Source organism: Acanthochromis polyacanthus, chromosome 19 (assembly GCF_021347895.1).
Source record: "Acanthochromis polyacanthus isolate Apoly-LR-REF ecotype Palm Island chromosome 19, KAUST_Apoly_ChrSc, whole genome shotgun sequence".
Lineage (NCBI taxonomy): Eukaryota > Metazoa > Chordata > Actinopteri > Pomacentridae > Acanthochromis > Acanthochromis polyacanthus.
This window is the reverse complement of record NC_067131.1, coordinates 18,595,860-18,874,231: the sequence shown is the minus strand read 5'-3', so window position 1 is coordinate 18,874,231 and position 278,372 is coordinate 18,595,860. Positions and strand designations below refer to the sequence as shown.

General features: G+C 39.9%; 13 protein-coding genes, 1 long non-coding RNA gene and 1 other non-coding gene across 24 annotated transcripts; 8 read left to right on the top strand and 7 right to left on the bottom strand.

Moving 5' to 3' along the window:
* Positions 1-14,473: 14,473 nt before the first annotated feature.
* Positions 14,474-28,160, bottom strand: rangap1b (Ran GTPase activating protein 1b). 2 transcript variants are annotated; one of them, XM_051939649.1, is made up of 17 exons: positions 28,080-28,160; positions 27,629-27,745; positions 27,368-27,495; positions 25,424-25,483; positions 25,013-25,192; positions 24,761-24,895; positions 24,277-24,435; positions 24,064-24,177; positions 23,876-23,975; positions 23,568-23,652; positions 23,286-23,463; positions 22,275-22,358; positions 22,006-22,108; positions 21,725-21,813; positions 20,769-20,805; positions 16,034-16,155; positions 14,474-15,678 (listed from the first exon to the last, which is right to left on the bottom strand). In XM_051939649.1, exons 2-17 carry the CDS (start codon positions 27,738-27,740, stop codon positions 15,454-15,456), a joined length of 1,911 nt encoding a protein of 636 aa, XP_051795609.1. In that variant the 5' UTR covers positions 27,741-27,745; positions 28,080-28,160; the 3' UTR covers positions 14,474-15,453. The 2 variants fall into 2 exon arrangements, with proteins under 2 accessions (XP_051795609.1, XP_051795610.1); XM_051939650.1 differs by lacking the exon at positions 20,769-20,805 and having other exon boundaries at positions 15,459-15,678.
* A 1,778-nt stretch (positions 28,161-29,938) lies between these two features.
* On the top strand, positions 29,939-45,609 carry zc3h7bb (zinc finger CCCH-type containing 7Bb). Its single transcript, XM_022219971.2, has 21 exons — positions 29,939-30,192; positions 31,056-31,117; positions 31,244-31,280; positions 31,556-31,753; positions 32,494-32,652; positions 32,881-33,021; positions 33,109-33,151; positions 33,241-33,482; positions 33,604-33,892; positions 35,175-35,233; positions 35,424-35,523; positions 35,804-35,965; positions 36,792-36,997; positions 37,104-37,204; positions 37,394-37,575; positions 38,511-38,590; positions 39,566-39,831; positions 40,108-40,213; positions 43,620-43,728; positions 44,166-44,299; positions 44,645-45,609. Exons 2-21 carry the CDS (start codon positions 31,059-31,061, stop codon positions 44,678-44,680), a joined length of 2,709 nt encoding a protein of 902 aa, XP_022075663.2. The 5' UTR covers positions 29,939-30,192; positions 31,056-31,058; the 3' UTR covers positions 44,681-45,609.
* Positions 45,610-51,484: 5,875 nt separating this feature from the next.
* Positions 51,485-62,706, top strand: tefa (TEF transcription factor, PAR bZIP family member a). Of its 2 annotated transcripts, none has more exons than XM_022219975.2 (5): positions 51,485-51,725; positions 57,172-57,543; positions 58,112-58,329; positions 59,249-59,460; positions 60,129-62,706. In XM_022219975.2, the coding sequence occupies exons 1-5, from the start codon at positions 51,650-51,652 to the stop codon at positions 60,148-60,150; spliced, it is 900 nt and encodes a 299-aa protein (XP_022075667.2). In that variant the 5' UTR covers positions 51,485-51,649; the 3' UTR covers positions 60,151-62,706. The 2 variants fall into 2 exon arrangements, with proteins under 2 accessions (XP_022075667.2, XP_022075666.2); XM_022219974.2 differs by lacking the exon at positions 51,485-51,725 and adding an exon at positions 55,521-55,876.
* Positions 62,707-65,027: 2,321 nt separating this feature from the next.
* Positions 65,028-69,107, bottom strand: phf5a (PHD finger protein 5A). The gene is made up of 4 exons (XM_022219973.2): positions 68,968-69,107; positions 68,642-68,665; positions 65,457-65,623; positions 65,028-65,212 (listed from the first exon to the last, which is right to left on the bottom strand). The coding sequence occupies exons 1-4, from the start codon at positions 69,017-69,019 to the stop codon at positions 65,123-65,125; spliced, it is 333 nt and encodes a 110-aa protein (XP_022075665.1). The 5' UTR covers positions 69,020-69,107; the 3' UTR covers positions 65,028-65,122.
* A 3,129-nt stretch (positions 69,108-72,236) lies between these two features.
* On the top strand, positions 72,237-81,155 carry aco2 (aconitase 2, mitochondrial). The gene is made up of 17 exons (XM_022219968.2): positions 72,237-72,362; positions 74,475-74,617; positions 74,945-75,203; positions 75,295-75,387; positions 75,476-75,634; positions 75,762-75,912; positions 76,013-76,117; positions 76,469-76,560; positions 77,062-77,167; positions 77,323-77,480; positions 77,586-77,659; positions 77,754-77,865; positions 77,958-78,236; positions 78,319-78,510; positions 78,733-78,865; positions 79,125-79,246; positions 79,342-81,155. The coding sequence occupies exons 1-17, from the start codon at positions 72,327-72,329 to the stop codon at positions 79,474-79,476; spliced, it is 2,349 nt and encodes a 782-aa protein (XP_022075660.1). The 5' UTR covers positions 72,237-72,326; the 3' UTR covers positions 79,477-81,155.
* A 6,516-nt stretch (positions 81,156-87,671) lies between these two features.
* csdc2a (cold shock domain containing C2, RNA binding a) lies at positions 87,672-103,128 on the top strand. Its single transcript, XM_022219972.2, has 4 exons — positions 87,672-87,852; positions 94,000-94,353; positions 94,478-94,600; positions 98,100-103,128. The coding sequence occupies exons 2-4, from the start codon at positions 94,166-94,168 to the stop codon at positions 98,260-98,262; spliced, it is 474 nt and encodes a 157-aa protein (XP_022075664.1). The 5' UTR covers positions 87,672-87,852; positions 94,000-94,165; the 3' UTR covers positions 98,263-103,128.
* Positions 103,129-120,376: 17,248 nt separating this feature from the next.
* On the top strand, positions 120,377-144,390 carry gucy2cb (guanylate cyclase 2Cb). Its single transcript, XM_051939989.1, has 27 exons — positions 120,377-120,755; positions 122,158-122,338; positions 122,757-122,824; positions 122,952-123,167; positions 123,492-123,613; positions 124,183-124,285; positions 127,106-127,220; positions 127,593-127,734; positions 129,464-129,546; positions 130,443-130,551; positions 132,579-132,660; positions 134,398-134,500; positions 134,687-134,746; positions 134,847-134,918; positions 135,041-135,145; positions 135,270-135,356; positions 136,386-136,518; positions 136,610-136,747; positions 136,893-136,969; positions 137,055-137,146; positions 137,241-137,399; positions 139,356-139,548; positions 140,470-140,644; positions 140,811-140,909; positions 141,123-141,217; positions 141,372-141,448; positions 143,941-144,390. The coding sequence occupies exons 1-27, from the start codon at positions 120,556-120,558 to the stop codon at positions 144,152-144,154; spliced, it is 3,300 nt and encodes a 1,099-aa protein (XP_051795949.1). The 5' UTR covers positions 120,377-120,555; the 3' UTR covers positions 144,155-144,390.
* Positions 144,391-149,466: 5,076 nt separating this feature from the next.
* Positions 149,467-176,591, bottom strand: kctd17 (potassium channel tetramerization domain containing 17). 5 transcript variants are annotated; one of them, XM_051939425.1, is made up of 7 exons: positions 176,139-176,591; positions 164,179-164,287; positions 163,073-163,164; positions 159,700-159,846; positions 158,219-158,344; positions 157,597-157,726; positions 149,467-154,044 (listed from the first exon to the last, which is right to left on the bottom strand). In XM_051939425.1, exons 1-6 carry the CDS (start codon positions 176,487-176,489, stop codon positions 157,637-157,639), a joined length of 915 nt encoding a protein of 304 aa, XP_051795385.1. In that variant the 5' UTR covers positions 176,490-176,591; the 3' UTR covers positions 149,467-154,044; positions 157,597-157,636. The 5 variants fall into 5 exon arrangements, with proteins under 5 accessions (XP_051795385.1, XP_051795386.1, XP_022070189.1 ...); XM_051939426.1 differs by having other exon boundaries at positions 159,700-159,843; XM_022214497.2 differs by having other exon boundaries at positions 159,748-159,843.
* A 725-nt stretch (positions 176,592-177,316) lies between these two features.
* Positions 177,317-194,157, bottom strand: plbd1b (phospholipase B domain containing 1b). The gene is made up of 11 exons (XM_022214508.2): positions 193,792-194,157; positions 192,682-192,904; positions 190,800-190,883; positions 188,464-188,605; positions 188,220-188,366; positions 187,591-187,735; positions 184,122-184,322; positions 180,826-180,966; positions 180,546-180,731; positions 180,282-180,388; positions 177,317-178,264 (listed from the first exon to the last, which is right to left on the bottom strand). Exons 1-11 carry the CDS (start codon positions 193,895-193,897, stop codon positions 178,088-178,090), a joined length of 1,659 nt encoding a protein of 552 aa, XP_022070200.1. The 5' UTR covers positions 193,898-194,157; the 3' UTR covers positions 177,317-178,087.
* Positions 194,113-194,185, bottom strand: trnar-ccu (transfer RNA arginine (anticodon CCU)). Its single transcript has one exon. It is a non-coding gene; the product is annotated as a tRNA-Arg (tRNA).
* Positions 194,186-194,607: 422 nt separating this feature from the next.
* cby1 (chibby homolog 1 (Drosophila)) lies at positions 194,608-197,708 on the top strand. Of its 2 annotated transcripts, none has more exons than XM_022214503.2 (5): positions 194,608-194,700; positions 194,935-195,033; positions 196,077-196,182; positions 196,308-196,420; positions 196,880-197,708. In XM_022214503.2, exons 1-5 carry the CDS (start codon positions 194,695-194,697, stop codon positions 196,958-196,960), a joined length of 405 nt encoding a protein of 134 aa, XP_022070195.1. In that variant the 5' UTR covers positions 194,608-194,694; the 3' UTR covers positions 196,961-197,708. The 2 variants fall into 2 exon arrangements, with proteins under 2 accessions (XP_022070195.1, XP_022070198.1); XM_022214506.2 differs by having other exon boundaries at positions 194,617-194,784.
* Positions 197,709-198,083: 375 nt separating this feature from the next.
* On the top strand, positions 198,084-202,469 carry pdap1a (pdgfa associated protein 1a). Of its 2 annotated transcripts, XR_007938074.1 has the most exons (7): positions 198,084-198,266; positions 199,083-199,165; positions 199,251-199,325; positions 199,702-199,826; positions 199,963-200,114; positions 201,018-201,093; positions 201,193-202,469. XR_007938074.1 is itself a non-coding variant. In XM_022214501.2 (6 exons), exons 1-6 carry the CDS (start codon positions 198,254-198,256, stop codon positions 201,225-201,227), a joined length of 483 nt encoding a protein of 160 aa, XP_022070193.1. In that variant the 5' UTR covers positions 198,085-198,253; the 3' UTR covers positions 201,228-202,469. The 2 variants fall into 2 exon arrangements, 1 of the variants encoding a protein (XP_022070193.1); XM_022214501.2 differs by lacking the exon at positions 201,018-201,093 and having other exon boundaries at positions 198,085-198,266.
* A 3,463-nt stretch (positions 202,470-205,932) lies between these two features.
* sh3bp1 (SH3-domain binding protein 1) lies at positions 205,933-224,270 on the top strand. The gene is made up of 18 exons (XM_022214507.2): positions 205,933-206,543; positions 210,913-210,955; positions 211,296-211,400; positions 211,483-211,559; positions 212,015-212,126; positions 213,034-213,110; positions 213,273-213,360; positions 213,452-213,520; positions 213,648-213,738; positions 213,831-213,967; positions 216,352-216,463; positions 216,812-216,893; positions 216,972-217,052; positions 218,694-218,807; positions 218,931-219,028; positions 219,896-220,067; positions 220,638-220,996; positions 223,746-224,270. Exons 1-18 carry the CDS (start codon positions 206,494-206,496, stop codon positions 224,030-224,032), a joined length of 2,154 nt encoding a protein of 717 aa, XP_022070199.1. The 5' UTR covers positions 205,933-206,493; the 3' UTR covers positions 224,033-224,270.
* Positions 224,271-227,463: 3,193 nt separating this feature from the next.
* LOC127531175 (uncharacterized) lies at positions 227,464-231,295 on the bottom strand. The gene is made up of 2 exons (XR_007938160.1): positions 230,656-231,295; positions 227,464-228,571 (listed from the first exon to the last, which is right to left on the bottom strand). It is a non-coding gene; the product is annotated as an uncharacterized LOC127531175 (long non-coding RNA).
* Positions 231,296-236,626: 5,331 nt separating this feature from the next.
* cdc42ep1a (CDC42 effector protein (Rho GTPase binding) 1a) lies at positions 236,627-253,616 on the bottom strand. Of its 2 annotated transcripts, XM_022214509.2 has the most exons (4): positions 253,468-253,616; positions 245,683-245,794; positions 241,680-242,655; positions 236,627-238,289 (listed from the first exon to the last, which is right to left on the bottom strand). In XM_022214509.2, the coding sequence occupies exons 3-4, from the start codon at positions 242,149-242,151 to the stop codon at positions 237,589-237,591; spliced, it is 1,173 nt and encodes a 390-aa protein (XP_022070201.1). In that variant the 5' UTR covers positions 242,152-242,655; positions 245,683-245,794; positions 253,468-253,616; the 3' UTR covers positions 236,627-237,588. The 2 variants fall into 2 exon arrangements, with proteins under 2 accessions (XP_022070201.1, XP_022070202.1); XM_022214510.2 differs by lacking the exon at positions 245,683-245,794 and having other exon boundaries at positions 253,468-253,606.
* Between the last annotated feature and the right edge of the window lie 24,756 nt (positions 253,617-278,372).

Sequence of the window (278,372 nt, the reverse complement as noted above, 5' to 3'; positions counted from 1 at the left end):
CAAAGGTTGTTGTTGAGCTGGGGAAAAAGAAAAGAAAAGAATTTAATGTTAAAATAATACCCACAATGTTGAAAATTCTGGATTAAACATCCACATGAGTTCACGAAAGCCCACATACATCGTTGACAAACTCCCTGCCCTGACCTGACAAGATTCTTTGTGGACATCCATGTCTGTAGACTAATGAACAAATATGGATGCCAACTTCTTGTGCGGTTTTAGTTTTTAATGGGAAGGCTTCCACCCATTTTGAAAAGTAATCGGTGGCTGTGAGGATGTACAGAAAACCATTGCTGGTTTCTGTAAAAGGTCCCGTGAGGTCAATCCCAACCAGCTCCCAAACATAAGACACCTATTAAAAAGAAATTAAAGAGGTTCCTTAATTGGCTCAACATTTATGAAATTCAATGTGCTCTTGAAGCAAAGCAGAAAATATTCACAATAGTATTAAAATTATAAAAAATAATGTATGACAGAGGAGTCCAGGGGAAGTTTCAAAAACAGAGTCTTGAGTCTTATTGTATTCTTCTCTACACTTACTCATTTGCAAATTACTAAAAATGGTCTTACAACTGAAGTTTGATGATTAGGTGTCAGTACAGGCCTACATGTTTACCTTTATGCACTGTAGTGGCTCTGAGGCTGCCAAAGGTTTGCCAACCCGCTGGCCCTTGTCACATTCCAGAACCTAAAAAAAAGAAAATTAAGACAAAAAAAAAATAGAGAATACAACCAGAGAAAAAACCTTATAAAGACCTTAAAAAAAAAAAAAAAAACATACCCAGTTCTCAATGTCTGTACTCATGCCTTTCCAATAATACCTCGAGGAAATGGCGTTCCTCGTTTTCATGACGCCAGAGTTTCCACCCATTGGAGTGTAATGAAACTCATTGAAAAGTTTCCTGGCATCCTCCTTTTTTTTTTTTTTTTTTTTTTTTAATTGCCCTTCGCCCTCCAGCAAAGGGACCTATCTGGGGCCTATCTCAGCTGACTGGGGAAGTCAGGGCAACACATTCACACCTATTTAGAGTGATCAATTAACCTCAGCATAGTTTTGGACTGTGGGAGGAAGCCGGAGTACCCGGAGAAAACCCACGCATGCACAGGGAGAACATGCGGAATCCATGCAGAAAGATCCCAGGCCCAAGCTGGGATTTGAACCGGGGATTTTCTTGCTGCAAGGCGAAAGTGCTAACCACTACCCTACTGTGCAGCCAGAGAAGAAAGTTAGCATCCGGTAAATATTAGTTTTAAAGTGAATTAGCGATGCTAACCGAGCTACCTGCTCAGTCGTAGCTTGATTAAAGCTAACATAGCATTAAGCTAACAATGTTTGCATTGTGTTTCATGTAAACAGCTGAAGTGTGTTGTGTTACTGTAATGTGGTGCATTTAGGTAATAAAACTGTTTATGGAGACGCTGGCTCACATTAACCCTTTCATGCATAGAGGTCACAATAGTGTGCAGCTATTCAAAAGCTGTTGTCTTGTATATGCATGAGTTTTGATGGCATAGTTGGACATCAGGCACTACAGTGGATCCTTTTACATCATTTCATGCACTGCCAGTGATTGGCTAGCCATTGCAAATTAATTTAAAAAAAAAAGAGTCAAACCAAGATGGCCGGCCGGCAGCCAGAAACACCAAGTTGCTCTTTTTTTTGTTGAAACTTTCTATGAAAAGAAGAGACCTTTGTAGGAAAAAAAAATATGGTGACATCAAGTAAGGAGTCACGCAAGTGCAAAATTTTCCAAGTATTGATTTTATATTGGAAGGAAATTATGAATAATCACATGTCCACTACAGTGTAAATCATGCATCACAAGCTATATTTCAACTACAATTCACAGGCCGCATTTAGGCTATTACTGCTACTGTTTTTGAAAATACAGTGGGTACGGTAAGTATTCAGACCCCTGACGGTGAACGTTGGTGGACAGCCATTTTGAGGTCTCTCCAGAGATGCTCAATTGGGTTTAGGTCACGGCTCTGGCTGGGCCAGTCAAGAACGGTCACAGGGTTGTTCTGAAGCCACTCCTTTGTTATTTTAGCTGTGTTCTTAGGGTCATTGGCCTGTTGAAAGGTGAACCTTGGGCCCAGTCTGAGGTCCTGAGCACTCTGGAAGAGGTTTTCCTCCAGGATATCTCTGTACTTGGCCGCATTCATCCTTCCTTCAGTTGCAACCAGTCGTCCTGTCCCTGCAGCTGAAAAACACCCCCACAACATGATGCTCCCACCACCATGTTCCACTGTAGGGATTGTATTGGGCAGGTGATGAGCAGTGCCTGGTTTTCTCCACACATACCGCTTAGAATTAACACCAAAAAGTTCAATCTTGGTCTCATCAGACCAGAGAATCTTATTTCTCATAGTCTGGGAGTCCTTCGTGTGTTTATTGGCAAACTCTGTGCAGGCTTTCATGTGTCTTGCACTGAGGAGAGGCTTCCGTCGGGCCACTCTGCCATAAAGCCCCGACTGGTGGAGGGCTGCAGTGATAGTTGACTTTGTGGAACTTTCTCCTATCTCCCGACTGCATCTCTGGAGCTCAGCCACAGTGATCTTTGGGTTCTTCTTTACCTCTCTCACCAAGGCTCTTCTCCCACCATTGCTCAGTTTGGCTGGACGGCCAGGTCTAGGAAGAGTTGTGGTCGTCCCAAACTTCTTCCATTTGAGGATTGTGGAGGCCACTGTGCTCTTAGGAACCTTGAGTGCTGCAGAAATTCTTTTGTAACCTTGGCCAGATCTGTGCCTTGCCACAATTCTGTCTCTGAGCTCCTTGGGCAGTTCCTTCGACCTCATGATTCTCATTTGCTCTGACATGCACTGTGAGCTGTAAGGCCTTATATAGACAGGTGTGCTCCTTTCCTAATCAAGTCCAATCAGTTTAATTAAACACAGCTGGACTCCAATAAAGAAGCAGAACCATCTCGAGGAGGATCAGAAGAAACGGACAGCATGTGAGTTAAATATGAATGTAGCTGCAAAGGGTCTGAATACTTATGACCATGTGATATTTTAGTTTTCCTTTTTTAATAAATTTGCAAAACTTTCTACATTTCTGTTTTTTTTTCTGTCAAGATGGGGTGCTGAGTGTACATTAATGAGAAATAAAATGAACTTTTTAGATTTTGGCAAATGGCTGCAATGACACAGAGAGTGAAAAATTTCAAGGGGTCTGAATACTTACTGTACCCACAGTATGTCATCTGAAGGAACCTATTTTAGCTGTAAATTAGCTTTTTAATGCTTTTAGACTGTAATTTCAATTTTTATATGAATTTATATTTTGTAGAGCTCAGGAGCAGGGCATAAAAGACAGGCCAACAGGATAGTAGAGGAATTACTACAGTCAAGTGAGAAGAATGATGCTAGTAGAAGTGAGGAGGAATGGCTACCAGAAAGGGAAGGATTAGTAAACAGTAGTAGTAGTGACAGTGGAGCTGAGGACAATGAGTCCAGAAAGGATGCTGAGGGAGAAGAGGCTGACGATGCATCACCAGATACTATGCCAAAATATTATTATTAGTGTCATGCTATGCTCCGTTCTCAGACAGATCCAATGTTTTGTCAGTGATGTGCATACTCTTTCTGCTATGACCTGACTAGTAAAACAGATTTTAGTTTGATTTTGATGTGCTGGCAAAGTTTAGAATAGTTTCCTTGCAGTAAAGCTAGCCATAAAAGCATTCAGTGTAAGTTAGTGCTGGGGCAGTACATCCTGATATGGCTGACAGTCAGTGCATAATGAGCGAGAAACATGGGAATCTATACAGGTGTACATGGTGTTTTGATTATTTATGCATAAATTGTATCATTTTATTGTTCACATCACATTTCACAGTTCAATACACTGTATATCTTTTTATCCATTTGTTTGCTAAATCCATATTTTTAGAACAAAATGCATGGTGTCCACCTGCGTGGACATGTAAATATATTTTATAAAAATGGGTTGAAAAAACAAAGTTCAGACCTTGTTTTTCATGCCTAAAGATGAATAAAAATAATTAGTAAAAAAAATCCTGACTGAAGTTATCATAATTCATGCATGAAAGGGTTAATGTAAGGTTTAGAAAGCCTAAATGGGATTAAAACAGCAAGGTTAAGGCTCTGTGCTGTCAGTAGTCCTGAATATCTGCTGAGTCCCTGAAGTTAAACTGGAGAAAACAGTAAATCTACTCTCTAGTCGTTAGCGTTGTTTAATGACTGATTCACATGTTGCAGTATGTATTCCTGCAGTGTAGATTGGCAAAATAAACTCCCAGAATATGACCAAAGTAACGATGAACACTAGAGTTATTACATTTAAATTGCAGAAAAGATAAGCTGGATAATAAAATCCTCTCCTCTAAAGCTAAAGTGACTGCAGGCCTTTATATGTTTCAGTGCTTGGAAAATAAATATGACAGAGGAAATCTCTCCAGGGATACTTGAAAAGGAACCTCTGCTGTTGATGTTGATGCTGTGACGTCTGTCTTCATCTCAAGTGTCTCATGTTCACTGTGAGGATCTTCTGAGTGAAGCCAACAGAAGGAAAACCTCATCTGGTTCAGGAGACTGAATGGACGACGTCCTCAGTGAACCACTTCCTGTTTAGCTTTCACTTACAGAAGGACAGACCAACTGTTTCAGCAGTTTATTATTCTCTGTTCAGCAGACAGGTGCTCTGCTTTGGAGTGTGATGATGTCGCTGGTGATGTGGAGAGTGAATTTTCTGTTTCACCCACAGCGTGCTTTAGGGCACCCGGGTCACACTTCATGTTTGAAATACTGACCGACAGCTCAGATTTAACTGTCTGTAGTTCCATTTTGATGGTTGTTAAATTTTCACTCAAAGCCGCCAGGAGCTGGGTCTTTAAAATAACCGCCGTCTCGTTACAGAGTGAAAGTAACAGTTCCTCCTTAAGGTCAGAGATTGCAGCATCTGAGGGCCTCTTAAAAAGAAGACGTAGTTGATGAAGGCGTTCTGGAACAGGACCAGAAAGACCACGACCAAGCAGCCTGGAGATCTTAGGCAGCGTCTTCCTCAGGTGTGTGTCAGCGGTGTTCACGGTCAGGTCTGTGGTAATCCTGTCAAAAAACAAAACAGAAAAAAATGTAGATTATAAATTAACATGTAACCAAAGCACTGTGTATATAACGCTATAGTATAGGATGTAGTTCAGAAAATGTCAAAGTATAGTATACTTTTCAAGAATAACATAGTATGGCCTGTAGTTCATAGTATAGCATGTCAACAAAAAAAACCCATAGATTATTATGTGTTTTATTTTTTTTTAATTTTATATCCCTTATTAATCCCACGAGGGGAAATTCTGATTTTTCGCATATCAGAGCGTAGGGTCAGCCGCGGTACAGCGTCCCTGGAGCAGGAAGGGTTAAGGGCCCGTCACATTCACCCATTCACACACACATTCACACACTGATGGCGGGAGCTGCCATGCAAGGCGCTAACCACGACCCATCAGGAGCAATTAGGTGTTAGGTAGTGGTGTAGTCTACATGATACGCAGGTATACGCCTTATACTCACTAGAAAAGGTCCCGAATTTTCATATAACCACTTAAAAGTGTGCAAACATATGTATCAGTATGTTTTTTTTGACATAACGTTTGCTTTCCCGTTCAGAAATTCGTCTTCTCTGTGTCAGGAAGCGGTGACATTGTATGGGACGTCGGAAGGTGTCTGACTGAGAACAGGGCTCACTAAAAGGTGGACCGCGGTCCGGATTCGGACCCAGACGCCGTCTATACGGGTGTAAATTTGACAGATTGCTTCTATTTTACCGGTGCAGCTTTCTAGTGTTTATCATTGGTCTATCAGCTCAGAAACGCACAGACCAATTATGTACGAGTTCAGGCATCCCAAGTGATGCTACTCAGCCAATGACATCACTACATTGCATCACAGCTCTGCCTTCAAAAACCAGTTGAGAGGTGAGGGACAGAGAGGACTGTAGTGATGGAAGTTCGGCTCTTTTCAGAGAGCTTTTGGCACAGCTTCCAAAGAAAAGCCGGTTCTTTTGGCTCCCAAACGACTCCTAATTTATTATTGTTTGTAGCCTCATATTTTAGCCTAACCTGGCAAATATGAATCATTTGTGTTTTGACAAACTCTTTCTCATTCAGTATTTTTAAGAGAAGCCTTATAATTGACTCATTTTGTGCATTTGTTTTGTTACAAAAACAGGCATTCTTACTTTTGTGTAATATTTCAATAAAACTTTTTTGCACAAAAATAATTGAACAAAACTCTGCACATGATGAAGAGGAAACATCAGCTCTATGTGATGGCAGGAGGAGGAGCTGCTGACGCTATAATGTCTAAGTATCTAATTGGTAGTTTGAAATAAAGGAGCTGCTGTGTGTGTGTGTGTGTGTGTGTGTGTGTGTGTGTGTGTGTGTGTGTGTGTGTGTGTGTGTGTGTGTGTGTGTGTGTGTGTGTGTGTGTGTGTGTGTGTGTGTACTTGTTTCTGCTATACCGGTGGGGACTTTGACCTGACTATTTGCTATAAAGGTGGGGACTTGTCTTACGGTGGGGACCTAAAATGAGGTCCCCACGGGTGGCAACACCGTTTTCTTGGCCATATTGTTGTTAATAAAAAATGTAAAAGTACAGAAACGTTTGTTTAGGGTTAGGCATTGATTTGGTGATGGTTAAGGTTAGGGTTAGGGTAAGGGTTAGGAGTTAGATATGAATGGGAGTCAATGGTAAGTCCCCACCGGTATAGAAAAACAAACGTGTGTGTGTGTGTGTGTGTGTGTGTGTGTGTGTGTGTGTGTGTGTGTGTGTGTGTGTGTGTGTGTGTGTGTGTGTGTGTGTGTGTGTGTGTGTGTGTGTGTGTGTACGCACACATATGAGAACCTGACCTGGCTTTGGTTTATGAGGCCAGAGTATACCCACTAGAAAAAAACTAGACTACACCACTGGTGTTAGGTGTCTTGCTCAGGGACACCTCGACATGAGCATGACGGGCCGGGGATTGAACCGCAACCCTCCGGTTGCAAGACAGCCACTCTACCCACTGAGCCATGCCGCCCGAAAAAGCACAAAGTGATAGGATGTTCCCTAAAATTGTCATGTATGATATGTGGTTCAAAAAATGGAATAGTGCAGTATGTTGTCAAAATAGTATGTTATTCAAGAAAACAGAGTATAATATGTGGTCTAAAAAATACCATAGAATAATAGTTCATTGCACAAGTAAAAATCTCGTAATTTTTAAAACTATTCAAATTCTTATATGTTGCTCCTCCCTGTCCCAAAGCACAGGCTGTCAGTCCAGTAACCCTGCAGCAGTCCCAGTGTCTGATTAGGGGAGACCCACATCACTCCGCGGCCAGACGATAGATGAATCGCACATGCGTAAAGTCACTACAGATCCCATCCAGACTTACGGAGCAGGATATAAATGAAAATATTTTCTTCACTGTCATACTAAAATAAACCACAGCATTTAGCCTCTATACTGATATGACTTTAGAACCACGCATAATCCAACATGAGAATGAAACAGAATCAGCCAAGATTAGCAGACATGCCCAAAAGGTGTTTGATGCAGTCAGAGGTAAAAGTAAGGGAGGATTTGTGAAGAACTTAAAGTTTCTAATGGTCATGATGAAAAATAAAAAAGAACAACAAAAAACATGTCACGAATCTTGTAACAAAAGAAAAGAAAGAAAAGAAAAGAAGACGCTTTTGTCATGTTCAGCATTTTGACAGCAAAACATTGTTAATGACAAATAATTTGAGGACTAATGGGGAGATGAGTCACTAATAAAGTGAACTAAATAAGTCACAGGATATTATACAGTGGCGGGTGACTAACTACCCCAAATCTGCATTTAAGGGTGAACTCAGGTATGTTGTTTTTTGAACTTGTTTTCTTTCAATGTCTATCCTATACTGCACTGAGGTCCAGGAGGAAGGACATTTTGTTTTACACTTTGCTCACAGACATGTGTTTGACAAAAAATAAAACTGAACATGCACATCATCTGTTGTGGACTGTGTACTGCTTTGACTGTAATTATTCTGTAGATATTGTAAAACTACAGATGTACAGAGAAACATAATTCTTCACACTATAAGGTGCTGAATTCACTTGTTTGAACTGCATGTTTTTTTTTTCAAACAATGCAACGGAACACATGAGGTGGCAGCATAAAAAAACATCTCCAATGCATCAGGGATCATTCCACCATCAGCACTCAAAGACTGAAGGAGCAACATTTAATTTCACTTGACAGCACAACTTTGACGGTTCACTTTCAAATAGCACAGAAGCAAACGGAGAACTTCGACCAACATGGCATCAGGTAAGACCAACTCAACACAGACAAAGTCAGTGTATCTGCTCTGTCAGCAAAATGTATAAAACTGAAAATCTAACTGTTAAACTGTTCCTTAAATGTAACACTGGACAGATCAGCTCTGTGTCACGTTCTGTCCAGGCTTTGAGAACAGTAAAAGATCTTTTTTTTTTAGAAAATCCTGCTATAAACCTTATCAGTGTTCGCTACTTGAGGCCAGTGTTGATTTTCACACTTATTTGATCAGAGATATCTTTTTAATTTCTGCTGTTTTACTAAACACATGGACAGGAGCTGTGATCGTCCTCAGAAAAGGCATCGACTTTATTGTCCACGCTGAGCAAGAGGTAGGTCTTTGGTCTCCTTTTCATCATATTTCCCTGCTCAGGTTTTTGACTGCTCCATCACAATATGTCATCATAACTCTTCTAAAATAGTTGTCATGTATGTTTTGGTCCTTCAGACATTCGAAGAAAACACAGCAGCAAAAAACATGAGAGCAGAGAAACGTAACAGCGTGACGGAGCTGTCCAGCTCTCTGGAAGACCTGGCCAATGTAAGTATTTCCTGCTGTGTTGTTTGAGGATGAAGTGAATCAGTAGCAGGTATTAGTCACTGAGAGGTGAGAGCTGATCACTTGGTCTTACTCTGTTTCCAAATCCAGATGTATCCAAAAGGAGGCAGTGTTGAAAGGGAGGTCAGAGTGGCCATTGAGAATCTTTTTAAAAAGATGCTGCGTCCTGATGGGGATCCCAAACTATCCCCTTGTGAAGCTGTGCAGCAGCCACTCACCACCATGAGCCCCCTGACCAAGCTCTCTCACAGCAGAGTAAACTAGTAAGTGACTGATGTTCGCACTCGTACAGAACAAATGATAAACTGATGTCTTTAATAGCTGACTGACTGGTTCATGTATTTGTTTTTCACCCTTCATCCAGCCTGGCCCCCTCCCAGTCTAACAGGGGTCTGTGTCCAGTGGAGGAGCCTGACTGGGAACTAGACTTTGGGTTTTATAACACCACTACAGCTACCAGGTAATCTGATCAGTTGGTCATAGCAGTCAAACTATCTGACTACGGTGAAGATTTTTCTACAGAGGAGTCTGACAGAGCAGTCGTCCTAGTAGTCAAGCCATTTGACTTCTATGAAGACTGTTCCTTAGACGAGTCTGACAGAATTTCCTGGGGCTCATAGACCTCTGTCTCTTTGATGTCCATTTTCAGGTCCAGGGAGGAAGACTCAGTATCCAGGACTTCTGACAGACAAGATCTCTGTTCCAGTCATTATGATACATCTGTTTGGTCTTCTGATGGAGAAGATCCGTGTTCCAATGACAGAGATTCAGTTTCCCACTATTTTGATCGACTAGATCATAGTTCCAGTGAGCTGCCCAGCTCTCTGGAAGACCTGGCCAATGTAAGTATTTTCTGCTGTGTTGTTTGAGGATGAAGTGAATCAGTAGCAGGTATTAGTCACTGAGAGGTGAGAGCTGATCACTTGGTCTTACTCTGTTTCCAAATCCAGATGTATCCAAAAGGAGGCGGTGTTGAAAGGGCCTCTGTCTCTTTGATGTCCATTTTCAACTCCAGCCATGAAAACTCAGCTGTTTTTGAAGGGGATCTGAGTTTGATTGATGAAGATGTAGTTTTCTGGCCTTCTGATGGAGATAGAGACATCAACTCCTCAGTTGGTGCTTCCTCTGGTCGTCCTGAAAAACTACTGAAGAGAATCCAAAGTTTCTTCAGCAGAATGAAGAAGACTCTTTGCTGCTGCTGGCATCTCTCTATTGAGGACTAATTTAAGTTAACTAATGTAACTTGTATTTTGTTACATTAGTTAAATTACTTTTACTTTATGGTTTTACATTATTTTGTTGCTATGTTACTTTGTTTTACTTGTTTCATTAGTTCTACTTTGTATTAGTCGTTTTGTTTGTTTTACTTTATGGTTTTACTTCATTTTGTTGTCGCATTACTTTGTTAGTTTTACTTTATGTTGTTACATTTTTGTTATTTTACTTATGTTAGCTTTGTTTTGTTATTTTAGCTGTGCCATTTGTTTTGTTTTGTTATTTTGTTACATTTGTTTTGTTGTTTTACTTAAGCTAGTTTTGTTTTGTTATTTTGTTGTTTCATTTGTTTTGTTACTTTATTGTTTCATTTGTTTTGTTTTTTGTTACATTTGTTTTTCTGCATTCTTATACTTGCATTGATTTTAACGCTGACTGAAAGCTTTGCTGCTGGTTGAACCTCTTCAATAAAAACTGGCAGACAGCTCAAATAGCTGGTGGAGGTCTGGATAATATTGTGGCAAACAATATGAACAGATTCAGAAATAAAATGACAATGAATGAAAGTAACCAATTGATGTTAAACTTTATAACTGAACTTTGTGCATAGATGGTTTTGAAAAAAACAGTTTCAGTTTAACGGGACAACAATGTCCACTTTCATGTTATTAAGTTTTAAATGCGATTTAAAATGAGTTCAGATGAACACATTTGAACATGAGGTGATGATGAAGGTTCTCGTGGCTGTGGTCAGATTTGATTCTCTTTTCCAGTAACAAAACATCTGCAGTTGTCTGATGCCTTTTTCATCCTTAATTGGGTTGTGCAGTGTAATTAGGACTACCGTTTGCTTCATATCACTGCCACTAGTTTTGGAATAAAATGTCTAACAATTACATGTGTAATGTATGGGTGTCCACATTCCTTTTTTTCTGTAAAACCCATTTTGTATGTAGCTCTAAATCAGTGAGGAAGATAAATACCACACACCACAGTTTTTGTTAAAGATAACCACTTTTATACAACTTTTATTTAATCAGTCTAAAGACGAGACTTTTTTTGCAAACAAAGCTCCATGTTTAGTGCATGTGGTGACTACAAAGAAAGTTCTACTTGCTAGAGGACCATTGGGTACAGTCAAAGATTCTAAAAAAATATAGTCAACAGACTTTGAGTTCGGAATATTGTGAATTAATGGGATAACGAAACTTATTGAAAAAAAGATGACTGATTTGTTGATTTGCTGTGGCAGGAGTTACTCAGTTCACCTTGAACTTTAGTTTGACATCATTGCTCTACTTGCCTCTGCTTTGCAGACATCTAAAATATGAAGAAACCACTTCTTACATTGGTGCATACTTTGTACAGACAACTGATGCCATAGTTCTTGCTGTGCTGCAATGCATATACTCATGGGGCAATTCATGAACATCTTATTATACTGTATGAAATTCAAATCATCTCCAAGACCTTTAAAATACGGTCTTGGAGAACAAGTAAAGTAATGCTGGTCAAAAACATATTTTGGGTGTTTTATACTCACTTTTTGGTCTCTTCCACAACGTTATTCCTCTCTCCTACAATGTTGATTACAATTACATGCAAACTGGGAAATATGCAAATTAGGAGATGACATCATTTAGCGACTTCTAGCGACTTTTAGGACAGCCAATAACGACTTTCTTTACTGAGGAGTTGGCAACAATGGCATGCGGCTAAAACAAACAGCTATGGAGGAAGTTCCTTCTCATTTCTACTCTGAAGCTCACCTTCTCCTGCTCAAACTGCTGACAAACGTTTCTGCTGCTCTAAAGTCTGGTCTCCAGAACTTCCTAAAAACTCTTAAAGTCTCTTCTGCTGCAGGTTGTTTTGTAGAACTGTTCCAGAAAACCCCACTAAACCACATGGAGGGGCCTCAAGATAGTCGTCCAAATGAAACCTTACAAAAACCAAACTAGCACAACCCAAATGCTAAAGTCTCCTGCAGTCTACCAGAGAATCAGGACAGGAACTCTTACCTTCTGGACAACCAATGTTGGTTCACAAACAAGAATACAGAATGTGTCTGACCAAAAACCTCTAAAGACTCACTACAGCCAAGATAAAGACACAACTCAGCTGCACCAAATCCACTAATCACTGCACACATTAGCACCATGTGCTAACTGTGGCTAAAGAACCACATATATCAAGACAATTATCCAGTACAAAGCCCTAAAACTCACCAAGAAACACATTAAAGACAATTTTACTGCTGGAAGCCAATGCCTAAAAAACAAACTAAAGCAACAGAGCCAAACCTGGTTTAGTGGTGAAGAGAAGCAGAGGAAATGTTTGACTGTAGCCAAATAAGGCAGGAAGACACTGAGCTGCCACCTGGACAGCCAATAGGAACACAGCTTACTGGAAGTCCAGAGGGCTGGCTTAGTGAAGTAAATTTAGTTTAAAGTTGAAGCAGAAAGTTAACAGAGAAAGTTGAAAACCACCTTCTGATACCTGAAGTCTCTTCACACATAGAATGTCTGAACATGCCAAACTGGTTTCATAGTAGAACTTTCACTGTAAAAACATCCTAGTATGGTGTGTTGCTGAAAAAACATTACGACCCGGCTGTCTAGGGTCGCCTAGGAGCAACACAAAAACAGGACAAACGCTGGTTTCCAGGGGGTTAGGTGGCTATTTATTTGAAAGAGTAAGTTTACAATAACACAACATGTGAGCAGAAAAATCACAAAGTCTGTCTTTAGTTCAGCTGAAAATATTAGTTTTTGTCTTTTTTATTGACCAAACTTTTCAGGAAGTAGATGAAGAATAATTAAAGCTCTCATGTAAAAGTCCAACTTATTTTGGATCCTTGTGGAGAGTTTAGTCTTCATGCTTCATAGCAACATTTAATAAACCTAAAGCTTTCCTGTTGGCTCATTGGTGGAGTTTGTTCCTGAGCATCTGAACCTTAAATCCAGCGAGAGGACCATCTTCAGTCAAGGCCAGTCAGAGAACTTAAAAACCTTCCGTCGGCTGGACCAGATGTTGCATCAGCTCCCTCTGAACATCTGGATGACAGGAGAAAAGACAGAAATCAAACACAGATCACAGAAATATAATTTATTCACTTTCATCATTTTATAAAAGTAGCATGAACTTTATTAAAACTGGACAGCATCAGTAATGAAAGTAAATGTTTTTATCTCATCATATTCCCTTTCAGTTGTGGGCTTTGTGTATTAGTATCTTTTTATGATAAAAAATAAAATGGGTCACTACTATCATTTGGGCATAGAAAGTATTGGAACTAATTCTTGCTTGTTCACTCTGTTCCAACAGCTCACCTGTTCCTTCCATACTGACAGCAGTTATCCCTCATCACTACTGGCTCTGCCTCTGATACTAAATCACATTTTTAAAATGGTCAAAATTCTCAGCACAAATCTCCACTTTTTACAAAGCTGTCAGATCAGTTTCATTAATGTAGTGCTGAATCATCTCGCATCTCAGGGCACTTCTCATATAGAGCAGGTCTACACCAGACTCTTCATTATATTCATTCTAATAATATTCACTCAATGAGCAATCCTACCTCCCATTCTGAACTTGTGGCTCTTGGCTGCTGCTTGGTGCTGGATCTTTCTTCTGACTGAGGGGCTACAGGACAAAGTTTCCCAGTTATGTGGTGGCATCATACTATTATTTAAATTATATAAGGTTATGTTTTACGCCACGACACACATTTAATTGATCTGATAACTTGAACGGTGGTTTGCAAAGTTCAACAAAGTCCATATCCGTTTCCTCGGCCTCATTTGTCATTTCAAACCGCAAGCTGAAAGTTTCCTATTTCTGCACATTCGGCTGCGTCTGTTTCCAGAGCTTTCCTGTTTTTGATTCTTGCCTTCTCCGCACCACCCTTGCTATTCGTGTTTTCCATCTTTCAAACACCTCTGAATGTGTGCACCATAGACTGTATATAAAGAAATATATACAGTCTATGGTGTGCTCGGACACGTTACGTCATGGTGCGTCTGCAAACCCCCCCCCCCCCCCCAAAAAAAAAAACAGCTGCCAGTGGAGGCGGCCCAGGAACAGCGGTAGCAGCATAATGATCAACCCAGAGCCATGCCTGAACACCGGCCCTCGCGGCCCAAACATCAGACTGGCCCACCGGGAATTGTTCCAGTCCTCCTGATTAGCCACCCCAGCCCTGAAGTCAAGTATTTACCACATTTATCATCCTCACCTGTTTTCTTCACCAAACTGTAGAATCAGGAATGAAGGAAAATTAGGTAAACTCTAGACCTGGACAGGTTTATTCAGTCTCCTTTAGAGACTAAATGATGAGCTGATGCATTTATTACTTAACACACAGACCAAGTCAGACTTGTTAGAGGAGTTATATTTTTTAAAAACAATTCAACAACATATCAGGCAAACCAATATCCTCCTAACTGAATAAATGCAGATGATTTAAATGCCAGTAAAATATGTTCCTTTCCAATTTCCTTTAAATGCTCCATCACATCACAAAGAGCTATATGAGGTAATACACATTAAGTACATTTGTGCAACACAAAGTCATATAAGAGCACATTTTCAAGTAGAAACATCAGATAAAAGTGATTGCCGTCTCCTGATCTCTGAAGTTCTACAGATGGGTTCATTTCAGGCTGATTTAAACACACGCTGTGTTTCAGGTTCATGGGTGAGGATGTGTGGTGCTTCTATCGTTGCTGACAGTGCTGTGAATTGACTGGAGCTTTACAAGCAGCAGTGGGGCCATTATAACTGATGAAAGATTGTCCCAAATAAGCAATGTCAAAAAATAATAAAGTCACCTCTGTGCTTTTGACCAAGTTATTTTCATCTATAGATTGTATTTATTTTGGAATTACCATTTCAGTACTCCTTAATTAAGCTTTCACAGCAACAGAAAGAGTAACAAAAATGCATGTCTAAAACCACAGCTAATCTGTCATTGTGTGCTTATTAAGACAATATCTGCCACACTTTGCTTGTTTTTATTTTACCATTTTCAAATTTATCAAGACCTGGGCATAATCTGTATAAACAGATTTACTATTTCCTCACTGTTTACCAGTGAATTTTGAAGATAAGCCTATCAAAGAAACAGATGTGTTTCAAAAGGTGCCAGATGGACAGTGCCTAAACATTAGCTTCACTTCGGATTACAGTCAGTTTATTTTTGTTTTTTCTTACACATTATACCCACGACTAGATGATGTGCAGTTCTATATTTTTATTTTTTGTATCTATTTTCTATAAAAATATAAGTCACAAGCAAAAGTAGAAAAATAATTAAGACATTCTGGACAGTCTTGCCTTCATAAACTATACAAATCAGGAGAGGACAGCAGTGGTTGTACTTGTCCTTTGTTCAAGTGTAAAGCATCCCTGTTGGTTCTGATGATGAAAAAACATGAATGTCAGTACAGTGTGTGTCTGTGTCCCTTTGTTGGTACTGGCACTGGCTGGTTGGATCAGTGTTAGTTGTGGCACTTCTTCTCCAGAGCAGAGCTCAGTCGCTCTCTGGCACTGCTGCATGACTTCAGAGCTTCGCTGTTCCTGCAGAAACACAGAGAGTAAGACTTTAAGTACAGGTCATATTTATGCAACATGTTCAACAGCACTACTCTGCTTTATTTGATCTTTACATTTACTCTCCCTAAACATAGCAGGTCAAATTTTCATTCAATATAAAGTCCAAAGATAGACACATTTCCTTCCAGAGTTTAGATGAAAACTAGAATTTAAAAAAACTGTCTTATCAGTTAATATTTAAGTCCAGGTAGATGTCTGCACCCGATGAAGTAATATACAACCTAAAAATATATATCTTACAGCCACAGCCATTGGTTTGAGCAGAGGCATAAAGAGTTCATCTCAGTCAGAGACTTGTGTAGATAAAAGATTGTCCTACTTGGACAGGAAGATGTGAAGCAGTGAGGCGTGATGCTGAGGGAAGTATTCCTGCTGGACGGCATGTTCCAAACATAACAGCTGACCTGGGACCAGCAAAACTTTTTTCATTTTCCCCTCTCCCTGAAAAACAGAACAGAAAAATTTTAAAATAAATAAAATTATAGCGATAATTAATATTGAGTTACAGCAGAGCAAACAGTGATACAAACAAAAATTAAAGCTGCAAGCAGCGTTGGACGGATCCTCGCATCCTTGCTGGTCGGCGAATTCACACATGTCCACCAGGTGGCGTTGCGACTGAGAGTGTATTTTGGCCTATGGATGTCATCAGGACTGGAGTCTGATCACACATGTAAAATTTCAGGGAGATTGGAGCATGTAGAGGCTAGTTATAGAGCATTTCCTGTCCAACCACCAGGTGGCGCTGCGACTGAGAGTGTATATTGGACCACGGTTGTGGTCAAGATTGGACTCTGATCACACGTGAAGTTTCAGGCAGATCGGAGCATGTACAGGCTATTTATAGAGCATTTGTTTCTATCCACCAGGTGGCGCTATGAATATCTGCATGTGAATGTCGTCAGGGGTGGACTCTGATCATACATGCAAAGTTTCAGGCAGACTGGACCATGTTCAGGGCAGTAACAGCATTTGCTGTTTCATGGCGAATTGTCAAATTCCTGGGGTCACCATTTCCACACCCTCAGACTTTTGAGGAGCATTTTGATAACTTTTGATCATCCATGCCTGCTGTACATCCTGGCCAAATTTCAACTCTCTCGGAGTTACCCTGTTTGAGTTTATAGCTTTTGAAAATGTCGAAAAATGACCCAAAATCTAAAATCTAATTCAAAATGGCCGACTTCCTGTTGGATTTTGGTCATGAGTGTCAATCACATTTTTGTGCCTCTTGAGTTCCATATGTGTGTCAAATTTCATAACTGTAGGTGACACGTACTGATTGTAATAAATGTTTAAACTTTTCCAGGTGGCGCTATGGAACCATTTTGACACACACGTGCAATTCATCTAAAATACGAAATTCTTGAGGAGTCCAGATATGTGTGGTGATTCTGGCCAGCATTTGAGCATTTCTAACCTGTCAAAAAGTACTTTGTCACGGCAACAGCACTTTATGAATGTCAAAATCTTCACATTGCTGCGCTGACAAGGTGGGAATATTGAGCCTTCTGATTTTCAGAATAATATGACAAAGTTTTGCTCAATGGCATGTGCAAATGTAATGACAAATGCTTCCTATTGCCAACAGGTGGCGCTATGAGTATTTCTAAATTCATGAGTGTGGATGTGCTCAGACCCCAACTGGTGTCCATCATATGAAGTTTGGTCCAGATTGGACCATTTGCAGCTGAGATAGAAATAATTCCATTTTCATGGCGAAACATCAAAACTCGCCGCGCCGCCACAGACACGCCCTTTGATGACGAGTCACCGTTTCCCTGGGAATCATCATCAACGTGTTTGGGGTTATGTCACCACATTTGAAGTGATGAATATGATCAATCTGCTAAGAATAGTACATCAAAGTGTAAAAAATGTCTACTTCATGACACCACAAGGTGACGTTATGACTGTGAACGTATAGAACCATGTGGATGTCGTGAGGGTGGGATTGTGATCATACATGCAAAGTTTCAGGCAGATTGAAGCATGTTTGGTAGTGTTAGACACCACTTTCTGTTTGGCGGTGAAGGATCAAAAATTTTGAAAGCTGCTGTGACCACATTTTCAGACTTATATGGAGCATTTTGACAACTTTTCATCAGAAAGGTGTGTTGCATATACTGGCCAAATTTGAGGTCTCTCGGACTTACCCCTGATGAGTTATTAATCTCAAAAAATTTACAGCAAATTCAAGATGGCCGACTTCCTGTTGGGTTACAGTAGGGCCATGATTGACTTTTTGCGTTTCCTGATGTGCTGCATATACCCATCAAATATTGTAGATGTAGATGAAACATCCTGCCACTTGACCGAATGACCAAATTTTCAATTTTGCAGGTGGTGCTATGGAGCCATTTCGGCACACACATGCGCAACTCCCATAAAATATCAAATTTTTCGCCAGTCCTGATGTGCATGCCAAGTTTCACGCGTTTTGGGGTATGATAAGGCCACCAAAAGTGCATTTCAAAATCTCAAAACGTTTATTTTGTCTTCTTGTTAGTACACTAGTTTTGAGTTCTTTTGCTAAGACAAATAAAGATTGGATAGATGTTGATTACCTTACTTGACGGTTTCGGCGAGCACTCTCGCCTTCCTCAGAAGCATCTGAACAAAAGAACTCAAAACTAGTGCATTTCAAAATGTCGTAAAAGAATAATAATAAATAAACCCTAGGGTTCCAATAGGGTCCTCTGGCACCGTCGGTGCCTTGGGATCGTCGGTCCTCGGCACCATCGGTGCTCAGACCCTAATAATTTACAAAGGTGAGCATTCATATCACAGAAAAAGCCAAAAATGCGAACCTGATCGTGCTCGATGAAAAGTCAGTGAATCACAAAAGTTGGTACGATTCATTCTCTGAACATTGCGAAAGTCTTTAAAGGCAACCAGTCCAGCAGTTGTGGAGTTATTTTAGTCTCAATCACACACCGACAAAAACACGCCACCACCAAGACCATGCACACACATGATATTTATATTCACAGTTAGATGTAGAAAAGAGTTGACAATAGCTGTAAACAGCAGTTTAATGAGAGCTGCATAAGAAAAAATTTTAAAAATCTGAAAAAAATGTGTTAAATGAAAGAAATCTTGTACACTTCGTTAAGTGTGGAGATGCTGAATGAATGTGTTTTGATCAGTGTATATCATCTGTAAACTTACTGAGAATACAGTTTTTATCATTATATAATGGTATTTCTAAATTTTTCAGTGTGGATGTCCTCAAACTGGGCCTGGTGTCCAGCACATGAAGTTTGGGGGAGATAGGATCAGGATTTGATGAGATATAAACGTTTCAGTAGTCATGACAAGACATCAAAATTCACCGCACCGCCACAGACACCTTTTGATGACACTTCACCATTTTCACTGTGAATCATCATCATCAACGTCTTTAGGTTTATGTCAGCTCATTTGAAGTGAAACTGAGCAACAGGCTACGAATGGTACATCAAAGTGTAAAAAAATTGACATTTTTTGTTGCCAGCAGGTGGCGCTATGATTGTTAATGTATTTCATCATATGGATGTGATCAGGGCAGGACTCTGATCATACATGTAAAGTTTCAGGCAGATTGGAGCATGGTCAGGGCATTTACACAGCACCTGATGTTTCATGGCGAAGGATCAAAATTCCAGAGGCCGCCACGGACGCACCCTTTGACTTTTGTAGAAGATTTTGAAAACTTTTGCTCATTAAGGCCTGCTGTATGTACTGGTCGAATTTGAGGTGATTTGGAGTTTCCCCCTAGGAGGAGTTCACTCTAGGGAAAAAAAAAAAAAACAGTTCAAAATCTGGCATTCAACGCAAAGCAGCTCACTTCCTGTTGGGTTTAGAAAATTGCCACTACTGGCTTTTTTGTTCAGCCTGATGTGCTGCATGCGTGTACCAAGTTTGGTAGCTGTAGGTGAAACATGCTGCCTGTGGGAATGTGTAGAGGGTGCTATAGAGCCATTTTGCCACACACCTCTACAGTTCCTATAAAATATCAAATTTTTTGCCAATTCTGATGTGTGTGCAAATTTTCATGCATTTTCATGTATGTTTAGGCCCTCAAAAATGCAGTCGTTCTGGGAGAAAAAAACACTCTGAACACTACAATAGGGTCTTCGCACCATCTGGTGCTCAGACCGTAAAAAACATTAAAATTTAGTCTCCTTCATGAAAAACACAAATGAACAAGCCAGCTGTTGTTTTTTTCCACTTCGTATCCATTTGAGATAAAAATGAAGCGATAAAATAATTAGTAATACTTCAGGCTTAGCAGCAGAGAAGCTTGTACAAAAAAGATTTTCCACAACTGGTGAAAATTTGAGAAACAGTAGTGTTTAGGAGGCTCACAGCAACTTCAAATAAATTAATTTCAAGAATTATAAAAATAGTAATAATAAAAAAGTAGAATTAACAGAAAACTTTTTGTGGAAACCTGTGAAAGGACAGTATGATACAAATAGACATCACATTCATCAGCTACAACTAAAACAAAACCTTTGAACAGCCATAAAGCTGGCTTCATAAAGCTGCTGAAGTGCAAGCTTTATTATTCAGACAGACACTGCATGACTTTTAAAAGCTGGAACAGAATGGAAGTGTTTCCTGTTCTCTCTCAGGAGGCATCATAGATGGACTGTAAAATTATTTAGCTCTAGTGAGAATGACATCTGAACAGCTTCAAGAAAAGATTTACAGGACACCAAGTTCCAAGTCTTGTTTAACTCCTGTTTGCTCACATGCCGCTTGTGAAAGGTTTTATGGGATGTTCTTTTTTCTTCTATGCAGCAAGCAAGAACGAACACTGGAAACACAATGGAGAGACTAACTGGGCAGATTATTATTGTAAGACGTACTTTTTTTTTTTTTTAGGTAGTGTCTACAGATACGAACCCGTACCCGTAGCCTGTGGCCTACGGGTACGGCACTTTCCATTTGCCAGACAGATACGGACCCGTACGCGAGTCAAGAAGCTGCTAACCACTGCAAACTGTTGAAAGGTAAGCAAAGGTTAAGGTTAGGGTTAGTGTTAGGGTCAGGTTTAGGGTCCGTACCTGTAGTACCGATGCTACGGGTCCGTATCTCCAGCGTCTACCGGGAGATACAGAGATACAGAGCAAAAGTAAGGGGTAAATGAATGAATGAGTCTAAGTCTCTATAATTGGGGAGAGTTGCTGTGAGCTCTAAATTCATCTTGGAGAGAGCACAACACTGTTCTGACACACTGACAAACAAGAACAACTCAGAGAGCACAAAATTCCGCCAAGGCTGCTTGGTTGTTATATCATTTCAGACGGATAAGTCCCAATAAGTCTGCAGTGGTGGATTTGTAGCAGGATCGCAATCATGTGCAGCTGATGTAGCATTCACTTGTTGTCATAGTTCCATGATGCCATGCCGCTATCTTGCAATGAAACAGAAATCTTTAACTAATCCATGGATCCAGACTACAAGTCACATCACTGTCAAAATCTGATCCGTTGGTTCTTGTGTCATTTCTGACCTTCCCAAAAAATTTCATCCAAATCTGTTTGTCCGTTTCTGAGTAATGTACCACACAGATAGAGTAACAGACAGACAAACATATGTCAAACGTCACAGAACTCCGCCACGCTCCTTGGCAGAGTAACAAGGTGACTGACAGCTGGGTTCTCTGACACCAGGTTGTCCTGAACTAGTTCTGTCCCCCAAGCCTCGATAAAATGCATTATTTTTTTCTAAACATGGGGTTCCCCAAACATATCGCTATTTGCTTTCTAATCACGTCCCTTTAATCAGGAATGTTTTTGGTGCATCAGATTTAAAGTTGTGACAGACAGACAAAGCCCTGACTATTTCAACTGTTTTGTAATCTAAAAATACTAGCTGAAGTAAGTATGTGTAAAAAATTTAGATGATTTGTGTGTTTTTTTTGTCTTAGACAATGAATCAATCATCATCAAAATTGGTGAAGTTGATGTTTTGGTTCTGTGTCAGATTCTGGCTCTGGGGAAATGTCGCTGTTCTGTACCTTGAGAAGTCCCATCATGACCAGCAGTGTGGAGAGGAAACAGTAGGATTGGAAGGTAGAACCAGAGAGCAGCTTCTTCAGAACTGCATCTGTGGGTTACAGTAACACAGGGTATTGAAACAAGTCAACAGACTGAACTCTCACACAATCACACCACTCTATAGAAACTTCAGGAGGAGACATTTGGAGAGGGTCCATAGTTGCTCTTAAAATGTGCATTGTGTTATCAGAGATGCTGCATTACACTGTTAAATGACCATAAAAAATTAAATTATATTTACCGATAGTTTCTAGAACAGCCGCCTTTGTTTCTAGATCCTCATTGTACAAGGAGCTTATTTTCAAAAGGACATCAGCAGTCTTCTGTGGCTCAGACGCATCAAACTGATGAGACAAGAGAAGAGGTCAGCAACATGTTAAAACTCTTTTTTGCATATAGTAATATATCCAAATACAAACCAGATAAAAAAACAGTAGCATCAAATTGTTGCTTTCTGTTAGTACTCATCAGCCACATGCAGGGGAAACTTTATTTGTGTAAACTTGTCACCTGTTCATGAATGCTTGTCCTCATATCTCCCAGCTGAAGGAGCTTTTCTGCAGAGGGACAGTTAAGGAAGGACAAGACTTCTGCCTGAGGATGGAAATAAAAACACAATCACAACAAATGAGAAATAATGTTTTTCTGGTTCATGTAAAATAACCGAGTTGGCTTTTGGGTGTAGGGTTGTAGTCTCCAGATCAGCTGATCATGAGGTGGTTGATGTGCTGTCAATTTCTCACTGACTGGACAATCACCACTGCTATATTCATGAAAAATTACATCAACAGCCTGACAGGACGAACACATTTTCAGCAACTTTGAACTTGGCTGACCTAATGGAGATGGCCAGGTTTATTTCTTCATTTACGTTGACTAGACATTTTCTCCAATTTGACTCCAAATCAGCTGAGATCCTGTTCAAGAAGTCATCTGTATGGCTGCATTTTTTTCATCAAAAAGTCAAGTGCTAACTATGGAAGCAGAAATTCATGTGCCACAGTTAAACAACAAACATGGCAGATAACCTATAAACGACTGGCTAACTTGTCTGTGTTATATTTCTGAACAGTTCTTGTGCTGGGATCACCAGATAATACAGTTCTAGTTTCAGATATGATATGAAGATGGCAGGTACACAGCAGGTACTCTAATTCTTCAGGATTAAATAACCAGTATCAAATGATTTAATATGCTGCTAATAATCGTTTTCAGGGTTCACTAAGAATTAATTTCAGCTAATAAGGCTTGCAGGTAGATTGTACTTAGGTACTGTGTCCAATTTAGTTAATCTAGAGATAACGTGCAGATTGCAGAGTAGGTATGATTTCAGTGGACCAAGGTTTTCTCTGATTGCCTACAACCATAGCTGAATGCATACTGAGTCACTTATTGCTGAAAATCAAGCCTTGGCTGGCAGTCAGTGCTACGTTTGTTATTTTGACAAAACACAGGCCAACCTGGACATCACACAAGGCACAGAAATAACTAATTCCATGAATTTTGTGTCTGTTTTCTTACTGGGCTCTGAGATTTCGCAGGACTGTCTTCTTTTCTTGATATTCCATTTTCCTTCACAATTTCACCGTACTCCTCAATCTCCTCATTCAAATCATCAACAGCATCATCATCATCATTGTTGTTTTCATCCTCATCTTCCTCATCTTCGTCCTCGTCATCTGGTTCTCCCTCATCATCACTGTAGTCAAGTTAAACAGACAAAATTAGAGATCTGCTATTTGAATGTTTATGCAGTTTAACAACAGATTCTGTGGATAACCTAATATCACGCACACATCTTACCTGAGTGATGTCAGCATGTCTCCTTTGTCCATGTTCTCCATAGCTTCTCTCAAAGCTTCACAGCCCTCCTCTCCCAGACAATTACCTGTTTGAGCCACATACAGGACTAATTCAAACCTTTGTCCAAAACGTTATTATTTAACAGAACTTGGGCTAATTCTAATTGAGCTCTTACAACATATTCAGCACCTTTCCAGGAACATTTAGTTTGTTTGGAAGCAAATACACATAATGTGGCAGAATTTTTAGGACCCTGCTACTTCTGTCTACATGGATAGTGGGACCAGTGCCCCAGTCAGTGTACGTACCGTTCAGATCCACTTTCTCCATGTGAGGTTTGTCCATGACAGCCTGAGCCACCACCAGAGCTGCTACCTCAGTGATCTCACCAAATGACAGATTGAGCTCCTGTAGACAGGACACATAAGAGAGCACTGTAACATCAGCTGTTGATGGAGCAGACAGAGGAACATAAACACTTGGACTTGGGTGGCACCTTGAGGATAGGTAGTCCTTCTCTCAGAACTGCAGAAAGGGCAATGGCTCCCTCAGAGCGGACCAGACAGTCACCAAAGTTGATCACCTGGACGTTCCTGAGGTGCCTTAAAGCCTGCATGGCCAACAGGAGGGGAAAAATTATGATATAAACAAACTAAACTCACTGGATCCTCTCTGCTAAAAGGATATTCCTAAAATGAACAGGCTTCACCTGAGCCATGGCCAGTGTTCCCTTCTTGGTGAAGGTGTTGTCATTGAAGTTGAGGACTCGAAGCTCTGGGTTTTGTCGCATGGCTGAAGCCAACGCCATCACACCTGCGTGGTTTATTCCATTCTGAGGCATGTGAACCTCCTCTAGGCTGCCCATCAACTGATTTGGAGAGAAGTTTAAGGTTACACAAGGCTGCATCTTCAAATGTTGTGTCTTGTTTGACACTCCTAAACTTACACAAAAATTGAATTTAAAGCACGACAAAACAGAGAAACTGCAACTATTTAAGAGCAAAGTACACAAACAATATTTCCTGAATAAGATATCAGTCCCATAACCATCTTAAATTAACTCGACCCCAGAGATTTTGCAGGTGAAAGTTCAATCAGACTGAACTTTGCCACAGGTGAGGCTGGAAGCTCTATTCAACCTGACCGTACTGAGACCAAGGAAAGTCAGTCCATTTAGTATGAGTAATTTCTACCTGAAAAGCCTTCGCCAGTGCACTAGCTCCCTCGTTTTCCAGGCGGTTCCTCCCTGCGATGAACACTCTCAGTTTAAATGGAGCTCCGAGGGCTGATGATTGTCTGTGGCGCTCCATCAGAGCTTCAGCCAGGATCTACGATAACCATACATGTACCATCACTGCTTACACTACAATGCAAAAACATTCCAAACCCGTTTTATTCTTGGCTTCTTTGGCTGACTGAAGGGCCATCGCTGTTTGTAAGCTGACCTTTCCTCCGCCGATCCCCATGCCGCAATTGTTGAGCCGTAGCTCCCTCAAGGTGTGGCAGGAAGGGCTCTTCAGCAGCTGCTCAATCCCCTTGACACCATCTGGCCCAAAAGCATTATCACTCAGGTCCAGCTCTGTCAGTCTGGCTCCAGCACTCATCAAAGCACCGCCCAAGGACCTCTGACGAAAGAAAAGAAAGAATGTGTGAAGTAAGAATATAAATGCATATAGGAAGACATCAAAAAACTAAAATTTCATGAAATGTAAGTATGTTCAATTAGTATATTAAAACACACCATCACAAAACAAATTCTTAAAACACAGTGAACTTCTTCAACTAAAATATATCTAGCAGTGGGGAGAGACTCTTCCTTTAACTGGGACCAGTAAACTAGTGGCTGCAATTCTCACCAGGGCTGTTGGGATTTCAGAGCGCAGCCTGCCGGTGAACATGTCACTCCAGTAGCATCTCTGAAAGACACAAGGAGGTGTTAATAGAATGAAAACATTGTGACACTGAAGCCTATTTCAGGCATGCGCTTCTCTGTTTTAAAGTTACGACAGCTGAAAATGTCAACTTTATGTATCAGTGAGTTCCCTTGTACCTTTTTGGAAAAGTTACAACAGCAGTTTTGTCAGATATAGTAAAAATACCTGTTTCACTTTTAAACTTTTTACCAGTCTGACTCACACACTGTTGAATCTACAGGTCAGATAACAGACTTAGTGACAGTGAATGTAATCTGGTTATTGTAAAATGTTAATTGATGCTTACGTTTAGTTTGTTGCTTTCAGCTCTTTGTAAGAGTCTTTCTTCTAAGTTTCTGAAATACCTGTCGCATCAGATAGCAACACGATCCATGATTGCCCCCCCAACAGGAGAGTGCACACTGACTTGATTATTTATACAAAATTGCAAATTATCCTCAACATGGAGACAGAATAAAGCAGGATCTATGGCAAGATGTGCTGTGAACTTTTTGAGATGAGCTGAACCAATGGAACAAATTACCCACGGAGCTTTTGAAATGTACACATTTCAGTGAGTTTTCACACTTGCTGAAGCGATGGTTGCTCTTGGGTCAATCTGTACCCATTAATGATGATTTTGAAAGTGCTCTGGTGGTCGTATCTTTTGTAGAGACTATCGGACTTTAATATTATGATTTCTTTGTGTTTAATGTTGGGAAATGTTTATTTTTTGTGTTTTTTTATTTTTTTAATTCTTATTTTATCCCAACACATCCTTTGCCTGCTCTGGGACTACAGGTGGAAATTAGCATCCGTGCTATAACCTGGCATAATGCATCTGTCACTTCAGGGTTAATGTTTATTTGTGCAATGTCCCATGGATCAAATAAATAAAGAAAAGAAAGAAAGAAAAGAAAGAAGCTGTCACACACAGTCACAGTTCAAAGCTAAAGTTAATATTTTCTTACACAGCAGATTTAAATTTACTGCTTTATTTGTCATCACATTATTATATATATATCTTGGTGCCTCTAGCCTCTCATGAATGACAATATCACGTGCATACCGCAACTCTCTCTGTCACTAGGTGGGTTTGTCTGCATTAAGCCATAATGCAAATAAATGCAAAAGTGCCTAAGTGATAGCATGCCGTCACTTTAACCGATCAATAAAGCAGTAATAGTACATATTCCATGCCTGAAAGGATTAGAGGGAGTGGTGCGGCTTATTTACTGTTAAGATTAAACAGTATATGAGAGTATAGACCAGGGGGTGTCAAGATCCATTCCTGGAGGGCCACTATCCTGCATGTTTAGATGTTTCCCTCTTCCAACACAGCTGATTCAAATGATCAGGCTCGTTATCAGGCTTCTGCTGAGCATGATGATAAGCTGATCATTTGAATCAGGTGTGTTGGAAGAGGGAAGCATCTAAAACATGCAGGATAGTGGCCCTCCAGGAACTGAGTTTGACACCCCTGGTATAGACACTTTAAGTCTGACATACAACCACAACACTTTGCGAGCTAACCATCAAAATACAGTACAGAGAGTTGCATTGCTCAAATTGGTAGTGCTATTACCACTACATTATGGAGCTTAACATTTATTAATCTGTTTTTTCTTCTTCAGAACTCATATTGATGTATTTGACATCTAGATTAGATGAGAAAGGAGTCTCAACAATCATGTGAAAATACATTAAGGATAACATTTAATGTTACTTGAATCAAAACATTACAATATTCAAGTAGTTATACTCCCAAGAGTATAACTACTGACAAAACCTGTCCAGGTTTTATGCTAGTGTGCAGATTAAAACCAAAACATGTTGTGCAACTCATTGTTGCTTTACTATGAATGGAAACAATGAACTGAGGATTACCTGGAGCAGGTCTTTGTTCTCCAGAGCTTTAGCAATGGCTTGGGCTGCTTCCACTCCCATAGTGTTTCCTTCAAGACGCAGAGCTCTCAGACCCTGGTATTGCTCGATCTCCCGGACCACATCCTCCACTGAAAGCACACAGAACAGGTTGTAAAGTCTCAGGAAAAATCAGGGGCTGGTCCTCTGGTGTCAACAGCACACAGATAGGGTAAATAAGAGGAGAACATAAATTTTATTCCTCTTTGCTGCCTAGTATCTGACCAGATTCTGCGTTGTCAAGCTTCAGTCCCAGGCCTTTGTAGCTCAACTCCCCATCCCCGACATGGGTCTTTGAGAGAGCATCAGCCAGCTGAGCGATGTCATCTGAGGCCATGTTGACTATTAGGAAACAACCAGATGTCAGACAACAGACAGAGACACGACTTTACAGTAATTTAATCAGCATTTAAATAATAGTAACCGAAACAACAAATAAAGTTCAGTGACAGCTGAAATTTCCTAACAGCAGATGAGAACTAGCAACAATTGTGTTAGCTATGTAGCTTCACCGGTGCTAACTGGCAGTAGTGCGCAACGTTAGAATAGTTGACATTACTAAATAAAAACGACTGTTGGTTCGAGTTTTTGAGGTGAATTCTTGTGTCTCTTGGTCTTTTGAAGAGTCGTACAGCTTTATTAGAGGACAGACAACTGTTAATAGCGGTGAACTTACCACAAAGAGCACTTTACAGGAAGATTCGAGCGAACACACGCCGCTTCTTCCGCACCGCGCGCCGGTTGCTAAATCATGTGACGTCATACGTTTTCTTTTTCGTTGAGTCGTTCACGTCTATCTACCGGTGTGTTACCGCCGCCTGCTGTCACCATGTTACCCGGTTTGAGGTAATAAACCCTGATTTGTTTGAATTAGAGTGATTATATACAGACTGGAAAATCTGGACTTAGCAGCCAGAGACCTGTGAAACTTTGATTTTATTTATGAAAATACAAATAAGTAAAATTTCAGAGTTTTTTTCATCGATGTTTGTTTGTACAAGACCATATTAGACTAGATCTAGTTATAAACCCACCATATATCATATATAGACCGGTCAAATGTGGACTCGGTTGTCCCAGAAAGACTAAGACTCTGACACATAGTTTCTGATTTGCAAAAACTTTATTGCAAATCAGAAACAGGTTAAATCTGGGATAGTGTTCCACAGGAGGTAAAGAGTCTTTAAATCACAGGTATTTGGGAGAAAATGTTTAAAAAGGGAGAGATATTTCACAGTTTTTTTCCACATTTGGACCATTTTAGACAAGGTTAAGGTCTAGAACCATTATATAGACTGGTCAGATCTGCCCACAGTGTCAAAATGAGCATCACTGCTGGTCCTTCAATTCTTCAGGAATCGAACTTTTCAAAACGACCATAACATAATACAACACTACCACTCTCTAACTTTCAAAGTGCAGTTCTGCTCACTATATGTGTCTTACAATTATGTGTACACTTATCCATCATCTCATATACACTACTATTGAAAGGTTTGGGGTAACCCAAACAATTTCATGTTTTCCATGAAAACTCAAACTTTTATTCATGTGCCAACATAATTGCTCAAGACTTTTCTAATCATCAATTAGCCTTTCAACACCTTTAGCTAACACAATGTAGCATGAGTGATGGTTGCTGGAAAATGGGCCTCTGTACCTCTATGTCGATATTCTATTAAGAATTTCCAACTAGAATAGTCATTTACCACATTAACAATGTCTAGACTGGATTTATGTGTCATTTAATGCTATCTTCACTGAAACAAAACGATTTTCTTTCAATTATAAGGACCCCAAACTTTTAAATGGTGGCGTATGCACATACAAAAGGCATACTGTCTATAGAGTCTATATTATTTCAATTTAGCATTGTTGTATTTTTTCCCCTTGGTCCTTAATATGCTTCATTTTTTAGATGCGATAATGTAAGAGATTCCTCAGTGAGGGATCAGTAAAGCTGGTCTTTGCCTTTATCCGACAGAGGATAAAAAGTGTTTAAAACACAGTTTCTGATTTGTAAAATCTTTATTCTATTTGTGAAAATGGAAGATCATACTGTAATTGTTTGAGATCTGGGCTGGTCTAATGTGGTCTACTTTCAAAAAAGCAGGTGAATCTCACTTTCTCATTATCACAAACATAATAATGGCTACATAAAGTTGGCACTCGGTTTCAGACAGAATCACCAATTTACCTACAATTTCTAACAAGGTTTTACATGTTTTAAGTATGGACAAAAAGGCACTGTAAGTTATCCTCGACTTCCTCGTGGCTTAATCTTGGCAAATTTTAATTGATGCACATTCTCAAGTGAAACACAGAAATCCACCATTATTCAATACATCAAAAACGGAATAGATCATAAGTCACTGTAATGGAATGATAAGTGTGCTGCAGTTAGTTTTCAGTCTTCACATAATTCTCACTAAAGTAACAGGTGTTTTGGAGATCACAGCCAAAGCTGTTAGGGGGAGACCGCATAACCAAACAGTGCTACAGTTTGTGCTGCCCTCTTGTGCCCATACTTGTCCTGGAAACTTGTTGCAATATTGCATTAGCCATAACAGCTAGCAGGTAGCAACGTTAGCCAGTCAGTAGTATCAGCAGCAGTCGTAGCAGTAGCAGAGAAACTCGTGTTCCGTCCACTCACCAATGACAGGGACACTAAACTCACAAATATGCGCCTGGACACTGACTGATATTTGGCTGGCTGCATCTTCCTACCGCTACCAACAACGCTCTGTGGAGCTCGCTCTGATCTGAAAAGCCCAGCAACTTAACTCTCGGTGAGTTGCCGTGCTAAGTCAGTGTTCGGCTATTAGCTTGGTCTCCACTAGTACATTATGTCAGCTAACTTCCCTGGTAGCTAGTAAAATCCTGGTTACTTATGCACTATGGTCATACATGTCAGCTCGACTGGCTACATGAGCCCATGCAATGCGAGAGGCATCGAAGAGAATTAAAATATTTTTTAAAAGCGAACCCTGCTTTCCTTTTCTTGAGTAAAGCTAACAGTGGTTAGCATTTAGCTCGAATTAGCACGTAGCATTGGCACGCTAATCCTAACTACCGGTTAAACTCCAGCAGCTGTCCCTACATTACGACATTAGCATCTCACCTGATGGAAGATGTCTATATTAAATGCATTTTTCTTGGTAGACTTTACAGCATGAGTTGACAATATGTACGCGTGGTTATTACACGCTAACGTTAGCTAACATTACCTAACATAGTTTTGGCTGTGGTTTAAATTTGTATGAGATACTCAGACGCCCCTTTTGCAAGCATTTCCCTAATTTGTGAGTCAAATAACGTTATTTCTCGGCGTGCAGTGTGACCCTCCGTTTAGCCTAAAATGTTAACGTTGTTAACACCAATTAGTCACCAGCCTCAGCATTCCTTTCCCCCGCTATTTGTTTACGCAAGACCGATGATTGCAGAGCTTGTTTTATTACAGGCCTTGGTTTGTCTCAGACCTGAGTAGTTAGCACCGTTTGCAAATGAGTTAATAATTGCAAAATCCAAGCTTATCCGCCAGCATTCTCATGCTAATTGTGGATATTTGACCGTAGCAGTCAAAGCTGTTAATGCTTTTGTGCAAGAAGCAGAGTTTTAAGCTGCTGTATGTCAATATTGTCTTCATCCTCAGGCTATGGATCCTGACCGACAGAAACGAAGGGAGGAGATTCAGAAGGCAATGAGCTTTATCCAGTAAGAGCACTAATGTTATCGACGTTTAATGCATCCTTTACAACTGCCAAACGAGATAAAATCTAAAATGCTCACTACTTGTGTGAGGAGGAAGAAGCAGACATCCTTTTTATTTTCTGTCCACAGGTCATCACTGCCTTTCCCAGAGCCAGAGAGTTATGAGGTTTGCATTGAATCTTTTTATCCATTTTTTCACTTCTTTTTTTATTAATAACCATGTGCTCCTATTTACATGACCCTACTCACATTTTGTTTTGTTATTAGCTGAATGGCGATGTACATGAGGAGCTTCATGTTCATTAGATCTTCTCTTTGATCTTTTTCTTGCTGGGTATTCTTTTTATATTGGTTTTCTTTGTGTCCTAACAAGTTTGCCATCCTTATGCAATAGTTTACTTTTTTTTTTTTAAACCTACTTTGTTTACACATTCCTTTCAGGCATTTCTGACACAGTTGGTGTGTAACTTGCTGGACGAGGGTAATTCTTGTTTTCGAGATGAAGACTGGCGTCAAGCAGCCCAGCAGTATGGAGAGGGGATCAGCGTTGCTCGATACGCCCAGGCAGAGGCACTCGTCATTCCCCATGAGCTGCTCGAGAGCCTCTACGTAAACAGGGCTGCTGCCTACTACCAGACGGTGAGGGAAGGGGGAAGAGTGGATGTGTTAACTACAGATGTGTACTGTTGCAAATGGAAAAAACTACACAATAATAATAATTATTTTAAAAAAATAGAAAATGGGAAATTGACTTGTGTGGGAGGACGATTTAAACAACGGAACAAAAAAAGTTCTTGGACTGTAGGACATGAAAATTAAAGAAAGGATGGATTGATTTTACCTCTTCATCCCGTTTTCTTCATTACAGTTCTTCAGTACAGTACAATATGTTTAAGTAGCTAGATAAAAAATTGTAGAGTTGTTGATGAGAATTGTAGACTTTGATGGTGTTAGAATGTTGATTTCAGACAGCATGTGTACTCGCGAAGTTGAAATATTTTGTGTCCTTGACATACGATTTGTGGGTAATCTGCTGTTTAATGTTGCAGTTTGTCATTGGCATTCATGCAATACTCTATCTGCCTAGTAAGGTTTCTATGTCTCTCTTCTTTAAACAACTCAGCTTTCACAAGTATTTGAGTTTTACTATATTTACAGTTGAACCAGCCAAGGTGCACGCTCAGTAGCCCTAATTTCTGTTCCATAATAGTGATGTTTTTATGATAAAGTTATCTTTTTCAGAGGTTTGATTGAACTCTTATGATACTTAATTATTTCTGTATTTCTTTATTCCATGTGAACTGACATTTAAATTTCAATGCCTTTTTTTCTCTTAGTGAAGTACTTACTTAAATACTTCTGTGTTTTTTCTATTCCAGAGGGACTATGACCGCGGTGTTCAGGACTGTGACAGTGCACTGTGCGTATCAGAAGGCAGTCGCAGGGCTCTGTTCCGAAAAGCACTCTGTTTGAGGGAGCTGGGACGCCTCAGAGAAGCTTACGAATGTGGAACCAAGTGTCTCCTCACAGCACCACACGTATGTTGTTAACAACTGAGGCAGATTATTTTTGACATCATTTTGAAGATGTAGTTGAAAATGAGTGGATGTGATAAGCATCTAAGATGATGCAGAAATCTCTGAAGACGATCAAATATTTAAGTGTTCTTACTTATGATGATTTTGTGGACTAAACTTAGTTTCTCATTATCATTCACATGAAAATGAATGAAAGTTGTGCTCTCGTTTTTCTGATTTATCTTCCAGGACAGACAGGTGAGTGACCTTGCCCAGGATCTAGCCAACAAACTGGGCCTGAAGGGTCGGAAAGCCTATGTCAGCCCGCAAACTGAGTCCTCAGCCACAGAAGGGGAGAGTCATGGGGAGACCTCCCCACCCACTGGAGAGGTAGATGCTGCTGTCATGTAATAGAGCTTGCAATGTAATTTAGTGGCTGACTTAGAGGTTAATGATTTCTGCTTTTCTTTTCTTTAGATGTCGGCCAATGGGCTGGAATCTCTGGGAGACATTGGACCAGGTATGGCAACCAGCAAACCTTGCACATGTCTGCTTCTACTGAGATTTCTATTTGTTTCCCGCAATTATCTCCCTATTACTCCCTCTTAGCTGACCTCTCCAGCGCACAGTGCATCCCTGCTCCTTTGGCCACACCCATCCCAGTAAGCGATGACCCGGCAACCACTGTGGTAACCTCGTGCACTGACTTGTCGGAGAGCCCCAGCAGCCAGGTCCTGCCTCCCATGCCGTACTCTGTCCCAGTGTCCGAGCACATGGATGAATGCAGCAGCAGTGTCATTAAAGACGAGCTGGACAGCCTGTTGGAATGCATCCCCAAAAAAGTCAGTGAGGTGGGTGAAGAGCACAGAAAATCAACCAGTGTCACCACCTCACTGAGTGTCGAATATTTTTTTATGTGTTTTTATTTCATCAACAAAGCCTGGTCTAATAAAATTCTCTCTCCTCCACCAGAATCCAGTTCAGGGTGCTATCCCTACCAACCTTCCCAACACAGCAGTTGGTCTCCGGCCTCCTTACTCACCTAGCCTTCCAGCCCCATCACCCCAGCTTCCCCAAGCCTTCTTCAGCTCCTCCATCAGTGAAATGCCCTCTCTGGAGCCTTACTCACCGCTGCGGGATCAGAGCTCCACCCAGGCGCAGGACGCACTGGGAGGCTTCTCCACAGGGGCCACAGATGGAGAAGGGAAGGCAGGAGTCGCCGCAGGCGGGCTTGACTCATTGTCTGAGTACACTCTCCCTGGTGAGCAGAGCCTGAAAGTTTTTATCTTCACGTGTTTTAAAATCTTTTATTGTGTTGCTAAATTGTCTTTATTTACCTTGCCTGGCACTAGAAATCTTGCAACATCTTGTTAGGATATTGTACCAAGCATACTGGTGCAGTGTTTCGTCTACATTCATTTAAGAGTGGCGGGCCATTCCTAAATCCTAGCCGCTGCTCCTTCATATTTTTATTTTAAACTGTCGCAAATACACGTCTGCCGCATGTCTCCACCTTCACAGCAGAGTCCTGCACTGGATCGGGTACTTGCGAGTACTGAGGTAAACTACAGATAACTATCAACATACAGCTAGAGTAGTTAATCTTGATCATGATTTTTTCTTCCCACATTTAAATAGACACTTTCGACTATATTATTCACCTTTTAAAATCAACAACTCAACTCCTCCTCCTCAGAGATTTCTGCATCATCTTATATATTTATCATATCCACTAATTCTGAGCTATATCTTGAAAATGATGCTTATCATGTCAAGTGCTTCTAAACTAAGACCCAGTCACCGGGGAGCGATTCCGATGTTTTGACTTTGCTTTTGGGAGCCGTCATGCCGCCGCACAGTTGGTGAAAAACTTTCCTAGAAGTTGCTGCTATCAATCTATTCAAGTCAGATATCCATAACGGTGCGTCACCATCTCACACCAACTAAAAGTGAAAAAAGTTGCCTTGTGGATTTAATTTTGGGTACTTTATACAATGTCATGTATATTTAGCTTCTGGAAGATTTACAGTATGAATAAGTAATATTCTCATTATTTGTACATGAGTAGGAATGTAACAGAAGTGGAAGTGAAAGCTGTACTCTATTTAAAAGTGTAATAAAAACACATTGTTCCTACAAATGAATGCTCATCCCAAAAACTTGTGATCTCACTATTTATCAATGTAGCTGAGATAATTTTGACTGTAATTATGCAGCCCTACCTTTAACTGTATGTCACACTATGACTCGTCATTCATTTAGTCAGAGATTGTCGTAGTAATTGAAGTGTTTTGATGAACATGTCTCCCATGTTCTGAAGCCTATATGCAATGTTATGATAAGTATAATACAAAGATCATTATCCTTAGTTGCCACTTTAAGTAATTTTTACCCAGTACAATGTGTTAGCTTGTTTAGCTGCCAGAGCACAGTTCTAGGGGAGTTTTCTTTAACCTGAGATGTGCGTCAGCAGCAGACAGTGTGAGTCAGCAACATTACAATATGGTGTCTGACATCAGTGTCCTTGTGTCTGTGGTCTTCAGGGGGACGAGTGTGTCACAGCTTCATCCCTGGAATGCGCAACCACAGTGCTGCACATGCAGTGAGTAACACACACACTCTAAGAGTATTACAATAGTGACTTTCTTTGACTCATCTGTTGCAGGAAAAACTGTTTTGTGATTATACTGTTATCAGTTTGGTTAAAATAATTTAGAACAATTGGTAACTGTGCAGCTAAGTAGCCTTTATTTCTGTTTCTAAATTGCCTCCCCTATTCTCTTCTTCCTCAGAATGGCCCAGCAGGAACCAACCTCTCTCTGTTCTCCAGGAATCCTCTGGCAGCCACACATGAGTTTCGGCAGGCCTGTCATGCCTGTTACAGCCGAATAGGTAGGATAAAGTAACATATGAACCACTCTGTCTTCACTAACCCTTGACAAGCTACTGTTTGTCCAATTTTTTGTAAATATTTAAGGTGGGATGCTGACTCCCTCAGCTTATCGACTCTGTGTGTCATATGTAAAATATCCATATGTCAAGTTTGCATTTGTCAATCTCAGTTGCAGACATGTAGGAAGTGCAACATTTTTGACAGATGTAATCTTACAAAAGTAATAAAAATTGCAGTTGTTGTTCTCTTAAACTTTCCATCTTCGTGTCCTGCTCACAGGTCCGCGAGTGATGGACTACAAGTATCAGCCAGAGGCAGCACACCGCTGCAAGAGAGATGTACTGCTGTGTCGTCTCAAAAACACAGATGACCCTACCTGGAAAAGGATCCGGCCCAGACCTGCACGGAACAACTTCTTGGGGGCGTTTGTTCTTTGTAAAGGTGTGATTACATTTTAATGTATGTTTTAAGTGGAAATTTCGAGTTTGGAAATTTTAACTGCCAGATGCTGGAGCAGTCTGGCCAATATTCAGGGTTCTCGCCAGCGCATTTCATCGTAACCGTTATGCTGTCCTAACGGCCCGTTACACAGTCTAATGGCACGTTACGCTGTCAGTTTAAAAGATTACGCTGTGATTAGGGCCGCTATGCTGTTATTTTGACAGATCAGGGTTCTCGCCAGCGCATTTCAAAGATTACGCTGTTGTTATCAGAGTGTGTGGCTCCGTCATGAGAAAGGGAGAGAGAGCAGCGTGCGTGTGTGTGAGAGAGGGAGATGTCCAAGCGACCCTGAATGCAGCGCAAGCGAGAGAGAATGCAGTCGGTTCGGTAGAGGAGGTGAGAAGGTGTGTAGTTGCTGGGTTGGCGGTACTATGCGGTTTAACCACTATTGATAGACAATAAAGGCTGCGGTTTTCTTCGATACGGCTGGGGTCCTGTGTCTTTGCCTCTACGGCTGCTGATGAAGTGAAGGGGGTTAACCCCGGGCTTCCTGACCATGGTCAGGGGCCGAACAGGAAGGGTTAACACTGTGATTAGGGCCGCTACACTGTTATTTTGACAGATAACACCATGTGCGTTTGTTTTTATCGACTGGGTGCCTGTCCAGGTTAATTTATGTCTCCCCACCTCAGCCGTACTTTCCTGTCGTTGATTGACCCGTTCCCGTCTATTGCGCGTGCGGAACGTTACGCTGAAAAATAATCCTGGTGAGAACCCTGAATATTGTGCTTAAATTTTGTGAACATTCTTTTTCTGGATCCCACAGAGGTGCAGGAACGTCAGGAGTGCCAGTATGGGGAGAACTGTACATTTGCATACTGCCAGGAGGAGATTGATGTGTGGACACAGGAGAGGAAGGGAGCGCTGAGCCGAGAGCTGCTGTTTGATCCGCTGGGCAGCACCGAACGACGGGCGCTCAGCGTCACCAGACTACTGCAGCTCCACATGGGCATGTTCATGTTCCTCTGTGAGGTGAGACCACAGTCTGACACACTTTCATCTGTCTTGTTCTCTGCTTGTTAGGCCTTCACTTTTGGAAACAGGAACCAGACCTTGACTTGTCTTCCTTTTTCTATAGGAATGTTTTGACAGTAAGCCTCGCATCATCAGCAAACGCAGCAAAGAAAACTTAGCAGTCTGCTCAAACCTCACAGCTCGACACCCATTCGACGATAACAAGTGAGTGTAGTGGAAGTTCTGTGCTTTTTTTTTTTTTTTATTACATTTTTAATATTGTGATAGCCATGTGAGAAATGGACAAAATAAAATTTCATTTTGACAATGGGCTGTAAAAGCCCATGTTACTGCTCCTGTACAGAAATGAGAAAAGTGTATTATTGCACGTTTCACCCTAACTTTTACCTGCAGGTGCCTGGTGCACGTGGTGAGGTCAGCCAACGTGCGCTACAGTAAGGTCCGACCGCTGCACCCCCTCTGCCAGTTTGATGTTTGCCGCCATGAGGTTCGCTACGGCTGCCAGCGAGAGGATAGCTGCTCCTTTGCTCACTCTGTCATTGAGCTCAAATGCTGGGTTCTTCAGCAGGACACTGGTGGGTAGAGCACAAATGCCAGCATATTTCTAAGTAACTACGTACATTTACTCAAGTACTGTACTTAAGTGCAATTTGAAATTGCTTGTACTGTGCTTAAATATCTCCATATTATGTTACTTTTTATTTATACTCAACTACATCTTAGAGGGAAATATTGTGCTTTATACTCTGCTATAGTTATTTGATAACTTTAGTAACTAATTACCTTGCAGATTTTGAACAACAAATAAATAAATTATGAATGTAATATCAGAGATTAGGATAAAAACTTTATTGATTCCCACTGAGAAATTCACAACACATAAACTGTATGAATATGCAAAATGACCTTTACCAGATTCAGCATTAAAGTGATGAACACATTAATGCATCAGTGATTATAATACAATAATATAGATCCTTCTGAAATATACCAGTGTACAGAAATAACTAAACATCTGGTACTTTGCGGTATACTTTTTAGATCGTACTTTTACTTATTTTAATTTCATGACTTTTATTTGTACTTCATTGCTACATCGTGGTATTGACACTTTTACTTAGGTGCAAGATCTGAGTACTTCTAACACCTCTGCTTTTCAGTTTAGCAAAAACATTTTACTGTTTCTGGTTTTACAGTTAAAGAATGTAAAGGAATCAGTATGCTTCAGTCGCCTTTTGGACTCTTGAAGTATTATTACATTCGTCAGCATGGATTAAAAACATTTAGCTCTTATCTGTAATGGAACAGAACACACTAAACAGTGTTGCTCTATATGATTAAGAATAGGTGTTGCATAATGTATGCTGTACTTATCTATGGAAGAGGTACTGCTGTAAACATGATAGAAAGTCCCCACCAACTGCCAGCTATTAACCCAGTGTCAAGAAGATGGTGTAATGGTAACCATCTAAAAGGTTTGTCACTGAGTTGTGTCTGATATTTCCCTCAGGTATCACCCATGAAGAAATGGTGCAGGAGTCCAAGAGACACTGGCAAAGGCTGGAGCAGAATGCACAGAAGCAGCAGAAGGTGAGGCCAGAGAGGGTGCAGAGACAGTTGCTTATCTTTATCTATTATCTTTGGCCTGCTATCAAAGAGCCTCCCCCGTAAAGCAAAATGAACAAAGAGGTTCATGCTATTCGTTCAAAATCCTGCCCCACCAGACCACTAAGACTTACCAGGGCAGTCACAAAGATTTGATCTCCCACCTCCAAACATAGCATAGTGTTTGATAAAATGTATGTAAAAGCCATTGAGGATTAAACTTAAGACTTGTAGGTATTTGTTGTATGCTAAGCTAGCTGTCCAGCTTTGTGTTCTCTGTATAATTCACTATTGATTGGATTTTTAGAGGAATTGTAGATTTGGAGCATACTATGACTTGTTTAAATGTATGAGTAATTTCTGTGTTGCTTTAGTTTGAGATCACAAATCTAGTTTTCCATTGTTTTCTTTTTCATTCATTCAATTCAATTCAGAATAAAAGCTGGATCTAGTACAGAAAGCCACATTTGTTTTTTAGATCCAGCATTTCCTTTTTTGTTGCCATTCTAAGCTGCAGTATACTGGCCTTCATCTATACTATTATCACTGTCATGTTTCTTTCTTTTTCCCATTCATGCCATGTGTTTCTATCCATCTTCATCAAAAATGTTGTAATTTGTTAAAAATACTCAACGTTTTAGGTGTAAATGTGTTTTTATAGCATCCTGGCAAAAAAGATTAGTGTTTATTCGTCCCATAGTGGGGAAATTTACAGTGTTACAGCAGCAAACGTCATTGTTGAGGGGAACAAAGCAAAAATATATCTAAGTACTGTTGATATCTTGCAGATTCCTCCATCAGTAGAAATACTGATATTGCACAGATTCTTGTATATGCCAAAGAAGTTGATATTGTGCAGAGTTTTTACAAAATGTCCATGTGAAGAATAGTGTATTAATTTAGTCCCCGGCTTTAGTGTCATTTTAATCATTACATTTCTTGCTTCTCTGTCTCTTTCAGCCTGTCCATTTATCCCATCCAAACAGCAGCGTGTCTGTCGGAGGGCTAGGGGGAATGGGGGGAGGTGGAGTTGGTGGAGACGGCATGGGTGGGGGTGGTGTGAGTCCAGTGGGAGGGGTTGGGGTGGGAGGGTTAGGAGCTGGGGCGGGTAGGGGGCGGCCCCTGAACCTGAAAATGAAGTTTGTGTGTGGTCAGTGCTGGAGAGAAGGTCAGGTCAACGAGCCTGATAAAAACCTCAAGTACTGCACAGCGAAGGCGCGGCACAGGTGAGGCCCGGCTGACACAAACACACACTCAATACAGCCTGTGTTTTGTCATGAGTCAAGTGATGTGACTTTACACATCCTATCTTAAATACTCACCGCTCACACTGACTGTGAGTCACGTTTTTGAGCACAGTCTTGTGTTGTCATATACTTTTATTGGTGGTGTGTGTGTTCAAAACTGTGGGCCAATTGTGACTTCTGTCTGTTGTTGGTGTTAGGCTGTGGTTTGATGCTTTTGTTTAATTTAATTCAACTCAATTTTGCTCTGAGCTTTAGCTGGACAAAGGAACGCCGGGTCTTGCTGGTGAAATCATTTGAAAAGAAGAAGTGGGTTGTTGTTCGGCCTCTTCCTTTCTCTCGCACCTATCCACAGCAATATGACGTGAGTTCCTCCATGTTTATTACTCTGTCTCTCTTTAAGCCTAAAATATACAACATCACAACACCATATCAAAGAAAAGGGAAAAAAATAAGTTTTTCAGAGCACCAAGTGTTTTGTAAGCCATGTCATTGTTCTTTAGGTCTTGGTAGAGCAATATAATCCTACAACAGAAGCAGATTAAAACACTAAAGCCTTATAGACTGTTAATTTGAATCATGTTTGACTTTACTTGATACCATGACTGTTTAACATTGCCAGGTTAGCAGCTGAAGAATACGTCTAAGCAACACATTCATTTAACAGAGTATACAGTTGTAATTACAGTCTGATCTACTTGTGTCCTCATAATTTGGTAGTGATATTGATAAGCCTGTTGAAATGTAAATGTTTACACAGCCTTCAACCAATTTTCCCCTACTGCTTTGGCTGCTGCAGCTAGATTTTTAATTTGTATTATGTGTTAAAAATCTTACTTTTTCACTAATATAGTTTGTGCTTGATGCCAGTATACACACGTGGACAAAATTGTTGGTACCCCTCAGTTAAAGAAGGAAAAACCCACAATTCTCACTGAAATCACTTGAAACTCACAAAAGTAACAATAAATAAAAATTTATTGAAAATTAAATAATCAAAATCAGCCATCACTTTTGAATTGTTGATTAACATAATTATTTAAAAAAACAAACTAATGAAATAGGGCTGGACAAAAATGATGGTACCCATAACTTAATATTTTGTTGCACAACCTTTTGAGGCAATCACTGCAATTAAACGATTTCTGTATTTGTCAATGAGCGTTCTGCAGCTGTCAACAGGTATTTTGGCCCACTCCTCATGAGCAAACAGCTCCAGTTGTCTCAGGTTTGATGGGTGTCTTCTCCAAATGGCATGTTTCAGCTCCTTCCACATATGTTCAATGGGATTCAGATCTGGGCTCATAGAAGGCCACTTTAGAATAGTCCAACGCTTTTCTCTCAGCCATTCTTGGGTGTTTTTGGCTGTGTGTTTTGGATCGTTGTCCTGTTGGAAGACCCATGACCTGCGACTGAGACCAAGCTTTCTGACACTAGGCAGCACATTTCTCTCCAGAATGCCTTGATAGTCTTCAGATTTCATCGTACCTTGCACACTTTCAAGACACCCTGTGCCAGATGCAGCAAAGCAGCCCCAAAACATTACTGAGCCTCCTCCATGTTTCACCGTAGGGACAGTGTTCTTTTCTTCGTATGCTTGGTTTTTGAGTCTATGAACATAGAGTTGATGTGCCTTACCAAAAAGCTCCAGTTTGGTCTCATCTGTCCAAAGGACATTCTCCCAGAAGCTTTGTGGCTTGTCAACATGCATTTTTGCAAATTCCAGTCTGGCTTTTTTATGAGTTTTTTTCAGCAGTGGTGTCCTCCTTGGTTGTCTCCCATGAAGTCCACTTTGGCTCAAACAACGACGAATGGTGCGATCTGACACTGATGTACCTTGGCCTTGGAGTTCACCTTTAATTTCTTTGGAGGTTGCTCTGGGCTCTTTGGATACAATTCGAGCGATCCGTCTCTTCAATTTGTCATCAATTTTCCTCTTGCGGCCACGTCCAGGGAGGTTGGCTACTGTCCCGTGGGTCTTGAACTTCTGAATAATATGAGCCACTGTTGTCACAGGAACTTCAAGCTGTTTAGAGATGGTCTTATAGCCTTTACCTTTAAGATGTTTGTCTATAATTTTTTTTCGGATGTCCTGGGACAATTCTCTCCTTCGCTTTCTGTTGTCCATGTTCAGTGTGGTACACACCTTTTCACCAAACAGCAGGGTGACTACTTGTCTCCCTTTAAATAGGCAGACTGACTGATTATGAGTTTGGAAACACCTGTGATGTCAATTAAATGACACACCTGAGTTAATCATGTCACTCTGGTCAAATAGTTTTCAATCTTTTATAGAGGTACCATCATTTTTGTCCAGGCCTGTTTCATTAGTTTGTTTTTTTAAATAATTATGTTAATCAACAATTCAAAAGTAATGGCTGTTTTTGATTATTTAATTTTCAATAAATTTTTATTTATTGTTACTTTTGTGAGTTTCAAGTGATTTCAGTGAGAATTGTGGGTTTTTCCTTCTTTAACTGAGGGGTACCAACAATTTTGTCCACGTGTGTAGTTGTCCATCTTTGCAATTGGTCATCTGGTGCTAACTCTGCCTCTATCATGTGAACGTGCTCATATCAAGGTTCAGAAACCCTGATTAACTCACCATGTTTACAACCAGCTTCCTATGACCCCTTCACCTGACTGCAGGGGTGAGGTTTAGTTTAGCCAGATAACGAGAAGATACCCTGAGTATGTTGAAGTTGATTCATTCTGGTTTGTGCAGTTACGAAATATCTTTTTTGTAATTCAAATCTTTATTTAACACATGTAGTAACAGCTCAGAGTGGTACATCATACAAAAATACAGAAAAGGAAAGAAAAACAAGGAGGGCCTCCGACATAGGGATACATTTTCTAAAGTTCAGGTAGATCCTGTCAAAAGGAATTTAACAGCAGGGAGGCAACAAAGCAGGTTAGGAAATATCTTCAGCTGTGCACCACACAATCCCGTCATCCCATTGACGCTGTCATCGTATATCATTACTAAACAGACATATTCCCTGGTGAGGATGAACTCTGGAGGTTGGCTCGAGTGAAAAATCTAATTTGTAGTGAGTGTGCAAGAGTAGAAGCTAATATCTGATCATTATTCAAACATTTTAAGTTTTTTTTTTTCCTGTGAATGTGTTGCAACATGCTTTGAATGGTGCTTAAGGCAGAACTGGATGCATGTCATATGGCAGTGTTTTCAGTTTCCTCTGTTTCTGCCCCTCCACCTCGCTCACATGCTTGTACAGCTGACTGCTTTGGCCCTAGGGGACAGGTGGGGCTGCAAGGCAGCTCCTAATTGTTGGAGTTTCACATTCTATTGCTTTTTCACATTAATTTGGAGGTGTTCTAAACAACTAGCGGTTGTAAAAGTAGTTCTTCAACATAGTGTGGTGTATAATTAACTTGATTGTCTCTCTGCTCGACCACAAACCCAACCGGTTGAGGAAGATTGCTGCCCTCCTTCAGTCTGGTTTTGCAGAGGTTTCATCCTGTTGAAAGGGATTTTTTCTCCCCATGGTCACAATCACTGTTCAGAGAGGATCGCTCTATATTTAATACTTTAAGGTCTTGAGCTTACAGTCTTAAGGCCAGTGAAGTGCTCTGAGATGAGTTGTGTGTTGAAAATAAATTGAGCTTACACAACTGCAATTAACATGTTAGATTTTAAAAATAAAAATGTGCGTACTGGCTAGTTTTTACAGAGGTCCAAAAGAAAAAAACATCAAAAGAATCAGCTTCACTCTGCGACTCTTTACTTTTCCCTCTGTCTCACCCAGATGTGTGTGCATGTGATGAAGCAGAAGAAGTGCCACTATATTGGGAACTGCTCCTTCGCGCACAGTCTTGAGGAGAGGGATGTCTGGACATACATGAAGAACAACAGCTGTAAGCTCCTGGTTTGATCTAGGGCCACATGAGATCAGAGCATTTAGAGCTCTGAAGTATACAAGCCTATTATTATTTCATACAACTAGATTCCAATTGAATCATTACATTACTGTTCAGATTAGAGGAACATATTTGAGTTTGTCATATCTAATACCCATTGTAAGTAAATTCATTTGCAGGACTGTTAGGCAGTTTTACCATCTTTACCTTTAGGCACTATTTAAATGTGTGAAGGGTGTATTAATTTTTTCATATGATTTTATGTCAGTTTCAAAAAAGGAGGACATTTGTGAAGATGTGCTATGTGTAGTCACGATAAAGGACTATAATTCCAGTAATTTCACTCAACTTAAACTGATCGTCATTTTACATAACTGTCTCTGATGTTAATGAGGTTGTCGTCCCTTCTTCTTTCTTACCTCACTCGTCCTCAGTGAGAGACATGCAACAGATGTACGAATTGTGGCTGCAGCTCACCAATCAGAGTAGACGCACAGATAACTCCGCTGTGACCCCTCCCCCAGAGGACAAGCAGGTCACCATAACAGCAGATTACACAGAAGGCATGGTGAGTAGTAAATAACACAAACATCAGAGGTCAGACCCCTCTGTCAGTGGCCTGAATGTCAACATCTTCCATCAGTTTTTCTTTACTTGTACCTCAAGTAAAAACGGATGAGTTATATATGATTTTTCCAATAAAATAAATCAACTTATGGCAACTCAGGTAACTGTTTGACTGGGTGATAGCTTATCAGAAAAAGAAAAAAGTTTGCTCACCACACCTTTCATATAAAAGGTTTGGAGACCTTTGCACTTTAGTGTATAGTAACTGACTGCATCTCTGTTTATTGAGGTTGACATGATTAATGGTTATGTGAGAGATGAACTGTTTTAATATGTATCATTTCAGGGAGGCCGGCGAATGTCAGATGGAGATGACCTCTAAATGTTGCTGTGTTGACTAGAGGCTGCTGATCGCCACTGAGCTGCAGACAGAGAGCTAGGCCTGCCACACCAGCTACAACCGAATAGTCTGTCGTCTTGCCAGTCTGACCTCCTCTAGGATCTGTGAGAAAGCAAATGGACACAAAAAATGGTTGACCCCACCTTCATATATGTATACACACAGACTTACACACAACACACAAATCACAGGCACGATTTAACACAAAAATAAAGCTTTGTGAGTAAAATACAGGACTTCGGCTTTAGCATTTTGTTTAATACCATGCTGCAGTTACATAAGGCACTCTTAGGCTCCCCTTCAGCAGATTGTACCACAGAATTTCCATAGACAATTAATTCTGCTCTTACTAAAATAATCTACTGGTGCACCCCAGTGTTATGACTGAGCATCTGTGTCCACCAGGTACCTATTTTCTTTTTCTTCTCAAAAATCCTAGCACTGAAACAGTACTTGGATGGGCGCGCTGGTCGCAGCTCTTACATTTTGCTTGTTCAAACCCAACTAAAGCTCAGCACTCTTACAATAAAGTTGGAATTTCAACTTTAGAGTGTGAAAAAGGCAAAGTTATCAGTGCTAATTATTGTTGTGAAGCCTGAAGCATTGGAAAAACAGCTTCTTGGTGGACACACCTTGCTGAGCTCTGTAACGACCAAATCCTATTCTCTTTCCATCATGGGAATTCTGTAAGAGGGTCAGAGCAACTTTATGGAGATGGATTTAGAGCATTTTTTTTTTCAAGGGGAGCTAAACTTCCCTGTTATATTGTCTGCCATATTGGTAGAACACTATGAATGTAACGCCTGCATGGGCCTTTAAAATGAGGAATTTGGTAGAAATTAAAACATTGCTGTGGTGGAATATGTGTGAGTAGACTTACATGCTCAACAAATTTGTGTAATATGACAGTACCCCCCCCCGCCTTCCCCAGACAGAAAAGAGGCCCCTTGCTTAACCGGTTATGTAATCACACCAGCCGTCCCTGTATAGGACGAGCACAGACATGCACACACTCACACATTTATCTTAAAATTGCTGCCAGAGGTGAATCAACACATCAGTGCAAAAGTTAGGCTTTAGCTACCTGTGGCTAAATTCAACATGGCTATTGGATCAGAGCAATCAAGGCGATGCTCCCCATAAAATACATTAAACCTTGTTGGTGTCTAGCTGTTGGTGTTGGAGGACTGCAGCACACTTACAGAGTCCTGGCAAGCGCTGCTCTCAGCAATAGATCAGATCCAATTTCAGATCCCCATATAAAACCAAACTAATGACCTCACTTGGACTGAAGCATAGTGAAATGACTGACGGTGCAGAATACTTATGTTGTTATGGAAAAAAGTTAGGAGATTAGTAGTAATTTAAAACAAAAAGATGTCAAGATGAACAATAATTTAAACACAGGAAAATTGTTAGAAAATGTTTAACAGAAAAATTGATTAAAAAAATGATTAAGAATATATTTTTCTCGTTGATGGTGGGAATATTTAAGGTAATTTGAATGTAAGGGCAAGTTTCCACTTCTTCAGTTGAACTGGGGTCATTATTTCAGTGAAAGCCTTTCGTGTTCCCACAGCCTTGAGATGGAAACGTGTTCCATGCAGCCAGATGTTTTGCTCCTGATAGCTAACAGTAGCCCCAAAGAAAACTCTTCTCTTTATGGGAAACCTGCTAGCTTGATTCGCACCACACATTGTGCCTATAAACAACACATCAACATCTGACAGAAACACACATGCAAAAACACACACACGCGGACACATACATACAGGCAGGATATCTGTTGCCATCTTATTCTAGCCTTTAACGTGGACAGAGACATGATGAAAGTATGTCTATATTCAGATACATACATATTATACATATTTACAAATAATGGTATACTACTAATAATAATTGATAACTTAGCGGTTAAGCTTAATAAATATATAACCTGAAAACCTGTATTGATTACATAGAAGAACTTCTTGTTATTGAGGTATTGCTATATGACATGTATCGCTGAACTAGATGACTAGTGAATTTTTTTTTTTTAAAGATTCTTTTTATTTTGAACATTTTCCTTCTGTGTGGGTTGTTCCAGACAGGGTTGTTTGAGGGGATTTCAGCAGATGTTGTTAGAAGTTTCAGGCTGGATGTGTAGATATGAGATTAAATCTTTACACTAAGAGCAGAAGGTTAGAAACCATGTAAGTCACCCAACTTAAGTTTTTGATTTCTTCCTTCACAACAGCAGCAGTCAAATCAAAAGTACAGAATGTGGAAACTTTCCTGTTCTGCAGTGTGTTTGTGAAAATTCAGAGAAGCTGCACTTTATATTTGAGGTAATTGACTGACTCACTGCATAAAAATCAGCTCTACACAACACTGATGTTACACTCAACCAGTACTGGAAAGCATCATGATCATTAAGAGCAAAATGTTACAAAGACCAGAACGGCAAACAACAGGAAAATCTGCATGTCTTTTGTAATGTTCCATTTTGTCTGCAGTCCCTTCATTTCAGTCAGTGGACAAGTAGAAAAAAAAGGAGCAATGGTTGTTATACCAAAGGCTGAACTGTCTTAAAGGAGAACTTCAATTTTTTTCAACCTGAGGTCTGTTTTCATATGTCATTTCATACATGTGAGTGATGGAGAAATGAATTTTCGACATAGCTCCAGTATTTAGCCAGGCAGGCAGCTTAGCAGCTCAGCGAGCAGCTCAGCTAGCGAAAAGTATGGGGCAACTTGCCCCGCCGCGTCAAAGTCCGCCCTAATGTGCTTTTTTTCCCCACACTGACAGGCTCGGATAGTCTCAACGAGTGTCCCACAACATACTAGAGATGAGAAGTGAACGAAAACCTCCACATTACCTGGCGATCGCTCTTTGTTGTGGTCTGTATCCAAATCTCAGGACGCTAGAAAGCAAATCTCGTTCCGAAATCACGTGAGAGCTCGCGAAATCGTGCGAGAGCTCGCGCCTTTTGGCGCGATTTCGGAACGAGATTTGCTTTCTAGCATCCTGAGATTTGGATACAGACCACAACAAAGAGCGATCGCCAGGTAATGTGGAGGTTTTCGTTCACTTCTCATCTCTAGTATGTTGTGGGACACTCGTTGAGACTATCCGAGCCGGTCAGTGTGGGGGGAAAAAAGCACGTTAGGGCGGACTTTGACGCGGCGGGGCAAGTTGCCCCATACTTTCGCTAGCTGAGCTGCTAGCTGAGCTGCTAAGCTGCCTGCCTGGCTAAATACTTGAGCTATGTCGAAAATTCATTTCTCCATCACTCACATGTATGAAATGACATATGAAAACAGACCTCAGGTTGAAAAAAAACCAAAGTTCCCCTTTAATTATCCAGCCTTTGAAAAACTGAATGAATGCAGATCACAGGTCAGTTTTGCTGGTCAATTGGAAGTTTGAACATTACTGGTAACCAGCCCTCATCTGGAACAGCCCAGGTATTAGCTTCTTTGAGGGATCGTATTACTACTACTCCTAGTATTATGATGAATATGATGACTATAATGATTGCTATCTATTGACTATTTCTATTTCTCTTCTATATGCTATTGATATATGTATGTTAATTGCAATGTATAACTCTCTCTTTATATATGTATCCATGTATGAATATAATAATTAACAGTAAATATGCGTCTGTGTATGCCTCAGTGCACAGCTCTGTCTGGGAGGCAGTGAGCAGAAAACATTCAGCTTCTGATTGCTACTGTAAAGTCCTTGAGTTTTTAAGTCCTGCAGATTGTTGTATTATGGGCTGCTGTAGGATGTCAGTAGTACAAGACTGTTAAATATTAATGTTGTCTGAGCTGTTTGTAGGCCAAAGGTGAAAAAAAAAGATAGAAGATGATTGAAGTATATATACTGTAAACCAGTTCCTTTGCAATGTCTTTGTTTGATCTTGCCGTCAGAGCTCGCTGCTCACTGCCTGTGCTGTGTGTTTTTATTTGAATTGATTCACCAGGCAAGGACAGATCTGGAAACAAAAGCATACATAGAGGCCTATATACTCCCGTATAGCGCCTTATTCAATATACTACACCTATAAGATGATACATACCCCTATTGTATAATCCTGCTTACTATATACAGTATATGATACCTGATACCTATTATAATACTTAGACACCCTTATAAGGTATTTTAGATAGGAGATGATGGGCTGTATTTTTTTCTGTGGCTAGAAAAGTATGCTGTGGTCAGAAATGTGTTTTCATCTTGTTTTTCAAGGAGTTAATATTTGGAAAAGTTAGAAGAGCAACACCTGCTCAAATGCTCTGTCATTCAGTTGTTGTCAGTTGAGGATATTTACAAGCAGCTGACATGGGAAATTAATATAGACCGAAAACTGGTGGAAAGGAACTGTGGCTGGTACAGATTCAAAAGTGGGAATTTTATTTTTAAATTTCATGTAGCCACATAAAAAAAGTGATCAAAGCTGGGCATTTTTTAATGCATTCATCAGTGTGACAAGTGGACAAAAAAAAAGTTTTGCAATTGAATACCTGTTGTAAATTTTTAAAGCAGAAACAACTAAGAGCATTTGAGGTGAGGCTCCTCTTCCAGTGTTGGTGAAAGGCCAGAATTAATGATGTAACTGACGCACACAGAAAAAAAACCTGAATGCCTGCGCTGCATGTTGGCTGTGTTGTTGAAGGCAGACGGATCATGACACAAACTTACTGGGGAGGCATTTGGTTGACATAGGTCCTCAGATTTGCTGTCTGAATAAACAGGAAGTAATAACATATTGTGTACTTTCACACTGAATAGTGGAGGAATACCATTTGACCTGAAGTTTGTTTGGCAGACAATTTGAATCTGGTGCCATTCAGATTTTCATGCTGATAAGTATAATCATGCAGAAGAGATGTGGCATTACATTGTTTACGTCCTGTATCCTGATCAGTGCTGTCCACCAGTCTGACCTAGCTGTACTGTTTTGTGGGCATAATTCAGCTAAGAAGACGAGTTGATTTCACTTCAGAGGTAGTGAAGTAGTCCAGTTTACATTAAGCTTTGAAAAGTGGTTATTTGATGCTAAATACTTTGAACTTTCCTGTGTTCTAAGCTTGACAGACCTAACTATTGAACAAGAAGCCTCTAATGAGCAGGCTCTCTTGTTGCCATCCTTGTACACTAATTATATGTACAAACCTTTTAGTTTTTTATACCAATTCAGAAATTTAATGTCTTTACGTATTTTTTTTCCACGCTAGACGTCAGATCTCAGTTATAGATAAATCATTTGGAGCGAAATGCAGTAATTTGTGCTAATTAATTCTTTAATGTGTTCATGAAGCTCCTGAAAAACATTTTCTGTTTGGGCATGAGGTTAATGTTACTTGATTTAAAAAAATATTTTCTGTGGCTTTTGGTTTGTGAATGGGTTTTGTTTAGTGAATTTGCAGGATTCTCTACAGTGAAATGGTTTTTGCTCCACAAATATTCATGTGACACACCAGCCCCTGCTCTTTGTCTTTCCCCTCCAGTTTGTGTCATTTGATTCGCAGCAGCAAGACACACCTACACAGCCACAAAAGGCCGTAATGAATCCGTTTTCAATAAGTTAAAAAATGTATGGGTTATTTCACTTGTTTTCAACAACTTAAAATGAAGAAACCAGGGTTGTAAGAAGTGGAAAAAACAAGGCCTCTTTTTGTACTGTATTTTTACATTTTGTTGTTTCATGTTTTGTTTTTTCCTCTTGACTTTGTTTTCTCTTTTCTCCTCCCTGGTTGGAAGTTCATGATCACACACGTGGACCAAATCTCTTGAAAGCATTTAATAAACTGTTTTAGGAAACAAAATAATACAGTTTTCTTTCTCCATTTATTAAAGCACACATTTATCACTGCAGCCAAACGCTCCTGACTGTTAAGACATTCACAATCGTGGTTACTCAAAACTGAACAACTGAACTTGACAGAGACTAGATTTTTTTACAGAGTGGTCTGCCTGTCACTTTCAGTCAGGTTTATGAGCTTCTTCACGTGTCAACAATAATCTTACAAAACAATCTTGCACGTGTGGATATACTGTGTGACCTGTCAAAGAGCTTCAGTCAGGGGCCAGAGGTTCTGGGGCCAGAGGGCATTTGTACCTTTTATACAATAGATCCTGCTGTCAAGAGAGACTGAATAAACTTTCATCATTAAAAAATAATTAGTATAATACTCGCACGTGTGTGTTAATTGCAAGACCCTCGAGCTGGTCACGATTTTATAGCATTATTAGTTTCACTGTCCTGTTGTAACCAGTCATGTATGCAATGACAACACGTGTGTTCACTGTATACACGTGCCTTAAATAGCCTATACCTAAAATATACATTTGTCACGGGTCACTTGTTGATATTTCAGGACATTACTACTCCAGCTGGGAAATAAAATTAGCTTAAATTTAGCATCTGGTAGAGTGTTTATTAGCTTTCCCCTCACTACACCTCTTGTAGTGCTACTTAATAAATATGTTTGTAATTAAGATGCTTTGAAACTCACCAAGTGGTCGTTGCAGTTGGTTTAGTCAAGACATAGTTAGCTGTATCGTAGCTAATTCTATTTTATGTGTTTTGTATGTAACAGCCCACTACTTTTAGGGTTTATGCATTTTATCTTAGGTAACTCTGGCACGGCTCGTCATTGGCTGCCAGCGCCGTGACGAACACAAGCGCGGACCAATCGACGATAGTTCCGTCCGTTGCCTGGTCTAAGCACTCTTTTGATTGGCTGCAGGGAGCCAAGGGAGGCGGGCTGCATTGAATAACTTGTTGTCTAGAGTTCATAGTAACTCTTCTCTGAACAGTTGATGGCAGCTGTGAGGAGTACCGCCAGCCCTCCAGGACGTTTTGGGGTCTTCTCCGTTCTTTTCTAAAGTTACTTTTTGTGAGCTACACACTAGCTCTCAAACATTTATTGGCTGAACTGCATTTAATAGAAAAAAAACATGACTACAGAAATTCCGGAGATTTTCAAGGCTCTCCTTGAGCATCCATTTACCCTCCCAAACTTTGACGAGAATGGTAAGTGACGGCAGAACCTGGTTTAAATTTAGATTTAAGTTACATCCTGCAAATTAGGAGTTCGATTTTTTTTTTGCAAATAATGTTTCTGAAGTAGAATAAACCGCTTTCAACGAGCTCTGACGTTTTGCAAATAACTGCGTGTGTGTTGTGTAATCTGTGTCAGCTGAGCTGCACTGGAATTAGTCCTGGCTGCAGGCTTTGGTTACAATCTACAGGTTGGCAGGATTCAGCAGATATAGTTTAAATAAGAACTAGAGCCTCTAAAAGAGTCTATAGCACATATAACGTAGTGACAGGGCCTTTAGGTACAGTGTGTTCACTATTTCGTTCAACATAAAAGTGTTTAGTCGTCAGCTTTTCATCTAACCTATATTGATTTGATGATCATCATAGTATAGCCTGATGATAATGCTGACATTCTTTGTCTTAACTAACACAATTCCTGACTTCTTTTAAATACAAGCAGATAACTAATTCATCACTTTGCTTCTTGAGTTAACACTTAGTTATGTGCAATAAATCCTTATCTCTGTGCCATACGCTATTTATTGCCTCTGTGGAGTTACTCTATTGATTACACTGTATTTTCTTAGAAAATTTACATTTTATGTTTATGCTTATAGTGTTTCTACACTTGCTTATATTTTTCAAACATATTTTTCTACTTATGTGTATCAATAGATTTTGCAATTTTCATATTCCTAAGACTTTAAATGGGAGCAACTAACATAAGTAAGATCCCCTCTGGATCAATACAGTGTTTCTGATTCTGATTCTGTCTTTGGCTCGTGAATAACTTATATAAAATAAAAGCTACAGGAGTCAGACTCACCATTGTCACCATGATATGCCCAGGCTGGAAGAGAAGTCAGTTTATTGAATAAACCTGTGCACATTCTGTGAGGTTTGTCAGCACGGCTCCAGATGGATGTGCTCTGTCAAACCAACATCTGCCCCCAGAAAGTAATTTCTGTTCAGTTTTGCCACAAGGGCAACAAATGACTGTGCCCTAGAATGCTTTCGTCAGATAAGTGGGATCAGCATGACTTAGAAGAACATTATGGTCACATTATTGTCAGTCTGTTTGATGCTTTAATACTGAGTGGGTGCAGTGCCGTCTTATAAGTCTGTGTGCATCTGTGTTTGTCACCTGCTTTTGTGTGTCAGAGTGGAGTGGGGTGTGTGTGTGTTCAATAATGAAATCACTAGATTACTCTGCTTCATTTCTCATTGAATCTGGAGTGTGTTCCATTAAATCAGACTGCAGTCATGTAACATCATTATATTAAGAGGAGTGACGCTGCTGACTGACCCATTTAGCAGGATTTCTTAGTAACCTCTTAATCTGTCCTGTTTTACAACGAAAGCTGCAAAAGATACTCACAAAACCGATATGTGACACTTTCAAATGACAGTTTTCTCAATTTCACCCTAGTAATACTCCCCTCATTGTTTTCTTCTTGCCAGTATTTAACAGATTTCACAAGTAATTATGTAACAGCAATAAGGCATATTGTACACTAGGAGCAGCAATGTTGTGGATGGTATGGATATATAGCACAGAATATTTTTTTTATTTTATTTTTTTGGCCTTTTCTAGGCTTTATTGTATAGGGGAAATAGAGATTGACAGGAAATGGGGAGAAGAGTTGGGGGAAGACATGCAGCAAAGGGCTACAGGTGGGAGTTGAACCCGGGCCGCTGCGTCGGAGACCAGCCCCTATACATGGTTCGCCTGCTTAAACCATTGAGCTATACAAGCGCCCGCACAGAGTATTTTTGATGGTCTCACAAGCATGCAGTTAAATTTAATTATTGGTAAACTGCTCCTTTTTTTGGCTTATCCAATTATACCGTCAATTGGCTTTGATCATCGGTTGCAAGGCCTGTCGGTAAGTCCAGATGCAGTGAGTGGACTGACTGTGAACAGCGAGCATGTGTAGCACCACACATACACACACAACATGTGACAGGAAGAAGCACATCTTATAATGATCTTGGTTTGTATGTGTTGCTCCTAGACCCTCCTACATGCATTTGCAATTAATTATCTTTGTTGGCTTCAAAGTCAAGGCTTCTATGTTTTCGAGTTGTGTTGTTAACACAATAGTAGTATGTGGGGAAAAGCAACCAACATTTTGCATTGTGAATGTCACGTTGCTTTTTCTGTCACGTGGATGTGTTTATGTAAAATTAGCATGCCTGCCGAAACATACATCATGAAGGTCAAATTGAAGTGGTTGTCTCTGAGCCTTATTCACCTATTTTACAGTGTCTGCAGACGTGCAATACAGTCTAGCCTTTGTGACGCAGAGCACAGAGTGTTATTGATCACACAGAGATGTGCACCGGACATATGGAATCTCACAAACATTGTCGTGAGAATGGAAATTAAGGAAAACATGGAAAGGCTTTGAAAACTTTGAGTTTTAGATTATAATTGCAGTTTATCATTCTAGTTATTAATAACAATTAATGAGTAAGTTGGATTTTTTTTTTTTGGAGGTGAAAGATTTTACATGAGCTAGTATGATCACATGGAAGACAGAAGATGATTTCAGTGTTTACCAAGCAACCTTCACCGATCACATGTGCACTTGCTGTTGAAGCTGACCTTGAAGGCTGCATTTCTTCTCGTAATGTTGTTTCGAAAACAGATTCTCTGTGGCACATGTGAGCAATATGGGAAGAAAACACCCCCCCCCCCACAGCCGCCATGAATTCCTGCATGGCCTCCAGACTGCAGACATGGCTGCCTTTGGCAATTTATCGTGTCGGTGTTGCTGTAGGAACACACTGACTGTAAGCCATGTTAGTATGAAGGTTGCTCACACTGGAGGAAGCGCTGATGTATATGATGAATATGTCATGCTCATCTAAAAATAGAATGTGAGTGATAGTTCATTGTAAATGTAATATGGATCTTCTGGGGAGGATTCAGCATCCAAGGAATTCATTTTTGGAGGAGGGTTTAGGCAGAACTGGCCATTCCTATTTAACTGCTACATAATAACACAACAAGCAGCTCATTAATGCCTGAGGATGATGTGCCAGTGTCTTGCTGTCATGGTAACCCTGGACTGCCTGGGGACTTGCAGATCTTTGTCCTTGGGATGTCTGCTCCAGAAATGACTGTAACTCAAACCTTAAGGTGCTACTTCTGTTTGACCAATTACACTTTGGCTCTGCAGCGCCGCCCTTGCTGCAGATGCCTGTATGTGGATGACAGTCCAGCGCAGCTTCAGTGGGCGGAAACTGTATATGTAAGCTGCAGCTGCACATGGTTTTGCACGTGAAGTGTTGCAGCCGCATGAACACACATCGAACATATGTGCTGCAGGTACTTTTTGTTCTGTTTTCGTCGGAAGTTGAAGGTTTAAATGAAGCTGACAGTTTTGTTTAAGATTTAATTCTGAAGATGATGTGAAAGACAAATTAACTGAGATGTTAAGTGAATCCACACTAATCATATCTTGGTAAAAAATTGCACTAAGACCTGCCAATCGGTGTTTGTATGTTCATGTAATATGAAAATAATTTAAAATAAAATGAAATTGTTAATTTAAGGCATTGTACGTCGCTGATTGTAGGTCACAGCAGTATTAGTTCATTGCTTTGACTCGTGGCACGTTTCTTTTTAATGTATTCATTGGAACATATATAATTCGGTCAACCAATGACAGTTTAGCTACTGGCGATAGTCCCCGCCCCTGTCCGTGTCTTATTAATATTCATGAGCTGAGGTCCAGCTGGCCAATCAGCACCAGGCAGGGCGGACATGTTTGAGCGGGAGGTGCGGTTTGTTCTCGACACCAAAACGTTCCGACTGACGGAAAAAACGGGGAAGTGGGTCGACGAGACGAGTAGTTTCGGATGCTCTGACGGCAAAAGTGAACACTTAGTGCTTTATTTGTGAATTTACAAATAGTCCGTGACAGCGGTGAGCCTCGCTGGAGAGCTAACAGGACGACCGCCGAGTTTTCTTCTTTTGTAGTTACTGCCCGGTGACAACAACAAGAGGTGAAAAATGTCGGGAGAGCCTATTCTCATCACGGTGGAAACGGCCTCCGGGGCTCCCAGCTCGTTCCCGGTGGTTTTAAAGAAAATAATGGAAATGCCTCCGCCGAATATACTGGACGGTGACGACGGTAAGAGCAGAAGCCTAACTGAGAGGAAGCAGCGAGAGGTGTTGGTTAAAAACGAGTGTAGCCGATGGAAAAAAAATAGGCGAAAGTAGGTTTAATGACATCTATACAGCGGTCGGGGCGGTTCCAGTAGATGCTGACTGTGATAGTATATCTGCAGGGACACTCACTTGTACAGGCTGCACGTTACTGGTGGTAGCTGTGTGTTGGACACGATGTACACCGGCCTCCCATCTCTTTAGTTTGTCACCAAAAACTCTCCATCCTGACTTTCCCAGACTGTTCCTGATGCTTCTGCTGCTGAATGCAGTTTTTCTGTCCAAAAAGATCCTTTTCCGCAATTGCACTGAGCTCATATTTGCATTTTAGTAACTTTATATGTGTATGTGACGAAAAGTGCATACGATCAGCTGTAAACGTTGCTAAATATCATTAACTAGCTTGTTTTCTTTTTTAATGCTACACGTTTTCAGGAGAGATGCAACTATTAATCGATTAGCTGTCAACTAGTAAATTAATCACCAGTTATTTTGATGATCAGCTCATCAGTCTGAATAATTAGTTATGGGAAAAAGTCAAAATTCTGTATTTTTTCTGATGTCTTTACTGATTTATGATAGCAAACTGTATATTTTTGGATTGTGGCCAAAACAAGACATTTTGAGGATGGCGTTTTTGGCTTTGGGTAACACTGATCCACATTTTGCACTATTTTCTGATATTTTATTGACCAAACGACTAGTTATATTAGTCAAGAAAGTACATTAATCAACAATGAAAACAATCATATGCTGTGCTGTCCAGTAAATATTTCAGTGTAGCCATGAGTTGACTCAAAGGCATCCCAAATCATGTGCATTGTGTTATTATTGTCATAATTATTGTGGTAGCAGTTTAAATTGCTTATATGTTATAGTCAGTTTTATGAGGACTTGGTTAAGTGTTTAGGAGTCCAATTAAAGTTTTCCACATTTGCAAAAAGCATCCAAAACGATTTACAAGCACTAAAGAATGTGACGCTCATATAAAGACGGACTCGTAAACCTCTCCAAATTACAGCCTTGCAAAGTTGAGGTGTTTTGTTGCACATTACTGTGACGTGAGGGACATTTCTGGTCGGTCTCTTTGCAACGAAGAAACAAACACCTCCTCCTTCTCAGAAAAGGTTAAACTGTCTGTTGTTAATTCCATAAACTCTTGACAGACAAATGCCTTCTGCTCACATGTCACAGCGACGACATGTACCCACATTTGAAAAAAATCTATTTTTATCTGTTTGCATGTCTTTACTGTTTCAGACACCGACAAGGAGAAGCTGTGTCTGGGAGATAATGTCGACCTTGGGGGAGGAGGCAGTGATATGGGTCCTTCGGCCGCCCTGACCCCTGCTATCTGGGAGAAAACCATCCCCTATGATGGCGAGACCTTTCACCTGGAGTACATGGACCTGGAGGAGTTCCTCATGGAGAACGGCATCCCCACCTCTCCTGATGATGACGCCGTGAAGACAGGGAAATCAAAGGTTACTCCCTCCACGGAGACAAAGGTTACCAAGGCAGCGAGTGTATCTCCGGTGGCCCTGCTGCCTATACAGGAGTTGGACAAATGTGAGGAGGAGGTGTTGATCATCACCAAAAGTGACTGTGATATCACCTGTGATGTTACTGCAGGTGAGAAGAGGTGGAAGGGGGTAGAGTTATAGTCATTACAGTTTAGTGCATCATACAAACTTACATTAAGAAACTAACAGAAGATTTAGATGTGCTGATGTTAATGCAGGGAAAAATCCTCTTGCTTATATCTTTAGTTTTGACTAGTTTTATCTCGGGGAAGCTTAGTCATGCAAATCAGGTCAAAGATTAAAATTTCTAAGGGCAGTTTCTATATTACAGTTAATTAAAGGTATTTAATAAAGGTCTCAGATAGATGTCAGGCAGACATGATGTGCTTTGAAGCTGATGTCACAGGTGGTATTGGAGGAAGGGAAATAGGAACATCTGCATTGTGTCGATATGATTAATATTATCATCAGCCTGTACAAGAAGGTCAGAGCACCTAACCACGCCCTTTACACAGTGGAATTTAAAGTAATGCTACAACCGGCCATGGTGTTGGTCACCTGCATCACTTCTTTATTAACCAGTTATATGGAAAGTAGCTGATTTTTGCCAGAGTGATGATGGTTTCATCTCCAGCTATCTAAAAATTAATTTTCCTTTTCCTAATCTCTCTGCTCAGAGGTGACCACCGAGGACAGAGTGACTCCAGAGCCCATCAGCCCCGACGAAATCGAGGTTGAGATCAACTACGAGCCCGATCCTACAGACCTGGTCCTGTCAAGTGTACCAGGAGGTGAACTGTTTGACCCACGCAAGCACAAGTTCAGCGAGGAGGAGCTCAAGCCGCAGCCGATGATTAAAAAGGCCAAGAAGGTGTTTGTGCCTGAAGAACAGAAGGTATGCTGGAATGAGGAACACCACAACACTTCCTGTCAGTCCAGCAGTAGGCTCCATTGTGTTTGTATGTCTTATAGGTAACCAGTAAAACACAAAAGCAAGTGTTAATTCAGCATTTAGGTTTGTACACTCTAATTTTACAAGATTTTCTGTTTTACATATATTATTAAAGTGAGTTGACTACCTTAACATGAGACCAACATGCATCAGCACCTGAATCCATTAGTTCTTCAAACAAACTGCTTTATGTGATCAGATGTAGTATTGATGAAAAACGGAAAAATTTAGAGTAATTTAAAGGGTCTTATCTGGCAATATTTTGACGTATTTTCAGTTTATTTCAGGTGTAATTTATTACTCATTCGTGTTACTTTTTGTTTGGGGATTAAGTAATGGGCTCATACACCAAAACTTACAACAGTTTACCATCTGCAGCATGTTGAAAACAGTCATGGAAATTTAATGTCTTAAAGTCATGCTTCCTTAAAGAAATGGACAACAGCAGCTTTATTGCTTTATTGCCTTGTAATTTCATCAGCCAATTTTCCAGCACAGCAGTGCTACCAGGGCAGCAGACACGAGCATTTGAATGTCTGACTTGCAGAGTTCAAATTGAGGCCATTTGAGTTCTGGCAACTCAGAGTGACTCAGCAGTGTGATCAGCTTAATCAAACTGATGTTTTCCTTCCTTCGGAGCCCACCAGAGGATACTCGTATTGTTTACATGCAAAAAGGAACTTGGCAGTCAGCCACATTATAAATTTAGTCGAAGTCAGAATTGGGCTAACGTGCATGGATAGAATATAGTGAGCTCATAAACTGGGTTGCCGTAGTAACTGAGCTAAGGAAACATGGTAGGGTCTGTTGGTGCGTTTCTGTGACTGAGTCCAATCTGCTTCTTTCTTGACTTTTTCTCCAGGACGACAAATACTGGCAAAGGAGGAAGAAGAACAACATGGCTGCCAAACGCTCACGAGACGCCCGCAGGTTAAAGGAGAACCAGATCACCGTCCGAGCAGCTTTCCTCGAGCGTGAGAACGAGGCGTTGCGGTCAGAGGTCGCCGAGCTTCGGAAGGAGTGCGGCCGCTTCAAGAACGTTGTGGGGCGCTATGAAGCCAAATTCGGAGCACTGTAAGGGAGCAGAAAAAAACCCCCAATTACATAGAAGTGTAAATGGACATCCACATAGCAGACAATACATTATCCGTTATTTGTCAAGTCAGACCTTATTAAGGCCTCATTGTCAGCTGTGTTGACCGACACCACAACTACTGTACTGCTGAGAGGCGCTACCTAAGAGGAGGTGGGAGGGTTTATAACCTTATACGACTGATACAGTGTGTGATCGGATGTGGGGGGAGACGCTGGCTTTGGTGAACACATATTTCTCTAAGGAATGACAAAATAATGACTGGCTTCCCAACTTCCTTAGAATAGTGTGTATAGAGTTACAGTTACATAATCAAGTCTCTGAATTAACAAGTCTCATGTAGTGGATAAAATGTGGATTGACTGCGTGTTTGGCGCCATGCCTGCTGCTTCTGTATGAAAGCGGTATAAAGAGGGAGGCAGGTAGAAATGAAAGGACATTATAACCTGTAGAATATGGACCGTATATATACGACTGGTCTTTATGTTGAATATTCTACTTTACAAAAAGAGAACTTCTTGGTTAATTTCACCAAACCGGCCTTCAGAGTTGTTGCTTTAGCTGAAATCTTGTAAATAATGCTTGTTTTATCACTGGCCTCCCCCCTCCGCTTCCTCTGTCATTCATCCTTCTTCTCTTCTCTTTCAAGTGCGGTGCCAGATGACCTATAGACGGCAATTGATTTATTCATTTATTTTATCCAATGAATAAATAAATCAAACTATTATGGTTGGTACATGGGAGCGCTAGAATCGATCAGATGACGAAGAGGAAGAAGAGGCAAGGAGCATGTGTGAGGGCAGGACTGACGCTGCCATGGAGATGTGATAGCATGTTAAGATATCAATATCTGGCTTTTCTTTTTTCTTTTAAAAAAAAAAAGAAATGTATTTACCATCTGTGTGAATGAGAGGAGTGTGAGAGAATATGCAAGTGCTTCTTCAGTGCACTTCGTTTATGACGTGCATTTTTTATCATATTTTGTACGGCTGCGGCCGAATGAGATCATTTGTGATGTTTATTTGGGAGAAACTGTGGGTTCTATTTTAGATTTTTAAATAAAGTAGTCAATATTTAGTTAGCAAGATGCAATAGTTTAGACGAGTCGTTATTACGGTTTGCAGGTATCTTCCAGTTTTCAGATATAAGTGACTTCTGAAAATGTATTTTTCAAATATATATTATTTAGTGGCAGATTTCTGTTCAGAGCTGGGCTTTTCGTTGCCCACAAAAACTTATGACTGTGACATTTCCAATAATTTAAAGCAAGACACTACAGGTGAATAGAGTAACAAAGTAACATCCCCAGTAGTTTCTGCTTTTCTGAAATGTTTTGTTGAAGTATAGAAATGAGGTAATATCTCATTAAATAGGCACTAATTTGCTTTTGAGGCCAAAGTTATTGTTTCATCTTGTTAATATATCAAAGATATTTACTTGGGGGATTTTGAATATTTCCTTTTTAAAAAAAAATAAAAATCAGAAAATGCTGTCAACGGTCAGGAAAAATCTGTCTTCAACAAAAATGGTCTTTAAATCAGGCTGAGATTGATATATCAACAAATCCCCTCTATAAAAGCATAAATGGAAATACAAGCTGAAAAGTTGTAATTGCTACTGAAGTTGAAATGTCCAATCATTGGAAAAAGTAGGCTTGTAAAATTGACTCTGCATACAGGTGAAAATTTAAATGAACAAATATCAGGCTCCCCAGTTGATTACTTTCGTAACGAAAACAATTTTTGTCTTGCAAATTAAGTGTTCAGTTGAAGTATGCAAATGCAAAATCTAATTTCCATAAACGTCCAACAGACAAAGACACTTAAATGTGTATTTTGGACATTTTCTTTGCACTAGTCTCACAGAAGACATATTATGGAAGCATAATATCCCAAATTGTCCAAACAATTACTCTTGCGTGAGTTTTTGCCTGTAGTGTCTCGCCTTTAACTTCTTCAGGGGATTACAGTGACGTGGCAAAAAAAAAAAAAAAAGTAGCCATGTTCGCTTCTCTTCATGTACAAGCATTCATTACCAGTGGTGCAGAGCTGCGTGTAAACGCTCTGCCTGTCTGAATGTGCGTCTTTCTGTCGCTCTTGTGCCGTGTTTGTCAGCAAGTTGGACGCCTGCTTTGCTCTCTGCAGCGTCGACTCGTTCATTTATGTCAGTAGCGCTTCTGAAGTGTCTTGTGTAGATTCTACTGATGCATGTGTTGTAAATAACTCTAGGCTAAGATTATACTATGTTGTCATTTTTCTCTCTTTTTTTAAGTAAATAATTTTAAAATGTATTCAGTATCATAGCAGATAAATATCCAGACACGGATCTTGTTAAGTTTTTCGTTACTCTTCATTTACTTGGGGGAAATAATCAAGCAATGCAACTGTAAATTCCCTAAATGCTGAGTTTGTCATCTCTGTGAGGAGCTTACACGCCATCGTCTTTGTGTTTGTCTGTCACATTTGTTGATTTTGTCTTTGAGAAATAAGCTGACAATTTCTGTTGCAAACCGTCAATTATTAGAAACCCGGAAGTCTCAATAATACAGTCCGTATTGAGGCGTATCTTTCATAGATCAGTAACCTTTAAATCTTAAAGTGTCTTCTACGCCTAAAGCCATTGAAAGCAGGGTGCAGTCTGCCAGTGTACAGGCATTTATCCTATAACGATACATCCAGAAATTACAGTTGTGGTCCCACTGTCCAGTTTTGACAGAAAGGGAATGCTGTTTTTCTTTTACTGCTGTGCTTCCAACCATAGATATGTTAACTTTTTATCTAAATGTAATATTGTGAAAGGAATTCCATGTGTGCAGATCGTTGCACAAGGAGGAAAAACAAAGAGCACGGTGATGTGAAGTAAAACTACGAGTCAGGATTTTATAGAGCTATTTCAGGCCTCTAAGTCCATGAATAATTTCACTTTAGGCCTCAATAATTTTCATCAGGTTATCCATAGTAAAGTGTCTTGAAGCGTCATTTTTGAATTCCATTTTTTGGAATAATTCTGATGAGCTTTTACTATTTTTTAATCCTTTCTGTCATAACAAAGGCTGCATCTGCCTTCTCTCTGAAACAGGTCAATTTGGTACCTTCTGAGGGGTTGTTTTTATTCTTCCTGGTTACGTCTTTGTATTTCTTTGTAAAGAAACATGTTGGCATTTTGATTGTGGCTGTCTTTTGTGTCTTGTATATAGAGTCTGTATAATTAAAGCCTTGCTGACACAAGTCTAGAAGTGTTTGAAGTTGTTTTTTTCTGAATAAGAGGCTTGTTTAGTCTCACATCCAACATTAAGGTCAGTGTGAGATGGGGGAATAAAAACACTACCAGTCAAAACTTTGGACACACCTTCTCATTTAATGTTTTTTCATTATTTTTGTGACTATTACACTGCCTTCTCACTGAAGGCATCAAAACTATGAATGAAAACACATATGGAATTATGTAGTAAACAAAAAGTTAGATTACTGCTTTGCACACTCTTTGCATTTTCTCCATGAGGTAGTCCCGAGATGGTTTTCCAACAGTCTTGAAGGAGTTCCTACAGATGCTGAGCACTTGTTGGCCCTTTTGCCTTCAATCTGTGGTCCATCTTATCCCAGACCATCTGGATTGGGTTTAGGTCATGTGACATAGCACTCCATCACTGTCCTTCTTGGTCAGATAGCCCTTACACAGCCTGGAGGTGTGTTTGGGGTCATTGTCCTGTTGAAAAATAAATGATGGTCCAACTAAACACAAACCAGATGGGATGACATGTCGCTGCAGGATGCTGTGGTTTCCATGCTGGTTCAGTGTGCCTTCAATTTTGAATAAATCCCCAACAGTGTCACCAGCAAAGCACCTCCACACATCACACCTCCTCCTCCATGCTTCATTGTTTGAACCATGCATGTAGAGACCATCTGTTCATCTTTTCTGTGTTGCACAAAGACATGGTGGATGGAATCAAAGATCTCAAATTTGGACTCATCAGACCAAAGCACAGATTTCTCCTGGTCTAATGTCCATTCTTTGTGTTTCTTGGCCCAAACAAATCTTTTCTGCTTGTTGCTTTTCCTTAGCAGTGGTTTCTTAGCAGCTATTTGACCATAAAGGCCTGATTGGCTTAGTCTCCTCTGAACACTTGATGTAGAGATGTGTCTGCTACTAGAACTCTGTGTGGCATTTATCTTCTTATCCTCAGCAGCAGAGGTGACTCTTGGCTTTCTTTTCCTGAGACGGTCCTCATGTGAGCCAGTTTTGTTGTAGCACTTGATGGTTTTTGTGACTGCACATGGGGATACATTCAAAGTTTTTGTAATCTACCTGACTGACTGACCTTCAGTTCTTAAACTAATGATATGTTTCTCTTTACTTAGCTGACTGGTTCTTGGTATAATATGGATTCTATCAGTTGTCAAATAGGGCTTTCAGCTGTGTATCAACCTGACTTCTGCACAAACACAACTGATGATCCTGACTCATTAAGAAGGCAAGACATTCCTCAAATGAACGTTGACAAGGCACACCTGTGAAGTGAAAACCATTTCAAGTGACTACCTCATGAAGCTCATGGAGAGAACGCCAGGAGTGTGAAAAGCAGTAATCAAAGCATAGGGTGTCTATTTTGAAGAATCTAAGATAAAAAAACAAGTTTTGACTTATATCACAATTGTTTAGTTAAATCCATGCAGTGATTTTCTTTTTAGACAGGCAATGTATGTAATATACAATTCATACGGTAGCAGTATTCAGGTATTAACATTATACTCTGTTTTCTGATGTGGTATAAGCTGAATAGAGGTGAGTTTTAAGATTAAAGATGCTGCCCACACGCATTCCTTTATGTAATTTGACACTTAGATGCCTCAACATTATGTCTACCTGCAGTGTTTACTTTGGTTCTTCCTGGTATGAACTGTAATCCACAAAATGTGATGCTATTCAGAATGTGAGGTCAGTGTTAGTTAGTTTCAGCTCATATTCAAGGCCAGTGTGAGCAAAGGGTGTGGTACAAGTGCACAACAGTGTACGGTGAAGGTGAAGGGTACTAACAGGAGGAAGCGGGATCGGCCGACAGTGACACAGCTCATTATGTTAAACTGGCATTAAGCCATCAGGATACACACTGACTGAGATCTAACCTTTAAAATACCGTAAGCAAAGATAAAGTCAGCGTTCAGTGCACAAATGCTTCTCCTTTGTTATAATGGAAAACCCATTATGTTAAATGGACACTGTTCTTCCTAGTACTCAGCCAAAATTAAACATGAATTTTCATGACAACTGGCATCTGCTGATTAAGATCATGTAAGTTATCTAAGCTCACAATGTCTATCATTTGGTCACTTAGTAAATTGCTGCTTCCTGAAAGAAAAGAACTTTGAAACCCCAGGATTCTTGTTTTAATCTAAATTATAACACATAAAGAAATGTTAGTTGTGACTCTTATGTAGCATATCTGTGTCAAGTTCAGTGACCTTTTAATATTAATATGAAGCTCTGAGTATTTCGAAGTCTCTAACAGTTTACAATTCGAAGCAACACACAGAAATAACAACAGAAATATAAAAGCGAGCTTTATTGACAAGTCAAAAAATGTTTCTTGGAAGTTTTTAAGAAAATCTGGAAAACTAAGACAAAGACCGGCCCGTCGTGTCTTCACCTCTTCTTGAAGCCATACTTCTTCCTTTCATAAAACAGATCTGTTTTGGAGCTGCCCAAGTTTACAATCTTAGGACACCCATCTCGCTGTGGAGAGAACAAAAAGAGAAAAACTGTTTAGAAAACTTTTTCATCTCAAAAGGAGCTACACAGCTGGGTTCATTTTAAAATCTAAGTACTGTTTATTTTTTTTGAAGGCTTTGCTAGATCATAGTAATTATTGCAAGTGAAAAATCTCACAAATACAGCCCAGTTAAATCCGTTAACAGCCTCTTTTCATTTTAGTTGCTTTAGTTCTGAGGGGCAAAGTAAAAAGGGGGAGGACACTCACATCTTTCTCCTGGATGGTGCACTCTTTACAGTAGTAGGCGTCAGACACACCAGGTCCTCCACAGATGACACAGCGTCCCTGATAAGATCCGTAGTTACACTCATCACAAATACGGACCAGCGTACACGGCCTCACATAGGAATCACAGATGACACACTTTCCATCACCTGAGAGGAACAGGGAGAGAACACGAGATAAAGGACTGAGAATAAAATAAACTAAATACGATGAAAAATGTGGATAAAGAAACAAAAACAAAACAGACTTTTGACTTCTTATTGACTAAACAGGAAATAGTAGCGTACAGGTTTATTAATTATGAAATGTTTCTGTTTGGTGTAAAAACAACACAACCTTCTTTATATCACTGAAAAACAACAGAAACAAAACATGACGAGCAATGAGAGAGTGCAGTACTCTGTCAAGGCTGCTCAGTCGTATCATTTCCAACGGCTGAAATATTGATAAAATTAGAATGTGGCCACAAACAAGCTGACCTTGTGCTGAACACAGGCATGTGTTATACATGTGTACATTATGTAAGGATACCAAATCACGTGACCTAAATATGTAGTGGGCGGTGGGAATTGATGGGACTCAGAAACACCCCCCACAATTTAATGAGTTGTTCCTTGTATGATTGCCGACAGATAAGTCCTGATAAGTTGATTTGTAGTAGAATCACAATCATGTGATCGTCAGCAGGCAGATGATGCAGTTTTCACTTGTCGTAGTTACAGTGACACTGTCACTATCTCACAGTGATACAGAAATCTTTAACAAACCAATGGATCTAGACTAAAAGCCACATCACTGCTAAAATCTAATCATTTGGTCCTTGTGTCATTTCTGACCTTCCCTGAAAATTTCATCCAAATCCGTTAGACCGTTTTGAGTGATGTTGCTAACAAACAGACGGACAAACGTACAACGATCGCCACGTAACTCCGCCATTCCTTGGCGGAGTATTGAATATTCAAACAATGTCTAACTGTCTGAGGTCCTCCAACTTCCAGTATTTTGACAAGTGGGGAACTAAATATCTTTGACAGCAACTTAAAATGTTTTAAGACTAATTTTTCTCTAGACAATAATGTCACATTTTGAGAAAACATCTTGTTTAGTAATGTATTAAAGCAGTTTAGCCACAAACATTTCTGCCAATGAAAAAAAAATCTATTTTTTTTTTAAATGTCTGTTTAAAGCTGCTGTCCGGAGTTTGAATAGCAGCGTCTCCCAAAACACTGGTGGTCCCACCCTCCCTCCCTCTGATTTCGCCCCTTTATTTGTGCACGCGCGCAGTACATGAGAGGAGTGCCCGGAGTGCTGCAGCATCTTGCCTGTTTTGCTGTTTTCCCCTCTTCTGCATTTAGTACATTTAGTAAATAATAAAAGAATTACGTTAGAATGCTGTATTGAGTCTAACTTGTCCTAATACCAAAATAACATGAATCTGCTAGGATGAACTAGTAAAGTTTCAATATGTGATTACACTCGTGTATCCCTCTCGATGACGTTGTTTATCAAACTTAGTGCATTTACGCGTGTATATGTGTTAGATTGTTTATTTATTTCTATCTAGAGTTCAGAATTGCATGACTCCTCTGACGAAGAGTATGTCCCAGACGCCCCAACATCTTCCTCCAGAGGAAGGGGATCTAAACGAAGCCGTCAGGCGGGCTATGGAGGCCGTGGTCGGGGAGCGAGGCGAGCACCCCGACCACAGCATCTAAACGAAGCCCGCAGGCGGGCTATGGAGGCCGTGGTCGGGGAACGACGCGAGCACCCCGAGCCAAAAAACGTCCTGCAGTCTCTTGGCCTGACAAGCCGTGGGATTGGTAACTTTTCTGGAAGTTGCTGATCCCTGATGCTCTCTCCTCCACAAGCAAAACAAATGTGCGCGCGGTTGCGTAGTGCGTAGCTCGCCCACCTCTGCATGGGCTTGCTTGCTGTGCGCGTAACCGTTGATTGACAGCATGACAAAGCTGAAGCTCGAACTTGATTGGTCGGCAGCAACCGGCGCTTTTTGGAATAACATGGGGGTCTATGAGAGGAAGGCGGAGCTCAGGAATAAATTTTCATATCGCGTTATACTAACTTTATATTATAGTATCGAACTAGACTAACACATTTAAGCTTTGTTAAAAAATGATACATAAATTGAAAACAAACGGAAACTCCGGACAGCAGCTTTAAGGCTGAACAACTATTCAAAATATTTTAGAAATCACAATAAGCCCAAGCATAATTTTTAAATCATATTCTTTAAATGGAGCAAGCTTGTTAGGTATGTGCTGAAGCAAACATCTTCTAATCATTGTTGTATTTTCTTTCAGTAGAAAAGAAATGCAAAAATTGTCATTCCCACTAAAATTGTGGCTCCTGTTCCAGCATCTGTCAAAATAGTCACAATATCAATATTATTCGATGTATATCATCCATTCGTATTTGATTAATAATTTAGTCCTTAAAATAGGAAGCATGAAGACAAGGAGTCCTGCTTTTCTTCCAGTAGCAACTTAAAAATGTAAATGTGCTTATCTTTAAACCTCAGCTAAGAACCCATGTATTCACTTTGACTTTTATGTACTGTTTCACAACTTTAATATTTATATTTATCTAACATGCTATGTTTTGTCAGTCACTTTATTGTAAGGCACTGTGAATTAAACTGTAATTTATTGATAAGGGTGTTTATGCGCTACAATAACAGCTATTCATTAAGTATTGTGATAACACAGAAATGCCTAGGGCTAGAAATCGTACTCTCCTGAGGTAAAGCAGCATGTTTGTTTGGTTAGACTGTAGCAAAAATCTCATTATGAGATTTGATTGTTTCATTGATTGATGTGAAGCTGTGAGATCCTAAAGCACTTAGTGTTTCTAATGGATATAGCTGTAGAAGTTCAACAACAATGTGAAAGACTGTAGTAGATAACAGAATATCCGTGTGACTGCAATATGTAATTAGGAATAGTATAATATATATATATGAAAATATGATTTTTAGCCATTAACCATGACTGGGTTATGGAGGTGGTGTAAAAACAGAAAATAGTTCATTAAACTTGTGTAGAACTGCTGCTGATACAGATGACAAGAAAAAAACATGACGATAAACTTTAAAATTATTTTTCAAACACTACGTTTGTCATATTTATAAACCATAGATGGAAAACACTCACATTTCTCGCAGAGCCTCCCGATAGCTGCAGGATGAAAACAAAGCAGAGTCAGTGTTTCGCTAATTCACGTTACTTCGATATTTTAGTCTGAATAGCCCCCTATGTACTACTGTTTACAGCATCCATCAAAAAACACGCTTAGGCAATGTTATGTGTAACAGGAAGCACAGACTTGTAGCTATTCCGAGGCTAAACACACTTTCAATGAAGTCCATGCTGGAGCGGTTAGCATAGCAGCTAATATTAGCCAAACCACAATAGAGACATTTAGCTGCTGCAGAAAACACAGTGGAGCTTCTTGAAAGGAGGAAAATGTTCAAACATACCGACACCGGCTTGTTTTCGGCAGAAAATAAGGTCTGGGTGATGTTTGGCCATGGTCCGTTAACGTAAGGAGAGCGCTGCTGGGTCGGTTCAACTTTAGCCTTTGACCCCAGAAACCTGCAGGAGGAGCCGCTGCAGCGCCACCCAGAGGCCGGAGGAGGAACTGACACGAATGTTCGTTTTGTTCACATCTCTCTTTGCTTTTGCAAGGCAGCAGCTATTCCTCCTAGGGTTTTCAAAATTTCATTAGTGACAACACATGAATGCCGTAAGGGCACACAACCAGTACAAATCATGACTACAGAATGCACAAACAATATATACCAAATGCATACAAAAATACTCACTGGTCAATATAGAATTGACATTCTTTTGAAGTCCAGGGGTTTCATTTTGCATACATTTTTATTAAAAGTAAAAAAAAAAAAACCCGAATGTTTTTTACATTCACTATGATTATTTCCTTACAAATTCCATAATTATTTATTATGGAAATAGTCACTTATTAATAAAAAAAGAAACTAAACTAAATAACTGTCCAAATTTAAAAACAAACAATTAGCTAAACATTAATAAAATTAGATTATTCAAAAATTGTTTTGGTTGAATTCTTTTTATTAAATCGAGATAATCATGAGAGATATTTTATTTTTTTTGGAAATATATCAAATTTAATATGGAAAAAAGTAATTGTATCTGTGTCCGAGAAATCACTTTCAACTAAGTTACCCATGACAAAAACACCTCTCAAGGAAGTGTGTTGATTTAAGATCACATGACCTGCACCAGAAGATGTCATTTCCTCCTGAAGAAAAGACTGGCAAGACTTCAAGGCTTTCTGAGTTATTTAATATAAAGTGATGTGTCAGTCAAATGTGGATTTATGGCATGTCAACTGGTTTACTACAATATCTTTACAAATAACTTTCGATTTCAATTTTACTCAGTTGTATATATAATATTTAGAAGAATCCTTCTATAAAAATGCCATGTGGTGTTTGGTTATAGGTGGACATGTTGATTTTAAGTCTGAAAACAGCAAAAATGTCAACTATGATACCTGTCAGCTATGTTACAAAAAGTCCCGCAATTATATATTGACCCACATACACAACGCATACGGCATGCAGGTACACAACTCATATTGAACCAAAGAAGCACACAACACACAGTACTCTCACAATGAATCATCACAACAATAGATTTTATTCTACTACAAAGATGCCATGACCCAACAATAATAATGATAATAGAAACAATAGAAACTAACTATGATTTCAGTCTCCTGAACAATTGCAGATATACATTATCATCTGAATATGTCTTGCTCTTTGAATATTTCAGGCATTTGAATTTGTGATTATTTTGATTCTTGCATTTATGAGATAGATAGATAGATAGATAGATAGATAGATAGATAGATAGATAGATAGATAGATAGATAGATAGATAGATAGATAGATAGATAGATAGATAGATAGATAAGGTGCTAGAAAAAAAGATGACAGTGCTGATACAATAAATAGAATATTAAAGGGTAAAATACAGCATAAAAATAAAAATACTGAGCACACAGAAGGGTTGATTGGGTCTTGGTGAACCTAGGATTATTGCACAGTTGATAAGTATAACTAGGAGAATGTCCTAACAGTATTCAATGCAGAGGAATTCCACCTGTGACTGCTAAATGATACATGTGATGGAATTCTTGCCAACCTGTTCAGGTCTGTGAGAATCGTATGTCATGAAAAAACACTCTTACTGCTGCTCTCACACATTCGCACCACCTGCAGCTGTGTTAAGAGGCTGTGTGGTTTTCAATAAGGCTGTTTTTGGCTACTGGCTAAGAATAACAAAAAACTTGTGCCCTTGACTGTATAAAACCTTTTGTATCATTTTCTTTTCCAATATTTCAAAAAGAACAAAACATACATAATACTACCACTGGAATGACTACTAATACTTGTATCTCAATTTAAAGTACTGAAAAGCAAAAAACGATTTTGACATCACCCATGCCATTTTGAGTAAGAATATCTCAGTAACTACAAATATAACCCTGCTGCTTTTTTGTACAGTGATAGACGACAGATAGAACTGTCTTGTAGAAAAATTTGGGGTCTCTGGTACCTGTCCCACATTGAGATTTTTGCCCCCCAAAATAGCCAATTTAAAATCTCGTCCAACTTTGGGAGCTCATATTTTCCAAACTGAGGTACCTAGAAAGATCCAGTTTGCTAGGTTATCACACAAGTTTGTGTAGAATGGAACCCAGGGGTGTTAGAACACTTCTGTGCAGTATTTCTAGTACTTTTAAGGTCCCAAACTCCACTCGTGAGTAGGTGTCTCTTAATTTTTAGCATTTTTAGCAAGCCCCCATGGCCTGCAGAGTGTAGGGAAACACCTGAGGATGTTTGTGGGGCACTAGCTACATGCAGAGGCCTTGTTTACCAACTCACAGCTCTCTGGTATGTCTAGAGGCTGAGAAATAACCACTTAAAGATGCAAAAAAACGCTGGCGAGGCTTTTTATAGCCCAAATTCTGAAAATTTCAGACCCCCACAACTCAGAAACTATTTGAGCTACAGACCTACAATTTTGCATAGAAAGTACTTTTGTGACTATCTAATGGCATGCAAATTTAGGACTAATTTGAAAATGGAGCAGCAACCACCATCTGGTGAAACCACACGGAATGACCCCAGTGTAATATTTAAACTAAATTTGTAGAACTGTCTCTGCAAACAAATTAATTGTAATTTGTAAAAATAACAATATTTGATGTAGACATTATGCACATTTAGCTTTTTTGTTTTTTTTAATTCTGTGATTTTATCAGATATTGTTTGTAGTATAACAAAACAGGGAAATGTGTAAAATAAAAGTTGTATCAAAGATTACTCTGTCTAATACACAATTTTCTTTTAAATAGCACAAAATATGTGTAAACAAATAATATTTTCTGCTAAAAATAATTTTACAGTTGAACACTGCAAAACAATAAATTGCAATGTATAAACACATTTTCATGTGTACATTATTCAAATCATTATTTTTTTTACGGTTGACATGGAAATTGATATTTTTTGTGATGTTATTGGTTGTTTTCTGTTTTTAGCTAAACAGGAAACACATAATCGACAACTATAAAATGAAAGTAAATGGTTAGACTTAGAAAGTGTCTTTAGTTATACGTACAGTGTGGGAAACTGGTCAGAAGTGGACTCGGACTGAGTCAGCGGCAGCTCCAGCAGGCGGCAGTAACAGGAAGCAGGTCTGCGGCTGAAAACCAACGAAGAAGAAAAAGGCTTACAATTGCGTGACGTCACCGACGACCCTCACATCTTTGTCAGTGAACAAAATGGCAACCTACTGTCTGACTGTCGCCCGGCTTCAGGTAAGACACCAAATTCACTCGTTTTTACCGTGTTTGTGACCCAGAGACGAATGTCACCTGCTACCTCAGATTACAGAGCTGTGATACAACCGAGTTCTGACCCAGTTGGAGAACTTGGAACGGTTCCAGAGGATAAATGAGCCGACTAACTGTCACCGGCTAGCTGCTCAGGTCATCGTGTCCGGGCTGCTCTGAACGCATCCAGTGGGCGACTACTGATTTTACACTGGTTCAGTAAATCACAGCTGATGTTTGCGTTTGCAAGGATTTTACATCCATATTCACAGATTTTAAATGACCACGGTTAGGGCGGTTGTAACGGTGGGGTTTGGTGTATTTGAGCAAGGTTAACCACAAGGTTAGAGCCCCTAGCAGGCACACAGGCGCCAGTATATCACACAGAGAGCGATACATTTTAAAAACATATTCAACATTACAGTAACAAATCTCTGTCCGTGATTTTTGTTTTAATTGATCCAGAAAAACGGATTCATTCTGTCTATTTTAAACTTGGGATGTGTGTCATAAGTCCAGTAACAGCTGGGTGCTGTTCTAATACCAGGTGTGAAAGCTCCCAATATGTGACCAAAGTGAACTGTGATGGACCTCTGATTGTAAGGACACTCACTGTCTACTTCTGGCTGGGTGATATAGATAAAGAAGACTGTAAAACCATAGCATCCCCCTTGAATGTGGATATAAAACAATATATTGTATGGAAAGTCTCATGTTGACCAGTTCATGACCTTGGATTGGCATGGATTAGGTGTTTGAGAAACTCTGTACTAGTATTTTAGTCATAAATCACTGCATCACAACTCAAGAAGAAAACCATGCTATTTTTGCCAGTAGAAATGAACAGGCAAGCTTTAATATGATGCCTTCATTCAGTATGTGATTGATATCTAAACCTGTAATTGAATTTTAATGTATTAACTCATGACTTGCTCCTTAATTAACTGACACCAGCTCTCTGCTACTAACTTAACAGCAAAAGTTGAAGTGTTGTATGTTCAGCTGCTGACCGTCAGATCTTACCCTGAATGACAGCTAATCTTTAGCACATGTCTTCAACTGCTTGACAGTTTGTTATTGAATCGACTTTTCCCTGCTTAGACAAACCCCCAAAAGAGGTTTTAGCCTGCATTAAAGGCAAATCCCCAGCTCCACTCTTCTAGTAACTCCCTTTGAACCAGTTTTGTTGAATAGAATTGCATTAACTTTAATATAAAAGACATTTTGTGAAGGAAATTTATAGATTTCTGTCAAATACGGTAACACAGACTCATTGCTTTTTTTCTCTAAATGGACCCATCTTAGTGTGATGCAGTCACTCCCTAATCTGAGCTACGAAAAACCCTGTTTGAGTGTCTTCTTGGATTTTTTTTATTTACAGAATCTGTCGAACTCCTAGCTTTGCAATCGTGTGCATGGAATATATTCAAACAGAGCTGCTGCTGTAGAAACCTGATCTTCTCCTGGCAGCTAGTTAGCAGCTTCACTAAAGTGAGTTTATAGTTTAAATGCCCTGCTCAAGTGCACATGATCACCAGCTGATTCCAGGAAAGTGATTAGACAGTCTTCTGGACACAAAGTTTCCAGCCCTCTTGTTCATTCACCTGCTATGACCTCCACACACTATAAGTATGGCCACACACACCCCGTGTCATATGTAAATCATTAAATATAGCTTCTCTGACAGGTACGGTTATTTACAAATTGACAAGAAAGACTTGAGAGAGTGTTACGGGCGACTGAGGCCAGTGTTCCCATGGCTTCAGATTGTGTTTGTGGTTGATGTGGGGTTGTTGCATCGTGTTCACTGGGGAAGCACTGACATCTGACACTTGAGAGCAGACTGCAAAACAGCGATGCAGTCACAGGCCCGCCTCCTATCATGCCAGTTTTGTTTTCATTTTCAAATATTTATACTACACACAATATTTACACAATATTTAAAAAGTCCTTTCAACACTGCTCCTTCCAGACACAGAATTGATAGAAACTTTCCAAATGTTTAGTTGAGGAATAGTCTTTGATACGCTGCCTAAATCTGTTCTCTACTCTGTAATTATGCTCATACTTGTGTGTTTGTGATGTTACTGTTTTCAGCTGGCACTGGGCCATGGTGCACGGCGCCTGCATGTGTCAGCAGCTTACAGAGCCAAGGCCAATGTGGCTATGAGCCGCTTTGAGCCCAGTTCCTTCATCAACTACGAGAAGCTCCAGTCCAACGTTGACATTGTGAGAAAAAGGTCAGCCTGCTTCTACGCTATATTTGCTCTGGCTCACAACCCAATTTCCTCCAACACTCTCTTATCTGTATGAATGTTTGGTCTGTCCTGTAGTGTTTGTTTGCCCTTTGGCACAGTTGTGCATCACAGCCTTGACCAAGTCTTATCAATCTGTCTGACCCACAGTGCACAATCTACTCTTTGCTTTCTTTTTTTTCCATTGTTCAGCTACTTTTTAATTATTTGTTTTTATTACTGTACTTATTTTCATATCCTCTACTTCCTCATCTGAAACCTCTTTGACTGCATCCTACTTTAATAAAATGTAATTCCACGTTTTCTCTGCAGACTTAACCGGCCTCTAACCCTGTCAGAGAAGATCGTGTACGGCCATCTCGATGACCCCCACAACCAGGATATTGATCGCGGTCGCACCTACCTCCGGCTGCGTCCCGACCGTGTGGCCATGCAGGACGCTACTGCCCAGATGGCAATGCTCCAGTTCATCAGCAGCGGCCTGCCGAGGGTGGCTGTGCCCTCCACCATCCACTGTGATCACTTGATTGAGGCCCAGATTGGAGGGGTGAAGGATCTGGCCAGAGCAAAGGTTTGGAGGATTTATCTTTTTTTCTATGTTATTGTTATGAAATATGATGGGTAACACTTTAGACTGAGCTGTGGTTATTGCTCCCTTGTAGGAAGTCAATCAAGAGGTCTACAACTTCCTGTCCAGTGCTGGGGCCAAATATGGAGTTGGCTTCTGGAAACCTGGGTCTGGAATCATCCACCAGGTATTAAAGTTTGAATCAGATTTTAGCTTGAATGTGAGCTAAAAGTGCTATAATTATGCTAACAGTATGATTTTTCTGACTTAAATAGATCATCCTAGAGAACTACGCCTACCCAGGAGTGATGCTTATTGGCACAGATTCCCACACACCAAATGGTGGTGGACTTGGTTCCATCTGCATTGGAGTTGGAGGAGCTGATGCTGTAGATGTCATGGCAGGAATCCCCTGGGAACTCAAGTGTCCTAAGGTTAGCAGATTACAGCATTTATCACCCATTTTCCTGCTGTCTTTCTTTATTTAATCTATTCCTCACTTCAGAGTTACTTTACTTTGCATCTCTGCACTTCTAATATAATAAATTCTCTTCCTCTTAGGTGATTGGTGTGAAGCTGACAGGCACACTCTCAGGCTGGACCTCTCCTAAAGATGTCATCTTGAAGGTGGCTGGCATCCTCACAGTAAAGGGAGGCACTGGAGCCATCGTGGAGTATCACGGACCAGGAGTCGACTCCATTTCCTGCACTGGTCAGTAATAAGTCTTACATAATCAGGCACTTTAAAGACGGTAAAAATGTGAATGAAAACCAACAATCTGCCTCACTATTGTGCGTTTTTATGTATGCAGGAATGGCCACCATTTGCAACATGGGAGCCGAGATTGGAGCCACAACCTCTGTGTTCCCTTACAACCACCGCATGAGGACCTACCTGGAGAAGACTGGACGTGGACGTGAGTTTAGTGCTCATAACTGATGTGCCAGTGCACAATATTAAATCACAATCACATTGCTGAAGACTAGCTCATAAAATTGTATCTTGATATTGTTGCACTAAGCTTGAATGTGGCCCAGTACCACTGTTTATAGATGATAAATAATTACACACATAAAAAAGGGGATTACAGTCAATTTGAAGTCTGAAATAAAGAAAGAATTGAGAAAATTTAAGCTTATATAATCTCCTAAAATCATCTGTGTGGAAGCAAATTATTTGTTTTCATTTTCCCGGAAGACTTTAATGTTGTAATTGTAAGTTTTGATGCGTCTCAACACTGCTTCCACCTACTTATGTTTCATCTCAGAGATTGCTGCTCTGGCTGATGAATACTCAGACTTGCTGGTACCTGATGAAGGCTGCGAGTATGACCAGCTCATCGAACTCAATCTGGATGAGGTATGCCTTGTTTTGAAAATGGCCTGAGGTCAGTTATGTATGAGGTTTTCCCCAGAGAAAATGTGAATTTTTCACAGTGAATTCAGAATTTGATATGTATTGAATATAGTTTTTTGTTAGTCATTCAAAATGAGTGTGCCATCAAATGTATAAATTTCATTTACTCTGATATCAAGGATACACCTGGACATTCTGACAGCTTATGTAGGTTGTTGCACTGTGGTCTTGGTAAAAAAATGAAAAAGTACAACGATAACTCCTTGATGGTTACCAGTACTGCAAGACCACGATATCTCAGAGTCCTGGTTGATTTTTTTTTTTTTGATACACCTCATGATAGTTAATACTCTGCTGCAATTGCACATGATGGTAGTATTTCACTGCAAAATGTGTAAAAAAAATTGTTTTTAAAAAGTGAGACTTGTAATTCAATTTATGTGAGACTTAATTTTTTTATATATATAATTTTTTAATTCACCCATGTGCTGGTTCTTTCTTTAGCTGAAGCCCCACATTAATGGACCGTTCACCCCTGACTTGGCTCATCCGGTGTCCAATGTTGGCGCTGTGGCTGAACAGAACGGTTGGCCACTGGAGGTCAAAGTTGGTAAGAACTGAGGAGAGCTGGATGAACTGTATGTCTCCACTCAAACTCCTCCTGTTTATGAAGATCAATTACAGAGTTCAGATGGCAATTACAGGACTTCTTTTTTGAGTCTAAAGCTGCTATTAAAATTCTCTATGGTTCTTTTTTCCTTTCAGGTCTGATCGGCAGCTGCACCAACTCCAGCTACGAGGACATGGGCCGTGCTGCTTCTGTTGCCAAGCAGGCTTTGGACAAAGGCCTGAAGTGCAAAGCTCAGTTCACAGTCACCCCCGGCTCAGAGCAGATTCGTGCCACTATCGAAAGAGACGGATATGTGAGTGCTGGCAGATTCAGAGGAACGACGTGAACCTCCCTGGTTGTAATGATTTGGCTCCAGATGGAGTAATGGAAGCCTAAATATGTGTCTGTTGTCTTGTAGTCAAAGATCCTTGGAGATGTTGGAGGTGTTGTCCTGGCTAACGCATGCGGACCCTGCATTGGACAGTGGGACAGGTAGCTCTGCTAAGTGTTTGTGCCAAGACTTTCAGTGAGAACAGCTCAAATTGGCTTCGGTCTTTTAATACATTTTGTGTGTATTTGAACTCAGGCGTGACGTGAAAAAGGGAGAGAAGAACACCATCGTAACTTCCTTCAACAGAAACTTCACTGCCAGAAATGACGCCAACCCTGCTACACATGCCTTCGTTACCTCACCAGAGGTAAACTCACACCTATCCAACCACAACAACACCTCTAAAGACACACAACCTGACACTTTAGAGCTAAATGCCTCCATTCTCTTCTTCCTCAGATTGTCACTGCCCTCGCCATCGCTGGCACCTTAAATTTCAACCCAGAGACAGATTTTCTTACAGCCCCCAATGGTGAGAAGTTTAAGCTGGACCCGCCCAACGGAGATGAGCTGCCTGCCAAAGACTTTGACCCAGGCCAGGACACCTACCAGCACCCACCTGCTGACGGCAGCGGCATGAAGGTGGACGTCAGCCCTCAGAGCAACCGTCTACAGCTGCTGGAGCCCTTTGACAAATGGGGTGGAAAGGATCTGGAGAACTTGCGGGTCCTCATCAAGGTCTGCTCACTGAAGTAAAACTTGAGTCTGTTTTTACCACTGAGAAGAGAACTGGTTCATTATCCTCCTTCTGTCGCTGTAGGTGAAGGGAAAATGCACCACTGACCACATCAGCGCTGCAGGACCTTGGCTGAAGTTCCGTGGCCACCTGGATAACATCTCCAACAACATGCTGATCGGTGCAGTCAACAGCGAGAACGACGCCGTCAACAAGATCAAGAACCACCTGACAGGAGAGTACGGAGGAGTCCCTGATGTGGCCCGTCACTACAAGGTGAGGATCACAGAGCAGAAACATTCAGGTGCTGGATCATCAGCGCCAAAGCTGCTATTCTTTAATAGCACAACACTCGTTTACAGCTGGTTGTAGTTTAATTCATGGTCTTGATTTTGTTGTAATCTTGCTTGAGTCCCAGGAACTGAGCCATGTGCCACTGAAACTTTGGATAAATGAGCACAGTCTCTCACTGTGCGTTGTATGTCCCATTGCATTTAGGCCAACAGTGTTTCATGGGTCGTGGTTGGAGATGACAACTACGGTGAGGGTTCCAGCAGAGAGCATGCAGCGCTGGAGCCCAGACATCTGGGAGGCAGAGCTATAATTGTGAAGAGCTTCGCCAGAATCCACGGTACAACATGAATACTACATAAGATTGGAAAAATTCATATATATGAAAAGTCTCAAAGCCCCGTTTACATTGAGTGTCCACTGACTTATTATAACCCATCATTTTAGGAGGTTTTTCCTGAATTAATATTTTTATTTATGAGCTCCACCAAACAAAACAAGCATTCCATCATTGTTTTTTACTTGCATATATCAGTGTTGGAAGTCTTAGACCAGTTTTTCTGTCCCAGTTAACAAGTATGTCTCCCTCATGTCTATAGAAACCAACCTGAAGAAGCAGGGTCTGCTGCCGCTGACCTTCAGCAACCCATCAGACTACGAGAAGATCCGCCCGGATGACAAGATCTCCATCAGAGGACTAGAAACCTTCACTCCAGGAAAAGTAAGTACAGCTGGAAAAAATAACCTGCTTACAGTTAAATGTTAATGTACAGCATCTGTACTCAGGATTTTTTCTCTTCTTCTCATCCTTTTCAGCCTCTGAGTGCAGTTGTAAAGCACAGCGATGGCAGCGAGGAGACCCTGGAACTCAACCACAGCTTCAATGAGACACAGATCGAATGGTTCAAGGCGGGTTCTGCCCTCAACAGGATGAAAGAGCTGCAGCATTGAGGATGAAGAGAGAAAATATGGAGGAGGATTTCCAGTGGGAGGATTGTAGGGAAGAAGGAGGCTGAACATTGTTAACGATTGTTTCATCATCTGCATTAGCTTACAGTTCTGACTGAAGTAATGTTACTGTAGAGCAAAGTAGAGTTACTTGTAAGTGTTATGATAATGTCGATGATGGAACAATAGCTGATCTGCGGTCAGATATTTGTTCATTCGTCAGTGCATAGCGTTTCTTGAAGTTTATGTCAGCTGCTATGTTTCAGTTGATAACCGGTTACAGATTCTGTTGTAAAAACAAACATACACTTTAACACACAGAGCTTTGACCTGAGCGGTGGTACGCTGCCAGCTGATGTGCTTCCTGTGTTTTTGCAGCTGTTCAAACAGGCCTGGAGGTCGTTTGACGCTGCAGCTTGTTACTTTGGGATTGTTTTGACCACTGCATGGCAATAATGAGCTTTACTCAGTCACTATCATTCAGCTTGCCTCTGTGTTATTTCAAACGCACCCTAAACAAATGGTTGTAGGTAAATGCTGCCATTTGTTGCGTCTCTGGGTCCATTTAGTCTGTTTTGTGACGTTGCAAGGATCAAATGGATCCGAAAAAATACTCATAGGTACAGATTTATTCACTTGCATATTGAAGGTGAGCTTGTCTGTCCCCGGTGGCTACGAGGAAGCACTGTTCAAGGCATCGCAGCTTAATGGTCAAGACAAAGCAACAACAATCTGACATCTGTTTTCTATTGGTTGTTAAAAGATGTTCTTAGAAGCTAAATTCAGTTAACTTGTAGGATGAATTTAGCATCACAGATTACTGTGTATCTAAGAGTGTGAGACCATTAGAGGGTATTTCTCTATTGATGTCCTATATAGCAGTATATTTGATTCCTTACTGCACACATCCTCAGTGTTACACATGGTTGTAGACATTTCCTGCCATACAAAGGGAAAAAATATGCTTTAATACTCTGTAAAATTACTTTAACTCACCCTCTTCTTCCCCCCTATCACTCCCCACACCTCTCACCTGCTCTCCTGATCAATCCAAACATCTGAACATGGTCAAGCACATCCTACGTCTTCTTGACACTTATTTATTTTCATTTTTTTTCCTGCAAAATCCAGATCTTGCATGCGTTTCCATAAATATAAGGCTTTTTGTCTTCATGGACAGGGTAAACTTGGACTTCTGTCCTCTTCCATCCTGTATTTTCAGTGCCCTTTTTTGTAGGGTTTCGTGCCACATTTTGTGTTATTTTTACCCCAACAACAATAAAACCGTTGTGGGGGGAAAAGAGAGAGTAGCAGCAGGTTTTATAACAGAGGAGAGAAATTGCTGTTATTCAGTACTGAGGCTTTTCATAAGAAACCTAAAATTACTGAGTCAACTGGATTTGGGCCTCTGTCAATATAATTAACTGAAGTTCGCTCCACAGTCTAAGTGAGCGGAGTCACTGTCAGATCAGAAACAGCTCTTCGCTTCCTGCTTCCTGCAAACTTAATGCACCAATCAGATGAAGGCTTAAACCACCCCCTTCTTCTAAACCACTGTATGTAAAGTGTCTGGTTTCATGTGCATTTAAGTGTTTGTGTTTTTTTTCTCCAGATTATCTTTTCTGTATTACAGAAATACCAATGGGTTGTAAAAATAAAAAATCACAGATCTCATTTATCTACATTGGCTCCAGTGGTATGACTCAAAATCTGAGTGACTGATATTTGCAGACATGTACATTGTTAGAATGAACCATTACTACTCCGCTAATGAACAGGGTGGAGTTGTGTGACAATCGGCGTTAGTTTGTCTGTCTGTTTGCAACATTACTCAGGAACAGACAAACGGATTTGGATGAAATTTTGAGGGAAGGTCAGAAATGACACAAGGACCAACTGATTAGATTTTGGCAGTGATGTTGCTTATAGTCTGCATCTGCAGATTTGTTAAAGGTTTCTGTATCATTGTGAGATAGCAGCACGGTGTCACCGTAACTATGACAAGTGAACACGGCATCAGCTGTCTGCTGGCGATCACCTGATTCCAATCCTACTATAAATCCACTTATCGGGACTTATCTGTTGGAAATGATGCAAGGAATCATTGATTAAATTGTGGAGGTGTTTCTGAGTCCCATCAGTTCCTGCTGTTCGCTACATATTTAGGTCCCACAATTCAGTATCTGTACACATGCATAACACATGCCTGTGCTCAGCGCAAGGTCATTTTGTTTGTGGATACATCTATATTAAATGGCCACATTCTATGTTTACGTGATTTCTGATCATCAAATGCTGCATTTCTAACATACCGTATAGGGGAATGGACACCCTTATGGGAGTATTGCGCTCTTCGCTCTCTTTTCTTGTTTCTTCTTGTTTTTATTAAAACTGAACATATGTACCTAAAGTACTGCAGCTCTGTATAATATAGGATTTGTTGGAGTATCCTTGTGTGAATTGGTCAGTCAGTTTGTTTCACATTTACAGAGCTGAGGCTTATTAAAAAAAAATACTGGATTTTTTTTTCAGTGCACACATCAAGGACTTTTACTGGACTCTGACAAGATATTCACTGAATTTGACAAAACATGTTTTGGATTAGAGTCACATGCTTCCACCTTGAAGCAGGATTACTGCAAGACTATCGAGTGTTTTTCATCCTTGTAAATGCAAAACATCGAGTCCTCGAATCGTATTTTTGAACGACAGGTTCTTGACAGCTCAGATGTATCTGCAAAATGGAGTTAACACATCAGGAAAATAACAGGAAATATCAGGTCTGCATTGCCTGCACAGAGGAGAAAATTTGCATCTGAAATATTTAGATTTCTGATAAGAAAATGAGTCAGAACATATTTTAATTGTTTTTAAAGTACACTTCAAAGTGGGTCAAGGGTCAGATGTTGATTTGTTTTGAATTACAGTCAGGCATTATATTAATATGTACACAGAGCTTATCAGCCAGATGCACTGTACAGGGTGTCCCTAAAGTCTGGACACATAGGAAATCTCATTAACTATAACTTCTTGCTTCCACAGATTAAATATGGTTATTATAGTTAATATATATTTGATTAATTATCAAATATATATTGAAATCAATATATATTGAATAAAGTGTTGTTAGAAAAATTCATTTCTTGAAAATATATGTTTTTGCCTATGTGTCCACACTTTAGGGACACTCTGTATGTGTGAAAATGCTGTAAATATATTCGCTAATACTGCTCTTTACTGAAAACTGGGTTGCAAACAAGGATTAGCTGAGGAGAGGTTAGATATTCTAGATGGAAAACCAGTGTGAAGGGCACTTAAAGTGCACATTTCAACATATGTCTGACCTGTTGTTGGTTAATCTGCAACAAAGTGGCCATGTGAGAAAGTCATCTCCTCTTATTCTGTTTATGCAGTAAAAAAAAAAAAAAAAAAAGTCTGATGCTCTTTCACACAGTAGAAGTTGTGAAATGTTGCATAAACAAGAAGAAGTAAAAGGCTTGGAAATGCTTCACAGGGACAACAAATGGACAATGAAGAACTGCAGCATGTTGCACAACGACAGCTTTAGGAGTATATGATAGTAATTATATACCACAGAAGATAAATAGCCAGGCCAATTAAAGGAAAAACCACCATGAAGTGTATTAGGACAGTGATGGGCACTAAATCACTGAATCAGCTTCAATGCTGGTTTGCATTGATTCTACAAGTGACTGGAATTCTGCTGGAGGAATGAGCATTATTCCTCCAAAAGATACTCCCTCATTTGGTGTTTTAATGATGCCGGTGGAGAGCACTGTCTAACATGTGGTTCAAAATCTCTCATACGTGTTTAACTGGGATGTGTCGAAAGCGGATTCTTTTGTTACTGCTATGAGGAAAAAACAGATGCAAGGAAGACTCAGAGTCAAAATATTCAGTTAAGAATATTTAGTAAAAAATGCAAAGGATGAACAGAATGCATGCATGCAGATTCTAACTTGCTCAGATGCTGACAGCAGAAAATTGCTAAAGCTAGACAATGGTTTTCTGCATGCAGCTGTGATCACAAGAAAGAATGAATCTCTAAGCTAATACATGAGTTTTTAAACTAAGAATTTGCAGTCTTCTGATTGGCCCCCCCGCCGAGACAGCCTCTCCGGATGTCTTGGGTCTTGTCCAATCACCGCCGTCTTCCCCCTGCAAAAGGTGTCTCTGAATGTGTGTGTATGTGGCCGCTCCCTGTGACCTTTACACAGATTTTTAAGAGCTCAGTTCTGCTGAGATCTGCAGATTTCTGTTCCATTTGGTGTTGAATTAAACAATTTACTGATTCAGTTTTATTCAACTTAACTTTAAACAACAATTTGATAATTTAATCACACCTTCATTAGCTTACAGTTAAATGTTAATGTACAGCATCTGTACTCAGGATTTTTTCTCTTCTTCTCATCCTTTTCAGCCAGGATTTGAATGATCCCATTCCCTTTATTGATTTACTTTAATCTTATTTAATTAATACCAGATTCCTATGTTCTTTCACATTTTATTGTTAATTTAATACATTGCTAATTTAGATTCTTCTATAGTATTTTCTCACTAAGCTAAATATATTAATCCTAATTCTCAACATTGTTTTATGGTTCAATACTTTAACTTTTATTCTTGTTTAAGCATTGTAGTGGGGGGCCAGTTGCCCCACTACTTAAGATCTATGTGTAACCTGATCACTCTATGCATTAACACTTGTAATTTAATTCTAAGTTCTAGGTCTCAAAATATCTAAGTCTCACCATTTAAACATCAGAGAATCCAGGAGCCAAATCTGCAGATGCCAAGATGTAAAGTGTTTATTCGATACAGCACAGACACAAACAAACACTTGAGAAAGGTCCCGGGAGCCCTCTGACCCCACTGTCTGACAACTGAACCCCTTAAACCCTCCGAGCAGAGGTCAGTTCACGCCCTTAACCCATCTCTCTTTTTGCCACTGCCAGCTGCCAGTATTGCACAATTAAGGAAAGAGGCGATGTTTAAGCGAATCTTTACTCCCTAATAATTTTAATTGGAAACTCGTGGGTGGCCGGCACTTCTCCCCGTGGGAGACAGCCTCCCCCAAGTTTTCTCACACGAACACCTGCACCCTTATCTCCAAACAATACTTTTGTTGATACTGGCAGTTATCCCAGAGGAAACAAACCACAGGCTATCTGTAAGCCATTTCAGTCAGAGGGCAAAAAGGCCTGCTGTCAGATACACACACAGACACAGATTTATTACAGCAGTGGATTAATTTTTCCACAACAGCATCTAGCTGCTGTTTGAACTTTTCACCCTTTCTCTGCCTTTCTGTGCGTATGTGACAACCTGCACATCCAGAACTAGAATTCAAACATGCACCCATAAGCACTTTAATACATTTGAGTATAATACAAGTTGCAAGCACATTAATATATGATTAACACATAATATGATCAAACGAAGGCTAATAATGATTATCAGTAATAGTAAAAGAGTAATGAAATGATGATTGCAAGTAATGAATAAAAGTAATAACATGATTACTAAGCAAAAGTAATTAAAATGATGATTATAAGTAAAAGTAAAAATGATGATCATAAGTAATAAGTAAAAAGTAATTAAAATGATGATTATAATTGATAAGCAAAGAGTAATTAAAATGATTATAAGTAATATGCAAAAGCAATAAAAACATGATAGTTTAATACACATGCAAAAATGAATATTCCCCACAGATGATATCTGGTGACTGTGAAGGATATAACATATGATTCATATAGTTTTCATTAAACTATTCAGTGGGCCTTCGTGTCCTATGGATGGAAGCATCGTCATCCTGAAAGAGACCACCCCATCAGGATAGAAATGTTTCATTGTAGGATAAAGCTGGTCACTCAGGACATGGTATTACTTTGACAGAGCACCAGATCCATTCACTGTAAGGGTCGAAGGTTCTGGTTTTTCCTTTAATTTATCACCTGCCTGTACAAAACAATATATTTGACAACCAATACAAATAAGTGTGTTGTATAAAAATACCCCAAAATGTTCAGTCACATACTGCAGCTTCTTTGTCAAACTCTAACTGAAGGATCGAAGCTGTCAAATTACTTGTGTAAACTGAACTTGGAGCTGCGATTGACTTCCAGATTAGTGTCTCTTCTGTCATTGATTGAACCTCTAAAAACTCTCCTCTGTGTATCAGTTACATATTTAGATTTTTTAAATAAAAACAATAATCCCTTTCTGACCTAAGATGACTTAGATACAACTCTACAACTGTTTCCTCCTTTAGAATGTACAGAGCTGTCAAATTCCCCCTAACTCTCCATCCACTCCTCTTTCTAACCATCAATTAGCCTTTCAACACTGTTAGCTAACACGATGTAGCATTAGAACACAGGAGTGATGGTTGCTGGAAATGTTCCTCTGTACTCCTATGTAGATATTTCATTAAAAATCAGCTGTTTCCAGTTAGAATAGTCATTTACCACATTAACAATGTCTAGACTGGATTTCTGATTCATTTAATGTTATCTTCACTAAAAGAAATGTTTTTTTTTTCCAAAATAAGGACAATTCAAAAAAAAAGTTGCATACTTTAATATTTCATTGGACCACCTTTAGCTATGAGAATGACACACATTCACCATGGCATTGTTTTGATAAGCTTTTGCAATGTCACAGCAGTTATTTCTGTCCAGAATTGGATTAATTTTCTACCAATATCTTATATTGATGACAGGAGAGGAGAGCCGGACCACTGTGCAAAGTCTTGTCCACAACATCCCAAAGATTCTCATTGGAGCTGAAGTCTGGACTCTGTGGAGGACAATCCATGTGTGAAATGATGTCTCATGCTCACTGAGCCACTCATTCTCAATGTGAGCCCCATGAATCCTGACATCATCATCTTGGAAGATGATGGGAAGAAAAACTCCACTGATGGAAAGACCTGGTCATTCAGTATATTCAGGTAGTCAGCTGACCTCATTCTTTGGGAACATAAAGTTGCTGAACCTGACCAACCCCAGATCATAACCCTAACCCCCACAGGCTTGTAGGCACTAGATATGATGAGTGCATCCCTTCCTCTCTTCTTACCCCTGATGCGCCCATCATTTTAGAACAGCGTAAATCTGGACTCATCAGACCACATGACCTTCTTCCATTGCTCCAGAGTCCAATCTTAATGCTCTATCGCAAACTGAAGCCTTTTCTGATAAGCCTCACTGATCAGTGGTTTTCTCAGAGCTACACAGCTGTTTAGTCCCAATCATTTGAGTTTCCTTTGCATTGTGCGTGTGGAAATGCTCTTACTTTCGCTATTAAACATAGCCGTGAGTTCTACTGTTGACTACCTACAATCATCTAAGAGTTTGTTCCTTGAAGATGATAGTTCACCACTATCTTTCAGGTTTTAATGGTCCATTCGACGGTTCTTAACCTGATTTTAGTAGTTTCAGAAATCTTTGTTGCTTTGCTTGATGCAGGCCAATAATTTGACCCTTTTGAAACAGATCAATATCATTTCCATGACCACAGGATATGTCTTCCAACATGGTTGTTCAAGAAATGAGAATCTACTCACTGCATCAGCTGAAACTTATTTGTAATTATCCAATGGAAGGCTCTTACCTATCTGCTAAATTAAGTCCAGGTGGCAATTTTATTTTGGACAAGCAGGCAGGGACACTTCCTGTTTATATATGTACAATTTTACTAACACTCACTCCATACAAGATACAGCCAGAACTCTGCAGGGTGTCTTTTTTTTCTATAAAGATGCTGTTTTTCAGGCTACATGATGTCATGAGGGACGTCCCAGAAGGAGGAGGTCCGCTGAAACTGAATGAGACTTCAGTGGGAAGTGGCCAAAAAAACTGTCAAACAGCCAACTCTGTTTCAGTCTTAAACTGTGTGAGGAGCCGTTAAAAGAGAAAATGTCATGAATATAAGCACATTAGTGTGTTCATGTTAAAGGACCCTCAGCAGACACAGTTGTTTGTTAAATAGAAAAATAAACATCCTGAATCTGTGGTGGAAGAAGCTGAATAAACAGATCTTCCATCTAATCGAAGCTTCCCTCACTGATAAAGCATTAAGAAAGTGTTTCCCTCCCTGTAGAGAACAAAGCGCTGACTGTGGCCCGGTGAAGCCCGCTGTTGTCTCCCTGCTCTTCCTCCTCCTCCCCCTCCTCATCCCCGCTGCCTGCTTTTCATTCGCTGCCTTCTCATCCCGCCTGTGTGCGCCGCATCCATACCAAGATCCGTTCACTTATTCACCACATGTCCCCGCAGCTTCCACCCCATTTAATTACATAATTGCCTCCAATCACCTCCTATCGTCCTGACTGACAGCTGATCGCCGCTTTTCACGGTAAGTGATCGATCGGTTTTGTGGGTGATTTGCAGCCTTCGGGTTTTACGCATCCTTACGCAGCCTTTTTATTCTCTCCTCTGAGCCTGGCTGGACAGCGGCGGCTCATGGCAGCATGTTGTGGCAGATTGTTTTTTTGTTTTTTTTTAATTCCTCTGTGGTGGTGTTTTTTTTAATTGAGAGCTCAGATTGATCAGGATATATCTCATGTTTTTATGGCGAGATTTCACAGTTTTGTCCATCCTTCCAGTCTGAGCTGCCACTGTGTGAGAATGTTCTGGAAACAAGCCGCCTGAAGGGATGTGATTTTTAATTATTTAGGCTCCCAGCTTCACATTTAAGCAAATTACAGCACAAAAGAGGCTGTTAGTGTGCGTGAAAGGATGATTTAAAGTTTAAAGCTGCGTGTGTGTGCGCAGAGGAGTTGACGTGTCCTCCATGCTGATGCGCAGACGACCACAGTGCCCCGCTTTCACACCGAGCTGCTTTTGGCCTTTTGTCTGTCTTTTCCAAAAGCTCCTCCGGCTCCCCTTCCTTCCTCCAGCCCTTCCAGACACCCTCCTGATTAAATGTTCCTACAAGTCCTCTGACAGCAGCCCTGCTCACTCACTGAAGAGGCCATTTGCAGGCCTAATATGAGGAGGTGATGAAAGAGCAGCTCAGCCCAGTCAAGTTTGCTGAATTATTTAAAAGCTGCATGGCTTGTCATCCATCAGTCATGCAATCAGCCTCGTCCTCAGAGCCACCAAGATGACAGATGTGTGTGTTCATCATCACTGCACTTCCAGCATGATACCTAGAGGATAAAAAGCCTCACTAGTCAGCCATTTTTTGCAGCATTTTTCCCATTAATGAGCTTATGAAGTGGAGAGATTAAAGCCACTAAAGTGGTGGAGCTGGAGACTTCTGAACCCAAATGTGTTTGTTCTTCCTAAATCTGTCCAGTACACGCTGCCCTTCTCCAATCCTCTTTCTGAAATGTGTTTCATAGAAACAAATATGCTTTCCAAGTAATAATATTAGAGCCTTTAGGCCTTTTTAAGAAGACATTACTTCATGAGCAAATATATTCCATTTCCTTGTGCATTTTAAATGGGTTGATCTGTTTTCTTCAGGGCTAATATAAATTATTACTAAATCAAGGCAGTTAATAACCAATATTTGCAGGAAAAATGAAAATCTTCGTGTCAAAGTTTAGAATAATACGAATTCCAGCACAAAACTTCATTCACCTGCCTTTGTTGATAAATCTTTTTCATAAATTTGATTAAATAGGAACTTTTCAACATTTGTTTTTAAGCCTTAAACCAGGATTCTTTCTAACAGAAGCAGCATACATCTCCTCTGGTTTCAAAAATAACTGTAATTGTTTAGTGGTCTGTGAAAAATTAACCTACTTCTCTCTTATTTTGTTATGTCAGACAACTTTTTCATAACAAGTTTATGGTCTCAATCATTCATTTTAAGTTTCCGTCAATACAGCATGATGTTGATTTTGTAACTCTTAGGCGCATTTAGAGGAAAATATACGATAAAGCAGTGTTTTTCAGGACCTTGTGATTGACAATTCGCTACTGTATCAGTGATCCATCACTTGCTCATTATATTAATTTTCAAAATATGGTCCAGCCTCAGCTTTGAGGCATCAGAACAGTGGTCCACATATGGTGACGGCATGGTGGCTGCATGTGTCTTTTATATACAGTCTGCAGTTAAAACCCAAAACTAAATGATAAATTAAGTATAAGTAAAAAGGAAAAGATGTTCATCAACTTTATGGGTTGCTGGTCTCATGTGAAGGGTGTTTACAATAATTTTCCTTTTCTGCACTAGTAAAGCTAGGTTGTTGAATATGCACATAAACATGACATGTTGTAGCATTAGCATGTTAGCTCTGTCATCGCTGGTGTTAGTGATTAGCTCAATGCACTGCTGTACCTGGTGTAGTGTAGCAGAGCTGCTAGCATAGCTGCATAACTCTAGACACCATGATGCCAAAGAAACATGTGTTAGTGTTGGTATTAAATCTCAGCAAAGCATAATTTTGATAACTGTGTTCTGCCTTATAAGTGTAATCAATTCATTTCGGCTATACTTATCAGGAATAATTTTCTTTTCTTTTACTCATTACCAAAGAGGCTTTTTACACATTTTAAATTAGTTGAAATGGACTACTACTTTTGTTTTATTTTTCATTAATATATTTCTGTTTGCAGATGTTCACGCTGCATATTTTAAATAAAATGGGATTTTTTTTTAGGGGAAATGCAGAGCCATATTGATAACTTATTTAAATGCAGCAGCAGAGATAATCACATGATTGAGACTAAAACTAAAATTATTTTATAGATCTTTGATGCAAAACATCTCACAATGGCCTCTTAGAGTAAATTCCTGTAGCTTACATATATCTCTATTGTTTACATCCCAGTCCAGATGTGTTGTTAACCTCTGGCTCAGGATCCTATGGTCCATTTCAAAGATAGCCTCCATCCCAGCACACGTCCCTATATATAGCCTGGCAGTGAGAGGATCAGAGTGTGATATTGGATGGAGCCGGTGGGATTCACTCTGACACACTCTCATCATCGACATCATCCTCAGTCTTTGTCAAACGTTCATCCCGCAACTGCAGGAGGCACCTGCTAATGAGCCCAGCAACACATCCACCCACATCTGTGTTAGAATAAATCAGGCTTCAGTGGAGGTGTTTAACCTCTGTAGAACAATGCCCTGTACCCCTTTATGTTTGTGGAGTGTCACAATGATGAGCCTAGCTAATGATACACACATCACAGCTCCCAGTTATGAGATGATAATTGGGTTTGTGTCGCGGCATGGTGACCGTGCTCAGAAATGATGATATGAAACGGTTCAGAGAGCAGCTTGTTGTTTGAATACGGAGCAATCTGGTAATGGATGTCAGTCTCATGGAAGCGGAGGTTTAATATAATAACGTGTGATGAGCTGAGCCGAGGCCCTCCGGCAGAGGATTGTTATTTACATCAGACTGAGACCTTTTCAAATCCAGAGAGATCGCAGTCTGGCAGTCAGAAATCTAATTTCTTTGTTATTTTCATTTTCTCACAGCAGCTTCCAGCTGTTGCAGACCGAGCTGTTTGATATCTGCTCTAAAACACTTTAATACTGTAAAAAAAAAAAAAAAAACACCAAAAAGTCACCTGTTGGACATTTTCAGAGCCACAGTTTTGTTGATATTTTTCTTAAAGGACTAATGTGATAGCATTCACCAAACGGTGGAGCCGGGTTAAAAAAAATCAACAGTAAATGTCAGAAAGCTGTGGTGGCCCTCAGAATTGAAAAAAGACCTTTGTACTAACATTTAGCAGCAATACAACGAGGCACAACAAACTGTTTATACCCAGAGAAGACACATTTTAATTCTGTGTTCATTATTTCAGTAAAATATGAACAAAACACATAAACAGTATATTGTTAGAACAAGATGTTTTTAATCACATGAACAGTTTGTATGTTGTAATGACATGAATATACTGTGTGAACTCACATGACAAACATTTTGTCATTATAGTAAACTTTCCACATCATCACGTTTTCTTTGTCTTTTTCTGCTATGGCTACAACTTGCAGCCATAGTTCATAGTTCTTCCTGATTTATGACTCTGAACTGATTATTAATTAGAAGGGAACTCATGCTGCTTTAGCTGTGTATATGTTAAGATAAGTCCATAAACCTTCTATTGGTTTCATTATTTTGAGAGTTTTCCAAGCTCTAAAAGAGCATCTTTTTAGTATTTCTTTTCAAAATCACAGAGTCAGTCTGCTTTATTGCTCTGCAGTATGAGGCATGCATTCAGCACACTTAAAATACAGGAAACACGAAGACAACACAAAACAGAAATACGCAGCAACACATTCTGTTCAAAGGATAGAAAATCAAAGCGTTCTGTAAGTTCCAACCTTTTCCTCCTGGAGTTTAGATGGCAGAGAGAATAAAGTAGCTTGTGGAAGTCTGAGGAGACACCAGATGGCAGAAACTAAAACTGGGAACAATCAGGCAGGTGGATTCTGTTTTCTTATATAACTGCCTGTTGTAAAGATGCTGCAGTGTTTCCTGTGCTGTTCCACTTATTTTGCTGCAGACATTAACCACCTTATTGAGTACATGTTTGTGTTTGACCTTGAGATGCTGATACCAGTATATAAAAGAGAGAACGAGCACAGATTGACAACATATTGTCATCAGGTTTCTGTCAACCTGAAAGTTAGAGAGTTTTCTGAGACTACAGAGATGTTGCTGATTTTCTTTGAAAACCTGTTTTTTAATGAACAGTGACAATAAATGTGCTAGTTTTGGAGAAGCGTTGATGTCTAACTTTATGGGCAGCCTAAAACCTCATCTTGATCATCCATCCATCCATTAAAGGGTTAGGGTTCAGTGGCAGCTCATGCTGGAGTCTATCCCAGCTGACGTAGGGTGAAGGCAGGGGACACCCTGGACAGATCACCAGTCCATCACAGGGCTTCATATACAGACAAACAATCACACTCACATTCACACCTATGGATAATATAGAATCACCAGTTAACCTTAGCATGTTTTTGGACTGTGGAAGAAGCCGGAGTGGCTGGAGAAAACCCACACATGCACAGGAAGAACATGCAAACTCCATGCAAAAATCCTGGATGCAAACCAGGGATCTTCTAGCTGCAAGGCAAAAATGCTAACCACCAAGCTACCCTAGCTCTCTCAGTGAGCTGGACCAAAAAAAAAAAAAAAAGCAAAGATGACTTGAAATGTCATGGCTTTGTCATAGAAAATCCCCACAGCTACACCATTAGTCAGCATAATCGTCAAATTTTCCACTTCAGAATGATACATGAACATATGATGAGTCATTCAGTATCATCACAAAAAACAATTAAATCTAAGTTTAAGTTAATATTACTAAAACTTTGCTGTAATATTTATAGTATGGTAAGATTGTGTTTCAGAACATTTTTGTGGGCTTTCCTTCTTATTATTTACAATACCACTGTAAGTTCACCTAACAAATAGGGTTTTAACCTCAGTATTTAGTATGTTAGGTTAATTCATAATGGCAATCTTATTTTTCTACTGCAAAGCACTTTGACTCAACAACCGTTGTTTTAAATGTGCCATATAAATAACCTTTTACTTGACATAAAATTGTGATATCTCATCTAAATCACTTCATTATACACATCTCATCCAAAAATGTAACAACAAATTCCTATTTGCATCGGCTCTATGAAGCATTAAGGAATTCCTCTCCTCAGCCCACTGGAGAAGCCATGACTGACACACCTGTAACCGTGAGTCACATGACAAAGTTTTGGGATGAACTGCAGGCAGTGTTGGCACAGAGCAGAGAGGAAACAACAGGAGAGACTATGATTGGAATAACAACTGCAGCATGGCTCTCGAATGGTATTCAGAGGAGCTCGTCTGAGCACGTTGTTGGAAGATACATTCTGCATGGTGAAATATCTTCCTAGAGTTGATATATGGAGTTGTGTATTAGTGTATTTGTAGAGGTTGCAAAAATGTAAATAGGATGAGTCTAGCATATATAGAACATGTGGAGCCCCCTTTTGTTCAGATATTGGTAAGACCTGTTGCCACTTGGAAAAACAGTTTTTTATGCTTTTTATGATTTGTGGCATCAATTATGCTGCACGAAAATTATCTTAGAGTTTACTTTGCTTCTAGTCACGGTTGTGTTGTTTCCATAGAGGTGTAGGACTTTATGTTGCAGTAAAAAGTTACCCGACAATGAGTGAAAAATGTGACGAGAGTAAAAAACAGAGAAACTGCTTGGAGTTGAGAGAGGCAGGTTTGGAAACAGTGCAAAATAGAACTATACTGTAGGTACCAGTTAATCTGTTACATCTACAACTACACCAATAACACAGCTTCCAAAATGACTGACTTTTTTGTTGTTGTTTTTTATCTTTTATTACTACCTTTTATCCGGTAGAAACACTTGTCTAGGTGTTGTTATTTGAAAATTGATGTGACTTCCCACTGAAATGAAGTTAACAGCACTTCAGCACAACATTTGAAGGTTGTGAGTTCTTTTGTGTTTCTGATATTTAACAAAGTCTCTCCTTCTCTCTCTGCTATCGCCCCCTTCACTGCAGTTCTCACTGCTGCTGCTCCACCATCTCAGCACCTCCTCACCAACACTCGTGCCATGCAGGAGGTGTAGCCCTCCTTCTTTTTATTTCTGCACCGTTGGAGGAAACCCAGACGAGAAAAAAAAAAGGAAACAAAAAAAAAAGAAATCTCCACCAGTAACAAGTCAAGATGTCAGACCCCGACCCCTCCTCGCCGGCAGATCCCCCGCTGCCTCTCGCCTCCCCACGCACCCCCCTGCAGCTCTCCTTCCCCTTCCTGAGGGAGGGCAGCCGGGTCTGGGAGAGGGAGAGGAAGCCGCCACAGCCGGGAGAGCTGCCCAGCCCACTGCCTACCAAACGCACCCGCACATACTCAGCGTGAGTCCAAGCTGTCCTTTTAACGACTAATTATACAAAAATAATTTGTCTAAGTTATTGTGGTAATGATTTATGATGCGCCGTCCTCTTCTCTCTCTGTTTCTGTCCATCTCTTTCTCTGCAGGACAGTGCGAGCCAAATCAGGTCCAGTATTTAAAGGGGTGTGTAAAAACTTCTCCAGGTCTCAGGGTCATGGATTCATACGTCCTTCTCGTGGAGGAGAGGACATCTTCGTCCACATCTCCGAGTGAGTCAACAAGCTGATAAAGTTGATCCGTCTAGTTTACAGACCTGATATCAAATGGTTTTGTGAAAGGTAGAATATAGTTTGGATGATGGAGAATGCAAGAATTGAGTTTTAAATGCATTCAGCAATGAGTTGAACAATCACAGATCAGTAATGACCAAGTTCAAACAAGCTCCAGGCAGCAAAAAGTGTGACCCGGTTTCTTTACTTTGAGTCTGTTTAATTTATGTCACATTTAAAACAAAGCACCCAACATTTCATTTGTTTCAACTGTGGCAGAAACAAGTGGCAAAGGAGATATTAATGATGAATTTTAGCTATTTATTCTTTTATACTTCTGTTTTTATTAAAAAATCCATGTCCAAAATTATTCACACTACTGAAAAATGGCTGCAAATTTTTAGGAAATGCAGCGTCTACATCATTTCTAATACAAGATAAATTTAGAACATCTGAGGCACCAGTTCTCTTGTCAGTTAATCATCAATTGCAAGTCACGGCTCAAACTGAAAGGCTCAGTGAGCAGCTATTAGTGTCCATCAGTGAGCTGCACATTGTGGCTGCTCGCAAGACGGGGAAAGGCTATGAAGTCATGTCCAAGTGTTTTAAAGTGCCAGTGGTCATAAAGCATCTTCAAAAGTACAAGGAGTTCCATACTGGGAAAAATCCCAAAAGGCGTGGTAGGAAGACAAAAGTGAGCCCTGCAGAGGCAAGAACTGGAGAGGTCAAGAAGAATCCAAAGATCAGCATTAAAAGCATCCTGATGGATCTTAGTGCCTCTTGTACCAACATCTCAATCAGCCCCTAAACAAGGCTGAACTCACAAAGGCTCAGCTGGACAAAGAAAGAAGCTTTTGGCCATCAGGTCTGTGTTCAGATGGGATGGAAAATTGAGCTATGTGGACACGAGGATGAGGTCTTTGTTTGGTGATAGAAAAGAGAACAGCAATCCTCACTCAAACATGGTGATAAAAATGTAGTAGTACTTTTTTTCAATGCCCTTTATTATTTTCAGCATTTATACAGAGAAAAGCCTTTGTTATATATTACATTTTCTTTTTGTTCTTTAGCAAACACAACCCACACCTCCCACACACAAAACCAACTTCTCTCTCTTAGCCTGTCTTTCATTGTAGGATAATATGATGATAGTAAATCCTTTGTTGGCACCATACAGAGTAAAAATGCAAAATAACATCAAAGAAAGCATTGATAAATAAATTCATTTACAGAAATTAAAAATTCTAATCATAAAGAAGTTTAACAATAGTCAAATATTATAAACAAGAAAAGCACTCAGAGTGCAGTACTATTCTCAGTCATTGTATCATTTCCAACGGATAAAATATTGAATAAAAAATAACCTTACCCTGAGCACAGGCGTGTGTTATGCACGTGTACGTTATGTACAGACACCAAATCGCATGACCTAAATATGTAGCGGGTGGCAGGAATTGATGGTACTCAGAAACACTCATACAATTTAATCAATTGTTCCTTGTATAATTTCTGATGGGTAAGTCCCGATAAGTCTGCAGCGGTGGATTTGTAGTCGGATCGCAATCATGTGATCATCAGCAGGCAGCTGATGTAGAGTTCACATGTTGTCATAGTTACAGTGACGCTGTGACGCTATCTCACAATGAAACAGAAATCTTTAACAAACCTGGGGATCCAGACTATAAGTCGCATCACTGTATAAATCTAATCAGTTGGTCCTTGTGTCATTTCTGACCTTCCCTGAAAATTTCCTCCAAATCCGTTAGTCCATTTTTGAGTAATGTTGCAAATAGACGGACAAAGTAGACAGACAAACGTATGCCGATCGTCACATAACTGTGCCACGTTCCTTGGCGGAGTAATAAAAACTGTGCCTTCAACCTTGCTCTAGTGTTTAGCATCACTTTGGGCTCTGAGTGTCATTTTTTGGGTGTTCCTCTTTTTGAAGCTCTTTTGTGTCCTTACTCCTTATGAAATCATCAAATGGTTTCCAAATATCCATGAAGACTTCCAATGTGTCTTTTAAAATAATTATTATTCTCTCCATTGACTTATATTGTCCCATATTCTTTGTCCAAGCACTAATTGTAGGTGCTGAAATTTTCTTCCAGTTAAAATGACTTTCCATGCAATCCTGAGAAATCAGTAAATTTATATTGTTTGGATCTCAGATTGTAATCTGGCGGATGTACAGTACTGCTGAAAAGTTTGGAGTCACCCAGGCAATTTCATGTTTTCCATGAAAACTTGTACTTTTATTCATAATTTTTTTCTAATCATCAATTAGCCTTTCAACACCATTAGCTATCACAATGTAGCATTAGAACACAGGAGTGATGGTTGCTGGAAATGTTCCTCTGTACCCCTATGCAGATATTCCATTAAAAATAAGCCGTTTCCAGCTAGAACAATCATTTATCACATTAACAATGTCTAGACTGGATTTCTGATTAATTTAATGTTATCTTCATTGGGCAAAAATGCTTTTCTCTCAAAAATAAGGACATTTCTAAGTGGTGTCAAACTTTTGAACGGTAATATAAATGTAGCAGTATCATAGTTTGGAGTGTTTTTCAGTCGATGTGTCAGACAACCTTGTCAAACTGAACAGCATCTTGAGAAAAGAGGCATAAAGATTCTGGAGGGAAACAGTTTGACAGACAGTCTGCAGAAGAATATGCAGCATCGGACCTCCCAACAAGACAATGATCTGAAACATAAGAAATAGTTCACAGAAAACAACCTAAACATGTTGGAACAGCCCAGCCAGAGATCTGAATCTTAAAACATCTGTGGAGGAACTGATGGTCAGAAGCCCTTCAATATGAAAGACCTGGAGATCATCACAAAGAGGAGTGGAACTAAATCCCAGTAGAGACATGCAGAAAGATTGTTAGTGATTATAAGGAATAAAGACTTTTAGACCATTAATCACTGTATAAAAACTGTACAAATCATGTTGAGCATGGCACTTTTAGTTAAAAATATGAGCAAAAAAAACTTGAAATAGTTTAAATTTAGCACAGTAGATCTAATAAACACAATTTCTTACCATCTTTTGTCACTTGTTTATATCATTCAAGAAACTTATTAGATAAAAACAATTCTAAAAATCAAAATTCAGCAAGGACATGAATAACTGTGGGATTAATGGTGATTCAGACAAGACAGCTAATGAGACATATGGATATTTTAGCATTTATTTAGGGACTTTATAATTCTAATTAGTTGTGGAGTAACAGGTAATTGTTGGTAGGTTGTATTGAAATGGAGATCAGTGGAAAAATGACCTACATGATCTTAATTTCTTACTCTACCTAATTAAATTCTTACATTTAATTGTCATTAACGTGCATTATTACAGCAGCATCATGTCTGATGTCTAAATAAGTTCACATGCCTGAAAAGTTTCTCATTTGAGTTTCAATAGACTCATGCTGCAGTTGACAGATAACATCAAAGCTTGATAAACGGTTTTGACCTTTCTGTTTCCCGACAGCATCGAGGGGGAGTATGTGCCTATGGAGGGGGACGAGGTCACGTACAAGGTTTGCCCCATCCCCCCAAAGAACCAGAAGATCCAAGCTGTCGAGGTGGTGATCACCCACCTGAATCCAGGCACGAAGCACGAGACCTGGTCGGGTCAGATCATCAGCTCCTAGAGCAGCAGAAGGCAAAGAGGGGTTCGGATTTCATTTTAGGTTTTGTTTTCGTCGCGTTAAGGAAAGGGACCAGGTCTGGGGCAGAGGGATCAGAACTTGGCGAGTCTTACTTGGTTTGGTTTTGGATGGTGAACACTTAAGTATAAAGGTTAGGGTCAGAAATTAAGCTTTGAATGTATATTTTTGAATGTTTTCCTTTGAAGGTCATGGGTTTATCATTTGGGTTTGAATGTTTTGGTTGAGGGGTTCAAAGTTGGGTTTAGAAAGTTGGGGTTCAGGGTTCGGCGCTAGCATTTTGACCTGGGGAGTATATTTAAGTTGGGGACTCAGTGGTTGGTAGAGAAGTGATGTCTTGGATGAGTTGGGATGTATTAGAGGCCAAAATGCATTTTGAGCAAACCTGAAACGATTTAGCCAGGTTGGCAAACTGCAAGAGAGTTTAATATGAAGGGACCAGCTCAGTGGAGGTCTGTCTTTTACACCCACTTTTATTTTTCCATTGCAGTCTCAGCTGATATGTAGTTATGGGCCATCGCTGCCAAACATCATTGAACAAATCCATTTGAAACATACATTTTAGTCATACTGTGTGTGTGTTTACAACAACAGATGGAGCAGAACGAGGATCCAAAGGGGGGAAAGCACTTTTCTAACAGCCGTCTTTGCTGTTTACAGTAGGTTTGGCTTAACGTCAGAAGAACAGCTTGTCACATCTGCCTTCATAAATTCAAAGCATAGGTTGTTTGACATGCCACTAAGATCTACCAAAAAAGCAAACACACTTTCAAGTCGCTCTTAATGCGTTTTGGCCTTGAGAGCTGTGAGAAGCTCCACTTATTAGGAATTATTTTCCTTCTTAATATCGTAGCACTACAGTATTTTGTCTACTTGGCAAGTGTAGAAATCCAGTATTGTTGTAGCCAGCTCCTATGACGGTCTTCAGTTTTGGTGGTAGAAGGATGTTGTGTGGCCTGCCGCTGGAAAACCAGGCCAGAGGGTTTGGGGTTTGGGGAGGAAACCAGAGAGGAGAAGAGGGTCAGGGAAGAGGATGGAGTGATAATCTGTAGAGGTAGTTGAGCACTGATGCAGCTAGATTTGAGATGTTATAAAGCAAGTGAAAGGAAGAAGAACAAGATTGAAGTCAGCAGTTCTCAAACTGTCGGTCATCTGGAGAAGTTAGTGACATTTGACATTTAGGGAAATACGTTAATTTGACTTTATGCCGAGAAACGACTAATACCACTGATGTCTGTGTAGAAAATATAAAAATATGGCCTGCAGCTACTTAGCTTAGCATAAAGACTGGAACCAAAAGAAAAGCCTGGCTTTTTTTGTCCATACAACAAACAGCACTGTCTTTAGGCTAGACTAAGCTAACTAGCTGCTAGCTGTAGCATTATTCCACCTGAAATTATCAAATTTCTGCTTGGTCATTTCAGGTTTGCTGGAAATTTTTATAGCATGAAATATAGCTATTTGAAATGGTATCTGTGAAATTTTATCTCGATGTATCAAATCCTTTCCGAGATAAAATCTTTCTATAGAACTCTCCGTCAACTCACTTTCAGCAGGTTTTTCGCACATTAAAATTTGAATAGTTTGAACAATGACATCTCAAGAACTATTAAAGATAAAAGTCTGACATTTTCACAGTTATTTGTCATCATTGATTTGAAATCTGAAATACTGTATTGACAAATAGAAAAAATAGACTATTATTATGAGTGAATTGTCACAAACGTTTTAATATTAAATACATGTTCAGGCTGCAGACAAATTGGTGGATGGCCTCATATAAGTTCAGCAGAATTTTGGAGTTTTAAAATGATTCTCTAAGAATATTTAAGAATATTTTTTCTCTTAGGGCCATATTTTTCATTTTAAAACCGCATTATTTCAAACCCAATCACTTCAGCGTGTGAAAAAACATGCTGAAAGTTGGACAACTTACAGTTTAAAAAAAACAAAAAAATCCTCTCAGAAAGCACTTGATGTATCAATCTAACATTTCACAGATAACAATTTAAATATCTGTAGTTTATGATAAAAACGTTTCTAGCAGATCATAGGTGGTCAAGCAGAATGCTCCTGATAATTTGAGTGAATGACCCTGTGGCTTGCTGTGTCCCTACTGAGATGCTTAATTTTTTTTTTACACAAGTCAAATACATCCGTCCATATGGATGCAACTGCCGGAGTCGGATCCAAAACTCAGAACTTTGTTACAACTCGATGTCTGACATCAACTTTAAGTGGAAATACTTTAAGAGAAAACTGACATGTTTTCTTGTTTCCATATATTTGTCAGTTTGAAACAAACTTTTGAAAATTGCAAACAAATATTTACAAAAAGAAAATGTGCATTGGGCTTGTTTCCATCACCTACTTTGGAAAGAATCAACTCTGGTGTGTAGTGATGTCAGAAGGTGGCAGTAAAGACCGAGTTATTACAACTGGAATAAACACAGTAGAAGAAGATGGAATCAAAACCAGTTGCTTGCAAACTGTGAAAAAAAAAATCTTGAAAAAGAAACAAATAAAACCAGTCACTTCCTGTAAGAAAAAAAATAGAAATCTCTTCAGGAATTGTTTTTAGTTGGGTAAGTTGTAATGGTTCTTTCATATCAGCTGCTGTTGGTTATATTTTATGCTGTCTGGACACGAAGACAATGACAGCCGCAAAAACAGCCGATTGTGAGTTAAATGTTTGCTTCAACACAACTTATCCAATAAAGGTGTTTAAATAATGTGATTATTTCAGTAACAAAGTGCATTATCTCCTTTTTGAAATAATCAAATAATAACTCATGCAATCCTAATTTTAATTTTTTTTTTTTTTGCAAAAGTGAACAAGTTTTTTTTTTTTTTCAATCTTTGTTGTTTCCATCAACCCTGTCTAATGCAACACTTTAAAATGAGCCTGAAAATACCTTCTTGAAACTGCTAATGAAGACAGAAATGTGTGTTTCGTTAATGTAATTATAGGTGCATTTTGAAGTGTCACATTAGAAAAGGTTGATGGAAACAACAAAGTTCGCAAAAAACTTTCTCAGATTTGCAAAATAAAATCAAATTCTCCTTGTTTGAGGTGTTTTTTTTTTTTTTTTACTATTTCAGTAAAGAGATAATGCACTTTGTTATTGAAAGAATCACATTATTTAAACACCTATTGAATAAGTTTTGTTGAAGCAAACATTTAACTCACAATCAGCTGTTTTTGTTTTCTGTCATTGTCTTCGTGTCCAGACAGCATAAAATATAATCAACAGCAGTTGACGTGAAAGAGCCATTACAACTTACCCAACTAAAAACAATTCCTGAAATTTTCTCAGTTTTTTCTTAAAGATTGTGACCAATTTTGTTTGTTTCTTTTTAAACTGTTTTTCTTCTTCTTCTTCTTCTTTTTTTTTTTTTACAGTGTGCAGAGAACTGGTTTTGATTCCATCTTCTTCTACTGTGTTTATTCCAGTCATAATAACTCGGTCTTTACTGCCACCTTCTGACATCACTACACACCAGAGTTGATTCTTTCCAAAGCAGGTGATGGAAACAAGCCTAATGCACATTTTCTTTTTGTAAACATTTGCTTGTAATATTTCAAAAGTTTGTTTCAAACTGACAATTATATGGAAACAAGAAAACATGACAGTTTTCTTTTAAACTATTTTCACTTAAAGTTGATGTCAGACATCGAGTTATAACGAAGTTCTGAGTTTTGGATCCGACTCCGGCAGTTGCATCCATATGAATGTACTTGACTTGTGTAAAAATAAAAAAGTGAAATAACTCAGTAGAAATATGTACAATTTATACCCATCAGCATTTTTGTTTTACACTTATATAACATAACCATTTCCAGGGAAATAGGACAGAGATTGAAAGTAAAATCTTGTTTAACTCCAGGATTAAAGCATACATCAATGAAAGCTATTTTTTTCTTTTCGTTTAACTCGGTATTCAAGCAAATAAGCATATTTCCTAAAATTTAGAAATATTTCTTGTCATCATTTCAAAGATAAAAGTTCCATTTACAATTTTTCTTTCATTTCTCTGCGATAAATGACTCCCTCTTGTGAAATAAAGCGTTTGCACTTTGTTTTCTTTTTCTATCAATCAAATAAAACAAGCTGAAAAAGAAAAACCAGAATGAAGAGGATGAACTGCGGATTTTTAATTGGAAGGTTTATAAAGTTTCAGATGTCACGGCTAAAGACTGTGAAAAATTAAAAAAAAAAAACTGAGCAGCAAAAGCTTCCAGATGTAAGTTTAAAAAAAACCAACTATTTATTTATTGACTTATTTATTTTTCTTTGTAACTACAAGAACATCAGGTGTTTGCTAATTAAAAGCTGCATTTCTAAGTATTTGTGCAAGCCTGTGTGAAACACTGCACACCTCACTCTAATGATACTACCCTGTTACAATCCCTTTGCTGCTGTCACATCGCCATCGACAGGCAAAAAAATTAACTTTTCCCAACACAAGTTTCTAATTTCTACATGATTATAGTCTAATTTTTAATACCTGTGATGTTCAAACTAACAAGCAGTTTTGTTGTTTTGGAAATCGGCATGTTCTGTGCTGTTTGTCGTAACATTTCTGTAGAACGTGTTACTTCTGTTCGGTCATGCAGTAACAGCTGGAGCCTTCAGAGAGGCGTCGTCAGGTCTCCTATGCATCTTTGATTTCTTAACATCATAGTAGCACTGCAGCTGTTTGGTTTCTTTACTATGAGAGGAACAAGTCGGATTGTGTTTGAGCACTTTTCATTTTTTACATTTTATTTTATTCCTTTGTCAAATCACTGTGACACTTGTCTTTTGTCGTTGAGAAAAAGTTTGAATAAAACTTACTACTGTATTCACAGACCAGTGTGGAAGTCTGTTTGTGTGACAGAGAGCAAAGATGTCTGTTTTCACATTGGAATTTCTCTCTGCTCCTTGCTGGTGTTGGAACAAAGTGGAATAACTGGGGCAGTTATTTTGAGAGGCCTTTTAACTTTGAAAAACTTTTTACATTGAGTTCTGCCTCAGTTTCTCACACATCTTTATGCAATTTTGGGAAACATTATAGTTTTATGTCCACATTCTGTCTATTAAGAGGGCATTCCTGCACAAAAAAGCTTTGGGGATACATGGCTGTTTTTGGTGGGTTTAACACAGATTGATTAATGAAGACAGCCGTGAGTAAAACTACCACATGACACACAAATGTACAAAAACATTTGAAACAAGAAAAACACTCAGAGAGTGCAGTACTCCACCAAGGCTGCTCAGTCACTCCATGATTTCCGCCTGATAAATCCTGATGAGTCTGCAGCGGTCTGTTTGTAGTAGGATCACAATCATGTAATCAGAAATCTTTAACAAATCTGTGGATTCAAACTATAAGCCGCGTCACTGCCAAAATCTAATCACTTGGCTATTATGTCATTTCTGACCTTCCCTGAAAATTTCATCCAAATCTGTTTGTCCATTTTTGAGTAATGTTGTGCATAGACCGACAGACAAACGTACACCGATCATCACATAATTACACTGTTACCTCACTGACAAGAAACAAAGGTCACTGTTGGCAAAGTTGCCAAAGAGAGTCGATTGTATTTATACTCGAACAAAGGCAGTAGTGGAAAACATATTCAAAATAACTAAATAAAAGTAGCATCTGCACCATGTGAAAATACTCTACCACAAGTGGAAATGTTTCAGTGAAAATGTTATTGCAGTAAAAAAAAAATTGAAATATAAGGAGCAAAGTTTTAAAATCACAAGTACTTCTGATGCTGAAAAACAGCCTGTGAGAGTCTCAATAGAAGAATTTTGTTGTATTTAACTGCACTGGAGATAAATTTAACTAGTTTGCTTCGTACTGGGAGGTTTAATGCAACATATGTAAAGATCTCCATTCAAATGTAAGGGAGTAAACATACATACCTGACTGATTTAAATATTAAGGTTAAGACCCTAAAAAAAATATTTATATAAATTTACCTCATTGATTTAAATATTAAGGTTCAGATCCTACAATATTATATATAATAAAAATGTGGCTGATGAATTTAAATGTCAGTGTTAACACTCTGCAATATGATATTTTATGACTATACCTGATTAATTCTAATACCTGAGTTAAGAACCAACAATGTTATTGTTATTTTTTAATATTAATTTACCAGACTAATCCAAATGTTAGGATCAAGACTTGACAGTATCATATATTATCAACCTCCATCAACTGAATGGATAATGTGAAAGTGTTATATTTATTTCTCGCAAAAAAATGTCATCAAAATGTTTTTTTCTGTCCAAACTATCTTAAAATAATGCATTTTCCACGGAAAATAAAAGGAATAGCGGCCATGTTTTCATTTTGAGAAGCTTGCAGCAAGCAGTCACGTGACCCTTTGTCAGACCCATAGAAAAGAATTGGGGGAAAAAAACGTGAGCATCTCACAATTTTCAGGGCCAAATTGTGAGATTGTAACGTTTTGCATTGTGGACCAACGTGACTATGACACAATTTGATGTGAGACTGGGTTGAACAAATAAGCTGTTCTTCAGTACAGTAAAAACAAACTGAGTCAGTGGAGGAGCCGGTGACCCTACATGCCAAATATGATCTGTGAAGGTTGTAGAGATGTCACATGCTTTTTTGAAGTTGAAAAAAAAAAGTGCTGCAGTTGACATAAAAACCCAGTTAAGGTGGAAAGTGATCCAGAGGCCATAAAGGGCAGCTCAGGAAGAAGACACCGTCACGATAAAGTCAACAGCTGCCCTGCTTTACTTGGTGGCATTTTTGACAGAGGATATGTGATGAAGATGTGTTGGGGAAGGGGCTGTTCATGGTCACGCTGGTCATGTTCCAACATCTTAATGTATGTTGGCATGCATGAAGAATAAAATCATAAAAGTCGGACCTTGAAGGTCCATTCCGGGGACATGTTGTGTTATTCATTTTTTGAAGAGAGGCACAACAAAATGAAATTCCTGTAGATATTCAACTGTTTTCTCTTGAGTAAAGTTCACCATAGAATGTAGAAACAGAACATATTTTGGCATGAGTGCTGAACAAGACGTATACTTTCACCAGATTTTAGATAGTTACATGACATACACCTTTAAATAGTCATTAAGAAATGCGCAAAAACTGAGAAAAATCACACAGGTCCATAGTTTGCTGAGATCTTTTGCTGGTAGTACAGTAGCCCCTCGATTTACGACATCCTTGACCTACACATCACCATCTCCCATAAATTTATGAAGAAAGCCTTGCTCCATCATTCCAACGTATGGCGTTTGTGACAAATTTTGTGCGGATACTAGTTGGCGAGTGGAACGGACGAAGATGTCTTCACGCGGCGCTATACGAGAAAGACGGCTTTGTTTACATTCGCCAGTTGTATGCCACATTGGGTTGTGCTATATTTGCCTTTCTCTTTTTTAAATTTATACTGTACAGTGTTTTAATGTCTAGATTATGATTTGATGATGTGTTAGCGTAGCTGAGTGACATAGGTACTTATGTACGTATGCGAGTACCGACTTACAGTGAAAATTGCGTTGCGCTGTAGGAGTGGAATTCTGACATAAATCAAGACCCCCCCTGTAGTTTTGCCTTTTCCCTACTTGCTTCCTGAAGCAGAAGAAGCCAGGAATAACTATGAAACCAAAAGGGAACACCACAGATGAATAAAGAAGTCGTCGTCTCAACCAACAGCTGACAAGAGTCCATTTAGATTCTCACCATCCCAGGCCTGTCCAACTCTGCAACAGCAACCCTCCTATCAAAACACCTTAAATACTCTGATTTCTGTTTCCTGCATGTGCATATGGGTTTCTGTTATTAACACAAAGACATTATTACCATGGTTATAATCACATCATTGCTAATCCACCAACAAACGGCCAGCAGACAGACTGTTTACAGCTGAGTGAGAGTGGATCTGACGCTGCAGAGCAAACCAGAAGGTTCATTAGTGTTACTCGAACACAGAGGCTTCGTAATCAGATTCTCAACTTTACTGAATTCACAGACGAGTCTTATAACCAGAGCCTTATATCCATCCCACACACTGCTGGAAACCTGCAGAGCTCTGTGCAACCTTTAGCTCACACTACACAGGGGTGTAATGGCACATTAAAGGAAAGCACAGCATCTCGCTGATACAGTCACATGGTTATGCAAGGTGTCATCAAACGGTAATGCTGACTGGAAACTTTCTCTCAATGGAAGTTCTCAATTAGTCATTTCTTTTATGTCCCAAAGTGGCAGCAAATAATGAACTTCAAAATTCACTGTGGCAATGTTGCGTTGTAGTTTATCAGGGCTGTCAATGCAGAGATTATCTGTCTCACTGAAGGTATGATGGGTCTCTTGATGCATATTACGCTGTGATGTAGTGCGTCTACGAGGCTACGCAATTTCATACGCTTGGATTCAGACAGACTGACACCAAAATATTAATCTTGTCTGCAGAGCTGCGGACTTGATTACTTAGGTTTGGACTTTGTGTCAGACTTAAGTTCCAAAAATCCTGGGTCCAGACTCGACCTCGACTCCTGTCAAGCTGGAGATGCATTCAGTATGGATGAGATTTGGCTCAAAGTCAGAGAAACATCCAAGTTTGCCAATTTGGTTTAAACATTCAAGCCGCAGAGCGTTAATATTGAATTATTAGTGACAAGCTTTGGAAAGACCTAAAGATCAACTCGCAGGTTGAATTTTTCACTCCATTTCTTCTTAATATATCTAGGAAATGATTGTTAGAAAAGTTAATGCGATGGTTTTATGTGTTTTATGAGACATAACGGCAGAAATTCAGATGAGAAAAGTAGATATTTTGAGCAGTTCTCTTAAAAGCATCACATGAGTGAGTCCTTTCCAGGAGGTGGTTGTGAATCTGAGCAGCTGTGATTTGAATTTTGATCTTTTTTTTTTGGTAAAAATTGTGTCTTTTTTCTGGATGTACAAACTCCAATCCACATATTTCTGACTGCAACTGTCAGGCCCGGGGGTGTTTTGTTGAAGTGAAGAGAATGGATTTCACTGCTGTATCTCACTCACTTTAAACAAGATTATTATGTTGTCTGAGATGTAACAAAGTTCCTAACAGGATGTCTACTTCTGTGTGAGACGGATCTCCGGTTAAACTCCACACATTAGCAGCAGCTCCTTGTTTTGGTGCGACAGATCAGAGATTCAGCTCGATGAAAACACAGTCTTCTTTTATGTTTGCAAAGTTCTAAATGATTCATTCTTACCTTTCTTTCTCTTAAAAAATGGCAATGGTTGGTTTTATGTTAGACGATGCAACAGACCAGCTGATAGTCACACATCAGTTTCTGTATCAATACTTCTTGTGCAGAACAGGTAGAACAAAATGCAAACTAAAAGGTATTTCTTTGTGCTTTTGTTCTCTAGTGAACAACAGCTAATTATGTCCTCAGTAGCTAGAGTTTCTCTCAGGAGATATTTCCTTCGGAGGGAACCCTGCTGTGTGATAAATGGAGCATAGACCTGCAGAGTCACACCTTCATGTCAGACTTACTAATATCATGTCTGCAACACTCCAGCAGGGATTTCATGATGGTTCCACTTCACAGTCTATCAGGCAGAAGAGAAAAACAGCTCGAGTGGATGTGACTCTGATTCACCTGGCTCATGGCGTACAAGTCGGTTTGGATTTTAGCCCTGACATGTGAGCTACAATTCCTGGATGAATTACAAAAAGGAACATATTTTTCAAAGGGAATATATGTTAAGGCCTGGTTAATTTATTCATTCAGCCTGTAGTCTTGCTTTGTACACTTGTAATTTGCGCTCCTATTGTGGGCTTGTTGTCTAAAAGGTCACTGGATTATAAGTTACACTGCTGGTTTCTCAAGTATCCGGGAAAACTAAGGTCAAATGCAGAGTAGTAACACAATCACCCATCAGTTATCCTCCACTAGTGTATAGTGTAAAGGCTGGTCAATAGAGGGCGCTAGGGCGCCGCCCCCTCTGTCTCACATCATGTAGAGTCACAGCCCTTCCTTTAATAAAACGTTTTTAAAATAACATTTACATGTATATCATATGTTTTTAACGAGCAAAATGGATAATAGAGCCTGTAGAGAGTTACTAAAATGTATAATTTGTAATAAAAAGTCAGATTAGAAACGTCATGTCCGGCCAGGGAGCACTCATCTTTCCCCTTTGACTCTCGTTATAACTTTGACATGCGCAGTTCGTTCCTCTTCAATACAAGAGATAGGAGACCTCAGGGCGCAGGATGACAGCGCCCTGCTGAGCGATCAGAGCGATCAGAGGGAGACCATAGACATATATACGTAGACGCCTCATTGACTGCGGCTGCCCACTCGAGCGATGTGCCTGCAGCGCCGCCATCTTGGACCGGGGCCAGCCGAGGCAGCGGTGCATAGAAATCTATGGAGGAGAGAGGTACTGCTGAATCTAAAAGTGGAATTATTCGCCGAATTTTGGACCGATTGCCAAACTGTTTGATTTTTAGAAACGTCACACATGTAGCTACTATACAAGGTGCTCGGATATTTTTTTTACAATGCAGGTTTTGCCATACTGCTATTATTACTACTGTTAATAATAATTATTATTATTATTACTACTCTTAATATTATATCAATTATTACTATTATTACTGCTATTATTACTATTATTTTTATCATTATTTTATCATTATTATTACTGTTATTATTACTATCATTATTACTATTATTATTGTTATCATGTGTATAAATCACGTTCTTTGGGAAAGCTTAAACGTGAGAAAAGTAGCTAGAGATAAAGAATTGTCTACAACAAAAATAGTTCCATCATAAATCAGGGCTATTAGATCAATCAGATGCTGTATTCTAACCCACCAATTACTGCAGTAAGTTGCTAGGAACGCTAGATTCATAACATCGAATTTTAAACAAAAAAATGTCTCAGATTAGTTATTTCACCGGTAAGCAGCTGTGTAATACACAGGATGATGCAGAGAGCTGGTTAGATCATGGGTAGAACCCAGACACGGAGCTGAGGGGTTCTATCCGTCTTCTCGGCATTTATTTCACTCTAGCTATGACAACCTGCTAACAATATATTATTCCTTACATACATCTTACATGTGAAAAGTAATTCCACGAGCTCTTGTCTCCTTACAGCGCTCATTAGAGCATCCATAGGCTGAACAGAAGTCCGGCATCTAAGTGTTGAGTGGCAAAACCAGCATTGTAAAAAAATATCCGAGCACCTTGTATAGTAGCTACACGTGTGACGTTTCTAAAAATCAAACAGTTTGGCAATCGGTTTAAAATTCGGCGAATAATTCCACTTTTAGATTCAGCAGTACCTCTCTCCTCCATAGACTTCTATGCACCGCTGCCTCGGCTGGCCCCGGTCCAAGATGGCGGCGCTGTAAGCACGTCTCTCGACAGCCTATGATGCGTCTACCTATATATGTCTATGAGGGAGACAGCCTGTCTCCCTCTGATCGTTTTACACACCACCGTCCATGGGGTGGCAGCAGAGAGCGAGCAGAGAACACAGATGTAGAGGTGCTGGCTTTAATCTGTAAAATGTGAGGATTTACTTTTTTAATCAAGTAAATAGAAATGTTAGTTGACACAAGTGGCACGTTAGACTGAAAGCCTTTTGATTTTCATATGTTCTGAAAACTGAGGAATTACTGTTTTTCTTTATTTTCATTGTAAATATTTAATGTTAGTTGACAGAAGCACTTTGGGCTCAAAGCCTAAGATAAGATAAGGGACAAGGTACGTTTTATCCGTTTGATTCCCGGCTATAAAAGACACAAGCAGAAACAAAAAACAAGCCGTTTTTTCGTTTTTTCATTTTGAGCAAAAAACAAAAAAAAACAGGAAACGGTTCGTTTTTTCGTTTTTCGTTTTGAACAAAAAAAACAAAAAAAGAGGAAACGGTTGGTTTTTTCGTTTTTTCGTTTTCACCCCCAAAATGAAAATACGACTCAATATTCCGTTTCATTGGTAGGCGGGGCTTCGGAGCCTGCCAGTGCACAATAAAGCTCCTGCCCATCACAATAAAGCTCCTGCGCTGGCAGGCATAGACAGACTGACTTTCATTGTATTGCCTGCCCCCACTGCACTTCCCCTAACTCTAAATCAAAGCAAGTCGTGTACACAGTAATGACAATCATAACCAGTGGTGTAGTCTAGTTTTTTCTACTGGGTATACTCCAACCTCATAAACCAAAGCCAGGTCAGGTTCTCATATATGTGCGCGTGCACTCACACGTCCACGCGTACACACGCACACACACACACACACACACACACACAGCAGCAGCTCCTTTATTTCAAACTACCAATTAGATACTTATAGACATTATAGCGTCAGCAGCTCCTCCTCGTGCCATCAGGTAGACCTGATGTTTCCTCTCCATCAGGTAGAGCTGATGTTTCCTCTCCATCAGGTAGAGCTGATGTTTCCTCTTCATCAGGTAGACCTGATGTTTCCTCTTCATCAGGTAGAGCTGATGTTTCCTCTTCATCAGGCTCCCTTTCCTAAACTTTAACCTTATCTCCAGCTGTAGTGTTCCCTAAAGCGGCAGTATTCACAGGACAAGCAACAGGCTTATTAAAACACTGAAATAGTTTCATTTAGCTTTGCTTTCTTTTTCTTATTTTTTCTCCACTGACTGATGTTGGGTCATTAGAAGTTCTAGACTCATGTCCCTCTTCTTCTAAGCCAGGGGTATTCAGCTAAAATTCAGAGAGGTCCAGTCAGCAAAGGTCCAGAACATCATAATGTCTAACTTGAGTTACTGTGATATATGCTGATGTAACCTGGTAGTTTTATTAGAGTCTGCCTGTTATCAAAAACTGACCGTCAAATAAATTCAGTACGGTTCAAAAACATTTAGACATTTATTAATAAATAACTTATATGTAACTGTATATCTTAAAATAAAGTGCAGAACTTAAAAAAGCATGACTGAACAACCTGAATCAACTTCTATACATCTTTAACAATAATTAAATCTCATAAATGTAAACATGTGAACACTTTTACATTTTTTTCTGTCTCATATCACTCCCCTAATATCTCTGCAGCTTAATGGGAGAGCTGAGCTGCTGCTTGTTTGAGTCGTTCTCAAAACATATTTTGATTATGTTCATAGTTGAGAAAGCTGCCTTACAGCTGTTTGCTGAGCCAAACATGGTCAGCATGTGACCACAGTCTGTCCTCTAGAGATGTATAAGGCACAAAAGATACGGTCCGAATTTCCATATAACCACTTAAAAATGCGCAAACACATGTATTAGTATGTTTTTTTGACATAACGTTCACTTTTCTCTGTGTCAGGAAGCGGTGAAGCTGTATGGGACGGGGGAAGGTGTCTGGCTGAGAACAGGGCTCACTAAAGGCCGACCGCGGTCCGGATCCGGACCCAGACGCCGTCTATACGGGTGTAAATTTGACAGGTCGCTTCTATTTTACCGGTGCAGCTTTCCAGTGTTTATCATTGGTCCATCAGCTCAGAAACACACAGACCAATTATGTACGAGTTCAGGCATCCGACGTGACGCTACTCAGCCAATGACGTCGCTGAATCGCATCGCAGCTCTGCCTTCAAAAAGCAGCTGAGAGATGAGGGACAGAGAGGACAGTAGTGATGGAAGTTCGGCTCTTTTCAGAGAGCTTTTGGCACTGCTTCCAAAGAAAAGCCGGTTCTTTCGGCTCCCAAACGGCTCCTAATTTATTATTCTTTGTAGTCTCATGTTTTTGCCTAACCTGGCAAATATGAATCATTTGTGTTTTGACAAACTCTTTTTCATTCAGTGTTTTTATGAGAAGCCTTATAATTGACTCATTTTGTACATTTGCTCTGTTACAAAAACAGGTATTCTTGCTTTTGTTTATTATTTCAACCAAACTTTTTTTGCACAAAAAAATAAATGAACAAAACTCTGCACATGAACCCACAGAACCAGAACAGAAACAGAACCAGACTCAGTATTCAAACAGTATAAATGTCCTCAGAGCAGGCTGACATTTAAAAAAAATCAGATGGCTGAGCTTGGATGGGCTGATACATTTCTTCTTTCAGTGAATATCTGCCGTGTTTTTGAGAAGATTCTCTCAGATGGAAGAAGTTGTCTCTCCTCCATCACCTTCACCAGGTGGGGCAGACTGAGGCCTTGTCCTGCTCCAGCTCAGTGGGTCATCTGCTGGTTGGATGAGGGCTTCCTCTAGATATGATCCTCCATTACCACATCAGCTGTAGGATTTCTCCTTGCAGCATCTCCTGTAGCTCTTCCATCAAAGAGCCTCCACACAGCAGAAGTTTGAGGTTCCTCCTCCACTTGGTCCTCTAATGGTGGAGGTGTCAGGCTGCTGCTCTTATTCTCTGAAGTGTCTCATCAACAGCTCTGTTGTCACTGAAGGCAAGCTTCTTTAATCTAGGATCCAGTGACATGTATTGTGCTGGGACAGTGTTAAACTCCATACTCCATTAAATACGTTGGGAATACGGCTCTTCAGATTCACTACAAAGCATCGGCTCTGAGAGTCGTATCTTTTGTGCCTTATACATCTCTAGAGGACAGACTGTGGTCACATGCTGACCATGTTTGGCTCAGCAAACAGCTGTAAGGCAGCTTTCTCAACTATGAACATAATCAAATATGTTTTGAGAACGGCTCAAACAAGCAGCAGCTCAGCTCTCCCATTAAGCTGCAGAGATATTAGGGGAGTGATATGAGACAGAAAAAAATGTAAAAGTGTTCACATGTTTACATTTATGAGATTTAATTATTGTTAAAGATGTATAGAAGTTGATTCAGGTTGTTCAGTCATGCTTTTTTAAGTTCTGCACTTTATTCTAAGATATACAGTTACATATAAGTTATTTATTAATAAATGTCTAAATGTTTTTGAACCGTACTGAATTTATTTGACGGTCAGTTTTTGATAACAGGCAGACTCTAATAAAACTACCAGGTTACATCAGCATATATCACAGTAACTCAAGTTAGACATTATGATGTTCTGGACCTTTGCTGACTGGACCTCTCTGAATTTTAGCTGAATACCCCTGGCTTAGAAGAAGAGGGACATGAGTCTAGAACTTCTAATGACCCAACATCAGTCAGTGGAGAAAAAATAATAAAAAGAAAGCAAAGCTAAATGAAACTGTTTCAGTGTTTTAATAAGCCTGTTGCTTGTCCTGTGAATACTGCCACTTTAGAGAACACTACAGCTGGAGCTAAGGTTAACGTTTAGGAAAGGGAGCCTGATGAAGAGGAAACATCAGCTCTACCTGATGAAGAGGAAACATCAGGTCTACCTGATGGAGAGGAAACATCAGGTCTACCTGATGGAGAGGAAACATCAGCTCTACCTGATGGAGAGGAAACATCAGCTCTACCTGATGGAGAGGAAACATCAGCTCTACCTGATGAAGAGGAAACATCAGCTCTACCTGATGGCAGGAGGAGGAGCTGCTGACGCTATAATGTCTATAAGTATCTAATTGGTAGTTTGAAATAAAGGAGCTGCTGCTGCTGCCTGTGTGTGTGTGTGTGTGTGTGTGTGTGTGTGTGTGTGTGCGTGTGCGTGCGTGTGTGTGCACGCGCACATATATGAGAACCTGACCTGGCTTTGGTTTATGAGGTTGGAGTATACCCACTAGAATAAACTAGACTACACCACTGGTTATGACTGTCATTACTGTGTACACGACTTGCTTTGATTTAGAGTTAGGGGAAGTGCAGTGGGGGCAGGCAATACGATGAAAGTCAGTCTGTCTATGCCTGCCAGCGCAGGAGCTTTATTGTGATGGGCAGGAGCTTTATTGTGCACCGGTGGGCTCTGAAACCCCGCCCACCAATGAAACGAAATATGGAGTCATATTTTCATTTTGGGGGTGAAAACGAAAAAACGAAAAAACGAACCGTTTCCTGCTTTTTTTGGTTTTTGTTCAAAACGAAAAAACGAACCGTTTCCTGTTTTTTTTGTTTTTGCTCAAAACGAATAAACGAAAAAACGGCTTGATTTTTTGTTTCTGCTTGTGTCTTTTATAGCCAGGAATCAAACGGATAAAACGTACCTTGTCCGTCCTAATATGACTTTCATTTGAGTATATTTATTATGATTGTTAGTATAACTACATATAATGCTGCACATACGTGGCATTTATTTTATTGTATGTTACACCAGACGTTGCAAGGCAGCACATTTGCATTTGTAGATTAGCCTGAGAAATAAACTAAATTTATTAGAGATTCCCTTATTACAGTCCTCCATACCTAAACCATATCTTTTTTCTTTTGCAGATGTACTGTCCATTCTGTGGATCTGTGCTTGGAGCTTCTGATGCCTTTTGCTGTGCATGTGGCAAAAACATAACTTTTTAAAAGCATGTCAAAGTGGAGACACCTGCTACTGATGCACAAGTTGATGTTGCACAACCCAGCACCAGTGCAGGTAAACGGATTCAGGATTTTGTAACACAAAATGATTATAAGTGGGCTTGAAATGTTCGGATCATGCTTTTGTATACAAAATCACTTCTAAATATCACTAAGTTATACCTTTACACTTTTTGAAGGTAGTCACCTTTAACAACTAACATTTCAAAAACAACAAAACATACATAATACTACCATTGGAATGACTGCTAATACTATCCCAATTTAAAAGTACTGAAAAGCAAAAAACGATTTTGACATTACCCATGCCATTTTGAGTAAGAATATCTCAGTAACTACAAATATAACCCTGCTGCTTTTTTGTACAGTGATAGACGACAGATGGAACTGTCTTGCAGAAAAATTTGGGGTCTCTGGTACCTGTCCCACATTGAGATTTTTGCCCCCCAAAATAGCCAATTTAAAATCTCGTCCAACTTTGGGAGCTCATATTTTCCAAACTGAGGTACCTAGAAAGCTCCAGTTTGGTAAGTTATCACACATGTTTGTGTAGAATGGAACCCAGGGGTGTTAGAACACTTCTGTGCAGTATTTCTAGTACTTTTAAGGTCCCAAACTCCACTCGTGAGTAGGTGTCTCTTGATTTTTTTTTAGCATTTTTAGCAAGCCCCCACGGCCTGCAGAGTGTAGGGAAACACCTGGGGATGTTTGTGGGGCACTAGCTACATGCAGAGGCCTTGTTTACCAACTCACAGCTCTCTGGTATGTCTAGAGGCTGAGAAATAACCACTTAAAGATGCAAAAAATGCTGGCGAGGCTTTTTATAGCCCAAATTCTGAAAATTTCAGACCCCCACAACTCAGAAACTATTTGAGCTACAGGCCTACAATTTTGCATAGAAAGTATTTTTGTGACTATCTAATGGCATGCAAATTTAGGACTAATTTGAAAATGGTGCGGCAACCACCATCTGGTGAAACCACACGGAATGACCCTGACAATATTCAACATGTTACTGAATATCAATGCTCCTGTCACCTATTTTATTCAGTAATGACATGCAAGACCACAATGTCCATCCATCCATTCTCTATACACCGCTTTATCCTCAGGTCGCCAGTCTGTCACAGGGCTACATATACAGACAGACAATCACACTCACATTCACACCTACGGGCAATTTAGAGTAACCAATTAACCTCAGCATATTTTTGGACTGTGGGAGGAAGCCGGAGTGCCAGGAGAAAACCCACGCATGCACAGGGAGAACATGCAAACTCCATGCAGAAAGATCCCAGGCCCAGGCTGGGATTTGAACTGGGGATCTTCTTGCTGCAAGGCGAAAGTGCTAACCACTACAGCACTGTGCAGCCCAGACCACAATGTGTTCATTCATTTTGAAGGTTCTGTTAAGACAATAACTGTGACCACTAGATGTCAGCAATATGTTGCGTTCCAACTAATACACACTAAGATCAGACAGAAGCAGCATTGTAGGGCATAAAGAGATGTAAACTGTCCATGTAATGCTCAAAGTCTTGTTTGCTGAGACGTAAATATTCTTGGTTGACTCACATTGTGTGAGTTAAAACTTTTTTTTTTTTTTCACATTTTATCATTCAAACATTGTGGGATAAAAAAAATGCAGCTAAATGTATAAATGCAAATTGAAATGTCTAATTTTATGCACAGTTTGTTCAAGTTCACAGACAGAAAAATGCTGAAAACAGTGAACACACTGATTGAATTTTGAAAATAATTTTTAACATTTGAAAACAAATACACTGTGAGAAAGATCAGGACTGTACCTGAAGGTGAAAATGTCAATAAAGCAGACAGTGATTTTAAAAAAAATGAAGAAAGCAAACACAAAGATTAGTCAAATGAGATAGAAAAGTGGACTTTGGTCAGATTCATACATCTTGTGTTTGTTGAGTTTTGAGCTGTGGCACTTTATATCTACCCATACCTGTTAAACTTGAAAACTGCAGCCACGTGTCCTACAGTAGTCAAGGTTTGAAAGTGTTTTACTTTGAATTAAACACAGCAGCATGTGATTTCTGTGATTAACATCCACCAACAGTAACACAGTCATCACAGGAAGCAGCTACTGTTGGGACTGTTGTCTTCACAAGTTTCTCTCCCTGCAGCCTGCTGGTTTCCACTTGCCATCTGTGACTCAACCAAAATAAATCAGTGAAAATGTCCTCAAAAATAATTTAAAAAAACTCACGAAATTAGAGAAAACAAGATTGCTTTATGGGCAGCACAGTGGCTTGGTGGTTAGCACTTTTGCCCTGCAGCTAGAAGATTGGTTTGCACCCTGGCCTTCCCTGGATCTTTCTACATAGAGTTTGCATGTTCTCCCTGTGCATGCGTGGGTTTTCTCCGGGTTCTCCAGCTTCCTCCCACAATCCAAAAACATGCTGAGGTTAATTGGTTACTCTAAATTGTCCGTAGGTGTGATTGTGAGTATGATTATTTGTCTGTATTTGCCACCCTGTGATAGACTGGCGACCTGGCCAGGGTGTCCACTGCCTTCACCCTAAGTCAGCTGGGATAGACTCCAGCACCACTGTGACCCTAATGAGGATTAAGCGGTCTATAGATAATGGATGGATAGATGGAAGATTGGTTCACACGTTTCCACATGATGGAGGCATCTCTTGGTCAATTATTAACATGCACTGCGAACACAAGAACAGCACCACTGGATAAAGACTAAATGTACATTAACTAAGAGTTGTATTTTTATGTCCTTTGTCATGCACATGCAGGTTCAACACACAGACACACACAAGGCTGTCTTTGTGTGATCATTTGGGAGTATAATGTATTCTCTTATCCCTTACTCTAACTAGGTAAACCTAATTCTACACCTCCAAATGTCTTCCACCACTTGGTTTTAAGAGGAGTCTTGAGCGGTCACATTGAAACAAAAGTGTAAACTACCACCAAGACACATTATGATCTAATCACTTGCAGAGGGAGTCTGGGTTGCGTTGCGACTGAAGTGATAAACTGAGGCTTAAAATGCAGTTCCTCAAATGGCCACTTGAATCTCTCTCCAAAAGTGAGTCAATCCTCATAGACTACCATGTTATAGCAAACAATTCTACAACAGAAATAAACATGTTTACAGCCTGGTTCAAAAACGCTATTTTGATCTCTATAGGTAGCTCACCTGTTCAAGTCAACGCACAAGTTAAAATTTTATTATGCTCTAAAGTTATGCAGGCTGTTGATGTAACAGTAAAAATGTCCTTTAGTATTGACACAGATGTAAAAGGTGATGTGTCTCAGCTGTTTACCTGTGTTTGGACACTAAAATGCATTTTGAAACCGGACAATGACACACACACAAAATCACACTCATATGTTTTATTGTCCAGGTTGGTTCCCTCGATGCCACAGTGAATGATGAATTACACGTGTGCCGTGGACAGGAAGTGTGGGTGTGTGTTTGTGTGCAGGCCTCTAAACATGAGAGTTAACTGAGTTTCGTAGGGATTGTACTAATTGAGTGAAGGCACTCTCAGTTGGTCATAATTGCTTCATTCAGTCCTCCCTAGTGATTGTATCTTGCAGAGTGTTGAGGCAGCACAAAAACGCTCGTGGACTGAATCACGGAAGTGTGTGTGGCGTCACAGCACTTTGTCTGTGTGGAGTTTTATGACCCGACCAACCTTTGTTCTCTTTTTTCTTCCTTCTTGTCTTTGCTCCCAGGGTGTCATTCAGAAATTTATAAGCCTTGTTTCCCTTTTACTGTCTGCCTCTATCTCTGACGTCCACTACAAGGTACAGATGAGTCAAATACTCTGTGTCGATGTAGGTCGGCCAGTTACCTAGATTGCGTGCATTCAGCACCATAGGCAACAAATACCAGTAATAAGACAATACATTAATAAAACCACTGACTGGCCTTTAGGAAATCAGAACATCATTGTAGTTTAATTAGAGCATAGACATTTACATCAATTGCAAACTTAGGTACTCTGGCGAAGGCATAAGAATGTGCTCTGACTGCTGTCATAACAAAGCGGACACTTATTAGACATGGCAGCTTGCAGCAAAAATAATGTTGAGACTATATCACTATATTCTTTTCAACACCACCAAACTTCATTGACAAAAGCAACTACAGTATATGCCTCAAAAAACACAGAATCTGCTGGTCAGGGGTTTTCTAACATATTAAATGTTAAAACTCTAGAGTCACGATATAACACAAACAAACTATCCAACTGAGAACACCAACTCTCTACTTATGCGAGCTAAAAATACAGTTTTTCGCAAAGGAGTCTGGCATATAACTAGAGTAATACAACAATATCAATAGCTTCAGTTCTCTGTCAGAAACGGCTAGTCTTTGTGCTGTATTTGAAATGATTCACTGCTATTATACAGTGTACCACATTTGCTATCTGAAATACAAAATTTTACTAACAACCACACAAGATGCATAAATGGCCCATGCAAGACTCAATAGGCATTAAAAATATGTCAGCAATGTTGATGAAATCTGCAGTCGCCATGACAAACTGAGGTCAGTACAGAAAAACCGCAGCTGCCATTACAAAAACTACAAGCACAACAGTTACAGGTCATATTTGGTTATAACTCTCGAAATTCTCTCAAGTCCCCAACGCTCCCCTCTAAAGTCACTTTTCAATTTCTACGGCATCAAATCCTCCCCTGTCCTTCTGTGTAGGGATTATGAGGAATGATGTTCATTAAAAGCCTTAACAAAATAAATATTGAAAAAACTATTTTGAATAAGGGGCTGCACAGTGGATTGGTGGTTAGCACTTTTGCCTTGCAGCAAGAAGATCCCCAGTTCAAATCCCGGCCTGGGCCTGGGATCTTTCTACATGGAGTTTGCATGTTCTCCCTGTGCATGCGTGGGTTTTCTCCGGCTTCCTCCCACAGTCTAAAAACATGCTGAGGTTAATTGGTTACTCTAAATTGTGAATGTGAGTGTGATTGTTTGTCTGTATATGTAGCCCTGTGACAGACTGGCGACCTGTCCAGGATGTCCCCTGCCTTCGCCCGAGTCAGCTGGGATAGACTCCAGCACCCCCGCGACCCTAATGAGGATAAAGCGGTGTTTAGAGAATGGATGGATATTTTGAATAAAAAACAAGGACTTGATACAATACAGTTTTGAGAAACATTCTGTTCCAAACACGCTGTTGTACTTGTAGCTGCTACAAATGTGTTTTGTCTGTTTTCTTTGTTACAAAACCAAACCTGGAAGTGGCAGATTCACACTATGATGGAGCTGCATTGTGTCACTGAAAGGTGTATCTGTCACTATCAGTTATTTTTATCATGTTAGAGGAGAGCTTATTTTAGCCCTAAATCACAATCAGATATCTTTTTTTAAACTATGGGCTGTATATAATCCTAATTGCCAGAACTCACCTTTAAAATGACATGCTTTTGTCTAATTTTGTTCAACTGAACTCAAAAACCAGCCAAAATCTGTTTGTCTGTTTCCAGCCCGTAAAGCAGACCTCAACATAACACTGAGAAAGTTATATGGCCTGCCTCTGTGTCATTACAGGTTGTATATTAACATGTTGATATGGAAAGGACAGGTGAGCAGCCGCTTGGAGGAAGAGACGGAGTGTGAATCTAAGGAGCAAACAGCTAAGAGGACAAAACTTTGGTTCTGGATATTGTTCTTGTAAATTTTAGTAAGGCTTCAGTGGATCAGGTAACATTTCATTTCTGCCGATCTAAAGGACATTTTTAGTGTTTGGTGACGAAGACACACAAGAGGATCAAGTGGGGAAACAAAGCACTGAAACCCTTCACCGTATCATGGACTCTCTTTAACAGCTCAGAAATATACATCCTGCCTTCAGAGCTGAGAATGGGTGGCTGGTGGTTGTGTTTGTGCACGCTGGCAATTCTTGCAGCTCCGTGTAAAGCCACCGGAAATTGCCTGGATAGGACCTCAATTAGTGTGATCCTGCTGGAGGATGGAAAGTCTCCCTGGAGCCTGAAGTATGTGAAAGGAGAAATACTGAAGGCCATAGCAACAGAGAAAACCATAAATAATGCAGAGGGTGAGTAAATAAAGGAAACAAAAGCAGCTGCATGAGTAATTAGCCCTTTAGTGTAGTAGCATTATATTTATGTGTATATTACTACATAAATGTATGTACAGGTTTTGGAATCTGAGTACATTTATAATTGCATGTTTTCATGTATAGTGCTTTGCATAGTGCTATGAATCTGCTGAAATGGCCGAACACTTGTCCTAAAATGTTTGTCATAACTCAGTTTTCCCAACATGTAACCCTTTTTTTCCCCAAAGGTAATATTGTTTAATCTGTTTCTAAAAATAATCCAGGATTTGTTTTTTGTAATTACTGCCAAAGTGCAATACATTAGGCAACCAAGTAAATCAGTGACTGATAACAGTTAAGGTATTATGCAGTCAGTGTAATAAATAATTAATATGGGTCATTATACAGTAAACCAAAGGGAAGCAATCTGTGTTGCTTTCTTAACGTTTTCTGCTCGACCTTTGATTTACATGATAACAACCAAATTTATCATCAGTGTTGACTCACTTAGACATGAATGGATTAACCTGCTATGCACCCTGTGGGAAACATTTATTCAGGTGCTCCTATTGCTGGTAAAATTTTGATTAAACACAATTTTATTCATGTGTCCAGTGACTAATTCGGCTCTGCAGCTAATCAGGTTCGGTATTACTAGCAGTGAAATTAGCCTAGCACCTGTTTATTTTGGTTTCTACTCCAGTTGTGTTCTATATGCAGTTTCCTGTGACAACAATTGTAAATTTATTATAGTGGCAAACAACAGAACAATGACAAAAGCTCTTTTTCACCACAGAAGTTTGATGTCTTATAGCAAGTAAAGCACAAGTGAGGCAATTATGTTTTCAGAGTTTATCAGTTCCATTTAAGACCCCTTCCTAAGATAATCTTTTACCGAGTTAACGGGTCCATATGGTGTTTTCTAAGTACGTCATGAGCAAAATAAGCAGCAGTCAACGTATCTGAAGATATCCGCCTTAAAACTGCAGCGTCTCAAAAACACTGATTCACCTTGCAATGCAAAGACGAGTTTTTACAGGGTTTAATTTAAAACTTAAAGTGTCCCAGAAAGCCATGACAGTGAGTAAAATTACCCAAAACAAGGATTCTTCAACTGATTTACCTAAATGGAAGGCAGTCATTTTTTATGTCATACATTACACATGTGCTTTTCCTGCTAATCCAAAACAAAATATCAGATGTTTCATCAGCTGTAGCTGGCTAGTTAATATGTTAGGTTCTTTTTAATCTTACAAGCTGGAGTGTAATCTGCCCTGAATCCACCACGGATACCGACACTTTGATAAAGGAGCACTCAGGACTAGCTTTCCTGCACAAAAGCACCATGCAGTGTATCCATCCTTCACTCTTTCAAACATTCAAACTCTTTAATGCTTTAACAGAAAGCCCACAAAGTACAAAAAGCTAATACTTGGTTTTGTCTTTCTTTCCACACAAAACCCCAACAAAGATGCGAACTTTAATCTCACGGCCAACTTTGGCGGATTCAACGCATCTTTGTACAAAGGTGGAGGCTGCTTCAGCACTCTGTGTGGGGGTGTGGAGGAGCTGAAAAAGTTCCAAGTAAGTAGCAACCGTTGAATATCTGCCATAGATGCATGATCTGCTTTTTACCAACAGGTACACGGACTATTCCCTGCAATAGCTGGAATGTAGCTTTAGGACAAAAGTCTTTATCCGCCAGGGACACATTCACATCAGGGATTGTCCCTAATTGACTTCGAGCAGATTTGCTTATTGCTCGCCTTACTTCCGATAAAATACTGTATTTGCAATAGTATTCAGCTTCACATTCAACCGTATCCTGAGGTCTGTCCATTGGGAGCAGGCTTTGTCATGTGAGCCACCAACCCTGTCATTAAGGGACAACAGACTCTACCAACTGAGCTGTAGCTGTTCCTGAATGCATCATCTTTTAACCTCAGCTACAAGGCATTTGAGATTCAGATAAAAACTGAGGCTCGGCTGTTTTCTTTTGTAGGAGAAAGATGAGTTGGGATGTGCTATTCTTGGGCCCACCTGCGCCTATGCTACTTTCAGCATAGTTGAGTAAGTGCATGTCCATATTTGAGCAGATAAATATGAAAAACTCAGTTTACACATACAAACAGGATCTGACCTTAATCCCTTCAATGTAGATGAAATTGTCTGTCCCTCTAATGGTCTTTCCTGGCAGTGCTGAAAAAGGCATGAAGCTCAGAACACCCATCCTGTCAGCTGGCAGCTTTTCTCACTCCTGTGACGACAAACCCAACTTACATCGCCTCCTGCCACCGGCACGGAAGATCTCATGGTTTTTAATCAACTTTTTTAAATACCAACATACAATTAAATCTAAGTGGAAGGAAGTCTACATTTACAAAACGCAGAATCCTGCGGAGGACTGCTTTTGGTGAGTCACTCAAGAGGTGTCTTCAATGAGAAACTCACTCATTGAAAAAATGTAAAATGATTTTATTACACAGTCAGGTAGTTCTTCTCCCAGTCCACAACATGTGAAAAGGTAATGTTTGATATTCAAAGGTTATCCAAACTATGAAAACTAAAGATTAGTTGACTTTAGGTGGAAAAACTATGGAACTTATCCGAGTTCCTCATGTAAAAATGAACAGTAGAGGGACTTTGATTGTGTAATAAGTGCTGTGTGGCCCGCAGATGCTCGTAAACAGGTAAACAGTAATGTGAGTGTCTGAGTAAATATGTTATTCCTCCACAGGTATGCAGAGGCACAGACTACAGGCCTAAGCCAGATTACCGAAACTATTCAGAGGACAGTGCTGCGCAATGCTCAAGATCTATACAACGTACTGAAAGAACCAGCAAAGAGAAAAAGCAATTGTAAGTTGCACTACAACTTGCAGAGGCTCTCTGTTTACAAGGCAGGACTGAAATGTTCAGATCTGCAGTGATAACACACATTATACCATAAACTTAGGAGCTGTTCAATTAAAAGTCAAACTCGGGATCTTTACATGAGATGCCTTTGAACTTTCTGGTGGATATTTTTGTCCAAAGTTCACGACATGATGGACAAAACACAGCAGTGCTGTCAACATGTGGATTTACAAAAGTGTATACTGTAAATCCAGAGGTTGGAAAAAAAAAAAAAAAAAAAAAAAAAAAACACCATTTTTAACCTTCAAAGTATCTTAAACTGACGAATTATGTCCCAGCTACCACTGGCAAGCTTCATGCCTTGTTTTCCATGTTGATGCAGCCATAAAACAGGACATTTTGGCTTTGGTATTAACTTTTCAAGGTTGAAAAGCACATTAAAATGTAAACTAGAGCTTTAGGCTGAATAGGCTGCATCTATAGGCTATAGGCCATCCTCCAAGGCCACCAAGGCTAAAAATGTCTCCACTGTTGGACGGATGTACCGTGACATGCATCCTCTCTGTTTGCAGTGTTCTTCTTGTGTGGATCACCAAAGGACTTAGTGGAGTTGAAAAACATCTCTGCAGAAGCAGACAGCAGTGATTTTCTCTTCATCCTCGTTGATCTTTTCAAGTCAGTGCTGCATATAAATTTATTCTCTTTTCCTATTCCAATTTCCAGTTCATATCTTGTTGTCTTTCACCTTGTTTTTTTCTACTTGCTGAACAAAAATGTCATGTGGTTGCAAAGACCATGTATAATCACGGCAGTCTTGAGTTTTCAGTGACTCCTATAACTCAGAATTTTCTATGATGGCAAAACAGATACACTTATTGCTACAAACACCACACTGGAACATCTGAATAATTACATTTTGACTTGAACAAGTCTGGAAAGTCATTTGGAGCTATTTAAAAGATGCTTCAAATCCCAAAATTATCTGTGCTAACAACTATCTGGAATTATAAAGTTCATGGTACAGTTGTTTCACTGCCAGGAGGAAGATCAAAAACTATCACCTGCTGCTGAGAGACAGTTGGCCAGGATGGTCAACAGTCAACCAAGAATCACCAAAAAGCAAGTCTGTAATGAATTAGAAGCTGCTGGAACACAATTGTCGGTGTCACAGTCAAATGTGTTTTATATCATCATTGACTGAGACACTGGCATGCAAGAAGGAAGCCTTTTCTCAAGGAAAATCACTTTAAAGCTTGACTGAAGTTGGCTGTTGATCACACAGACAAAGAAAAAACCTTTTGGTGATAAGTTCTGTGGTCAGATAAAACAAAAATTTAGCAATTTGACCAAAATGATCAGAATTAGTCACAAAACTGGCATGTAAACCCAAGCAGCAGGCAAATGCAGGAAGGTAAGATTATTAAGGATTTAATAGGGAAACAAAACAAATTCTTAAATAAGGAAGCAGGTGGGAAACAGCAGAGAAATTTAACTAAACTAAACTGACTAAACTAAACAGAAAGCGGACCTGAAGGCTGAGGTTAAATACAACATGAAACTAGGTTAAATCAAAAGGGGAAGGAGGCTTACTGAGTCCAGTCCAGTGTCTAGCGGCGAGACAGAGTCTGGGGAGTGATGTGCAGAAATGAAGAGCAGAGTGAAGCGGCTGGCAGGACGCGAGTGTAGCAGGGAGGGTGAGTCAATGAACTGGCAATCAGCTGTGAGTGGAGCCGGGCTTTATCTGACGCTGATCAGTCATTTGCGCCAGCTGTGTAGAGACGCACAGCTGCTCGCCATTTGGCAGATGAGTCGGCTCTGAGGACTGGCACAGGAGGACTGTGACAGAAATATGTTTGGAGGAGAGAAGGTGACACTTTTAACCCCAAGAACACCAAATCTACCATTAAGCATGCTGGTGGTAGTATTATGCTCTGGGACTGTTTTTCATGCTAGTGGGACTGATAGACTAGAATAACGAAGAAGGTGGATTACCTCCACATTCTTTAGGAAAACCTAAAATCATCAGGTTGCATCTTGGATGATGTAGGGTGTTCCAACAAGACAATGACCCAAAACACACTTTTTCTTCTGGATGGTTCCCAAAAGTGCCTACCCAGATAGCAAACTATGGGTGAATCAATGTTGAATCTATGTTGAGACCTAACGTAGAAATTATACAGAAAGTGCAAGGTTGATAAAATGTTGAGCCAACGTTTGCTTACATCGATTACATGTTTGCAAACATAGATTCAACATTAATTAAACATTGACCTGTCAAACATTTTAATTAAACCAAAATACAACGTAGATTCAATGGCATCTTTTAAACACAAACTTCAGTGTTGATAAAATGTTGTTGAATAAACGTTGATCCAACCATCAGTCTTCAACCGTAACCAAAATTCAACCTTCTTAACCCTAATTCAACATTGATTTAACACAGGGATGTGATTTTTCCGCGAATTCGCGGAATTCCGCTTTTTTTCAGGGATGGGAAGTTACCGCGGATCTGTGGATTTCCGCCGAATTCATTTGTTTGAATGCCGATTTCACAAGTTTGAACACTTTATTGTCGCTGATACTCCCGCGCGATGGTAACGACGTTAGTGATAGCTTGTTAACAACGATTGTAAACGGCCCAGAGATTGGAAGTCGCTGCGCCGCCGCCGCCGCCGCACCCAGAGGAATCCAGAAACTCAAGGCTGCCATGACATACATGGTCTTTAGAGTGTATGTAAACTTGTATTCACAGCTGTATGTTGGTATTCATTGTACTGTGCAGTAATTTAGGTTCAAAAGTGTTTGTGGTCCCAAGTCATTCTTTTTGTATAGTTTACAACAGTGATTCCTCAAAAAAAGCTCATCTCATTTGGTGGAGGTGTGACTTTTCTGTTTGTCAGGAAAGGTAATTAAAAAGATTCCGAAGCAGCTCAAGTGACTTGATAAAATAAAAATAAAAAAAATGTTGTACATCACTACAGGCTGTGGCTATGGGAATTTTTAGAAAGCAAAAAAATAAGTCCCTGATTACATACACAGCTGTAGACATCACGGACACATAACTATTATTGTTTTCCTTCTTCCCTGGTTCCCTTTGTGGACTCCATTCAATCCAAGTGCATTAGGCTGAAACTACACAGTTAGCATATGCACAGTGCTGACAAACATGCACACTGTTATTTTGGTCGGCAAATGGCACTTAGAACAAATGCTGGCTACAAGGACAGACTGTCAGAAGTGAGTTTCCATTAACCACATCTTCATAATTCACCGCAAAAGAGTTGTACTTAAAGTAATCGACTGCCTGATTTTTGAGGTGCTTTGATTTGTTCATGAGGTAGGTTCTACATTCTCCAGAAATCCCGTGCAATGTCCTACTGTGCTCACTATTTTTACCTGCTGTATAGATGGCTGTAACACTAAAGGTTTTTAATGAGACATGATGTATTCCTGTGCTAGATGTCCTTTAATTACTCCTCTGCTTCCTCTGACAAGTGATGTATACTACACCAACTCATCATCAATACCAGAAATGAAGAACGTGTTGGTGCTGACTATGCCCGATGAGAGACATTACACCATCAACACAAACCTTCAGGACAACAACACGGTGAGGACTACCAAAATCACTTAACACTGTTCCTTTGCAGAACTATTTCATGGCTAAATACACTGATTTCTTAGTCTCACAGTGTTGAACTGTTGAGATTTGCTGTTTGTATCTTTATTTTATGAACAGGCTTGTCTTGTTAAAGTGACATTTTAATATTTCCTAGTCATACAGATAGTTTTGGTCCCATTTGCCCACTTTTGAAGTAACTGTAAGATTTGAAAATAACATAAATCCTACAGAAACATCTCTGTCCTGCATTAGAGATCTTGTTACGCTGAATAATCCACAGAACATTGTGGGAACAGTTCTAACAGGGATATGCTGAGAAAATAGTTCCAATTCTCTGCCTCTCTCTCTCTCTCTCTGCAGATGAATGACTACATGGCAGCCTACCATGATGCAGTGCTGCTCATAGGCCAAGTGATCAGAGAAATCAGAGACCAAAATCTGTCACAGATTGCACAGATGGACTATCTGAATTCAAACTACTTCAGAAACATCCGCTTTAATGGTAAGAGTAAAGGGACAATATGTGGAAAGGAATGTGAAATGAGTCTTGACCTCCAGTGTTTGTACTTTTCAATGTGATTGAGCAAGTGTTACACATCACATTTAACACAATGAGTCTCCAAAAATACTGGAATCAGCTCATGAAATGCTCACAAGGTCCAAATCCTTTCCCAAAATACTGAGACTCTGGATTCAGTGGCTCTGAAAGCAGCACTGAGAGATGAAGTCATTCACTCTGAGGTCAAACAGATGGAGGCTGTCAACTTCTATCACTTCTTTGTGTTTTTCGGTGACATGATGAACAGATTAGGTGTTATAGCCTGCAGGCTGCAGCAGTTTGTGTGTAACTGGGAGTGTGAGATTGAGATAAACACTCAAAGAGACGCAGCTTATTATGTCGCCAAGGAACGCGGCGGAGTTGTGTGATGATCAGCGTTGGTTTGTCTGTTTGTCTGTCTGTACGCAACATTACTCGAAAACTTACCAATGGATTTGGATCAAAATTTCAAGGAAGGTCAGAAACGACAGAAGGACCAACTGATTAGATTTTGACAGTTATGCAGCTTATAGTCTGGATCCACGGATTTGTTAAAGATTTCTGTATCATCGCGAGATAGTGGCACAGCATCACTGTAACTATGACAAGTGAAGGCTACATCAGCTGCCGGCTGACGATCTCATGACTGTGATCCTCCTACAAATCCACCACTGCAGACTTATCAGGACTTATCTATCGGAAATGATACAAGGAACAACTGATTAAATTGTGAAGGTGTTTCCAAGTCCAATCAATTCCCGCTGCCCACTACGTATTTAGGTCATGTTATTTGGTATCGTACACATGCATCACCTGTGCTCAGCACAAAGTCATTTTGTTTGTAGATATATCTATATTAAAAGGACATATTCTATAGTGCCATGATTTCTGATCATCAATAACTAATAAATTAATGCTGCATTTCTAAAAAAAAAAAAAAAAAAAGAAAAAAGGCTACATTTCTGACAATGCCATATGGGGGAATGAGCAGTACAGCGCTCTTTCTGAGCACTTTTCTTGTTCATTAAAGGATTTGAAGCACTATGAGTTGGAAAACCGTAATTTTTCATTTAAGCCCAGTAATAACATTACTGGGCTTAACCTCTTCCAGTTGGGACACTATGGGAATGGTTTCACCCTGATACCTGCTCAATGATTGTCCTAATATTGGCTATAAATGAATGACTGGTACCCCAGTCAACATTTTTAAAGCTCCTATTGGTGCCGATCATAGGGAAAAATCAGCTTCTCAGGTTGAAAAATCAAGGTTTTATGGTTGTCGGAATGTTGGAGGAGATCGAAAGATTTACGCTTTTTGAACAGATTTTCAGCATCATATAACTAGTTTGTCCTATTTTAGCAAAGAAAGGTTGAACCACTGAAGACCATATGTAAACATCAGTGAGCCTGCAAAACTTCAGGACTCTAGCTACATTATTTCTTCATTTATGGAACAACACTGAGCCAAAGATTGGCACGAAGAGAACGAAAAACTGGACATGATCCCACCTTTTTAACTCAAAATCTAATGATACCTCTGACCACAGATTTCACATATGACCAACTCTAATATCCACCACTTTTAAAAAATCTGTCAAATTGAAGACAGTCAGTCGTGGGGTGTTTGGTGAATTGAGCTGGAATGACTCTGCTTTAAGTTTGTGTCTGAAACCGCTTCTATGATTCTATTCAGGAAGTGCCGGGACTTATAAGCTGGACAAGAACGGAGACAGAGACGTGGTTCTATCCATCATTTACACCACCACTGACCTGAAGGTACCTCACGCTCTTCTTTCTACACTGTAAAAAAAAATAAAAAATTCATTTAAAATTGGAATCTGTAATTTTTCCTTTCTGTATTGCAGATTTTAAAATATGTGAAAATATTAATTACAAAAACCTATTGAATTTACATATCTAATTTTAAATGCTATTAAAAACTTCGATCTGTAAATAGCCACAAAATGTAAATCATCACATATCAAATAATTTTTTTTACATTAAAATGCTGTTAATGTGCAGTACATTTGTAATATACATGTGTAATTTGTCAACTTTTTATTTAAAAAGGAACACTTAAATTCAAGTGTAAAACTGTAAATATATTTCTGAAATAAGACACAATTTGACAATTAACAGAAAAAGAAACATTGATGCTGGCATTTTACAGAGATTTATTTGTTAAATTAGGGTTATTGTGTATAATTACAAAATCTTTCACTACTAAAAGGTAATATGAATGTGTTTTAATCAGTGTAGGATAATTATAAGCATCTGTAAATTGCCAAAATGTATTTTGTCTATACATTTACTGTCTTTACACATGTAAGGCTTAAATAAACATTAAAAAGTTTTTTTTTTTAAAAAACATGATCTCATGTAAAATTTAGGCTAGTTAATGTATTTAATTCTGAAAAATTATTCTGTCTCTATGAGATGGCTGTTTTTCTTTTTTCTGTTTTTTTTCCCTATTTTTTTTTATTTTTACATATAGCAGTGGGTATGAAGAGAAACACAGGTCACTCTTATTATTATTATTATTATTATTATTATTATTATTATTATTGTATCTGCATATATGTCACAGAAAGAGGTCTGAAAGTAAAACCACTTCAGTATTTAATCATATGGTTTTGTTTTTAAAGCTGAAATGTGTTCTGTGTCGTCCTCAGTACAGGATCTTATTCAAATTTAACACAGAGAAAAATGAAACGATAGTCGAGGACTGGAATCCGTCGTTCATCTGGGGGAAAAGGCTTCCTGAGTCCAGTCCAGACAGTGGTAACAACACACACACACTGACTGTGTCACAAGTTGTAATCATTAACAACCTTACTGTACACACATAGAAGACAAACACATTAATTACTACCAATTAGAGGAGCTATCAGGCGGCAACAGCTTGCTCTGAGATCAAACTCTAGATTGAGATGAATGTTTTTACTGTCCTGACGGTTAAGTGTCCCAGTTAGAGGGATGTTTGTGTTTCAAGGCCTAAATACTGTTAAGGAGGCTAATATATTCCACGGTTCAGGTGAAGTTCATTTGAGGCTTTACCAGTCTAAAAATGACAACAAATACATAAATATTGCAACTTTTAACTCAGACTGCTGGATATATTACATTCAGATAAATACATGGATGCACAGAGTGAGGACTGTGGATTTTGACACTGAGGTGCAGTGAAAAGTGATGTTTTAAAGCTAAAGTATGGGAGTTCACACTGTTCAGATTAAGCACCAGGTGAATGTTTTTGTGTTTTTTGGCAAACCAGAGTTTAAATCTGGTTTTCTCTGATAACATTCACCCAGTAGCAGTGGAAAAACCTTGGAGGTTTCCACGAAGTTTTGATGCTGTAGATGAAAAAAGAAAGTTGGTGATCAGAGGAGGGATTACAATGTAAGAAAACAAGTGATGGACAGTGAGGCGTACGCCATAATCAAATTAAATCACGACCTCCTGATGTTTTTTTTTTTTTTTTTACTTCCTTGTAAATGTTTTTTTTCCCTTCCCTCTGCTGGCAAGTGGTTGCTCAAAGCGACTCCTAAAGAAACTTTGTTGGGTTTCTCTGTATAAATTTTAGAAGATGTCCACCTTGCTATGTGATATGCCTTGAGATAATACATTCTGTGAATTGGATTAAATTAATAACAATAATAATAACACATTTAATTTGTAGTGCACTTTTCGTTTCACGCTGCATTAAAGATAAAGTTAAACTGAACTCAAAAGTTTTAGGCTGAGGCTTTCATAGTTTGGATAAAAAGTTACAGCAAATAAAGCTTATTTTAGTGTTCTCATGAGAACCTTATTATTGGAAGACATGCCTAAAAAACAGAGATTCTTTGCTTTAAAGGGGATCTTCGTTTTTTTTCAACCTGAGGTCTGTTTTCATATGTCATTTCATACATGTGAGTGATGGAGAAATGAATTTTCGACATAGCTCCAGTATTTAGCCAGGCAGGCAGCTTAGAAGCTCAGCTAGCAGCTCAGCTAGCGAAAAGTATGGGGCAACTTGCCCCCCCCCCCCATCAAAGTCCGCCCTAACGTGCTTTTTTCCCACACTGACCGGCTCGGATAGTCTCAACAAGTGTCTCACAACGTACTAGAGATGAGAAGTGAACGAAAACCTCCACATTACTTGGCAATCGCTATTTGTTGTGGTCTGTATCCAAATCTCAGGACGCTAGAAATCAAATCTCGTTCCGAAATCGCGCGATAGATAACGCGATTTCGCGACATATCGGAATGAGATTTGCTTTCGAGCTTTCTCGCACCTTTAAAGTTCCCCTTTAAAGGTGCTTTGTGGATTTTTCTTCTATACAATATGAAAAAATATCACAAAGGGGCAAAGTTGAGGTGAAGGTAAAGGAGCTGTGGGAGTAAACAGCACTGACCTGAGCATTGATATTATTACTGAAGAGTAACACTTACAACGTCTGAGCTGCACATGAACGAACCTGCTGATGCCAAACGGATAATCCAGTGTGACTTCACTCATCCTCCTGAATGCATGCTGTCAACTTTCACCAACTTTCACTGAGACTTTCATACGTTTTATACACAGTGGCTTTAATGCTGAGTAAATAAACCTCAAAAAACACCTTGGTTTCCTTTCTGCAAGTGACCACACTGCCTTATTAGTGGAACATACAGTATATAAATATATGAGTTACCTGGCAGCTCAGTCTGAGTTTTTCTGTAGTCCTGGTATTATAAATGTACATTGATGTGGATGAGTCAGCGTCTGCCCAATACATCAACTCTGAACTGAAGCTGTGCTCTTCTTTTTGTCTCCTCCACTGCAGGTCAAGACGTTTATGACATCATTGTCAGTGTGTTGGGCGTCACAGTGGTTGTAGTGGCCATCGTTGCACTCATTTTCTACAGGTACGCCGCAGTGTGTATTGAGTGAATATGAACTGAGATTAGCAGGATGATCTTCAATTCTACAATTCTGCAATTTCATTTAGCAGACGCTTTTGTCCAAAGCGACGTACAACACAAGCAAGAATTCAGACATAAGGAAAAACCTTTAGTAAGTGCAAAAGTGCTTCAAGTGTGATTGGTCAAAGGTTCAAGGCTAAACAGTGAATGGACCCAGAGATTTGCTATCTGACAAGGATTTCAGTGGCTGTTTATGGTTATGTTTGTCTACTGTCTAGTTTCACAATATCAATGCTTGGACCAGGGGAGAGTCACGTTATTTCGAAATGTAATTAATGACTAAATACAAATTATATGGCAGTTTTTGCAGTTAGAAATGTGACCCACTGAATTCTACAAAAACAATGGAAATCAATCTGAATACATTTTAATTACTTTTAAATCAAATGCAGAAAATGTTGGCAACTCAATATAACATACATTACCATTCAGTGGTTTGGGGTCACTTAGAAATGCCCTTATTTTTGAAAGAAAAGCAGTTTTTCCGATGAAGATAACACTAAATTAATCAGAATTACTAGACATTGTTAATGTGGTAAATGACTATTCTAGTTGGAAATGGTTGATTTTTAATGGAATATCTACATAGGGGTACAGAGGAACATTTCCAGCAACCATCACGCCTGTGTTCTAATGCTACATTGTGTTAGCTAATGGTGTTGAAAGGCTCATTGATGATCAAAAAACCCTTGTACAATTATGTTAGCACTAGCCTAGCCGCGCTAGACAACCCACGGCAACGAATTTAATTCTCTGCCAGGGTGGGTCTAGTTACCCTCCATAAGGCTCGAGGCTGGATTCTCCTAAAACTGGCCGGACCAATCACCATGAAGTGTAGAGTCAGAAGGCGGGCGTAACGAAGTGACGACAGAGGCGTGACGATTCTGACAGAAACAACCGGCACACAATAAACAGTTATCTTTCGACTCGGCTTTGGCCACAGCCCTTAAAGATTTGAAGCTAAAATTCAACTTGAAAGATAAACAAAGGACGGCACTTAAGTGTTTCATTGAGAAGAAAGACGTATTTGGACTTATGCCGACGGGATATGGCAAATCCTTAATATACCAGTTGGCTCCGCGGCTCCGCTGGTTGGGAAGCTAATGGGACTTAGCCAGAATCCGCCGGTGCTCTAGGAACTACGTCAGCCTATTCGTTGCGTTGATTGGTTGTATACCTACCCAATTGCTGCAGAGGGATTTGAAAGACAACCTTTTAGCCCGCCTCCCTCCCTGTCGAGCCTAGACCCTTGTGCCGTCAGAAACATGGGTATAGCATGGCTAGGCTATGTTACCACATGAATAAATGCAAATTTTCCTGGAAAATATGAAATTGCCTGGTTTGCCCCAAACTTTTGAATGGTAGTGTATAAAATGAAATATATATAAATACTTTTAGGTTACAGAACAATAGAATGAAATATTCTATAAGAAAGAAGAAAAATATTATATAAAAAAATGTAGATCAAATCCGGTGTGTGAGGCATGAGTATTAGAATCACACAAATAATTAAACCGGTTTTCTTTACACATAACATCATGACATTTGGTGAGAGATGTCTTTGTCCTGATTTTAGAGTCAGCTGAAGTTTTGGTGTGAAATCAAATCTATGTCTTAGATAGCAGTTTCCTTCCACTTGTGTATTTTTAATGTCCTGGCGGTATTTTGTTCCCCATGCAGACAGAACAGGAGAGATCGGCGGCTCAGGAAGGGCTGGTCCCACATTAACCCTGAGCTCATCACGCTGCTGCAGAACAACACACTCAACGTCATCAATCTTAAAGTAAATGAGACGTGAACCTCTCAGTCAGCCTCGTTCAAACCCCCAGATTGTGTGGGGTTTTTTTTTTTAAACAAAGTGCTTAATTTAGTAAAACTGAATCTGATCTTATTCTCTAGTAATGCTCGAGTTATTCTTGAATACAGAACATGAAAAGCACTGTTAATGACCTTAATCTGCCCCTTTCAGATTGAAAATGAGAGGAAAAACAAGAATTACAAGATCCGCCGTGCATTCTACGATAAGAAGGTAGCTGGACACAACAGCCTGCTGCAGTTTCCAAATCTATCAACATACTTCTGAAACAAGTTGATGTAATTGTTTTTTGGTGCTGCTTCAACATTTTCAGATTGTAATTCTGAAGGAGTTGAAGAACTCAGATGGGGACTTCGATGAAGACCAGAGGATTGAACTCAATGCGGTAAGATGCACAAATTGTTTGTTTTTCATTGATTGGATGTCTTGACAGATTTTTACTGCCAAAAATCTTGGTTAATATTTTCCAAGCTAATCAATGTGTGTCTTTGTGCCTTTTCTCTGCAGCTACTGCACATCGACTATTACAACCTCACAAAGTTTTATGGCACAGTGAAGTTTGATCAGGGTGTGTTCGGAGTGTTTGAGTATGGAGAGCGTGGGTCGCTCAGGGTACGTGCAGAATGCCACTACAGTAGCACAAAACAAGCAGCATAACATCAAATGTGATAGCAGAAAAGCACTAAAAGAACAACATAGCAGAACGCATGCAGATAAACCATCTGTCCTTTCCCAGTATGTGCTGAATGACAAGGTTTCATACCCAGACGAGGCCTTCATGGACTGGGAGTTCAAGATCTCTGTCATGTACGACATCGCCAAGGTGAGACAGAAACTCTCGATTCTGCTGATAAACAGCACAATTATGTGCGTTACAAATGTTACATTGGATGTGGGGCATCATAAAGAGCATTACGGCATCACGTGTGTAGGCTGAAACATAACTCAGTGTCCTGGAGGTGAATAACAGTCACATGTGTCATTCAAAAAGCAGCAAGACTCAACAATAGCAACCAGTAACACGGAAAATACCATCATCTGCGTATTTTCTGTGTTAAAAACTTGACTCATATAACTTTACTTGACACTATCAGTTGTTTCCTGATGTTAGTTGATATACATATATATCTATTAAAATAATGAGAAAGGAAATTTCAAAAATGGAGAAAACAGCACAATAACTTACTTAACCTAATAAACACACTGTTATAGTATTTATAGTAGGTTATAGTATAGAAGACACTAGCTGAAGTGAATATGATAGTCACAAATAAAATTCATGAAATTTTCTACACTTACTGTATTAAAATAATTTGTATAATGACGAAAGCAAATCTTTGGAAAACAAACGCACATGTTTGAGAGAAGATTCATGTTCAACAGAGGTTTTAGTTAATTTCCATATTTCGATATTGGTAAATCTGTATGCATGATTGTGGGTTTTATAATACTAATGTTAAAGAAGAAAAGAAAAAAAATGGGTTTACATGTAAACATAATGAACTTTCTGAGATTGTAAGAAATCATGAAACTGTTGCAATAAAAGTATGAAAAAGGAGAGGCACATGAAATAGTAGCTTTTAAACTGTATGTAACACATACAGTCACATTGGTGAGAAGAAATTCTTTAATGTGACTGATAATTTCTCACTAAATCATGAGCTAGATTAATAGTCAACAGGAGATTAAAATACACCAGCAAAAGATGAGTTAAACGATGCAGAGGTTAGAAATAATAATTGTGATTGCAGTTCCCACTTACTGCCAGTAGAAGTCAGTAAACATCACACAAGACTCACTGTCCCTTTGGTTGACTGGAAATCTGTCTTGCTCTCTGAATTCCTCTCTGCAGGGCATGTCCTACCTGCATGCCAACGCCATCCAGGTGCACGGTCGCCTCAAGTCCACCAACTGTGTGGTGGACAATCGCATGGTGGTGAAGATCACAGACTTCGGCTGCAACGCGTACCTCAGCCCCGGCCAAGGTGGAGCTACATGATGTCCAACATCCTGGTGCTCTGGTTAATTTCTTCACCTACTTACATTAACATTCTTCCTCACTTGTCTCCATCTCAGACTTATGGACAGCTCCAGAGCATCTGAGGAAAGAGGGCATCTCTCATAAAGGAGACGTATACAGCTTCGCCATCATCTCACAGGAGATTGTTCTCAGAAAGTGCACCTTCTTCACCGAGTCCTGCTCCGACCGATCAGGTGTCCAACACTCAAATACAATCATGTGTAAAAATCTAGATCAGAGGCCTCTGATATGTGTGTGCATGAGATCCTGTTTGATCCACAGCGAGACACTCAGCGATCCTGTAACTTTGAATAAAGAAATGTTTGTGTTTCCTGACAGAAAAGCTGTCCAGGGTCATCACATCATACCTCAGACCTGATCTTAACTTTGATACGACTTCAGAGAAGGAATCAGAGGTTTGTATCATTTATGTGATCTCACGTTGTGTGCATGTTTTTTTGTCTGATAAATCTTTAAGGTTTTATGCCCTCTGTCCTGTAGGTGTACATGTTGATAAAAAACTGTTGGGATGAGGACCCAGAAAAACGACCTGACTTTAAGAAGGTAGAAAACTGCCTGGGGAAAATCATCAGGTAACCAAACTCTCTCAATGTTCTGGATTACACAATTGTAGTTGGTTCTAGTGAAAGTAAGTCTATTATTTTCAAATTTTCCTTCTCCCTGTAGTAAAATCCACAACCAGGACAATGAGAGCTACATGGACAACATGATCCGACGGCTGCAGATGTACTCCAGAAACCTGGAGCATCTGGTGGAGGAGAGAACAGCGCTGTACAAAGCTGAGAGGGATCGAGCCGACCGCCTCAACTTTATGCTGCTCCCTGGGTCTGATAATAATAATAATAATAATAATAATAATAATAATAATAACTGGACGAGCCCTCAGTAGATGGCAGAACCATGCCCATGCATGATACTCTGTATCAATTTTGATCATCCTACGTATATCCCTTCCTATACAAATGATGCAATATGCAAGAAATGTGCTAAGTGACCCCTGTGACCTTGACCTTGATCTGCTGACCTCTAACTCCACAACTGAGCAGACTGATCTTCAGTGCCAAGTTTGATTATCCTGACTTCAGCACTTGCAGAGATATCTGAACAGACATACCCACACACACACACACACACACACACACACACACACACACACACACACACACACACACACACACACACACACACACACACACACACACACACTTACCCAGCCAGCCAGATACCGAAGCGAATGCAGTAACCCCGCTGACGTACATGTCAGGCGTGGTTAATAATAACAATAATACATTTTATTTGTAAACACCTTTGCTGACACCCAAGGTCACTTTACAGGAAAAACAAATCACACCTAGAAGAGCATATTTAGACACTGATGACAGCCACTAAGTCATACATGTATCCCACATAGAGGATTGTTTTTGGTTCTGAATACAGCTGAAAACATGATGTTAGTACAGTGTCTCCTTACTGCTAGTAAACTGCTTTAGCTAACTAACTTCTGAAGTTCAGCTACATCCTCTGAGGAAAGATTAGATTGCCTAAGATATTAAAGAAAAGAGAATTTATGCTCCGGTATCAAGTCACAATATATTGGCCTCAAAAATAGTTAGCAAGCAAGTCAAGAAGAAAGCGGAACAGTGAAAACTAAGCTGTTTAGAGGTGGATACATTGTTGGAATAGTATAAAAAGTAATGGATATCTGAAAGAAAGAGTTATATGGCTGAAGTAGTTAAATAGTGGAAATACTTAAAGAGATGCCACAACTAAAAGTTTGAAATAGGCAAAACTAGTTGTTCCATGAATTACACTTAAATTGTTGAAATAGTTAAATATTTAAAAAAGTGAAAGGGTTCAAATTGTTAGCTAAAACTGGTCTATAAAGGAATTAAATAGTTAAATGTTTGAAAAGGCTAAAAGGTTGAAATCGTTAGCTTAAAGTAACGTTGGAACAGTTCAAAGAGTAGAATAGTTAGCCTAAAGGAGTGGATAAATGGATGAAATAGGTAAAAAGTAATAGATGAATGGATGAAATATTTTAAAGTTTGAAACAGGTAAATGGTTGATGTAGTTAAGACTTGAGATTGTTGACTTGTTAAGAGATAAATGGTTGAAACAGTTCCATGTATAAATTAGTTAGCCTATTGTAGTGGATAAAGGGTTCCCACCGGTAGCTTAAAGTAATGGACAAATGGATAGAAAAATTAGCTTACATCTGATAAAGGGGTTGACATTGTTAGGTTATGAATAGCTAATAATAAATAGCTGATGGTGCCAACAGTAATGGATAAATAGTGTAAGAATTAGCTTCAAGTATAAGTTGTTAAAATATCTAAAGTAGTGGATAAATAGACAAAATTATTAGCTTAACGTAGAAAAAGGTTGAAATAATTAGCTTAAAGTAATGTATGAAGGGCTGAAATAGCTTAAAGTAGCAGCTAAATGGATGAAATGGCTGTAATAGTTATTAAGGGATATTCAGAACTGCTCACAGTAATAGACAAATGGTTTTAAACTTAGCTTCAAACAAATGTTATGGTTGAAACAGCAAATAGTAGAGTATAAACTGTACTATTTTCACTTCTGTCACTGTTTATTAAATAATCTGAAGTTAAAATTAATTCTGTATATTGAAGTATAATGGGTTCATATCCTGATTTCATCTGGCAAGGCTATTACAGTTTATCTGAGTACAAACTTTGGGGGTCACTGATTAAGCTGATATATAACTGGACAAAAGTTCAGTGGATCATGTGGTGTCTTCTGTCTCTCCATTTGAAGCCCGGTGGTGAAAAGTCTGAAGGAGACCGGTGTGGTGGAGCCAGAGTTGTATGATGAAGTGACCATATATTTCAGCGACATAGTCGGCTTCACCACTCTGTGCCACTACAGCACCCCGATGGAGGTGGTGGACATGCTCAATGACATCTACAAGGGCTTCGACAGCATCGTCGACAACCACGATGTCTACAAGGTACTGACAGAAGACTTTCCATAGATAGATGAACAGATTGTTGAGAGGCAGCACAAGAAACACAAATTAAAGCTGCAAGCAGCATTGCATCTTTGCTAGTCAATGAATCCAAGCATGTCCACCAGGTGGCGCTGTGACTGAGAGTGTATTTTGGCCTATGTATCTAGTGAAGGCTGGACTCTGATCACACATATAAAGTTTCAGGCAAGATTGGAGGATGTACAGGCTAGTTAGACAGCACTTCCTGTCCATCCACCAGGTGGTGCTATCACTGTGACTGTATATTGGCCAATGGATGTGATGAGAGCCCAACTCTGTTCAGACATGTAAAGTTTGAGGCAGATTGGAGCGTGTACAGGCCGGTTACACAGTATTTCCTGCTTTCCACACTCTCACACTTTTGCGAAGCATTTTGATAACCTTTGATCACCCATGCCTGATGTACATCCTGGATAAAATTTCAGCTCTCTCGGGATTACCGTGTTTGAGTTCATAGCTTTTGAAAATGTGCAAAAATTGGTCTGAAATATGACACATAATTCAAAATGGTCAACTTCCTGCTGTGTTTTGAGCATGGTTGTAAAAGACTTTTTTGTGCGTCTTGTCGTGTTACATGTGTACTAAATTTCATAGCTTCAGATGATACGTACTAGCTGCAGCAAATGTTTGAATTTTTTCAGGTGACGCTAATGAGCCATTTTGGCACACACCTATGCAAATTCCCCTAAAATATCAAATTTTCATTGGTCCTGATGTGTCTGCAGAGTTTCACACGTTTTGGAGTATTTTTAGGCTGCCAAATTTGAGTTTCAAAAAATGGGAAAAGAATCTCGGAATTAAAATACACCCATGAGTTTCAATAGGGTCTTCGCACCATTTGGTGCTCGGACCCTAGTAATTATATCTTTCTTCTGTTCTCAGGTGGAGACCATAGGTGATGCCTACATGGTTGCCTCCGGCCTGCCCAGAAGAAATGGGAACAGACATGCGGTGGACATCTGCCGCATGGCGCTGAACATCCTGGCCTTCATGGGCACCTTCCAGCTCCGACACCTGCCTGGTATCCCTGTGTGGATACGTATCGGCGTCCACTCAGGTAGACCAGATATTCGTCCTTCTCTGTTTATAGGCCTCAATTCAGCAAAATGAGTATCAGTTCCCTCATCCTTTGCTCGGCTGATTCATCTCACTTTCACCTGTTTTCTTTTCTAAACAGCTGTAATCTGTGGTGTGAACCTGGATGTGTGTGTGTTTGTGTCCAGGTCCCTGTGCAGCAGGTGTTGTTGGGATAAAGATGCCCAGATATTGTTTATTTGGAGACACGGTCAACACAGCGTCTCGTGTGGAGTCTACAGGACACCGTGAGCTCCAAAAAAACACACACAAAGAGACATTTAACAAGAAAACTCGTTTAAACTGATCTTGCCTGTAGCCACCTCCTCCATCCTCGTTATTTTATATTTTCATCCTACAACATAATGCTCAAGTGCAATTACAGAAGCTACCAGTCAGTCTGATTCAATAAAATGACCACAGCCATGCTTCACTGTTTTTTTAAAAAATATATCCTCCAGCCCTGCGGATCCACGTCAGTCAGCCGACTATAAATATCCTGCAGAGGACAGACTGCAAGTTTGAGCATGAGGTCAGAGGAGAAACATATCTGAAGGTAAAAATGAGTCTCTTTGTTAAATTTAGCAAACATGTCAGTCACATGAAGAGTTTTGAAATGAGGTCAAAAAGTCTGACAACAGTGAGGTCATCTCCAGGCTTCACTGACACACAGAGGCAGATAAATCTGAGTCTTTTTGTGTTTTTTCCAGGGTAAAGGCACTGAGACGACCTACTGGCTGACAGGTGAAACTGGTGAAGACTACAACCTCCCGACTCCACCCACAACGTGAGCAAACAATCCAAATCCAGAAATGACTTCTCTTGTCTGTCTTTACATTTATTTATGATATAAATGTATTCATGTAGCTTGCAGAAGTGTTTTTTTAGATTAATGATAACATGTCACAATACAATGGTATTGACTATAACTATGATAATTTTAAAATTTGAATACTGACAACATGTCAGTAATACATAAAAACATAAATAATGTTGCTGCGATGCCGACATAGAAACAACACATAGTAGTTATAATTACACACTCCCATATTTTAACGCAAAAAAGACAAAATGCACAAAGTTAAAGATGACGTTGACTGATCGCATTATTATCGACATAATATTGTGAATTGTGAATTCTTTGGCCACTTTAACTATGGTGTGAAAAATCTGACATCATGATTTAATGATTTAACGTGGTGCTACTATGAGCAATTTTTATTTATCTGGGATATGTAATGTAGGTATGCCAAGATGACCATTTCCAAAAGTACAGTCACTAAATTATGGATTCATACTCCCAGTATTTTGCTCATCTTTCTTGTGTAGGTGTCGCCTGATTACCAGCCTGGCCAAATATCAGATCAGACTCAGCATTTTTAAGATTGCAAATTTGATTTTCAAAATACTGATTCCTGATAAAATGCATCAGTTTTAAAATTAGCTTCTTTAGCTCTGATGAAGTGTCCTCTTTGTTCTCTTGCAATGTTCTGCCCACAGCATTATCTGACATGTGAGTAACAATCAGTCAACGCTAAAGGCTAAATGTTGAAAATTCTTTTTTATTAAAATATAGGTAAAGAGCAGCATTTCAACAGTTTTGTGTCAGAGTTTGTGTTATTCAAGATTTTCAACTTTGATGCATGTGTTTGTCAGTTCCAAATGTCAGTTATCGAATCTCTTTAATACTTCATTATCTGTGGTACATCAGTCTATTCCAAATCTAATGTATCGATAAAGGGTGTTTCAGGAATACTTTGACTTTTTGAAAACTCATTTTTTTGCTGGAGAGTGGCATGAGAAGGTTAATAAATATGAAGCTACAGCCAGCAGCAGGTTAACTTAGCATGAAGATGGAAAACAGTGACCTGAGCAGGGACGTTTAAAGGTGCTGTGGATCTGACCTGAACAAAAGGGCAGGAATTAGACTGAAGTAGCCTATAGCTATTTTTGTTCAGAAAAACGTGTATTACAATAAAGCACAATTACAAAATGTCAAGTCAGATTTCATAATCACGCTTTCTAGCCTGGACTGGACAGTGGAGTAGTGGTTAACACTTTTTCCTAGCAGCAAGAAGATCCCTGGTTCATGTCCCGGCCTGGGCCTGGGATCTTTCTGCATGGAGTTTGCATGTTGTCCCTGTGAATGCATGGGTTTTCTTCGGGCACTCCGGCTTCCTCCCACAGTCCAAAAATATGCTGAGGTTAATTGATAACTCTAAATTGCCCGTAGGTGTGAATGTAAGTGTGATTGTTTGTCTGTATATGAAGCCCTGAGATGATACATGAGACACCTACTAAGACTCTGTGGAAAGGTCCAGTGAGTGAGGACGTCCTCTGGGTTATCAAGTGGGCGCCCTCCTTCTTTGGTGTTTCCTGGATAGGGCCATTACACCTCCAGAGGGTTCAACAGTGAATCCCTGTGTCTCAGGTTCACTCTCTAGATGCCATCTACTCATCTGAAGGCCGAGATGGAGTCCTTTCTTATCATCAACAGCTGCTGACTTCCCTTTTTAGCAGCTGTGAAGAGGTCCTTGATCACCTGCCAGTGGGTGGGCCTTGCTTCGTACTCCCGTCTCCTGGAGAAGCCTGAATGTTGAGGTGGCTACGAAGCCTCTGCATCCTACTTAGACTGGTCAGACCTTCACCTTCCAGCCTTGCTGTTTTGCATCAGCGGCAAGCTCTGTATACCTCAGCTTGTTGCGCTCGTTGGCCTCCTCTTCTGAGCTCTCCCAGGGCACTGTGAGCTACACAATGTACATGTGTCTAAGTGAAGCTGACCATAGCGCCAGGTCTGGTCGCAGGTTGGTGGATGTGATCTCAGGTGGGAAGCAGAGTTTTTGGTCCAAGTCTACCAGCATCTTCCAGTCGAGACAGGCTCGATCCTCACCCTCCTGGACAAATATGGTTTCTTGCTAGGGGGATGACATGGGTGGAAGGGCGTTGACACTCAGCCACCGCGTTTCCAGCACTAATACCAGATGCTTTAGCACCTGGTTGTGCTGCCAGGTGTAACGGCTTTGGGCGAGGCTGATCTTGCAGCCCACTAAGATGTCTTATGTACATAACACTATGTACAGATAGAATTCAGATCATTGAAAGAAATATTCATTTTTAGTTAGCTTTTCGTGCACTTCCACCTTAAAAAAATCTGCTTCTGAGAACACTGGCCGACTTCATATTAAATTAACTGTGCAAGAAATGCTTAGTTTATATTTCTACCATCAGGCTTCACCTGTTGATCTTCTGAATCTTTTGTTCTGACTCCTTCTTCCTCAGAGAGAACTTCCAGCGGCTGCAGCAGGACCTCGCTCACATGATCCTGGATTGTCTGGAGCGCCGCTCTCGAGGATCTGTGCGGAGGAGAAAGCTGCTCTCGAGTCAGAGCACTGAGGACGACAAGGACCGGGAATCAGAGGCGGAATCTGAGAGCAGCCAGCTGGAGTATCTGCACATGGCCACGGTGGAAAACACACTCAGTACCTTCCTGTAGGACAATCTGTTGTTGCACTGTGCAATAAGAGCAGGAAATCAAGCAGCAGGTGGAGGTACAGCAAAGACAAGGGATGGACAATGTGTTTTTAAAAAGTTCTTAAAGACCTCAAATCTTCATGTACAAAATAATTGTTGGGTTTAAGAGAAGGTATGTTTGTCATTATCTGCTCTCATTGTTGGTTTGTGGTGCATAACATGGATCTGGTTTTATTTTAGGATACATTTCTGATATGCAGTGGGCAATTAAAAAAGTAGAAATGGCAAATACTCTTTGCTTTTTGTGTTCCTTATGACAATGACATTAATTTTCATTTACGCAGCACTTTTCAAATTCCATATTACAAGATTCTAAACAGCGGCAACAGACAGTCATCAAATCATCACATTTTGATGATTGAAAATCAACACAGTAAAGAAAAATGGGACTGAAAAGACTCTGTTTGCTATAGTTTTCAGTTGGGGCTCGTGTAAAAGGACAAAAGAGCTCTGCCTGAGGCCTGTACCAGCATGTGCAGGACTAAGGAGTCAGAGACGGAGAGGCCATTACGGGATCTAAAAGTAATTACTGAACCCCTGGTTCAAAAGCAAGCAGCGAGCAGAGATGTGAAGATAGCAGGCAGCCGAGCAGAGACACCACCTGTTTGTGTTTGAATCGATAGATTGCTTCCTTCTGAGGTTAAACTGAGACCATGAGGATCACCAATGTCTCAGACTTCATTTAAATAATGTTTTTGCATGCACTACCATTCAAAAGTTTGAGGTCACTTAGGAATGTCCTTATATTTGAAAGAAAAGCAGTATTTTTCTATGAAGATAACATTAATCAGAAATACAGTCTAGACAATGTTAATGTGGTAAATCAAATGACTATTCTAGCTGGAAACGGCTGATTTTTAATGGAATATCTCCATAGGAGTACAGTGGAACATTTCCAGCAACCATCACTCCTGTGTTCTAATGCTACATTGTGTTGGCTAATGCTGTTGAAAGGCTAATTGATGAGTAGAAAACCCTTTTGCAATTGTGTTAGCACATGAATAAAAGTGTGAGTTCTTATGGAAAACATGAAATTGTTTTGGTCGATCACAAACTTTTGAACAGTAATGTATAAAACACATTAATACTCAATTTAATACACTGGTAGCTTGTTCTGGCTAATGCTAGCTTTTTCAATAATGTTTCTATGCAAGGTAGATAGCTAGCTGACTCTAGGACTTTTGGATTACATAACTTCAGTTTGCAATGTGTCAGCATTGGCAGCTCTTTTGCAAATGTTAAATACAGACAAGTGACAAATGTTCGTGCATATAGGGACCACTTCTGCAACATGACAGTAGACCAGTGGTCAGTTGAACAAACTATAACATTTTTATTAATTTTACTTTAAAATTATTTACTTTCAAATTAACTGAGTGACAGCCAAGAGATGTTACTGAACATTTATGAAATAAACTAACAAAAAAATTCAAACTGGTTTGTTTTTGGCCACTCATCCTCCTATTACAGGCCTCATTTGCCCTGCAGGCCAGAGGTTGAGCATCACCTATATAGACCTTCTTCCTCTATGTACATTCGCTTAATGATTGTTAAGTTTAGAATGTATAGTATTTACTTCTTAGTTGAAAACTGCTACATTTATGTACAGAGCTCATTTTCACATTAGTTTCACAAAGGGAATGGTGCATCTTTGTGAAGCCGAAGGACAATAACATTAAATAAATAACACGTAATATAAACAGAAACAGGCCTGGGGTGGCTAATCGGGAGGACCGGGACAATTCCCGGTGGGCCAGTCTGATGTTTGTTCTTTTTTTTAATAATTATTAGGTCCTTGCCTTATACAAAACGAGCCATGACAACTGTGTGTATCCAAGCTCCCTCTGCTGGTCAAGGAGATTCCCTAGTTCATCCCTTCCTTACACTGAACGAGCCATAACAGCTGTGTGTGTCATAACTCCCTCTGTAGGTCAGGGAGATGCCAATAACAATACCTTCCTTGTGCAGAACGAGCCTTAACAGCTTTGTGTCACTGCTCCCTCTGTTCATCAGGGATTTCTCATTGTAATTTTCTTGGGTTTGCGTGTTATTTTATTTTTATTTTTATTTTGATAACTCCAGCACATCAGTTAGGAGCCCCTGAATCGCAGCCCGCCACAGAATTGTAGCACGGCCCACTGACCACCACCGCCCCGACAGTAGGAGTCAGCCAGGGCAGACATACCACCGACCACTGGCATTTTCATAATTTCCATCATTTTCCGACTTATCTACAGTATGGATATTCATATAACACAATGATAATTGCCTATGACACAACTCTTAACAATGATATGATAATGGTATAATGTTCACTATACAGAGACCATACTAAATTAAAATAAAAATACTCCATCCAATGTTAGCAATGGACTGAGTTAATAAGTATCATCATTTACCATCTATGTAATATTATTACTATTACCATTATGAATATGTTTAATACCATATAACCCACAATTATTTATTCCCAACAATACTCAATAGATATATAGATATATACAATCACATACTTATTGTTATTCATAATGATATTCCTGGTAATATATATGTAGTCAAGAAAAGAAAAATATATAATAATAATAATAATAATAATAATAATAATAATATTCTCAATATGTTATTATAAAGGTTTATGTATTTCTTTATACCTACTTACTCTTAATAGCATTTGAATACTTCAGTCACCAATATCATCATTTATTTTCCTCTTTTATATACTGTGTCCATAACATCAGTTTGTACCGTGATTTGAACTTATGGATTGTCTTGCATTGCCTTAGTTCATTATCCAAATTGTTCCATAGTTTGACCCCACACACAGAAACACACCAGCTTCTCCTGGTGGTTTTCACCGCAGGAAGTTTAAATTTACTATATCCCCTTAATGTATACCTGGAGTTCCTCAAAATAAATGATCGTTGTATGTTCCGTGGAAGATTGAATTTACTGGCATTAAAACATAAGAGAGCCGTTTTGAGCCTAACCAAGTCCATTAATTTTAAAATTTTACATTGCAAAAACAGTCTGTTTGTATGCTCAAAATAAGCTTTTATCAACTTTTATCAACCTCCATCCAGATGTTCAACTTGATATCTTTGAGATTTTTAGCACCACAAACCTTTAGTATCATATTTTATTATCATTTATTCGGACTTTAATGGAATCCACCAGCAGATTTAGTTTTTGTTGAGAAACTTTTCTTGTCATCGTGGGACTGCAGAATTTAAAACTGTTCCTTCTATTTGACCTCATGTTTATTAGTTTAGTGGAAAAAGTCATTTTAGTTGTCAACTAGTCTCTAATAAACCTAGTAAAATTTTAAATTTCTTACTTTGTCATATTTTAAATGACAAAAAAATATAAAAATAAAGCATCTTTAGACAATTTGACCTGTAATTGGCGTTATAGAAAAAAAAATTGAATTTAAATTGTATGTATCCTGTAATGTTGGAGGAATTCAGCCGTATATGTTGGAAAACACATTTTCTTTGTCCATTAATCTGTTGATTGTTTTCTCCAGTAATTCATTTCTTGTTTTTGTTTATAAAATGTCAAACCCAAATATATTCAGTTTACTGTCATTAAAACCAAAAAGATTTACATTCATGATGCAGGAATCAGGCAGTTTTTCACTTTTTATCTTAGTTTAGTCAGAAAGATAGTTGATAATGTGTGAATTGTTGCAGCTTGTGAGCCGTAAAAGATTTTAATCTTTGGGGCCAAGTGCCAAAAAACATTTAGGAACCAACATCAACAAAACATTCAGGAAAGATTTGAACATCATTAAAGGGGAACTTCGGTTTTTTTCTACCTGGGGTCTGTTTTCATATGTCATTTCATACATGTGAGTGATGGAGAAATGAATTTTCGACATAGCTCCAGTATTTAGCCAGGCAGGCAGCTTCGCAGCTCAGCTAGCGAAAAGTATGGGGCAACTTGCCCCCCACGTCAAAGTCCGCCCTAACGAGCTTTTTTTCCCCACACTGACCGGCTCGGATAGTCTCAATGAGTGTCCCACAACATACTAGAGATGAGAAGTGAACGAAAACCTCCACATTACTTGGCGATCGCTATTTGTTGAGGTCTGTATCCAAATCTCGGGACGCTAGAAGGCAAAACTCGTTCCGAAATCGCGCAATAGCTCGCGTGTTTTGCTTTTGCTCTGTTATTAACCACGCCCGATGGGTACGTCGGTGGGGTTATTGTATTCGGTGCGGTATCTGGCTGGGTAAGTATGTATGTATGTATGTGGCTATGTCCAGTCCGATATCTCTGCAACCGCTGAAGTCAGGATAATCAAACTTGGCACTGAAGATCAGTCTAAGGTCCCCTGCTCAGTTGTGGAGTTACAGGTCAGCAGATCAAGTAGGGAGGGAGATACGTACGATGATCAAAATTGATACATATTGCATCAGTTGTATAGGGAGGACAGGGTTTTCGCCAGCAGAGGGCGTGTTTCTGCCCTCTACTGAGGGCTCATCTAGTTAACTCTAAGTTTAGGGTATGCTCAAACTAAAGAGGACAGTTCAGATAAGACTTGAGAATGAGCTTATTTTGAACAAAAATCTCAGGCTTTCTGAGTTTCAGCACCTCTAGCAAGATTTTAACAACAAGCAACTCCAGAGATCCAGAAGTTGCAAAGAGTTAGCTTCAGCTGAGCCAAAGAACATGTGGGACGCTAACCTAGCAAACATTTCAGACTTTTCTCTGTGAATTCTGAGAAATAATTTCCTATTTAATGACAGAGCTACACATCTGAACTCAGTCTCATCAAAACAGACTCTAATTCAGTGTCAACATCCATATTAAAGTGCAGTTACCCAAAATGTTTGTTGCATGAGCTCCAACAAAACCTGTCCAGTTAGAAGGCCACTTTGACAAACAGGAAGTGGAAGATTCCAAGCAGATTTATAGAAGGGCGAACCGGACTGTACTAAGTGTGGTTGAGTATGGAGGAATGTTTTGTAGGTTTTAAAGGCTTATAGTGATTATTAATGAGACATTTGGAGCAGATATTCATTTGCAGTGAATGAAAGTGTTTAAAATCTTTCAGTATTGCAGATGCAGTATTTTTAGCCAAATCACATCTCAAGATGATTTTTGTTTTTGGCTCTAAATGACCCTCATGTGAACCAGCAGAGGTTAAATATAGCAGGTCCAGGGAGGAAAGTGCTGCACTTTCTTTGTTATTACAGCCAGCACTAAATACCAGCGTACACTGAAATGTGGGGTCATCGTGCTCTGGTCAAAAACACAACATGTGAAAAGCTCTTAAAACAAAGGACAAAGTTTTATTTTTGTTGACATTCATTTACAGTAAATAAAAAAGAATTGACACCCTGTCACTTTGTTGAAGATGTTGTATGTTGCTCAGGTCCTGATGAAATACACACAGCGTTTGTTGAAGCCTGTACAGGTTCATCTGAGGCGTTACAATTCAATGTGTCATGTTGTTTTGTTGTGTGTTTACACACAGAGTACACTGAGGCTCCATGAACAGCAGATGAGAGAAACTCCAGCATCAGAGAGAAATATTTCCTTTCCATATTTGTCTGACAGATGTTGTTTTTTTTTGCACAGAATAATGAGAGAGCACTGCTATGTAGACTTTTACACATCAAATACTAAGTGAAAACTCTCTATCGTACAGCAGAAACCATTCAACAAGTAGTGTACAAATTTTAAAAATAAGTGTGGATCCAGCAAACCAAATAACTTGGACATGCAAATGGAGGTTTACATATTTCAGAGGAAAACTGTAAACTGCATTCTCAGGGCAACGCATCCTTAACAGCATTTACAGTTTGGGAACGATGACTAAAAAGGAGAAAAATTGGTAAAGCTGGTGTTTATAGTTATATACACTGTTCAAAATTTCAGGCTAGTCAAACATAAAAGCTAGTGTTCAAGTAGAAAAAAGCAAAATCCGCCCTCCCCAACTAAAAAAGACAAAAAAAACCCCCCAACAAATTCTTACAGCACAACAGGCATAAACAGAGAATAAATTAGACAACAGAACTTACAAAAAATGCTTTAAAAATGTGTTCAGTTTTATACAAAACAGCTTAAATCTTCCACAAACAGGAAACAGCTTCACCTTCTACATGCGAGCTGCTCGTTGTGTACATTTACTCTCTTTATATCTACTCAAACACCCTCTCAGAGCAAATGCACCGGAAGAAACTCTCGATTGTAAACTATCCATTCTTTGACTAAAATACTAAAACATCTGTTTTAAAAATGCATGTAATAACAACACCTATGATCATTTTTTTGACACGTCGGTCTTTTTGACGTGTCAGTTTTGCTGCTTGAACTCAAGGCACTGAATGATCCGAGTTAGAAGAGCCACGAAAAAAGGAACAAAACAGTAAATGCGTCTCTTTCAGTCTTTCTGCTAACATCACTGTTCTGATTATCATATGCATGTTGAGTAACTCTAGTTTAACTGCTCTAATATTTACCATTAATCCTGCTAATACTGATGTTTCTATTTAACGCTATGACTGGACAGGACACTATACTAGACACACACATACACACAATATTGTATTTCTAGTCTTTTTTCTGATTTAAATATCAAAAGGTAAAAAAAGTCGCCAACCATGATCGTAATAGTCGATTGTCTGAAATTATTCATTTGTATGAAACGGCCCGAGTGTACCTGTGTTTCCTCACTGGTGAGTCAGGAGCTAAACAGCAGGAGGTCAGACAGAAGCTGCTGACAGTCGCCTCAGAGGAAGAAATAATCTCTCAGGGTTGTGTTAACCTCAGCGGGCAGAGTCAAACAACCGTAGTTTTTAGGCTTAGAGCAGGTTAGCTTCAAACACAAATAATTTCAAAAGACCAAAACCAGCAATGAGTGTTTCCTACCAAATGTTGATCACTCTGCAGCTGGAACAGACTCCAATGACTGCACTATTTACTCACTATTCACTCTGCTGCTGTCACCTTTTATCCCTCCAAGAAAGGACTCCAAACAGAGCTAAAGACAAAACCTATTTCCATGTTAGTGTCTATTCTATAAAGTATTTTCTGTTTCTGATAAGCTACAACATGATAGGCAATTATGGAATGTTCCCCTCTTAAAGCTTATGTACATATTGCACTACCAGATGATAAAAAACACCATTATTTTTAACTAATGTATTTCTCCAGCATTCAACAAATACACCTCCAGAGTTATACCACAAACTTAAATGCTCTGTCAAAACCTTGTGAAACACGTATTTGCTGAATGACATCTAGAAATGAAGTCTTTTATGAACAAATGTCATTTAATGTGGCACATGCTATTGCAGGGATTCAAAATTTGATCTGTGGTGCAATTCTTATGCGTTACCAACAGAGGTTGTTAAAAGTCATGTGTTCTCCAGCTCAGTGCCTCTTAAATTGTTTCAGTCACACACCTGCACTGCGGCAATTCTGTCCACTGAGTTTATAGTGGGAGCTGTGCTGTATTTTAACAAAAACAGAGATAGAGGACACTGTGGAAAAACGTTGCTACTAAACACAAATACTCTCGACTCTCCTGCTTTCTCCTTGTGATCTCCCTTCCTCCTCCTTCCCCCCTCCTCGGTGACTCCTTTTTAAGCCTTTCCTGTTTTACACAAACGTCTCTCTGTCAGCTGAGGCCAAAGCAGGCTCTGGATCTCAGCCATGGAGAGAGACTGAGGCGACATTGCTGCTGCTGCTGAGTGAGCACCGGCACAAGGTGATGCAGATGAGTATCAGCGAACAGCAGGGTTTCAGTGAGGGAGGAAATGTGGAGCACTGTGCGTCTTTGTCATGGTGGTTTATGTGCTGCCTGCTCCAGTGAAAATGACATCTTAATACAATGGAATCAAAATCACTGGGAACAAGAAGTAATTAAACCCCAAAGCCAGTACACTGAGGTCAAGACACACAACGGAACTCAGAACTGAAACTGTCAAGCCGTCTCTAAATAAGCCTGGACTTAGTTCCAGTCTTCACTCAAACCATCACTGACCCTCGTTCACACTGACAGCAACACATATTTGAATGATTTGCTGTAAACAGCTGGTGGTTGTTTTCAAGAGCAAACTTCCGTAGCAAGTGCAAAATAACGGACTAAACAGCAGGTGTTCGGTTTGGGGAACAGTTTCATCCATCACCAGGATGACAGAAGCTAATTGATTAATGCCACATTAGGAAATGTAATGACCCAAATGCTGCACAACGCAGATGCAACACGATCCTTCCACACCATCTGTCAGATCACAGAGACACAGCGACGGCTCCTCACTGGGTAACCAACACAAGGTCAGGTCGCTTTTGGCAGATTGTAATGTTTTCTGCCATGTTATGTTTCAGCACCTTGGTTCAGTCAGCTTCAATATAGATCTTTGGTCATGATGTACTAAGCTCCACTACCAACCTTGGCAAATATAACGTTTGCACACACCAACACATGACTATTCCTACTAAAACACTGCATGCACAGATATCAGGCAGGTGAGTATTCTGAATTTGTCATTATTTCTAAGCACATTTTCCATCTCTCAACCAAATAAATTTGACTGATTGCTGGATTTTATCCTTTTCAGGTGATATGTGTTGAGGTTGTGGCCATATTAAAGTGTGCATAATTATTAGGCAGCTTCATTAACTTGGGTAAAATGGACTCAAAAATCCTTTAACTTACACACAAAAAAAGTGAAATCCCTTTTCTGACTGATACAAAACTCTTCAAACAGCTGAACTACTGAGGCGTGACCACCGATCAGTGAAACATTTTGTTGTGAAAAGTTGTAAAGAATGCATGGAGACTTGAGAAATATAAAAACCACCTGGTGGCCTTTATTCTCCAGTGCCTGGGCTGAGCTAATGAAGATTGGAACATGACTCCAATGAACAGGACTCACAAGCTGAGGAGACATGATTCCAAGAAAAACCTGACACATCTGACATTTCAAAGGATTTACGGGCAGGTGTAATGAGTGACGGATCAGATAGATGACCTGTGGCGGCATCACTAATGGCAACGCTCAACTCAGGCATCTGTAAGGTGGAGGAGGGCTACTGGAGAGTTGAAGATGGACTGAAAATCCACTCCCATACCCGTTTTTAGTTTCTAGTAGTGATTTGGGAAGAGGTCCCAGTTCATTATTCAGGTAATGCCTGAATAATGAACTGGGACCAGGCGGCCACTTCTCAAGCATGAAATTACAGTGAATGAAGACATTTGGCCCGTGTGAAGAGAGGCTGTGGTTGCTGCTTCAGTAAAAGTTGATAGAGAACACATGAAGAAACTGACAGATTTCATGGATTAAATTCTCATGGAAGCTATTGGGGGAAAAAAAGGCTGTTTTGGTCATTCAGTATTATTTAATCTTCATTTGTGTTCCATATGTGTTCCAGTTACTCTAAGAATTTAGAACAACTAAGTGAGTGGGGGAAAAGTGTGTTTAAAATTTTTCTGTCTAATAATTGTACACACTGTATTATACTGCATAGCCCCCTGAGAAAGGCAAAGTTCACTTGTCTTCTGTTAAATGTGCCAAGTTTCAGGTTCACATTGACTCAAAACATTCAACAGTAAAATGAACCCAGAAAAATACAGTCTTCCTAATAGCTGTGCAAGCAGTGTAATGTTAGTTTCACTGACACATATTTTTGATGCCATTGCTGCGACTGACTGATATTTAGGTGTTTTTGGTCGTTTGGTGATGCAAACTGGCATTTCGTCAATGATGTGGTTGCAATGCTACAAATTCTGATGGCGGCTCATTGACGCGACGTACAGATACACCATGTCCAGAATGTCGCAAGCCTAGAAAAAATAAATTCTTGTCATCTCTACATCCGGGACCCATGGAGCTGGAAAAGCTGAAAAATGAAAGAGAAAGACACATTATGGTTTGCAGCTCTATTGCACGATAACCTACAATCATTTGAGATGACCTAAGCTATGGTTTGGCTGTGGTGATAGTAATGATGATGAACATGTTGAGAGAATGACAGTAAATGGGTCAACTGACATGCATAACGACTGGGAACACCGACAAGACATGCACAGTCATCTTGACCACTTATCATATGACTTTGTAAGCGTCTGCACCTCTTGACGTTTACTCATTTTTTTGATATTTAAATGCTCGTTATGTGGTGCTTAATACTGTGTGTGATTATACATCGACACTGTACACAGACTGGGAAGGACATCTAACACTGCTGCTGCACTGAAAGGTCAGGGATATTCCATGTCACGGCATCAGTAATGAGAGCCCACAGAGATGTAACGCTCAATCAATACCTGTAGGGTGTGTCAGGTCACTGTTGGACCACACTGAGCATATGCACAGCTGGTCCAGATCATTAGAACAAGCAGCACAGCAACGTGACTCTTTCAGATGATGGCAAATTAGCAAAATCTATTGCACACGTCAAAAGTTTGATTGACAGAGAATGAATTTTCAGCAGTGAGATGAAGCTTTTATTCTGATTGTATTTAACCACAGGACATTTCGGATCCAGTCTACTTCCAGTCAAAAAGTAGGCTATATCACAGTAGCTACTTGTAACAGATGCTGGCCTTTTGTCTGTGATGCCTGCTGGGGGAAAAATGCTGGTGGATGTTTGAGGTCATAGATCATTAATAGACAACATCACGACCAAAGATTTGTAAATTTTCAGTTTTCTCTGCAGTAAAAGCCATCTGTAGGGCAGATGGCAACAATCCAAATCATATTACGGTTTTCATTTTATATGCTCTATATTCAAAGGTTATTGTAGTTGGGCCACAAAAGTCAAATAAAGAGAAAAACATCTTAAACATCATGTAGCAACCTGTCTTATTGGTGCTATTTATAATAAATATGTATTCTGTTCCCTGAGAATTTCTTTTTTAAGTTTGCTTTTATTACAGCCTAATTTCAGTACTTTTAAAACCTGTGATCAATTTTCCCATATTTCTGCATGTAAAGACAGAAGTCTTTAGAAGGCAAACGGTATTCAGTAACCACAAAACCTCTGCAATGTAATCCAACAGTGCATCTGTAAATACTGCCAGCTTATTAGGCGATTATTATTGCTGTTATCCTGCCGTGCTTTTGTGTGTACCAATAATGAGCATAACCTCCACATTGTCTGCAGCAGCCATCTGCACTGGAACAGCATTTCACTTTAGGAAAAAGCACAATGGTGTTGGATTTCTTCTCCTGTTTGTGTACCAGCAATCACTGGAGTCAAAATGGTCACTGCATGATAGTCTCTAGAAGGTAGACAGACAGTGTTTTCATCCTTTTGTAGCACAGAAAGCCACAGCTTCAGTGTATCTGTTTTTTTTAATCTTTTAAAGAACAGTAAGCTACAGTTTCATTACATTGCTCATAATGTAATGAAACTGTAACTTACTGCTGATGTGTGTAACTTTTACCTGAAGAACGTACTTTGACACAAGTTTGACTGAGTGAGGCTATTTTTGTATACGCTGGCACAACAAAATCTAAAACAACAATCAGATATAATGAAAGTTACAACAATTGGTATCCAATTTCTTTGATAATCACACTCGTCTTCTTAAGGTTCTGTGTGCGTTCACATAAACACGTCTTGTGACTCTTCTTGTGTACAAATTGCACTGATTGTGTATCACCTTTTTCAGTCAGAAAGAACAGGCTGTTGTCTTGAAGAGCTATGAAGAATATAAAATTGTTTTACGGTACAAAGTGCAAGAGAGGAATTCTGGTGGAAAACTATTGATTTTATTAATGGTGTAATATTTAGTTTAACACTCAGTGACTCTCAATGCAGCAGCTTGTGTCTAATGTGACAGCTGCACATTAAAGCTGGTAAACATTAAATATCATACCTAAAAAGTGCATTTCGGTCTGACATGGTCACAGAATGAAGGATGCATGGATGCATAGAAATTACATAGTTTTTGGCAAAGTCAGAGTAAAATTTAAGTCACTGATCTAATATTGTCTGTAGTAAACACCAACAGACCATTACCAGCATCATTTACTTGGCAGCAAATCAGGACTAAACATAAAAACGTATTTCTGTGTTTTCGGTATCCCTTAAAGAATGCATGTAGGCTCCCATAGAAACGAGACTCATACAGTTTGCCTGCTGCAGCTGCATGGCTTTGCTCAGTGGGATTACTGATGCACAGCTTAACAGGTTTGCAGATAGAATGTATCCCTGCAGCTGAGAATCTGTATCGCTTGAAGAGAATCGTCAGGAAATTTACTAGAAAAACTAAGACATTTCTTACAGCCAATTGAAATCCACAGCTCTAAATGTAACCTGGTCCAGAGCAGCTGTGTTATCATGCTGATCCAGCAGGTTAAAAGAGAGCCACCTTCCTGACACTGACAACTCAACCTACCTCATTAACTCATTAATCTTGTGTCATAGTACATCCTCCTGGATTCACTCATGTTTATACTATTGTCTTCCTGCAACAGCTCACCTCCTGCAAGATTTCAGTTACATGTTAAACACACATCTGTCTTTGTAGGAATCTGAACAATATTGTTGTCGCACACTTACAATAACAATCGGAGTCTGTCAGTGGCAAAAACAAGTACATTTAGAGTGACACAGACAAATGCCCGATTGCATTGCAGACGTTTTGCTGAAGGAGTGTAATGCTGTGGTAAACATGCTTGTCCCTATTAATGACATATACTCAAAATAAGGGAGAATATGACCCAGGTTTAAAAATATTAGAATTATCCATTAATTGAATCTAAAAAATCTAATCAACATAGCAAGCTGAAGCTTCCTTTTACGCAGGCACGTTTACACTCGTGTTTTGTCATTATAATTCATTTAACATTTCCCATGAGTCTCTGAGCCACATGTTTACCCTCTATGGTCTCTCCAATTGTGAATGACTAAAAATAGCACTCAGCAACTTTGTAGGACGTATCTTGTTTCTTACGCTGAAAAATATATCTTTTTATTTACTTGTATGTTTCAGTGATTGAGCCATAGTTTATATATATATATATATATATATATATATATATATATATATATATATATATATATATATATGCCCAGATTGGACAAACTTAAACACAAAGCTTCATCTGAACTGCTAAATATGTCACTGTAATGTCTTAGCATTTTCACTGCTGTTTGCATTTGTCCTATTTTTAATACACACTCATTTCTATTAGCACTGGGCTCACAGAAACAGACAGACAGCTTGGAGTTCACATTCGATGCCGTGCCATGAAACACTCTGTTTTTCTGTAGACATCACACACACACACACACACACACACACACACACACACACACACACACACACACACACACACACACACACACACACACACACACACACACACACACACACACACACACACACACTAAATATCTACTTGATCTACCAACTAGCACATCTTTTGCACAGTTCCTCACCCATTCCAGCCTCTCTTTGGAACAAAGAAACATGAATCCCTCATTCTCTAAGCCACTCATTTGGTGTGGTATCTCTCCCTCCCTCCTCCTCCTCATCCTTCGCTGCTTCCTCCTCTTGCATCTCTGCCGGCTTCATTCAGCATGAAGGAAGGAGGGGAAAACACAAAAGAAAAGAAAAAAACAAGACAGAAAACAACAAAAATGAACACGCTGATGAGTGTCAGTGAGTGGACAGTGAGAGGCTGAGAGGTAAATACAGAGACAGATATATATCAATATATCCAAGTGAGAGACAAAGAAAACAAAGTGATACAGACAAGAGGATGATCGATAATCGCAGGAGAGAGAGGCAGAGGCGTGTGAATGATGGAGTGAATGTATTTGTGAATGACATTTCGAGGCGAGTGACATTTGGAGCTTTCAGTGGAGAGCACAGGATCAAAGCACACTCGCATCCACTTCAATGAGAGGAGACACCTCTCTGCTCTTCTACACATACCACAACAAAACAGAAACACACACATACGAAACAAGGAAAGAGCTGCGTACGAATGCACATCTTAGCAGAATGATCCTATTGTGAGTCTTTGAACATGTATTTGTGAAGATGATCGATATGCACCTTTGTCTTGTGGCTCTGTTCTGTACCGAGCCCAGATCCGGGCGTGTGAAGCTCCTTAGATACGACGCAGAGAAATTCAGCCTGGTCCTCTGTTCCATAGCTGTACGATGAGCCGATGTTCACCATCTAGAAAAAGAGCGAGACACAGATCCAGAAAGATATGCAGAGGGAGAGAGGGACAGAGACAAAGAGACAGTGAGTGTCAGGAAGCAGAAAAAACAGGAAGTAGCTGAAAGAGCTGAAATCTCATACTGAAGCAAGGAAAGATTTTTGTGCTCATGCATGGTTGGGGTTGGGGTGGGGTGCAAAGAGCGGACAGCTTTCTATTATGCACGCAGTAGTGGACTCAACAAAAAGCCTTGCTTATTTGTGGGGACAGCAAAGCAACTGCAGGTCAGCTTGTGTTGGACAATGTGCGCAAATTGTAGCTGTGCAGCATGCAATTGAGTTAGGTGCCAAAGCAGAGTCGGGGGAGGGAGGGAAGGTCAGAATGTGATTTTAAGGCTACAGTATGGATGTGCTGACCAATTTAACTCCATTATGCTCTTAGTCTGAAGGTCATTAAATAAATTACAGACTCAAATCAGCAGCTCTGGCCTTCTTCTTGAAAGATAATGTTAGCACTGAAAGACTGACATCACAATGACGCAGAAGATCAATACAATCAATATATTAATATGTCTTTCCTGCCTACGCAGTTAGTGGGTCAGTTCTTCCTAACAGACTGTCAATACTGTGACAGGAAATACTGGACTCCAATTATGAAACTTTGGCCATTTGCCAAAGTTTGGGACTTAAAATGTCTAGTCTAACAGCTGTTCTTATTAATCTGCAATGTTAAAAAGCAGTAGGAAAAAAATGTTTTGGTGATTTCTCAGAGGCTTTGATTATGTCCTCAATTTACTTGTTTGTTCACAAAATCGTAAAATGTTCTATTTGTCAGCTATGGCAAAGAAAGCTGGAAGCAGAGATGGCATTTTTATTTTGTTGCTGCCTGCTTTCTGCATCCAACAACAAAAACTGACTAATCACATTGTGAACACATGATATGTGTCATTAAATCTTTCTAAATCCTTTCATTTGCAGTGGATTTAATAAACATTTAGTGGATTCTTAAAATTCTTTGAAAGGTTGTTAAATACAGTTTGAAAAGGATTGTGTGATTATCTCTGGCCAAACCCACAATCGATCCTACCACTGCGTTTGTCTTTTGTACTGCACCATATCAGGGAATGGATTCTCTGGCCAGCAGAGGTATATCCTGTTTAGGTATTCATCAATATAACCTTTAAGATTACACTGACTGCAATTATAATAGATTGAAGTGCTACTTAATGTCAATAAATCAAGACTATGGATACAATCAGTTTTTTGATGTAAGGGTAATTCTGGGAGTGCACATAGCAGGGCTCAGGTCGGGGCCAAGGGGTCAGACCAAGGATCAGGATTAAAGGGTCAGCAGCAGCGTGAGTCCAACCCACAGTCCAGAGCAGTCCGGTGCGGGGCTTTCTGCAGGCGCGCACGCTGACCTGCTCAAACTTCCAGCCGTCCGACATCGTGGAGACCATCTGGGTGAGCTCCTCCTCCTGACACTGCAGCACCCGGTAAACGTGCTTCGGGGGAACCTGCTGGGGAAAGACAGATGAAGATGTTGAGGGCACAGGAAGTGGATGAAAAGGAAGGTGTAATCCTTGTCAGAGACATAGAAAACAGTTTGTAGTAGCAATTAAAACTTTAACATGACTGATGCTGCCAGACTGAAATTAATAGAACTGTATGCAAGCCAGAAAAAACAGTGTTTCTTCTATATAACTGCAGCTGTTGATATTGTTTAACAGGAGTAGAGGAGAATACATGTTCTGTCTTGCACTATTTTGCACTAAAACACTTCAAATTGTGATAAGTTCTCACTCTTGTAAGTAAAGCATAAACAGGAACGTTTGTGCTTGCCTGATAATATCAGGACAACAATTATAACAAGCATCAGTTGCATGTTAAAGGGGAACTTCGTTTTTTCCAACCTGGGGTCTGTTTCCATATGTCATTTCATACATGTGAGTGATGGAGAAATGAATTTTCGACATAGCTCCAGTATTTAGCCAGGCAGGCAGCTTACCAGCTCAGCTAGCAGCTCAGCTAGCGAAAAGTATGGGGCAACTTGCCCCCCCGCGTCAAAGTCCGCCCTAACGTGCTTTTTTCCCCACACTGACCGGCTCGGATAGTCTCAACAAGTGTCCCACAACATACTAGAGATGAGAAGTGAACGAAAACCTCCACATTACCTGGCGATCGCTCTTTGTATCCAAATCTCAGGACGCTAGAAAGCAAATCTCGTTCCGAAATCTAATCTGCTAAGCTGCCTGCTTGGCTAAATACTGGAGCTATGTCGAAAATTCATTTCTCCATCACTCACATGTATGAAATGACATGAAAACAGACCCCAGGTAGAAAAAAAACTGAAGTTCCCCTTTAACAATGAAGCTCACAGTGCTGATCAGTTTCAAGATTATCATTTGCTGAAGGTAAAGAGTCCTGTAACTTGACTAGATTATCACACAGTAGCCTAAATTTACAACAGGGACAATCATTTCACAGAAATATGTAAGGGAACACAAATCTGTGAATTGGGAGAAAATGAGACACAGGTGAAGTAAAAATAAGAATTGTTTGAGGTGAACACACCCCTCTTTTGTAGATGCAGTAAAACCTTCACAACAACTGGTAATTTGTTGACACCAACGACAGACCAAAATCGAAAATCAAACTAAAATATCTGCATTTGCTAAATGCACCCCAGCTGAATCTGCAACATACTCATTACCTCAGCACAGTCAACCTCTGGGAAACCAATGTCGTTGACAATAAACTGAACCAAAAGTGTAAATGACTGACTAAGGAGACAAAAGAAAATGGCACAAACACTCAGTTATAACATGAACTACACAACCAACTACAAGAAAAAAAATGAATATGTTGAAGTCATTACCTCCGCCAGGAGGTTATGTAATCACCGGAGTTTGTTTGTCTGTGTGTGTGTCTGTTTGTCTGTTAGCAGCATAACTCAAAAAGTCATGGACGGATTTTCACCAGATTTTTACAGGATGGCGGCCATCTCTCAATTGTCCTTCGACCTTCAAAAAAATCCTGGATCCAGATGTTGATCCGGATCACCTCCAAAATCTAATTGATTGTTACTTTTGCTCTTCCGGACATCCTGTAAAAATTTGGTGAAAATCCATCCATGACTTTTTTTAGTTATGCTGCTAACAGACAAACAGACACACACACAGACAAACAAACAGATGGCCTGGCGGAGGTATGCGCTCTCCGAGTGCTTTTCTAGTTCTATATGAAATCATCTTAGGAGAGTAAAATCCCTAAAACTTCATTCCAAACACTGTATGACCACATCCCATCTGTTCAGTGAACAATTAGAAAGCCGAGGTGGTGGACTGCAGCTAAAGAAAAAAGAAATAAAATGGTCACGGGCTGGCAAAAAAACCTGCACTTCTATTTTCATATTTTTGCAGCATATTTAACCTCAGGCAAACACTCGCTGTCAGTCCAGTAAAGTACAGTAGAACACAGGGACAGTGGGTGTATGATAGAGAGGGCAGAGCGATTACATAAGAGTAAGTGCAACCATCCTGAGAAAAGAAAAGACTGGAGTTAGAGGCCTGATCCTCCAGCAGTGATTTCTTTAGAGAAGTACAGAGACAGCTGAGGTTATTAACAAAGAGAAAATTATTAAAAGCCATCCTAGTACACAATAATGGTGCATGTGCATATCTGTACAGTACGTTTTGGGTCCAGATTAGGGATATGCGCGACTAGTCGTTTAATCGTTTAACCGCCTACTCATTTATTAAACGTTTAGTATTTTACTAGTGGGTTAAACGCTGCATTAAGCATCATGCACCTTGTTCTTCGCGCCTCTGCCTCGGCTTCTTTGTAAACAGGCTGAGCAGCCAGGGAGAGAATTGCTCCTCCTCTCCTCCCCTCCCACGCACACATAGCAGGGGGCAGGGCCACACAGTTTGGGGAAGAAAGAAAATACTGCCAAACCGTGCTGATTTTCTTACGACGCTCCCACGTAAGAAAATCAGCACGGTTTGGCAGTATTTTGACGCAGCAGATGACAACAAGGTCGCCAGTCGGCTGTGTAAGCAGAAACCAGTGTTGCCAACTTAGTGACCTTCTCGCTAAATCTAGCGTCTTTCCAAAGCGTCCTAGCGACTTTTTTTTGTCAAAAGCGACTAGCCACAAATCTAGCGACTTTTTCTGCCGTTTTGGAGCCTGACAGGAAAACTCCGATCATTCTGCAGTTACTGTCCTCAACAAGCAGCAGGTGCTGCTGTGAGCTTCTCCCCCTCCCAGAGCACAGGCTGTCAGTCCAGTAACCCCGCAGCAGTCCCAGTGTCTGATTAGAGGAGACGCACATCACTCCGCGGCCAGACGGCCGATGAATCGCGCATGCGCAAAGTCACTACAGATCCAATCCAGACTTATGGAGCAGAATATAAAAGAAAATGTTTCTTCACTGTCATTATGTGGCTTTATAGACTAGTCGACTCGTCGCAAATAAAATTTGAGACTAGTTGGTGGGAAAATTAGTCGAAATTCCCATCCCTAGTCCAGACAGTATTACCATACATAGCACAGTACACGTTAGCACAGCTAGATGCAACACAGTATGGTCTTAGAATATTTCTATGATTGCTATGCTGTAAATCTTAAAATTTTCAGACACAATATGTGGTAGTCTGTTCACAAATGAAGTGCAGTGACTGAGGAGATCCATGTTTGGCTGTTGCAGCCCTTATCACAAAGCACTTTGAAAGGTTGTGTGCATACCTGCGTAGCTTTGGAGTCCCTCTCTACAATCCTCTCCTTAATAAGTTTGATCAGTGGGGTGATGTTGTAAAACTCAGCCTCCTCCAGGACACCTAGGAACAAAACACAACTTAGCTGCAGTGTGACACTTCAGTGCAGCGGTTGTAAACCTGTGGTTGTGAACACACTGTACCCTTCATGCCCGATTAACTCAAGTGCCCCTTCATCACAGTACAAAACAAGTTCATATTAATTGGATAGTATTTACACATTAGTCATATGATATCATGACATAGAAGTGAATATACAGAAATGGTAGATATTTTTTTTCACCTTTTCAACTGTGCTTCCTCTGGTGTTTCAACCACCTGCCTAGTGCTATAGGCTGTTTTACCTGTTTAAACATTACTGCTATTTATGTTCATTCTTTATCTCTTAGCTACTTATTTTATTAGCCATTGCTTTTACATAACTACTTTTTAGCTGTTTAGCCTATTTTTCAGGCAGTCTTAGTTCCTACTTGTGGTGTTATACAGCAGCAAACTCAACATGTGGACTAGGGCGATTTGAGGAAAATATCTAGTTGAAATTTTTCTGACAGATATTGCTGTGATGATACCATATTGGAAAGTCCTGCTTCAGATAAGTATTTACACTGTGGAACAAACGCAAAACATTCGGTGGAACATTGGCACATGAAATATCGATAAAAGCGTGACTGTCACACAAGGAGGACAGCCTCAGTTTGTTAATACAATTGACATGGCAGTTTAAAGCCTCGGCTAGACACTTTGCCAAACTCTATCTTAAATAGAAGCCTTTGCAATTTGGCAAATGAATGGTTCTAAATAGAACCTTTGATTAGAAATCAATTAATTGTTTAGTCCTAAATTGGACATGTATTTTTTGTCAAATAGAAATAAATATTTTAACACAATTATTTTACAAGTCCACAAACTGACAGGTGACTTGGAAGGAAACTGTTGTTGTTCCAACATTTACAAGATCTTCATATACAGTATATACTATATACTGTGAATTCACATCTCTGATGTATTTAACAGGCCACATGGACATCAAGCTCATGCACCCAGAACCCATTAGACTGACGTCAAACTATATAAGACCTTCTTCAGCGAGCTCCTTGTTGTAGACCAGTTTGCCGTGCCGTAAGTAGTTAAGGATGGGGCCGAAGTAGGTGGGGTCTCTGTCGATCACATAGGCTCCGGTTTCATCCTGTTAGAGAGGAGGAATCAGAGACAGAAAGAACAATGTCCATTATACCATCATCAACTGCATGTATTTCATTAACACATTTTCTTGTGTTTTAAACAGGAACCACGGAGAGTTTCTTTTTTTATTAACCTGAAGAACAATTTCAATCCACTGAAAACAGTGTATACTGTATCATGCAGCTCAGGACAACTTTTTAAGGTTTTCTTCCATGTGTGCTGTGTGTTTTTGTTTTGAAATATTCGTGCAAAACGATAACATCTAACAGTAGAATTTCATCAACATCGATTATAAAAAGTTCTGCGCTCTTTTTTTAAACTCCTTTTCCAAGCTCTCTGTACCAGAAGTCTTTTGCAGTGGGATGAACAGGACGCTGGTTACTGGCACTCAGAGCAGATGACGGCGACTTCTGTGCTTACACGTGTGTCGACAGCCTGCTTGTCTCTCACCTCCAGGCTACTTCTGACAAGGATGCCTGGATATTATGTCATGATTACTGCCCCTCCAACATATACACACACCTCCCCTTGCCCTTCCTTGTGATAGCTGCTTGAAGCATAGTTGCCCTTTTCGAGCTGAATTCACAAAAGATCTGCATCTGGAGAAATTCATACAAATAAATAAAGGTCTTTTAGGAGACTAAAGCAGAGGGATATAGAGGACTAACTGTTGGAAACTGCATGAAAGAAGAAGTGAAAGAACATCACTGGCATCGGCCGGTGATGTGTCCTTAACAAATGTGGGTTACTTTAGCACAGACAGAAGCAGAGAGAGCAAGCAGAAAGACTGACGCTGAAGTGTGTTATACTGTAGAGGCGAACGAAACAGGCAAATCTACATTCACAATTTTGACTTTGAATATCAACTCTGATCAACAGGGTAGTCAATTTCAAGATTGATAATGTTTAAAAAGAACAGGAATAGTAGAAAATTCCTAAAATAACATCATTACTGGGTGATGACGTTCTCACACTTCAAACTAATGTCTCCAGTTTGCACACTGGGGACACCAGAGTGTGTCCTTGCACAGTTTTAATATTATATCCGAATTTGGCTGTTGGCATGTACAGTACTATTTTGGGCCTCCATATATGTATCGGACAAGACAGATAAAACAGAGTCAAGGGGCTGGAAGATGATGTTCAGCTTGATAAAGGGAACCCGCTCTATTCATGTGACTAACTCTTTTAGCTGCTTACTGAAGCAGCAGGATACAACCTTGGCCTCGAGCAGCATCTTGCACAGATGGATGTTAGCCCTTTCATTAGCACGTCCTGCACATGCACAATACAGCTCACATGTAACTGTAACTTTTATGAAATTCCTTTATTACCTCACCTCAAAGACAGAACACACACAAAAGCACTCCTACATCAGTAAAAGGTCAATACTGCCAATGTGTTTGCCGTTGCTGGTCCAGTTAGGTGCATGTGATAAAAGATCTGCATCTCCCACACAGTTCTATATTGATGTAAACCTGGACACAGTAAAGCTGGAAACTATATCCATAATATAATCAATAATATCCATCATTGTATTTCAAACCATCATGTATTATGAAATCTGTGGAACAAAAAATGTCTAACTGTCCAAATGTTTACATGTTGACTCTACTTGTTGTGCATCTCCTTTGGATTTAATGTTGCTTTCACATATTTAAGGCGCTTACCTCGACTTTGAGGTTGTTGTTTGCAAATCCCTGTTTGTTAAAGAAAAACTGCAATTTTGTCAACTCCTACATGTGATTTGAGTGTTCCAAGTTTAATACATAGCTATGTACCTGGGCAATACGCAGTTGAGCTGGTTTATAGTCAGTTTACAGCTCAGTTTGTCTGTAGCTTCTTCTCTGAGGATTGACCTGCTGAAATGGCTTCTTTTATCCACTGCCCAGGATAATTTGTTTGCAAGGAGAAGTCTGGAAGAAGGGCCACTTCTGTTTTGAATGGTTGTAAAATCAGGCAGTGAAGTCTGGGTCAGTATTGGGATTGTCTCTCTATTTCTTGTCTTCACTGGTGACAGGCTCTGTGCTGTTACTGGGGTATTGAAGAGGTCCTCCCTATAAAGATTTCCAACCTTAGTCTTTCCTTCCATTTTATGGAGATGAAGGCAGTGACACAAGCTCTTGTTGAGCTTTAGGTAAAGTATTAACTAACGGATTGTATCTAGAGAGGCTGTACCACAGTGCTTAAGTGGAAATATGTAGAGAACAGAATGATGTAAACTGTAAAAGAATACAATATCCATAACCGTTTCTCAACCATGTCACACTACAAGGATACCACGAACTCTGAAATGTATTTTTTCCTGTACTGAGACCAGATGTTTTCTGTTATTAAAATGAAACCTGCCGAAGGTTTAAAGGTCGTCAGGCATGGCACATTCACTGAAGAGGCTGTCTTATGCGACTAGGACTAAAATGGATGTAGTATTGATGTGCTTCATGTCTACTTTGCTAAATTTAGAGTTGCAGTTGAGCATTTTTAGAACAGGTTAAACAGCATGTTTATAACTGTTAAATTATTGTTATAAGACAGTTGTTTATTGATCATTTCGATCTGATATTGTATTTCAAAATTTCTTATCCATAGAGCTCAAGGTTCATTTTTTCAGCCTTACAGTTGTGGCGCTGCAATTCACTGAATTCAATGATGTTTTTCCAGGTGGAAATTTCTAAAAACAGACAAGAGTGTGACAGGTTTATAAAACAAAGCCACACCTATCTATAAAAGGCAGTACAGTTTAACATGGAACTTGTGCTGCAGCTTGTAATGCCAGCACACAATTTGTACATTACTCAAGTCTACCATGGTGCTACTTAATTTAGAAAAACACAAGTCTGACAGAACTAGTAGCTAGGAACTTATAAGGAACACTTAGAAACTTAGAAAATGTATTTTGCTGCTTTATTCCATCTTGCAGGTGCTGACTGATTCTAATATTCAACTGCTTCAATCCACAATACAGATTCTCCATTCAAGTACAGCATCAACATCTACATCTAAAATGCGTTATTAACCTAACCACTTCAGTGGGACAGACGGTGGCAACAGAAGCAATTCCAAAAAAAAAAAATCATTTTCAGGAGAAGAGAAATGTTTCGCAAGCAGCAAAAACAGATTTTTGAATGACAGATGGTCTCCCATCTTCCCAATTTTCATGGGGAAAATTACTCTGTCCCTGACACTCACCTCTTCAAATCCAGCAAATCTTCTGCTGAGCTATTTCCAATTTCAGACACGAAATTAATATACTGAACAAGGATGGCTACAAACATAGATGAATTCTGACCGCACAACGGTCTGTAGGATGACGATGCAGCATAGTAAGGGATGGATTAGAGGAGAAAAAGACAAACAGGAAACGCAAACGGCAGACAGGGCGAGACGAGGAGATCATCGGAGGGCAAAATATGAAAATGTCAGGAGAAATTGTGTGGCAAAAAAATGAATAAAATCACATATAAAGGGTAGACAGACTTGCAAATACCAAATATGCACAAAGAAACAGACGGATACTGTCAAGAGATGGAAGATGAAGACACATGGGGCTTTCATATTTGTGTGTTTGACTAAGAGACACAAAGAGAGGATAGACGCAGGACTGAGGGATGTGATACGAACACCAACAGGCAGAGAGTGTATAAACCCAGCGTGTGTGTCTGTACTGAAAAATCACTGTGATTAGAGCGTGAAAGGACTGCGACTGCAGTACAGAGCGTAGAAGGCGGCACATGCGCGCACACACCGTCCTAAATGAGTGGAGCTGCAGTGGAGGACAGACCGACGCCTCATCAACGTGACTTGACTTGACAGTGTGGGCATGACAACACGAGGAGAAAAGCTTTCTCAATGTATCATAGTCTGACTTTCTCTCTCTCACAAACACAATTCGCAGTCATTCATTTGGATAAACCCATTTGCAGCTCAAGCACAATGAATGTTTTTTAAATATGATAGATCAACAATTATGCATCTGTGAACTTGTTTTAGTCATCCTCCTCTCTTGCTCTTGTATTTTCTGTACTACAGATTGCACAATAAACCGAAACACTAATATCTGATATGCTACAAAAGCTCCAAAGTACAAAGGCATTTGGGAATGTTACTGATACATAAGTTACCGATGCAAATTTCATAGCAGGATGTAAATATTCTACATCTACCTGTGTCAACAGTTTACCACCATGATGCTCGTACAAAGTGAAATATCAAACACCAGTAAGACTACAACATTCATCACAAAGGAGCCAGGAAAGATGTTCCCACTTGAGGGCATTTCAGAGCTTTAGAGGTATTTGGCCATTTTTTTGGATTCAGTTTGTAGTTGCAGTGTGCAGACAAGATAATATTTTCAAATGTTGAGAGGGTAGGGATACTAGCTGGTGACTTGGTGGCTTACAGAGCATTTGTTCAGGGAAATCAGCTCCACAACATTTCCCTGTAGAGGTGAATGCATCCCATGGGCTATCACCAAAGGCCAAACAAAAGCCCTGTCACGTCTCAAAATATGCACACACACCTGCCTGCCTGCCTACACTCTGCTTTGCTAGAGCATGTGCCAACAATGGGGCTGACTGATCCTGAAATGTGCAAAATGCAAAACATTTATTACTCAGATTTCAGAGGAACCAGTGCAGATGTTCCACTTTTCTGGTTGATTCAACATGACACCTGCCAGTCAGTCTCAATCAATCAACACTCAGTCAGTCTAAGCTTGTCTTATGGTACATGTCCACAGGATTCATCGTTTTCGTGCCTTCCATACATTGTCTATTTGAGCAGCCATGCACCGCTGTCTGGGAATAGCAGTTTGCGTTTTGAGAGACAGGTCGTCACGTTTGCTGCCTCTGTTTTGCATAAAGTTGAGGTCTATGCCAAATTAAGCAAATCAGGGCACTGACTTGCTGCCCCGCTAGACTCTTTTAGACTAACCGTTCTCAAATGAAGACAGATTTGGCAACTGCATTTTTCCTTTGTCCTATCAGATGTCTTCAGAAACACATTTTGGTAAACTGTTTTCATAATGTACAAAGAAAGTTTTAAAATGAGATTCTATATATCGGTCTGGTTTGAAAACCAGGAGAAAACAGCCCACCACTGAACATGTTCATTCATTAAGGTGCAGCCAGTGTTTGGGCGGTTGTTGAAGGATGTAGCAACCTTGGAAAAATGGGTGCATGCTGGTATTTTATTCATTTTGTCAAGGATTTAGACAAATGTTTAATAAGTCTGAAGCATCTGCAAGTTTTTCAAAGGTGGGAAGTTGCAGCCCATTACTGGCTTTCTATACTACACACACTGTGTAGCACTGTCAGTTCTTGATGGTAAAAATGTCAACACGCATTGTCCTCAAAACTGAGGTTATTAACATATAAATCAAAAATGCTATAATGTAGATGCAGATTCTTTGGAGTCCCATCGTTACTTCAATTTCACAATGCACATTGGAGTAAATGCAGTTTAGCTATTACATATGTACACGTTGTGACTTATACTACATATTGCTCAGTGAAAATGTGACTTAACACATTCATATTTAGCCTGTGCATGTAATTCTGATCTTAATGGGGGCAGGAGCTGTGAGAAAACTCTACAGGAGTGTGATTTCTAATTAGGGGTCTGCCTAATTTATCATTCGTGGGATCACAGATGGTCTGGCTGAACCGATGACTTCTCAGTGCTGGTGACATTTTTTGATGTAGGAGGCATCAAAGCAGCGCCACACTGATGAAAACATTCAAAACTGTGTGCTTCCATTCTTCCACTCTCTGTGAACCAGACAGCTTTGTGTGTTCAAAAGACTACTTCTGGAGACCTAATTACAGATTTTTTTTCTTGCAAACTTTTTCAGAACAGAATCCATATCTTTGTGAGAATATAGTGGATTTTTCTTATTAGTTCCAATTAAGAGTATGCCCTTCTGTACTGATTTAATTATGCAAGTAATTTTGAGTAAAGCAATTTAGGAAATAATTAAGGAATGCAGTGATAAAACTTCCATCCTGGATCAAGCTAAACACCAAACAAGCCCTTACCCAAATTCACATGTTTTAGTGCTGATGGTAACAAAGCGACAAGTTCACACAACTCTAAAATATCATAAAATCCTTGGCTCTAGCATTTTTTCAAGATTATGGGTCCCTGGCAACACTTCATATTCAACATCTCACAGCACAAATAAGGTGATAACGCGAGTCCAGGCATGTGGTGGAATCCATGCTGGCACTGTAAGATGGGACGAGTCCTAAAGAGATTTGTAAAAAAAACCAAGAACAAATCTAAACGAAATAAAGTTTGTACATCCAACTTGAATCACATCATCAGGTCATTAAAAACACACCTGCACAACCCTCATGCTATTTAATATGAATCATTACACATCAGTTGCAGTACAAATATGTGGTTAAAGGCAGAAATCTGCTGTCCTGTTGCATCTCTTTGGCTAACACTATCCAGGCATCAAAAACTGAATCTGTACCTACACTTTGTAATTGGCTTCCAATGACATGAGGTCAGTTTGGGTTATATTAGCAGAAGACAGGATTTGGGTTTGGTTCGGTGAGGGGGCAGGGCAGCCGAGGTGCCAGTAATCTCATTAAAACAGTCACACACAGACTGTCTGTGTCTAGGTAGGGGTTTAAAAACAGCCAAGAACCCCTGAGGAGAGACACGCTACCACCAGCGAATTAAAGGGGGACTCCAGCACAGATAAAATCAGCTTCTCTCCTGAGTGGAAGAAAAAAAACACACAGATTGAACTGCAGTGAACTGTGTGAATCAGCTGCAGAATGTTATGTGTACTAAACAACCCGTGCAGAGGCTTCACCCTGGTGTCTGTTGGTTATGCCGACACAATGAGCCCCTTCAAAGACACTTCAATGTGCACTTCATACAAAGGTTGAAGGATTTGGGGAAAATATTTAATAGTAATTTTGTTGACAGACATTGCGATTTGATTCGCAATGAAATGTTTTAAAGTCGCGTCTCAGTCCAACATTCACTGTGTAATAGATTTTAGACATGTGATGGAGTGAAACAGAAAGCATGACTGTCACAAACGGACAAGAGGACAGCATGAATATGTAAAATCACTGACACCAACAGTTTAAACCCTGGGTTAGATGCAGTGTGTAAAATATCCTAAATTGCATCCTTTGTGATTTATTGATTGCACTGTTTCAAACTGTCGACCTGTCCAGGGTGTCCCCTGCCTTCGCCCGAGTCAGCTGGGATAGACTCCAGCACCCCCCGCGACCCTAGTGAGGATGAAGCGGTGTATAGAGAATGGATGGACGGATGGATGTTTCAAATTGTGGGTTTTTTGTTATACTTTAGGGACAGGATTCCCCGGCGTCATCAACTGATTGCTTCGCTAACTGCACTAGGAAATATGGACGTTGTCAATAAAAGGGTTCCCTCAGGAGAATGTTCAGCAGAGGTGGTAAGCCATGCAGATCCTGACACATCTGGTCTCATGATCCATTTAGTTTTAATGACAGCCGTCGCAAAAGTTACAATAGTTCTTTTAGAAAAGAGTTGATTTCATCCGATATGATCTTAGTGAAGTTTACTTTTAATCCAGGTTAAATGTCCCATCACTGAAGAAAACTGTGTGTAGCTATTATCTGCAGAAGTGTCATGTTTGCAGTCAGCTGACGGTATAATATGGACCAATTTAGCAAGCAGTGTGTATTTGTTGGCCTCTAATATAAACCTTCATGTATTAACACAAGTTGGACAAGATGAAAGGATTAAACTCTACTTGCTGTTAAATATTTCTTTCAAGAAGACAATCGAAGTTGCACGTGTGTTGACTTTTTAGAAAATTTGTAAAAGAAGCCAGCCATGCGCTCAATCTGTTGTATCTTTCATGCTCGTGTGCACCCACAGCTGTTATGATCAGGTGTATTACTGATTAAAAGAAACAATTCATCACGAGGTTTCAGAGAGTAAAAAGATTTTGTAATTTCTACTGCACTTATTCTTGTGACTTACAACAGGAATAGCTAGCAGCATGCTGATTATCTAACCAAAGTGTGTTTTTTGAGGGGGGGGGTTGTTACTGGAGTTCAGTCTTTAATCTTCGAGGGACCAGTTTAATTCTTTCCCCGGTTTAACACTCAGAAATTTGTTCTTTTACCGGTGGCATGGGAGCATTAACAACTTACATAATGACACAAGTACACACAGGCACACATTACACAGGAACAATAGCAGCTACAACAACAGATGATACGAAGATCAATTGCCAAAGCCCTTATAATAAACCTGAAACATGTCTCTCTCTGGTAGGTCTATCTATAGTGCACCATGTTTTGCTGCATAAACACTAAATACTGACTCAGACAGCTACGCGACCACCTTGCTCATAAGTCACAACTCACAGAGGATTCAGAGCCTCGCCTACAGCTCAGTTCCTGTTTTTAAGATGACAGCAGTGTAATGGAGCCAGAAAAACAAAACTGCTAAGGTAGAAATGAAATATATATGTGTGCTTGTATGAGGCAGAGAGAGACTGGGCGTGTGGCTGTGTGTCTTCAGGCAGTGCAGAGGGAGCTCCTGTTAGGTCGCGGCTGAAGGTCACACGGGAATATTCTTTCCACAGTGCCTAGCGGCGCAGCAGGGGAACAGTCATCAGTGCTGCACAGCAAAAATCTCTTAACTCCAATTCCAATTTTGGTGGCTGCCCCTGGGTTCCTAAGTTCAGCTGAGGCCGAAACACTTCTGCAAACCAGGAGCAAGACACCCTGAGTGAAATCCGCTGCTACATAACATCTAAAGTGGAGGTGGGAATCACAAAGTATGATATGACTTCATACCATCACAATATGCTGCCCATGAAATCGATGGAGTCACATAGGATAGGAATTTACCATTATTGGACCAAATATTCAGCATTTTCCCAATTGTTTGTGCTTGTTCCCGATAAAATAAATTAAATTAAAACTTGTAGTTACCAATCCGTGGTGCTGAGCAATATCCTTCCCACTGTAAAATCTGATTGGCTACATATCACCATTAACAGCCAATGAACGCAGAAGAATAAATGTTGAAACTAGAAAAGCACTCGGAGAGCGCAGACCTCCGCCAGGCCATCTCTCAATTGTACAGATGACCAATCATCATCGGAGTTTGTTTGTCTGTCTGTTTGTCTGTTAACAGCATAACTCAAAAAGTCATGAATGGATTTTCACCAAATTTTTACAGAATGTCCGGAAGAGCAAAAGTAACAATCGATAAGATTTTGGAGGTGATCCGGATCACCGTCTGGATCCGGCCATCTCTCAATTGTACAGAGTCCTTCAAAAAAATCCTGGATCCAGACGGTGATCCGGATCACCTCCAAAATCTAATCGATTGTTACTTTTGCTGAGACAAACAGAGAGACAAACAAACTCCGATGATTACATGACCTCCGCTGCCGGAGGCAAAGATACCTAAAAATGTAAAAAAAACAAACAAACAATACAACAAAAAACTGCAACTCGATACAATGCATCTGCAACAGATCACAATATCTATGTAACTGAAAAAGAAACAAAAGCAGGAATTATGCATCTATTGTGTAGGTTTTATCAGTACTGTTCAATTTCAATAATGCATCAATTTAATTAATTAGCTCTGTGATGTGCTTTCCTTTGCTGTTTGTCGTTTCCCCACAAGTTTCCTCTTCTACAATGCAGGTTAATTAGCTTCCATTCACCTTGATCTTATTTGTTTCATAAGCACCACCATAAGCACACATGAAGCAGTGACTCCACAAAGTCAAAGTGGTCATGGGAATCTATTTAGTGCCTGTATGTTTTAATAAAAATATTGATATTTGTCGCCAGTGTATCGATAATGTATCACAAGAGTAAGTGATATGGTATATTGCTGTATCAATAATTTGTTTCATCTAAAATGTAAAACACATGGTGATGAAGCTAAACACAAAGCTGATGAAGGTTTGGGTGTATAACATTGTAAGAATTTGCTGGAGCAGTGCAGCTCTGACAGCATTCGTTTGTTTTTATATGATATGTGACAAACTATTGTAAATTGTTTGGCATTTTTTTACTAGACAAGACAAAACCAAAGACACTGCCGTTTGACGATTTTATCCACAAATAAACCAGTAAATGATTTTCAAACAACTTCACTAGGGCTGTAAGTAAAGGTAAGTAATCTTTGGTATAATTCATGAATAACTGTTCAGTCCACAAAATGTCAGCAAATAGTAAAACCTAAACTTCTCAGGATCTCAGCGTTAATGTAACACTGTAAAATGTCTTGTTTTGTTAAAGAAGCGGTAAAAAAAAAACCCAAATATATTCCATTTACTGTCAAGGACGAATAAGAAAACCAGTTAATACTGACACAGGAACTTTCTCTCAACTGAATAACTGAATAATGGTTTCAGGAGTGGATTTAAATAGCAAATTAATGAATAATTCTACCATGTCCCGCTGGAATATGTGTTAAGACGTTCACCGTGTAACACTGCCATCACGGGTTTGTGATCGGTCAGGGGCCTTTATTAAATGTCAGCCCCCACCTTATTTCCTGTCGGCTCTCTGCTGTGCTACCAACCAAAGGGATACTGTATGATGGCCAAATCAATATAGCTACTGTAGTATAATATTGCATACATGTGACATTTTATCAATATTATGCCTCCCGATGCCTTATTTTCCTTACAGTTAAAACAGCTGACATTCTGGAGGGATTTTGGCCAGATAAAAACAAAATGTCAACTTGCAGTCAGGCTGTGAGAAAGACCGAAACCCTTTTCTCTCTGTCACACACGTGCATATCAAAGCCCGCAGCATAATAGAAATCTGCATCATTTATGAGTCTTTCCAGCCCTTACAGTGTGTTCAGTCTACATGTGACTGGGAGACGCATAATACATCTCTCTCTCTCTCCCCATACGATGCCAGCTGTACAGCTACTGACTGTGTGGCTCCCTGCAGAAGAGGAGGCACGTGTTCATCCATCTGACCCAAGCTACATTCACACCACAAAATGATGCAAAGACACACACACACACACAGAAGAAAAGCAGAGTGAGACAGCTTCATACTGCACATTTACCAGCCGGTCATTGGACAACTGCATGGAGCTGCAGGCGTGCATTTCCAGGGAAGAACAGAACTGGATTAATAGGTTTTAGAGAAAATTAGTAGTTCGTTGAAGGCATCTGTGATAAGAGATAAAAACATCACAGTGCACAGCTTAGAAATTGCAGTTTTACCTTTCAGTATCTGCTGGATACACGGGACCAATCCTTTATCACCAAAAATGGGCTTTACATTATGCCGAGACATATTTTAACCAATCTCAGGATTAAGAATATAAACCTTTCATACCAAAGGAGTGCCTGTTTGAGAAAATGAGACCATATATACCACAAATGCATATCAAGACAAACTTTAACCGCCTGTCAGGTAATAACAGTGTTATCAAGGGGTGAATAACACACACATATTTTTGGTTATCAACATGAACTCACTATAAAGAGCAACTATGAGTCACTGGAGGAATGTTGTAAAATAGTATTTTCCAGGTTTGCCCCTTATTTAAACCATAGACTGTATACTTCACTATACAGTCTATGGTTTAAACTAAGAGAGAGTCAGACTTTCACAGGCTAGTACCAGAAATATTAAATGTTAGCTAACTGAGACATAAACTAGCTAACACATATGATAACAAAAGTTTAAATGGCTTCATGACTTTAAACACACGGTGGAGTCGGAGGTCACTGTTAGCTTATTAGGCTACTCGGCACCAGACAGCCGCTGAAACTAAGTTCCACACCGCCTGCTGTGAGGCACCGTTCACCGGGGTTAAAGTGTCCTGACCGGACTTACCGTGTCTGAGTGCAGGTCCTGCTGCTGGCACAGCCGATACAGGAACGAAGTTTGCTCCTTGAGGAGGGTCTGCCGCGTCGTGAGGAACACCGTGCCGCCAACGTTCAGCCGGACCCACTTCCCGTTGTTCCCGCCGTTGGGGTTGATGACCGAGCCGTTACCGATGCTCTGCGACGCCGTGCCGCCGGATTCGGTCGTGGTGGCCGTGGCGGAGGTCGCGCTGTCTCCCGCCTCGCTGTCTTTGTTGTTATTGTTGTTGTTGTTATTGTTGTTGCTGTTGTGACAACCGGGGTGCGTCGCAAACGAAGCGACGTCCGCTGTTTCTCGCTGGTCGTCCGCGGTCGTTGCCATTTGGAAAAAGCCGCTGGACACGAAGAAAAGCCGAGCGAGGACGACCGTCCCTAACTGCTGCCTCCGCTGCTTCTGTCCGGTACTGACCGAGCAGACTCCGCCCCCTGCCCGACCAGTCAAGTGAAGTTACCGGAAGTTAGTTATAGTAGATCCGGAAAGTAATTAAAAGCCGTCAAATTGGTCAATTGGTCTTAAATCTGGTTCTAAAATTTAGAGTTTTATGAAGGACCAGCTTAACCGTCTAGTGGAACTCAGATAATTTTTAAAAATCTTTTTGCCTTTTATTTCTATTGTCATTCTCATCCAAGTTTCTTACTTGAACGTCTGCATATGAGGTCTCCTTACCTTTGTGTATGCCTGCTTAAAATGAAGGCTGAAGGTATCACGAGTTGTCTTGTGGGCCCTCATATTCTGTGGAGTGTGTACAGTTACTTTATTATACTATGTAAGCAAAAGATACATTGAAATAAAAATAAAAAAATAAAACTTGAAGTTAACCTTAAATAGTGTAGCACAGCAACTTGTAGGTCCCATGTGACAAAAATATTTTTATTGTGTTTTCATATCTTAAAAATGTTGAGAAGTACAGTATAATCTGAAAGAATATGAAGATGCTTAGTGCTACCACCCCCTCTTTCAGCTTGTTAGTGCCCCAACATTACAATCCAAAAAGAATTTTATAAAATGTTGTGTTCCAACTGAGGAATCATAATCTTTTAACTAAAAAAAAATTACAACAGAATTGCCATACAAAAAAAATATTGTGCAAGAACTGTTAAATCTTGGAGTTGAATTTGTGTATATATTTAATCCATGGAGCTGAAACGTGAATTTGAATGTTTTATTTTGAAAGGAACTGTTGCTCCCTTTCCGGATTGCGCTATATTCTTCTTGTGCAAAAAAAGCCAAGGAACTCTATGTTGTAGTAATTGAGGGACTATTCTCAGAGCTTAACAAGACAAAATGTACCTGAATGTTTAAATATGAAAACTTTATTGTTATCATTTAAGCAAAGTTAGCCAGGTAATTTAGCTCCAAACTACATAAACCTGAGTAAAGCCTGCATAGAACTGAATAACAATAACACCTTTAAAGTCGTGAATAAATACAAAAATGAGCAGCATTTCCCTGGTGGCTAAAATCCAAACCTTTGGAGAACCTTTTACATATCGGAAACAAGTCATAATGCTGCCACTCCTCTATGAATACTGAGAAATAAGAACAACTCTTGTTCCATAATGAGCATCCCACTGAGTCAAATGACTGGTGTTCAGCACAAACAAGCAAATTGATTCCAAAATGCTTTTAAGAATGATATACTAATCAATTAGTAAATAGTTTAATGGAAAACAATCAACTTGGTTTCCTTCTACCTCAGAGCAGTTTGCACCAATCAGCTATGAAATCAACAACAATAATAATACCAACTGTAGACATGTGTATCATATATGTATTGCCAATATTTTACACAGTGTTCAGAGATAGCATTTGCACCAATATGATGTTCAGTGTTATGACAGCATGTTTTAGGATTCCTGATTTGAACAGACAACAGGACAGTTCCCCCTGGATGGACACCACCCTCCGTCTCTGTGCTCTCAGGGCTGATGCAGTGTGGGCCTCATGGTGATGAAGGGAAAGCTGTAGGTGTGTGGGAGACCCTGATGAGTCGTGAGGTTGAAGGATTGCCATGAGAACGGACGCAGGCCCCCCTGTGTCGTGGGACCATTTATGGCCTCAGCGACCAGCTGGAGAGCCATCTGGTAGTCCGTCACCTGCACCATGAAGCACAGATGAGGAGGGATGGAGAGATGGAGAGTCATTTAGAACAGCTCAAATAAAAAACCTGACATTGTCATTTCGCGTATGAAGGGCTCAAACTGTGGCAGTTTCAAGGCAATCTTAAATCAAATAGTTTCAATTTTCTTCCTTTTTTCCCTTCAGGCTGGAAAAAATCTGTAAAGAAAGCACTCGTCTTACATCCTAAAAACTAACTGTTGATGGAGGCTGAAAACTCTTGAATTTCAGGGTTTCCCGACTTTTCCTTAAAGGCCACTGGGTTAAACTTTTCCAATCAGTGTGTAAAATATCTTGGCATTCACTAAATGTCCCAGTGGATGAATCCTAAAGACTCTTACTGATCACTTGACTTTTACTTCAGCACCACCGTGAAGGTGACATTTGTGGTTTATAGTATAATGTCAGGAAATATGCTGCACACATTCACGGCCCCTTCAGGAGGAATTGTGATTAGCTTTAGCTGTTCATTTAGCATCAACATCAGGGAGAAATTTATATGTGTACGATACTTTAGTTCTTACTAAATGCTTGCTAAACTCATGACATTTTTATAGCCGTAGCTATGTTGTGGTTATACATAATTGACAATGTTACACATTAAACCTAGAAAATTAACACTGTAAACACTATACCTGCTTAACACTGTTTTGTTCGCATTGCCGTTTAAGCAGCGATAGAATAAGTCTTTATGTGCTTTACTGAAGTAAAAGTATCAAAACTATTCCGCGACAAGCAAGGGTCCTATATTAAAAATTTTACTTAAGTAAAAATACAAAAGTATTAGCAATGAAATATACCTAACGTGTGAAAAGTAAAAGCACTTATAATGCAGAATGGTCCATTAAGAAACATATATTTTACAAAATTGGATTATAATTATAGATTCCTTAAATGCAGACATAACTTTGTTTTTCAGCTGGAGATAACTTTAATGACTTTATATACTGCTGGGAAGCTTGATCTATAATGAGCCATCATCATTTATTGGTTTTTTCATGTATATTTGATATTCAGAACCTAGTCCTGCAAACTCACCAGTATCTAAAGGCTAAAAATGAATATAATGGAGTACAAAGTAAAACATTTGCCTCCAAAATATAGTGGAGCAGAAGTGTACAGTAGCATAACAGGAAAATATTTAATAAGGTACAAGTTCATGAAAATGTTCTTAACACATGACTATTGCATGCAGGCATACTAGCATACTGATATTAGCATTTAGTTCTACTGTTTCTAAACTCAGGCTCTCAGAGCAGCTAGCATTGCTGTAGGCTCTTAATCTTGTTAAACAATGAATATATACACTGATCAGCTGCAACATTAAAACCATAGCTAATACTGCATAGACCCCCCCACACCTCAGGAGGTGACCTGTGGTGTCTGGAGATTGGCAACAGATCCTTTGGGTCTTGTGGGTTTTGGGTGGGACATCTATGGGTTTGACTTGGCCAAAGCATCCCACTGATGCTTAATTAAACCTAGGTCTGGAGAGTTTGGAGGTAAGTTCAACACTTTTGGCTCCAGCAGGACCCAATGTGCTGCAGTCAGGGAGCGTCATTGTCATTAGAGGTGTGCTTGGTCTGCAACAGTGTTTACATGAGCGTTATGTGTCAAAGTAGCCACCGCATGAATGTCAGGACCCAGAATTTTCCAGCAGAATACAGTGTTATTCACTTAATCTGTCAGTGGTTTTAATGATGTGGCTGACTGGGTGTAATTCATATATGTAATTAAATGATGAAATGACTAAAGTGGTAACAAAACAAGCTATGAAAATTAATTATCAATGCAGGTTTAACTGCATTTTAGAAACTTGAGAACATAAAAGACTTGTATGAAAGTGGTGACTCATTAGCCAAAAGTGTAGCTTTCCACAGCATTAAAAAAAACACATTAAAAACAAACAATATTTTGTGAAAGCAGTGCTCTGTATCCTTCCACTGTAATACAGCACATGTCTTGGGGTTGATTCTGTCCCTGATGTCTTCTGACCTTAGTATCATAACAGCCTCCTGGCCGTGGTCTCCTTGGTCTCAGGTCGTTACGGCAACAGATGGTCTTACATGGATGGCCCTTGGAGTATGGATCTCTTTTGTAGTCTGAAACAAAACCAGAGTGACTTTTAGTCCAGCTGCTTACAGTCTGAACATATTAAAATTCTCCTCATTTATTTGTGTTTCTGTCACATCTCTGAAGTACTTGAAGTTAAGGAGAGGATATAAAAAAAGTATTGTTAAAAAGTATCGTTCCACCTACTGTTGTATCTCATTAGGAGTTTGAGGGAGCTGAGGTCGGACACCTTGGCCTGGTCCCTGCGGAGGATTTTAGCTCGAGGACAGAGATCGTAGGAAAAGTCTTCTCCGTATCTCTTCCACATCACACTGTACCCACTCAGGTTGTAGATGTCAACATGAAATGGGATGTTGTATGACGGCCAGTAACCTGGAAAATGCAACACATTGAAGATGGAGGCCATCCAGGCACTTCAACATCCACTCTGGACCAAACTGAAAAACTGTGGAAGGTGGTGTCTTACCTCTGCGTAAAGCCTGAGTCTGATCAGAGTGGATCACTTTTCCTGGGATCTGCTCGACAACAGTCAGAGCTCCATTCTTGATGCTGTGACGCAGAGAAATCCTGCTCAGGTCCACCACCATGTACTGGCTGTTATATGTACCTGAAGCACAGAATGTAGATGAGCTCTGCTTCCACTTGGACAGATGTTTGAGGTGCAGAAACCCTTACAGTGAGCAATCTGCTGTCTTCATTATCATTACTGAGCTACAGTACCTTTGCATTTTACATTTGCAAGCAAGAATTACTATCAAAACTCACCATACTGGAACATTAACCAATATTTAGACCGAGCAAGTTACAGAGAAGGAGATGTGTTGTTAAAAAACAAATCGAGAAAATACAATTATGCAATATATAATCATGGAAATCAATCAAGCTACTCACAATAAGGCTTCTATGTTGGCAATGTCAGTTGGCCGATCCACCACTTTGGCCCAGACTGAAATATCTCAACTACTACAGGATGGATGGTCATGATTATTTTGTACAGACATGTAGAGGATGAAGCCTGGCGATTATTCTTCTAGTGATTCCACTGGCAGATCAGAGTTGCTACACTGATCAGCCACTACACTCAAACTACCTGCCTAATATTATGTAGGTCCCCTTTGTTCTGTTAAAACTGCTCTGACCTGATCTGAACTCCACAGACATCTGAAGGAATACTGTGGTACCAGGCACCAAAACATGAACGGAAGATACTTTATATCCTGGAACTTGTAACACGGAGACTTGTTTTTCTAGCACATAACACAGATGTGCGACTAGATCAAAATCTGATTAATTTGGATACCATGCTAACACCTAGAATTTACCTTCATGCTGCGAAAAGCATCCTTGAACATGTTTCTAGTCTTGTAGGGATTAATATCCTGCTGAAAAAGGGAACTACTTAAGCCATGAAGAGGTGTATTTAGTCAAAGAAACATCTGATATAAAATCCAAGGTTTACAGGCAGACGATTGTCCAGACTTCACACTGCTCCACTGGATTTTCATTTTCCCATAGTGCACTCTGCTATCATCTCTCCCCCGGGTAAATAACACACATTCACCTAGCAGTCCACATGATTTAAAATAAAAACATGATGCACCAGACCAGGCCACCTTGGTCTAGTTCTGATGTGCAGGTGCATTTTATCAGTATTTTTGGTGGTGGACAGGAGTCAGCATAGATATTGGGCTTGGTCTGTGGGTATGCAGACCCTAATGTGGCAAGTTACCATGCATCTAGAAGCTTTGGACGCTCATGACCCCATCACTGGTTTATCAGTTGTTCCACTTTGAACCACTCTTGGTTGGTACTAACAAGCGTATACCTAGAACACCCCACAAAGCCTGTTGTGGAAATCCTCTGACCCAATCGTTTAGTCACTTTGCACTTGTAAAAGTTACTCAGATTGTTATGCTGTCTAGTTTTCCTTCTCCAAATTTCAATTTTAACAAGTCACTGCTCACTTACTAACTAATTTGTCCCACCTCTTTACATGTACCACTGCAAGGACATAATCACTGTAATTCACTTCACCTGTCACTGGTGTTTTACTTCTTTAGATACATGGTTCCTACAGAATGTTCTTCTAAGTATGTCTTAACAAATATTGGATGGACTGCCCTGAAGTTTAGAAATCTGATTCGGATATCACTGACCCCCTCCTCAGGATGAACTGTAATAACATGATAATCCCTCAACTTGGCATCCAGCTCCATCATCATAAACACAAAATAGAACATATGTGGTTTGGGGGCACCCCAGTAGCTCACCTGGCCTCATGTACCAAGGCTAAATCCTGACCTCAGCAGCCTGAGCTCAGTTCCAGCCCAGGCCTCTTGCTGCCATATCATCTCTCCTCCCCCCTTCCTGTTTATCTTCAACTATCTCTACAATAAAGGCAGAAAAAGCCCCAAAATAATCTCATAAAAACAGACATATTCCATTGATACAGCAGATTTGTTTCTTCTAAAAGACCAACAGTAAGAATCACAGCCTCAGTCGAACTCTTGTTGCTTCTGCTCATGACTGGCACAGGGAAGATAACATGCACAGTCTTGTATGGCCCCGAGGGGTTTGAATCTCGTGGAAGAAACACAGTGAACTTCTGGCTCACGACTTACTTACTTGCACAGACTAAAAGAATCTAACCTAACCCTTCCTAAATGAAAGGAAAACACAAGCAAGGGTAAAGGCTCCTGTGTTGACTGCCTACAGGCCTCCTAAACATTTTGGCAGAACGGTGAGTATGACAGGCGAGTCTGCTGAGCGATGAGAGGACTGTCAGTCTCAGGAACACCCTGTTCCTCTCCTCTGCCCTCCCATAGCAACGTGACGTGAAAGATCAAAGCAGCTTCCCAATTAACACACACAAGAGTTGTGTAATGAGACGGAGGATCTGTCTGAGAGTCTGCAAAATCTCTATGGAAATTTGTCTTGGTTCACTTTAATAAGCTTGCTCTGTAATAAATGTAAAAAAAATATTCACTGTATGTTTTCCATAAAATATACAGTTTTACACTAAAAACAGCTAAAAACTAGAAAGGCACTCGGAGAGCGCATACCTCCGCCATGCCGTTTGTCTGTCTGTGTGTGTGTGTGTCTGTTTGTCTGTTAACAGCATAACTCAAAAAGTCATACACAGATTTTCACCAAATTTTTTACAGGATGTCCGGAAGAGCACAAGTAAGAATCGATTAGATTTTGGAGGTGATCCGAATCACCGTCTGGATCCAGGAATTTTTTGAAGGTCTCTGTCCAATTGAGAGATGGCCGCCAGGCATTTTACCGACACTTCTACTTACATATACTTATATTTTCAGTTTTTTTTTAAATTTTGCATTTTTATAGTTTTTCAACATAGCATTTTTGTATTTTCAGCATGTTTTCCCATGCCCATATAGTTTTTCTTTCAGATAACAGTAAATATCTGTACAAATAAAAATCATTTTTGATCATTTAAAAACAGTAAAAAAATTCAAAAGTCTATTTTTTATGGTCAAAAGTTGTAAACATGCAAATTACCATTAATAAAAATATACATATTTGATGTGGACATTATTTACAGCTTTTCTCTGTGTTTTTTAAGACATTTTTAAGACATTTGTCTGTGATTTTACTGGTTACTATCTGTATGTACATATCTACCTTAATATTTTTCTTTTTAAAATAACTTAAAAGGGCTGTAAAAATATGCATAAAACCCATACTTTTGTACTTTTTAAAGTGCTTCCTTTTAACCACTTGTTTTAACTGTGACCTCACCTGAGTTGTATTTGGTAAAAACTTGTGCCCACTCCTCTCCACTGTGAGCCAGACTGTTGGCCAGACGGACTCTCTGCCAGGCCAACAGGCTGTGAGGGCTGAGCTGAGAGAACAGAGACGAGTTGAAGACACCGATGGAGGTCTGAGTCATCAACAGGCCACTCCCAAGCAGGTAGAAGTCGTCCAGAGACATCAGGAAGCCTGGAGGAGGAGGTGAGGGTCATAGAGAGGTCAGGGGTAAAAGGCCATCAGGGGTGGACAAATACTGAAGAGTAAACATTTAAAGATGGTGGGAGAAGTAAACAGGGCTGTGATGAGATCATATCTTCACCTCCCACCCTGAGCTCACATAAGTAACATAACAAGTGTCAGTGGTATTCAGGCCCGGACTGGCAATCGGGAGAGGCGGGACTTTTCCCGGTGGCCTGCCTCCTTATTGGCCTGCCTGGACAGGCCAATGAAAAAAAGTTGATGGGCTTTTTGGCAGACAGGCCAGAGACAGCAGCGCTAGAAGCCTTACAGAGTACACGCCCACCCTCCTGTCACTCACGCAAAGCACGTGCTCTGAGCTCTAAATCAGAAGGATAGGGATTGGTCAAAGTGACATTTTTTTTAGAAGAAACGTGCCATGATTGGTTAGTTGCTTTATGGCCCGCCCCTTCATAGCGACAACGGGGAAGCATGCACTGCAGAGCGGTGATATGAGAGTGAGGCCAGAGAGTGGAAGGAGCGGAGATTATGGAGCACTTTTACTTCAAGTAAGTTTACAAACGGTCGGTTCTTCTCACAAATGCATCAGCAGACTTCAAAGGCCAAAATATAATAAAAAAAATGTCTGGCCCAAATAAGCTCCACAGGTGTCAGGTGGGTTGCAGGAAGCCTGAAAACATTTGAGACCCCCTCTTCAGGTAGGATAGGCAGTTGACTTACAATTTTCAGTTATAAAATGAACATTGGCGTTTGCATATACTATTAGCTATGACCAGTTGACATCTAAATGATTTGCTGACAAAATAATATATATTTTTTTAATTCCACATGTTATATAAATAATAGGAAAAGGAAAACATTGGAAAAATTGGTGAGGGTAGTGAAGAGATTACAGAAGAGAAAAGTACTGGACTGTATGGAGCTGTTGTTATGGTTGTGTTTAATAGACTTACTGTCTGTTTAGTAGTGTTGTAATTGCTATAACATAACTGTAAAAGGCATATTTTTGGAAGGAAAAAAAACAAAATTTTGGTGCATTATCCCACGTGACACAACCCTTGCGGTGGCGGAAGTGGCCTGACTGATTGGAAATCTCCCGGCCTGAATTTCTTTCCCAGTCCGGCCCTGATGGTATTAGTTACTAGTTATTTTGCATATCTAGATTAACCCTGTAAACCTCACTGTCACAAAAATACATCAGCTTTATGTTTTTAATTAATAATTTATATTTTATATATAAATAAATATATATTATTTTTAAAATTTTATTTGATATTTGGGTTTCACAGATTTCATGTATATAGAATTTTTTAAATCATTAAATATGCATAATTTTTGCTAGTTTTTTTCTATATTTGGGTTTTACAGGGTTAATAATACAAATTAATCAAATCAACAGAAAATGTGAAGTAATATTATAGATAAAGATGAAACTTAATTGATCCACAGTGAAGAAATTTACAAACTACTCCACAGCATTTCCTATCTATCTATCTATCTATCTATCTATCTATCTATCTATCTATCTATCTATCTATCTATCTAAAATCATCACGAATGCATACATGTCATGTGCTTTTATTTCAGTCAAAAGAAAAAAGAAAAAAAAGAATGTGGCACTTTACTTGTGACAGAGTATTTCTACACTGTGGTACTAGTATATTTCCACTTAGGTACGAGATCGAAGTACTTCTTCAACCTCTGATAGTGATGAACTCACAGAGAGTTACGAGAAGCTTTTAAGCATGTTTCAGCTCATTGTTTCTGGTTTTCTGGTCAGCAGTTTACAGTGCAGGTTCTTGGTCATCAGTTTTAATGGTGTTGGTCTCAGCTGCAGCTTCAGGCTGTTTTCAGAATAAAAGCTCTAAAGATGCAGTGAACATTATCTGGGCCAAAGAGCCAGGCGGAGTTAGTGACTAGCAGGTGAACAAGGTTCACCATTCAGTTCATACAGGACCAGAAACGGCATGCCCTTCAGGGTTTGGTGGTGAAGAAGAGCCAGTATTGGACTTAAATTCTCACACAAACAAGTTTGCAATGTCAAGTTAATAATATATGGAAGTATGTTAGTGTTCGTTATTTAACAATTCATTCTGCACTTCTCTCGTATCTGCTCTGTGTAAACACTGCCTGCAGTTCAATCAAAAAATTCACTCAGTCAAAATTCACTTTTCGGGTGGGCTTTAGTGGTCCGCTAATGGCTTCCTGGCTGCACTGAGAAATGGCGATTTTTTTTGTATTTTACAGAATCTAGAGTCTGCAAACATTTTATTTTGAGGAAATTTTTAATTAGACATTTTGATGAAATATCACAATTTCAAGCTTTGATTTTGGTTACGTTTTCAGATGGAATGACATGTCACAGATGAGTAATTTTAGGACCAATAAAAAATATTAAGTCCTATTATAATGTCTGTTGTTACAGTTTCTGGCTTCGATAAATTGAGTAATGTCGCAGATTTTTTAAAAGGATAACATGTCTTTTAAACTTGCCAGTGTGCTTTGGGGTTCAGAGGGTTAATATTGTTGCTACAAGTACTGCTGCTTCTAATATTACTTTTGCTGGTGCTGCTGGGAAAAACACAGGTAAAAAGAACATTTTCACTGCCACAACTTCTTCTACACAAAGTATTAGTTCATAACTGCATTGTGCTTGCGATCGTCAGAGAGAAAGCAGCTGGGCTGCAGAAGCTTCACATCAGCTCCACTGGCACCAGTGTTTTTCACCTCTTCATTTTAATACAGTGAAGTGGTATCTTTGGCCTGCTGGCCTCTAAAAATAGTACCTTAAAACCATTTGTGTTCTGATAGCAATGGAGCCTGTAAGAGGATTTTTACGGCCCGGACCACTTGACAAATCTTTAGTCACAAAATTACTCAGCCTCCTGACTTGGCAGTGAGAGAATGCATTTCATCACAGCTATGTTTGGGTGAACACACTGTGGGTTCAGTGGTTTCTTAATATGGACTAAGCTGTGTGCTTAGTAGAAGAATTACGTTGAGGGGAGAATGTTCATTAAGGATTTGGGTTAAGTCCTGGATGTCAGTGTTTATGTTTTCCCTGATGAAAATGTGGATTAAGGACAAGCAGCTCACCTCAGCTCGGGGATTTTACAAGAAAGCTGCACGGTGGGTTGACAAACTCTGGACTTCGAGCTGCAAATCTCGCTTCTGCCGACTTTAATTTGCCTGCGTGTCTTTAAAGAGAAAGCTTACCTACAGTTGTGTGCAGAAAGTGATATATTGTGATTGTGTGTACCAGGATAGCTGCTGAACGACATCGTTCCAGTGGCAGAGTGTGTGTCGGACACCCTGAAGTCCCAGTGTTTGTAGATACGCATGGTGGCTGCATAAGTATACCAGCTGGAGTGGCCCAGCAGCAGGTTCTCAAAGCCTGGCAGCACCTTGGACACAGAGGAGGGAAAAAATATGTTTTAATGAGAGACATTTGTCGGTTTTCTCTAATACCGGTAGTAATGAAATTCTCTCACTGGTCATGGAATCTATGCAGCTAAAAAGGAAAAGAATCACCCTTGAATTTTGGCAAAAATTGTAAAAGAAGATGAAAAAACTGAGTTTAATAGTGCACGTCTTCTGATTGCACCACATCACTCAGTGTCCTCACCTCTATTTGCACTTTGTCTTTGTTCCCTGAATGGGCGTAGGTGGAAGAGGAAATATCCCTCCTCGCACTGGCCTTTTACACTCATTGACTCATTTAGAAGAAACACACACACACACACACACACACACAGACACACCCACACGCACACACACACACACACATAAACGCACACACTCAGAGGCCAACGATAAAAGCAATTAGGCCTGGTGTTGAGGTTTCCCAAGTGCTTCCTCACAGCTTCAGCCAAATGAGCTTGGTCTAACCTTTATGAGAGCAGTGCAGTGGCCCATTCCTGGCATTCTGAAGGCCCCGGCCCCTGCAGAGGAGTTGGAGCGAGGTGTCAGAGCTGGGACCAGGTCCAGGAGGTCACCGACACCATTGAAGAGCTGGATGGCGAACGCTGACAGAGGCTGGGGCAGGAAGGAACGAGCAAGTGGAAGAGATAAATAAAACGATACTGAGACAACTCTCTTACCAACACAAACACACACTCAAACAGACACACACCTCTCTGTGTTTGTTTTTGGCCCACTGTGCAGCTCCGGCATGGAGTCCATCCAGCTGGGCCAGGATCAATCCCAGATGTTTCCACAAGGGGTCGTTGTTTCTCCTCAGCTTGACCTGCTCTCTGGCCCACTGGTCCTGTTTGCTGTGAATCATCCACAGAGCAAAGATACACTTTGGACATTTTTGTGAAGCTAAGTAATAATAATAATAATAATAATTTTTTTGTATAGCACTTTTCTGAAGAACATTCACAAAATCCTTTGACAGGCAGAAAATAATGGGAAAAGAGAAATATAAGAGAACTTTACAGAGAGGGGAGTCTATAAAAGTGAAATTTAAGAAGTGATTTAAAAGAATCTACTGATTTGGTAAGCCTTCTCTCCTCAGGCAGGTCGCTCCAAAGCTGAGGTGCCGTGATGGTGAAGGCCCAGTCACACTTGGAGTTAAGCCTCGACTTTGGAACGACTAAGAGGGACCCACACAAGGACTAAGGCTGTGCAAGGGGATGTACGGGGTTAGCATGTCTAAAATATAGTCAGGGACAAGGCCCTGGCAAGCTTTAAAAGTAATCACTAAAATCTTAAAATTACTTCTAAAATGGACAGGAAGCTAGTGGAGGGAAGCTAAAACAAGGGAGGTTATTCGCTTCTGTAATGTGGTCCCTGAGTTTACTGTGCATCTAAATGTGTATCTACAACAATCACAGGATGAACACGAAAAGCACTCAGAGACCGCAGTACTCCACCAAGGCTGCTCAGTCATTGTATGACTACCGACAGTTGAAATCTTTAAAAAATTTGTGGTCTACAGTGGTGGATTTGTATAGGATCGCTATCATCTGATTGCAAGCAGGCAGCAGATGTAGTGTTCACTTGTAGTCATAGTTGCAATGATGCTGTGTCGCTATCTCACAATGATACAGAAATGTTTAATGTGTTTAATCTGTAAATCCAGACTATAAGCTTCATCACTGTCAAAATCTAATCACTTGGTCCTTGTGTCATTTCTGACCTTCCCTGTAAATTTCATCCAAAACCATTGATCCTTTTTTTGACTAATGTTGCTAACAGACAGATAGACAGACAGACAGACAGACAGACAGACAGACAGACAGACAGACAGACCAATGCCGATCCTCACATAACTCCGCATTCCTTGACAGAGTAATAAATCATCATCATCTACACTTTTAGTATGGACTTTTGTGTGAAAACTTTGAAACAACATTGGTGACTCTGATAATAGTTTTTAGCATGTTTTAAAGCATTTAAAAATATCTTCATGAAAGGTAACAAGCTGCCGAAAAAGCTAACCTGGCAATAGCCAGATTAATAATTGTGTAGAACTTGATAGTACTTCACAATATCAATCTGGGACCGCTCCATGTAAATCCGTTCGGAGGAAAGAGGCACGGATTGGACAATGCAACAGTATGTCCCGCCTCTGACAGGTTTGTTTTTAGCCAATCGCGGGATCTTCACAACGAGTGGAGCCAATTGGTAGATTAAACTCTTACCAAAACCCGTAGGTAAAAAAGCACAAGCATCTTTACCATCCAGAAATGCGCAAAGCGCCTCTCGTTGTTCTTACTTCAAAGAAGCAATAGGAGATTCAGCTAAAACTGACTTAATAGCAGCATCTACACGATCGTTGTCCTCCGTTGCCGTGTTTGTTTTGATCTACTGGTGCTTGGTGTCGTCTTCACACCCGGATATCCCGCCCCACACACGAATACTGCTGCGTGATTGGCCCGTGCCAACTTGGTGCTGTACGAACAGTGAATGCGGGAGCGGAGCAAGATGGTTTCTTGAGAGATTTGTGAACTCACAAATATCGCGAGAAATCTACTTGCTGGCAAGGTTACGAAAAAGCATCTTTACCATACAATGGAAGAAGAATAGAAGAAAAAGAAAATTGCTCATAAGGCAATTTAAAAAAAAAGATTATTTAAAGAGAGCAGCAACAAATCATAAAAGGAAACACAACATACCAAGCATGCAAGACATTTCTACATTCCAAGTTTTGGCAGGGTTAAATGCTGTTATAGTTTTTTTTTTAATAAAACATTTTTTTCAGTCTGTTATTCTAAACTTTTATTGTCCTAAAACTTCTGTCCGAAGGGACCAGTTCAAACAGAGTGTGTCCAGGAGGGGATGGCTCACAAAAATGAAATTCTTTCCATCATAGCAAGTTCGACAGATTTGTTCTGTGCAGCTGAGGAGATAAACTGCTGATATATTGAGAGAAAAGCCAGTATGAGACCAATTTCTCTCAATATTCATGACATTCATCTTATCTTTAGCCATGAATGTGCTTTTATATAATTATAACTGTACCTCAGAAAGCTTTTCAAGGGATTCAGAACCTTCTCGTCCTTTATCAGCTGAGGGTACATGTTGGAGTAATGGCTGAACATCTGTCTGCAGAGGATTAAATAAAGAACAGGAGGATTAAACCACTTCATTTCCTTTCCCCCATGTAAATATAGCACACGTGTTCCAGTTACAGTTAGTGATATCAGAAATCCAATTTCAATATAATCCTATTCCTTAATCCAACTCTGTGATATAAACTAATTTTCAGAAAATATATCTTAGTTTTAAATACAAAATAAAAATTGGAAAAAGAACAGCAAGTGAAGCACTCATCTGTAAATAAATGAATAAAGCTAACATTTCTTTGCATTTATAGTGCCTATAATAAGTACTTTACCCTTATTTTAAAAAAGACGACTTCATATCAAAGTGAAAACAGATCTCTTAAAAGTAACGCCAATTAATTCAAAAATGCAAACTGTAAAATACCTGATTGCATAAGAATTCATCTCCTTCAAGTCAGTATTTATTAGATGCACCTTTAGCCGCAATTACAGCTTTAAGCCTGTGTAGATACTGTAGGTCTCTATCAGCTTTGCACATCTGGACACTGGAGTTCTACCCCATTGTACTTGGCTCTGTTCTACTTAAATGTTCCTCTAACATGCAACAGTGTGGCAGGGAGCCATAACAATTCAGCCATCATTCCTTTTTAAAAAAAAATGTATTGTGGCATGTCAAAATGTTATCTGGAACATGATACTAATACTCCATTTGATGCACCTCGGACGTCAAACTTCTGGATTTATCCTTTTCAACCTTTTGATACACAAAAAAGATACTTCTTGGTTTTCTTTGTTACTTTTCTGCGATCAATTAAAAACCCTTGTTAACAGACATATGGTTCACTTAATTAAAGAAACAAAAGAGCAAAAAAAGTACAAAGGGTATGTTGCTGAATATTTCATACACTAATGAACTCATTAAAAGAGGACAAACTGTACTTATGTAGTATTTACAGTATAGGCTGCTATTCTGGTGAATGATTTTTAAAACAAGGTTAAGGAATTTAACCAAGCAGGAAATCCAACCTGGCATTTACTTGGATTTTTCAGAGTCAGTCTAGAAATTTCAAGTTCCCAGTTGGCAGTGAACGCAGCATCTTACAGAGGCATCACATTGTTTCTCACAACAGCTGTGAGATGTTATCAGCATTCCTTTGAGATTCTGATCCATGCTGACATGATTTCATCCCATCATTTCTACAGAATTGTCAGCTGCATATTCACGCTGCCAGTCTCCATCTCAACCACGTCATAGAGATGTTCAGTCAGATTGAGATCTGATAACTGGGGAGGCCATTGAAGTCCACCATTAGGCTCATGAAATCACTTTGTAATGACAATCTGACAAGCAGCCATGCTAGGACTGGATTTCATCAGCATTAATATTAAATCCCGCTGTGGCATTCAAACCACTATTGGTTGGTTTTAGGGGCCAAAATGTGCCAAGAAATCGCTACATCACCAACAGCAGTGGTGGCACAAGACAGGTTGCTTTGATTGATTCGACCGATTGACGCCAAATTCTGGCTCGACCATCTGTGTGCTTCAGCAGAAACCAAGGCTAAGTTATGTTTTCCAGTCCTCAGCTGTCCAATTTTGGTTCTCATGTTTAAAATGGAAATGAACTGAAGATCCCGATCTAAGTCTGCAGCTATACAATTGACAGATTAGATATTTGCATGAATACATATGTGTGCATGTCTTCCTCAAGTGGTTGATAGGTATTTTGTTTTGTCTTACGATCTACGCAAAACGATGAATATAACAACTAACTAACTCTTTCAGCTCAAAGACTTCAGTGTTATTTGCGATTACACTACAGGACCTGAGCCGCTCACCCAGCAGTGAGGAAACCCTCCAGATAACCAGCCAGGAAGAAGGTGGTCTCATCTTCCTGTTCTATTGCACCATAACCTGCACTGATCTCCAGGATCCCCCATCCAGAGAGGAGCAAAGAGTCATTGAAGTAACCGTAGGCTCCCCCCTCGGTCTCCATCACACCCTCCTTCAGGATCACACTTTTCTGGGCAGCATCCCAGTGCACGGTGGCCTCTTGGAGCTCTACCATTGAAGGAGGATGGACAGGGTAAGGGGGTTGAGGTTAGATAACACTGATTATGTAAGACAATGTCATGACGCCAATAGAATTAATTGATGGAAAATGTAGCATTTGTAAAAAAAAAAAAATGTATGTGTTGCTCAATTGGTTGCTATCAAATTAACTTTAATATTTAAAGATAAGCCCAGGGGTTTAGATTGAATATATATAATATATTTATATTGAAGTAAAATCTACTGTTTAAAAACAAATCTGGTTTGTTTGATAGGCAAAGCTGCACATATAAAAAGCATATGCATATTAACTGACATAAAGCAACACAGAGCTGTTTAAAAACAGATAATTGCTTTACTATATAAAATATTGATGTTGTGTTTCAAGGTAAATATTTCAATCAAGATGTGCCATTATTAAAAAAAAGAAAAACTAAAAAAATTATGAAAATATTAAAATCCGAATGTGCTTTAGTGCTGAATAGGTTTTCACATATGAGGAACATGACTTTTTGATGTTTATTAAACACTAAAGTAGATAAAGAAAATTTCCAAAAGGCATTATTTTTGCAAGTCAAATAAAAAGCAAGTATAGTCAATCAAAAATATCTAAAGTAATAAACTAATAAAACTACGTATTTCATTTTTCTATTTTGTTGGGTGTAAAATACAACAAAATTGACAAATTATAAAGAAAAACATAGAGATCTCTTTAAAATCGAACAAAATAGAGCAAGAAAAAAATGCATTATATAAAACTTAACACACATATAGGAGAAATCATATCCTTTACCTGCCAAAAAATGTTATCATACAATGTTAAGGGATTTTTTTTTTCTTTTTCAGCAGGTTCAGTTGTGCTGGATGGATCCAGACCCCAAAGTAACATTACTCACGGTGAGTTTGCATCTTCACACTCGTTCTCCTCAACACATCCATGGATTGCATCGATACAGCCAAGGTGCTCAGCAGTACGCACAGGTTGACGCTTTGTTTCTCCATGTCAGCTGGTGAAGTCCTGTGACTGTCTGCCTTTCATCTGTTTCAGTTAATAAATGTTCTCTTTGTAGTTACTTGCATTAAAGGCAACGGCTACGTTGTGCGCTGTACCAGAACGATCATTCGTTTCAATTCTTTAGCTTCTTTTAAGATTCTTCGAAGACTTAATTCATCGCCAGGATACACGCGCTAACCAGCTTTGCAACGGAAAAAGCAACCACCCCAGATGGGACTCGAACCCACAATCCCTGGCTTAGGAGGCCAGTGCCTTATCCATTAGGCCACTGGGGCTGCCTGTCAAATGGGCGGAGTCACTCTTTTTTATATCAGTTTTGCCAGAAAGCTTTGCATTTTGCATTACAAATTCAGTTAAGTCGGTTTTAATAGCACAATTTCGCAAGTATTTCTCACTAATATGTAATAGTAATAAACACTGTTCCGTGTTCCATTAACTGTACTGCAATGCTTGGAGAAATCACCATGGTAATGCGGTTGCTTTTCGTGGACGGTTCGATCATCATTTTAAAACAGGGGTATTTATGTAGCCCAAATGTGAGAGAAAGTGTTAAAAGTGCAAACAGTGTCTCAAATAGAGAATTGAAGCTCTGGTTTGATTTTTACATGTATTTTAATTGTTCATATTAGATTTTTTTGTTAGCGAGTTTGTAGATAATTCATGTAACATGACACAGATGTGTCCATTTTGGACGAATGGAACTTGCACGCATGCGCAGTAGCAAGCATGTTTGGAAAGAAAAGAAGCTCGACCACCACCATAGGAGCTTAAATAAATAGACTGTATGGAGGTAAATATGTAGCCTTGTATTTTCAGTGAGACAACAACGACTAACCTATCTGGGAAGCACTCGACAGTTTCAATTAAATGTCAGGTAATTCACATAGCAAGCGAGTGGTAGCCACTTAAGATTAGCTCGGTGATGTACCGTTAGCAACAGTAAACACAGACTGTAGCTGCCTGACTGATAGCCAGCATCGTTTTAAAAATGCTAATGACCATTCGTGTGTTATTTCTAATTCAGGACCTTAAGAAATCACTGAAAATGCCACTCTTTGGAAACACATTCAGTCCGAAGAAGACGCCTCCTCGCAAATCTGCATCTCTGTCCAGCCTTCACACGGTGAGTTAAGAATCTCACTTGTATTTGTATCATCTTATAGGAATTGCATTATTAGAAACACTGTTAAATAAATTTAGCAGTAGACTGTTTCCTCTTATGAATAATAATAAAAAAAAACTTTCAAAAACACAGGCCTCAAAGTAGAAATGAGACTATTGGAAAAAGATACAGAAAGATCAGTGACCAACCAAAAACTAGTGCTATCACAGTTGCAGCAGTATTTAGGAGGTCAAGGCAAGTGTTTCAGACTTTGCACCAGGATTATTAGGGGAAATGTGGATTTTGTATGAAAGCACAGACACCTGTGATGGACATTGCATTACATTAACCGCTATGGATAGTGTTAAAACACCTTGCTTTATCTGTGACACAAAACTGCAAGACTAAACTTTGCTAAAGAACACAGAATATAGCCTGATTAATGTTGGCAGGATAATATTTTGTCAGATGAGACCCATATAAATTTGGCATTTGTCCAGCATGTTTGGTTTAAACCTGGCCAGGACTACCACAGTGAATGCTTAGTCCTGACAGTGAAGCACAAAGTTAGGAGCGTGATGAGATGTCGGGGAGATGACATTTATAGATGGCACCATTCATGCGTGAGGATATAACAAAATACTGGCTGAGAAGATGATTCTCAGTTTGCAGAACCTAAGAACCTAGACAGAAGCTTGGACTTTCAAGATTTTTTAATGAAGAAAAAAATGCACTGCACCTCTATTGCAACGAGCAGCTCAAGGATATAATCTCTGAAGAACACAAAATATAAAAGGGGTTTTGACTTTTCTTGCGTTGAGTTCCTACTTAGGGTCTATATTGTTGATGAAGTATATCTAAAGTGTATTTTTTATATTTAAGTGATATTACACAGGAGTGTACTCACTTATTTTCTGTACTGTACTTACAGGATAAACAAATTAGTTTTACAACATGTTTTGGGATATATTAAATTGTGCAGAGGTCACAGAATAACATCCTGTGGGCTATTATTCATCCAGTGCACAATCAGACTGTTCTATTTAACTTCTATTCTTTTATAGCTGGATCGTTCAACAAGAGAAATAGAGCTGGGTCTTGAGTATGGGCCTCCTATGATGAACATTGGAGGTCAGAGTTGGAAATTTGAAGATGGACAATGGATAACAGGTAATGACTTTAATATTCCTAAATGCAACGTATGCAGTTGTGTCTGTTGTCATAGCCGCAGGATTGTCATTTGGTCCAGATTGGCCTGCACAGTACTTTTTTTTTCTTGTTTTTTTTTTTATCAGAATCTGGTGGAAATGCGTCTGGTAGGGAGGTGCAGCGGCTCAAGAAAAGAAATGTCCAGTTGGAGGAGGAGAATAACCTCTTAAAACTGAAGATTGAAGTTCTCCTTGACATGGTGAGACCTGAGCAGCTGTCATTGTATCTTTACATTCCAGTAATCTACCTATTATCTAGAACTGCTTTATCCTGTGGAGGGTTGTATAGGGGCTGGAGCCTACCCCAACTTACATAGAAAAAAAAAGGCAGTTTACACCTTGGGCAGGTCACCTGTCCATTACAGGGCCAACACAAAGACACGGACAACCAAGCACACTCAATTTGAGATGCTGAAGCAGGAAAACAACCCTCTCAAACTACTGCAGTTATCTTGAAGAAACCTGTGCTTGTTATGTGTTAGAGGGCCAATAGTTACTATTGTTCTCAGGCTGTATAACTGTGCTTGCAGCAGGTTTAGACCAGGTCTCTGCTTAGCTTCGTTACGAAATGTTGGTTACAGTATCATAATTATGTTGGTTATGTAATTTGGTTAGTCACCAAAGCAGTTAAATAACAATATTTCTTCTCTTCCTTCAAGTTGACTGAGACCACAGTAGAATACCATCTGATGGAGAAAGAAGTGGAAGATATAAAGACTCAACATCGAAGGAAAAAGTGACAGGCTATTCTGATCCCTACATCCAAATAAATGTTCATAAAATGGAATGAACTGATCTTACGTTTACAGATCATGTGAACTTTGTTGATGTAAAAAAAAAGAGGTTACAGGATGAAATAGTGAGCTCATACTTTTTCTCACAATGAGGACTTCTTGTGTTGGACATTTTAGCTAATCAGATTTAGTGACTTCCTATATTTATTCTTTCCTGCATTTGTTCATGATTTCACCATAAATCTGAGTCAGCTGTGAAGATCTTTGTTGAATTCACAGCCAGTTTTCTACTCTTTGTACATATGTTTGACATGTACCAGCTGGCATTCTCCTTTGTAAACTTTCATATTGTATTCTTTTTGTAGATTAAAAGTAAATTTAATTGCAACGAAACAGTTGTTTTTCTTATTTTAACATTTATTTTTTTGAAAATTACCGGAATCGCCCTTTGGATCAATACTTTCTTTCATTGTAACAAATGAAGAATGACAAAGAAACTGCTGACAGGAAAAGAGAAAGGCTTTGTTCACTATTTTCCTCCAGCTTGACACAATTGAGGCAGATGTGTTATATAGTCTATACGACTACATCATGATCATATAATGTCAGTGTGGGGGAAAAACCATACCATGGGAAATAAATGTGTTTTTCTCTCCTTCTGGATCACTATTGTGAATCAGAAATAGTAGCTTTACCAGTATTGTGATGCACTGCTTTTATAGTTATTCCTCAGTAAAATTCAGTTTGAAATTTCCCTTGTAAAGTTGTTGTTTTTTATTGTCTTATTATTAAATTTTTAGAAAATTATTTTAACCACCTATTGAATTAATACTATTTTTTAAATTATTACACATTACAAATGGACACAAAAGGGCAGAATAAGGCTGTGTTCACTGTTCGGACTTATATTTAGAGTATGAGTAGTAATGCTGCTTGTTTTACATATACACGGATTATTTTCCCATTGGACATGGGTACATATTATAATCTGTATTAGGAAATGAACCTACGTTCCTGTTAATGGAAATCTGGCCTTTTATGAATTAGTTTCAGTTTCTGTCTCTCATTGGTGGATTCACATGTCACTCAAATGCGCAGTGCAGTGATTGGGTTAACGCTCCTAAATGCGCATGCGCACCTTGCGGCAAGTGAATGCAGGCGTTTGTTGAGCAGCGGGAGAGACGAAGTAGTTTCTAGCCTTTTCTTCTAGCACTTTAAATCTCCGGCTTTACCCGTGAGCTGTCATATTATTCAGCGACATTGTAGTGGACTCTGTCTGAATAAACCTCACTTTTAATAATGCCGCGTGGTGGTAAGTGTTATAAGTAAAATTAACGTCACATATCAGTTTTTTTTTACCGAGCTAGTTCTAGCTAGCGAGTTGTTAGCTTAGTTAGCTTGAATTCCCGTTGAGCTCTCACATGATTAGCTGTTAGCATGCTAAGTGGTTAGCAGAGTGTCATTATGCGGGTATCTGCGGTTCAGGAAATACACTACAGATGTACTAATGGTCATTTATTAATTTCTTCACACGAAACAGCTACCAGCCAGGTGGTACTTTCAGTGTATGAAACTGAATTATCACAATCATTGGTTATTTTTCTTCCGCCGCTAAAGCCATGTGCACAGGAGACCGCGCCGGCTCCCTTTAATGTATTTCTTATCACTTTAATGAACTCCTGATAGAAGGAGGTTGTTGGTACCAACAGATACCTTCATATAATGGTTGTTAAAGTTTCCAGCTGCTGAGTTTGGGGTTGTTTTTGCTTATGACACTGACTGGCCGTGACATTTGCCGGTGTAGGGAGCTGGCCCTTTATAAACGTCAGTGTGACACACACTCTGCCCTGTTCATACCGCAGACTGACATCTTTAGTCCCGTACGTCTAATGTGAGAAACCATTAGTGTCTAGTCCAGTCTTGTCAGTTTCAGAATAAAGCTCTATCCAGGCCATGTTTACTTAAGCTCTGCTGTATTAAGTCATTTGACAGGGAATACTTGTTGTCTCTTCTGTGCGACCTCTGCCTGTAATTTCAACTTTGCAGCTTGCTTGTAAAGAGGAAAAAAACTTACCAAACGGCTCAATGCAGTTTATTTGCCACTGACAATTTTGAAATTGCCTTGCAGGGAAAAAGGGCCACAAGGGCCGAAGTAAGCAGTTCAGCAACCCTGAGGAGATTGATCGACAGATGAAAGCCCAGAAAGAGCTGGTGAGAGAGGGACAACTGTGGCCAAAAAAATGTGGTTGACTTCAAATAAAATGTAGTAATCAAATTGTTTTGTATTTTTTAACAGGAGGAAAATCCTGGTGCAGAGAAAGAAAGCTCTGCGGAGTCAGATGAGGACAGCAGCAGTGAGGAGGAGTCTGACGTGAGTGAGGTCACCTAGGTGTATAGTACAGAAAAGCTGTTTGATAAATCATCATTTGGAGCAAATTAGTTCTGTATGAAAACAAAAGTGAGGAAGAACAGAGTTTCAGTATTTCTTATTATTGTAGCTTCTATTGAATTGTTACTTCTCTTTGTATACGCTAAATAGGGATTCTCTGAATGTCCCCACTTTTCTAAGATTGATTGTTAAAAGCATTGTTCATTGTAGCAGTAATAAATATAGTGGTATTGACATTCAGTCAGTTGTCAAATGACATGGTGACATACAGCAATGGCAGCTGTTTTAGTTATGATAGTGTTTTGTGCAAGTCCTTTGCTGAGAAGTTGTCTTTATAGAAGTGTTTTTCTGTGATTAGTCCAGGAAGAGGAGTGGAGTGGAGGGGCTCATACAAATTGAGAATCCCAACCGTGTGTCTCAGAAGAGCAAGAAGGTAACGGAATTAGACGTCAGTGCTCCCAGAGAGCTGTCTCGCAGAGAGAGGTGAGTGTCATGCAGGAGAGGGATGTTTGTATTTGTCTTTTTTTGTTTGTTTGGATTCTAAAACTATATTTTGTCTCAGTCTTTGGTTTATTATGTTTTTTCCTGTGGGGACTAAGATTCACTTTATCTCTGTCAGAGAGGAAATAGAGAAGCAGAAATCAAAGGAACGCTACATGAAGCTTCACCTTGAGGGTAAAACTGAACAGGCCAGGGCTGACCTGGCCAGACTGGCCATCATCAAGAAACAGAGGGAGGAAGCTGCTAAGAAGAGAGATGAACTCAGGAAAGGTAAGAACACACAACAGGGAACCTTGTGTATAAGTGCAGTTTTTACGCATTTTGTTGTCAATTAGAATTTTAATATTTGTAGTAGATAAAAACACACGAGGACACAACAGCAGATGTCATTTCTGGTTTCATCTGATTGTTTCAACGTAGTTCTTGACAAGTAATGTACTATACCATAGTGGCACTTTGGGTCACCAGTTAGTGGAGCTCAAACAGAAAAAAATACTAAACAACATAATTTTGTTTAGTCTAAGGGTTTGATGGTTAAGATTTGTTTGTATATGGGCTGACAAGTGAGGCTGGAAAGTGCATGTTTTAATTACGCTGAACCCCAATTAGCTTCTAGATGTTTCTGGCTTTTTGTCACATTTTCTCACTCTGAGCTCATTTTTCACTGCAAAATGAAGTTCTGAACTTCTGTCTAAAAGGCACGACTATAGCTAGAAGCAGAGAGTGGTCAAAAATGTCTTTTGTGTAATTTAACAGTTAGAATGCCATTAATCTTAAAAAAAGAAGAAAAATCTAAGTTGAATAACTTTTCTGATTTACTTTTGTGCAAACTGAAAACCTTGAATTAAAGTATACAGCATTTTTCCAAGTATCCACAGATGTTATCAATACTGGGGAAAATGGTGACTTGTCATAGTATAGATGTTTCACTGAGTACAGCCTGGAGTTAATCACAGTTCAGCTGAAAAGCCCCTGAATTTTACTCAAGTGGCTTTGGGTTGCAGCTTAGTCACTGATGACTTAGCATTTCTGCAGTGGAGTACATCATTTTTTATTAGCTGAAGAATCTGGCTAAAATAAATGGTTTAGTTTTGGCGTATTTTTAAATATGTGGAAGAATATGAAGTTGAAAATGATTAAATATCATGACATTGGTTTATTTTTGGGGTTCAGTAGGTTAAGAGAAGAAGTGAAGAACAAGAGAGTCAGGATTTGCCTTGTTGGCATCATTCATTCGCTGCTCTGCTTGGTAATGTCTAATGGTGTTTGGTGGAATTTTATGGATGTTTTAACCATTTTGAAACTCAAAGCTTTACACTTTCCTCTTTCATTTCATTTTTTTAATCAGAAAAAGAAGCTGAAGAAGCCAAAGCAAAGCGCTAGATGTCCAGCTCAAAGCTTCCACATGCACTTCAGTCTTAGAGGGATGGAGGGAGAAGGAGATCTGGAGGAGAACGGGGAGGGGACCAACACGAATGGTGTCTGATCAGGACTGCTCCTGAACTCCTGTCCCTCATTTCAAATCAGGGGGTGTGGATCTTCCACAACAGTGTGGTGAGGACAGAGAAAACAGGTGGAGCAAAGCAAGGTGAAGAGGAATGCAACATTTGGGATGCCTCAGGTCTTCTTTAAAATTCCTTGAAGGTTCAAGAGGAGACAACCACAGGTTTTCCAAGTGCTTCACAGCCTCTTTATTTTTCCCCACCAACCAGGGTTTTAATTCTAAAGCTGCTGAAATTATTTCCATTCCTTCTGATTTATACATTTTTACAAACCTTATACAAGTTTTACTGGACAGATATTACATTGAGCATGCATGATTTGTTTGGTGCTTTTTACCCCTATTTGTTTTGTAAGAAGTCAAAGAACATTATTCAACTGATATATAGAAAGTATTCACTATTTTCCTCTGTATTTAAGTTCATCATGCTGCACCACAGCTATCAAATTCACTGACAGTTGGGTGAATATGTTGTATACGATCTTTCCCCTTCCTCCCCCCCACAATCTGAGCAAAACCAGTTGTCAGTTCAAAGGTGTTTCCAGATGTTTTCTGTAATCTTTTGCTTGCATTCTAAGGTTGTTTAACATCAGTGCTGGAAAGCGCAGTCTCAAACCGCCTCACTAACTGTTCTTGTGCCCTGTTTCCGATGAGATCTTCTGTAGGTGTCTGGGAGAGATTGTGTCTTCTGTTGCCTTTTTTTTTAAAGTTTGCACAAGACCAACTCACTGTCTTTCTCCTGTGATTATAGTGCTACAATCAACCTACACAGGGTTGGTTTATTAGGTACACGTACAATCCACCACTATGCATCAGCAACACTAACAACACTCTCTAAATTACCAGACAGCAACTCTTTGCTCACAGTGTGAACAAAAACTAAATATCAATTCGACCAAGAGAGGACTCACATTGGTAATGTTAAGACTTCACAGTGGTACAGAATAAACTATTAACTCAGTATGCGGAGGATTTGGGATGGCCTTGACCAGGAAAACAATATTCCCTATAAAATGGAAGCAGTTCACTCAACAAGCTGTTGGATCCACAAAGTATAAGCAATGTAGTTAAATTTTCCATCTTGTATTTGAAGAAATTTTTAAAAATAAAATCATCAATAAATATATGGTTGTTTGGTGTTTGAAATGTAAATGTTTGCCTCAGTTACTCACCTATGGCAGCTGGGATTTGTAGTTTTGATTCTGTTGAGCATCTTTCATCAGTAAGTTGTTCAGTCAGATACTTTGCAGCATGTAGTTTGAAATTTAGTAAAGACTTCCGTCTTCATTTATGTAGATACAGAAATTGTACCCTACTTTTAATAATGTGCATTTTGCCATTTCCACCACTAGACTGCAGCATCTGTCAGGCACCAGAGTTACTACAACCTCCACCTGCAACTACAGACCCTTTCCAAAAAAATTAGAATGTCATGGAAAAATTTATTTCCATAATTCCATTCAGAAAGTTAAACTTTAATATTTTACAGATTCAGGACACACAATTTAATGATTTCAAGTACTTATTTATTTTTACATAATTTGGGCTTCCAGTTCATAAAACCCACAAAAACAGGAATTCAAAAAATTAGAATACTGTGAAGAAATCACAATTTTCTTCTCAGGTTTGCAGAAAAAAAAAAAATTAGGATCGCATCAAATCAATCAAAATATGGTACTTTCAAAGCGATGTCAATCTTCAATACTTGATTCGGAATCCATCCATCCTCTATGCACAGCTTTATCCACACTAGGGTCGCAGGGGGTGTTAGAGCCTATCTCAGCTGACTCGGGCAAAGGCAGGGGACACCCTGGACAGGTCGCCAGTCTGTCTCAGGGCTTCATATACAGACACACAATCACACTCACACCTACGGGCAATTTAGAGTAACCAATTAACCTCAGCATATTTTTGGACTGTTGGAGGAAGCCAGAGAACCCACACATGCACAGGGAGAACGTGCAAACTCCATGCAGAAAGATCCCAGGCCCACCCTGGGATTTGAACCAGGGATCTTCTTGCTACAAGGCAAAAGTCCTAACCACTACTCCACTGTGCAGCCCTGGTTGGGAATCCCTTTGCCTTAATCACTGCCTCGATGCACCATGGCAGTCAGCCTGAGGCATTGCCTGGGAGTTATGGAAGCCCAGATTTCCTTGATGCTTGCTGTCAGCTCTTTGTTTTTGGGTCTGGTGTCCCTCATTTTCCTCTTGTGATACCCTATAGATTCTCAGTGGGCTTTAGGTCTGGCGAGTTGGCTGGCCAGTCAAGCACTTCAAACCAGGTTTTGGTGTTTCTGGTGGTATGGGCAGGGGCCAGGTCCTGCTAGAAGATGAAATCTACATCTCCATACAGATCCTCAACAGAAGGAATCATGAAGTCCTCTAAAACATTCTGGTGGACTGTTGCGGTGACCTTGGATTTAAAGCAGAGTTTACCAACACCTGCACTGGACTTTGCACCCCAAATCATGACTGACTGGATATTTCACACTTGACCTCAAGCAGCTTGGGTTCTGTTCCTCACCTGTCTTCCTCCAAACCCTTGGAACTTGATTCCCAAATGAAAGGCACACTTTACTTTCATCGGAAAAGAGGACCTTGGACCACTGGCCAAGAGTCCAGTCCTTCTTCTCCTTGGTCAAGCTGAGATGTTTCCTACGTTGGCTCAGGCTCAGAAGTGGCTTGACCTGAGGAACCCAACAGTCGTAGCCCATCTCCTGGATATGTCTGAATGTGGTGGTTTTTGAAGCTTTGACTCCCGCCTCATTCCACTCTTTCTGGATCTCTGCCAGATTCTTGAATGTTCTCTGTTTGATAATCCGCTGAAGCCCACGGTTGTCTCTTTTGCTGGTGCATCTTCTCCTGCCACATTTTGTCCTTCCACTAGACTTTCCATTGATATTCTTGGACACAGCACTCTGAACAGCCAGCCTCCTTAGCTATGAACTTTTGTGGCTTACCATCCTATGGAGGGTATCAATGACGGTCTTCTGGCCAGTTGTCAAGTCTGCAGTCTTCCCCATATTGAACCAAACTGAAGCAATTTGATGACATCTGGGGAAACCTGTGCAGGTGCTCTGAGTTAGTAGATGATGAGTGTGTGACAGTCAGTTTAAAACATTCATGCCCTACAAAATTTGGGCTGATTTCTTCTAGGGCTGGACCCGAATATCCGAATATTCGTTTGCTACGGCACTATCCGGATATTAATTTTGGTATCCAAATATGGTATTCTGCATTCCTTGGTTGTAACCAGTGGTTATTTTTTGAGTTACTGTTGCCTTTCTATCATCTCCCACCAGCCTGCCCATTCTCCTGTGATCTCTCACATAAACAAGGCATTTTTGTCCACACAGCTGCCGCTCACTGGATATTTTCTCTTTTTCAGACCATTCTCTGAAAGTCCCAGTAGATCAGCAGTTTCTGAAATACTCAGACCAGCCTGTCTGGCACCAACAACCATACCACGTTCAAAGTCACTTAAATCCCATTTTCTCCCCATTCTGATGCTCAGTTTGAACTTCAACAAGATGTCTTGACCACGTCTACATGCCTAAATGCATTGAGTTGTGGCCATGTGATTGGCTGATTAGCGATTTGTATTAACAGGCAATCGAACAGGTGTACCTAATAAAGTTGCCGGTGAGTTTACATCACTATACCACCTGCCTAGGGTGGTGGTAGAAACCAAAACAAGAGTTAAAAATACATAGCCGACAAGAGATAAAGCTAATGTTGATCAAATTCTTCTGGATGTGTGAATATATTAACCATTTAAGTGAAAGTAGCAAGCAAAATAAGGTAGTATGTCGATGTTGTAGTTACAGCTAGCAGCAAGAGTTGAAAAATCTGTGACTGCTTGTTAAAGGCAAAAAACAAAACAAACTGAATCACACTTAATATTGTTAAACCTAATGGAAAAGCAGGCAAATGATGTGACACAGGAATAGAGGAAAGTAGCCACATTGAAAAGAGAATATTTTTTAAAGAACAAAAAGTAAAACATAAAAGCTTATCTCTGTGTATCAAAGTTACATATTTATATTTTTTTCCCTTAAAATAATCCATTCATGCCTTAAAATGGCTCAGATGTAACTCCACACCGTGGCTGACTCTAGAATGAGTAGATCTATGCAGTACCTGCCTCTCTACCACCTCTCTGCTTCCTGCTACAGCTTGAGCGCACCAGCTCACCTGCAGCTCTGCTCAAACACTGTAAAGCTTCACAGTGGCAGGTTGGTATATTGGAGTAATTCAGCCATACATGTTTAAACCGAAAACTGATGATGAAGAATAATGACACAGAAAGCTCCCCACTGCAAGTTGATAGTTTGGTTTGTTATATGTGGAAATGTTCAGCTATGACACTGGCTGCTTATTTTCCTCATTATTTGTCTTCTAGTATACAGAAAACACCACGTCGACATGTTAAAAAAAGCACATTTTTTGACTTTAGTGGGTCTTCAGACTGACAGGAAAGCATGTCACAAACAGCAGCATGGATAGTTTCCTCTTTTGGCCATTTCACATCCTTGTATCTGTTAAGCACACACTGTTAGCATTTACAGAAGTGCATAAGAACCACAGTCAAATAGGGGAATATTGTTTAAAGGTGTAGGGTTAGTGCAGTGTAAGTACAAGCAACCCTGCTACACAATACTAAACAAATTATGTTTAAGTTTTCTGACAAATCAATTGGCAAAGTTCTGCCCACTCGTATAAAGGAAAACAGAAGTCAAGTGTTCTGCCATTAATCCACCTATATAATTCCCTTCTTTCTTTTCTGTGAATAGATCTATCAGTGTCGCCTAACTGTCAAATCATAGTGTGACAGACAAACCTGAAAAAATCTCTCTTCCCTCTCACAGCTGTCATTTCATCTGTGTAACTTCCTCATTCGCTGCCTTGTGTTAGATGTGACTGAAGAGCACGCTCCTGAAACAAGAACGAAAACCGACGACCAAACCACGCACACATAGACGCACAAAAACAGCAGCCACAGATACAGAGCGACTGGTCAACACCTTCTCCTCCCGATGAAGCAGCTTTAGCCTGTGTGGACAGCTTTGTTGGTGAAGGTTACCTCTTGGGGCGGCTGAACAGGACTGAGGTCAGGTAGAGAAGCTGGTTGGACTCCACTGCCAGCATGCTCCGACAGTCTTTGAGCATCCTGAAGCAGCTCAGCTCCACATCGAAGTAAGCCTCTCCTTTGATTTTTGTAGAATATGTTGCATTTGAACTGTTTTATACATTCAGTCAAGTCTTGTGTGAGCCCAGGGGTGTTTTTTTTTTTTTGATGGAAGACATGTTTCGTGACTTACACATATCAGGTAAAGCAATCACAATTATCAGTAACCACAGTGGTGACCATAGTTACATGCTGGCTGCTAAAAACTTTGTTGGTTTGATCTGTGCAGAAGTTTGCAGAGGACGATGTTATCTACTTTTTGATATCACTGTGTAACAAACTGCATTTGTGACTATACTTGTGCAACATTTGCTTTCATCATTACCTCTTTTCCTATAATATATACAGTCACGTTGATGCTGTGAATCTATGTCACAAAGTTTAACTTGGTTGACCTTAAAGCTTTTTTACTACTTTCCTTAAATCCAGCAGCTTTTATAGACTCTCTCAGAGTCTTTGAGACTTCCTGTGCCTTGTTGCACTGCCTAGGTTTTCATTTCAGTGTGTGACATTCTGCTTTAAGGAAATGTTGAATTTTTCTTTGTATTAGATGTTCTCGTTTTCACTGTTGCCATGTTTAGAAGTGTGTAAGGCTGCTACGATACCGTGGATGGTTCCTCTTGAATGTAACACATGCTGTTTGGTTTCTGAGGGAAACCTCAGGCTCTTGTAAGTGGGAAAGTCAGTGCACTTCAGCACATCTAAAGGGATAATATGGTTCCAGGATATCTGTTGGCAACACACGCTGTGATACCAGGGAGCGCCTTGTGGTGTTGTGCCATCTCTTGGTTGCAACAAAGTTTTGAAACTGTCAAAAATGTTGCATTTTTAAATATATTCCCTGATGAAAAACCTGAAATAGCAGAAAAATTGCAGGCTCAACCTGTAATTTAGGAGTAGGTGTCGCTTTGTGTTCAGTAATCATGTGCCAAACATAACTATACAAATGAGTGGGTGACCAAATCATACACCGTTGGAACATTGTTTGGTTTTCTTGGTGCAAACCTGCATGCTAAAGGAGTGCGGTTTCAGGCCAAGCTGTTGCTACCTCTGACGCATTCTCATTTAATAATAAACCTACGTAGCATGCATCTGCAGCACAGCAGCGTGGGCTCCAACTACCACAGGATCCTTTCACCCAGTTCATATTTTGTGCTGAAGCTGTAACCTTTGCAGGGACAAGTGCATGCACACGATACACTGATCTAGACAAACACACTTCCATATGCACACTTTTGCTGCTCTGTTGGAGTTTCACTGTGCTTTTAATCAAATGTTTGTTCTGCCAGAGACAAAAGAGGAACTGGCTTGTGGTTTAAACATGTTGGATATTTCTCCTCTTTGTGTTTTGAAACGTCACCAGAGCAATTTTTTTTAAAAAAAGAAAAAAAAACTACACCTTGGAGGTGCTGAAGCTTATCTGACCCCTTTGTGAACTGGGTTGGGTTTCCTTTCGGTGCACATCACCTTGAAGATGTTGTCAAAGCCGCTGAGAAGTTTTCGTCACCTCTCTGTTGATCTGCTTCACTCCTGTTTGAATGGCTCAGTGTCACAGTAGAGATGGAGGAGGGCGTTGGTGTTTCGGTCCTCCCCTCCTGGTGCTGAACTAAACCACAGTCATTACACTCAGGTTTAGGTTGTTGGTCTGTGTTGCTTATTAGTGAGGCTGAAAAATGTCTTTTACCTTTATCACTCCTACACGCAGACACATCGAAAGTTCTTGAGCAGATTAAGTTTCCTGTCTTGACATTGTAGTGGTTAACCTCAGTTTATTTGATTATTAATTGCCCTTAAAGGTGATTTTTAAAAACCAATACAGGACATCAGCACAAAGCTTTTAACTTAGTTCTGTAAAATCTTAATCTCAAATTGCTGCACCTGCACGAGGATGCTGCACAGTAGTTTCAACTTCTTGTTTTATTAGGAATATGAAACCATTTGGACTTGATGTGAATCGTGTGAAATCTGGTTTTCTTTTAAAGTAACCTGTGCAGCAGTGACTTTGCCATGTGCCATAGTGACATATTGTGAGAACTACGGGATGGATTATCAGAAAAATTTGTAATCCTCTGAGGGAGAATCTTTCATACTAGTGATCCCTTCAGTGTTCTTCTAGCACTACTAACAATCCTATGAGCTGCAGCCTTACTTTGAGTTATGGCAAATAAGCAAATGTTTGCATGCTAACATGCTGTTATAAGATGGTCAACATGACAAAGATTATGTCTGCTCAGCACTACTATTTACCAAGTGGCAAGTTAATTGTTAGACAGCCAGACCTATCTCCACAGCACTGTGTCAACACTATACAGGGACACATAGGCAAACATACATATTTTTAAGGAATGAAATTTTTAAACATTTTATTCAATATGTGTTTTTTATACATAGAATTTAATATATACTTGACAATTAATTGAATATATATTAAATTTAATAGCTATATTTAATCTGTGGAGGTAATACATATATATATATATATATATATATATATATATATACACATAATCAATCCCAAAATTATTCAGGAAATTTTGTCTTAAAGTTACTTTTATTCAAGTTTTCTTTGATTGGAAATGACACGTGTTTCCCAAAAGATAATAAGATGATGTACAAGAGGCATCATTGTGGAAAAATATATTTCTCATCTTTTATTTACATTTTAAAGTAACTTTAGGTTAAAATTTGCTAGGTTCTGAGGCAGGTCCTCAAGCTCTCCAGACTGAGCACAGAGGATGCGGGAAACCGCATCTAATGGAAAAAGAAAACAAACGCCATGCAACGTCACACCCATGGTTCAGTGGCACAGTGACGTAAAATGGATAGTGAGTGAGTGTGAGTGTGATGAAAAATTTTGGGCTTGATTGGGGCGCCTCAGTGTTTCTTTACCTATAATCACCCTGGGTGGTGCTAAGCCTGGAATACAGCAACCGTGTCCTTGCAAAATATAGTGGAAACTTGATAAAATCACCAGAGAAATGAGATCTGTTATTAAATGTTAATTTACAGAAGCAACAGAGCAGGCCTGCCTTATTGTACAGTCCGCATCCTCTGCAAAAGTGTTAATATTTAGTGCGTAAGTTTCGGTTTTGTTGTTTGCCATTGTGACGGGGATTTTTAAAACACAGACAGTGGAGAGCAAGGGGAATATCATGTGAAATGTGGCCTTGTACATTGAGTGAGTCAGTGACACCTGTGTGTGGATGTTCTCATGAACCTCAACACTTTTGCCCCACATACAAAAAAAGCTGTCTTTGTAAACAAAATATGATCACTGTTGTGTTCTTTTCAAACTCTGTCCACATCAATTCTGTAATACTTTAAAAACTTAGAGGTGGACAGATTTATGTAGTAGAAGATAGAAGAAGGATAGGTCTTTATTGTCACTGTTACAGAAAACAATAATAATCAGTTTAGCACTCTGTGTATAGCAGCATTAACGCATAATTAAACAGACTAAAAATATATATACAACCAAAATATAAGCGCAAATATATAGTGTGGAAACAGTTTGTGGTTAGAGACCTGCTCTACTCGTGATTATTACCCATAATATGAATTGCACTTAAACATGACTATCGCTCTGTGATATTGTCATTCAGGGGGAGGAAGCAGACATTTAACAGCTTGTATTGTGGATAAAAGCTGTTACGCTGTCCTGTAACGTCCTCCTGAGAGGAGTCGGGAGAAAAGCGTGTCCTGGGTGTCTCTAGTGATTGCCCTGGCTTTCCTTTGAAGTCTGCTGGTGTAAACTGCAATCTTTTTTTTGTTTTGATTTGCCAAATAATAATTGATCCTATAGTGTGTCAGGAAATAGTTGAAAACACTACAAGAGCATTCCAAAAGTGCAGTCCTCCTTTTCTTTCACATTTTATAGAAAGCAGTGTTAGTATTCCACCAAGTTGATGATTTATGCCACTATCTTGTAGACAAACCCACAGTACTGAAAGTTTACCTCTGCCTTCACAGTGCAAAAAGCCTGGTACAATATCATAGCAATATGAGGCAAATTCACATAAAATTCAATGATATAAATAACAGCAGAGTACATATCAGATTTTTACTATATGATTATTGTGGCCTAAAGAATTCACAGTAATGATATTGCAATAACTTTAGAAAAAAATCTAAAAATAATACTGCTAGTAAATTCTGTGCATTGTGTATTTTGTCTGTTTTGGGGTAAATACATTATGCTCATATTAAGAGCACTACAGTATTTAATTTTTAAAATATCACAGTTATTGTCAGAATCATGGCATCACCTCTCATTATACTGAAACAATTATCGGCAGATTTTTTGTCATTCATGCATTTTCTGTTTGTGATTACACGTTCACATATATTCACTAATTGAAAAAATGCACAAACCTGCAGGTCACAAGATGCCACTGAACTCCTGCATGAGGACCTGGTTATGGTGAGAAAAAGAAACAAAGCTTTAATTCTTCTACTCTTACTCTACAGTAAATAACATTAATACAGTATAATTAGTTTCATAGCTCTAGTTGTATGTTGTTAAGGCTTATCGCTTTAATGCAAACTTTGCTTTTAATAAGCTTTCGAAGATTCACTAAATAGAACCGACCTCTGTTACTATGTCTCATTTGTTCCACACATTATATTTAATACTGCCTTTGACTACTACACCATTGCTTTTTATGCAAGCTATTTGCAGACATTACTTAGAGCACATTAAACACATGTATGTTTCTCAGCTCTAAGCTTCACTGTATAAGTGTGTCTCTGGCTGAATGAAGGTGGATCAGCGGGTGGAACCGGCCAAAAAGGCAGCTCAGGTTCTCCATAAGAAGCTACAGGGCTGCATGCAGAGTCAACAAGGGCTGGAGGCCGAAAAACGAATGGTAGTGAGACTACTGCAATCACAGAATGTCTGAAAGCACTTTATTGGTGGCTGAAAAATGTCCCATGTGCTTCTGTCCACAGAAAAAACTTCCTCTGATGCTGCTGTCTATCAGCATGGCAGAGAGTCTCAAAGACTTCGATGCAGAATCCTCAATCAGGTTTGATCCATCCATCCATCCATCCATGCATGCATGCATGCGCTTTACTTGAACTCCAGAATAGCGGGTGTCATGTGAAAACCTCATGACTCTAGTATTGAGGTTTTCAAGTTTTCAGTTCTGGATAAAAAAGAAAGAGGATGCTGTCTACAACTTGTGACTAGATCTCTTTGCATATGCTTTATTTATAGTTTCAGGCTCTTAATAAACTCCCTAGACTAGATACAGCCAACATGATGCTGTTTTCTTTATATAATGATGTGTCAACTGAAGAAGACATGTGCTGGATCAGAATATTTAGTTGTTGTTGCAACCTCTGTAGTGTGTAGGATCTAAATGTGTCTGCGTTTCTTCTAAATATAAATGTGGTTTTATAATATTTAGGTCTGACATATATCCACAAAATGAACGTAAATTGTGAGACAGGTGCTTACTGTGAGTTATTTGTGTGACAGGAGGGTGCTGGAGATGTGCTGTTTCATGGAGAAGATGTTGGCCAACATGCTAGCAGACTTTGAGGTGAAAGTGGAGAAGGAAGTCCTGGAGCCACTCAACAAGCTCAGCGAGGTGAAAAAGCTCCTCATATTTCATGTTGTTGAACAGAATCTGCTTTAATGGCCAAATACGTACACAACATACAAGGAATTTGGTTTCGGCTGTTGGTGTCACCACAGGAATATGAAAGAGAATCACAAAAAATAGAGAAACTATAGAAAGAGGAACAGAGAGGGAAAAAAATAGTGGTAATAAAATTAAATATAACTCAAAATATACAGAAATTTACAGCTGGAAAGGAAGCTAATATGAGTCTGATTCTCAACATAAATACACTTATGTGTATATACACTATCGTTCAAAAGTTTTGGGTCAATTTCATGTATTCCATGAAAACTCATACTTTTATCCATGTGGGAACATAACTGCACAGGTTTTCTAATCATCAGTTAGCATTTCAACACCATTAGCTAACACAATGTAGCACTAGAACAGAGGAGTGATGGTTGCTGGAAATGTTCCTCTGTACCCCTATGGAGATATTCCATTAAAAATCAGCTGTTTCCAGCTAGAATGGTCATTTACTACGTTAACAATGTCTAGACTGGATTTCTGATTCATTTAATGTTATCTTCACTGAACAAAAAAATGTTTTTTTCTCAAAAATAAGGACATTCCTAAGTGACCCCAAACTTTTGAATGGTAGTGTACATTCAAATCCAAGTGGTGGACAAACTAGAACAATGCAAGCTTTCTGATTCATTTCATTGCACTTGTCTTCTGTATTGAACTGCCATTGCTTTATGCTGCCCATCCACCATATGTGCTAATCTAGTAGCATATACCGAGTCTCATTGTTCATTTCTGTCCCTTTGTGTTGCCCAATTAAATGCATGGGTAACTACGTACAGCTGAATTAACATTTAAAAGTTTTTTTCTTTTTTCTTTTTTCTTTTTTTTTTACTTTTGTATACTCTAGGATGATTTACCAGAGATCCTTAAGAACAAGAAACAGTTTGCAAAGCTCAGAACAGACTGGAACAATGCAAGAAACAGGTGAGTTACACAGTCAGGAAAAGCATGTGTTGCAATTCAACCACATGCCACATTTTTTTAACACATATCTGTGTGTGTGTGTGTGTGTGTGTGTGTGTGTGTGTGTGTGTGTGTGTGTGTGTGTGTGTGTGTGTGTGTGTGTGTGTGTGTGTGTGTGGCCAGGAGTCAGGCCAGCACTGGTCCCCAGGCCAAGCAGGACGGGCTCAGAGAGGAAGTAGAAGAGGCATGGAGGAAGCTGGAGAGCATTAAGGTACCGGTGTTCTGTTTTACAACCACCTGGGTTGTTCTGGTGTTATTGGGCAACACACTGAACCTCTGTGTCTGTGTTTCTGTCTGTGTAGGACCAGTACTCTGCAGACCTGTATCACTTTGCAACTAAGGAAGATGACTACGCTAATTACTTCATCCGCGTGAGTTGCATTTAAGATGGTGACGTGATCTTTTCAAATGTGTGCAAACACCATTTCATTGCAAAGCTGTAGGCTTACCACAGACTGCTCTTTTTATCCAACATCGCTCTCTTTTCTAAAAACACAGCTTCTCGAGCTACAAGCAGAATACCATAAAAGTTCACACGAGTTCCTGGACAAAAACATTAGCGAGCTCAAAGAGAACCATAGCCAAAAAGGTGAGCTGAGTTTGCTGCTGCTGCTGCTGCTCTGTGCATTTATATGCTGCAGTGTGTTCTTATTTCCTCTGTGAACTTATCTGATCCTGCAGGCCAACCTCTAAGCACCTCTAATAGGAAGGTCTACGGGGAGCCTCTACTCTCACATCTGACTCAAAGCGAAAAAGAAATTGCTGCACCTATCCAAGAGTGTATTCACATGCTGCTGAGAACAGGCATGAGAGAGGAGGTAGGACTGCAGGGTTCACAGCCAAAATCATAACACTTGTACTCTTTACTCTGTAAATTAATCTTACAGGTCCTTTTATTTTCTATTTCACTTCCCTGTCAACATCCCTATGCACTGTTCCAGATCAGATCTTCATTTTACACACATGCACATCATGTTTGACTTTATTTTGGCATTTAGTTTGACTCAGATTTTTTTCATTCTCATGTTGATGTCTTTAAAAGTTCTACTGATGCTTGATTTATTTTCCCCTTCACACTGCAAAGAGAATTCAGCTCAAGAAACCTATGGTGTGGTGTTTAAACATCTATTTATAAACACATATTTATATAACTAATTCTTCCATCTGAGCAATTTTCATTAATGAGACATCTAAAAGACGTCTAAATGGTTAACAGTCTAATCGGCTGCAATCTTTCACCTATATATGAAGAGGTCATTTGCAAAAACAGGTAACTCTGTTTTCAGAAACTCATTTTTTTATTGTTTACTTGAGATAATAATAATAATAACACAAATAATTAGTTTTTTCTCTATTTTGTCATGTATTTTTCTACTGAGTCAAATCCACTGAACTTCAGTTTGAGTGATATTATCTCAAGTAAACAATAAAAAAAAAGATTTCAGAAAATTTATCAAAACGGAGTTATCTGTTTCTTGGAAATGAACTCTTCATATATATATGTTAAAATTACATCCATCATAATGGAACAGCAGAAGAATGATTATAAGATGCTGTGGCAGTCCAGAGACTTATACACAAAAGCTTGACATGTGTCACACAATGAGACAGGAAAATAATTAACATGTAAAGTTAAATTATAGAATAAAGTTAAATAAAGGGGTACTGAATAATCAATAAACGGAAATTGTAATTATTTCAGCACTTCAGTTGTGCATCTTACATAGAACAGTTATTGTGTATATAGTGTTATATATGAGAAATGTGTTGAAGAATGTTGAAATCATTGTAGTGCATCTGTTTTGTTAAAGATGCTTTTAAAGATAATGTACAAATACGAAATAGTTCATTCAAATGGTTAGTTAATTACTCTAAAGGTGGGCTATAGGTAGGGGGACATACACCACCGTTCAAACATTTGGGGTCACAGGAAAACATGAAATCGCCTGGGTGACCCCAAACTTTTGAACGGTGTATTCTGTATTCTCTCATCTGAACTAGAATTTCTCCAGCTGACTATAACCCACCGGACTTTTATAATCGTTCTGGTGACACAAATATTTAATAATATTTGGGTAAAACTGTAATATATCTAGCCTTGACATATAAGTATCACTGAAAACTGACAGTTCAAATGATTTTCACACAATAAACATTCTTCAGTTGTGAGTCTTCGATCTTTATAGCTGTTTGTGTGATTTATAAATTGCTCAGTAAGGAAGTGAAGTGGTTTGATTAAAAGCTGCCTATATTTAGCTGGAGATATTCAGGGAAATATGTGGTGGATTATTAAAAGGTCTGTTTTAAAGTGTAAACTAAAGAATTTATAAGAATTAAAAGCAGTAATTCAAGAAGAATGGGACAAGATTTCCCCTCAACAGCGTGAAAGGCTCATGGGGAACATGCCAGCTAGGATTAGAGCTCTACTGTGTGCTAATAGCAGGACTACTAAATATTAATTTGATCATGTGATGGTTTATTTTTTGTTCAGTTTTGAACACATTCTCTGTTATTAGTTGACTTTGATACTGGCAATGTTGAGACCTGTCTTATAGAAACTGTCAAGAATTTAGTTTTGTTCGTTTTTCTTGTATCAATAAACAACAAAAAAATATCATATGTATTTGTTTGTTTCTGTCTAATGTAGCCAAACCTTTTGAAACATAAAAAAGACTTTTTCACAAATATTTCATGATAATATTTGAGATTGTGTAAAATTTTCAGAGTGTCCGATAACTTTTTTCCACCGCGTACTGCACCGCTACTGATACTGATGTGAAGCATCATGTTCATCATCCTAGTGTAGCGTGTGTTAGCTTTATTAAACACAAAGTCCAGGCCTGTTAGTTATTTTAGTCTGGATCAACGTAGTGAACTGAGTGACCTTGTCATTCCTCAGGTCATGCCTTCAGAATTTGGCTTTTGTAGGCGTTTGCAAAGTACAAAGACATAATAAAAGATTGAGTTTAAGTAATATGTACCTATTAAATATTTTTGGGGCATTTGTTGTATAATTAGTGAATGGAATAGTTAGTGGACTTCTTGGGATTATTTATGCTCACTGCTCTCTGCAGTCTTAGCTTTGTTTGCATCTGACCTTGATTAAAACTCACTACACCTGGTCTTAGTCTGGTCTGCAAACAAACAAAATCTCTTCCAGCTGATCACTATTTCATCCTTTTCTAAAAAATTGTTTCCTCAGGGTCTGTTTCGTCTGGCTGCAGCAGCCTCGGTGGTAAAGAGGCTGAAAACTTGTCTGGATCAAGGGACGGTCGACCACAGTGAGTTCAGTATGGATCCTCACGCCGTGGCAGGTAAGGAGTCTGGCTTTCTGTCATGGGAGCTCCTCGTCTTCTGTGACTTTCACTGCTCATTGTAATTACCCAGTTCCTCTTCTGTTTACTCCAAACACACCGTCAGCTGCAGCTTCCAGTAATGTGAAATGCACCACTTCCCGCACACAAGGGAATTTTTTAGAGCAGAAATATAAACACGTCCATGTGCAGGGTATTGCATAAATTACTATTTTTTTTAATCAAAGCTGTGAGATATTTTCCTTCACATGACAATATTCTGTAACATTACAAAAACGTGCAGTGAATGAGTGCATTAACTGTGATTCCTTTTGCAGAACTGTGATTTATCTCTGAATTTGTTGACAGGAGCTTTGAAGTGTTACCTTCGAGAACTTCCTGAACCTCTAATGACCTTTGAACTGTACAGTGATTGGTTTAAAGCAGCCGGGTGTGTATAATATCTGCACATTACTACATTTGTCATCACGCTGTGGTCTGTTTTTGAATTAGATCTCTTTCATGACAGGGAAAAAGACATGCAAGAGAAGCTGGAGCAGTTCAGGATGCTATTGAAGAAACTGCCTCCTGAAAACTACAACAACCTTAGGTGTGTATATTTAATTTTTCACATCATCATATTTCTCTTTGTGTTCAGGTCATTCAATAGTGTTCACATATTCATGGTGCCCAGAGAATGAAATCTACTAACTTGGGTGAACGCCTTGCTTTTCCTGTTGCATCACAATTAGACTGACGTTTGTGGTTTTTAGCGAACTTTGTGTTTGGTGCAACTGAAAATAGGATTTGTTAGCAGCTATGTGGTTAACACACCAATTTAGATGATAAATACGGTAAACACTACACCTGATAAACACCAACATGTCACCATATAGTATTCTCAGCACATTTGCTTAAAAATTAATATTATTCTTTGCTAGCATAGTGAGCATTTAGAAAGTTGCTAAACCCTCATAATCACTCCTTTTTTAGTTTTGAATCAGTTTGTAATACAGTAGTTGTTTTCATCAAAGTATGTCGGATAAAATTGGCATCATCATCGAATCTTTCAATTTAAATATCGACATTAGTCCATAATGAACACTGACAGGCAGACAATGTCTGTCAGGTTAAAAATTTAGAGTTTTGTTTGACATGGTTACATAAAAATAGATATGACATGTTTTAAACAGGCTTGGTGGTTAGCACTTCCACCTTCCAACTATAGGATCCCTGGTTTGCGTCCCAGCCTTCCTGAGATTCTTCTACATGGAGTTTGCACGTTCTCCCTCTGCATGTGTGGGTTTTCTCCAGGAACTCCAGCTTCCTACCACAGACCAAAAACAACCATCCATCATTTAATCCTCATTAGGGTCACGGGGGGGCTTGAGTCTACCCCAGCTGACTCAGGCGAAGGCAGGGGACGCCCTGGACAGGTCGCCAGGCTACATATACAGACAAACAATCACACTCACATTCACACCTACGGGCAATTTAGAATTATCAGTTAACCTCAGCACATTTTTGAACTGTAGGAGGAAGCTGGAGTACCCGGAGAAAACTCACACATGCACAGAGAGAACATGCAAACTCCATGCAGAAAGATCCCGGGAAAGCTGTGGCGCAAACCAGGGATCTTCTCGCTGCAAGGCGAAAGTGCTAACCACTATGCACCGTAAAGCCCGACCAAAAACATGCTGCGGTTAATCGATGACTCTAAATTGTCCGTGGTGTGAATGTGAGTGTGATTGTTTGTCTCTGTGTAGCCCTGTGACAGACTGGTGATCTGTCCATGGCGTCCCCTGCCTTCACCTTAAATCAGCTGGGATACCTAATGAGGACCCTAATGAGGATTCAGCGTTGTATAGATGATGGATGGATGGATGTTTTAAACATAGGTTTAAGTAGTTTTCTTATTTTTTTCCACAGTGAATGTGTGCAGTTATGTCTGTGTATGCCAGATGGAGATCACAATAAGAGCAGGAATAATGTGTTGATTTCACTACAGGAGAAACTTGATGTTCTTGTGGAAAAACGTGAATATATCGGTATTAGTAGCTGACCAAAATAGTTGGAAAATATTGATGTACTGAATATTGACAAAAATCCAACATCATGCATCTCTAGCTTGACCTTAAGCACCATTAGCTACCATCAGTGCGTGTTCAGCTCCACCACAGGACAACCCTCTCAAACCTAAATTGTCCTCCTCACACATTGTGTACTTTGTATTCCTTCTTTTTCCTGCCAGGTACCTGGTCCAGTTCTTGTCTCTGTTGTCTGAGCACCAGGCTGTAAATAAGATGACGCCCAGCAACATCGCTATCGTTCTGGGACCAAACCTGCTCTGGCCAAAAGCTGAGGGGTGTGTAATAAACAGCATCTTAGTCCTGCCTGCTCTTATTCATTCAATCAGTTACCTTTACATCAGTGTTTGTACCTCTGGTCTGTAGTCCTACATTAGATCTGTAACTCTGTGCTTCTTTAGAGAAGCTGCTCTCTTTGACATGGCGTCGGCTTCTTCAGTCCAGGTGGTGACGGTCATTGAGCCTCTAATTCAGTACAGCTCCAGTCTCTTCCCAGAAGGTATGCAAACACAGATGCTCCCCTACCCTTGACAATGTATCATCATTCATTTTTGTAAAGATTTCTTCTGGTTTATTTATGTTGTTTTCAGCATTTTATTATTTTAATAGTTTATAGTACCATAACAACATTGCTATATTATTTAAGCAATGCATAAATAGGCACAATTTATGCTAACATAATACATTTAAATGTGTATGAATACAGTTGCCCAATAAATGCCCTGCTAATGTCTGTATTACCCCCAATATTGTTCAGCAAACAAACTGTGCTAATCAACCTATGAAACACAACCTGTATTGAACCTGGAGTATTGTATATCATATTAAGAATAGATTCCTCTGATAGATGCTAACAGCGAACCATTGTGCAGCTCTGCCAGACACCGTGTTGTGTTACCATAGCAACAGTGAACTGCAATATTGATGTCGTGATTTTGATATTTTTAGCTTATTTCGTATTCTTTGATATGTCAGAAAAGTTTAACTAAATTGTTATTAATGTAAGCTTTGCCTTGTTTTTTTAATGCACTGAAATGCCATTAGAGTGTACAATAAAAACTTAGACGTTGTGGCTGCTGCTGCACCCACTGTAGAGGAAACAACTGAAACTGTGACGAATGGTTGACCCAGTTTGGGCTGTAATTCTATTTCTAGAAATAGATTAAACGTACATGTGGGTTTAGGTGTCTAGCTAAGTTCTTTGTTTGCAGTGCCACTGCATTTTTATACCTCAGCGCTAAACAAGGGAAGTGCAATGAAGCCCCAAACTAAACCAATAAGAGCCAATGTGCAATTACCTATAATTCATTTTTGAATGAAACACTGTTCTCATGAACTTGTTTTTTTGTTTGTTTGTTTTGATCAGCTATTTCATTTGAGGTCCCAGACTTACCCGAGGTCCCAGATGTGCCTCTGCCTGCTCCTGGTACCCAGAGTCTGTTCTTGGACAAGGAGAAACTGAAAAGAACAGTTTCCTCAGCTTCATCCACAGCATCCTCCTGCTCCTCTTATCACCTCCCTCTCTCCAAGACAAACAGGTGCTGCTTTATAAGTAACACAATCTCAGCCTTTGATGAAGTGTAAACTAAGTTACAAATCAAGGCCAGAGTCTATGACTTGATCGTGTTCAAATGTCTGAACATTTCTTTAATGATCTTCGAAAAAATCACCGAGAAGTCTGCATTCGGAGGGCAGCAGGATTTATTCGTTGACAAAAACTCAGGAGTAATTTTTAGCAGTGATAACATCCCAAGAAGAACTGAAGATACTGATACTTTTATGCTGTCAGCATTAGTCATTTTTCCACGCCTGTAGTATGATAGGAGTGACAGTTCTGACACCATTATACTTTTGTAAATCTATTGGTCAGATCATCATGTCAGGTTATCATATTTCACCCCTAGATCACTTTCCAGAGGAAATGTGCATTAAGTTATCATTAGGTCATCTTTTACAGAGAGCATGCCCAGACACGTTCAGACTTTTGTTCCACATCTTACCCTCATTATTTTGTGATAGATTTCATGCTTAATATACTAACCAGAGGGTTAAAGCTGCAGGTTTATGAAAAGTGCCTCCAAGTGACCTTTGTCTATTTCCTCTAACAGCACAGCCTCTCAAGACAGTGGTGGCTTTTTCCTGGTCAAATCAGGCTCTGTGAGTAGCCGCACTGGTACCACTACATGGGGCAGCCCTACAGCTGAGACAGCAGCACCTTCCCACCAAAACACAGCATCCTCTCTGGATCCCGGCCCCGCTCTGGCCTCCATTCCTTCCACTGAGAACAGCTCAACAGCGAACCAGAAGCCGGCCCCTCCTCTGAGAGCAGGAGCATCAGCAGCAAACTCAGGTCAGACGAAGAGTCCCACCCAGAAGCAGTGCTCGGATCAGGGCCAGCTGGAGCCGATTTTGGAAGCACCGCCAGACTCTCCCAAAGCATTTGTGAAGATCACATCACCGTATAAACGTAAGTCCAGCTGGGAGTAGACTATTTGAAACTGACAATATTTTTAGCTCATCGGACAACGTGAGAACAGCAAAACCTCTAAACAAAATGTCTCTCACAGCAACAAATAAAAGCCCCAGTTGTGGATTCCACAGCATTATAGTGGTGCACATTTGTTAATGTGAGATACTCACAAGACTCCCTGTATTGTCTCAATACTGCATTCTCCGTTAATGCACCATCTACACAGGGTTTTTCTGAAAAGTTTGAAGTTTTAACCTCAATCTGAGACCACACTCATTAACAGGGTAGTTTTCTCTCTCCTGTCAGACCTTCAGAAGACATTAGACGACAGCTTTGATTTTGGATTTCTTGTGATAAGAAAACTGATCTCTGAGTAAAATTGGTGGCGTGACCCAAAAATGTATTTTCCTCCACAAACAGAGGCCCCTCTGCCCACTGTTGTTTTTGGGCTGAGGGTTCAGGCGTGTCTCGTTACTTACATATCTCTTGTCTATTGTGTAATGTCCTGTTCAGATTCTTTACTTCTGTCCTTTTCCTCTCACAAAGACAACGTGTTGGCTTGTTAGGGCGAGCTGACAGAGAAAAAATAAATCTACTACTCTTGTTGTAACAACCAGGATGTACACAGGAAACAGGAAGTCTCAGACCACTGACCAAAATATCAGTCTCTGGGTTCCTGCGTCATCTCTCACTGTTGTAACTGCCTCACTGGAGGGCAGCGGCTGAAATACTTTTCCTTATAAGTCCTCTCATCCTGATATGTTTGTCAGCCTACAAACTGGAGCTATTTCTTTGTTTAACTTTATATGACACAGTGTGAGCTGCAGTATTTTACTGACTTTATCATCACAACCCACTGACGTGTCTTATAATGTAAAGTACAAAGCACTTCATAGCTCCACTAGTAATGAACAACTCTCTGAAGTCGACTCAAGTTTGTCTTCCAGGATTTCTTTTCAAAATGCAAAACAATCGGGCAAATGTCAGACCTGTCTGGCTTTTGAATGCAGTGTCAGTATAAACACTGATAATAATCTGCAAAAGGTAATTCCACATCCCTATTGACAACATATAGAGCAGTTGATCCACCGTAGTTCATTGTAAATACCCCCCTCTTGTCAGAAGGAGAAAAGATGAACACTTTCTCACGAATGGAAATACTGCAATATATAATAAATATGTCTTTGCTTTTTATGAGCAAATGGATTATGAACAGTTTTTCACTGATTTAGTTAACAGTTAGGTATTCTGAGTTCATGTTTTTGCATTATGATGTCATTACTGTCGTTAAAATAGTGTCTCAGTAAGGTGATGGTCCACTACCTGCCACTAAAACAGCTTCATTGCTCCATAATATTGATTCTCCAAGTCTCTGGAAGTCTGCCTGAGGGAAAAGCATAGTCTTTTTTTAATACATTCCCTCATTCGGTGTTTTGATGATGGTGTTGAAGAGCGCTGTCTAACACATTAGCCCAAAATCTCCCATAGATGTTCAATCACGTGATCTGGTGGCTGCAAAGGCCACAGCAGATGAGTCATGTGATTTTTGTCCTCATCAAACCATGCAGTGAAACCTTTTGCCCTACAGACTGAAGCATAGTCATTCTGGAAAAGTCCACTTTCATCAGAATAGAAATGTTTCATCACAGAATTTAAGTGAAGCAGAACTCCTTTGTTTTAATTTGCAGTAATCAGTTGTTCTAAACCATTTCAGCAAAATGTAACATAACATAGGCACCAGATCACCCGATTGTAGGGGTCAAAGCTTCAGATTTTCCTTTAATTTGTCACTTGTCCGTATTTAACGTTTGCAAAACAGCTGCCAATGCTAGCACGTGACACCTACAGATACAGTTGTGCTCATAAGTTTACATACCCTGGCAGAATTTGTAAAATGTGCTCCATTCTTTAATGAAAACATGAATGATCAGAGCAAATACAATTGCATGACAATAAATAGGTTTGTCTGAACACCAGCCCTAAATTAAAGAAAAATGTTTCCATTAACAAACATATTTGCTAAAAGAAAAAAATAAAGGACAGTATTTCACAAATTTGGCCAGGGTATGTAAACTTATGAGCACAACTGTAAGTGAATTAAAGTTATGTAATCCAAGAGTCCTAGAGTCAGCTAGCTATCTACATTGCATAGAAACATTATTGAAAAAGCTAGCATTAGCCAGAACAAGCTACGAGTGGATTAACTTGTTTTACACACTACTGTTCAAAAGCTTGGGGTCATTCAGACAATTCCATTATTTTCATGAAAACTCACACTTTTATTCATGTGCTAACATAACTGCGCAAGGGTTTTATAATCATCAATTAGCCTTTCAACACCATTAGCTAACACAGTGTAGCATTAGAACACAGGAGTGATGGTTGCTGGAAATGTTCCTCTGTACCCCTACGTAGATATTTCATTAAAAATCAGCCGTTTCCAGCTAGATTAATCATTTACCACATTAACAATGTCTAGACTGGATTTCTGATTCATTAAATGTTCTCTTCATTGGGAAAAATTGCTTTTCTTTCAAAAATAAGGACATTTCTAAGTGAACCCAAACTTTGGCATGGTAATGGTAATGTACATTAAAATCATTCATTTAAAAGTTTTGCAGTGCTCCTTTAACTAAAGTTACGCCATAATTTATCAATTTAACACTTTCATATCGGAGGTACATGTGTGGTAATCTTAATCTGATTTCTCTCGTTTTCCTGCTGTCTTTCTTTCATCGCCCTACAGCAAAGAGAACCTTCAACCCAGGAAAACCCAACGAAGCCAGCGAGCCCCCGACAGTTCATTACACCAAACCCAAAACCCTGGCACCTCCCAGGAGCCAGGCCCCACCACCCCCATCCACAGCCCCTGAGGTTTCAGACTCCAGGCCCCAGCCCACGCCTGCACCCAGAGCTCAACCGCCCACCTCGAAAAAGCCGCCGCCAAGAAAACCCGGACTCAGAGCGCCAAACTGCCCTCCACCACTTCCTCCACCATCACAGGCCAAAGAGGTTCCTTCTATAGCTCAGTGAGAAAAATAAAATGTTCTTCAGATCTGTTTTATCCCCACTAGCAGCTGAAGCACCTTTTACATTGTTCAATGTGTGCTGCTCAGTATTTGAGTGAAAATTTTACAGCTTATTGAATTGTGTGGGGTCTTCCAATGTTTTTGTTACCAGCATCTTTTATTTATTATGATGTCCTGTATTTTCCATATCTTTGTAGTGAAAGAAGAGTACACAAACAATAAATTCACCCACATATACTAAACATTTTTCAGTGTTTGAGGGTGTAACTTTCCATAAATCTAGAAAACAACAGAAGTAAGCAACTTAAATATGAGACAATTATTTTATGAATTCTTAAACTTAACTGAGATTTGACTTTTCACTGCATACCACTTCCTAATCTGACTGATAATGCCAACTTTTTGCAGCCTCCACTTTTCAAGTCTATGTGTCTAGAATTTTGGAGGACATATTGATTTAAAGAAATCTTTTAGTCTATTTCAATGATTTTTGGGTGATATATTCTTTAAACCAACCTTTTAGATCCAGGTTTGAGGATTTTGAGTGGAATGTTTTTGAAAACCAACTTTCGAGGTATTTGTTTGAATCTTTTAAGCAGAGCATTCCATAAAATCGATATTTTGGGTCTACATCTGGTAGCATTTGGGATATAATATTCCTTTACAGTTTAAGATGGCTGGAGTTGTCAGATGCAACCTGCATGATATTCTGGGATGTCTTCAGCTAATAGCTGCGAGGAAATACCTCAATAAGTATCAAAGTATTTTTTCCTTCACAGCACTCTTTAGTTTTGGAAACAAATAGTGCTGAAACTAGGAAAAATCGATTTATGAATGGGTTTTATGAGTGCTAGAATAGCAGGAGTATTCCAGTGAATCTGGTTTTCCATATCTCCATATATCCAATAAATTTAACTCTTTTATAAAATAGTGTATTGTCTTCCTCAACACTTGATTTATTTTCTCTTGACGGCTCTAGTGTACAATTGAAATCTCTATCTAGTACACAGTGTCCAGAAAGATTTGAAATTGGCAGGAATAAATTGTTATAGAATTTGGAGTCATCTTCATTTGGACCGTAAACATTTATCAGATTTATATTTGAGATCCTACTAACAAATCAAACAGATGACCTATGTGGTGATTTAAAAAAAAGAAATAAATAGCACAAGACCTTTATCAAAACAGCGCAAACTCCAACACAGCTTCACCTGTGTTTTAACATTTCTGGTGTTAACATTTGCACGGGTGTGTCAGCTACTACTACTACTAGTAAAACCATTTGTGTGTTGCTTCAAAACTTAATAATGTTGGTTATGTCTTTGATATCTTTGCTATCTGACTCAGAGATATTCTTGCTGGGGTTCTTCAGTGTTACACTCATCTGTTTAAATACATTCAAAACATTTCATGAAGCAGGCATGGAGCTGCACATATTTTATTACAACTTTATTTCATGTGCAGATCTCCTCTGCTGCAGTGACACACTGTTGTATCCTGTCGTCACAATGTCTCAGTATAAAGACAGGAGCACTCGAGCTGCGTGGATTCCAGCAGTATGTTCACACCTGAACAGCCATGTTCTTTCAGCAGGATGAGAAAATGTTCCAAACAGCTTCACAAAATTTAAAATCCCTGCTCTGCTGATGAAGGATGTCATGATAGCAGAAATGTAGCGGTCTGTACTAATACCATATCCATCCAGATATTCAGTTTGGTTCTTCTGCCTGCTCCACCCACCACCACAGTCCAGACTCCATCTGCTCTAATCATCAAGGATTGCTTACATACTTTCTCACAATTTTTGTTGAAACAGAGTTTAAAGGTGCTTCAGATTTCAAAGACCTACTTTTAACCCATATCACTTCTTACATGTTGTTTCAAGCTTAATTCCCACATTATTTTTTCCACAGATGTTTCAGAATCACAACCTCTCAGCTGTGTGACTTCTCAGGTGGAGCACCAGGCTCAGGCTGTCCCGACAACAGAAATATTTCCCACATATTCCACAAGAATATGGTAGAAACTGCACTTTATGATTAAAATTGCACTCCTTAATTTAGGTGCATCATTCTCAGCTTGCCTGAGAAAAATATCAATTTAAGGCAAGTCTCAAAGAGACTTTGATTAAACAAAGTTGATCAATCTCATTCTACACTGCAAAAACTCAAAATCTTACCAAGTCTATTTGTCTTATTTTTACTCAAAATGTCTCATCTTACTTGATTTAAGATAAATTCAGTCAACAAGTGACATTTCAGCACAACAAGTCCTCAAATTCATACGACCACATCGGTCGTATGTAACGTACACCGGAATACGACCCATGAGAGCGTATTTACGTTAGCACCCTTACGGGGAAAAGGAACGCATTATGGGATTTAATTCGAGAAACGGCTTTTCCCTCGCGAAACGGCTTTTTCCTCACTTTCCCAGCACGGGTTTAGGGTTAGGGTTAGGGTTAGGGTGAGGGAAAGGGATAGGGATAGTGTTAGATAAAAGTTTGTTCATGGTGACGTTTTACCTGCGACACCGGAGTGTCGATATTTATTCAACCGCCAGAGGTCGCATAGTCAAAACGTAACACTCGGTCGTAATACGGACGTGTACAGACGACCCATAAGGTCGTTTTTGGTTTGAGGACAGGCTGTTTCAGCAAGATGGAGGGGCTTGTTTTAAGACAATGCATCTTAAATATCTTATAACATCCTAAATATCTGATTTTTATGTGAATGTTCTTAAAGAAAATATTAGAAGTTTTACTGATATATATGTAATGACTTTAGATATTTTAGGATTTTTCTGGAATATTTTTACTCATTATTTGAAAATATTTACAAGAATTTTCTTGCCAATTTAGGGGGATTTTTAAAAATAAAACTTTTACGACAAACTTTCAAGGAATTATTGGAATTTTCTTCCTGAAGGTTTTGCAAATTTTCAGAAATTTGGGGAATTTTCTTGCTGAATATTTGGATTTTTTCAGACAAGGAACCAATATTTTGTGGTGCCCGTCAATGAGGACAACCGAAGGGCTAATACATCTCAAATTAGGATGTTACATGAAAGCGAAAATCTATTTTTGAGTGAAAAACTGCTTTATTTAAGCATATCTGGCTTATTTTAAGACACCTAAGCTTGACAATTCTGGTAAAAAATAGTTTAAAACAAGTTTCTCTGCTAATTTTAAGATCTCAATATTCTAAATCTTACCAAGCCATTTTTCACTTGTTCTGATGGCAGATTTTTTAATTTATTGTAAGATAAAAGGTCTCTCAAATAACCCTAACCCTAACCCTTATTTCAAGGTAAAAGTTCCTTGAAATAAGTTTTTTTTCTTGTTTTGAGAGGGACATTTTTTCCAGTGTAAAAGTCATAAACTCTGATTTCATTGACCTCCAGTTCCTAAAGCAAGGAAATACACCGTAGAACCGATAATTATGCACAAACATTTATTAACAAATACTACAAACAATAATGATAATACATTGAATTTTCCTAAAAGCCCAAGTTACATTCTTAAAGTCAAAAACAAAAACTGAACTAAACTCAAGAAAGCCCAAAAGAAAAGCTAAAACAACGCTGAACTTCAAACTCCGTTGCATTCCAGTGACTTTCCTCTTTGAATCTTTGTGTGTTGCTCTGGAATGTTCTGCTCCTTAATACGCTACACTTCTCACCTGTGTGACCTCTCATGTGGACAGTCAAATGTCCCCGTTGACCCCGTTTATCCACATGTTTCACAAAGATATGGCTTTTGTGAATTGCCATGTGTCTATAACGTGTCGATACACGAGAAAATCTTTCTCCACAGGTGTGACAAACATACGCCTTCTCTCCTGTGTGACTTTTCATGTGAGTCTTGACATGGGTCCGTTGACTGAAGCTTTTTCCACAGGTGTCACAAGAATACGGCTTTTCACCTGTGTGGGTTCTGTGATGTCTTGCTAAATCTGACTTGTGCCGAAAAGCTTTTCCACAGACCTCACATATTAGAGATTTTGTTGCCTTGCCATTATCACACTGTCTCTCAGACATTGGATCATTACATCATTACTGTTTCTGCGATGTCTTGGCTTCAGATTGACACATCTAGTTGATCCTGAGTGTACATCCTTGCTTCCTTCCTGGTCTTGGCTCTCAGCTGCACAAGAGATGTGAAGCTGGAGCTGATCGCTGTTTGGTTTTGGTTCACTGTGGTCACTTTCCTCATAAGCAGGAGTCACCATAAAGTTATCAGTCTCTTGTTTCAATCCAAGTTGCTCTTCCTCCTGACTGGAGCAGAGTTCCTCTTGATCTGTTTTAATTAGTGGAAGCTCTGTGTTTGACTGATTCAGAATGGTGCAGAATTCTTCCTGCTCCCTTTTCATTTGAGGAAACTCTAGGTTTGATTGCTCCAGACTGGCACAGAGTTCCTCCTGCTCATCTTTAATCCGTAGAGGCTCTGGGTCATTGTGGTCCACCATGGAGTTTCTCTCCTGGTCATGGGGCTGATGGTCAACAACAGTCTTCTCATTCTCACAGACATAAGACTGTGGGAGCTCTGGAGGGACAAAGAGACAAAAGATAATAGTTACTACTGTTATGATGGGAGAACACACATCTGTCACTTTGTCCAGGACTGTCTGTCTCCAACAAATTCAGCTCGGGTCAAATGTTTCATGTAAAAAGAGTTTTATGGCTTATAAATGAAGTCTGAGAGCCATGAAACAGCAGCAGGAATAATACAAGCTTCTCCAAATGACTGGACATTTCTATGAACACGCTGTTCCACAGTGGATACAGGATCACAAAGATTCTCATGGTAAACACCACTGGGTACTTTTCTACACACCACACAGACAGGTTTGATGTGGATCCATTAAAATCTGTCTGAATAAAGCTGCTGTCCTTTTCAGCCTTCAAACCTGTCAGGACATTTCTATTTTAATGTTATTCTTATTTTACTGTTGGTTACTGTACTGCTGATTTGACTCATCACTGAAATACAATATGTTAATAGTGGAATATAGTTGAAAACACAGGATGAAGGTGGAGGATCAGCTGCTGCAGAATAATGTCAGCGGGGTCTGGAGGGGCCGGAAAACCATCTCTGGCCACAAAGACCCCAGGACTGAACTGAAACAGGACCAGGAGTGGATAAAAGACCTGGAGAGCTTCTTTAGCAGGTTTGACCAGCCAGCCACCCCTCCCCAGCCCAGTCCACCCTGCAGCAGCCACCACTGCCTCTGTCTGCACCCCCACCCACTGCATCACCACTCTTTACTGCTCCACCACAGCTCTCCTACCATCACACCTCCCCTACAAGGCCCCACACTCACAACCATGTCCAGCCTGGTACTGGTGTTGAAGATCTCGCACCACAAGGACTTCAACCGCTACAGGTCGGTGGCACTAACATCCCACTTGATGAAGACCCTGGAGAGGTTGGTCCTCTGACATCTGCAACACATCATTGGACACGCCTACCAGCCTGGCATCGGGGTTGATGATGCAGTCATCTACCTCCTGCACAGATGCCTCTCTCACCTGGACAAGACGAAGAGCACTCTGAGAATCATGTTGTATGATTTCTCCAGTGCCTTCAACACCATCAAGCCTGCGCTTCTGGGGACAGACTGGAGCAGACAGGAGTGGACTCTCACCTCACAGTGTGGCTGCTGGATTACCTCACCAACCGGCCACAGTTTGTGAGGGCAGGGGACTGTGTGTCCGACACTGTGCTCTGCACTACAGGGACCCCACAAGGAACTGTCCTTGCCCCCTTTCTTTTCAACCTCTACACGGCACACTTCTCCCATCACACCACAAACTGCCGTCTTCAGAAGTTCTCTGACGACTCTGCCATCGTCGGCCTCATCACGGACAGAGATGAGGAGTAGAGAACTCAGCTGGGACTTTGTGGACTGGTGCCTGCTGAACTACCTACAGATCAACATGGTGAAAACCAAGGAGCTGGTGGTGGACTTTAGCAGGAACAGACACGTCTCCTACACCAGTGAACCTCCAGGGAACAGACATTGAGACTGTGGACTCCTACGGGTGCTAGGGTGTTCATTTGAACTATAAACTGGACTGGACTACTAACACCTACTAACAGAGCAGACGCCACCTACTCAGAAAACTGAGGTCCTTCGGGGTGCAGGGAGCCCCTCTGAGGACCTTTTGTGATTCTGTGGTGGCATCAGTCATCCTGTATGGAGTGGTCTGCTAGAGCAGCAGCAACTCAGCAACAACAGAAACTCCTAGTTTCCACAGACTCATTCCACCTCAGTCTTGTAGTAGACCACTCCAGGAAGACCCCCACTCAATTTGGGGTCAATCTGATGTGGCATTTCAAAATAAAAGACCTCATAAATCCACATATCTAGGAGTGTATTATTGCAAAATTATGATTCATATTGCAGGAAAACTGTACTCTGTGGAAACTAGGAGTTTTCCTGCAATATGAATCATAATTTTGCAATAATACATTCCTAGATATGTGAATTTTAGAGGTCTTTTATTTTGAAATGCCACATCAGATTGACCTCAAATTGAATGGGGGTCTTCCTGGAGTGGTCTATATTACCGTAATGTCAAGTATACACAGGCTCCCCTAAATACGAGGGCTTGCTCACTTCACACCTTTGTCGACGGAGCTGGATTGCTTCACACCAGTTACTGGACGATGTTTTTTTCAAACTCTGTGAATATTTCTCCAGCAGCAGCAGCCAGTCTGTCGCTGATCAACTCTCTCAGATACTCAGCTGAACGCATCGTTACTTTAACGCTCTAATATTTCTCAATGATATTATAATACAGTTATAATACAGCCGTTTTATAGCTCAGTCCACACAGCAGTGAGGCCAGCCCTACTCATGCTTCTTGTTTACAACCGCCAGGTGTTACAGTGTGAAGCTCCGGGCAGAAACACAAAGTAACTTTTTCTTCCGCCCTCTTCGTCTTTATCCATTTGTCTCTCGTCGAGGTTGTTGGTGTTCATCTAAAATATGCCCAAAAATATAAAAAACTGATCCTGAACAACAGCAACGCTACAAAGAAAAAACTATACAGAAAATAACTGCATATATGTCATACTGTTCATTTATCTATTTTTACATTGTCTTCTACAGTTTATTCCATTTATATACTTCATGTGCAGACACCCAAACTGCTCATGATGTACTTATACTGCTTCTTTTGCACTTACAGTTACATGCTCAACTGCATTTGTCTTTATACTTGACTGGAAAAAATGCTTGTCTCAAAACACGAAAAAAAAATATTTGAGAGACCTTTTATCTTACAATAAATTTAAAAATCTGCCAGTAGAACAAGTGAAAAATGGCTTGGTAAGATTTCTTGAAAAATATATGATATTTAGAATACTGAAATCTCAAAATTAGTTGAGAAGACTTATTTTAAGTTATATTTTACCAGGATTGTCAAGCTTAGGTGTCTTAAAATAAGCCAGACATGCTAAAAAACAACAACAACAAAATAGCAGTTTTTCACTCAAAAATCGATTTTTGCTTTCATGTAACCTCCTTATTTGAGATGCATTAACACTCCTATTCTCCTCATTTCTGTGCACCAAAAACATTTGAAAAAAATTCCCCAAATTTCTGAAAATTTGCAAAACCTTCAGGAAGAAAATTCCAAAAATTCCTTAAAAGTTTCATTTTAAAAAAGCCAAGAAAATTCTTGTAAATATTTTTCAAAAATGAGTAAAAATCTTCAAAAAACAATCCTAAAAATATCTAAAGTGATTACATATACATCAGTAAAACCTGTAATATTTTTTTATATGAACTTACTTTGAGTTTTTTTCTAAAATTCAACTCAAAAAAGATCATTTCAAGATTGTATGACTTAACAAGATATTTAAGATACACTGTCTTAAAACAAGTCTCTCCATCTTGCTGAAATGTTACTTGTTAAGTGAATTTATCTTAAATCAAGTGGGATGAGACATTTTGACTAAAAATAGGACAAATAGACTTGGTAAGATTTTGAGTTTTTGCAGTGTTGGACTCTGTGTAATGACAATAAAGTTGGTGTTGGAGCCAAATTCAGCTTTATGTTGATTTCATACATTTGTTTTTGTCATTAGTATGTGGATGTGAATGGGAGACAGAGTGTGTGCATGTGTGCCTATGGGAGAATGAATGGCTATAGATGTGTTTACCCTCCTAGAGGAGAACAGAGAGTCTAACTCCACCTGGCTGAGGAAGTTGAAAATGGAGCCCAAGGAGGAAGGCTTAAGAACCAGCTGCTACAACATCTGGGTGTGACTGAGGAAGGCAAACAGTTTTTTGACCATGTGGCTGCATCTTTATATACTGTTTATGGCAGAAACCAAGGGGTGATGTCACGGGTGCTACGTCCATCTTTATATAGCCTACTGTCTTTCAGAGTGTGACCTTTTATTGTGGGCAGTCTAAGGCACACCTGTGCACTAATCATGGTGTCTAATCAGCATCTTGATATGGCACACCTGTGAGGTGGGATGGATTATCTCAGCAAAGGAGAAGTGCTCACTATCACAGATTTAGACAGATTTGTGAACAATATTTGAGAGAAATGGTGATATTGTGTATGTGGAAAAAGTTTTAGATCTTTGAGTTCATCTCATAAAAAATGGGAGCAAAAACAAAAGCGTTGTGTTTATATTTTTGTTGAGTGTATATATATATATATATATACATAGAAACTGATTGATCTCAGAAAAACTAGAATTTTCTTGTGCAGGTGCCACATCAATCATCCACAACAAATCTCAAACAAATGAAACGTTTCTTGAAAGCATCGTTTGCTAACAGGGAATGTGTTCAGAGGCTATGAATGTGCTGCAGATGACAGCACCACCAGTTCTCTCTTTGCTGAAGCCATGAGGGCAGTTTTCAGGTTTCAGTACCCAGCAGGTCATAGATCTGATTTTTTTCTGACATCCAGGAGTAACAAGAAGGACTGTAAAACAAATACTGTGTGCTGCACATGTGAAAAATATGTTTGCAAGGTTCATGCGCACACACCTGCATACTGTCCTGCATGTGCAAATTAGAGATAAATATGTTCTTCATATTTTGCTTTGCATCTATTATTTTATTCTGTTCTTATTATTGTTGCAGGTTATGCACCTTATGGGTGAGAGCAATAATTCAAAAGATGAGAAGATTAGTATTTTGTAGTTGAGTTTTGTAGTTTTCCATTCCATTGCACAGTATACAGTACACTATTGTTTCCCTTCAAAAATGTATTTAAAGCTCATTTCTAGGATTTTCTTAGAATATAGAAGTATTATCTCTTGCGAAACAAATCATTTTTACAACTATGCAGTACCTTTAGCAGCAATAATATTGATAATAAACCTCTGCTTTCAGAAAGATAACAGTCATAGCATGTGTGATGGTATGAAAACAAGTGGTATCCATTGATTAAATACAGTCTTTCTACCCTCTGAAGAGGAAAAAACACAGACGTTCACAAAGTGTGTGATGTATGACAGGTTGTTTCTTCATGTAAAATAGATTTTTGGTTGAAAATTCCATTAAGCTGCTCTATTTTAGAGGCTCAGTAGAGACAGGTCATGTTTGACCCTGAGGACAGGAGGAGCATTAAGGATGTTCAGACAACACAAGCGCTGTATGACGACACAATGAGATCCTACAAACAAATCAAACAGATGACCTACACATGTGGACAAAATTGTTGGTACCCCTTGATTAATGAAAGAAAAACCCACAATGGTCGCAGAAATAATTTGAATGTGATAAAAGTGATAATAAAAATTCTATGAAAATTAACCAGTGAAAATCAGGCATTGCTTTTGAACCACGGTTTAACAGAATTATTTAAAAAAAATAAACTCATGAAACAGGCCTGGACAAAAATGATGGTACCCCTAGAAAAGACTGAAAATAATGTAACCATAGGGACATGTTCGATCAAGGTGTGTCCTTTAGTTAGCATCACAGGTGTCTACAAACTTGTAATCAGTCAGTGGGCCTATTTATAGGGTTACCAGTAGTCACTGTGCTGTCTGGCGACATGGTGTGTACCACACGGAACATGGACCAGAGGAAGCCAAGGAGAGAGTTGTCTCAGGAGATTAGAAAGAAAATTATAGACTGGCATGTTAAAGGTAAAGGCTTTAAGACCATCTCCAAACAGCTTGATGTTCCTGTGATATTACAGTTGAAGATATTCAGAAATTTAAGATCCATGGGACTGTAGCCAAAAGGAAAATTGATGACAAATCGAATAGACATAATACAAATAGCAACAAAAGAGCCCAGAACAACCTCTAAAGAAAATAAAGGTGAACTCCAAAGTCAAGGTACATCAGTGTCAGATTGCACCATCTGTCGTTGTTTGAGCCAAAGTGGACTTCATAGGAGACAGCCAAGGAGGACACCATTGATGAAAACAACTCCTAAAAAAGCCAGACTGGAATTTGCCAAACTGCATGTTGACAAACCACAAAGCTTCTGGGAGAATGTCCTTTGGACAGACGAGACAAAACTGGAATTTTTTGGCAAGACACATCAACTCTTTGTTCACAGACGCAAAAATGAAGCACATGAGGAAAAGAACACTGTCCCTACTGTGAAACATGGAGGAGGCTCTGTTATGTTCTGGGGCTGCTTTGCTGCATCTGGCACAGGGTGTCTTGAATCTGTGCAGGGTACAATGAAATCTCATGACTATCACAGTATTCTAGAGAGAAATGTGCTGCCCAGTGTCAGAAAGCTTGGTCTCAGTTGCAGGTCATGGGTCTTGCAACAGGATACTGACCCAAAACACACCGCTAAAAACAGCCAAGAATGGCTATGAGGAAAACATTGGCCTATTCTGACGTGGCCTTCCATGAGCCCTGAGCTAAATCCTGTTGAACATCTGTGGAAGGAGCTGAAACATGCCATCTGGAGAAGGCACCCTTCAAACCTGAGACAACTGGAGCTGTTTGCTCATGAGGAGTGGGCCAAAATACCTGCTGAGAGGAGCAGAAGTCTCACTGACAGTTACAGAAATGGTTTGATTGCAGCGATTGCCTCAAAAGGTTGTGCAACACAATATGAAGTTAAGGATAACATCACTTTTGTCCAGGCCTGTTTCATGAGTTTATTTTTTAAAATAATGATTTTCATTGGTTAATTTTCCTGGAATTTTTATTTTATATTACTTTTGTCAGATTCAAAGTATTTCTGTGACCATTGTAGGTTTTTCTTTCATTAACCGAGGGGTACCAACAATTTTGTCCACGTGTGTATTTTCCCAAAGGTTTCAATAAGATCTAGAGGTGCTGGAATGGAGCTATAAAATTTTTTTAGGAACAAAATTACTTTGTGACAAAAAGCGCTATCTTGTGCTCCTCCTGACCCTCCAAAATTCCATAAATATCTGTTCACGTTCTAAATGCTATGGCAAGTGGTTCTACTGCAAGAATAACCAGTAATGGGGGATAGAGGGCTTCTTTTTGGGTAACGTCTAGCGATATTAAAGGGTTTAGAGAGCATATTGGTAAAGATTTCTGCAGTAAGCTTGTACAAAGCAATCTCACCCATTTACAAAATCTATCTCCAAAGAGGGTAAGCACTTCGATAAGGCCATTGGACTCTTCTCCGTATCAAGTGAAAGCAAGGCTGTGTCTTTCGCCACTCTTTGACTGTGCAAGATACTCAGTACTCACCTGACATTATGAAACCCTTGTCTACCTTGGATAAATCCATTTGATCCCCTCCCACTAGTCGAGGAAGATGGCCTTCCAATCTTCTTGCAAGAACTTTGCAGAATATTTTTGGATCTGAGTTAAAGAGGCTAATTTGCAGCATATTTTCACATTTTGTATTTGGTTTTCCGGGTTTTGGAAGCAGTGTGAGTAGGGCAACCCTCATAGATGTGGGAAGGAGACCATTCCTAAAGACTTCCTGAAATAACTCCAATAACGGTTTAAGTAATTTAGACTGAAAAGTTTTATATAAATCTATAGGAATGCCATGAAGGCCTGCTGTTTTTCCAGCCTGCACAGAGCCTATCACATCTGATATCGCCTCTTTTGTTGTCATTCCTTCATCTAATGTCTTGCTTCTCCTCTTCAAGTATGGGAATATTGAGGTCATTCAAACTTGTTGTCTGCCCATCCAGATTGGAGGAGCATTCAGAGCTATACAGTCTCTCATAGAAAACCCTGAAAGTCTAACTCATTTCTTCAGGATTCACCACATTTTTCCCTTTTGGAGCTTCTATATAATTATTCGACCTTTCAGGTTGTTGTAGTTTAATGTGCCATGCTAATATTTTCCCAGATTTTCTCCTTGTTCATCGTATGACTGTCTGAGTTTCAATGGGTTGACAGCTGTTTGTTAGGCGATAGTTCATTATCCTGAGCAAGATTTATTTTGACAGAGATCAGCTTCAAGTTTTATACTTTTTTCTTCTAATGCAGTCATTTCGAGCTGTGCTCTCTTTTTTTGAACCAATGAAACAAATGATTTGATCCCTAATGAAGGCCTTAAATGCCTTGCACCTGATAAATCAACCTTTGAGATCTGGGTGACAAATGCCTTTCAAACGACCTTCTGGCTCTAGAAGACGATGTAAATGAAAGCACAGCTAATTAAAAACATCTTTATTGTCATTTTACATCATCATAGTATGTATATCGCTGGTACAGACTGCAGCATATGGATGTGAATTGCACTATGTACTGCAGGTGCTCATACTGTAAGTACATATTTATAGGAGGTCTGTTGATATCTTTGTGTATAAAAGAACATATAAATGACAATTCTTCTTCTATAAAAAGCAATACAGGGGTCGGACTTCATAATCAAAAAAAGGTGCACAGAGTATCTATACAGAAGGTCCACAGCATAAATTGAAGAATTATATGGTTCAGGCTTTAGTTGCATCTAGCAAATATCAATATTATATTCCCTCAGTCCTTGTAGTGTAATAACAGCAACATCTGCATTTCTCTGCTTTATCTGACGGTTTATCTGTTGCTTTACAGAGATTCCCGATCTCTCATTCATTCATTCTCTTCCCTTTTTCTCCCCTGGTTGTATATTCCTGAGTGAAAAGTTGACAAGAGAGTGTGGTAAAGCCAAAATGTCGTCCTAAGAACAAATATATTTTTCTAACCCTGACTTCCTCACTCATTAGTGATGTGGACTGACTCTGAGAATCTTTTCCCTTTGTGTATGAGGAAGTGTGTGAAGTGAATGACAGGGTTGGTAACTTCCACTTTGGTGTTTCCCTTGAGACCATCTCAACTCCATTCTCTGGTGCATCCTCACTTTCCACACCTTCCACTTGCTTGAGTTTTTATTTCTGAGGCGGTTATCCATCGTAAAGCAGGAAACATACAGCATTGAGTCTTTCACTCCTTTTAGATACATTCAGCAGCAGGTTTGCATCAAAACTGTACATCCTCGATTGCATAAAAGAAGGAATCCAGGATCAAGGACACTGGATTAGGTTGTAGCTTTCTTGGTCAATCATGAAAACATTCTAGATGATTGATTTGATTGAAATAACAGAGGAATCATACATCAGATCTTGGAATTGCTCAGCTCAGACTTTGATTTCATCCTCGTCGTCCATGTAACTGTAGGGCATTTTCTTCTTCATCATCTCTGAATCTCCAGCCTCCATCCTGCTCCATCCTCCTCGGTCTCGGACGCCGTAATGACGTGCGAGCACATCTGTTGCACTCTGGAACCGCTCGCTCTCCATCCTCACCCCTATCATCGCTCTTTCAGGAGATCCCATCACCACATCTGGTACTTTGACAGAAAGCCCATTCACCTCCATGCCCTCCTCGTCTTCCCATTCAGCCCCGTGTGGACTCTTCCTGCCCCCGCAATCCTCCCTCAGCAAGGAATCCACGTACGAGATAGTAGCCGAGTCCATCTCCGATCCTTCGTTGGTCATTCCGCAAGCTGACCCCACCTCTTCTCCCTCCCAGGCCTGGACATGATCCTCCGGGTGGCCGTCGATCAGGCCAAACACCTCGCTCATGAGGGAGGGCCCGAGGTCGAAGGTGAAGGTGTCCAGGGAGGTGAGGGAAGGGAGGGAGTCAGAGTAGGTGGTGGTAGTGTGTTTGGGGGCAGAAGTCACAATGGAGGAGGAGCAGGTGGATAAGATGGCATCGGAGGGGTCGGTCAGAGAGCCGCGGTGAATATTGGCGGAACAGGAAGTGGGGAGGGAGATGGACGGCTGCTGACGCTCGGAGCGGGAGAGTCGAGGCAGAGTGACGAAACCAGACTCCAGACCTGAGGAGCACACAGATACCAACACATGAGGCCAGCAGAAGGTGGTTTGTCTCAGTAGTTTATCTGCTTTTACCTGTATCATTTAATGCCAACACCACTCTCACATCTGTCCATGAGTCTGAAGCCACCACCAAGAGACTCTTAAATTAGAATAAAGACTGGACACAGAGTGAAACAGCAGCACCTCTAATGCTGTTCAAACTGAAATGTTGTGGTTTTTTGGGGGATGTGCTGGCTGCAGTCATGAAACTACTGCAGACACACAACACTGGAGTATAATCCTCGAGAATGTTCATTTTATGCTACTTTTTACTTCTACTCCACCACGTTTTTTAAGTTGTACTTTTCCCTCCACTACATTCAATTTTGCAGAATCAGATTAGAAATATATAATACAAATCAACAACCAAATTGTGCTGTAGTATTGTAGATTAAGCTACTAATTTGTATGGAACTGAAATGATCTCTAGCTGTAGTATTAAAGCGATGAGCCCATTAATGAATCAATAATCACAATCCAATAATATAGTATGTCTGACGCTCGAATATGCTATTCTTTCTATTTTATTCAGTTCAAAAATGAAAAGGTAATCAGAGAGTTTCACAGGGGCTGTTTTGTGGATTTTGTCATCTTTGGACAGAGAGAGAGGGAGAGAAGCTGTTGAGCTTCTCTTCTTCTAATCTAGAGATCTAATGATTATATTTCCCCAAAATGTCAAACGATTCCTTTAAGTGTGTGTCTTGAGATTGAAACCTGCTTCAAATGTTACTTCTTTCCAGACAATTTGCATGTGTTTTCGTCCAAAAGATAACAGAGGATAAAATTCTATTTATTTTATCTGTATATTTATCACATCACCTGCTTTGCTCTTAAACTTTCTTTGCTCATTAACTTAAATCAGATTATTGTGCCGTCACACTTTGATTATGACTTTAACACATAGTTCCAACAGGGGGCAACATAAACCCATCCTGTTTGATCATGACAAGCTGCAAACTCCCCCCAACAGGCAAAGTGCTGAGTTGTTCTGCTCTGTTCATGGTGAATCATCTGCCTGACACTGCCAGATCGCTTAACAAGACACACACTTGCATGCTGCCGCCTGCATGACCCAAATGGGTAAATTACCACAGAGCTTCTCAATGCCAGCCGCCTAGAGGCCAAAAATCTGGAGGTTTTTTTCATTTCAACCAAAGGAAACAGCATCTGATTTCACAGATTAACACATTTTAACCAGAAAGTGAGAAAGAATCCATCAGTGAAACCAGACGATGGAGGATTTGGTTGGATGGAAATGTTGTATGTGTCATAATGCATTTTTAGTGGAGAGTAAAGTGGATTCAGTGTTACTTTTAATTGATGTTTCACATTTTAAAGAAACGGCCACATAAACGTACATCCACATCAAAAGATGCCTAGATGGAAAGTGATACTAGTATCCTCAGCAAGAATGTATTCTAATCACTTTGAGATCATTTAAAATGTATCTATGTAACTCATAAGAAGGTTGGAAGATGCCACTCTAAAGTCTGTAGTAGACATGAAGCTACAATCAAAAGATGGTTACCCTAGCTTTGTATAAAGACTGTACACAGGATCAATTACCATTTTAAAATCCAGTGATTATGAGGATATATATGTAATTTTTGAAATAAACTGAAGTTCTATCTGTTTTCCTCCTTTTCCAGTCTTTATGCTACACTAAGAATTCTTGATAGCGATCTTTCTTCTATTCTCCAAAATGTCAAACTGTTTCTTTGATTTGATCACATCGCTGAATTGTTGGGCCAATTAGGAGTTAATAATTAAGTTAAAAAATTCAAGAAAATGACTTTCTTTGTGCTGTATCTACTTACAATTATTTCCTGGAGACTCACTGTAACCTTAACCGTAACAGCTGCCACATTCCTAACCCTGTACGTACCCTGAACCTAACCTCAAAACATTTAATGATTTACATAATGAGGACATAGTTTTTGTCCCAAAAAGGAAGACAAGTCCCCATAATGTGACTTTCAACAGCCTCAGGTCCTCACAACATGAGTAATACCCACCCACACACACACAGCGAGGGCAGACTGTATGAGCCATGAGCATGGTGTCAACATGGGTCATTCAGACGGCCTCCCAGACAGACCACTGCCAGCTCTGTCTGGATCTCTGTGTGTTATCAGTGAGAAGGCTGCTGATTATGAGCCAAGGTGATTCATAAGGACATCTGGGGCCAATCTGTCTCTAGATTAGCAAGCAGAACTGATGGATGAGTTTCGCTGTACCTCTACAGCAGGTTGCCACTTCTCTACAGCTTCCTGGTTAACTGGTTTGACCTTTGCCCGTGTGTTTCACTTTGTATAGCAATGCTGCACATTTAATTTGAAGAACAACATCGACACTTAAGCTTAGCAGCAATTTTAGGATTTGGTGGTGTACTTCACATAATCCTTGAATAAGTGGGCAGAAACAGATGACATCATGTTGAGAAATTTCCAGTGACGTTATTGTCAGTGATCCTAAATGTTGATAGAGTAATTCCCAAGAATAAAAACAGCAAAAGCTTCTTTCAACAGTTCTAAGCAGGGAGATCTGTTATTCTTAACACAGAGTCTCGGTAAACCAAGCAAAAGTTCTTGTTACTTTATAACACAAGTCTAGGCACAAACTGGTTGACTTTAATTTCCATGAGCTGATTTTTTATTTATTTTTTTGGCCACAGGGGAGCAACAGATAAAAGCTGTAAACACAACAGTACCATAAGTTTTGCACCTGATAGACTGAAGTGTTAGCGAATAGTTGCTTTTATTGCATCCAGCAGAAACAGAATAACATCAGTACTGATTTGAAGTCACATTCACTTTCTTTTAGCTCTGTGTTTGGTCTCGACCAAATCCTGAGGGACATATGTTTCCCTGGCTGCTATATGCTAGTCACTAACTTTGCCTGTTTGCTGTTTGCTGCAGGGCAGGCAATGTGCAGTGGGATTATCTGAACCTCGTTTTTGTTGCTAAAAACAGCTGCAGTAGTTGGAATGAACCAACAGAAACATATTTGGAAATAGTATCATCAAATAGTTTTTCCCAGCAGAACTGCTCTGACCCCATTGTTTACAACACTCTCCACACTGTCTGCAGCACATGTAGCAGAGTATGTAGCAGAGCTGAGCAGATGGTGGTGCAGAAGGTAAATAAACAATGATTCCCTCAGTTATATGCCATATGTATGGACTACCATAAATGTATATATATATATATATATATATATATATATATATATATATATATATATATATATGAATTTTTGAGTCCCAGTACTCCAGTAGTGGACAATCCAACATCGATTGTTGATGTAGCCTTGGATAAGCGATAGTAAGAAAGAGATGTCTTCTCACTCACCATAAGAGCTTTTCTTCTCCTCTGGTGTGCTTTGAGAACTGGGAAAGAGCACTTTGGTGGTGGGACTCCCATTGGGCATATCCACATCCAGCCTGGGGAGGGAGATGGCGTTCTTGATGATGGGAGAAATGGCGGGAGGCGGTGGTGACAGATCCTTGGATCCTTCTCTGGGTCGATTGTCGGAGCCCCTCCTGATCTGACGGAGGGTCCTGGAGAAGAACGCTCCAATCTTGTTGTCGGGACTGGAAACAGAATCCGTTTCCCCATTGTTCCCGTTGCCCGTTCCGCCGTGATTGCTGAGGAAGGAGGTGTCCCCGAACACATCACCACCGCGGCCCACGTGCATGGTGTGGCGGAAGTCACCCAGAGGAGGGCTGATCATGTCCACCGTGAGGTCGCCCTTATGACGACGCTTGCTGTGGGAGTGTGAGACTAGGCCTTTGAGGCCTGACAACTTCTCCTGAAGATTCATGATCACAAAAGGTAAATGGCTTTCTTGAACTGGAAACAATTCCTGGAATTGCTTTTAATCCCACAGAAAGGCAGAACTGAACAACAAATTTCAACTCCTCCTAGATTTTGCCAAAATCATTGAAAGTTCAGCAGACGAAAGTCTGGACCTGGAAATAGCTCATAAATGTGATTCCAAAATTGTGAAACTGTGTAATTTCTGAGTCTGAAGAGCTGAACTCCAGGCCTGCAACGCCAAATAGTTCACTGGAATATCAACTCTGTTTATCACGTACAGGCCAAATTCTGTCCCACTCTTTGTAGCTTGTTGTTCTGCATAGCTGGCTGAATTAAACAGGCATAAATTGAGGAGAACACTATGCAGTTGTGTTCCTGTAGGCAGCCGATCCAGTTGGAGTGTGGTCAGGTTGCCGGGCTTGCTTTGGGCTTTGGCTTTGTCAACATCAGCTCAGAAATAGGTCCGAGTCCAGCTGCAAACGGTTCTGCGGTCGCACCATGGAGCCATCTATGGAGAATAAAAACAGAAAAACGTCTATCTTTAAAATGTGACACGGATGTACTTGATTTTGAGGTATACTCAGAGAAATGGATGACATTTGCATTGTATACAGTTAGAAGCCATGATTTACTGAGAGACCACGGTGCTTTCCTGCAGCTGTCATGGTAGTTGCAGAGTAACCCGCCTTTCTGCTCAGATCTGTCTTTCTGCAGGTTTTTAGGATTCCACGTTCCAAGTGTCCGCTGGTCTGGAACCATCTAAATTTAGACCACAGTCACTCCTCTGTGCAACAAACCAAAGTCTGCCTCTTGTCCATGAAAAGGGTGGACTTTCAGGGAATTCCTGCTTCCATTTTGTCCTGCTTTGTCTGGCAAGCAGGTTACATAAAGTTCATTTTACTTCACTGAGAGAGGGACAAGAGACTTATCGTGTTTTCAAAGCAGAGCAGAGGGTCTCATTCATCGGCCTCAGATTTGTTTATAAACAGGCAAAGTATGCTCAGTGAGATAGGAAGAGATAATAAAAACGTTCCTGATAAGAAAATTACTGCTGCTCGTTGTACTATCAGACTGCTTTCGTACGGAGACCCGAAACTGTTGTAGCACAAGACTGGAAAAAAACTTTCAAAAATGCAACTGAAAGCATGAATAATAATAATACTATCAGTAAAAATAATTAAAATGTAGCGTATAAAGAAACTGAACTTCTAATCAGCTGGTAAAAGGAATTAAAGATTTATTTAAAATTCATTCAGCTCTTTTATTATTTTTCTTTCCCAAGCTCAACTCCTCTTTTGGTGTTTTTATTACTCTGCCAAGGAACAGGGCGGAGTTATGTGACCATCGGCGTACGTTTTTCTGTCTGTCTGTTTGACAGTGTGCAACATTACTCAAAAATAGATTAACGGATTTGGATGAAATTTTCAGGGAAGATCAGAAATGACACAAGGATCAAATGATTAGATTTTGGCAGTGATGTGGTTTATAGTCTGGATCCATGGATTTGTTAAAGATTTCTGTATCATTGTGGGATAGTGGCACGGCGTCACTGTAACTGTGACAACAAGTGAACACTACATCTGCTGCCTGCTGATGATCACATGATTGTGATCCTACTACAAATCGACTGCTGCAGAGTTATCGGGACTTATCAGTCAGAAATGGTACAACGACTGAGCAGCCTTGATGGAGTAATGCGCTCTCGGAGTGCTTTTCTTGCTAGTTTATTTATTGCTTTTTCATTTTTCTCATACAACATTTTTAATTTAATTTCTACATCGTCTGTGTGTGTTTAACATCAGACCAAAGTTTCCATATAATTGTCAAGGAAATTTGAAGAATTTTTTTGAAATATTTCAAAAAATGTCAAGTTAAATGTGAATTAAGCTTGTTTTTAATAACTGCTTTGGAGTAAATAAACTAGTCTTTGTAGAATTTTTCAGAACAAAGAAGAATAAAAAAATCATTTCAAAAATAAAAATGTAGAGATGTTGAGAAAGTTGTTTTATGTAATCTTTTGTTGGTTAAACTGGGATGTTTTTTCAGAATTTGCTGTTTCCCTTAACTTCTCTTAATCCAATGCTTTAAAATTCATAAAGTGCACAAAAGTGTATCATGGAAATAGCAAGTGTAGCTAGTTTATCTGGAGCAGTACAAGTAACACCAGAGTTTTAAGCTACAGTTAACGCTAATGAGATATCTGAACCTAAACCATCTGAAGTAATATATATTAGTGTTTCTGTTTCCATCATATTACCTTGCATTAAATGCAACTAGCAACTTGTTTTTTTTCCAAATGATTTGAGGTTAAATAAACAGTACAAAGCATTATATTTCTTTATGCAGTGTATTCTAGCTGTTTGTGTAATATAACTGACACATTCAGTTATGTATTTTTGGCTTGACTGACACCTCTCGCTGCCCTTTCTCAGTTTTGGAGCTCCATACCTCGGCAAGTCTGTAATGCAGGCAGACGAAAAATTGGCCCTTTGTCACATGTTGTTCTTTGCCAGCAGAGTAATTGATATCCAATTCTAAAATATTTTGATAGCATAAAGGAGCCCTGACACGGACCTCTGGTTCTCTTTAAAAGCTTTCCACTGTAGCAGCTAAATGTCGGCGGGCCTCCCACGCATGCACGGCCCCGTCTGGCTTCATTAATGACCTGCTATGGTTCATGAGATGGGGATTGCGTCAGGTCCAAGGCAGCCCTTCTAATTTGCTGCTGACCGCAGTCCCAGGCCCTACGCTCCACTTCCCCTGGCTGCCGTTTTAAGAGGGGCATCTGGGAGCGGAGAGGGAGGAAACATGCCACATACCAGCACTGAGCAAAGCCATATCAAGGCTCACAAAGGGACGCCAGGGAGCAGTATACTGAGGTGTGATCTTGAATCTGAGACAGTGTAAACCTGTGGGGACTTCGTGCACGTTCCCATGAACTGTACTGAAGCGACAGACTACGGCTCTGATTAAAACAGCTCCCCAGTGACTGTGGTCACAGACACAATGGCACTGGTGCTGCTCCCAATAAGGGAAAAAATTTTGTCTTGTTATTTGAGACTAGAAAGAAAAACCTCAGCCTAATTGATAACCTACAGTATTACAGGAATACACATGGAGGCATTAATTAGTCCGGTTGTGTGCTTACGGAAAGCTCCAGTCTTTTGTCTCTGCCTGTAATCCTGTTAAAAGACCTTTGACCACAGCTCAGAGGGGGTCGCTCCCTCTGACTCCTCTTATGTATTTCAAACCTCTGGACAAAGCTCATTTTATCTGAACATCCCTTCCACTCTCCTTCCTTCCTCCCTGTGAAACTGCTGTGCACTTGCTCTGTTTTCTGAGTTGCACAGTTACAGGAGCCAGTGGCCTCAGGCGTCAGGAAAAAGGCCTGAAAAGCACTACAAGGACGAAAAATATGTTGCATCTTTAAAAGGTAATAAGTTTAATGCCATAATCCCAGTGGCAGCCTCCCTGTCTTCATCTAAGACATCAGAAAAGAGTAGGGGATCACTTGACAGCAGGGACTTGGACATACCCTGGATTATCCCCTAATCCTTCATCTCCTCCATTATCCCCGGTAGGGCGCCTTTTTTTGGGCAAGTCTTGGCTGCTGCCACCCTGGTCTGCTGTTCCACTGGGTTTGATTTCTGTTAGAGAGGAAATAAAATAAAGAATAAGGGAGGGAGAAAGTCAGTTTAAACCAAAGCAGGGTGAGAAGTGATGGAAGGAGGTAAGAGCTGGAAAAAATAGCTAAGTTTCATTTTCACAGAGAGGAGTGAAGGGGGAAGACGGCAAATCAGGGCCGAAATGAATAGCTGGTTCTAGGCTGCTATACTACAGTGGGCTGTAAGAAGTAAAAAGCGGCCAAATTAGGTGGTGGCTAACTCAGAGGTTAGAGAAGTGGATTTGTATTTGGAATGCTGCTAGACACTAGCTAGATGCTAGATGCTAGTGTCATGCTTCAACTTAGCAGTGTTCCAATTACAAATCCACTTCTCTGACACTACTGTTCTTGTTAGTTTGCTGACATAATTAAGCCTGATAAACGAGCACAGTTAGAGCTTTTGTCTTCACCTTCTGACAATGACAGTAATTACACAAACACTGCTGATGCTTTTTAAGCTTTTTTTGAGCTCCTGGTTGCTGTTGTCATCATGTGATTGTCAGCAGCAGCTGATGTAGTTTTCACTTGTTGTCATAGTTACAGTGATGCCGTACCACTATCTAGCAATGATACAAAAATCTTTAACAAATCTGTGGATCCAGACTATAAGCCGCTCACTGCCAAAATCTAATCACAATGACCCTTGTGTCGTTTTTGACCTTCCCTGAAATTTTTATCTTAATCTGTTTGTGCGTTTTTGAGTAATGCTGCTAACAGATAGCCTAGCCGTGCTAGACCCAGCTCTTAAGACACAAGGGTCTAGGAACGCTCGGCAGGGAGGGAGGCGGGCTAAAAGGTTGTCTTTCAAATGACTCTGCAGCAATTGGGTAGGTATACAACCAATCAGTGCAACGAATAGGCTGACGTAGTTCCTAGAGCGCCGGATTGTGGCTAAGTCCCATTAGCTTCCCAACCAGTGGAGCCAACTGGTATATTAAGGATTTGCCATATCCCGTCGGCATAAGTCCAAATACGTCTTTCTTCTCAATGAAACACTTCAGTGCTGTCCTTTGTTTATCTTTCAAGTTGAATTTTAGCTTCAAATCCTTAAGGGCTGTGGCCAAAGCCGAGTCGAAAGATAACTGTTTATTGTGCGCCGGTTGTTTCTGTCAGAATCGTCACGCCTCTGTCGTCACTTAGTTACGCCCGCCTTCTGACTCTACACTTCATGGTGATTGGTTCGGCCAGTTTTAGGAGCATCCAGCTTCGAGCCTTATGGAGGGTAACTAGACCCACCCTGGCAGAGAATTAAATTCGTTGCCGTGGGTTGTCTAGCTCAGCTAGGTTAGCTAACAAACAGACTGACAGACAAACCAAGGCCAATGGTCATATAACTCGGTGGAGTAATAATCAAGGAGCCCAACAACTGATATGTGGACTGATATATTGTACAACTGATGGTAAAAATAACCATTTTAACTCCAGCAGGAAACACTGTTGAAATGTCTTTCTTTATTAATGCTTCACTAATATTTCATTAAAAGAGAGATTTCCACATTTATCCTTCAATGTTGATTGATTATTATACGTGACATGTACCCAATCAGATAGAGCTATAGGCGGGACACTGCTTGAATCCACAGAGTGGGGACTCCAGGTTGAAATAGGATGCTGCGAAGTGGTGCATTTTTCGACTAAAGAAAATATACATTCATAAAAGTGCTAAATGTTCAATCAAATATTCGGGTGACCTCTCGTAAAAGTCCTGCACTCCAGCTTCAAGCTATATTTAGAGCACAAAATCGTTCTAATCCATACACAAGTTAGAGCAGGTTAATCATTTGGTATGTGTCTGTTTCTTGTTTTTTGGAAACTGTCATTGTGCTTTTAGAAGCTTTGCATGTTTCAAAAGACACTCAGCAGCAGACAATATTGGAGGCAAGCTGTCGCCTGCCCAACCAGTTAGGAGTTAGAAACGATGTGAGTATTTTCTATGCTATGTTTCCATTGGTTGAACAAAGTGTGTTTGGATGAGTTGAGCTTAGAGCTGCCACATGGGCTACAATCAATGCTGAGAGAAATTAAAGGAAGGTAAATGTTCAGATGAGGAAAGGAAAAACAAGGTGAACAAGATGTTAGAGGAGAACACAATGGATAGGCATCAATGAGGAGAAAATAGGGAACACAGGCATACAGACATACAGACATGAAGGGAGAAACTGTCATAGATTGGACAACAGCATTTTTAATATTGTCATCATTGGTTAGCATTGCTGACATGGGTGAGGATTTAGTTTGATTGTCGGAGGACGGAATTGCTACTGCAGTGTTTCCTGTGTTGTAAGTGTAGAGGGGAATGTATCTGTGCCTTTGTTTCCTGACAATTAGCAACATCTATGTTATCTCATCATTATTTTTCATTATTTAAGATTTCTGTCATTTTTAGAACAGCTAGCAGAGAGTCTTTATGTGTCCTGATCCCGAGTCCTCATTGTGTATTCCAGATATTCCCGCACAGTAAATTCCACTGACTATGGTGATCTGGTTTCGGTGACTCGATGAATATTGATGTTGCAGCCACAGTGTATGATTAAAATGAGTTTCAGTGCATTAAAATGTAATACTTAGTGCAGCTTTTGGATTCAGTTTTAAGTTATTTCTCTGTCCAAGTCACCATTCAGGGGATTTTGCTGCGCTCATACATCACAGACTCAATACAACGTTTCCATGTCACTGTACAGTATTTTCTTGAGGTGGCTTTGCTGGATATAAACCAGAGTAACCACAGTCTAATAGGAGCCGTGTGTGTTGGTTTGTGTGTGTGTGTACGAACACATTCCTGAGCAGAGCATCAGTCGCTGGAGTCTTTCTCTCGATTACAGCCATCAAACATCCTTCTTTTCAACCTCTGCACAGATTGAAACCATGTTTGGGTCCAAATCTCCCATTTTTTCACTCTTTTTCTCTCCTCTCTCATTTCATTGCCATTCTTGCCTTCTAATATTTTTTTCGCCAATTGGTTTCTCTTTGTTTTGTCTTTTATGCCTTTTACCATCACTTTGCACTCTCCTCATTCTGTTGATTTCCTTTGCCTCACCTCTTCGCAATTTTTGGATTTCTTTTTCTTTAGTTGCTCTATTTCTTTGCTTTTGTTCTCTTTGAGTGTCTTGACTGACTTGTGAGGCTGAAACAGCTTGAATAGAACAGCTGTTGGCCACACACACACACACACACACACACACACACACACACACACACACACACACACACACACACACACACACACACACACACACACACACACACACATATTCATAAGCTCCACTTTTGATGACTGTAACTGAAAATGTTTACACTGCTTCAGTTTGTCTTGAGTAAAATCAGCGATAGAGTTTGTCTTTTATCCCCTCCCCTCACTTCTCATGTCCTCCACTCACTAACCCCGCTAACCAGGTGAACAAACATACAAGATAAGGCCGCATTTTTCAGGGTCACCGTTTGACTTTCAATTATGTTCCTATTTTCACCATCCATACTCAGTCTGAATCCAAGCAAAACACAGCTACACTTCCTCCTCAGCCAAGAAAACATTTTCATGCCTCAATAAATATCCATACTCTCCAAGCCTCTCTGCTTCCTCCATCTGCTGGAACAGGCAGTCTTAATTTGCCTTCTTTGTTCCCTCTGTTTATATCTCCTCCATGCTCATACATAAACGTGTTTCTTTTCAACCCACACAAGTTTCCCACTCTGTGTGATAATTGCTATAGAGGTCAGGAAGCTTTAGAACGGTAATTTTACCTTATCACGTACTGTAGCTCGGCTATACTGTATGTCAGTTAGTAAAAAATTGGAAATTGCAGTACAGCAATGCTAAAGATTAGCTTGAGGTAAAACACTGTCACCAGTACCATTAACTTGCACTCTAAAGAGCAGTGAAGCTTCTTTTTCAACTGTAAAACATCCCGCACATTAGCTACATACGCTAGTCTACATTTGTTACAACCAACTGTTAGCTTAGTCTTCTTTTTGCTGCTACACTTTTGTTCTTTTCTACGCTTTCTGTTATTTTATGACACATAAACCACTTGATCATGGTGCCATATTTAACTGCTTTGTAATTTCTGGCTAGGGATGTAAGGTTTGCCAGTTTAAGTGAAAACTGTTGCTAGTACATTTTATCTGTTGTAGTTTTCTTAATAGTTAAGCTAACATTAGCGCCACAATTTGGTTGAAAACTTAACTTTGATAAAGCAAAATGTTTGTTACACATTTGTGGTAAATCTGTGACTGATTTGCAACAGTAATAGTAGTTTGTCAAAAATTGTTGTCATAAGTTTTCCAGGGCCGACCACTAGTTGCAAAGTTTCAGCAGCATTTTAGCAACAATGCAAGGTTTACTGCTAGTATAAGCTAGTGCCAAACATGTTTATTAGTGGTTTGTCAACAGTTTGCCAGTAATTAAAAACTACTACAGTGAGCTTCTGGTAGCAAGTTTGCAATTAGTGGCAAGCATGCTGGTTCATGTTTGTTACAGATAATGGTGTTATTCATAGCTTCCCAGAGAAGTTGTTTTCTAATTCTCAAGGCTGATGAACTGTGGTGCAGTAGTTTGCACTGTCGCCTCATAACAAGAAGGTTGTTTGAATTTGTTGATCGGCCTGTGTAGGATTCCTCCGAGTGCTGTGGCTTCCTGCCAGAGTCCAAAGATAGGACAGACTCGTGGCCCACTGTGACCCTCTGAAGGATAAAGTGGGTAAATGGATGGATATTTGGTAAGACACTTAGCCTCACAGAAAACACGTAAAATATATATTTGTTTCACCTCGCTCTAAACAGCAAAGCGTGGAAATAAACATCAACTGTTTACCACAAAGTTATCAAGATGGCCTCTGCAAGTTTGTCACAGATCTAATTTGCACAAGAAAATATGACCTTGTTGCATTATGGCAACCTTGACAAAAAAAAACAAACTACTGTTTGCCATAAGCCTAAAGCTTTATGGGGGTTTCTGATGGCTTCTAAATTTGAAAATTTTATGAATGTAGGCTTGATACCTTTATATGATTTGATGCTAAGGAATGTCACTGCATAGACAGAGCTGCTGATGTCAGGTAGTGAAATAATTAGGTGGTCATGCTAATTACTAAAGCATTGCTCCAAGGCCAAATCCATTCTTTAAATATTTTGCTGTTATATTTTTCATTTTGGAAATATCCTAAAGTCAGATGCACATGCCTTTATATTATCATAAGCCACTGCTTGGATGGTATAGCGAATGGTCAGTTCTTTAATTACAAAATTCAAAGGATCCATAAGGATCCAGAAAACTAACCACTAAATTTGGCTACCCATTAAAATCCAGTAGCCTATCATTTAGCTTCCACAGACACTAATTAAATCCCGATTCATTGGTCAGCCAATTAAATGTCATTTTGAGATCATCAGCATCAGCCAATTACCAGCTCAGAGGGCAGCGAACAGGAGTTATGTTGGGTCAATAAGGTCTGCACACTGAGGCCCGACTAGCTGCTGTAGCTAAAGGTAATTTTCCATGATGTAAATGAGCTGGGATAAATCTATAAACAGCAGTTGAGCACAGTGCATCATGAATGACACAATATTTCTACCACAATGTCAGACGTCAAACTGACCAGAAGTAGGAACTGCTGCTCTGAATGATAAATGCTCTATTTATATGCAGTAAGACTTTAGTTTTCATTCATTCATAGGTTTATGATTACTAAGTTGACAACCTGTAGATATTTATTCAGTTGATAGTTACTTATATGTAAAATAAGAGCAATGCAGTCACTAACAGTGTTCACCAAATTTTCATTTAGGTTCAGCAATTTTGTGCTGTGTTATCATTATATTGTTGTATTCTATCAGTCAATATCAGTGGCAAACCACTGAAAGAACAAAAATCTGCACATCCAAGTATTGATTGTGGGGAAATGTCGGATATTTTGGGACACAAGCTTCCCTTCATCCAGCTGACATCAGTAACCAGTCTGCTGCTGATGGGCAGGTTGGCCACTTTCAATCTCTTAAAATGTTGTTGTAGTCTTTAACTAGGGGGTTGTATCCTGCTGTTAGATGAGTGAGTTGTGACCATTTGGCAAAAACAGATAATGATGGTGGTGCAGATTTCCCATCATCACCTTGTGTGGCAAAAAAAAGGCCAGAGAGCTCTGTGGTGTGAAAACAAATACAGCAGCCGGATTCTGAGTTCACACCTCTGCAACTGACCCTTTCCTGGTAGGCTGCGTCAGTGACACCTAAAGGTCACAGAGGTCCCCCTCAAAGGAATGTAGGACTCAGGTAAAAAAAAAAAAGAAAAAGAAAAAGAAAGATGAACACTACAGAAAAAAGCCCACAGGAAATGTCTGTTTTCATTTACTTTGACAAGTACCATATCATTAGTGTAAATCATGTGAGGGGGATGTACAGGAAACATATTACATGCATGTGTTAACCATCTGCTGCTGTGTACAGGAGACCAAAACGTCAATATCAAAGCATGTAGTCAAGAAGGATATACTGTACGCCTACCCTGGGGAGATTAACTGGGGGAATTACAGAGCAGTTAAACATGAAAACGTTACACACTGTACAGAGCCACAGCAAGGAAGACCGATCCATCACTGCAAGTTGTTTATTGGACTTCGTGCTATCATCGCTGAAGCAGGCGAACTTATTGATCACCACAGTGCATGTTTGTTTTACTGGCGGGCTTTAGACCGTCAGTGTGTTCTTTTCTATGTATGTGTGTGTGTGGTTGTGCTATTTCACATGGTGGCCTCCCTGGTAGTTCGCTGGCAGGCTGTGGGGTCATAAGGCTGCTGCCCTCAGCTTGTAATGAGTCCAACACTGCGCTGCCTGTTTGTCTCCATAATTAAAACACCTCAAGGCCACTGGCCAGCTTCAACTTCGCTCCGTCAAGTTCCACCGAATCAGAGTACATCTTGGAAATGTCATTGACATGTCTGAAAATTGATAGGTTCTGTTATGTAACTTGTGTAATTACAAGGCAGACTGATAAAAATCAAAGCTGGGCCAGAATTATTTTGACCAAGGCTGCAGCGGGCAAATAGTAATGATATACTACCGCTACTACTGCTGCTGCTGGATACAAATATGGTGCACAGCAGATTGAGTTTCATATCAGACATATGAGAAAAGACCTCAGACAGTGTGCCCATTAACACTATGCAGCGAGCTGAGTTTCAGTCAACATTTTTACAAGTCTTAATGGTGCTGCCTTATCTGACACTAAACTTAATGTGTTTGCTTTCTTCCTCTGGTCTGTGGGAAACTTCTTCAGGTGTTTGGATTAGCTACCAAACTGTATTTTCATTTTATTTAAAGTGTTGATAATCACACAATAGCACAGCAATGATATCAGCAGGCAAGTGATAAGTTCTTCTTAAAGTTAGTCTCTCTCCAAACAGAAGCCTAGTCATATCTGAGGAATATAAATATCACAGTAAAAGACAAAATAAATACCCACAATGATGAAATGAGCACACAGAGGCACTAAAAAATCACTGCAAACACACTCAAAGTCTCTGCATGACAGTTAGTGTGTAAAAGTATAATAAAATTCCCATTAAGTCATCACAGAGGATTACAGGCTGGCTGTCTTTCTTTCTTTTTTCTTTTTTTTTGAAACACTCCAGAGTGACTGAGTGTAAAAATTGAATAAAGACTCACCTCGGGGAATTGAAAAAGCAACAGGTTGTCTCCGGTTTAATTATGTTTCCAGCAGACTCACGCTCCGGGCTGAGGTGGTCCGAGCGAGCCGCCTCTGCAGCCGGACTGTCCCGCTGGTGCGCCGAGTGTGTGGAGCGGCGCAGCGCGGAGGATGAGGAAAGGGGCGGGCAGAGCGTCAAATACCAACGAAACCAAGAAGAGAGCCACACCAGGAGCTCCCACACCGCTTCATGCTCCACTTTACAGACTGCACGGTTTAAAGTAATAAAGATAGAAAGCGATGCAGTGATTTAAAAGCCAAACTTAAAAGGCGTAGCAGCGACCTTCATTTTATTTACACCTCTTTTAGGCATCATTATCAGTATGGTACATTTTGAGGTGAGACAGTATCCTTACTTATATCCTTTGGTGTATATATTTTTCAAATAAAGTTTTTTGTTATTATTTATTATTAACTGTGGTCAAGTGCCTCTCATCAGGCATCATCAGCTGAGTATCTGCTGACATTTAGCTGTAGGGAAATACATAATTATGAAATAGTATCAGGATGACTCAGGCTGTCTAAATGTGCAATAACTACACAGTTCAGTGTGGTAGTTCATGTTAAACTAAACCTTGTTAGAGCTTTGTCTGAGGGCTTTTATGTGCCCTAAACTAAATGAAACTTTAGAGTAGCTGCTAATGCACCAGCCACTCATTGATAGTATGAAAAAGTGTTAACAGAATAATTTAAAAGTTTGTAAAATATACAAAGTCTAGCTGTGAGTTAGATGATAACATAATAGCACCTTTTATATCTATCTTTATAGATAGCTGTAAGGGGCTGGGATATATACTGTTGAATACATTTGTAGTTTTGTACATTTAAAGTTAAAAGTTTTAACATAGCAGTATTGCATGTTGGTAATGTTTCCACACAGTTTCAACTTAAATCCTGAACATATGATGTTATTCTGCTAGGCTACGCTAAGATTAACTATGCTAAGCTAAGCTAAGCTAAGCTAAGCTACTTGTTGCCTGGGTATAGCTTCACATTTAACTGTGAATTTAAGTATATTACTAAGCAGAGTAAAAATAAACTAGCAACAATACCTCCATCATAACTGTTTTCCACAGTTTTGATGGTGTTATTCTTGTTTTAACTGTCAAGACTACTACCACCGCCACAATTTTCCAGAGATGCTAGACTTCTAATACATTTCTGGTGAATTTCTGAAAATATGACATCAGTGTGCTCATGTTTGTAATGATTCAACTTCAAAAAAGGAGTCGAAGCTTGTAGTGAGTCATCCAACAAATGACCGCCAAACTGATGTTTATATAACACAGTTTTATTTTGCTCTTAAGTCTCTCACAGTACAGCATTTCCATCTGAGGAATACATTGATTTACACAACTGCAGACGTACTTCGAGGTAAGAAGAGTTTATGTAAGTATCTCAGTAGGTTCAGCTTTACCCTTCAATTAAATTAACTGCTCCCTCATTGAAGAACTTCCTCCAACCCGCAGAGAACAGCCATGAGAGGTGTAGCCCCCATTAAAGGCACATGACAATGGTTCCATGCTGACCCGTCCAACAGGAAACAGAGCCTTATCAACAGGAACAGAATCCTTATCCCGTCCTCAAAGGTCCACAGCAGGTCTGTCGTTAAATCTCTGAGGTGGCCTCCAAGTCTGCCAGCGTCCACCGCAATCGATGACACCACAACCACTTACCACTTCTGAGTGAACTACAACACTCCAATGCTGCCCCCAAACTCCCAGGTACCACACACACAAGAGCACACACACACACACACACACACACACACACACACACACACACACACACACACACACACACACACACACACACACACTCACAAGTAGGCAAAAGGAAATAACACAATCACACACAGTCTGGAAAGCTGCCATCGTTCACTGTTTAAGAAAAACACCCTTCTCACAGCCTCACAAAGGCCTCGGTTGTCGTCTGTTTACACAAGTTTTTCAAAAAGTTGTTTAATGGGCAGTTATTGCTTTTTCAAATACCCAGACATTTTTTTCAGACAGTTTTAAACTGAACCCAGTGGATTTCTAATTGAGTTCTTCCCATCACCAATGCACAGTATTACTGCAGTTTGAGACATTTTCTTGCATTTGTCACATGTTTACCTCATAGTTTCTGCATTGTCTATCTTTGTGGCATGTTGTCATGAATGGCATCTCACGATTGGTTGGACTTTGAGGAAATTTTAGGGAACAATTTGTTGTTTTCTGTACATTTCAGTAATTTTAAAATGGCTGGAAACCAAATGAAATATTCAGTTACTTTGGTCGCCTTCAGATGGGTACAGTTTGATCAGTTTCAATGTTTAATAAAGCTTATCACTCCAATCTGCTGAATTATGGTGTGTTTAGCGACAAAGGGGTGAGCGTCTTTTAAGCACAGACACTGTTTAATACACACTTCTAATCTGTGTATACAGTACCAGAGGGCATCTGAGGATTATTGTGTCTATGTTTGTGTGTGTGTGTGTGTGTGTGTGTGTGTGTGTGTGTGTGTGTGTGTGTGTGTGTGTGTGTGTGTGTGTGTGTGTGTGTGTGTGTGTGTGCATGTGTCTACATGGCTGTATTTGGTCTGTGTTGTCTCTCGCTGCCACTCTTGACCACACTCCCCAGGCATGAAGTGTTGGCACTGAGGCGCTGCCTTCACTTCAGCTTCAACACAGATTCATTCAACTGAACCAACGACCAACAGATCCGCAGTGCTTTCAGCAGATCCATTCATCATCGCTTTGGATATTTGTTGACTGAATTCTTGGGTTTTTTTTTGGCTCAGCTGGCATAAAAGAACCAGCAACCTCTTTTTCTTACAGAAACTCCTAATTTGTACTTGTTTACATCATTCCTCTCCCAAAGTTCCACATGGTAATCAGTAGCAAACACACACGTTAGCATTTTAGCCCAGTTAGCACACCTAATAAAAATACCCACACAATTAATTGATCCCACCAACGAGTATTGTTTATGTGGCCAAAGCCTGTTGCCCAAAAACTATGAAAAACCCATCACTGAGTCCCACCCTCATACCGGATGATATATTCTTTGTTTTGTTGTGTGTATATGCTATAGTTTACCGTCCTGTTGTTGTAGATTCTCACAGGAGAAACAATTGTACATGTTCCTGAAAATACTCTCCAACAAGTACAGTATAAACTCTTGTTTTAGTCATATTTGCTATGAATTTCACTGTTCAGCTGCAATGGAAGTACTAAATCCTTTTTATTGGCCTTTTCCAGTACTGAGGACTAATACACACTTGGTTGTGGACTTTTCATTGGATGACAATAGGACAGAATCATCTGCATAAAGCTGTTTGTTGTAGCTTTGGTGTGACGTTTGATCAGATTGATTACAATAACTTTACTTTAGTGTCTGTGGTATGAAGTAAAAAGATAAGTAACTATTTTGAAGGAAAGGCTTGTGCCAGGAATTGCTTAGAAGAAAAATATTACTTATAAAAAAACATAATCAGAAAATAAATTATGATTTATTGTTACAGATTAAGCTTCTCAGTGATACATACAGTAGTCACACTTATCCCCAGCTTACCAGCAGAAGCATTACTGATGTGTACAAATGACAGCAACAAATAATAGTAATTTTAAGAAAAGTTTGAACCCTGGACTTTTACTTGTCTGTACTTAAAAATAGACTAACCTTCACCTACAGGTTTCATGATTTTGAAGCTCAGTGTGGTGGCTCTGGTTGCTGCCATCTTGGTGGTACCTTACTCCTCCAAACTCCTGGATAATCCAAAAATGAGCAAATCGGTAGAGTGTGAGTGGAGTTGAGGAGGGCGATGATTTGTCTTGTGGTGACATCCACCTCTCCTCAATCCACCCACCCCCTTCATTATTCATAAATTTAAACCTTAATACAATTTCATTGGGTAAATTCACGCTTATAAAGTTTTCATAAACAGGAAAATGAACTATTAAGACTGAGACCGTTTTCTTGTACAAGGCTGAATTCATGTTTATTTCAGCTGTAAAGTTGGGCATTTTAGCATGAGGGTCTATGGGAATTGACTCACTTTTGAAATTGGCCTCAAGTGCACTTTTTGGTACTTTGCATTGACATAATTTTTCAGCATTAGAGATTGCTGCTTGCTTTGAACCGAGAATATCTGCTTTATATTCTTTCTACCACATTATTAAAAGATCTGAGTGCTTCCACTACAGTTTAATGCTGCTTTGTAATATAGTTCCTGGTAAACGGTGCACCGTCCTGTTGTTACGGTCATGTGTATTTTAATAATGACTCTCTTGTTGAAATTTGTCTTTTGAAGGTTGTGTAACTGGTTATTTTTAGCCAGTAACATCTAGTTGCACCTGGAGATGATTGACTAATGCCTTGTAGTAGGGCTGATATCACACTGCCCTGATGAAATCATGTTTGAAGGGAACACTGAGTGATTCTTTTGGGCTTTTTGACTGCTGTTATCTCAGTTGATACGTTATCTACATTAAGTCAGCACTTCACTCTGCGAACACTTTTAGGATATTACAAGTAAAACATGGTTTCTGTGCAACTGCAGACTCACATGGAAGCAGTTTTGTAGCATAATCTTTCTTGTATCTGCCACTTATTCTCCTGCGGACTTGTATAATTCTAAACCACTTTATGACTCATAGCACTGTTTGACTTCGCACTCCAACAGATTTATTCTTACATTAAATCTGTGTTTGAGGGCTGCTGGTTTTCCTGATTTGGAGGCTGCTCGAGTCTTTGTTGCTGCAAGTTTGAGATACAAAATATTGTTCCTGTGGATCTGCTGCAGCTGTCATTGTTTTTTATAGACTACTTTCCCAAGCATCTCATCTCTCTTCTGCTTCCTTTTGATTTTGCACAATCTCAAATCCTCCTGTCCGTCGCTCTGTTTTTGCCACCCCCCCCATCTCCCAGGCTTTCCTTGCATCCCTCTTCCCTCTCCCCTTCACTCCATCCCAAGATAAACAACCTCTCTTCTGAGGCATGTCAGCTATTTGTTCAAAAAAGCTCAAGTTTTTGGATGCTGTTCAGAACTGTGTCCCCAAAGGGAGGCAAGATTACAAATTTAGTGCTTTTTCACCATCTCTCCCTCTGTTTTTCATTTTTCTTGGTCTAAGCTCCCCCTTTTTTTTCTACCAACTCTCTCACGACTCGTACACGTCTCACTTGAAACTTGGTGATTCCCAGATTTGTGAGTTTTGACGCCTTGCCACCTTTACGTTTGACCTTATGTTCCTCCTACTCCAACCAGTTTGGCCACGTAGAGGCTTTAAATTCCCTTCTAGTTTGTAAATTTGTGATTTATTTGGTGTCAGGAGCTTTCATCACTCGCCTGCGATTAGCACACGGGGCGAGAAACTAACATGAAAACACCATTTCTCATGGTCCTGGGCCGCTTGTGTCAAGTCCCTTTGAGAGTGACATGCGCACACACACACACACACACACACACACACACACACACACACACACACACACACACACACACACACACACACACACACACACACACACACACACACACACACTTCAGTGACTCTGGAAAAACACTCAGTGCCAATTTTTTGCTTATCACAGGCTTGTTTGGAAAAGCTTTTTCAGGGTAATGACCTGAAGAGGACATTTCTCTGATGACAAGGATGTATGAAATATATGTTTGTGTGTGTATGTGTGTGTGTGTGTGTGCTTGTGGGTCCAAAACGTTTTGTCTTGTGTGTTTGACAAGATATTTTTAAATGCAACATTCATGCCACGAACGACATTTGTCTTTGTCTTCTTGTCTTTTTCCTTATCTCAGTGTTTTCCTTCGTTGCTTTGCGTGTGTGTATGTCTGTGTGAGAGAAAGAGGGAGAGTGTGTGAAAGACACATACGCACGGATTGACCCACAGCCAGGGAAGTTTACTGACACATCAGCTAAGATACAGTTCACTTTATTCCATGAAAACACACGCACACAAACAAAGACACACATTTTTGCGTGCAGAATCACGTGCTGGGATCTGCTTCTTTTTACTGTACAACCTCCAGACACACACACACACACACACACACACACACACACACACACACACACACACACACACACACACACACACACACACACACACACACACGCATATGCACAACACAGAGGCTGTGTTTAGACTAGGCCACCATTCCTATATGGAGATACAGATCACTGTTTTGCTGTTCCGAACATGATGAAGGGGTAATTATATCTAACCAGAGAGAAAACAACAGGGGGTGGGTTGTTGGTGGGGTGTGGATGTTGGAGGAAAAGCTGACCAGAAGACGGGAGGAGGGACAGCAGTGTTTCCCTTTGTGGACCGACCTGACCCGTTCCATTGTTTTAGTAGCTAAATATTTCCCCTGTGGCCACCAGCGGCAGCCATGACGGTGAAAAACTATTTATATGTTTGTGTCTGACTCCAAAATCCTCCCTCGAAACCTGCCGCCTGCCTCATAAGTAAGTGTGTGACGACAAACAACAGCATCTGACGTGCTTGTTAACTGCTCGCTATGATTTACTTTGTGTCGGAGGGTGTCAGAGTTGCTTTGCTGGCCCCGGCCACTTTGTCTGTGGCTTGTTTTCCTCACTGGGGCCTTCCAAGTGGTGTCTGGAAGAGAAAAGATTCGGTGATGATCTTTGTCAGCTGGAGTGTGCAAATGATACAGTTTGATGCATCTGTTGGAGTGAATCACAGTGTTTTGCTGAGAACATGGAGAGTTAGAAAAACATTTGTCATGGATATGTATAAAATCCGCAGACGGCAAACTGTTCACTAAACCCTTCTTCTGAACAGTGATCACTGAAATGCTGCTTAGCAATCATAACCAGGCATTAAGCTGAGAAACATGTACATATAGGCATCCACACATAATATATACAATGATTGGAGAATGATGTCCATTTTCCGTGTTTCAAAAACCAAACAGAAGTAAAAATGTAAGAAGTGATTAAACAGCAGCTCTGTATGCTCCAGTGTAAGTTGCAAATTTAAACAGATCTAACTAACTGGCTCCTCACTTGTGTAGTAACATGAGTGGCTCTGTCACAACTGCATGTTTACCAAACTGTTTGTCTGACGTACCAGTAGCCTCAAACATTGAAACAGCCCAGTGTCACACCATGTCTGTGCAGAAGACCACAGGAACAGACATCTGTTTTACTATGTTGATTTTGTGCTGTGGGGGATTTTTGGTTGCTGCTTTAGACAATTAGCAGCAAAGCTGAATGGTGGTGTTTTATCAGACTGGTTAGTTCTCATCCTAAAAGCATATCCCCTTTTGATATTGAAAGGGAAACATACTGTTTGAATGTATGTAGAAATAAATATCACATCTCCATCGTGCTTGACCACATGAGTAAGATGAGCAGCCAGAGATGTTATAACCAACAGCTGTTTTTAAATTATTCTCCTATATGACACTAATTTATGTTTAAGGTCCATCCCCATTAATCAACAACAACTGACTGTAGCAAAAGGGTTTAATTTTGGCAATTTTGCATACAAGATCTGTGCTGTTTAACTGGTGATAAATTCTCGACCACTGACTAAATCCACCTCCTTGTCAGATGTGCTTTAAAAGACAATGATGTGATCATGAGACTGTACAGAGATTGTCCTTTGACCAGTGACAATAAAAAGTCATCTTAAAATGCAGCTTTGGTCAGATAGCACAACGCTACAGATGACAAGAGAAAGATGAAAACTGCCTGTTGACGTTCTGGATGCTGCCATGTCAGTGAGGGTTGTAGCCGGGCACTTGAATTAACACATTTGTTATCTAAGAAACTGTGTCAGACAGCATGTGTGAAGAACAATCTGCCACATGATTCTCTGTGTAGAAATATCTGAGAACGTGATTCTATACCCAAAAATGTCTGCCCATGTCACCAAGCCCTTTAGGTAGAGTGGGACAATATGCCAAAAGCATCATTAACTCTCTGTGTTGCAGATGAGGGACTGATTACTGACTCCACTCTCCATCTGCTGGTATCATTTCCAATATAGTGCTTACTTGGTTGTTTCACAACGTCCAAACTGTTGTATACCTGAAGAACAGATACTTATTCCCTTATGTTAAAAAAGAATAGATGGGCTTTGATAAATATTGCATGCTGCAATTATGCTTGCATTCAGTCTATGTTTTGCTTTTGACCCCAGCCACAACTGAACACTGTTTAGCTGCTGCTACTCCTGTTTGCTTGTCCAAACTGAGGACGTACCAACCACCATCTACTGTAAGTAAGTAAAGCAGTAACTGGTGGTGATATGTGCCTCATACAGCCCCACTTTAAAGAAGCCAAACTATCTCTGGATCGAGCTACTTAAACCTGACAGTGGCAGCTGCCATTTCAGTTGCAAGAGCTGATGTTCAAGAGCTAACAATGAGCAGCTGTTTATTCAAAAATAGAACTTTAGGAGATAGATCTGCCATTGTTATCACTGTAAACTGCATGTCCTGTCCAAGAATGATAACTAAGTGTAGCAGGGCTTAGTAAACTGTAAATGTAAAGCTTGCTATGCCACAATAAGATCTAGACCTCTGACAACAGGATGGAGATAATGCAGAAAAGTGTGGTGAGGAAAGGGAGATTCAGAACGCATACTGAGGAGGGAATGAGGGAGAGTTAAGGAAAAAGGTGTGAATTGAGTGAGCCGAAACAGGATGAATATTTCACAGACCAGAATGAAGGGATGTCTTTCCAGGAAACTGCTTTCACACGATGCAAATGCCTGCCAGAGCTGCTGAAAGCATTTCCAGCAGCACGAGCTCAAGAAATTCAACCAATTACCAAAGCCATTTTCAAGCCAGCCATGAACTGAAACATATTTTCATTTGACACCAGAGACTTTTTCAGGTAATGAGCAACAGCCCTCTGAAATTATAAGTAATGGTTTGGAAAAGGCCTGTTTCCCAAATTGAGCAGCAGTATTACAGAGTTGCGTACTGTTTTAATGAGTGTGCTTACAGGAATTGTTTTGTTTTGGGAACATTTTATGATGATGCCGCTACTTGATCCATTAACATTTATGGATTAAAAAGACTAATCTTCCTGTTGAGCGCACCTTATGAAATGCATACTGAGACACTATAAAGGCTGCTGTGACTTCCCCAAGTCCAGCTGTGCTTCTAAGTGGCCTGGTGTCCTTTGTGTGAGTTTTGGATGTTGAAGCAGACAATGTCTCTGCCAACAGACTGTTTTATAAAATACAAATTCTCCCTTTCTACCAAAACCAAACTTAATTAAATTCAAATGCTCAGTCTAAGTAATATCCTCTTTTTGTTGCAGCGGGACACATTGAAGTAAGGCTCGAGTACCAGTTAGTAAATCCTGATCCACTCCCCAGTGGCCAGACTGGTTTAAATTAGGGCTCTCCAACCTTTAGCGGCCCGTCCGCTAATTTGACTCCTCGAATAACAGCCGCTACTGTGTTTTTCAAGAGTCTGGAACCAAACGTCTATCTGGGGAGTCTGCAGTGGACACAGGTGCTCGCTTTCTCTCTCTGTCCCCCTCCAGGATTTGGGTTGAATTATGTGCTCAGGAGGGACTGTTTTACTGTTTTAGAGGGGGGAAAAAAATCCCAAATGTCTTGTTTTCATCGAGACTATTTCCTGATCGGATCTTTACTTTCCAGCCTGTCTGTGGATTTGGCAGCACATGTGTGTGTGTTTGTACATCAGCGCTCATGTGGGCGTGTGTGTGTTTGTATTTGCCAGTTAAACCCTTTCAGGTTATGAATTACCATCAACTCTAAAATGGAATTTAAAAGCCAATTTTTCAGTTTATTTGAATTTGGAAATGGGAAATTAGGAAAACAACATTCAAATTAAAGACTTTATTGTTTCCATCTATATGAAAATACATCTGTACAAAGAAAGCATTAACCCTGGAACTCATGACCTGTTGTAAATAGACACAGGAGTCCACAAGTCTTCCGACCACACTGCTGATGAACAAAACTGATCCAAGGAAAGTCTAGTGATGATACTTGAAAAGGCATTGTGCTCAGCTCCACACATTCAGGTTGTATTGACACACGTATTCACACAGGAGCAGGTCCAACTGGTAACTAATGGGGAAGCTTAGGTACATTACTGCAGGCTGCATGAGTCTGACAACAGACAGATATCGTAGAGGGTACTACCTGACCATGTGGTTGACCCCAAAACAGCATCAGTGTTTACTACCTGCGATCTGGAGTACCAGACTGGATTGTTTCATTGAACTGCAATATATTGTAAATCTGCTCAGTGCCTTCACAGTAAATGTGAAGCTACAAATAGGGGGACACAGCTAGCCTGACAGTTTTGCAGATCATAAAAGCTGTTTACGGCACATCTAAAGCTCACTACTTAACATCCATCAATCCATCCATTCTCTAAACACCGCTTTATCCTCACTAGCGTCACGGGGGGTGCTGGAGCCTATCCCAGCTGACTCGGGCGAAGGCAGGTCGCCAGTCTGTCGCAGGGCTACATATATGGACACACAATCACACCTACGGGCAATTTAGAGTAACCAATTCACCTCAGCATATTTTTGGACTGTGGGAGGAAGCCGGAGTACCCGGAGAAAACCCACACATGCACATGGAAACTCTATGCAGAAAGATTGCAGGCCCACCCCGGGATTTGAACCGGGGATCTTCTTGCTGCAAGGTGAAAGTGCCAACCACTACTCCACTGTGCAGCCCCTCACTACTTAACATGTTTTATGTAATGTTTTTCATACATACAAAAACATAAGTGCAGAAGTGACAAAGAAATAGTAAGACACTTTTACCTATGTAAAACTGTGACATGTCATTTTACTGATGAAAAATATAGAAGTGCTGCACTGTGTCAAAAACTGTAATGTTCTTGGTTTAAAAGTAAAGAAAATACAAAATAGGGCCAGAAGTGAGTAAAAATGAAAAACAATGACTGTCCCATTTAGCCCATAGCATTGATCGCCTTCCAATGAGAATGTGAGGCACTGATTTTTACACTGAATAAATAAATTAACACTTTATTAATACATGAATAAACCTGTTCTTTTTTGACTTTGAGAGTCTTCACCGGGGTGTAGAATGCAAAAAGAGGTGTTGCATTCAAACTTCATTCAGCAGTCATATGACACAAATCACAGGATATGTGAATACTGTCACTTGAAACAACATTCTGTCACAAGTCAAAGTGCTGCATTAAAACTGTTGCAGAAATGAAAGTTTATGAGTATTATCACAAAGAAGTACTTTACATAAAAAGTACTCAAAAAGGACTGTTAAACATTTTGTCATTAGCATTGACGTAGAAGCAGAATTTTATTGTTGTAGCTGGTTAAGGTGGACCTTAATTTGAACAATTTGTATCCAACCGCAACCAGTCATTATTTTCATTGTGGATTAATCTGCCGGTTGTTTTTTTCCACCAATTAAACAGTGAGAAATGGTGACACAACTGCTATAAACGATTATCACAGGAGTTTACAAGTTCCTGCAAGCTCACAAACTGATTAATCAACTATTTCAGTTGTACTTATATAAACTGTAGCTGAATACATAACGAACCTTTTTTTTCTAATTATTGCAAGGTCTTGTGTGCACATAAATCTAGAAGAAAACTTTTATGAAGAGAAAATACTGCATCAAATTTGCATGTACACACGTGGACAAAATTGTTGGTACCCCTCAGTTAAAGAAGGAAAAACCCACAATTCTCACTGAAATCACTTGAAACTCACAAAAGTAACAATAAATAAAAATTTATTGAAAATTAAATAATCAAAAACAGCCATTACTTTTGAATTGTTGATTAACATAATTATCTAAAAAAACAAACTAATGAAACAGGCCTGGACAAAAATGATGGTACCTCTATAAAAGATTGAAAACTATTTGACCAGAGTGACATGATTAACTCAGGTCTGTCATTTAATTGACATCACAGGTGTTTCCAAACTCATAATCAGTCAGTCTGCCTATTTAAAGGGAGACAAGTAGTCACCCTGCTGTTTGGTGAAAAGGTGTGTACCACACTGAACATGGACAACAGAAAGCGAAGGAGAGAATTGTCCCAGGACATCCGAAAAAAAATGATAGACAAACATCTTAAAGGTAAAGGCTATAAGACCATCTCTAAACAGCTTGAAGTTCCTGTGACAACAGTGGCTCATATTATTCAGAAGTTCAAGACCCACGGGACAGTAGCCAACCTCCCTGGACGTGGCCGCAAGAGGAAAATTGATGACAAATTGAAGAGACGGATCGTTCGAATTGTATCCAAAGAGCCCAGAGCAACCTCCAAAGAAATTAAAGGTGAACTCCAAGGCCAAGGTACATCAGTGTCAGATCGCACCATTCGTCGTTGTTTGAGCCAAAGTGGACTTCATGGGAGACGACCAAGGAGGACACCACTGCTGAAAAAAACTCATAAAAAAGCCAGACTGGAATTTGCAAAAATGCATGTTGACAAGCCACAAAGCTTCTGGGAGAATGTCCTTTGGACAGATGAGACCAAACTGGAGCTTTTTGGTAAGGCACATCAACTCTATGTTCATAGACTCAAAAACCAAGCATACGAAGAAAAGAACACTGTCCCTACGGTGAAACATGGAGGAGGCTCAGTAATGTTTTGGGGCTGCTTTGCTGCATCTGGCACAGGGTGTCTTGAAAGTGTGCAAGGTACGATGAAATCTGAAGACTATCAAGGCATTCTGGAGAGAAATGTGCTGCCTAGTGTCAGAAAGCTTGGTCTCAGGCGCAGGTCATGGGTCTTCCAACAGGACAACGATCCAAAACACACAGCCAAAAACACCCAAGAATGGCTGAGAGAAAAGCGTTGGACTATTCTAAAGTGGCCTTCTATGAGCCCAGATCTGAATCCCATTGAGCATATGTGGAAGGAGCTGAAACATGCCATTTGGAGAAGACACCCATCAAACCTGAGACAACTGGAGCTGTTTGCTCATGAGGAGTGGGCCAAAATACCTGTTGACAGCTGCAGAACGCTCATTGACAAATACAGAAATCGTTTAATTGCAGTGATTGCCTCAAAAGGTTGTGCAACAAAATATTAAGTTATGGGTACCATCATTTTTGTCCAGCCCTATTTCATTAGTTTGTTTTTTTAAATAATTATGTTAATCAACAATTCAAAAGTAATGGCTGTTTTTGATTATTTAATTTTCAATAATTTTTTATTTATTGTTACTTTTGTGAGTTTCAAGTGATTTCAGTGAGAATTGTGGGTTTTTCCTTCTTTAACTGAGGGGTACCAACAATTTTGTCCACGTGTGTAAGTACGGTACTCGATTAAATGTTCTTAGTTACCAAGACCTGTTTGTTTTTTTCCACCTTTGACAGTCTACATACAAAACTGAAGCCAACTGGCTGCTGGTGGTAGCCACTGTACTCGGGGTGATCAGCTGTTCTTGTCAAACTGTTATTATATTTATACCTCTCCATAGTAACAGCAACTTCAAGAGCAGAACAAAGTGCTTCACAGTTATAAAACATTAAGCAGACATAAAATACCGACTTCAAAAGAAGAAAAACACCATAAACTGTGTAACAGCATTCATTAAGTTTACAGCTATGGATTCAGTAGATACCACAATGACTTAATTCACAGTGTTTCAGGAGCTGCTGTCAATTTGGTGCCTCGCTGCAGAGTACATGTTTGAATGTAAAGTCCAAAAGCAACATCCAAGAAGTCTGATAAAAAGTAAGTTTGGAGCGTTTTTCTTTATTCAAAACCCAACACATTCCTTCTTCTAGTTTATGTTGTTTATCAAGAAGAGAGTATCATCATTCAGTTGGCTCAAATGACCACATCATCATAAACATGATTCTCCCAGCAAACTGTGTGTGACTCAGTTATACGGTCATATTTATGTCATCACTACTTGTTCGAGGCTCAAAGCGCTTCATGTGGGGATTTTCAGAAATATCTATGAGGAACCCGGCTGGGACATTTACTTCTTTTGAGCCCAGGCTGCTGAAAAACACAGTGGTCGTGTTTTGACAATACGCAGAAACCTAAAAATGTGTGAAGTCTACTTTCCCACCAAAGAAAACCAACATGCCGTAAGAGTAATCACACTATTTGATATACTACAAACCATAAAGACCTCTGTTGGAAATCCCCATCATTCCTGGTTTCGTTTTTCAAACCCCAACCCTTCTGTTCTCCACCGCCTCCTGCTCTCCTCCCCATCGGTTCACATGCAGACTGTAGATGTGGCTCTCCTGCACTCGTCGAACTGGGATGCGACGCTGATTAGCTTCCTGGCAGGAACGCTACCACCCACCCCCTGAGCCGAGGCCCGGTTCCTCCTGAAGGGCCCGACGGTGGGTGGAGAGCTGTAGCCGCCGCTGTTTGTTTGCACTGTGTCCTTATTTCCGTGAATTCTGACCTGACAGGAAGCGTGGAGGGGAGACGGGACAATGGGCTATTGTAAGACCACACTTTATGTCACTGGAAAGCTGAAACAGGAAAGCACATGAAGACGGGCGCATGCATACACAAAGTCTACGCTGCACGGATGCACAGAGACCTTAAAAAGACCGTTATGTTCCCTGTGATATCTTCTTCATCACGCACACACTATCTCAGTTTCAACTCATCCTGATAGTACCTTGAAATAACCCTAAACTTTCACCCTCGTCCTGGATCCAATCTAAAGCCTCAACTTTCCCAAACCCCAAATCTGCCTGCTTTGAGAAGCAAGAAAATGTCTCACTCTCAATCCATAACACACTGTTCTTCATACTACAGTAAATATAAAATATGCAGACAGTGTTTCACTGGTATACATCTCCTAACATACAATGCATACCCCATAAATTTCTTTTTTAGGATGTGAGAGCCTCCAAGATTCTGTTTATTAAACCAGATTAAATCTGTTTGTGGTGCAAGAATGACCAAAGTTTGTGAATATATAATAGGAGAAATAAAATGACATTTTCAGTCTGCGAACTATTTATGTCTGTATGATCGAGGATGAGATTCCCTCTTAACCTTTGAATCAATGCACTCATCTTCACCTTTTTGTACTAATTCTGGAACCCTTTGATGCATGAGAGAGACAATGAACTAATCAGTTCTTTGTAAGCGAGACAAGAAATATTAATGTCAGTCTGATCTACTTCAGTGCTGTCTAAAAAAAAATCATTCCTAAACTGCTTTCACAATCATGCTTTGAGGGAAATGTTTCATCCCTTGGATTATGTTTGTTTGCAATGCATCATAAATACATTTATAATCAACATTTCTCTGCCATTTATTGTATTGCTTTCCAAGTGTTTTTCAGCCAAAGGATCCTATATCAGTTATGGTACACTGATGATGAAAAAGGGTCCATTTTAACCCAGAACATGATTATTTTCCAAACCTAACCAGGTAGTTTTGTAAATAGTCTGACATTATCTATTATTTTTCTATCTTAGTGATACTCAAAGCGCTTTACAATTCACAAACACATTCACACACCAATAGCGGCATTGGGAGCGCCTTCAGGTTCAGTCTTGTCCAAGGACACTTCAGCACATGGAGAGGATTGAACCACTGAATTTACAATCACTTTCGATTAGATGACAAACTGCTACACCATCTCAGCCACAGCTTTCCTGGCATTGCTGAAACCTAACAAAACAGCAAGTGAAAATGAAACTTTATTCTAAAAAGTTTGACTGCAGTCACATGGGTGAAAGTCCTCTCATGGACTGATGTCACCACTGACCCTCCAAGACTTCAAATGTAGACTTTGAGGCTCTTTGAAAGCAGAAAAGCTTCCTTTGACATCAGACTGTTGTAGAAAATGTGTTTCTTTCACAACATTATTTGGAAAGCAGCTAATTGTATATAGGAACATACCTTTTAGAGGCAAGATTGTAGATATTACTCGTATATTAACTGGCTTCTTTAACTGGTTGGAAAATGTCATAATACCTGCTTCAACTAACCAAAATTGATGTCTTAAAATTAAACAATCTGTTCAAACACAATCTGCAAACAATCAGGATGTGAGCCTAAATGAATAAAGTGAAACAAGGTGGCAGGCAAGTCTGATTATCAGGTTACCTCTTTCATATCTTTGTCAAGTATATCAACAGTTAAAGAAACTCTTTCCTCCAACACTTTCTCTGTATAAAGCTGTGGAGCAGCAGAGGCTAAATGTCAATGAGCTACTATACTGGGATGATCTACAGCTCATATGTGTGGGGAGTTGAAGTACCTGGATTGACAGATTACTGCTCACAAAAAAGGGAAAAAGCTCCTCAAAAAGCTCGTCAGTTTGGTGATACATTGTTGTAGACCTTCCACACACTCTGCTCAACTGCGACACACACACACAGGGTGGGTTTTCTGACCACCATGCCCAAGTCTGAGCCTGTGACCTCGCCCTGTTTTCTGTGCTGCATGTGTGTATATGCAGCTGAGAGTGTGGCTCATTTTTTAAAGCCTGTGAATCTGAAGGTGTGATAACACAGACACTTATATAAACTGTACTGTGTGTTTGCTTAGTTAAGCCATCGGTCAGAGATGTCCAAGGTCCCGATAGAAGGGAGGTCAGAGCAGAAGGGCATGCGAGTATATATGTGTGTCTTTGTGCTGTGAGGAATTTCAGGGTGTGACCTGTGTGCTCTTTGCGTATGGATGATTGACCTGGATGACTGACCTTGTATGTGCTGGGTGCACTCACACACATGAAACACGCCTCTGATCCGGAGTATGAACAAAACCCCAATCACGCAAACCAAAAACATGCTCTGCCAGTGTTTGGACACATTTACCGACACTTATCTGAGCCAGTCTGTGCCGAGTGGCGGCGTCAGTGTGATTTCGCTCGACTCACTGTAATTAGTTCTCAATAGGTTTGGCTTGGTGGCATCTAAATAACAGTGTGTAACTGCGTTGGTAATTTTGTAAGCGTGAAAATAGCTGTGTGTGTATGTGGAGAGTCTGCTGATTGAGGTTTCTATTTCAGTGTGATGAGGACGGAGCAGGTTTAATTGTAGGATTTTGCTGTGAATGAGAATCACAGCTGTAGTGTGTAGTATGCTGTGGGTTAATTGTGATGGTGATTGTTCAAGGAAGCCACAAAAGCACAGATACACCCCCTGTCAAAAGTTTTGAGACACTTTCTCATTCAAATAAATTAGAACCCGTCTCAACCCGTCGTAACTGATGTTTTCACACAAACACGATGGAAAAGACTGTTTCTCCCAAATTAGTACAAGTAGCTGAGTGACTTGATGTGTCCAGACAAATGCTCCAAAGAAAGGAGCTAAGTGCTGGTTGATGGTTAGTATCTGCCTGAAAAGTTGATATGGCTAACATGCTAGCTAATCGTTGCAGTTTTATGGCAACTCCTGAGGGAAAATTGACTCTGTCGTTGCTCAGTACTCCACTATATTAACCAACTTGTTGCTAACTTTGTGTGCTGTTGGGTGCTGGGGATCCAAACTTCTTGCTTATATCTACGTCCTCCTGTACCAGGAATGCTAATGCAATGGTAATGAAAGTGTTGAAAGTGAACCACAATGGACCAGAGAACCAAAATATTTATATTCAACTGTATTGTCATTGCACAGAATCAGTCCAGCTGCTTTTTACAGAAGCTCCTATAATCACCATGACCTGGATGACTGAGAATCTGCACACATAAATTGCACAGAGTACATATCACAGCTTGTTAGGGGTCCGAGCACAGGGTCAGTCACACTGTGGAGTAGATAGAGAGGAAGGTCTTGCTCAAGAGCCCAACAGTGACAGCAGGGTGGTGTTTGGACTTGAGCACCCAACACATGACCTTTTATTCAGTCGCCCAGTGCCTTAACCACTGATCAACCACTACCCTATTGCTAAAAGATGCCGAAGTTGAGATGAGATGCTAATTTGAGTAATAATTTTTTGTTGCTTTACCACAAGTGGCTGCTGTATTGTTACATGTAGTCTAGTTTTTATATAAAACATTAACTGTAGCAGCATTAATCTGGAGGATTTGAGTCTACAGAGACAAAGGAAAATAAGTGAGTGTTGCATTTTCATAGTTTTAGGAGGTCATCGAGTTCCTCTCCACCAGTGATGTATTCAAAGATGATGAAACTGTGGTTGTAAATTGAGGAAACTGGCAGTGGAGAAATTTCTCTCTGTGTTGATGTTTCAGGTCACTCAACCTTTTTTTTCGGACTTGCAGAGACAGCGGTGGGTAAGAACTGCTGGAATCTTTGCAGTGGCATGTATTTATTTGTACACAAGTGGAATCATTTGATCAGTGCCATGATGTTCCTTTGTTCATGCCTTTCTGTTGTAACTTTTTTCCTTCTTTCTCAGCCTCTCTTTTTGGACCTTTTTCTTCTTCACATCTTTCTCTTGCTTGGCTGCTGTGATTGCCTGTCTCCTCATGGCCTGATGCCCAGCCACCACTGGGTAGCATTCCTCACCCCGAGCCAGTGGGAAGAGAGGGATCGGAGGGGGAGAAGAGAAGGACAAATGGAAGGAATGAGAGGAGGAACCACAGTGGCTCTCCAATGTTACAGATCTGTGACCTCGCTGAGGAGGCGAGGAGCAATTTCTTCTCCAAATTGTTTGTCCTTTCCAGATTTTTCACAGCGCCCACTGGTCATAAACCTTCCTTTTCAGCTCCTCTGTTTATAGTCACATCCACTGGGTCTTAGACAGCCGCTCACTCATTACAACACTCTCTCTTGGGCCGCAAGAAACCCGCACAGTTTGACCACTACTAAAATACACATAGCATGCAAATACACATGGCCTTGCACTCTTTTTTTTCACAGTGGGGAATGAAATGCCATATCTTGAAGGTAACTTACGATGCCTGCGCTTCTGCTGAGGTGCAAAAATAAAGGTTTTGCTGAGAAAGCAGAATGGACTCCACCCTGCCCTTCAGCGCTTATTTCTTCTGAACACTTTAGCTCACATATGTGTATATAGGTTTTAAGGCTTGCAGGAGCATGTGTGTGCAGTCAATACAGAGGAGTGTGTGTGTTTGTGTGAGTGTGTCCTTTGGGAGCTGCTGGCAGATGGAGCAGTCAGACTGTGGGTATAGAGAGATGGTTAGAGAGTTTGGCTCAGCCTGAAATTTAAGCCACACTGGAACACAAGAGCCACGCACACAGTCATTTCTCTTTCATTTCACTCTTCTCTGGCTTTTCTACTACCTCTAATTCTGTTTCTCATTTTTCCTTACTGGTTGAATTCAGTATGGATTTTCTTCTGTCTTACCACACTTGAGTTAACCCACTCCCTATTGTGACTGTGTAAATAAAATAGAAAAGCAGCTCTTGGGGAGTGTTTGTGTAATGTATTACTTTTAGTGCTGATGCTATGATTTCCAAATAAAAGTGTTCCAGGTGGTACTTCTGCAACTGAAAGACTGAAAAGAAGGAGATGAAGGATTGTGATAGGTAAAACAGATTTTCATATACAGGAATTAGGGGCATTGCCATGTACCAGCATTCAAAATAACATTTTGTTATTGATAGATCATAAATAATGCAGTACAAGTAACTATATAACTATTTCTACTGATAGTATTTTTTAAAAATAAATTCCATCGATATTACAATAATCTGAATTATTTTATATACAATCAGGTAGGGAAAATCTGACATCTTAGCAGTCCCACTAAGAATATGATTTTAAATTGATAACATACTGCTCCTCTGTTCTTTTTCTTGTCACAGTTATCAGTAACCTTCTGACTATGACTGGGAGACAGCACAGGAAACGTCTAAGACTGATATTAGTCAGGTCTAATGCTTCAAGTGTTACGATTTAGTGTGTTGAAGCTTGTGAAAACAAGTGAGAAGACACACTAAAAATGATAGTAGCACAAATAGTTGCCGGGTTATTTGAATGATTAGTTTTATTGTCAGTGCTAACCTTAATATTTATAATTATCAGGTAATTTAAAAATGTCAGTCTTATTCCGTTATTAGAAAGTACTTTGGTGCAATGTCTGATGTTTTAATGTGCGCTATAAATAACATTGATTTGACTCGACTTGACTATTGATTGTAGACTTTACTTCTCGGTGTCTTTTGTGTCTGTCAAAACACTTTGTAAGCCCTTGTTTTTAAAAGTGCTGCATAAATAAAGCTGTCATCACTAATATTAAATATTTAAAGGAGTGTACCTACTAATATTTTTACTTTACAAAGTCCAGACAATTCTACTAGATAGATAGATAGATAGATAGATTAAACCTTTATTAATCCTACAGTGGGGAAATTTACAGTGTACAGCAGCAAATAGAACACTTGAAACAAAGAAAGAGTGCAGCACACAATGCACACAGTATATATATATATATATATATATATATATAAATATAAATATTTTCTTCAAAAGAAGAAAAGAAAGCAGTATTTACAGTAATTTTTTTACAATATGAATGAGACATTATTTGAGGTGAAAATGCTTATTTGAATTTTTGCTGTGAGATCAATAAAAAGCAGTTCCTCTAATGCTTAATTCATGCTGAATATGAAACTAGTACCAGCAGCTAGTTAGCTTAGCTTAGCTTAACACAAAGGTGGGGAACAGGGCAGCCACAGTTGGCAATGTCTACTTACCAGCACCTCTAAAGCTCACTAATTAACATACTACTGTAATTAGTATGAGGTATAGAATTATCTGTAATTTGTTTGTTTAAGCAAACGTTGTTGTCTTTAAGCAGAGGCAAGCTAACTGTTATCTCTACTTCCAGTCATTGCGCTAGTCTGCTGCTAGCTATAGCTTGAAGCTTCCTACACAGGAGTGAGTGTAGTATCAATTTTCTCACATAATTCTTTGCAAAAAACAAATTAAAAAAAACAATTTAGAGGCTTTCATCAAAACACCAAAGTAATCCTTTAGTCCATCCATCCATCCATCCATTTTCTTCCGCTTGTCCGGGGCCGGGTCACGGAGGCAGCAGGCGAAGTAGGTCGTTCCAGACGTCCCTCCCCCCAGCGACGCCCTCCAGCTCTTCCTGGGGGATCCCGAAGCATTCCCAGGCCAGATGGGATATATAATCCCTCCAGCGAGTTCTGGGTCTACCCCGGGGTCTCCTCCCAGGCGGACGTGCTCGGAAAATCTCTAAAGGAAGTCTCCCTGGAGGCATCCGAATTAGATGGCCAAACCACCTCAACTGGCTCCTTTTGATGCGAAGGAGCAGCGGCTCTACTCCGAGCTCCCTCGGGATGTCTGAGCTCCTCACCCTATCTCTAAGGCTGAGTCCAGCCACCCTACGGAGGAAGCTCATTTTGGCCGCTTGTATCCGTGATCCTGTTCTTTCGGTCACTACCCAAAGCTCATGACCATAGGTGAGGGTTGGAACTTAGATGGACTGGTAAATCGAGAGCTTCGCCTTACGGCTCAGCTCCCTCTTCACCACGACGGACCAGTACAATGCCCGCATTACTGCTGATGCCGCACCAATCTGCCTGTCCATCTCCTAATCCATTTTCCCATCACTCGTGAACAAGATCCCAAGATACTTAAACTCCTTCGCTTGGCGAAGCAACTCCCCCCCAACCCGGAGGGAGCAATCCACCGGTTTCCAGCAGAGAACCATGGCCTCGGACTTGGAAGTGCTGATCCGCATCCCTGCCGCTTCACACTCGGCTGCAAACCGCTCCAGTGAGTGCTGAAGGTCACGGTCTGAGGACGCCAATAAAACCACATCATCCGCAAAAAGCAGAGATGCGATCCTGAGGCTCCCAAACCGAAAACCCTCCCCACCACGACTGCGCCTTGAAATCCTGTCCATGAAAACTATAAACAGGATTGGAGACAAGGGGCAGCCCTGGTGGAGTCCAACACCCACCTGAAACGTGTCTGACTTAGTGCCAATATGCGGACACAGCTCTCACTTTGGTCGTACAGGGACCGAACGGCTTGTAGCAACGAGCCTGGGACCCCATACTCCTGCAGTGCCCCCCACAAAGCCCCTCGAGGGACACGGTCATAGGCCTTCTCCAGATCCACAAAACACATGTAGACTTGCAGGTCATACTCCCATGACCCCCTCAGCAGCTCCGCAAGGGTAAAGAGCTGGTCCGCTGTTCCACGACTGGGACGGAATCCGCATTGCTCCTCCTGAATCCGAGGTTCGACTATCGGTCGGATCCTCCCTTCCAGCACCCTAGAGTAAACTTTCCCGGGGAGGCTGAGAAGTGTGATACCACGGTAGTTGGCATACACTTTCCGGTCCCCCTTTATTAAAATAGGGACCACCACCCCGGTCTGCCACTCCACAGGCACTGTACCTGATACACACGGGACATTGTATAGACGTGTCAACCTGGACAGTCCAACAATGTCCAGAGCCTTCAGCATCTCAGGGCGAATCTCGTCCACACCTGGCGCCTTGCCACCGAGGAGCCTCTTAACTACCTCGGTGACCTCTGCCACGGATATGGACGAAGATCCCCCTGAGTCTTCAGGCTCTGCCTCCTCCATAGAGGACGTGTTTACCGGGTTCAGGAGTTCCACGAAGTGCTCTTTCCACTGCTCGACGATATCCCCAGTACGGGTCAACAGTTCTCCACTCCGACTGTACACAGCCTGAGCGAAGCCCTGCCTCCCCCTCCTGAGGCGTCGAACGGTTTGCCAGAACTTCCCCGAGGCCGACCGAAAGTCCTTCGCCATGGCCTCCCCGAACTCCTCCCTCACCCGAGTTTTAGCTTCCACAACCGCCACAGCTGCCACCCTTTTGGCCAACCGGTACCTGTCAGCTGCTTCGGGAGACCCCCAAGCCAACCAGGCTCAAAAACTCTCCTTTTTCAGCCTGACGGCCTCCCTCACCGCTGGTGTCCACCAGCGGGTCCTTGGATTGCCGCCATGACGGGCACCAGTGACCTTCAGACCACAGCTCCTAGCAGCTGCTTCTGCAATGGAGGTTTTGAACATGGACCACTCAGACTCCATGTCCCCAACCTCCCCCGGGATGCAGGAGGAAACTCTTCTGGAGGTGGGAGTTAAAAACCCTACGGACAGGGTCCTTCCACGTCCCCAGAACCAGTCTACGCCACCAGGGGGCGGCAGGCCCAGGCGCCCGCTCCTGCCTACTGCCCGGTTGACATAGCACCCAACCCCAACTTCCTGCCCTGTAGGTGGTGGGCCTACTGGGCGGTGGCCCCGTGTTACTTCTTCGGGCTGTGCTCGATCGAGCCCCATGGGACCCCAAGGCTCGGCCACCAGACGCTCTCTTGCAAGCCCCCCCCCCAGGCCTGGCTCCAGGGGAAGGCTCCAGTTTCCCTAACCCGGGTGAGGTAGCAGCTTCACCTTTATCTGTTGTCATCAAGGTCTTCTGAATCGCTCTTAGTCTGGTCTCTCACCCAGGACCAGTTTGCCTTGGGAGACCCTACCAGGGGCTTATGCCCCGGACAACATAGCTCCCAGGATCACCGAGACACTCAAACCCCTCCACCACGATAAGGTGGCGATTCGTAAATAGCAAATAAAATAATTCAAATAATAGTTCATTATCAGTTGAACTTGATATTTGGGATGTAAAAGGTGGTGTTGATGAAGAGGTACTTCAGCTAATCTCATAGACTGTGGCAGGGCAGATGTCAGAGTATCTTTTGTTGTGTCATAATGCGCTATTCAAGCATTATAATCTGTCATCTGCTCATTAAAATGATTTTAGATCCACATTCATCTTCAATTCTTTAATTAAAAGCATCTCATGCAGACAATGCTCCACTTAGATTTAAGTGATACAAGCTGTTTATCTGCAGCAGTGATTTGGTGGATTATGAAATCATGGCAATAGCATTCGTTATGTTCCCATAAAATCACAATTCTTTATTTATAAACAGCCACATAAAGGTCACTTGAGTAGGTTTATGACTTGAAAATTGCCAGTTGATGTCCCTTTACCAGAACCATATAGCTGGCCTGGTGGAGCAAAATGTGTTTTTACTGAGCAGCTCAGATGCATGCCTTTTAGCTAAGATTAATTTAAAAAGGAGACAGAAGAACTGAAAACCTGGGGCAAGAAATTAGTTTGTGCATGCACATTCAAAAGGGCGAGCAAGTGCAGCAAACAATTTGCAGAACTAGAAAATATGGATGTAGAAATCTGCAGGTATGTCATGTTCAGAAGGTGCTTTATCCACATTTAATTAACCTACTGCAAAGTCTGCTGCATACACGCTACTACAATTTAATTAATTTCCCCGCATTTCAATCTCTAGAGTCATGCTTAAAAATAATGTCTTCATTGCAACTGTTTGAATCTTCTTTCCATCTTCACTTTGGCAGAAAGATGTCCCTCAGTAGCTATGAGTCTGATGGAAACCGAGTCTCGAAAGAGCTCATCAGCTGGCTATTCAGAGGCACTCACATACGAGTTTGGAAAGACGCTGAGAGACACCAAAATATCTGGTAGTCTTTACAAAGTTGTATAATTAGATCAGTGGCTTTAGGCTGCAGTGGAAAATATTTGCAGCACAATGTAATGACAGAGAAAGAGGAGAAGAAACGGCTGGACTCATAAAACACAGGCACACACAACCAACTAATACCACACATCTTTAGATAATTACATAATGGAAAGGCATTTTATAGTCCCATCAGTGTTTTCCTTCACACGCCTCCTCGAGAAAATGATTAATTTAAAGTTGAGGAATGTGTGTTCATTGTTTAGTCTCCTGCTTCCCTGGGTTGTAACCTCTGACCCAACTAGATCACCAGAACGCTGCTGAAAACCATCAAGCATCTGCTTATCTAAACTGTGGAGCATGTGACCAGCCTCCTCATTATTCAAACTCCATCCATCCGTCCTTCTGTCATAACCAGAGTTCCGCTAACAGGAGACTTCTTTTCATCAATGTAGACTTGAACAGGCTGGACAGGCATT

Coding starts and splice junctions, on each gene's coding strand:
- rangap1b (XM_051939649.1), bottom strand. CDS start 27,740: ATGGCCTCAGATGACATCGCTCAGCTGGCTGATGCTCTCTCAAAGACC. Junction 24,896..25,012: donor TGGGGATCGGCGGAGGAAAG/GTCAGCTTACAA, acceptor TGGTTATCGTAG/ATCCTGGCTGAAGCTCTGAT. Junction 24,436..24,760: donor CACTGGCGAAGGCTTTTCAG/GTAGAAATTACT, acceptor TCTCCAAATCAG/TTGATGGGCAGCCTAGAGGA.
- zc3h7bb (XM_022219971.2), top strand. CDS start 31,059: ATGGATCCTGACCGACAGAAACGAAGGGAGGAGATTCAGAAGGCAATG. Junction 33,893..35,174: donor GTCTGAGTACACTCTCCCTG/GTGAGCAGAGCC, acceptor TGTGGTCTTCAG/GGGGACGAGTGTGTCACAGC. Junction 37,205..37,393: donor CACCCATTCGACGATAACAA/GTGAGTGTAGTG, acceptor TTTTACCTGCAG/GTGCCTGGTGCACGTGGTGA.
- tefa (XM_022219974.2), top strand. CDS start 55,756: ATGTCGGGAGAGCCTATTCTCATCACGGTGGAAACGGCCTCCGGGGCT. Junction 55,877..57,171: donor TATACTGGACGGTGACGACG/GTAAGAGCAGAA, acceptor TTACTGTTTCAG/ACACCGACAAGGAGAAGCTG. Junction 59,461..60,128: donor GAAGCCAAATTCGGAGCACT/GTAAGGGAGCAG, acceptor TTCTCTTTCAAG/TGCGGTGCCAGATGACCTAT.
- phf5a (XM_022219973.2), bottom strand. CDS start 69,019: ATGGCCAAACATCACCCAGACCTTATTTTCTGCCGAAAACAAGCCGGT. Junction 68,666..68,967: donor CCGAAAACAAGCCGGTGTCG/GTATGTTTGAAC, acceptor TTCATCCTGCAG/CTATCGGGAGGCTCTGCGAG. Junction 65,213..65,456: donor GCACCATCCAGGAGAAAGAT/GTGAGTGTCCTC, acceptor TTCTCTCCACAG/CGAGATGGGTGTCCTAAGAT.
- aco2 (XM_022219968.2), top strand. CDS start 72,327: ATGGCAACCTACTGTCTGACTGTCGCCCGGCTTCAG. Junction 72,363..74,474: donor TGACTGTCGCCCGGCTTCAG/GTAAGACACCAA, acceptor TACTGTTTTCAG/CTGGCACTGGGCCATGGTGC. Junction 76,561..77,061: donor TCGAACTCAATCTGGATGAG/GTATGCCTTGTT, acceptor TTCTTTCTTTAG/CTGAAGCCCCACATTAATGG.
- csdc2a (XM_022219972.2), top strand. CDS start 94,166: ATGTCAGACCCCGACCCCTCCTCGCCGGCAGATCCCCCGCTGCCTCTC. Junction 94,354..94,477: donor CGCACCCGCACATACTCAGC/GTGAGTCCAAGC, acceptor CTTTCTCTGCAG/GACAGTGCGAGCCAAATCAG. Junction 94,601..98,099: donor ATCTTCGTCCACATCTCCGA/GTGAGTCAACAA, acceptor GTTTCCCGACAG/CATCGAGGGGGAGTATGTGC.
- gucy2cb (XM_051939989.1), top strand. CDS start 120,556: ATGGGTGGCTGGTGGTTGTGTTTGTGCACGCTGGCAATTCTTGCAGCT. Junction 135,357..136,385: donor TCATGTACGACATCGCCAAG/GTGAGACAGAAA, acceptor TCCTCTCTGCAG/GGCATGTCCTACCTGCATGC. Junction 140,910..141,122: donor TGTGGAGTCTACAGGACACC/GTGAGCTCCAAA, acceptor TATATCCTCCAG/CCCTGCGGATCCACGTCAGT.
- kctd17 (XM_051939425.1), bottom strand. CDS start 176,489: ATGGCAACGACCGCGGACGACCAGCGAGAAACAGCGGACGTCGCTTCG. Junction 159,847..163,072: donor GGGACTCCAAAGCTACGCAG/GTATGCACACAA, acceptor GTCTTTCCCCAG/CAGGTTCCCCCGAAGCACGT. Junction 157,727..158,218: donor AACAGAGCCACAAGACAAAG/GTGCATATCGAT, acceptor TGCTGAATGAAG/CCGGCAGAGATGCAAGAGGA.
- plbd1b (XM_022214508.2), bottom strand. CDS start 193,897: ATGGAGAAACAAAGCGTCAACCTGTGCGTACTGCTGAGCACCTTGGCT. Junction 187,736..188,219: donor ACTGCACTGCTCTCATAAAG/GTTAGACCAAGC, acceptor TCTGTGTCCAAG/GTGCTGCCAGGCTTTGAGAA. Junction 180,389..180,545: donor ACTCCTAATGAGATACAACA/GTAGGTGGAACG, acceptor GTTTTGTTTCAG/ACTACAAAAGAGATCCATAC.
- cby1 (XM_022214503.2), top strand. Junction 195,034..196,076: donor CTCTGTCCAGCCTTCACACG/GTGAGTTAAGAA, acceptor ATTCTTTTATAG/CTGGATCGTTCAACAAGAGA. Junction 196,183..196,307: donor AGATGGACAATGGATAACAG/GTAATGACTTTA, acceptor TTTTTTTATCAG/AATCTGGTGGAAATGCGTCT.
- pdap1a (XM_022214501.2), top strand. Junction 199,166..199,250: donor TGAAAGCCCAGAAAGAGCTG/GTGAGAGAGGGA, acceptor ATTTTTTAACAG/GAGGAAAATCCTGGTGCAGA. Junction 200,115..201,192: donor GAGAGATGAACTCAGGAAAG/GTAAGAACACAC, acceptor TTTTTTAATCAG/AAAAAGAAGCTGAAGAAGCC.
- sh3bp1 (XM_022214507.2), top strand. CDS start 206,494: ATGCTCCGACAGTCTTTGAGCATCCTGAAGCAGCTCAGCTCCACATCG. Junction 212,127..213,033: donor CACTCAACAAGCTCAGCGAG/GTGAAAAAGCTC, acceptor TGTATACTCTAG/GATGATTTACCAGAGATCCT. Junction 220,068..220,637: donor CCTCTCTCCAAGACAAACAG/GTGCTGCTTTAT, acceptor TTCCTCTAACAG/CACAGCCTCTCAAGACAGTG.
- cdc42ep1a (XM_022214509.2), bottom strand. CDS start 242,151: ATGAATCTTCAGGAGAAGTTGTCAGGCCTCAAAGGCCTAGTCTCACAC. Junction 238,290..241,679: donor GGAGAAGAAAAGCTCTTATG/GTGAGTGAGAAG, acceptor TGTGCTCCTCAG/GTCTGGAGTCTGGTTTCGTC.